The 250,728-nt window shown below is 41.6% G+C and overlaps 13 protein-coding genes across 26 annotated transcripts; 5 read left to right on the top strand and 8 right to left on the bottom strand.

The window, feature by feature from the left end:
* Positions 1–4,838: 4,838 nt before the first annotated feature.
* Positions 4,839–24,641, bottom strand: slc71a1-2 (solute carrier family 71 member 1-2). Its single transcript, XM_071909146.2, has 12 exons — positions 24,457–24,641; positions 21,440–21,535; positions 18,152–18,214; positions 15,130–15,257; positions 14,808–14,922; positions 14,066–14,284; positions 13,263–13,376; positions 11,905–11,976; positions 10,453–10,565; positions 8,725–8,822; positions 7,879–8,036; positions 4,839–7,719 (listed from the first exon to the last, which is right to left on the bottom strand). Exons 1-12 carry the CDS (start codon positions 24,538–24,540, stop codon positions 7,507–7,509), a joined length of 1,473 nt encoding a protein of 490 aa, XP_071765247.1. The 5' UTR covers positions 24,541–24,641; the 3' UTR covers positions 4,839–7,506.
* A 549-nt stretch (positions 24,642–25,190) lies between these two features.
* Positions 25,191–56,543, bottom strand: LOC139919413 (myosin IXb). Of its 10 annotated transcripts, none has more exons than XM_078287500.1 (42): positions 56,020–56,543; positions 54,805–55,570; positions 48,642–48,736; positions 48,231–48,293; positions 47,784–47,883; positions 46,637–46,734; positions 44,575–44,698; positions 44,293–44,382; positions 44,075–44,191; positions 43,517–43,651; positions 43,176–43,297; positions 42,465–42,606; positions 41,854–42,043; positions 41,380–41,455; positions 40,642–40,734; positions 40,458–40,497; positions 39,785–39,907; positions 39,297–39,398; positions 39,062–39,172; positions 38,625–38,747; positions 38,287–38,436; positions 37,684–37,832; positions 36,570–36,938; positions 36,248–36,329; positions 35,774–35,971; positions 34,675–34,787; positions 34,509–34,588; positions 33,796–33,980; positions 33,159–33,266; positions 32,657–32,827; positions 32,353–32,394; positions 32,144–32,255; positions 31,956–32,029; positions 31,594–31,786; positions 30,264–30,392; positions 29,566–29,671; positions 29,185–29,316; positions 28,882–29,005; positions 27,981–28,084; positions 27,748–27,875; positions 25,598–26,460; positions 25,191–25,528 (listed from the first exon to the last, which is right to left on the bottom strand). In XM_078287500.1, the coding sequence occupies exons 2-41, from the start codon at positions 55,567–55,569 to the stop codon at positions 26,171–26,173; spliced, it is 5,748 nt and encodes a 1,915-aa protein (XP_078143626.1). In that variant the 5' UTR covers position 55,570; positions 56,020–56,543; the 3' UTR covers positions 25,191–25,528; positions 25,598–26,170. The 10 variants fall into 10 exon arrangements, with proteins under 10 accessions (XP_078143626.1, XP_078143628.1, XP_078143624.1 ...); XM_078287502.1 differs by having other exon boundaries at positions 39,297–39,377; positions 54,805–55,629; XM_078287498.1 differs by having other exon boundaries at positions 54,805–55,629.
* An 18,389-nt stretch (positions 56,544–74,932) lies between these two features.
* On the top strand, positions 74,933–80,343 carry LOC139919431 (uncharacterized). Of its 2 annotated transcripts, none has more exons than XM_071909169.2 (3): positions 74,933–76,296; positions 77,032–77,675; positions 79,656–80,343. In XM_071909169.2, the coding sequence occupies exons 1-2, from the start codon at positions 75,283–75,285 to the stop codon at positions 77,572–77,574; spliced, it is 1,557 nt and encodes a 518-aa protein (XP_071765270.2). In that variant the 5' UTR covers positions 74,933–75,282; the 3' UTR covers positions 77,575–77,675; positions 79,656–80,343. The 2 variants fall into 2 exon arrangements, with proteins under 2 accessions (XP_071765270.2, XP_071765271.2); XM_071909170.2 differs by having other exon boundaries at positions 79,659–80,343.
* A 4,852-nt stretch (positions 80,344–85,195) lies between these two features.
* On the bottom strand, positions 85,196–89,570 carry loxl5b (lysyl oxidase-like 5b). The gene is made up of 7 exons (XM_071909165.2): positions 88,694–89,570; positions 88,079–88,187; positions 87,527–87,664; positions 87,094–87,250; positions 86,131–86,226; positions 85,919–86,034; positions 85,196–85,620 (listed from the first exon to the last, which is right to left on the bottom strand). The coding sequence occupies exons 1-7, from the start codon at positions 89,568–89,570 to the stop codon at positions 85,614–85,616; spliced, it is 1,500 nt and encodes a 499-aa protein (XP_071765266.2). The 3' UTR covers positions 85,196–85,613.
* A 6,101-nt stretch (positions 89,571–95,671) lies between these two features.
* Positions 95,672–98,718, bottom strand: nmrk2 (nicotinamide riboside kinase 2). Of its 2 annotated transcripts, XM_071909156.2 has the most exons (8): positions 98,575–98,718; positions 98,363–98,453; positions 97,237–97,285; positions 96,822–96,999; positions 96,591–96,662; positions 96,389–96,495; positions 96,060–96,145; positions 95,672–95,972 (listed from the first exon to the last, which is right to left on the bottom strand). In XM_071909156.2, exons 1-7 carry the CDS (start codon positions 98,598–98,600, stop codon positions 96,060–96,062), a joined length of 609 nt encoding a protein of 202 aa, XP_071765257.1. In that variant the 5' UTR covers positions 98,601–98,718; the 3' UTR covers positions 95,672–95,972. The 2 variants fall into 2 exon arrangements, with proteins under 2 accessions (XP_071765257.1, XP_071765258.1); XM_071909157.2 differs by lacking the exon at positions 97,237–97,285 and having other exon boundaries at positions 98,575–98,619.
* A 2,585-nt stretch (positions 98,719–101,303) lies between these two features.
* On the bottom strand, positions 101,304–114,249 carry atcayb (ATCAY kinesin light chain interacting caytaxin b). 2 transcript variants are annotated; one of them, XM_071909153.2, is made up of 15 exons: positions 113,945–114,249; positions 113,430–113,636; positions 110,399–110,504; positions 108,812–108,870; positions 108,022–108,249; positions 107,358–107,516; positions 106,571–106,673; positions 106,055–106,186; positions 105,855–105,941; positions 105,134–105,232; positions 104,212–104,247; positions 104,052–104,099; positions 103,629–103,675; positions 101,708–102,382; positions 101,304–101,405 (listed from the first exon to the last, which is right to left on the bottom strand). In XM_071909153.2, exons 3-13 carry the CDS (start codon positions 110,473–110,475, stop codon positions 103,636–103,638), a joined length of 1,068 nt encoding a protein of 355 aa, XP_071765254.1. In that variant the 5' UTR covers positions 110,476–110,504; positions 113,430–113,636; positions 113,945–114,249; the 3' UTR covers positions 101,304–101,405; positions 101,708–102,382; positions 103,629–103,635. The 2 variants fall into 2 exon arrangements, with proteins under 2 accessions (XP_071765254.1, XP_071765255.1); XM_071909154.2 differs by lacking the exon at positions 113,430–113,636.
* Positions 114,250–122,219: 7,970 nt separating this feature from the next.
* On the top strand, positions 122,220–129,874 carry cplx4c (complexin 4c). Its single transcript, XM_071909174.1, has 3 exons — positions 122,220–122,531; positions 128,715–128,802; positions 129,632–129,874. The coding sequence occupies exons 1-3, from the start codon at positions 122,365–122,367 to the stop codon at positions 129,848–129,850; spliced, it is 474 nt and encodes a 157-aa protein (XP_071765275.1). The 5' UTR covers positions 122,220–122,364; the 3' UTR covers positions 129,851–129,874.
* Positions 129,875–136,533: 6,659 nt separating this feature from the next.
* LOC139920659 (retinal homeobox protein Rx2-like) lies at positions 136,534–142,244 on the top strand. Its single transcript, XM_078287862.1, has 3 exons — positions 136,534–136,813; positions 140,961–141,217; positions 141,807–142,244. Exons 1-3 carry the CDS (start codon positions 136,534–136,536, stop codon positions 142,242–142,244), a joined length of 975 nt encoding a protein of 324 aa, XP_078143988.1.
* A 4,626-nt stretch (positions 142,245–146,870) lies between these two features.
* Positions 146,871–150,997, top strand: calr3b (calreticulin 3b). The gene is made up of 9 exons (XM_071910694.2): positions 146,871–147,051; positions 147,530–147,631; positions 147,991–148,194; positions 148,385–148,479; positions 148,593–148,802; positions 149,229–149,342; positions 149,480–149,623; positions 149,700–149,792; positions 149,925–150,997. The coding sequence occupies exons 1-9, from the start codon at positions 146,964–146,966 to the stop codon at positions 150,132–150,134; spliced, it is 1,260 nt and encodes a 419-aa protein (XP_071766795.2). The 5' UTR covers positions 146,871–146,963; the 3' UTR covers positions 150,135–150,997.
* Positions 150,998–152,034: 1,037 nt separating this feature from the next.
* Positions 152,035–170,726, top strand: eps15l1b (epidermal growth factor receptor pathway substrate 15-like 1b). 2 transcript variants are annotated; one of them, XM_078287679.1, is made up of 23 exons: positions 152,035–152,066; positions 152,542–152,583; positions 152,729–152,818; positions 152,928–152,975; positions 153,067–153,162; positions 153,449–153,514; positions 153,613–153,738; positions 153,880–153,939; positions 154,115–154,381; positions 155,680–155,837; positions 156,748–156,913; positions 158,979–159,064; positions 159,800–159,872; positions 160,547–160,708; positions 161,525–161,722; positions 162,258–162,422; positions 162,989–163,094; positions 163,512–163,651; positions 164,035–164,095; positions 165,485–165,567; positions 165,830–165,893; positions 167,377–167,513; positions 168,870–170,726. In XM_078287679.1, exons 1-23 carry the CDS (start codon positions 152,040–152,042, stop codon positions 169,008–169,010), a joined length of 2,562 nt encoding a protein of 853 aa, XP_078143805.1. In that variant the 5' UTR covers positions 152,035–152,039; the 3' UTR covers positions 169,011–170,726. The 2 variants fall into 2 exon arrangements, with proteins under 2 accessions (XP_078143805.1, XP_078143806.1); XM_078287680.1 differs by lacking the exon at positions 167,377–167,513 and having other exon boundaries at positions 168,870–169,011.
* Positions 170,727–172,141: 1,415 nt separating this feature from the next.
* On the bottom strand, positions 172,142–174,706 carry klf2b (Kruppel like factor 2b). The gene is made up of 3 exons (XM_071910700.2): positions 174,389–174,706; positions 173,114–174,020; positions 172,142–172,976 (listed from the first exon to the last, which is right to left on the bottom strand). The coding sequence occupies exons 1-3, from the start codon at positions 174,458–174,460 to the stop codon at positions 172,801–172,803; spliced, it is 1,155 nt and encodes a 384-aa protein (XP_071766801.1). The 5' UTR covers positions 174,461–174,706; the 3' UTR covers positions 172,142–172,800.
* Positions 174,707–221,950: 47,244 nt separating this feature from the next.
* On the bottom strand, positions 221,951–235,565 carry ap1m1 (adaptor related protein complex 1 subunit mu 1). Its single transcript, XM_071910698.2, has 12 exons — positions 235,392–235,565; positions 234,087–234,243; positions 233,907–233,974; positions 233,650–233,780; positions 233,009–233,156; positions 232,640–232,766; positions 231,742–231,884; positions 229,517–229,588; positions 228,947–229,105; positions 228,499–228,624; positions 223,218–223,293; positions 221,951–222,824 (listed from the first exon to the last, which is right to left on the bottom strand). The coding sequence occupies exons 1-12, from the start codon at positions 235,431–235,433 to the stop codon at positions 222,802–222,804; spliced, it is 1,272 nt and encodes a 423-aa protein (XP_071766799.1). The 5' UTR covers positions 235,434–235,565; the 3' UTR covers positions 221,951–222,801.
* Positions 235,566–242,087: 6,522 nt separating this feature from the next.
* On the bottom strand, positions 242,088–248,247 carry LOC139920660 (lipoprotein lipase). Its single transcript, XM_071910693.2, has 10 exons — positions 248,050–248,247; positions 247,502–247,677; positions 246,771–246,950; positions 246,305–246,416; positions 245,909–246,142; positions 244,890–245,132; positions 244,539–244,659; positions 244,143–244,316; positions 243,933–244,040; positions 242,088–243,822 (listed from the first exon to the last, which is right to left on the bottom strand). The coding sequence occupies exons 1-10, from the start codon at positions 248,141–248,143 to the stop codon at positions 243,708–243,710; spliced, it is 1,557 nt and encodes a 518-aa protein (XP_071766794.2). The 5' UTR covers positions 248,144–248,247; the 3' UTR covers positions 242,088–243,707.
* Positions 248,248–250,728: the final 2,481 nt, after the last annotated feature.

Raw genomic sequence — 250,728 nt, forward strand, 5'->3', positions numbered from 1 at the left:
CAAGGGTCAACGCTCGCTGCGGTTTGTAATAACACTTTTCAACAAGTGTCACTCACAGGGAACCGAGAGGGAGAGAGGTTACCCGGCGGGGCGATGGTAATAAGCTACTGAGCCGATTTGACCACCACTCAAGGAACATCTGGCATTATGGAGGCAGCAGAGCTGAAATGCACTGCAGTGAATTCTGTGTCCTAACTATAATCCCATATTGAGTCTGCAGTCTGTAGGTGTGAGGTGTCATAATAAGATTAAAGCCTGTTGAGTGTCTGGATGGATGAAGCCATGTCACACTTCCCATTCGTAATCTACCAGCCACAACAAATAAACATTTGTTTTGTCTGTCAGAATGAAAATCATCAATGAGCAGGTTAGGTTTTGTCTGATTTTACCATTCTCTACAGTACTACTCAGAATGAAATAAGAATGATGCTGATGTCAGGGATGCTTCATTGCTTCATTACTTCACAACATGCCAACTATCTATTGAGGAAGTACCTTGCTATAATTTCCCCATCTTAAAGGGAATTGCACTGAATTGACTGTCGGTTTGAAAAAGAAACTAATAACTAATTTCCTCTAAGGGATACTTGTGGAAACTTGTGTATTCTGTTTTTTTTTTTCATGTAAACGTCCTTAAATCTTTGAATAAAAATGGTCTGGGAAAATGCAATCGTATGACATCATCCTATTGTTTGGACAGTCATGTTCCCAAACCTCAATAAAACGTCTACTGTTTTCATACTTCTAGATGTTGAATATGGGTCTGGGAAAGTGAGTATCCCTAAAAAAAATTCTGTCAATGCAGTTTGAAGATGTTATGGATCTTCCTTTATCTCGAGTGCTTAGAATGCAAAATTCAAAACGACTGAAATGAATAATTTTCAGTGGAATTCCCCTTTAAAAGTCTTCCTTCCTTTTTCTATTCGGTGCAAACCGGCGTACGGTGGCCAGAGCGGAGTTTTCTCTGAGCTCACTGAACTCTTTTCGACCAGATTAGAGTCATTATGGCTCAGCAGCGCTATTGATGTGTTATTGATGCAAACATGAACAAAAAAACAAATGACTCATAAACACATGATCTCGGTGCTGACAGTGTGGCCTGTTGCCGTGGAGTCAAGGGGTCTGTTTGTTGAGCTCTGACTCGTAATCCTGACGGCTCTGATCTGGTTCAAGGGGCCTTCGTTGGGGTCAGGTCAGGGTGGGGGAGGGAGGGGGGAGGCACTGCAATCCCATTATACTATACACGACATCACCACAGTGCCTAGTCTGGTTCAGCTGTGTGTGTGTGTGGGTCAACCAGTGAGAGTATCCAGGCAGCGTCATTGATGTTGTATGATGTTATATCTGCTTGTCCATTTCAAATAGACCAATAAAGACCCACTGCAGGCCGATTGGAGAGAATAGATTCTTGTTAACTGTCACTCACAGTACGTTATCTTATATGAGTTATACCCCTGTCTCTCAATAATGGCATAAATCAACTTGAAAGGATCAACTCACAGCAGGGAGGGATTAAACTGTTCTCACATGAAAGCCCCAAGCTACACTTTCTGGCACACTTTGTGAGTCTGCTGCATGCGGCATTAATAGTAATCACACACACTGCTGTGTAACCTCTACCTTATTCCTACATATGGGTACTGTATGTAGGTAGCACCCTGTTTGAGCATGACTGAAACAACAGGGTCATGGTTCACAGTGATAAGGCTGCAGCAGAGGCCTCATTCACTCTGTTGTTATGAATATGATATGCTGTGGTTATTTTTCTCATTCCATAGTAGCATATAGTACAAAACTCTGAGATATCTGGGAGGTAGAAAGAAGAGGGGTTGAAATGTTGATGTTGATCTGAATGATGTGTCCAAGCTGTACTGTTGGAACAAAAAGTCAAAGCCTTGTGTCCAAGCGGTCTGGGGCCCCGTGTCAAACAGCTAGTGGCCAGAGGCCCACACCCATCCTCAGGTTAATGGTCAACCACATGTGCCTGGAAGTCATATGAAGAAACATGGGTGGTCTGCATATAGAACATGGGAAAGCAGGCGTTGTGGCAGAGGTTAGTGACAATCCCCTGTTCACACAGACCTGTCTGACTGGAAGAACAATGAGGTTCACACATGATTCATGCCCGGGCTCTTCCTAGACGCCAGTACGCTCCGCTCCACCGTAGCAGGAAAAGAAGATGCCATGTGTCAGGGCCGAGTGTGACATCCGCCACTCGGCTGACTTCCCCTTCTCAGAACGCCTGTCGGGCTGGAGGTGTATCGCTCTGAAGAAAGATTCCTTCCTGCTGCCATTTCCACTGTATGCAAAGACAATACTTTAGGTTTGGAGGCAGGGCTGATGGATGCAGCGGTTCTCTGAGGTTAATGGACACTCACATTTATACTAATGGTGCCGTGGAGTGTGTGTGGCCTTTGGCCAACTCCAGGAGGCCAGTTTTCAAGCATGTAAGCATTCTTCCAGTCTCGTGCACCTAATTGGAGCCTGAAAGGTAAATGTGCTATGACAGCGACTCTGCATCACAATACATTCCAGTTGGTCCCCAGAGAGTCACGTGGCCCTTTTCATCCCTGACACGGGCACAGACAAATAAACGATGGGGAAACGCTCGCTGCTCCTGCCCTCACCTCACACTTACACCTTGGAAGTGATCCGAGCAGCCGCCTTCTCTGCAGCGCTCAGTCAAGTTGCTCTTGTTAAAACACGTCCAATTCCTTCCCTGCCAGAGAACGGTTAGCCTAATCCCAACAGGCCTGTGTGCCCCTAATTCCCTGAAGGCTGGAAACTGCTGTTTGCTGATGTGTTGAGAGCACTGAAGGCTATAAGGTGAAGTATTCCCTTCTTTCTAGTGCCATGAGTATTTTAAAAGGAAAAAAGGTTATACACACACTACCAGTCAAAAGTTTGGACACGCGTTTTTCTTTATTTTTACTATTTTTAACATTTTAGAATAATAGTAAAGACATCAAAACTATGAAATAACACAAATGGAATTATGCAGTGACCAAAAAAGTGTTAAACAAATCAAAACTATCTTATATTTTAGATAGTAGCCGCCCTTTGCCTTGATGGAAAGGCAAAGGCTTTGGAAAGAAATTCATACATAGGCATCAACTTCACTATTTATATTTGTCTAAAAAACTAATTTCAAGCATTTCAAGCATAAGCCTTTAGATGAAAATGGCTTTAAGATCATGAAAAACATAGTACATTCAATCAGGTGTGTCCAAACCTTTGACTGGTAGTTTATATTTATGTCAACCACGCGTTTGTCTTACTGTATAGAGGAGAATAAAATCATACTCTAATATCTAATAGTGCTTCATCCCCTCTGCCCAGGTGGCCATCTTTTTTCAATCTATCCAGTGTTTATGCAGAGGGATAACCGAAGCCCAGATACCTTGGCATGCTGTGAGGGATTATCTGGTGCTTAATAAGAGACCCCATTGTGCTGATGAGTCGATCATAACCAAACCCATATGGCAGAGCGCAGCGCCATTAGAGGGCTCATTAGGAAACAATGGGCATGGATTGAGGCTAAGAGTCTTATCGCTATCTCTTCCATCCCCGGTTAAGACCACGTAACACCTGCTGCTCCACTTGGGAGACTTTCGCCTACATCATCATATTCCAGCAGACAGACCCTTCCTCTGCTTTAGGAAGGCAGAGACCTCGGGCAGGAGAAGATTATCCTCTCAATTTAGGGGGGGAAAAGTCTCATAAAAGAGAAACTGACTGATGAGTCCTTATCGTCAGTCCAGGAACACTAATCACTGAAGCGCAAGAGCCACAACGGTGTGAAAACACTCTCATCTCACATAGGAATGTGTTAGCAAATGTGCAAAGTGTGATCACTGCAAAGTTATGTGCTTGGATTTATGAAAACAGTATTTTGCAAAGTTCTGCCTCCTGTCAATGATATAAAAATATGAGTCACAAAGTCAACATCAAGTTTAAAATGTATTCCACAACCTATTCTCATCTGCATTATGCTGTTGATTTCATTAAGAAACTGGAAACTTGGCAGAAATGATTTACCATTCAGATGGTGAACATCAATCAATCAGAGGATGAACTCCTAATCAATGAAATACATCTTTGTTTAGTTATTACAGTTAAAAAGATTTTCATTATTTTGTATTGTGACAACTGACCATAGATTCAATAGTGGCTCCTGTTCTGCCTACAGGTATGTGAAGAATGCAGTTTCTAAATAAAGTAACCTTTCAAAAGGAAATTGCACAAATAGTAAAAATAAAAGTTTGAATCTGATTCAAAATTAATCTGGATATTAAAGTAAAGGTTTATAGACGCATATTTGTGGTAAGCACTTGTTCAGGGCCGGAGAAGCCGAGGCGCTGGCCTTGTTAAGAATTTCTGCCAGGCTTTACTACTGCCTCCATGTGGCTTTAATAAAGAAAAGCACAGACCATAGGAAGGAAACGAGCTTAGGGCCGTGCACGGAAGAATAGTTGAGGATATGGGTTAAGGAAAGCATTAGTGCTGCCATGAAACTCCAGAGGACAAGATTACTAAACCAACCAGCTGACTATGTTACAGAATTAGCTAGAAGTCTGGTATTATGAATTAGCAATATTATTATTATAATTATACTATTTGTTCAGAAGGTGACCCAGTAGGATTTAGTATCCATTAAATCAAGAATCACCATTTATAAACACTAAACTCCAACATTACCAGATCCCATTTATAGTTGTATACTTGTTGAGACACGCCATGATTACTCAATCAGTCTTGGCACAAACATGAAACAGAAAAATTAATGTTAGAGACATATGGTTCCCTCCCCCGAACCCACAGAAGCAAAGTCAAACATCTCATTGTACAATAAACCTTTAATAAATAGTTTGTCATTAGTTTCCCATATTTACATAATATCCACCATTTACTCATGTTGCCATATTCATTTCTTGGCTAATTTTAGGCACACAGAGAGGGGCTCAGGCCACAAACCACATTGTACTAAAAACAGGAGTGGCTAGCAGGTAAGTCTTGAGAAATATATAATTGCACCATACAACCAAATAGACCAATAAGTGGCCGTCTCCTTGAGCAATACATATATACATTTGCTGTACGTACAGGTGATTTTGTACATTTACAGTCATCTGCTTGGGAGCTGTATGAGTGCACATGGGGCTGGTGCAGAATCTTACCAATTTATGTAGGATCTGAATTCATGGGTTTACTTATGTGTTGGTCCAATATATGCTAAATAAAATAAAGACAATGAGAGAAGAAATCAGTATCGATGGCCTCTTGTCTACTAACACCCCCTGATGATAAAACGCCATGGCAGGCATAGTCAAAGATTTTAGGGTATAGTATAGTGGGTTTGGTTGGTATGTATATCAACATGTACAGCTTAGCTTGGAACATTCAATGATTTTTGTCATGTCCTCTGTTGATACAACTGAAAAAAAAGCTTATTAACTGTAATTAACCAAGGTGAAATGTTTGTTAAATAAAGACGGAGACTGAAAACAGACGAGAATGGACATTCGATAATTCACCATCTAGCCACAATGTTGAAAAGATTCCTAAAAAATAACGACTGGATCAAGTTGTAAAAAGCTATAAAAAAAGAAATAGCATTTGAACTTAAATCTTCAGCCAAAGAAATTAAGACAAGAGAAAACGAAAAAAAAAAAAAAAAAAAATCCAAATCACTCAAGCACACGCACACAAAAGTACGAAAAAGCACACCAAAAAAATTTGGCACAGAAAATATGAATGAAAAGTACATTTCAGTTCAGATCGATGTTAAACTTGAGAACCCACTGTTAGCTAATCCATATCAGGTTGTGATTTGGTTATTTCAATGCACTTGAGGCATTAAAAAAAAAAAAAAGTTCAAAATTACGACAGCAAAAATGTACCAGTTGCTAACTCAGTATCTGAAAAATTCTATGCCATCTTTGTTAGACATTGTTTCAGAAATGCCCAGTGCCCATTAATAACCGGTTGTATGGGAGCCTGAATGTCAAGGGATTCTTTTAAACCGTTTTATAGTCCAAATACCACTGTTGAGGTCCTTCTCCATTACACCACATCACATTTAAACCTTTTAAATTTTCTATTGCAGCAGCACAAGTGATATTCTATTTAACCTAATGATATTATTCCAAAGACATCTTATTAACACCGTCAGCGCCAACACTGACACGTTGATAGCAAAAGTATAGCTCCAAGTGTTTGAGAGGCTTTAAAAAGGAAACTATGGTTCGGACAGCTTTTGTTTCAACCCTGGTGGTGATAAATTTCAGAAAAAAAAACAAAAACAGGAAGGGCATGAGGGGGGGGGGGAGGGGAAGGGGGGATAAAATGTATATCACGGCTCCGATGGGAGCGATAGCAGAAGATTACAGAGCCTTCTCAGACCTCGGTCTTCATACAGGTTACGTAATTTTAATATATATATTTATATATATCTTAAGTCACTTCAAGGCAACATTTGTTTTCTGAATAAAAACTTGAAGCACAACTAGCCTTCAGTCTGAACAGAGGAAAATATACAACCCAAACTGTACTGCTAATCTAGAGAATGGCAAGTAAACATTGAAAACGGTCGCGGCTAATAAAGTGGTCTCTCTCGCACACTTCTCTGCCCGGGAAGTGTGATATTCAACAAAAGTGTGGTCTTTAGAATCTTTCAAGTAGACCAAAGTCCCTCTGTAAAAAAAAAAAAAAAAAGTTTTGTTTTTATATCTGCACTGGCTGACCCATCCCAATCTAGATTAGGCAGCGCCTCTCCAAGTCTGATTTGCAGAGGCTCTTTTGGGTTTACAGTCGCCGTTCTCCCCTGTCGTACGTACAGAGGAAGACCTGTGTTCCCTTCTTGGATGGTTAAACGGAGCCTCGGTCACAACGAAAAGCATCAGAACAGAAGTTAGCTCGTGAATGACCATTAGACAAGTGCTCAACTAACTGTTTGTTACACTCTCGTTGGACAAAAGGACAAAAGTTGCCACTGAACGGGCTACAGAGGAATAAGAAGAACCACACAGGGATTTAGTAACAATTAAGATATACCCACTCACACTCTCAACCAAATCACTTTGTGTGTGTGCTTGCAGGGTTTTGTTTTTTTTTGCACAGGGGGGCAAGCTGCTATACGCTCCACCCTGCTGCTGCTTTACAGAAACCAAGGGTTAGAGTCCAGCTCAGCCAAGTCACTCCCCAAAACACACACATACCTCTCCACAGCAGCCCCCAAAAATACTCAACACACTCTCTCCCTACAGAGTCCTTAGAAAGTCCTCGCGCTACCCTGCTTAAAAAAAAAAAAGGGCTGCTAAGGAGGGACTGCCCACTTTTGTGCTGTGGACACACACACATACACACACAAACACCTCTTCCTGGCACTCGGGCCTCATGTGTGCCTGAGGTGTGAGTGTGTACATGTGGTAAAATGTGTGTATCTGTCCATGCGTGCGGGGGGTGGTGGTGGGGTGGAGCGAGTGTGTCCTCCCCCCTTAGCTGGGGTTATACACTGCTGTCCTCCAGTAGCGGCTCCTTGCCCTCGGCCCCGCTGCCCTGCGGGCTGTGGGAGTGACTCTGTGCCCCGTTGCTGTGCTTCTTGTAGGCGCCGGGCCTCATGCCTGGCCCCGTGTGCTCCGGGATGAACAGGGCCACCAGCAGGGACAGCAGCACTGAGCATGCTCCGAACAGGAAAGGGGGTCCTGGGATGATGGCACTCTGGGGAGGGCGGAGGAGAGAGGACAGCGGGATTATAGAAAGCTGTCAGGGTGGAGGAGTGCGTGTAGTAACATTTGCCAAATTCAAAACAGACACTATTATTTTATCCAAGTAGATTACATGCATTTACCACATCTTTGTAGTGTGCAAACAACTCACCTCATCAGTGGGGTTGGCCATGTTGAGTTTGGCACCTTTCTCAGAGCCTTCCGTGTCGGTCAGCTCCACATGGAACAAGTAGAAGACGAAGCCGTACAGCGCCGGGCCCAAACCGTTACACAGGCCCCGAATCCCTGTGATCATCCCCTGGACCACACCTAGGGGGGAGACGCAAATAAACACAACACAGTCAGGGAGATGTCCAATAGATGCCACTTTTCAGCGGCCAATTGACATATTTCAGAGTGCAAAGTCAACTGGATCTCTGCTTGATGAATTCAGACAGGCGGATCCAACTAACGGCATTGCTGCATAAGCAATGTGCAGATACGGTTACTTCTGTTTTCCCAGCTCCTAAGCCTTGTATCAGTAGGCAATGCTCTAGCCCAGATGCCCATTATGTCAACAAGTAGTTGTGGGAGAAAGCGGAAGCGATGCCAAAAGGCCAAAACAATAACTGGCATTATGCATTAAGAGTGACTGGGCTTGGCTGCGTGTCCGATAATGGACCGAGAGGTTTGACTCAGAGGTTTATGCACTGCATCAGTCATTGATTACATAAACAAATGATAGATACACCGTTTTAAAACTACTTTGATATTATTACGTTATACTGAGAAAATTGATGGTTTTAATGGAAATGATAAAATCTTGCCAGAACTAAACAAAATTGTGACCAATAATGCACCTGGTCAGGTTACATACACACACAATCCAAAAGTACACATTCAGCATTCAAGAAGGGTATAAAGTGATGTCAAGAACTTGTATCTTTGTAACAAGGAAGGAATACACCATGCATTGTTGTTGCAGACTGGTAGGATACTGATTGGTTGAGAAACTCACCCTGTTGGTCAGGGTCTGCGTTGCGGGACACGATGGCGCTGATGGCTGGGAAGGTGATGCTGGACATGGCTGCTACAGCTCCAGCCGCCCACATCATCCTGCAGAGAACACACACACACTTGTTAAGGATACAATAAACAACTTATTTGACCATTCAGATCTTGGATTTATTCACATAGGTTTTTGAAGAGGCTGACTTGCAGGTATGCATGGTAAATAAGCCTTTTTTGGCACTTTTTTCGATCATCAAAACGCAAAACAGGTGTGTTTTTTTCCTCAAGTGTTTATAGACACTAGCAATGTAAATATAAAACTGATGTTTTTCTCAGGACCTCAGGAATAAAACAATTTCTTAACAACGAAATTGAAATCAGATTGACTATTAGCTTCTACAGGAACACAGTCGTTTAACTATCTGATAGCTCACGGTAAGCCTACCACCATTAAAACGTTATGGCTAATAATCAAATCCTCTAAGTGAAAAATGAATGGGAAATGTACTTCCATAACCCAATGTTTTAGCTCTATACTACAATCACTGATTGGGCTTTTAAACCCCCAGTCTGTAGGATCCACACACAGATGTCAAACTGAGTGTTAGGCTGTGACCAATACTACCAAGAATAAACGCTATTGAGCGTGCCTGCTGCTGCTCAGTTCAAGTGCAATGCAAAAAGTGCAATTGAAAAATGTGAAGTGAGTGAGTAGTGTGAAGAGGAGTGGGAGTGTGTGTGATACAGGCATGTGTCCCATTATACAACCCTAGGTAAAAACAGACTGACACGGTCTCATGGTACTTTTGATACAGACGGGTCAACCCCTCTCCAGCCTAAATTTATAGTGGGATATTGGGGGAAGGCAACATTTTAGAGCTTGTGACATGTAGTGGGATAGAAACTGTTTTTTCCTGAACATGGAAATGATTTCAACCTTAATATCAGAACTACAGAGAGCTAATTTGGCCTTTATTCAACCCCATTTCCAGGATATTGATCAAAGCAGCGAGGAACACCAACAAGACAATGTACTCATTCAGAATCAATAGACATTACGTTAGTCCAGCTTTCCCCCCCAGGCCACAACAACAACAACAACAGAGACTGATGAAGCCGTCATCAGCTCACTTCACGAGAAATTGAACTCATACTGTGACTAAGCTATGTGGGTGGTTTATATTTACCAGCAATACTTTTGTATTTCCAGGTTCAAAGTCTGAAAGGTCTTGAATCTCATCTTGTAATCTAATAGCTATTCATTACAGCCTAACTTACATTTTAATTCACTGTGGGATATTATTTCAGCTTTTTACTCCAGTCAAATAAAATAGATTTCAGTTTACAACACCAAATCGATCCCTTTGAAGAGTCTCGATTATCAAGATTACAGTGTTAGAACCTGGCTGTTGACAGTGATTTTTTTGGGTCTTTGCCTCCCCCTGGTGGGTTTGTCAGCGCACTACAATAACAGCAGGCAACTGCATGGAATTTCAATGTGAAACTGCACTGAGGTATCATTTAAACTCAAGCCATAGCAGTGAAAAATAGCTATCATATATTTATCATTTTCAGTACCTGTTATATTGTAATTGCCCTGTGGTTGTTCATTTCCGATGTTCAATAAATAATTTTTCCATTATTTTCTAGCAGAGGGGGGCAATTTTCCAGCAGCTGAGTGAATGAAGGGTAAAAGCGCTAAGTGTGTGCATTAGAAACAGTAGGAGTTACTGACCAGGGCTGGGAGCCGAAGCCGTACCAGGCCAGCTGGAGGATCTGGAAGCCGAGACCCAGCAGGATCGTGTTCTTATTCCCTATGGAGCGCATCAGGATCCCCAGCACCACCGTCTGTGAAACAGAGCACACAAGTCATACAAGGCCAAAAGACACATGATGAAACAGGCAGTTCATCTGCTCCTAGCTTCTAGCGACGTTCTCAGCCGTTATCAAATACCTGTTTAACACACACTGTGACTGCAACAGCTGATTCAAATATTAATACGCTATCAGTCTCAACTTGCACCAGTATTGCTTGACAAAAGTCACGAGGAAATGAAAATTACTTATTCACCTTGTTAGCCAATTCTGGATATCAATGTTTATCTATTGAACAATATAAAAAAACGAAATACTTATTTTCTCAGATTTTTATATGGAAATCTCATTACTTTTACTTTCTATTAAACATCTAATCAATAATACCATCAGATTTTTTAGCCTAACTCTTAACCCTAACTACATTTTTAATCCCAACTCTAGGATGACTTTATTTCTAACCCCAAACCTGAGGTTAACCCTAACCCAGACACTAAATATCGACATACTGCTTTTCACACTATTGTGTCACCTGAACCTCTGTGGACTTTTTAGTGACGCATTATAGTAACTTGATAGTAAGTTGAATATCAGTGTTGGACTATCCAAATAAAGTGGGACCCTGTTTCCTTTTCCTAAAACACTATGGTTGCGTCCTGGTGGCTGGAATTTATTCATTTTGGGGAATCCAGAATTTCTGACAGCTCAAGATTATGTGCAAAGCAAACCCGCCCATTTTTTAACAGTTACTCCATTCCTTACGCCCCACCCAAAAATCCTGTTCCAACTGGAAATACGTTGAATTACAGATAACAGACAACATCAAAATGCCGGTTCCTTGTGATTTAAATTATCACAGATTAAAAATTAAAAGATTTATTGACCATTTTTTATTACCCATTTTTTATTACATACAATACAGTATTGTCAATTGGTGTGTTACCGCCTTTTTATATGAGCAATAAGCCACTCAAGGCCATGCTTTATAGTGATTTTACAACAGGTAAGAGGGTTTGCTTTGCTTCGTGCCTAACAATGCCTCTAGCTGTTCCAAAATCACTGTACAGTGTAGCCTAAAGCGCGGGAACAAGTACGTTATTGCTTAATTTGTGCTACCTTGTTGAACAATTTTCCTCATTTTGTAGATTTTATGAAGAGATCTGACAGAGGCAAAACATATTTCAGATAAGACCCTCTATGTCACATCATACCTCACTTTTAACTTTTGAATGCGACATTAATTTCTGATATGCAGGGAACCACCCAATATTCATAAAATGATTGGCTGAATAGTCACAATCCATAAACAGTTAAATCCAGGGGTGTGTGTATGCATGTCTGCTGCAAGAGAAGTAATTTTTTTTTCTAATACCTGAGCTAGTATTGAGAGGATCCCCACAACGGCGATGAAGGCAGCCACCGTCTCTGATGAGAAGCGTATGACCTGAGGGCGACAAAGCATTCATACAACACAAGTTAGGACATGGCAACTCACCTACAGACAAGCACAGCCAGAGATGAGCGCATATCTCGGCACCAAGCACCCACCCATTTCTCACACGCCTGAAAACTTGTGGGAGTAACACAGCAGAGGGAAGGTTTGTTTGTGGCCTTTTGTGAACGTGTGCTGTTTACTACTGCATCCTTGGAATAACAAAAGGTGCTTTTTCTTTTTCCTCCCCTTGTTTTCTCTGGCGTATCCAGGTCAAATGCGATCCCCTTTATCTCCGTCTATACAGGCAACAACAGGAGTGGGGCAGCTGGTGCGAGGGGTGTATAATTTATGACAATGAATGAGGACAGATATACGATAAAGCAATTCTGCCACGGGGGTGTGTGTGTGTGTGTGGGGGGGGTGGGGGGGTGGGGGGGTGGACTGGGACAAAGGGGGCAGGTAGAAGTGGTGAGAAATGCTATCCCCAACGCTACAGAACTCCCTTTTTTTTTTAAAGATGGCAGCAGAGACGCACACGGCTTTGTCAGACCTGCCTGACTAGTTCTTCTGACAGTGTTTACACAAACCTAACAATCCTCAATCCTAGCAGTTTGGAAAAGGAGGAGATCACGTCTGTCAGTTCATCTTGAAGCTGCCAGCTCCTTCCAGATGCTGCAGTTCCATAATAGCCATCTGAAGCTGTCCGTTTCTGGCTTACTTCTGTTTTAAATGCATTGGCTTTTTTCTGCACTATAATTTTGCTGAGACACCTAATGAATTTGTTCTACTTATTCACAGGCTGAAACGGGCTGCTCAGCAAACCTGCTGATCCAATCTTGTAGCAGCGTAGGTGAAAGTGTCTGGTCGGCAACTTTCCCCCCCCATTTGTACTCAAGTACATCCCTGAGCTTCCCAGTAGCAATTTCTGCCTTTCATTAGCAACACAGATGGCGGAGTATGGAGCTGTCACATCCAGCATGCACATATTAATCCCAAATTGTATTGTCCCTCTCACAATCCACAACATCACGATGTCCTAGATGCTGCATATCTCTGCAGAAATTCTTCATCCATTTCACACTCAACTAAAGGACTGTTGGTGTCATTTGTGAATACACCTGCATCCTTGAACAACGAGTAACCCTGCATTAGGTTGGGTAGGTACTATTACATGTGGTGGCACGTGTACATGTATGCAAAACAGTGTTTGAATAAACAATCTGTGCACTTTACTGTAAACAGTGGAGTGGCCTTTCTGACAGGGTGTGAGAAACGGGAGGGGAGGGCAGCCTTACCTGTCTGAGATAGAGGAAGAAGCTGGAGTACTGGCCGGCCTCGGGGAGGTAGGAGAGGAACACTGTGATGCAGATGAGCAGCACTGTGGAGTCCTGGCCCACCTTACGCAGAGACTGGTCCAAAGAATAACAAGAAAAATATCAGTTGTGGGACAGCCAAGGGAGGGAGATGAGCTCTGTCAATAATGCTGACTAAGAAAATCTCTGAGGCATCTCATTAAATGCTACCGATGTCGCTTCATCTTCATCTAGTAATCATCTTAAAATGTAAAACCTAATAAACAAGAAGCACTTGAGCAGCCTAATGTCACGCCATAATCATCATGATCTATTAAACATAACCAGTTATGCCAATGAAGCCATTAATTAAACAAATTAATGCATAAATTAGCAAATATTTCTATGTCAGCACACTTCACATAACACATGGGTGATACTCTGCATTAAGGAGTTATGATAGCTCAATACATTTGAGTGTTGGGACCTTTGCACACAACTCTGCACATAGTTTAGTGTTGGGTGCTTCTGTCCCACTAACAGTTAGATGTAAAGTATATAGACCCGTTTTACTGTGAAGCTATTTGGATAAAGCTTCCACCCAGGGGCTTAACCTTAATTTATTATGTTTTTCAATCATGTGCCATTGTGAACCAAGAGTTAGCTCTATCAGCCAATTCCACTGATTAACACACCTGCTACCAGAGAGGAGGAACCAATCAGTGCAATCAGCTGCTGTTTGGTTGGAATTAAAACATGGATAACCTTGTGTCACCACTGATCAAGCCTACTGTGTTGTTACTCACAGCGAAGGGGTCGGCCTGTTCCCAGGAGATGGGCGCTCCCCACGACGCTGGCCTCATCTTCTCGGGCAGCGACTCCGGTACGGCCACCAGGATGAAGCAGATGTCCAGCAGGGCGATGGCTGTGGCCAGGATCACCACCAAGGTGTCGCCGTACGTCACCGACAGGTAGGCCCCGATGGCCGGGCTCGTCACCAGGCTGGCCGCAAAGGTAGCCGACACCTGGAGGGAAGGCGAATGAGAGCTGGGGTTCGTAAACTTTAATTTGACAGCAAACTGTTGTACCTATACTGGTTAATGCTTGATTTTAAGATTTTACTGTTCACTTTTAAGGCATGGATGGATCTGGCATCTAGACATATAGACCTATTAACCCCATATGAGCCAAATCACAGCCTGAGGTCTTCCAAAGTCTTGACTGAAAACAAGAAGTGATCGGGCCTTAGTGCTTAGTGTTTAAACTGGCTAAATCAGGCTTGCTTTTATGTAAGGGCCTTTTATTAATTGTTCTTGGCCTCCTTTTTATGTGTTGCTTTTATCTTCTTGCTCTGCCTTTGTGTTCCTTGCTTTGCTTACATTGCTTACTTTGGCACTGTGTTTTGAAAAGTACTATACAAATAAAGATTATAGGAAATTTCACTGACTACTGCTTCCCTTGGTTACATAATGATTCAAGATGTGTTTTAGGACTACATACATATTTAACAGAATTCTGTAAATCAGTTTAAAACAAGCATCTCCTTACCAAACCGTACGCCGTGCTCCTCTCATGCTCCTGTGTAATGTCCGCCACGTAGGCAAAGATCACAGAGAAGGTGACGGCAAAGACGCCGGACATGGAGATGACTGCAAAATACCACCTGAAAGAAGAGAAGAGACTGGCTTGTCAGCACAGGCACTGCAAGTCGAGGTATCAAAGGTGGAGAGTTGAGGTGACAGGAGAAGCCCTGAGGTTCTCTAGAGGCCAGCCAGCACAGGACAAGCCGTCCCCTGCTGCACAGAAACAACACTAATCCCACACTAGGAAAACTTTAGTAGTTGAGTAGAATTGTCAGTGTTGCACTCACCATGGGCTGATCTTCATCAGTGGGATGGGCGCGCACGTGAAGAAGACCGTTAGCAGCAGAAAAGACTTGCGTCCCCATACGTCTGACAGCGCTCCAATCAGTGGAGCACTCAGAAATGATAATAGGCCCTGGGGGGGGGGGAAGGAGAGAGAGATGGAGGTGGGAGAGATGGGGTGGTAGACATAGGAGAGAAGCAGAGAGAGAAGGACAGTGAGAGGCAGAAAGGGGAGAAGTGAAAAAGAAACAAAAGTGTGTTCATTGAACTGAGAGCTGTAAATGGATAACTTGAGTTAAGTAACCGCTTATAGATTCACAGGGACTGCGCTTCGAGTAAACGCTCTCACTCTATGAACAAAGACCCAGTTCTGAGTCTCATGCGAAAACTGTAGGGGGTTACATGCAAACCTTTTCTATAGTCTATTTATTATTCTAGCATTTCAGCTGACATTTATGGTAGGAAATTAACACCAGCCAACAGTCAAATGCACACCAATTTTAGCTGTGACTGCAGAGTTTGTCTCAATTCAATTCAATTTATTGTCATTATACCAGTCCAGTATAACACAAAGTCTTGTTCGCCAGTCTCTCTGGTGCAACATAAAAACATCAAAACATAGTGCAGACACTGACACAGTAAGAGACACACTTTCAAGACAGTTTTTAGACATAAAATACAAAAACAAAATAAGTAAATAAGAATACAAAAGAATTAAAATTAAAGTCATGTATAAAGAGTGCAAGTCGCCATTGGTAACATTAAGTCATGGGTAATATTACATAATCATCATGAAAAATATTGCACAGTGCCATTAAAAATTCCCATTATTGCACAATCCGTGTCGATAGTCAGGCTTAGTAATCAGTGTGTGGGGTGGGTGGGGGTCACTAGCTTTACAGCTCTTGGGAAAAAGCTGTTCTTCAGTCTGCTGGTCCGTGACTGTAAGGTCCGGTATCTCCTACCAGATGGCAGGGGGTCAAACAGGTGATGACTGGGGTGTGATTGGTCCCTGGTGATGCAACGGGCTCTCCTCAGACATCTCTTGTCAAAGATGTCCTGTATGGGTGGCAATGCGGTCCCAGTGATACGCTGGGCTGCTTTCACCACCCGCTGGAGAGCCTTGCGGTCAGCCACAGTGGAGCTGCCATGCCAGACTGTAACGCAGCTGGTCAGTATGCTCTCCACTGTGCATCTATAAAAGTTAGTCAGGATCTGCGGTTGCAGCTTGATCTTCCTCAGCCTCCTCAGGAAGTGGAGGCGTTGGTGAGCCTTTTTGATGAGAGAGGAGATGTGGAGGGACCATGATAAGTCTTGGGTTATGTGGACCCCTAAGAATTTAAAACTCTGGACTCTCTCAACAGCAGATCCATCAATGTAGATAGGTGTGTGGTTTGTGTTGTGTCTCCTAAAATCCACAATCAACTCCTTTGTTTTTTTGATGTTGAGGCAGAGGTTGTTCTTGGTACACCAGCCTGCTAGGAGCTCCACCTCCTCCCTGTATGCTGCCTCATTGTTGTTATGTATCAAACCCACCACTGTAGTGTCGTCTGCAAATTTAATGATGGAGTTTGTGTTATGCCTGGCGACACAGTCGTGGGTAAACAGGGAGTATAACAGCGGGCTGAGGACACAGCCCTGCGGAGCTCCTGTGTTCAGGATGAGTGTAGTGGAGGTATGGTCTCCCATCCTGACAGACTGAGGTCTGCCAGTGAGGAAATCCAGGATCCAGTTGCATGTGGAGTTGAGAAGGCCAAGGGCTTGTAGTTTGCCGACCAGCTTTGTAGGAATGATAGTATTAAACGCCGAGCTGAAGTCAATGAATAGCATCCTCACATACGCATCTCTGTTGTCAAGGTGGGTGAGTACAAGGTGGATAGCTGTGGAGATTGCATCTTCAGTGGAGCGGTTAGTCCGATAGGCAAACTGGAGCGGGTCTATGGTGTCTGGAATGCTGGCTTTGATATGTGCCATGACCAGCCTCTCGAAGCACTTCATAATGATGGAGGTCAGTGCGACGGGGCGGTAGTTGTTCAGACATGTGATGACAGGTGACTTTGGGACAGGAATGATTGTGGTGGTCTTGAAGCAGGTGGGTACTCTAGCTTGTGCCAGGGACACATTGAAAATGTCAGCAAGGACCCCGGCTACCTGATGTGCACACACTCTGAGAGCTCGGCCAGGAATGCCTATTCTCCCAGCCACGTTGGCAGGCAGGCAATCATCATTTTTATGATTTCTATCATTTTGGCTGGTGAGATAATGTCATTGTTTTGTGAATTCTTGGATTCACCAGCCCACTGCAGTTGGCAGATTGGAAAAAAAGATCATCCTACTCAATACTAATACAAAAAACCCAAGAGAAAACTAGAAAAGGGAACACTGGTAGCCTATTACAAGTTACAGAAGCTTTCAGTGGCCAACAGTAGACAACAGTTATAGTTACGGTTATACTGGGCAGCCTGCAGGTGTGAATGTGTAACTGAATTAGTGTGAAGCAGGGCATCGCTGAACAAAAGTATACACGCTCAGCAAATCTTCCATCGGCAAATAAAAGCAAGACAAACTTCGAGTGATGAAGAAGGATGTCAGTTGACAACAGCTTCTGTGTCCCAACCATTAAACACAAACAGCTGCATTAATTGAACACTGCGGCAGGTGCGCCTCTTCATATGACCAAAAACAAAACGTGGGGATGTCAGCACTTTAAAAAAGAAGAATTGACCTTTGTTATTGCTTATGAATAATTACAGATAGCCTGCACACGAGTGTTGGCACTACTGTGCAATTGAAACGATTACATTTGACCAACACGTCAGTAATAACATCAGTACAAATATAGGTTGCAACAAGTAAGTAAACATGATACTGGGTTATCTACACAAATAAAAAGACTGCGCATAGACACCAAACATGCAAGTGAGCCCATGTTCAATTCAATTTCCATTTGGTAGCTTTAAGTGTCCCATCATGAGAGATGACATATCTAACCTCCTGATTCTGTTTGTGTGAAGTACTGTCTCTTACCTTGACACCATGAATAAGCCCATTCATCAGGAATGTGTGTTGGGGGAATGTCTGGTGCAATACCTGGAGAACAAACACAGATAACACCATATGAAACCACTTTGTCCATATAAGGTGCACCACATTTCAAACAGTGACCTACAGTGGCTGGTTTTCTTCTCAATGTTAATTTAACTAGGCAAAGCAGGCAAGTCTGACCGCAGAGTACAAATATCTAATGTAGCAAATAATGCCCTTGGAGGGTTGAGATAAAGAGAATACACCATGGACTGAATCACGGAGGCTTATGGGAGAAGACTAGACGCTGCAAATATTCATTGTAACACAAGAAAAAAAGTGTTCATGTACCAATTATAAACATAATGTAGGCTAGCTGTATATTCTGTATATTACAAATATATATATTTGACCTGTTATAAATCATCTCCGACCTGCCACAGGGTCCTGACGCCCAGGTTGAGAACCACAAAATTGAGTTACAGAGAGAATAGAATGATTGACAGCCTCATTCAACCCTGATATAAAGGGCCTGGCAATAAGAGCTGGGTAATATTGAGGGGAAAAATATCACAATATCTGAGAGTATTTGGTTTACCCAGTGGCCATTGCAGTATAATGTGACATCCTTTAGATGATGCCGTTTTAGTGAAAGTGCTGACCGCAGCATTGTTCTTAGCAATGTTGATAGATGAGTTGTATTGGTCATTTTAAAGATGCACTGACTCTGGGAGAAAGATGCTGTGGTGTCAGAGGTCTGGGGAATTTATCCTACCAGTGTTGACACATGGCAGCAGGGTTTGGCTCAAGATCATAAAAGATTGTTTGAGGGTGAGTGAGTAATGGTTTAGTCTTAACTCAACATCACTGTACTATATCTAACGGCTGTCAGCACAGTTTTTCCTCCGTCGACACACACATACAGTCAGTAGCTCAGACACAACCAATACCACTAATTACAATAAGAAAATGTCAAATTGTTTTAAAGACAGTGCAACAACAATAACTGCCCTCTCCCAGTAGTCTGCTCCTCACCCACTGTGGAGGGCAACAATGAAGACGTTATTCTGCATCTGCTGGGATTCTTCTTCCGACAATTAGCCCACTTTAACATGGGCGTGTAATGGAGAGCATTGACTCAGCAAATGAATGACAAACAATATGCATTAAAACCCCATTATATTCTGTAACTGAAAAGAAATCAGGCAGCTGGTGATATCTTCAACTGAGCCCTTGCCTTGCTCTCAACTCTGTTCATACTGAGTTGTTTTTTTCTTTACATTTCTGTCATAACAATAAAAAATATCTATCAGGGACGAGGCAGCTGATACTACTGACTGACCGACAGGGTTGGTGGCATTTAGGGGGTTGGGTACTGACGACTTGTTATTGACGTTTCATTTAGCGATCCCAGTAACTCATATTTTTTCAGGCACTGAAGTCTTTCAAATGGTTGTATAAGATAATGGCATTGCAACATTAGCTGACTATTATATTTCCATCCGATTATCAAGACTACGTTTCAAACTGTCTTTCCATTCAACTTGTCGGCACAGACACAGCGACGCCAAGGAGGACAGTTGTGCTGTGTCATAGGTGCAATGAATTGTGGTCATTGTAGTTCATCAACATGTTTTCGGCACTTGGCAGCATTAAATCTTGACTGTATGAAAACTACATCGGCGAGAACCACCAGCTCCATGCATCACGGCACCCGAAATGAGTCCAAAACAAAGATGTATTTGGTGGGCTGTTAATTTGCCTGGGCGGGCCACCCAAATATTATCTTAACACTGTATAGGAAACACAGCTGTCCCATAAATTAAAGTTAACAGGTTCAATCCCAGCAACAGCCCTTTGAAGCGTCCCTGAGTCACGACACTGTACCTCTACCTTAAATGTCTAAAACAGGCCATGTGGATAAAAATCAATGTGATGTTCAGTTCAAAGTCCATGGCATCAGTGAGCAGCAAGTACAGAGCAGAGGTGTCATTGACACCGGTGCAGGAACATGAAGCCCTTGCTTAATTTAGGACACTCCGCGCTTGACTGGGACTGAACAACAACAATCTGATTATTGGCCAGGCGTACAGGGGGAGAGCGAACGGCATGGCTAAGAATCCCCTCTCTTCCTCTGGGAGTCAGTTACCCAACACACAGAATCTGAATGCAGCAGTAGGAACAGTATTGGCAAGGGCTGTTGCTGCTGGATACTAATGAAGCAATGTGCTCATTGGGAGCAGCGAGGCAGTCCCTCCCGTCTTCCGGCGCCCTCTGATTAGCCTAAAATGCAAATCCTGCCACCGCCCAGGGATCTTAGGGGCAACAAACCCACAGTAATTAATGCTAAACCATCGCACATACAACCGCCACTTCAAACAACAGGCTACTGGAAAGCGTGCATTGCATAAGCCTGTCTGGTAGACATCATGTGGCCCACAGATGTTTGTTCATCATTTGTTTGAGATAAGAGTTTCTACCCAAAAAAAATATGGAGGTGGAAAAAAACAAACCCTGGACAAGAACACAATAAATGACGAGTTATGTTCCAAAGTGAGATAGCTACAGTCAGAAAAAAAATTGACAACTCATACAAAATGATTGCCGGCGTGAAAATAAAACACATTATAGTTATGAGTCATCTTCGCACTTTGCTTACAAAACAGTTCTGTTTGTGAGGATACAATCATCTGTGTTTTTGAAATATTGACTGATGATTTACTGGTGGCAACATTTTTTTAAAAACAGAATTTTTGGAATGTAACCCCTCAAAATGATGGCTATCTGTTGGCCTGTAGCAAACACTTGTACCAAACAATAACTGCTGCGCATCGAGGTGAGTGTGTGGCGTGGTTTGCCTGGCCTACATCTGTGCCGTGGCCTGACAACACAAACCACTGACCCCCTGATAAGCCTTTCAACAAAGAGCTGGTGCTCAGACAATACGCCATTTGATGCCCTTTTCATATTTCTCAGTCCATTAGTGCCAGGCAAAGCATCTGCCAACACACACACACACACACACACACACACACACACACTCACACACACACTCACAAAAACAAAACAAAAGTGCGTCACCCAGGCTCTTGCTCATTTGATTAGGGATTCAATTATTCATAGAGGGTGGTGGGCCTTGTGTGATTCCAGTCAATGGGAAATGTCACTCTCTGTCTGGGCTTACAGGGAGGAGAGATGTAGGTGTATGAATATATTACAAGGAGTTATGTCAGTTTACTTCACAATGTGTGTGTGTGTGTGTGTCTGAGGGGCGGGTGCTAAAAGACTTACCGCGAGCATCGGGGTGGTGAGGAGACCCCATGCAAAAAACTCCAGGAAGATGACCACCACAGCATGGTAAACACTGGGCTCACCGATTCCCTGAGGCTGGATGGAGAGAGCAGAAAATAAGAGGGAGCGAGAGAGAAGGGGAGAGACAGACAGACAGAGAGAGAGAGAGAGAGGTTAGCTGAGAGGCTATAAAGATCTCTTGCCACATACAGTTAAGTGCCTGCTAACGGTAACACATAAACAACAGCTTGAGCCTTGCAGACAATCTGATGGAGACAGAAAACTGGAATCAATTTCAAGACAACATTCACCATGAATATGCATCACCTGACCACCTGGGAAAGCCATCTGTAAGCCAGACAATGTACGAAGATAACAAAGATTGAATCTAAGCGGCGAGTGGTATATAAGAAGACTGTGAGATAGGATGAGGTGGGATTTATTTTTTACTCTGGACTTTTGAATGTAGTAAGTATCAATGACATTCAAACTCTGCACATAGTGCTGTTTCAGTGTTTTTATCTTGAGCTGTACTGAGGCAAATTCCAACCAACACTGTTGACTTGGCACTAAAGTATTGAATCTTGAATTTAAACACAACACCAATCCAATTACTGTGACCCATTTTTACTGAAATTCAAATTCAGATTTACTTCATATAACTACCACAGCCCAATGAGAGAAAATAACCACTGAGAGTTCAAAACAATGTCAGGCAAGAGAAGAGGGCTCAGTCAGTTCACTAAGAGATGTAAACTCAGTACTATGTTACCAATTGTTAAATATAGGCCAATTACAGCACAACATTTTCAAACAGAAATTAACATTTACACAGAAACGGCTTAGAAGTGTTCCAGGAAACTGAAACTGTTCTCCTTTTGAATTTTACAGCCTGGAACCAAATGGCTCAACCTAATATGGGAGCTAATTTAACAATTCTATGCTATAGCAAAGTTCACTAGGTCAGTCGAAATGCAGGTCTAATCTGTGTATGAGTAAAACACAAATAGACTTCCTTTTAATCTGTCTTGAAACCCACTCCCAAAAGAGGAAGTCACTTCACTGCGGCACAATAAAATCCATACAAGTCTATAAGATGAAGAGAGAGTGTGATGGAGTGAGCGGGGATGCTGAGCAGGATCCTTGGCAGGAAACATGGCGAGGTGTGAAAATTGTGGGGACTGTAAAGTAGGCCAGGGCCATCTCAACGAAGACACTAGCAGCTAGTTAGTAGCTCATGTGGTCTGTTATTTCCCCGCGTAGCATGGATTCGAGCGTCACAGGAAAACCACAGGCCTGGGTGCAACAGCAGAGGAGGACACGTTACCACTGGGGGTGCGAGCGCCAAATCTGATAAAACACCCATCCTTTTTGTTCCATTATGAATGTATGATCACGCCACCTGCTGCACTGACAAAATGAGGAACCTGAAACGGTTTAACTCGGTTTATGGGTGTTGCAACTTCCTCACTATTGAAATGATTCCCACAAATGGATTTAAACTGTATTTAGCCATTTTCAGAATGAGCATCTGAAACCCTCAGACTTAGTGGTTGGATTGAGAACTAGGTGTTGAAAGTCAAAACATAATGGTTGAGTGGTCAGACCTGGCCACAGCAACACGGTGGAGCAACAACACTGATGTGAAATGAAGGCCTTGTCAGGACAGGCCACATCATGACAGGTGTTTAAGTCATTTACAGGCACCAAGACTGTCATCAGTGGATGGCCTTGCTGTGTCCAAATAACACCTTTTGGATCTTTTCAGCCCATTTGCCAGATTACAACTCTGTGTCTCTTCATACATTTCACTTGATGAAATTCCAGCATATCAATTCAACTATGGCATAGCAGCCTATGCCATAGCCATTACATAACTAGCACTAACGCCTCATTACAGTCATAACAAACACATTTCATCAGATCCAACTCTTAGAGAGCAGTTTAACACTCCGTCTAGATTAGGGACAATCATGACTTACTCATCTATAGTGACAGTAGTTGTCACTATAGATGAGTAAGTCATGATTGTGGTTACCAAGCAGTGGTTTCCAAAGTCAAGGAAACTCGTCTCTGGCCGCTACCTATCCATTTCATTCATTTGGTTAAGATATGTTAATGCGTTCCAAGGTGGTTTTATGGTACCATCTCACACCAAAGAAGATATTCAAAGGTTTCAACATAGCTGACAAAAATGGACTAGAGGTGTCAATGAATCAGAGAAAAAAGTACAAATATTTCAGCAACCACAGGCCCTAACTACTACGTTACTAAACATCAACACCATATTCTAGACAGCAAGCATTCGCTGACTAGCTTGCCAGTTAGTTATTAGCTAATGTTAGGCTGTTATTTGGATTGTTGACTTCAACGTTCGGCTATGGCTAACTTTTCAACTACCTAACCTAGATGTCACGCTTTGCAAGTTCATGTACCACGATATAGCTAGTTAAGTGATAATTTACTAAGTTAACTTAGTTAGCCCTCCACTTAGCAATTAGGCGTATACGAAAGGTAACGCTAAAGGTTCCATCCATTTGTTGGTGTAAATATTCTCAAATAAACACATATGCTAGTGAGCTAATGTTACTTCAGAAACTGATGCACTGTCAACACCATTTTAGTTAGAAATTTAAGTAAGTCCTGTTTTGCCAAATGCAAACGTTAACTATGGTAAGTTAGCTAACGTTAACGTCAGAGGTAATTGGCTTACTATAGAAAACAGTCAAAATTTTAAAAACATAGCTAACATTAGCTAGCTAGCGTTACCTGAGCTGAGCTGACGTGTAAACGCTTAGGCCGCTAACGTTAGCTAAAGCTAGTTTTAGCTAGTTGTGTTAGCCAGCTACCTAGATGTGCGATCTGCTGTGGCAAATCACCAAAGGCAGAAAACCATAACCACATGTCGCGGCAACGGCTACAATTTCGGAAAAAAGCATGACTAACTAACTTTAATAACCAAGAGCCAATTTTAGCTCACAGGCAAGCTAACGAAGATAAATAAATATTTAACTCACACTGCCTCCATCTTTTATTATAATTTTCTTTGCAAGAAGAATGCTGCGGTTCAGCCGCTTTTTCTTCTTTTTCTCCCCCGTCATTGTTAACTTATGTCCATTCTTGGTGTTAGAGGGTCATCGTTGTATCTATCAAAATAATCTATTGACTTCGGCTAGTAATCTCGTCACCTCGCTATTCAGCTCCAGCTAGTAGCGAGCTAACTAGCTAAATGATGATTTCCCATCCCCACCTCACTTCGACCCGTCTTCCTGAACTAAATAGTGACCCGCCCCCCCATCCAATATCGCTCACCGATTGGTTGACACATGTAAGAGGAAGTCAAAACTGTGCGTTTGATTGGCTTAGCAAAACGTTTGTACCATTGATCCCAAAATGTCATTTGCGAGCATCGTCGCGGGTTTGGTGTAACAAAGAGGAAACCCTTATATGGTGAGTAGCAGTGTTTATATAGAAAACGTACACGATGTTCAGCCACCTCCCTAAAAACCCCACAGCATCTTTGAACATCAAGGTCCATAGAGCTGGCAGAATTTGAAAAGCGAGAAAAACTTTTAGTAGGCCTGTGGCAAAAATACTTAACTGTTTTATGAAGAGAATAAAACTTGTTGCTGTCAAAGTTGTATTAGCCTATTATTTGTTGTCTTTCTACCAGTATACTCATTATATGTGAGGTGATGCAAAATCTATTGTTACATATTACCGCAAGAAAAAAATAAATAAAAATTGTCAGTTTATTTCAGTTTGAGACACAGGTCAAACTCTGAGGACATCAAACACAATATACATAAGTCCTACCCCTTATAAAATGTACAGACATGCATAGCCAAAAAACCTACATGCATAGGCAAAAAGTTAATTTGGTGAAACTACACAGCCAAATACACAAAGCAAAATATTTTCAGTCAGTCAGTAAGGCAGCAAGAAGACCACTTCCTTTGCAGGCACACTGAATCAATCATCCATTATTGCAGTTTTATATTCCACAGGACAATGAAGGGAAAAAATACAAATGAAAGATTTGAGATGCACCCTTTAAGAGAAAATACACCCAATGATAATAATAATAAACTTTATTAAATTGTATTAAACTTGTGTTATTTTTAATTGTGTTAAACTTTCAATGATAACCCGAAATACAACTTTACAAGACATTACTCGTTATCAAATGGAGAAACATTCTCTGTGCAAAGCTCAAACTTTTTAGTATTAGTTACAAAACACATTACTTTGTTTCCCTACAAAGAACATGAACTCCTACGCACTAGTACCATTAGCGGTTTTGAACATTGAAGCATTGTCCATTAGTAATGAACTGAAAACCAGGCACTTGTAACGTCATACAACAGATAAATGACTTGTTCCCTGTCATATTGTCCTGTATTGTCTGCATATGAGACACAACTTGTCACAATACTTCATAAAACTAAACTTTATAAGATATGTACATTTCTGGGATATGTTTAAAATCACATACACTGTATTGCTATAAAGAGACTGAGTGTTCCTAGTGTTGGTTTTTCTCCAGATATGTTAAAAATACTGAAGAAACAGTCTGTATGATCTCCCATTAAATACAATAAATTCTTGAGGCGCTCCATTTCCACAGCAGCTCTGACAAAAGGGGGCGTTGTAAAAACAAAAAAACGAAAGTGCACAGTTCTTGTTTCCATATTACAGCTCTAATGACTCATACTTGAGACTACACTCGTGTTAGATGTCCTCATCTATGAAAGGGATGTCCAGGTCATCAAAGCTCCCATTTAAGCTCTTGCTGGTGAACTGGGGCTCGCTGGCTGGGGAGGAGCTTAAAGGGCCGTCTTGGCCAGGGATGGAGCACAGGGACTGGGTAACATCTGTCCGACGCCCTGGCTGGCTCTCGGCTAGTTTCCGCTCCCTCTGCCCATCTGTCTGACCCATCAAACTTCGGACTCTCTGTGCCAAGTCGGGGGGTTTAGGCGGGCACTCGGGCTTCTGGGCTTTCAACCACATCGTCACCTTTCCTGGTATCAGAAACCTCAGATTACTGAACGGATTTGGCCGGCGCTCATAACACACACATTGTCTCACACACATTGTTCCTGTGTCAGCTTGACATCATAACCTATTCATGGAAATTACAAACAAGAGGCAAACAAGAGCTGCCTCATGTACCGCCATAATCACCGTGGTATATTACTCATAACCAGTAATGCTAAGGAGGTCATTAACTAAACAAATCAATGCATCAATTACCAAATACTTCTATGTCAACATACTTGCTTTCACATCACACATGAGCGGTTATAATATGAACTGAATTCATGAATGAACTCATCAATTCCAATTCAACTGAGGAATTGGAATTTGACAAAACCTACAGGAAACAGAATTGGAATTGAATTGGAATTTCAGGAAGTTAAATTTAATTCAATGAAATTCTGTGAAATTCCATGTTTTTGTTTTGTTGTTTCTTACCACATATCTGAGATTATTTGTAATGTTATATATTATCAATACCGAATATCATCAATTGTTAAAGACACCTTTCTGGTGGTATTTGATGCATAACATGTAATCGTAATACATACATTATGATTGAATGTATTCATAGAATTCCCACAATGTCACATGCATTTCCTACCAATATGGTGCTTTACAATACACACAGCTCATTGGCTGTGTTTGTCATTTGATTGGAATCACCTGTTAATTTATTACAATCACCTGTTATTTTCCTACCAAGATGGCTGTGTGGTGATGAAAAAGAATATTATGAATTGGAGTTGTTGAACTGTCTTTTATTTGATTCATAATGTTTGATTTATAATGTTGAGCAAGTCAAGACAACCGCTCTTAGAAGTGGAACTTCATTGAATTTAATGGAATTCAATTCTGTAGCGTCATTCCAATTCAATTCCAATTCTGCTTTCTTAGAGCTGGGTGCAATTCACACTCCGATTCCAACTCCAGGAATTAAATTGGAATTTACCATGCATTCTCAATTCAATTCATGAATGATCCCAACCCTGCTCCATATTCTAAAACATTAAGGAGTTATATCACTTTTTCCTCATTAATATGCAAATTTATGCAGCAAGGTGCTCCAAAATCTACTCAGATCATCCACTCTATAGGAGATAACTGTAGTATAAGTATGAAGTTTCTATCATGTGTTCACAAGAATGTGTCTACACACACACAGACACAGTTCCACCACCAAGGCAAAAAACAAAATTCACATCTAGCTGATCAATGAGTTACCTTATTAAACCCAGAGGAAGGTGAAAGTACCGTACCTCTCTACTGACCTTCCGAGTCCAGGCTTCCCAGTTGGTCTTCTAGCAGGCTGTCTGAGCTCATGGACGACTCGGAGTCCAGGTTGTCGTTGTCAGAGTTCTCCTGCTCCAACTCAGGCAACCTGCAGGCCAAGTCCTCCCTGGAAGAAACAACCCAAGATGTTATTATTCTAACCCATGTAACACTGAGAGAACGCATACAATTCCAGACCGGTCCAGAAATAAACAAAACGGTTTCGGCTCACTTCTCCTGCTTGATGGACTTGATCCTCTCGATGAGGGTCTTCTCCGTTTCGTTGTCAGAGTCTATTTGCTCAGGAACATCCAGCTCTGAGGGTTTCTCAATCACCTGCACAGAGAACAGAGCAGCGGGCTAAATTAACGCACTGGCTCTCTACACTAGAGGAGTTTCATTCCAAAATGAGCCATCGACCTTTAGAAAAGTCAGAATAATTGCTGGCACCATCAATATTATTCAACTTATTAGCCATCTTGAGTCAACTGCAAAACTAACATTTTACAGGATGTAATCTTGGTTCAGTTCAGTTCAGTTCAGTTCAGTTCAACTTCATTATGATCCCAGAGGGCAATTGTTTTGCAGGCCAAAAGCAACACAGCAATAGACAACACAAAGAACAATACAAAAGTTAAAAAAGACATAATCAAACACACATCGCAATGGGTTGTAGTCTAGGTAAAGTAAAGTGCATTACAGTAAAGCATTACTACAGCAAAGTGCGAGTGCCTATCTATTTAACAAGCTAATAGCTGTTGGAACAAATGAGTGCTTGGTGACAGTAGAAGACTGTGTACTTGTACCGGGCAGCTCCCAGGTGTGAATGTGTGGAATTGCATGAATTGTATGAATGTTACTGGAAAATAGCAAGCATAATCAGTTGACTTTCCCCAGATTAATGTAAGGTTAAACAACAGTTGAGTGACAGAATGAGTTTAGGTTATCTGGAAACACTTTGTAAGTCAATTTAATAAACTTTTCTGTCAGTTTGGTATACTTTTAACCTTCTAAATGATGCATCAGGTATCCATCTAGTATTCAAAGCAGGTTAGAACAAACTTGCAAATACTATTTGACTCAGGTCTGCTTTCATGTTGTCTCTTCCCTCAACCTTGCATGTGTCTTCTCACCGTGTTTTGTCTCTTCAGTTTGAGCTGATTGACAGCCAGGGCCTCTGCATACTCCAGCTCCTGGATATTCTGCATCTTCTCTGTGTAGCGTCTGAACTGCTCAGTGATCAGGATTTCCACACACCTGCAGACAACAGGGTCAATGTTGGTCTCCAAGTACTCCATAAAACTGTGTCCATACCCATACATAGAAATAGCTGCATCTAACAAACTGTTCTGAAGCTGTGCCTCTTATATTTTGGCCAAAGTCAGAATAAATTGCGGTGCTGGAGAGATAGAGGTGTGTGCAGTGCGGTGACTCACAGTGTAGTCTTGGACACGTCCTTCATACCAAGGAAGGGGTCGTTAGCATCAGGAGAGCGCAGGATGCAGGGGGCAAACACGATAGCCAAGGAGTTCGGAGTCATCCTATTGTGATCTTCCTCCTTTGCAACTCTAGAAAGGAACACTTCGATCAGGATCTCACATGACTTTTATTACTCTAATAAATAACATGATGAACTAATCACATTCGCAGTTGGATAAATCACAGTGCTATGGAAAATCCTTGGTAATTGTCATTGTGGAAAATGGTGTAAAACACAGAAGACACAAAGGACAATGGTGGAAAACAGAAGACATGAGCAACACTGAGTGACTGGGGGCAGATGGAAGAGTGGAAAGACATAATAACAATCTTCCTACTTGACAAGGTGAAAGATGAGCCGTTCCAGTGTGTTGTAGTTGGCAGAAGGAAGTTCATCGACCTTTTGGTATATGGCCCTTATTCGCTCCGATTTCTCTGGCAACTCTGTGCGTGAACCAACATGAAGATCAATACATTTTTAACAAGTTGTCAGAGTCAACAATCTAAACGTGCATGTCAAGCATTCTTATTATGTTACATTCAAGGTTAAAGAAGCAGGTTTGTAGCCAGGAGATCACTGGCTCGGATCACCAGACCAACTCCAGTGAAGCTGCTTAGTGGCCAGCAGTAGAAGACTGTGGTTTACTAGGCAGCACCCAGGTGTGAATAGGTTTAACTGTATGAGTGTGAAACAGTGGATTGCTGAAAAAGAGCGTACATGCTCAGCATATCTTCCTTCGGCAAAAAAAAAGCAGCTCCAACTTGCAGTCCTGAAGAAGAATGTGACACAACAACAGCCACTGTGTCCCAACCACTAAACAAACACACAGCTCAGTTAAGTTTGCCATCATGAGAGATCACTTATCTAACCCCCTGATTCTGTTTGCGTGTATTGACACCATGAATAAGCCCATTCATGGGGAAGGCACCTGTATGAATGCAAAAGCAGGGGTTTGGCTGAAAAAGCGCATGCATACTCGCCAAACCTTCCCCCGGTTTACATGATTAAATAAAAATACTGTCAATGTTTACTCACCCACAGCGTGCAGGAAGTCATTGTAGAGGGTGGAAGTCATGAGGGGGTCGGGCAGCTCTCTGAGCCAACGTTTAACCAGACCGGTGATGGTGTGGATGGGGTAGTTGTCTAAACACGGTGCTTCAGGATCTGAGGCCACAAAACAGAACAAAACAAAACACACAGGTGAGACGAACCAAATTTTCCCAACTATTCAGATTGACTTACACTGCCTGTCAAAAGTTTGGGGACACCTAGCCTTTGAAAATGTTTAATAAATAAGCATGTTTTCTTTGTCGGTTTGCAATAACGTAACCCCATTAAAGACTAACTAGGTTTAGTTTGAGAAAAAAAAATCATACAAAATCATACATCATACAAAATCATATTTTTAATGATAACACTAAAACAATTAAACTATTATGTTCATAAAAAAAAACAAAAAACTCCTTAGCAGCTGTAACTGCTGCGTACATTTTCTTCATGTGAACAGTCAGTCTTTTCCAGCCGTTCCTCTGCCTGCCTCTTGCAGGACTTCCCAGAGGTTTGTGGTGCTGGTTGGTAGGAAAAACCTTCTCTTCATACCAAAGACACTTTGATGAAGATGAAGCTGAGTGTTGAACAAATACTAGTATTAGTAAATAGATGTTTTATGTTAACAAAAGCTTTCCCTTACTTCTTCATTGAAAAATAACAGAGAAAATGAAATAGTACTTTTAGAAAATATAGAAAAGGTAAGGTGTCCCCAAACTTTTGAAGGCAGTGCAGCTCCACCCTGATCGTGCCCATTCACAAATACAAGACACATCATGTTCTTCACAAATACCCCTTTTCCACCAACATGGAACGGGTTCCGTTCCAGTTCGCGCACCTAATTTTGAACCGTTCGGAGCATTTTGACCAAAAATAAATTGTTTCGGAACTCGAAAAGTTGGTTACCAGCTGGAACCAAAAAATAGCAGGTTTTCAAGTGCGAACCGTGACGACATCAGTGGGCGTGTCATATTCTACAGGTTGGAAAGTAATTGCACATAATAGTCGTCTACGTCTTCTTATCATTAATAGTTGGTCCATGCTTCTTTTTTGGATAAAAACAAATATCTGTAATAACAGAACAAAAGCTCGCAGGTAATCAATGCGATCCGCCATCTTGCTACTACTGTTTACTTCCGGTGTGCGTTGTGCAACGCCCTCCGTTGATGACGCATCCTTGATTACAATGGTTCTGCTCAAAACTGGTGTAAACGCGGGCTGGTTCGCTAGATAGCACCAAGGTTCCAAGAATCCTGAATGGAACCGGTTCAAGAACCAGAGCTAATTTGGTGGAAAAGGAGCAAAAAGTGTTTCTCACTTGTCTCCAGGATCTGGTACAGCTCCCTCGCTCGGCAGGTGGAGCCAGACTTGCGATAGATGCCCTCTGTGTAGAGGCCGTTTAGCTCCACATGCATCAGCAGTATCTCCACCACCTTGGGCACCGGGTTGGCTTTATTGGTGAGGACACACACCTGCACCCCAAAGTGAAGGGAGCCTGGCAAGCTGTCATCCTGTCACAAACAAACACACACATGCAGACAGACAGATGAACAGAGAGACAAGGGGAGCATACATGAGAGAGAGAAAGAGAGAAAGAGGCTCTATTAATTGTCTATATTATTATTAAATTAAAGTAGGTTATTCAATCATGCGACAGTATTCGAAAACGTCAATTCCTACCTTCCTGGCACACCGTGTCGAGCAATCTGTGATGACTTTGGTAAGGCACTTCTTGTGACATATTAACTTGCAAGCTGAAAAGAACCGAAGTAAAGAGAACCAAATATCACTGTGACATAAAATCTGGGTCGGTCGCAGTTTCTGATGTAGTCACATTTTGTTGTTGTCCTGTAAGTCGGTGAACTCACCGCTGCACATGTAGGCTTTCTCCATTCCCCAGATGTAGGAGCCACACAAGTCACATGACTGCATGATGTTCACCTGGTATGTGCTGAACAGGTGATCCAGAGGGCTGTTTGGCTGCAGAGATAAGATTTATCAGACAGTACACTAGGATGATTTACCTAGATTTACAGTAAGGAAACTTCACCATGCTGTTAGAGATAATTCAGCTTACACATTTGTCCTTTTTCCTCCTCTTCTTTGTTTTCTTCGTAGCCTGGAAGAAGTTAGAAATGAGAAATTTAGGAGTAAACGACTTTCCACAAAAATGTCAATTAATGCTTTAAAGTGCACTATGGATTCCAGGATGAAATATGTAGAATAACCTTTTGAAAATGCTTACTCGTTATTTTAAATCTCATGACATATTCAAGAAATAACCTCTAAAAGCAAGGTGAACTAATAGTGAGCCCACAAAAATACTTCTCGATGGTTCAAAGATTCAAAATTCACTGATGGACTTAAATTCTCAAATCTACCTTGACTGGTTCAGCCTCCACGCGTTTGATCTCGCCCCTGATGAAGCCATCCAGCACAGACTGGAACAGGTTGACCACCAGCTTGACTTCTGTTTTCTGCTTGGGCCCTGCCAGGCTGCTGACTTTGTTATGGTAGCCCTTCATCAGGTCTTTGTAGCCGATTTGGGGCTTCTGTCGGTCACAATGCATGTGGGAAAGCGGAGTTAGTGATAGCTTTTATCTTCAGTTGTCTTAGTTTGGCTCCTTTTTGAGGCATTTAGCTACAGTCTTATCAAGAGTGACTTAGAATGTGCACAACAGTAGAAGCAATGGATAGTTAGGAATGAAAGGTCAGTAATAAAGTTACTATGACCCCAAAAGACTTTTCTCCCTTCCAGATGAAGTTCCTTAAAATGAACTTAAAACTTCAGCCTCTGAGTATAATACTGTTTTACCCCCCTCATATAAGAACATTAAGAAACTTTACACTATGTGTTTGTACAGAGAATGAAGTTGAACTGACCGGGAAAGAGTACATGCTTTTGATTGTCTCTCTGAACTGCATGGTGGCTGTAAGGAAGATGTTCTCTGTTGCCGACAGCTCTTTTATCCTGGTGCGCAGCTCATTCACCTGAGGACAAAGATGAGGAAATGATGATGAATACGTGATAAAAAAAGAAAAAAACTGTCCTTGTACAGTTCACTTGAAGAGTTCCTTTCCAAAAAACTAGAAATTAATTATTACCTTATTACCTGGGGTTTGTCATTTAATCTTTCTAAAAATAAGAGGATCCAGTCTGTAAAAGTGTCAGTCATGTTGTCAATCAAAGATCCAAGTTATTTACTATGCTTTAAAACGCACCACAATTTGTTTCTCATTCTTTTTGAAAGAGTAGATGCCAGTTTTTTTCAAATGGTGGATATCTAATTTTGGAACAAACACTTAAAAACAGCCAAATGGAATTTAACCTCTGTACCTAAACTGATTGGTTGTTTATGATCATTTGTATGAACATTCCAAACAAAACAAAACTAAACATCTTCACATACACAGTGCAAACGAGTGAAAAATTAGGAGCCAAGTAGTGTATATAAAAGGTAACTAAGTGAGTTAGCCATCTGCTGTACTTCTTGCTCCACTCCTGAAGCAAACATCTCACCTGATTGCCCAGGAACTCGTCCAGGTTTCGCAGCTCCTTGGTGTCGGTGATCTCGCGGTCCAGAGAGGCGTTCCACTGTTCGGCCCGTGTGGCCCGGCTGATTCGGATGGTGGGGTTGCGACGCGTCCTCCCGCTGTTCTGGTCTGGCATGCGGTAGGGATGAGGGGAGTAGCTGGACAAGGGGACTGTAGGCACCCGAGGGAGATTGCATTAGTCTGACATGTGGATCAAAAGGTGGAACACTACATCTAGCACTGCTTCTACTGGTGATGTTTTGGAGTGTTTCATAAAAAATGAATCTGAGGAATAGTGGAGTCTCCTTAAAGAACTCTAAAACATTATATGGACATTATATAGACATTATTATAGTGTTAGGAAGGCCTTCTGAGTGCTAGACCGGCTGGAAATGTTTGTTATGAGCCACTAGATGGCAGTAAAGAAGATACTTGTGTCAAACAGTGATGTAGTGGTAAATAAAAAGGTGGGTAAACTGTGACATCCAGTTGGTGATCATCATAAGGTAAACAACAACAAATATAAACAAAAATAAATTAGACTTTCAGAAAACTGTGACTTTGTGATTGTTTTTCCTTAAAAGACACTATCCTCCTCACAGCCAACATCCAGTTAATACTACTTATTGAGACACCAAGCACTGCACAGATACATGAGTTACAGTTTTGGGGAATAAGCCTGTAAGATGTGTTCGCTACCTTCTTTGTCTGATGGAGAATCCATGATCTGTGAATCTCTAGGCGACCGCTTCTTCAGAATTCGACTGAGAAACCAAAGCCTGTAGAAAACACAATCCTCATAAAATTCCACACAGAAGCAGATCAAATATATGATGCAGTGTTGATAAAGCATGGGAGGTTTTACCTCTCAGGGGTTGTGGGTTGTGATTGGTTAGATCCCCGGTGTCCTGAGCCCTCATTGGTCCTCTTGGCGGGAAGGCTGAACCTCGACCCATCCGGTTCTGCCTGTATCTGGAACTATGTGAACCACAGAAACACGCTGTGACTCAACGTATTAAAACCTGATTAAACAACCAACGTGTGACAAACCTTTCACAGACAAACCAAACATGCCCTTTTAATAAAATAGTGTAATATTTCTTTCCATATCCCAAGTAACAGAGTTAGCCCTCTTTCCCCACCATGTTCCCCTGCAGTGGCCACACCCATGCCTCTTCCAAAAGGAAAGCTCTCCCGCCACCAAACAAGACTGCATGTTACAAGCATAACAGTTCAGTAAATGGTAGTGGAGTTTTGCATTGGAATCACAAGAGTGGACTGCCTCACCATTTTTATTCCATCATGCAAAGTTATAATGTCACTTGCCACCACCTGAACTTTGACCTTTTTTGCTTTAATTAACACAACCTCCTCTTTGGACCGCCTATAACCCCTGTGTCACTCTGTTTATGAACCTGTATTATTCAAAATAAGGACACACCCTTGTTAGTAAGTATTAATTCTGAAAATAATCCATTTTCATTCATATGTCCCATGTTTATATGTTTAACATGAGATGTGATTAGCTCCCACAATGCGAGTGATTATCAAGTAATTAGCTAAAATTATTACAACCACAACGAACAAACTACTGACTTAGTTTTGAGGTGACCAAAAGACACCGACATAAGAGCAATACATCATGTTCTGTAGTATAATCATCATTTACATTTAGGCTCTGAACTGTACCTACGGGCCTATGACTAATTTGGGTGAAGTGACAAAAAAGGTCAGAAATGAGCTGTGGAAAAGAGCTTTGACACTTTTTTCTGGAGAGCGAATGGTTTACTGGAAGCAGCAGCTCATTTTCTCAGAGTCCTGGGCTGCAGAGTAGAAGCTGGAAGGCCCAGCACATTGCAACCTTAAATCCGTTTGGGACATAAGGCGAGGATACACATGCAAGGCCTGCATGCAGAGGACGGCAGGACAGCTTCGTTCGGTCAAAGTTTCCCTCCGGTCAGTACCTTGACCTGGGATTTGAGGGCCCGGATGTCCACACTACTGGCCGAGCTCTTCAGGCTGGGCAGTTTGGGGCTGATGGGAGGCAAGGGGAAGCTCCAGAACTCGCTCTCCTTGGAGCCCCCAAAGTTAAACATCAAACCGCTGCGCGCGTAGGCTAAGCGCCGCTTGCGTTTGGGCCGCTCGCGGAGACGCACACAGTCCTAATTGGGCCAGGACAGGTCATGAGGCACAGACTTCCTCACTTGAGGTCTAAGGAGCCTCCATTCATGAGTTTGTCAACAAAATGTAAACTCATAGTACAAACAATTACAAAATGCAATTCAAACATTTCTGTTGTATGGCGAGCACAACAAAATGTAAGAAGCAACAGCTGGTAGATGATGGTGCAAAAATACAAATGGATTGGAACTGTCTAGGTGTACATACAGACGCAATGTTTTGGATTATGTAATAACATAAAGATAATCATATGGTACCTCATTCGTAGAAGGGGAGCTATCAGAGCCTGAGGAGCTGAGCCTGGACAATTCATCAGCAGACATGGACTTCCCTTTGCACCTGTGTTGCAGAATGAAATAAGAGCAGAGCTTTGGACCATGGTGGAAATAAAATAAAACAATTGTGCTTGCAATTATTGGTGATCAAGATAGAGGTTTAAAAAAAATATTGCCATGATAGATAGATGATAGATATTTTATTGTCCTCCAAGATGAAATTTGCTTTCACAGTCTGCACATGGAAACACTAAAGAACAGTCATACAGGAGTATGGGAAACAATATAGGACAGTAACACTTACTGGAACCCTTCCTTCCGCTTCTCCCTTGGGTGCCGGGTGTCTGGACTGGAGTCGTCTGTCCGCTCTCCCTCGCTCCGTCTCTCCTTCCACCTCTCAGCCTTCTCCCTGATGCCCTCCATCTTGATGTAGCGCTGGAGGGAGCTTGAGGGGCTGGTGGAGCCCTCACTTCTGCCAGCTTTAGGGTCCAGAGGGACGGACAGGGGTCTGTTGAGAAGAGGTGGGGATCCCCTGCCCCCCCGTTTCTCCCCGCCTCTGGTCCTCTGTGCAGGCTGGCTCTCTCCGTCCCGGCTGTTGACCGAGTCGGACTCCTGGCTCCTGTTGGGACTGCCCTCCACTCCCTGCTGCCTCTTCAGCTCTTTTCTCCCCAGGCTTTGATGGACAAATCACTAATTCAGACCGACATAACAGCAACTGTCTGCATATATCCTAATGGTTTTAAGGGGACTTTTTGCTCTTATTCCATATTTATCTACTATAAACATAGAAAATGGACAAGAGTAGCCTAATTGTGCCCAGTTGAAACTACTGGGGTTCTCTGTGCGATATGTTGTGATAATATTTGACTCTGTTGCATATCCACTGCTACACAACACTCACTGCCAAATAGACAAAACATATTGCAAAAATAGTTGATTCCGCTAGGTGAGAGTGTTTTCAAAAGATTTTAATGACCGGCCTTCCATGCAAACTGGACATTAAGTCTGCAACATCTCACATATTTTTGATTTTCTCACGAATTGCATCTGTGGTTTTAATGAAAATGTTTCAAACACTGGAATTTCTCAATGTCATAACATGATGATGAGAATGTGATACGCTACGCTGCATTTTAACATAATCTATCTTGATACAATGTCAGGTGTCCTGAGTTGAGAAAATAGACCTGATATTTTCAGATGTAAGTACAAACACACTTTTACATTTTGACCAGCTGGTGTCTCCAATAGCCTGCCATAATACACGGCGGGTGTTGGGAAAGCTTCCATTTTAGAATCAAACAGTTGCTTTTTTTTTTTAACCCTTACAGCATTTGAAACCTTTTTTAAGTTGACTGAGTACATGTTTATTTACAGGACCAGTTGTTGGTACAATGCAAGCAGCACAGGCAGTTTACCTCTCTCGTCCAGAGCGGTTTTTGGACGTCTTCTTGTCGTCCTCCTGCTGACTGAGGTACTCCGCCCTCTTCAGTGAAGTCCGCCACGCAGTCTGGATCACTGTGGCGGCTCGGGTTCGGTTCTCATCGTAAAACCCACGCCAGCATTTCTGAAACACAAGAGATTCTCCATCAACTCGAGCCTGATATAGTGTTCTTTGATTGTTCCTACACTATGATAATATTTGGCTCCTGTTGTATGGATGGAGCTATATAATAACCAGCTGGTGTTTTTCTCTTATGTTTGTTGTTGCTGTAATAATTACATTTTCCTCTGGGATAAATAAAGTACCTTTTATCTAGCCATCCATCTTATATTCTGTATTATTTAAGATAAAATTAATCCCCATGGAGAAATCGGGTCATTGCATAATCACATACTAATACAGAAAAGAAAAATTTAATATAGCAAATGAGGGATATAATAATAATTCAAACACTAAAACATGTTAAATGGAATGTACGGATGACCAGTACGAGATATGTATTACAGCATTGTAAGGGTGTTCAAAATAACAGCAATAAAACTTAGTATATGTAAGCTATGAATATCAATAATATTACCTGTATGATCATGGCAGCATCTTTCTTTTGCAGGAAGTGCATCCTGATCAGACAGACACGGAACCAGCGCTGCAGGATGACGATGTGATGCATCACCTCCTTGTTGAGGGTGTCTTGGAGCATTTGTCTCTCCCTTTCCTTGAGGAACACCTGGGTGGATGAACAGCAGAGAGCTTTTACCTTTCACAGAGTTCAGGTGGACAGTCATCATCCAAAACACCTTACAGAACCATGGGTGACCCCGGTGTGAAGTGAACCCCAACCGTGTCCAATGAGACACATATGACCACGGTGAGTCATGATCACAATGAATAATTCATACGATGAACGATCACTACCTTGGTTTTCCCTATTTGGTAGGTGGTCTGATCCAGGTCCATCCTCTCAAACAGTTTCGTTATGTCCTCTGGAGTCGCAGTTGCTCCTTTCGGAAGCAATATCCTGAACTTCTCACCAAATTCCTTTGTTATCAAAAGAAAAACATTATCAGAAGGCACCAATTAACTTTCTGCACATCCTCATGAACGGGCATAGAGGCGAGTCATCTGTTTCTTTTTACTGTAAATTCCTTGAATTGCTTCTTTGAGGTGAGATATTTTTATGAGCCCCTCAGGGTGTTTTATCTCCACTCAGCACAGTCTGTTGTTTTTCTTTCCCCTCACCCTTTTTCTGTTTATTTGCACATATAAAACACATATGATAAAACGCTTCAAAACTTAGTACAACAGTAATGTGACATGTATTATTATAACACTCTTCTCCAGTCAGTGCCCACCTTAAATGTGTATTTGGCACTGTAGCCGGCCTTCTGGATGCGAACCATCTCCAGCATGCCTGTGTACTTGATTTGCTGCAGAACCAGTTCATCATCAAAGTGCAGCTCCTTCTGCAATAGAACATTTGTACCAGCATCGAATTACATGTTTATGTCATCAAGTCCAACATAGCTACACCTTTGACGAAATTTACCAGGATAACATTACAGATTCACTGAGTAAACACAACATTACCTTTTCAGCGTTGGAGCAAATACAGCGAATGAAGAAAGGCTCTGCTTTTTCAATAGTTTCCAACAGCTTATTGAGTGATGCCTGTAAGATACATACATGTAGCTAATAATGGTTTAGTCATTCAATTCAATCAATTCAGAAAATAGAATGAAAAACCTGCAAACCTTTATCATTAAAAGGCTATCATGAGAATATAGCCTTTATCATGGTTATGTGAGATACATCTTCATTCCAAAATGCTATATCCTCTTTTGAAAATGTTTTCTACATGAAATTCAAAAACACAAATTATTCTACGCTCACAAGCACACCTATTTTGCATGCCAATATCTTTCTTTAATGGTAACCAATAATTTCATGCTTTACTTTCATGCCTTTAAGGGGCGGGCACTTGAGTGAACTGAATGTGAATCGAACCCAACCCTCAAGTTGTACATCATGAGATCAGATCTTTTAAAGTGAACACAGGCAGAGCAGAGGAGACAAACCTGAAATTGAGCGCTAACACTCGGCAGCTTCTTCCTCTGGTGAGGATGGAGGAGGGATCTGGAGGTTCGGCCATGCAAGGTGAGATCCACGATGTGTTTGACGGAGCGCAAATCCATGAGATTCTGTCAGACACAACATAACAGGACAATGAGATTTAGAGATTTAGAGATTTAGAGATTTAGAGAGAGAGAGAGAGAGAGAGAGAGAGAGAGAGAGAGAGAGAGAGAGAGAGAGAGAGAGAGAGAGAGAGAAAGAGAGAGAGAGAGAGAGACTACCAGGGATGTGATCAGAAACACGAAAAAGGCAGGAAAAGAGCAATATCCCATTAGAAATGAATGGGAACTGGGTGTCTAAAACACTCAGTGGTCCTGGGTGAATCTGACCCAGGACCTTTGTCACATGTCATCCCCCTCTCTCTCCCCTATCTCTACTCTACTGTTGAATAAAGGTGAAAATGAAAAAAAAAAACAACAACAACAAACAGCATAAATAAATTGAATGGAAAAAACAAACAAATACATAAAAGAAATAAAAGACCACCCACTTCCCTCAAAAAAAAACAACAAAAAAAAACATTTAATCTAAGACGTACAAAACATCCAAGAAGAAGTGCTGCTTTTGAATGAGAATGACAGGAAACATTGATCCCCAAGGCCATTACTAAGAGTTTACCTTCGGAATGAGCTGCTTCTGCCGGTTGCCTCTATTCTTCCTGTAGAAAACAGAAACATAATGAGGGTCACAGTTCTCCATATAATAGACTTGGCAGGGGAATGGGAAAAGTGAAGCACAATGTACAAAATGAATGCATTCAGGCTAAATTACAGGAAATAGTAAAAGTAATGTAGGCACTTACTTTCTCTTCTCGTAGTTGGCAAAGATGTCTTCAAACACATCAAGAGGATGCTCGTCGGAGCGATCGAAGGAGAAATCCAGTGTCAGGCTGTTGCTGTGAATGTCAGAGAGTATTTGGATTACTTCATGCATGGACAGAAAATAATATGTTTTTTTAAAAAGGGATGCTTCCCTTTGGGTTTTAATTTTTTCAAGCATATGCCAGGAGTTCATTAATAGTCAACCACAAATATTGGTCAAAATGAAGCCTAAAAATGTATTTATACATTATACAATATCTACACAAGGCTAAGTAGACCAAGGTAATATTTTCTTCCACCCAATGTATGCTGGGATAGGACCCTAAATAGGAATATATGGGTAAAGACAATGAATGAATGAATGAATGAATGAATGAATGAATGAATGAATGGTACTTTTTAATAAATAGTTTTGTCTGTTTTCAAATATCTATATGACAGCTGGGAATCAAACCTGAATACTGACTATTTCCAGCTGTTACCTGAGGAAACTAATGTTGGAGGCTGACCCCTCCTGAACACCATGAAGGTTTGCATGCAAAAACTGAAAATGCCATCCCTGTTTTATATTCTATTCTGAATTGAGAGACGGGGCAGATTCTCCCTTTGGTTCAACATATGAAAAATCACTTTCAACAAAAGAGAGAAACAGGAGGAGCGCTATATTCCATTATAAATGCAGAGACAGTGAAGACTGGACTGAATCCCTCTGGTTTTACCTGGACAACCTGCTCAGCGCTGTGCTGGGCCTCTTCATCTCTCTGAGGGACTTGCGGGAGGTTTGTCTGGCAGACACTGCGGTGACAACACACAACCAGTCTGGCTTCGTTAATGGTCAAAACACGGCTCAGAAAACAAGGAAGCAAACGTGTTTATGGGACAGAAAGAAAGAGGAAAAGAAAGACCGAATGAGTCAGTGACTACGTTTACATGGACAGCAATAACCTGATATTAACCCGATTAAAACAGTAGTCTGAATAAGAAACTGCCACGTAAACAGCATTTTCTGATTACCTTAACTCGAATAAAGTCACAGTAAGCATAATCGCATTAAGACATGAAGAGTATTCCCATCATAAGTTTGCCTTATTTAGAATAAGGCCAATAGTCTGATTATTGCTGTCCATGTAAACATAGTCAGTGAGAAGAGTCAGTTAAAAAAGGAGGCAGGATTAGCAGCTACGGTTGCCTACGTGACTCCGCCCGCCGGCGTCCCATCTCCTTGAAGACTGCGAGGATGCGGATGGTGGCTCGGAGGACGCCCCATCTGAACACCGCCACCGGACTGGACCCAACCAGCTGGTGCAGGAAGGCCCGCTCGCTGCTCCGTAGCAGCGATAAGATTTCAGGACGCATGTGGTCTTCGTTCTTCTCTCGAAAATCCTGAGCGACAAGGAGAGTTATCCTAAATACGCTGTATCTTTTTATTCATAGTGTTCATCTGCTGTGCAACGTCATACATTCATGCCTAAGAACTTCACAGTGCAACCACAGTCTTCTACTGGCTGCTGAGTGTACTGGTAGAAAACTGCCTTGCTCAAAGGAACATTGATGGCAGTTGTTGAGGGACGGAACGCATTAATCATTCACTTACTCCACCCAGATTTTCGAACTTTTCAAACTAACAATCTTTCTATCACAAGCTTGCTTATCTAACTAGGCCACCGCTGATCCCCACTATGTTGCAGTGTCCAAATGTTAAAGCTGAATGCTGAACTGTACGTATAGTGGATTACTTTAGGCAGACAAATTATAATTTCCTTGTTAGCAGAGGAATGTTTGCAGTGTTAGAGGAATATTCCACCTTGATCTGATATTTGACCCTCCCAGCAAAGTGCTGGATGACAAAGACCGGCTCCATGACTGTGGTAGCTATAAAGAACGGGTTGTCCTGATGCTGCCGCTTCAACTCGTCCAACAGGGTTTCATCTGTGGCCTGAGGGAGGCTGAGGACGTTCAGAGAGAGAGAGAGACACAATATCAATTTCAACATATCTGGTTAAATGTATGCAGCTTGGATCAATACGCAACAAAAGTGCATGTTGTGATGGACCGTAACCAAGGCTACTTCTGTTTCTGCATTATCCTGCCCCCTGGGGTGTGTGTGTGTGTGTGTGTGTGTGTGTGTGTGTGTGTGTGTGTGTGTGTGTGTGTCTTATTGAGTTAGTATTTTGTGTTATCGGGTGTTATGGAAACTGAGGCAAGACTTGGCTACATTTGAGTATTATGTTGCTCAAGTCAAATTCATTCCTTATTGTCTGCTGAATTGGAACAAATGGCAATAATTTTTGTGGCATTTCTTTTCATTTATTGTTAAAGAAAGGAATCATTCTTTAATTTCTTTGAGTCCTATGTATGTATGTTATGAACAAGACTGACTGTGACTGACCAGGGTGTCGCCAAAATACGCAAGGCGATGTCTTGACCTTCTTTGTGTGTCAGAATAAGCACAATAATAAGGGTTTGGTGTGAGAAATCACAGCAGGCGATGGTGGCACAACCAAACTGCACCTACTTGCTCTCCTCGTCCAGCAGGTGAAAGAGTCCAGTTTGTGGCTCGCTGATCAGCTGAATGCAGCCCGCGTTGTCAGTGGAGTCGATGTGATGCCAGGTGATTCCCTCTGCCACATACTCTTCCTGGTTTATAGAATATAAACAAGGACTTCATCAGAAACACTTTGCATGTGCAATAAATGTAAAGCAATTTGTCTGTGTGGCATTGATGCAGACATACATTAACAATAATTACACAGTACAAAGATAACAGGACATCAGATAAAGGATCATGTGAGGTCCAAATACAGAATCAGTATGCTGAGGGAAAGTTTAGCTGAGAATGCCCACAGATACACCCACCTGCTCACGCTTGAAGATGTGCTGGTTAATGTAATACTGTAGTTTCTCGTTGGCGTAGTTAATGCAAAACTGCTCAAAACTGTTTGTCTGGAGGTTCTCGAATCCAAACATATCCAGGATGCCGATGGACAAACACTAAAAACAAAACCGCAAACATGACACTTAATCACCACCATACAGAAATATGTGATGACAGTAGGGTTGCACAATATTGCCTGAAGTCATATATATATTTTTTTGTTTTTCTTTCTTCTTGGCAGAATAACGCAATTGTAAAATGAACTGGGATACATGTGGGCACAGCTGTTTCATATAATTCCTTCTTCAGTGCTTGAAAAATGTGGCCCAAAACATTTGGAGTGGAAACATGAGATGCTAAGGATTAGGATTCGATCCATTTTAATATAATTAAGAATTTCCTCAAATGTCCAACTTGCCATCTCAAAAACACTTGACCACACTACCCTGTGATTTAATTGAAAAATGAGCCTCTTTCGGTCAATATTGCATTTTCTTTTTTTTTTTAATGAATAGTGCAGCCCTAAACAGCAGACTTACAGAGACGGACTCCTCCATGTCTCGTCTGTTGAGCAGAGCGTGGTTGATGTGCAGGATGATCCAGTCAAACAGAGCGCTGTACAAAGACTTGGCCATGGAGTCTCGCACTGTGGAGGCCTGTACACACAGCAACATCAACAGCAAGTCAAAACTCAAAAGTGCAACAACCTTAAATTTCATCTGCAATACCAAAGTTAAATCTGACTGAGAACTTCTACCTCTTTCAGTGTGTACTGTAAAACTACTGCGTTGTCAGCAGTAACTTTTCTCCTCTTGGTCAAAGCTTCCACCAGTCGTTCCTTTTTGACCTAGAAAAGGAGAGAAACAGTCAAAACAATTCTACAGTACTGGAACACATTATTTACCAAATGGTGATATAACCACACAATGTACATAAGTGACAGATAAATCTATATTTTTGACGGATCCAGGTGGTATTAGATCCTGCACTGTATAATTAGGATACTTCATAATCAGCCATAATGTGTTATGCTTTATACCTTCAGCAGGTCAGAGAGTATGGACAAGACTTCAGCAGGTCCGACCTCCAGGACCTGACCGTCCTCTGACAGCGTGTACGTCACGTTACCCAGGTACAGGATGGCAGAGAGGAGAGAGAATATCCTGCAATACACACATACACATACACACACACACACACACACACACACACACGTACGTTTGCATTTGTAAATGTACACCTTAGAAGTCTCACCAGAATTTAATAGACATGGCTAATTTCAGTGCTGTTTTTGACTCACTGATACATCTAAATGATTTTGTGTTTAGGTAATTTCAGCTTTTTAGATAGCCATAGGTGTAGATTTAGGGAGAGACAGAGGGACACGCCCCCCTCAATATTAGAAGGATGAACTGTCACCCTCGATTACTTCTGCCTCAATTACGGAATTTTTACTCGCTCTGCGTTTTCAGAAGCATAGTGTTTACCGAAGCGTATTTTGTGATTGGTTCTGGTCACTCCTTGCCTTTAAAGGCATTTCGAAAACAAAGTACTGTTTGCCCTTTCAGATCTGCGGTAGTTTAGCAATGTCTTCCTGTATTTCACACCGACTAGTAATTCCCCTCACTCTCTCTCATACCTGCATACTTTTCTCATTTCTACCTTTTTGTATCTCATTTGTATGTTTTTCTCATTTGATTCTTTTCTTGCTGATGAAGTGAGGGAAAACAGAGTTGCATTTAGACTACTACTATGCTCATAGCATGTCAGTGTGAGTTGCTGCCTGGGGTTTGACCCAGAGCGTGCCCCAGAAAAGATGAAGTGAAACTTGGGCCCTTGTAGCTAGCCAACCATAGTATCTAGTCAGTTAACAATCCCTGTCTTGTTCCAAACACATCTGAATTGTCCACTAGTACACACATCTAGTAGCTGTATGTTCAGGTCAACTGAGCTGACTCTTCTCAAGCTACAACTTGTGCTTTTGAGTTCAGACTAGGACCAAAGGGTCTAGGGCTAAAGACAATATAGTTTACCTAAATTTGGAAACAAATCTTCCTTAGCAGACTATTCTGTTTACTTAGAACATTACTTAATTGGATCTACACCCACACCACAACAGTCGTTTTCATGTATCTCTCTTTTTCTTGCCTAGTTGTTACACATTTAGCCATTATTTGTGTGTAGCCAATTCTCCTCTGGACCTCCATGATGGTACCAGATGTGTTTGCTAGGAGATTTATGATGCAACTGCAAAGCCGCTATTAGAGAAATAATAAACCTGCATGCTTCTAACTGCCTGGAGTCTCTGATTATATTCCTGTTCTCCTTACAATACAATACATTACACTGTAGATTAAGTCACATAACAGGTAAATGGTTTCAGTGTGGCTATTCACCAAAGGAAACTGAACAGGTGAGAAACTATGCTGCCAGCCGTTAAAGCGCATGCTCGGCCCTCAGGCGTCAGGCGCTTGCTGACATGCTTGCTGCATTTTTCTCCTGCTTGACTTGACAAGCTCTGACCTGCTACTGTCACCACTGGAGAGAGGAGAAACTTTTGGATGCCGTTCAGTTTGATTTCACATTGCTTTGCTAATTTCAAAAGTGAGATTATACACACTTTTTTTAGGAAGGGGTAAATGACACAGCTAATGTAGCACTGTGCAATGTGTCTGTAAACACTGTCTAATTGAGAAACGGTGTGAAATGTTACTGGGTGATGCAGAGAATATCAGGCATGGGTCAAATAGTTCTGCAATTCTTCTTTGCCTTTTTTTGGGTGGAGTTTACCACATCCACATACTTTCCTATGATTGCCTTAACTTTCTGGCACTTATTGCATTGTCCTATAAGGCAAACCCCACCCATTAAGTACTCCAACTAGGTTAAAATAATCTCTAATTATTATTTACAAATGCTATTTGACCCAAGTCTGACATACTGTACATGGCCAAGTAACATTTCACACCGTTTCTTAGACAGACAGTGTTTACATGCATGTTGCTGCTGACTTTTCTTAAAAAGTATGAACAGGCACACAAGTATTTGACTCAGGCCTGCAGCATTTCAGCTTTGTTTTATATAATTAAAGCCATACGTACTGTTTCTTGGTGGGGGCCAGGAAGCCAACCATCTCCATAGCTTGATGGAGCCTCTTGTACTCATGCCTAAGTTTCTCCTCGTCTAAATGGAAGTCTTCCTGTAGAATGGGCAAAAGGAGATGAGAGATGGAGAGAGAGGGGGAAATATATCTAGCATGGCTGCAGAGTCATTCACCTGAACTATCCACAAAACATGGAAATGGATTTATTGAAACTATATTAGATTTCTTAAATTCTCAAAACAATTCTGCCTATGTGTAGGTGCAATGTCAGTGTAGTTCAAGTGTAGTTTATGTGAGTGTTGGTCTTATCAATGCATAGTCTCGCAAGGCCAGACCCAAATCAGCCATTTACCCCAAATTCAAGACTTAAAACTTTCCCAGTGGGGAGAAGAAAATTCCAGTTGAGTTTGTTATTAAAATATAGATGTCAGTTTTAGACTCTCATGCCTCAAGTTTGTGCTGCCATCATATTACAGAGATGAAACCTTATAGAAGCTGTTTACAGAAGTTAGTTCAAGGGAGAGATGTGTTAGCATGTCTGCATGTAAAAAACAAAAAACCTTCTTTGCTCAATTCTGATTGCTCATCTGTTTCCTTTGCTTTCTCGGCCCCTTTTGTGTGAAGTACAGAACTGTGCAAAAGTCTTAGGCACCCTAGATTTTTTTGTCTTAGATGTTTATTTATTTGTTTTCTGCATTAATGTGTCAGTAGACTGCTCTTTTATATGTAGAAACTTTTCATTTCATTATTTTTGAAAGCATCTTCGCTTTACAGATTTTTTTTTTACATGTGCCTAAGACTTTTGCACAGTACTGTAGATCGGGATATTTAACAGGATTTCTCACTTGCGTGTGAAACCCTAGAGGTGGATTAATGCATGGAGCAGGTATAGAGGGGCTCAGTTCTTACATGCCACAATTTACTGTGGGCCAATTTCAATCAAACATCTGCCACGGGAGTTTCCCAATTGATAAAACCACATGACACATCTGGTCTTACCCCCTCCCCTTCCTCTATTATTCAAGCAAGTTTAAAATCACAAGAGATATTTACGTCATATCCTGTGTATAGGTGAAACGACTTTGCATCAGAATTGACAAAAGAAATCTGCCTGAGCTTCTGTACAGTGTGAGGATGGAGGGTACCTGCTTGAGGTAGAGGTAATCTTGTGGCTGTAACAACTGAAACTCCTTCTGCTCCTCCTTGGACGCTCCCACCAGCAGATAGTAGAACACGTGGTAGTTCCTGGGGGTCAGAGGTCGCAGAGAGACAATCAGGGCACACGTGAGTTTCATTTTAGCCTTTATGCTTGCTCAACATTTCACTACATAAGGTTGATCACATCGACCCTCCACCCACATGTTTTTGAGTGCGGTTTCCTTTTACCTGGTTATAATGGAGGTCAGAGTACAAATGAGTGATATAAATGTGAAAAACATAACATGAGGATCAATATGAAAATATATAATCCCAGCTTTTGAATTAAAATGGAAATTACTAATGCTTCTATGAGGATTTGAGACACCAAATGACTGTAATGCCTCTATATCTTAAAGTGTCAAAGGTTAGCAGTTCCTTCTTCTCCTTCATACCTCTCACTCTTATCTCTGAACACCAGGCGACACTTTTCTAGCAGGTACTTCTCAATAACAGCCCTGCAAGAGAAGAGAAAAACAAGAAGAGAATGTCAGTAAATTTGATACAGTCAAACCACAAAAGAAATTTGTCAAATTGTCAAAAAGTTACAGAAATAACTATGGGTAAAAGAGTTGAGCAGTCAGCTGTCATATGTACAAAGTCAGCCAATGTTAATTTAATTGAGTTCACTTTGGGCTGTGGACTCAATAATGTAAACATGGTTACAAGTCAATCAATCAATCAAAATAAACCAAGGATCCCTTGCTGGAGAACTCTTGATTCTGTTTGCTGTGCTGCCAGCAGCTCTAAACTCGGCCGTCTCTACATGAGTAGGTTAGTGAGAGAAATAAAACACGGTGCCTCACCCTCTCATGACACCGCTCTCCAGATAGTTGAGCTGGATGAACTTCCCAAAGCGGCTGGAGTTGTTGTTCTCTGCAGTCTTAGCGTTGCCAAAGGCCTGTTTAAAACATAGGAACATTAGTTTACAATAGAATAAACAAATGTGTAGGCGAGTTCCTCACATAGTTGGCGCACAGAATTAAAAACTGTAAATATTTAGCTGGGGACTATCAAATAAATTACTTCAAGTGGTGCAGGCCTATGGGTTTTGTCTGCCAGAGAATCCAGCAAGGGCAACGTTTGCCTAAGCAACCTTATGTAATGGCAAGAATTAAATCAACCTGCAGTCTGACTCACTAAACTAATTATTTAATACATGCACAGGAACTCTCATGTGTTTAGAGTTAGCCACAAAATCTTCACTTCATCATTCTCGTTATGAATCAGTTACAAGATAAACACAACGGACCCGGCAGAGATGTAGCGCAGGGTAAAACACCTAATCTCAGTTTAAACACGTTTTGATTTGCATAATAGAGTTCACCCACCTTCTTAGTCTAAGATAAATCTTTATGATGTAAATTCATTATATACGTCTTAGTATGATGTTTATGATGTTTTTACATGCTTATCTTTTATGTTATATTATGTGCTGTCATGTATGGTTGTTGATGTTTTTGATATTCTTTTATGCTCTTTGTGCAAAGCAAATTCCCCGAGGGGCAATAAAGGTTTCATTCATTCATTCATTCATTCATTCATTCAGTCAGTAGGTAGTATCAAACTGATGTGAAGATACAGTCGTTTAAGGAAAAACAGCATAAAATCAATGCTTTTCTGAAAATATAATTGATTTTTGTATAAATTGGTGGTTGTTTGCCTTGCCTCACCAACTGGAGGTCATAATTTACCTACCTATCATCATCATCATCATCATCATGTTAACCTCCTGCATCACTGACATCTTTCAGTCCTCCTTGCCTATCCCACAATGCAATGCATTCTCAGTGTTTCCAAATAGGCAAGAACTAAGCTGATGTTTTATGGCTTTGCCCTGTGAGATGGGGAATGTAATCAAACAAGGAGACTTTTATGCACATAGCTGACTGGTTACAAGCATGCAAAGTGGAGGATCAATCAAGCAGCCATTTGTTCCTTTCGCTATGAGGCTCCTGAATGAACACAGTGGAGTTGGACCTGACTCTTCCTTTTACTGTCGCTTCCCAGTATTATTTAGTGTTTATGAATGGTTTTCTGTTCTGTTTATGCGAGTGTTAACCTGATTGTTCTTTGTTCTGTGTATTGTATTACTTGTGGTGTTTCATTGATAAATACATTTCCCACTGCAGGATCAATAAAGAACTACCACTACTACTACAACTACTACCCACTGAGCACTAGACGTCATTTCAACGTTGCGTCTATGCTTTAGCTGTCATATCGCCCAGGATCTTTTTGGCAATGTATAGCCCAGTTTTAGACTAAGCAGTAAAAACACATATTTAAGCCATGCATAAATAGCTGTAAAACTCCAAAATATGCACCAGTGAAGTCCATATGTACAAGATATCACTTGATTTTGTCATATATCCCAGAAGACGTAGCCTATGATGATGTAGATGTCTACTAAAATTTCACTTTTAAACCCTATGCAGCCTCATTTTAGCCTAGATATCTAGAACCATTTTGATGTCTTTTAAATGGATAATAATAAAATTGCTCAGTGCTATTACTACTACTACAGTCATTGGGCTTATGGGAATATACCAGCTGCTGGGAAGGAAAAGTGAAACCTTATGATCGGTCCCCCAGCAGTGTTTGTTGTTATTGTGAAACATACTGGATACAGTTACTAAGATTCACCAATGACAACAACAGACTCCACCCAGGCAATTTGATTGGGTAAGGTGAAGCCTACTGGAGGATTATGGGTGCTCAAGAGTTGCTCCTGAGGACTGACTTTGGATCAGCTTCTACTTCCCAAAGCCTAACCTTTCCCAAAGGTAAAAAAAAAAGAAGTCCAAACTGAGCTCGTGTCAGCATGTGGAGGCTTCGTTCCACTGTACTGAGGGTCGTGTCCCAACAGGCCGAGGCGATGCCTACACAGCCAGGCAGCCAGACCTGCATGCTGCACTCGTCCCATCGCTGCCAGGTACAGCGTCGAGTCGCTGGAATGTTCCTCCCCAGCCCACCTTTGTGAACACAGTGAGGGATTTCTCAAACATGGCTTCCATTTTCTACCACATGAATAAAATTTATGTGACGGAGTTGAACGGGGAAGAGCGAGGAGATGAAAGAACCGTGGAGAGAAAAATTGGAGCGAGACTGTTTGCACGTGGCAGGAAGAGGGAGGGAAATGAAGAGAGGGGGAAGTATGAAGAGAAGTATTTTTTAAGGGAGGGCAGAGATAGAGAGATAGAGATAGAGAGAGAGAGAGAGAGAAAGAGAGATTTCATAGTGCCACTCAATACGTCTTTATGTGCCACAACCTGAGAGACAATGAGCAAAGGAAATAACAAAACAAAAAAACTGTTTACATATTATAGATCAGCATACTCCATTACAATTTATTTTATTTGATATATTTTACTGTATTTCCTATTATACTATACTTTCTATGATATACTCTTATTCACATATATTGTTATTTTTACATTACAACTATTATTATTACCATTATTATTCATTATACAGTTTATTGGACTTTTTTTAAAATCATCATTATTATTAATTTTATAATTACTGATTACTACCAAAGCTTTGGCAATATATACTGAACTGGAGAGAGAGAGAGAGAGAGAGAGAGAGAGAGAGAGAGAGAGAGAGAGAGAGAGAGAGAGAGAGAGAGAGAGAGAGAGAGAGACACTATGTTGAAGTAGGAAGGAGGTGATTTATACATTGTTCTGTAGGTTTGCCAGCTGACCTGGCTGAGCCTGTTCTGACACGTTCCTGTTTCTCTCCTCTGTCTCTGGTGTTCCCTTCAAGCCAACGCCCTTCACATTCCCCTAGTGGAGCTCAAGGCTCAGCTTCCTCATCCCCAACACCCACCCAACACCCAACACCCTCACAACAACCACCCAGTCAGAGTAAACAGCCCTTCGTATCTAAAGCAAGGCGCCATCACCTACCTATTGTACTCTCTTTACCCGGTTTTCCAGACTTTGATATCTCCGCCACAAACACCCGTCTTAAATCTGAGCATGGGTCAGTGAGAGGTTTTTGCATTTTCCACTAATTTGGTTAAAGAGATCAAAAGTGTGCGTCGTTCCCACACATATACTGATGTGTAGTGAGATATCATTCAAACAAAGATGCCAGGCAAGAAACAAAAGTCACGCCACTCTCATTTCAGATTAAAAAAAAAAAAGGAACAAACATCTTCGGGTATGACTCATGTTGAACGCAGAGGAATTCCCATGACAGCAAAAGTAACATTGCAATGAGGCCAAATTGCAGAACCATAAAAACCTCAAACAAGAGATTAACACATCAATTGATCCGCATTACTACTGCAGGAATCTGGTCACTGCTTCTTGGCCTTCCCCCCCCCCATTGACATTCAGTTGCTGTGTAAACAAGCTGTAAAGCAAGCTCATTTCTTTTTCATCCAGTTAAAAAAATAAAATCAAACTAAGACAATAAAGCCACTCCCACCCTCCTCCAGCTATGCAAATCTCAGCCCCCTTTGATCACCAATGGGGGAAGAGCAAGAGAAAGGGCTGGTAAAAATCAGTCGATGGGTAAAATAGCTGTTGGTTATTTCAAGGAAAAACTTGTCAGACTTGTTCAGAGAGACAGAAAGAATTCATACTTAGCAACAGTCTGAGGAACGGCTGGTCCTTCGGGAAGGGGTGTGTGATCGAGTGGGCCACAGGCTTTCGTGTAAAAGTTTAGCTGCACTGCTGATAGATAGATCGAGCATTTGTGTTTCATTTTGAGTAAAAACTGAAAACGTACAGACCTATCTACAGTATTTCCATGTATGATAACATTAGCGGCTGGAACAGTTTTACACGGTACAGAGATGAGGTAAAGTGAAGAGCCCCAAGCAATACTGTCAACAACAACAACAAGTCACGCTGTTTCATCATAATACTAAATGCATTATGTATGAAGCGACTCCAACTAATAGAATACCTTGCGTCCCACTTACTGGTCCGCTCCCAGACCTTGAGCACAGAAAACAGACATGTAGAACAAGGCTGAGTGGGTGTTTTTCAGAAAACACTGTAATTTTCCCAAGAACTGAGAAGACAGGTATTTCCCTCAGAATGTGCTGGCCTATTTAATGGCCAGGTAGCATTCAAACAGACTTTTTTTTCAGCCTTCTGTAAAAAGTAAATGTGTCGTCCCTGTTACTCATTGACACATCATGACATTGATGTGAAAGCCAAACAAACAACAAAGGCCCTCTTACTTCATGAGTGAAAGTGAAACTGAAGTTATTGTGACAAGAAAAAAGAAAAAGTGTGTAACCCCAGCTAATATACATTTCCCCTTGGTCCTTTTTGATTTAAGAAATTATCTGATCATATATATAGATCTTTAAATAATATATACGTCAGTAAGTCTTCAAAACTGTTGCCCACTGCTGAAAAAGTAACTGAACTCTTATGCGGAAAATTCTCGGTGTCCTTGCCATGGCGCTTCATTCTGATAACGAATCATTCCTCACTGTTCATTGACTAGGACGACCTTCCCATTGAGTTCAGTGAGAAAATTAGCCAAGCAAATAAGTAGCGTATCTACTGTACAATAGAAGCAAACAGCAATTTTATCCTCTGTTCTGGAGCTTCTCGTATTTTTCAGCCTGGACACTACAGGGTGGAGCATTTTCTTGTTATTTCAATAGGGAAATGTTATGCTGTATCATGTTTGGGCATTTATTTGTGGTTATTGTCGACAAATTTGCTGATTTTATCGCAGGAGGTGCAAACAGTAATGCTTTATATGCATTTCCTGTACATGGGGGTGTTTTGTGTTGTTGCCACTTCATCTGTCATGTGGTTTTCTTTTTCTGAATAACCGTAACAAAAAAAGTCTAAAAAAAGAACATGAGACACGGGTGGGTACTTTGTATGGAAATGTAGTTCATATTACCATGATTCTGTGAATTCAGGATGACAGATTCTTGGTTTGTGTCACTCTTGCAGCAACAGTAGCTGATGAGTAGGTAAGATAATAAGCCAGCAAGCTAACAATTCTCTAGCTCAAACCTGAGAGAGGACTGGTTTTGTTAACTAGCCTGGGAACACAAAACACTCGAACCACTTGCTCTTTCATTAAAACAGATCAGACCAGGTGAATCCAAGTGGAGGCCATGTCCTCTTATTGATCTCACCTGTTAGACCTAATTCAGCCATGAAGGAGGACATGTATGTGGAGAGGATTTAAGATTTGAGACAACTGAGACATTGATTATGCAACTCACTGTCAGGAAGGCAATTTTGATATTGTGTACAATCAGTATCTGACACTCATGACTAGCGACCAGAAAAGTAATCTATGTTTTTCACACAAACAGAGATACGATACAACCTTCAAGTTCTCATTATGTCTACGCTGCTGCCGGTATGCGACTGTTATGACAGACGTGGGTGTCAGTGTGGTTCTCAACCCTGGTCTTCAAGTGCTGCTGGTTTTCTATCCTACCAGCTACTTTTTTAGATGATTTTCTTGGCATTTTGGCCTTTTTATAGACAGTTTTAAAGTCGATAGAGATAGGAAAAGACTGGGAGAGAGAGGGGGATGACATGCGACAGAGGTCCTGGGCTGGATTCAAACCCAGGACGATGCGTTTACATGGTACGTGCCTTAGACCACTGAGTCACCAGGACGCCCTCCTACCAGCTAGTTAACTGAAGTTCACTACATTCACCTGGCATCCCAGGTGTAAATCGGGCCCTGATTAGATGGTTTGAATGAAAACCAGCAGGGTTTCTGTGTCCCAAGGACTGGGATTGAGAAGCCATGGAGGGCCAAGAGTCTGGTTTTCATTCCAACCAAAGTCTACACCAGGTGATTTCACTGACTAACCAGAGAGGAGGAACTAAGCAGGGAAATCACCTGCTGTATTCTTTGGTTAGAATGAAAACCTGCATACTCTCAGCCCTCCATGGCACATGGGGTTGAGTACTCCTGGTTTAGGGGTTTTAGCAGGTGACCCGCTCTGTATCGGTGACCTACCTCCAGCACCGGGCCGGCCCCCAGAATGGTCCGCTCCACCCCCATGGTGGTGTATCTCTTCTGGCTGAGGGCGGTCAGGCAGTGGATGAGATAGCTGGTGCTCTCAGTCTTCCCTGAGCCGCTCTCCCCGGATATCACAACACACTGGTTCACCTGCTTGCTCAGCATGCCGCGGTACGCCACGTCCGCCATCGCAAATATATGAGGACTCAGCTTGCCCAGTGGCTGGTTCTCGTACATCTTGACGTACTTGGGGTTGTAGTAAACGGGCAGGAACTTATAGGGGTTGACGGCGATGAGAATGCCGCTGGCGTAGGTGTAGATTTTGTGTTTGTAGAAGCGCCGGCGTAAAGCCTCCAGAATACTCTCCTCAGTCAAAGTGGGGAGGCTGCACAGGTTGTCGTAGTCCTCTCCACCTGCTTGCACCTGGGCGCCTCCGTCTTGGGCCTGCTGCTGTAGGATGAAGTGATACCCCTGGCTCTGAGGGTGCCGCTCCCGGGCCTCCAGGGGCCACAGCAGGGCCCGCTCCACGGGACGGTCCCCGGCCTCCAGCAGCCGCTCCTCCCCTCCGCTCTCCCTCAGCTCCAGCAGACCGTACGCCCGGCTCACATCCAGGCCCAGAGCGGCCACGGCCCTCTGGATGACCGCCGCCGCCGTGTCCCCGGCACCGACCCGCAGGGTGCAGTGAGGGGCCGCGTCCCGGGGCGGCCTGGGGTAGATGTGTAGAACGTGGGCCTCTCCATCCTGACCATCCGTAGTGCTCATCCTGACACACAGAGGCAGGCTTCAGCATACCTCACTGCCCCAACTCTCTACCAGCATCCACTGCAGAGAAAGACAGGGAGGGGGAGAAAAGTGGAAGTGAAATAAAAAGTACGAACTGTTCCAAGTCATGCTTTTGTACATTTCAAACATACTTTCCACATCACTTTTTTTTTTTTTTTTTTTTTTACATTATCTATTCACACATGCCAAACTTTCGTGTACGTACTTGTCCAACAAGCAAGGAAGCTACTGAAGACAGCAATGTAAAGACAAAAGCATAAGAACATACGTTTGCTTCATTACCGCTCATTTACATGCAGACATATATCACCGATAATCCATATTTCCCTTTATTCCCATCAAAACTCCCCACCCTAAATACGCCCAGGTGAAAAATGTGAAACGGTAGCAAGTGTCAAACACGACCAGACGGTCAAAAATAAGCCTCACCTTTCCAGGAAGAGCACTCACTTCATTTCAGAAAATAAAAACATTGCTGACAGCAACGAGGAAGATCTCCGCACCCCGGTTTCTCCAATTATACAACTTGAGGGAAAAAAAATAAAAAAGTTCCTCCACCTGCGCTTCCAAAACGGTGAGCAAAAGAAAACTGCTTATTCCCAGTTTTAAATTATGCAAAAGTAATTTCCCAACGGTTCGGCAACGTTATTGCTTTTTATAAATCACAGTTATTTAAAAGAAAAGGCCTTATTAAGATCTCCTCGTCGTCCTGGTCGGATAGTTACTTCCTAGATTTCTCCACACGCGCATTCGTCGACGAGGTGGAAATAAGTGGATGGTTTCCCTTCACTGACCTGAAAGATTTCACCCGTTTGCCAGAGGAGATAAAACTGCAAAGCCAACGCCGACAAACTTTATAATAACGGGGAAGAGAGAAGGTTAGACTTCCACATTACCGAAAGGGATAGCTGATAGAGTGCGAGAGGCTTGCCAGCAAAACGTAGGCGACATTATAATTTTGTCTCTCTGAGTGAGCAAGTTAATTGACCTCATTTGTTATGACGGGAGAGTTGTGAGGATTGAGCGGCGCCTAGTGGATTTTCAAGGTATTACAACACGATCACTGTACACGCCTAAACTTCTCATGATGAAAAATCACTATAATATTCCTATATACTACTGCAACAGGGACTTAAATTGTGTCTGTTGTAGTCAATAGTGAGATTATAATCACTGTATCCCATGGTATGGCATTATATTCCCATAATAATCTTGTAGGATATTCAGTTTGTAGTTTTACTGTGATATTTGTATGCGTCTAAGATTTTAGAGATTTTACAACATGATTACTAGAATTTTATTTATCTAACCTAAATTTAAACCAGGAAGTCCACTTGAGATTCAGAATCTCTTTTATGAGGGAGACCTGAATTCCTGTTCAATCAATCAATTACTAGGAAATTCATTTAAAATTAATGTTGTTATATGAGAAAATGTGTGGCTAACACATCAGGGGTTAAATGTTCAGTCTCTGAAATTTACCTGTGAGGGGCAGCAGTATAGCAGCATTATGCAAATGAGTACCTTTATAGAGCTTATACAGGCCATGTAACCTGTCTCTGCACAGTTTTATCATTAGTTTACCTATTATATGGTTTAGATCCATAAATAAGTTCATTTTGAATCACTTGAACACCACTGTTTTATTCCTTTTTGTTTTAATCTCATCTGCACATATTTGCATCTCACCCGGTCCAATTAGTTTTTATCACTTAACTTCTGCCATTTTGTAACCATGCAAATAAATAAAGCAAACCAGCTGAACTCAACTATCCATATGGAATTGCCGCTGGATGCCACAACAGAGCAGTTTGAGAGTAATGGCAAATTGAGAGCAAGTAGGCCTATTTTAATCCTCACAAAGGCTAAGTGCTTCAGTCCTTGATACATTCAGACCTTAAGTAGCATGAAAGGGCAGAGTCTGTGCACTTTGTAGATGCTCTCCAAACCTCCAGAAGGAAGTACACTGTTTTAAGTCTAAAACAGCAATAATCAACACACACACAATCATTGAATAAAAAATCCAGTCTGCATTTCATGGTATCTCAACATGAATTTAGTCAGGCACCACATACAGTATGTGTAATTACAGTGTAGGGGGGAAAAAAATCAATTACTTTAATAAAATTTCATAGCAATGCAACAAGTTTTTTTGGTTTTGTTTTCCAAGCAGCCTATATGGATTTCTGCACACATCTGCAGAAATTTTAATACAACAGTCCACGGGAACACGGCTCAAGGTGAAAACTAATTGTGTACATGGCACCCTGACAGCTGAGGCCGTCCAAAATCAATAACATGTCTTATGATTATCAGTTTTGCCTATGCTAAAGCAGCAGCTGTTGGTATGGGTGTATAATGACTGCACACGTGAGAGGCGGTCTGTCCTAATTTAGCGAAGAGGCTTGCAGACGCGGTGACAGCTTATTATACTGTGAAGAATGAAGAGAGGCGCCGTAAACTGTTACTCAGCACAAATCAGCTGCTGTTGACAACAAGCATCCACAGAGGCAGTCAGATCCACACACACAGGAAGACAAACTGGGACACACACACACACACACCACACCTACACAGACAGATGCACACATACATGCACACACTGTTCCTTTCTAACTTCACTAAACCTGACAAAATATCCACTGCTGATTGCTGTAATAGAGATATTCATGGTAATTTCTGCTAAGGTAGTCATGATCATTTTAATGGTAACAATGATGATGAGGTTCATGATGATGCTGTTAACGCTGATAGCATCGCATTAGGTGTCACTCTTGTTCCTGCTGGACTGAGCCAGTTCTTTAAAGACACACTGAATCCAGTTCAGTAGGCACAGGAGTACACAACCCCAAATTCCACATTACCACAATCCCAAAATGACTGATAACACAAAATTAAAACAATTTATGGTACAATATAAAACAGTACAAATCAATGTAAGTCCATATTTGACACACTCATATTGCTTTTGTAGGCTTGATCCTCTTTATCTTAGATATTTTGCCCGTTGAACTTCAGGTAAAGATGTTTTTCCAGAATAGATATACAATGTGTTGATAATCCTCATATATTTAAAGTAAAAGTAGGATGATACTGTGTGAATGGCTGCTGTGGTTTACAAATCGCAGTAACTATTGTCGTCTTTTATTGGTCTTTTTCTCCCCCAGCCATGAAAGTCACACAGACCAGAGGAAGCTGAATACTGTGCAGTGTGTCTGGACATGCAAAGGCTTTTACAGCATTCCTGTTTGTTTTGCAGATGGCCTGGCTTCTCCGTCCTTCGTGTCGTCTTCCCTCACCTCGGCGCAGGAACCCATTCTTTCATGTCAGACACTGAACTTAGCCACTGTGAACAATTCCCGTTTGGTTCAATGCTCACTAATGAGCTAAGTTCTGCATCTTCAGAAAAGTCACTCCGGGACGGCGTTTGCAGGAAGAGGAGAGCGACGAGCGTCCGGCTGTTTGAGCCGAAATGTGAGATTTGTATATCATTCTGTATATAGAGAAGAATTCATTGAAACGTTTCTTTATACAATGCACAGAGAGAAACTTGTTTTTACACTTGTCAAGTATACAGATAATTCCTGGAGATCATGAAATTGACTGGAATCATACACAATCATGTCATACACTGTAATGAGGCATAAACCACTGGCTGCTGTTCAGTGATTTCAGTGATTTATCCAAATGAGAAAACCAGGTCCAGGCTCAGTAGTCATGGCATACATTGAGGCTGACTCTGTAGAAGAAAATGAGATAATTAGAAATAGCAGATAGATATGGACGATACGCTTATAAAATCATATCAGTTTACCACATTACACTGTGAATGTACAAGAGCAGAGGTGCCCCAACTTTTTGACATTAGGGCAAATGTAAGATAAGTTGTGGGCCAAAAATTGCCACTGGACAACAGTTTATTACTTTGAAATGCAAAAAGTTTAATAGCCTCTCGGGATCTTTTAGCACCAACTTGCATCGTAATAAGCCTCATAAAAGGTGAATTGTCTCACCTCCCTCCTCAGATGTAATTAAATTGCACTAAAATAGACAAGATACAGAGCATTTGCATTCTCTGGAGTGATCAAATGGGCCAAACAAAAATTGTGTAGGGCCACAGCTGGCCCTCGGGCCCGGCGTTGGGCAGCCCAGCTCTAGAGGGTTTTCTAAACTGGACATAAACTGCGTGACTACTAGATGTTTTATAAACTTTCAAAACAGCTATCAGCTTTCTCTTTTTTGCGCTTGGTGGGTATATTCCACCCCCTCCCCGGCTGTGAAGAGTCTCTCCCTCTTGGTTTGTGCTCAGATAGTTTGTCTGAGCCTCAGGACACGGGCTCAGTTTTCAGAATAAACTGTTAGTCCACCCAACAGCGGTGTCATGACATCACTGCTCAGTGGAAAACAACTCACTCTCACGTTCATACTGCTTTGAGCTGGAGCCTTACCAGCAAAACTTGTCACACACACGTACTACATACTGTATACGTGCGCACACACACACCAACCTGATATTCGTGCGGTTTCTTTTACTTACAGTGAAATGTCACGTAATCATATTTTTCTCCATTATCTCTTTTCTCGTCAAAGTTGCGCTGGTTTAAATCACAGTAAATCAACAAGGATACGGAGATAATGAGGCTTAATAACAGTATTAATGAGGCTATTCTGTCATTTTCCTCATCAATTCTCTATTGTTGCCTCCCAAATAAAACATCATCATAGGCTCTGTATTCAAAATGAATTTCACACTCCTACGGCGGCATAAACTTGGTAAACACAACCCAGGTTGGATTAGTTTCAAGAGTATCGGTGTCCGAGTGAAGTTACCTGAGCTCCACTGTCATTATGTCATTTTTCACCCCGCTCCAGGAGAAGAAAAGGCAGCCGCAGCCTTTGTCATCCTGCCGCCTCCTCTCCGCTGCTGGAGAAGAAGCGTGATGATCCATCCTGGGATTAAATAAACAACAGGACAAAGCCTTCCAACTTCACGGTACTGCTTTCACCATCACATACATTACTTTGTTTAACCTTCATTTCTCCAGTGCGGCTGGGGTCAAAGATCTCTTCTACATGGGATGCCCAAGGGAGGCGACGGACAGAAAAACAATAAAGCATTTCAGAAGTAGTAAAGTTGATCTCGGAAAAAAGTAGGGAGGGAGAGAAGGAGAACAAAAGAGGAAGAGGGAGACAGAAAGAAATAAGCAATAATGGGGCTCCATATTCAGCAGTAGTATCCTCTTACTATGAAAAGATGCACTTAGGAATCAAAGTTGTAACTGATAGTGCAGTGTATCATTCCAAAACATTTTAAATTTCATGTTTTGCATACAGTTTGCTACATCCCATCTTACATTCCTCCTCTATTGACCTGAGAGTTTAGATACCAAGCTCATGCCAGTTCTTGCATCTAATAATAAAAGCGCCTATAGAAGATGTGAATCACAACTCACCAGTTTGTTGGACGATGACGTGAAAGGTGGAAGAGAGAGAGAGAGAGAGAGAGAGAGAGAGAGACAGACAGAGGCCCTCAACGTTGTCAAACCCTGATATCTTGTCTCTATCTTATGCTCTTGTCTTGCTGTTGTATGTTCTTAGCAAGACAGCGGCCGCTTTCTGCTCCTCAAGCTGTTCAGTGTGAGGTGTGGGCAAAAAGAGGGGGAGTACGTGTGGAAGAGAGGAAAGCACAAAAGAGGGAGGGGAGAGCGGAGGGGAGAGTGGAGGGACGAGGGGAGGGAGAGAGGATGATGGGACAGGTGTGGAATTTACACACCCTGCCGGCGGTGCACACTATTGGCATATTTGCTTCAACGTGATGAGTCACCCTCCCACCGCCGCATGTGGAAGTGAGAGAAAATGTGGGTGTCTGTGTGTGTGTGTGTGTGTGTGTGTGAGAGAGAGAGAAAGAGAGAGAGAAACAAACTAAAGGAAAAGGTGTGAGATGGAGGATGCATCATTGTCTGGGTCAAAAAGTGTTTTGCGAATAATAATAATTTTGTGTGTTTTGATGCGGTCTGCTTCTTGTGGTACCAGATGAGTGGAGGAGGGCTGGGGGCCATTCATGAACTGAATTGAGAATGCATGGTAAAGTCCAATTCAGTTCCTGGAGTCGGAATTGGAATTGGAATTGGAATTGCACCCAGCTTTAAGGAAACAGAATTGGAATCGAATTAGAATGAATGAAGGAAACTGAATTGAATTCCATTAAATTCCATTAAATTCCACTTCTAAGAGAGGTTGTCTTGACTCGCTAAACATTATAAATCAAACATTATGAATCAAATAAAAGACAGTTAAACAAATCAAATACATTCAATCATAATGTATGTGTTACGATTAGATTACATTACATTATGTTGTGCATAAAATACCACCTGAAAGGAACCTTTAACATTTTATGATATTCAGTATTGATAATATGTAACATTATGTGTAACTTCAGATATGTGGTAAGAAAAAACAAAAAAACATGGAATTTCACAGAATTTTGTTGAATTTAATTAAACTTCGTGAAATTCCAATTCAATTCCAAATCTGTTTCCTGTAGGGTTTTTTTCAAATTCCAATTCCTCAGTTGATTTGGAATTGATGAGTTCATCATTAATTGACCCCAACTCTGGAGTGGAGGTTACCACATTAGGAGAATTCAGGTAGTGTAAGTTAAGTTACCAATCACAGAAAATTGCACTAAACTGATCTTCACTCGCTTGTAGTGTCCTCTGTGGCAAACACGACCCATCTGGTACTTCAAAGCACGTTAAAACAAACGCTAAGAAGTATTTTCAAACTCTATTGGACCCAGAAGAGGAGGATCAGGAGGAGATGGAAAACTTTCACCCTCTGTCGGCTGCGGGCCTTCAAGTCAGTGTCTATACCCTCCACATACATCCTGCCCTCCCTCAGCCTGGATGATTGTTTTGATTTGAGGGCTGCAACCCGATACCCAGCGCTTCCATACATGGCTGGTACGTGTCACTGTCCCTCTATAGCGGGGCGGCGGGCTGACAAAAGGGAGGCTGTCTCCACTGTTTTTTCTTCTCGCCTTTTAAGAGCACTCTGCAGCGCGCTGCTCTCCGGCCCCTAATGCACCCGGTCCATTTAGCAAGGCAGAGCTGTGAAACCCAAGATCACAGGCATGGTCAAAAACACTTTCACCCTCTGATTGAGCCAATATCCACTTTACATTTTGAGGAGAAACAGGAAACTGATATGTATTACTGTACATGTATAATACACAACCTCTGCACAAAGTTTTTCTTATTTGTTGTCATCAAAACATGCAATTGGAATTGGACATGCAACCTGTGTCTTTAACAATATACATGCCGACAAGCCCCAGATATGCTTGTTTTATTGCCAATTACCTTATATTCTGTCCCAGGCCTTAATATTTCCCTTGTAACCCCAGCAATTACATCCAATGCAGTGATGAAAACACAGAATTCACTGCACAAACTTATTTACTATGAGAGAGGAAAAGCACATACAGCATTACAGCTACTTTATATTCTGTCCCAGGCCTTAATCTTTACTTGTAACCATTACATCCAATGCAGTGATAAAGACACAGAATTCACTACACAAACTTATTTACTACGAGAGAGGAAAAGCACATACAGTATTACAAATAGCAGCAGCTATTCCATGATTTGTTCTGTCCGGTTTCTCTGGGTTTCTCTGGGTTTCTCTGGGTCATTGTTTTGGAGCGTGAGTTGCAGAGAAGAAGAGGAGAGATGGGGCGGCTTCAGTGTGAAACCAGATCCAGTCTGGAGTGATGGGCAGCGCATGGTGGAGTGTCCTGGATGCATTAGCCCAGGCTAATGGGCTAGCTGGCTCCAACAGAGCTGCCTGTCCATTATGTGTGGCTACGGCTGGAACAGTCTGAAGGTAAACTGCTGTTGACTGCTCTGATGTCTGGCAAGGCCTCAGACCCTCATGTCATCACTGTATGTGCTGCTGATGTCCAAGTTTAATGACGATTGTGTTAATAATGACAGAATTTCTACTGGACACAGAGTTTGTGTTGTATATTCTTATTGTCTATTGCAGTCCAGTGTCTATTGTGATAACTCAGGTTAGTCAAATCATCTTTTAAATGTCTTCTTGGGGCTAGATGGGTTTTTATGCAAATGTTTTCAGTTTAGTTTGTCTTGTGTTCTTTTTATTCTTTGTGCCTTTTTTCTTCTGTTTTCTGTTAATTTCTTTTGAACCCTTGTGCTATTTATAGTTAATAAGTGATATATAAATGAGTGATATATAAATTAAGTTTTTATTTCTATTCTATTAGGTTGCCACTGCACTAGCGGGTGGTCAGAATGACTTTAAATTTGGCAAATGCATTAATTGGGAATACCTTTACTTAGTTTGTGAAAAGCTATGGGAGCAAAGATGGCCAAGTTATTAACCTAAAAAGAAGAGAATGCCCACACACTGCTTTAGTGGTCCCAAGCATGATTTCTTTTTTTATTCTTTTTTTTATTCTTATGCTGTGAGCACAAGTTATTACCCTATCGATTTTTAAAGATTTGCACAAAAAGTTTAACTGACTTTAAAATCATCATAGTAATCACTCCACTTGAAAATCTATCTATCTATCTATCTATCTATCTATCTATCTATCTATCTATCTATCTATCTATCTATCTATCTATCCATCTATCTATCTATCTATCTATCTATCTATCCTAATAATAACAATAATAAATTGTATTTGCATAGTAGCCTACTTTTTAGAACAGTACAACAATGCAGCTACAGCATAATAAGATCATGAAAGTAAATGGCAAAAAGAAAAAAGATTAATCCTCCTAATAAAATAATATCAACAGAAATCATATCAACAAAGAAAAATCAGCTGCATCGAATATGTCACACATTAGCATGGCTTGAGAAATCAGTCAAGATATGGGAGAGAGACATGATCCATGCATGCAGAAAACTTCACTTCAGTCAAAACTATGATTTTGACTGAAGTTTTCTGTCCTTGAGGTTCAGGAGTTTGGCAGCAGCTGATTGGAGCCTCCATGTGTGTGACGGTTAAAGAGGTCGGCGAGATAGAAGGATCCAGGTGATGGATAGCTTTGTATGAAGAGAGAAGTGGCTTGATCTGCATTCTTTGCTGGATGCAAAGCCAATGGGCGTTCTGAAGGCTGTGAGTAATGTGATCCCTGGAGCCGGACTGAGGCAGCACACAGGAGGAGGGTTTTGGACGTACTGCAGTTTGCTCAGGACTTTGGAGGATGTGCCGTAGAGGGTGCTGTTGCATTAATCAAATCTTGAAGTGATAAATGCCTGAATAAGAGTTTCAGCGGCCAAGAATGGGAATGAGGGACAGAGACTGGCAATGTTTTTGTGGCGGAAAAAGGTCGTTTCACTCAGTAGGTCTGCACACTGCAGTGAAAAACTGAAATCATGTTAAGCAGTGAAGTTATTAGATATCTTTAGTCCTTTGCTTACTCAATAGTGACATTTAAGAAAAGCAATTGTGTATTTTTGAACAAAGCTAAATTGATTAATATAGGAGATATTTGATATCAGGTAACATGTTTTTTAAAGCACATATGAAGATTTTTTTAAACAAAACAGATATGGCCAAGGATATGAAAGCTGGTGAATACAAAATTTTGTTAATCCCCATTTGACTCATTGTTTGCAAAAGTGATTTATTTGATGGGATCTTGCAAAAGCTGTCAAGAGATTCAACATAGCACAGCTGCCTGATTTTAGGTTCATGAGCACCACCTATTGCTCATAGTCAGAATATTCATCTATTTCAGAAAGGTGAAAGATGTTCAGATCTTTTCAATCAAGTCTCTAGTCTGATAAAAAAAAGAGAAGAAGAAGAATTTGCCACTGTTCTATATGCAGGTTCATTTACTTTTGAAGTGAACAGCTGCAAACTGTGCAGAACTCACTCCACACGCCTCTCAGTGGGATCAGTAGATATCCAGTTGCCAACGGAACAGGAAAACAACATCTGTGGAAATGACTGGGGTGACCCTTGACCCTCCCAGTGGTTTGTGGGAGTCGGTGACACTTTGCGCATTCCAGGCTGTCAGGTCCGCTGCACCTCCCCTCCCTGTGCGTCTGTGGTACAAGTGGTAAGACGGCGACGATTACATGGTGCTCGTATCCCACAGGAAATGCAGCTCAGCTAATTATATTCGGCAAATTTGAAGTGCTTCGTTCCAAAACACCGCATAAAATAAAATTAATCATCCGTGAATGAAAGGAGTGACACTTGTTTTCCCAATTGGTTGATATCTCATTTTTGGAACGAAGCTCTTCAGTTCAGTAATTGTCAAACTAATGCACAAATTAGTTTCCCACGAATGTCATTTCTTGAGTTTTCTCAATAAATAGAGATCTCCTCAGGAATATTTTGAGGGCCGCTGTGCACTCTGTGACATTATTGCTTTTGAAAGAGAAGTGAAAGGGGTATTCACAATCCAAGGCCCGAGAGTATGATGAGGTTTCTTGCAAAATTAGGTGTCCGCTTGCAAAATATGACACCTGCTTTTACAAAATGATCGAAAGGCACAAAGTAAAGCTTATCATGGAATGGCAGTGAAGTATTAGATATCTTTAGACACTTAATTCTAGCATTTAAGAGAAAGCAATCATGTTTTTTTTAAATAAAGGTGACATGTTTGGTTCAAGGCTGTGACAAACTGAGTATCCATGCTCACTACACACAAGAGCAACAGACAATATTTCATCATAAATACTAATGGCAGACTATTAGAGGCAGAACTGCAGTGATTAACATTATAGTGCTGTGCTCATTTGTAAAAATTTAGCATGACAAAAATATATTATTTCAACTACTCAGAGTTCTGCCTTTCAACAAGATGCATCACCAAGGAAGTAATGGAGATGTATGTATTGTGCTTACAATAAATTAGAGTTAGAATAAAGCTTTATTATCCCAGAGGGACAATTTGTTTTGCAGCTAGCAGAGTTCAACATAGGGCAACATTGAGACAGGATGACGGTACAAAAAAACACATCTAAAATACATCAGCACCAAGATTTAACAGTTAATAACTCAAGTCAAAATAAAGAAGAAAAAAATGCTTCAACAATCAACAGACTGGTATACAGCAATAACTGAAACCAGCATCATTAACGTCACTTAACACTGGAGTCAAAGGCTGTATTTGTTAATCGACAAAGGCCGTATTTGTTAAATTACAGTCTCAACAGCTCATAATCTACTCAAAATAATCAGTGCTGATGTTCACAAACATGCTAGTTTCTGTATGATTTCAGAACACGGCGACTCTGACCAAAAGCTGCTTTTATCTAAAACGCTCTCCAGCCCTCAGAGGAAGTAAACATGACGTTCATCATCCAAAGGATCTTTTCGGGGAAGCGCTGCGGTGACTGACGCCAGCTGTTGGTAGACGATGGCAGAGAAGGAGAGGGAATCATACGCACAGACAATGCTAAACAAGAGCGGCAGCACTAAATAAGATACTGCCACTTAGGAAAATAAGAGAGGTCGCATGGCTGGAGCCAAGACTGGATGTTGTGTCAGCACAGTGTGTTGAACCACACTCCCAGGCTTGGCTGTTCCTGGAGTCGGTTCAACCAAGGTCACGCAGAACTGCCCATCTCTCTTTAATGGCTGTTTACTCAGCATAAAACCCGCTCTCAACACCTCCAATGACCATCAGTAGCTTTTGCTAAGGCCAGGCGAGGATATCTTTGCAAACTTTCAAACTTTCTCCACTCTAACGAGGTCACCGAGGCCCTTTTTATAACGTTCGATCCTAGTTGGCATCTCCTCTCTCCTCAGATTAGTTGTGAACCAAGTGATGGGGCTCACTAGCGAGGAGCTATTGCACACAAGCCGCTCCACAGTAGAGAATGAGATGATGAGATTTTTTTCACCATCGGCTGTAAATGTACATTACTTACATATTACAAGAAATCGAGAGCTAAATGAAAAAAAAATCCACATAGAACTAGACACTCTTTCAGGGTAAGATACTATTTGAAGCTGATATGAGACAATGAGCTGATAGGAGACATTGAATATGGCTTACAGTAGATTTCTCCCCCGGCGCGCAGCTTTAAATGCAACGCTATTCATCTCTTACAGGAGAAATTGAAGGCTGGAGGCGATATGTGTTAAAAGGCAGTGTTTTCCACACTCCCTCTTTCACCGTCAACTTTGACACCGCCACATCTCTGTAAAGTTTTGAGATGCAGTGTTGCTTTGAATGGCGGTAAATGAATGACTCAGCCATTGTTGGAGGGTAAACGTCAGAGATTACTCTGCACAAAGGGACGGCCGTGAACTTGAAGCTCAGGGGAACAGTAAAATTGAGTGCTTCTAGACTGGCTCGCTCTGTCCCAAACGCCTGTTGAAACCAAATGGGAAAACTGCAGTAGATACAGTATGCTGCAAGGGGAAAAAACAGGCATCAAGCTGGTTGTTGAATGTTTTCTGCTTAGTATGTATTACAGCGAAGATGTCTGCAATATTTATATCTTGACTGCATCTGAAAATGAGTTGATCAAATCTAAGGAAGACAGGTCTAGTGAGTTTAATGAGTGAAGCCTCATATTCCCTGCCTGTTACGTGATCAGTGTGAAATATCTGGCTGTGGATGCCTTACGCTATATATAACAACTCTAAAATGTAACACCAGGTAGCAGAAATGTTACTTGAATTTCATCATTCAGTGGTCCAAAGATGTAGATCCTCAAGAAATGTTAGAATTTTTGTAGGCAATGGTCTTAAAAAGCTTTTAAAAACATATCTGAAATCATATCTGTGATACCTTACATAATCTTTTAACACACCAAATTAAACAGCCAAAGGCCTTGGACTTGTGCTGGTTAACGGACAATGTGATGCAAGCTTATCTGGGTCAGTGTGTGTTTCCGCTGCAGGTCAGCTCCGACTGAAAAGAAGTGTGACTGTCTGTTCCTGTTATAGACGCGGCGTCCCGGGCCGGGAGAGGAGGGCAGGCCTGGGCTTTCATGTCCCGGGCCGATGTGCTCATTGTGCCTCGCTGTTTAATTTAGAGGTAAGAGCAAAACCTTTCAGTGGGATTTTCATGTCACTTCGTACCCTCTAGCCTGGCTGTAGAACTCGAGTCGGATCTCCAGACAACTTTTCTGACATCTTGGACTTGTCTCGGTATCATGTCTATTTTCACTCAGACTTGTCTTGACCTCGGATGTTGACTTTACTTTCTTCTCTACTCTCTACTTCTCTACTTTCTCTCTGCTTTTCAAAGATATATTTCTCTACAGCTGGTCCACCTTTATTTATCTTCTCCCCCACTATTTAAGGGATTATACCTGTGTATAGTATGTAATGGTCCTCAAACTTCTATGCATTGATTAGTCAAAATCTTATACATTAATCATTTGGATCCTATCTATCCTGCAGATAGATCTACATCTCTGCTGATCCAAAAGAAACTTGGGAAGACATGTACAGTGTTTATTTCATTTTTCGGTCTTGGTGTTGAATAGGATTCGATTTGCTCTGGTCTCGGTCTTGACTTGGCCTCAATTTGGACTTGGTCTTGAGTCAAACCCACCTGTATCTGGTCTTCAAATTGACTTGGACCCGACTAAAGGTGTTCTTGACTGCAGTCCTGCCCTCTAGACACCCTTGCATTCACTGTCACATGTCCCTTTGTTCTGCCAGTGCAGGATTGATAAAATCCCCCTCCCATGCCTGCCATCTATCTCTCCTTCCCCTTGTCACCACTCAAAAGCCAAACCAGGTAAACACCACAACTATTTTTCTCTCCACTCTTTGTCCCCATCCTCCCCAGCGAGGGCAATCTCAAGCCAACAGGGCAAAATGAATCATTTCGTTCCTGTTTTCTTACTGTCATCCATGGCAACAGCTTTCTGCAATCCCTCCCAGCTTCTCAAGTCAGCGCCTACTCTCCCCCTGTCATTATTCTGTCTATTAGTGCTTTTTGCCACTGCCATTTGGATTTCAGGCCGATTTTAACGGCTGACTACCATGGTGTCCTTGATGCCTCTTACATAAAGACAAATTGGAGAGTAACTTTTACATGTACAGATGTGTGCAGATTCACTGTCTGTACAATGTGCTATGAGATATGTCACATGTGATAACGACTGATTGTTTGAAATGGTCTCAGTAATTTAAAATCCTAGTTTAATTTCAAGTAGCAAAATCAAAATTTACTGCCAGAACTCTTGTAACAATAACAGTTTTCTCTTTTGACAAGGCATTTCCAACCTTGCACTAACAAAGGGATACAAGCAAGCCTAGTGATTTGCTTGACAGAGCGTGCTTGTGCCTTTTGCAGCAAAAACACATTGTGTCTTCAACTCCTGGGCATTTCCAACCTCACACTAAAACCATTTAGTTCTCCCACAACACTCAAAGAATACCTTATCTTGTGAGTTGCTTGATACAGCATGTTTATGTGTTGTGGCACCATTTAGCCATGATGCAACGGTCTTTCCTGGCTTGGAAGTGGGAATTGTTTTGTAATCCTCTTTGGAACAACACAAGCATTGTGTTCCTAAAAGCAGGACATGTACCAACGCACCGATCACTGATTTAAACCATGACCTCACTGGGTGTTTGATCTAAAGTGGTCTTCAGTGAAATTGGCTCGACACTGTCGCCAGTCGCTATCCAAGCGTGGAGAAATCACTCCTGACTGGAGGATCAGAGTTTTTCTGTTTCTTTTGTCTCAGCGAGTCCCATCCTGCTTCAAAGCTTTTTTGGAAAATTGAATACCTGCAAGATGCCCCAAAAGGAAATCAGTATGAATCAGTATGAATCTGACCGCTTATCAATTTCTTCACCTTCTTTGTCTTTTTTAGATATTTTAAACACACACGTTATTCTATTTTTTTACCTTAAAAAAATAGTCTAAATTCAAGGCTAGATGAAACTTTTACTAGCTATTTCATGATAGCGGTGGCACCTCAGTAAATGCATGAATTTACTCACAATAGAGGGTTAGAGTGACCTCATCTGAATTCTCCAGAGACCCTGGAACAGTTCATCCTTCTTAATGCACTCAATCTACACTGCATGTACAAAATATCAGGGACGCTTACTCTTTTCATGAAGTGCACTGATGAGGCAAATCCAGGTAAAAGCCATTATCCCTTATCAATTTTCCTCATCAAAACTACACCAATAACAAAGGAGGACATATACATAGATATAGAGAAGCAGACGAGTTGGAGAAGGATTTTTAAGCTTTGAGATAATTGAGATGTGGGTTGTGCAAAGAGCGGCTGCAACTCTAATATTTTGTACATAAAGCATTAATGTGTGTGAGTGGGAGACTGACTCAAGTCTGAGATTTTGTTAAGGCTCTGAAACTGTGGGATATTTCACATTTTTGCCAAAAGGAAATGTATTGTACTCCAGAGGGGAAATTGTTTTAGGGGGGGGGGGGGGACAACTTTTTCTGCTGCTCTTTTTAGCTTTGATTATGCACAGTTATAATTATAGCATACGTGTCGGGGAGTTTAAAATACTCATGGGAACATCATGTTGCACACCAAGGCAAATAACAAAAAGCATGTGACCACAGCATTCTTAGAATATTTTTGCTGGCTCCACGGCAACCTAACACAATGTTCACAGCAACATGCCCTGATATCTATATCACAGAGAACCCATTAAACGCACCATATCTTGTTCTCTAGTGCAGCAGTAACAGTCTGCCTATCAGCCTGATACGAGACACACAACTCTACATCGTTAAATAACACACACATATCGCTGTAAGGTGAAAACCTTGCGACTGCAGTTGTGGTGATTTTTTCATATTTTAACTCCAATCGGAGTAAATAAAAAATGCACAGTGTTCAATCTAAAAAGAGGGTTTTCAACGTGGGGTCCGGGGACCACCAGGGGTCCTTGAGGGGGTTCCAGGGGGTCCACAGCAAACTGATGAATTGTTAAACTTCACCATTATTTCATTTACAATAAGTTAACACAATTAGAGAACGTAGAAGAATTATTATTTTGATAATAGTTTCACTGTTATCTCTCTACGTAGAATACAGATAGCCATGGAATTCTGGACAAAATTGTATCTAACAATAAAAATATTTTCAGATTTGGGTTCAAGAGACAAAATCTCATGAAATAGGGGGTCTGTGGCTCTAATGTGTGCTAAATTAAGGGTCCTTGATATGAAAAAGGTTGAGAATCACTGATACAAGGATGCAAGGTTTCCACCTGACAGCGTGATATGCCATTTGGTGAACCCTTTCACCCAAAGTGTCTTACAATACTATGAGGGTATACATTTTCAGCATGGGTGGCCACAATGGGGTCTTAACCTGCCACCAACCATTCACTAACTGGTCTGATAAATGTCTTGGCTATGCTTATACCCCAGGAGGTAAAAATGCTGTAAATGGGCCTGCACTCTGATTTCTACTGTAAATCACGGAGAAAACGTTAAATATATCACATATCTCTTGCACAGTAGCATATTAGCAACAATCTGCATATCGGCGTGATGTGGGACACTCAATTCTGCATCAATAAGTATCTGGGCCCGCGCTTCGGCAGGAGGGTAAATAGGCCAAACGGCATCTGACACCATCCCCAACGCCATATTGAGCTCTTGTACTAAACTCATTTAGAAGTATCCATATGCGCTAATTAGGTCGTCTTGACCCTGATAAGGACATGGACTGCAGAGTGGCAGAGTGGTTAAGTGTGGCTCCCATTCTCTGCCTGGCCGCTGCCCTCCAGCCGCGCAGCTGAGCGGGAGGCGGGCAGGCCGTCACAAAGAAGTGTGATGTAAGAGCAGCACAACCAGGCCTTTGAAGAGGGGGGGCCTTCCTTTCTGAGGCAAGCAGGCAGACCATTACACACACACGCACGCACGCTACATCCATTTATATATGAGGACAGACAGTGCGGACACATACACCTACGTCCTTTGAGATTGCTTTGCAGCTCAAGGATCTGCCTCTGGAGCACAGGCTGAGAAATACTGTGATTAAGATGAAATGTTGAGATGTAACTGTGCCTTTTCCTATCTGACTGCTCTGTCTGTCTGACTTTCTATGTGAACTGTATGGGGTGGGAAAGGTACCAAGATATCCTACTCATTAAGAAGTACTATTACTTTGCTGAAATTTTGCTTTAGTAGGGGTAAAATTACTGGTGTAAAAATCTGCTTAAGTAAAAGTAAATTTTTTGACTACATTTAAAATGTGCTCTGAGTAAAAGGTTACCGAGTTACTTTTCCATCCAATTCTAAAAGGCTGAGAGGACAGAGTTCAAACTAATTGAGAAAAAAAATGTTTCAAACTAAAGTAAAGACAGATTACTCGTCTCTTCTTGGCTGACTGACCGCTCACTGCGAATGGCTCCATTTGGCCAATTTACAACTTTTTACAACAGATGTTCTGATGCTTCTGGAGAGCCTACAACATTTGTACTCTCTAATGAATGTGATTTAAAATGTAGCAAAGTGCAATACTTTAGTTAAAACATATTTAAGTAAAAGTATGATTACTAATCTAAAAAGTACTATTACACAAAAAAGTTACGGAATTACTGTAACAACTCTAATTAGTAATTAATTCCAGCTTTGCTTATATTTACTGTCCTACATGAGTGTGTGTCGATGTAGATGTGTGTGTTCCTGTATGAAACTGTGTTCAGGGTAAAATCAGTCTCAAGACCCATTCACATCTAGAGCGCTAACTATAAAGATAACTATAAACTATAACGATACCTTGTTGCTCAAGTATTCACACTGCAACGATATCTGTGATATGTTCCTCAGCAGATAAAGCATCGCTATACCAGCTACCAAATTCTCTCACCCCATTGTTCCTTAGACCTTTAATTTGATTGAATGTGTTATCATTGCTGAGATCGAACCAAAAATATAGGCTACTAAAGTTTATACTACTATAGTTGTGGTTTTGGATGTTTTTATAGCTATCGTTGTAGTGGGAACGCAGGCATTCTGTTTACTTAGATCGATTTAAATCTTTTTATAATTATAGTTATATTTGTAATTATCTCTCAGGATGTGAATGGGCCTTAACTGCGTGCTTCATCTCCGTAATGAGGCGCCTACTCCCAGGTTTTGCCCTCCTTCTCAACAGCTGGGACTGGATGGTCCAGGCTCACGCTGGGGTAGATGAATCCCCCTCATCCTCTTCTGCTGTTATTCTCAGTAGTTCTTTTTTACAACCCATTGTTTTCAAAGCTCCAGTTATTTTCTTTGAAAATAAACGCCTGTCCTCAGCCGTTGTGGAGAAAGAGCCGCAGCGCAGGCATGTTATGCTATTTTTGAAAGCACCAGAGATCTTCTTGATTTCTCGTCCTGCTTTCCGTGTGAAGATACACCAACCCGATTGTGTTTGGAAGGAGTTTTTGTTCCATTCTGCCGGAGATTATGGTCATCTACACCGAACAGAGGTTTATAATGATCATGTGCTGCTCCGTTAAGAATGAATGAATTCTACAGAGCTGGAGCAAATGTTTGGACTTGTCAGACAGTGTCCTTTATAAATTGGATATAAAAGCCACTGTAAGGGGGTATGGGGTTGAGAGGGAAAAATGCATACTTTCCTATGCAGAGTTACTGTCTGTGCGTGTCTCAACAGAGTGAAGTTTAGCTGAACTGCTGAACTGAATTCACTTCAATTGAGAGAATGATAGAGTGGGAATGACAGAAGTAGCAAAGGACAAAGAGAGAGAGAGAGGGAAAATGAGATAGAGAGAGAGAGAGAGAGAGAGAGAGAGAGAGAGAACTACAAAGCATCTATGGTGAAAAATGTTCCCCTGTGCAAAGGCAGTGACTCTGTCTCCTCTACTCAGTGTGCTGTCTGCTCCCTCGTCTGTGTATGTTAGAAACCCCACCTCCCCCAGTGCTTCTCTCCTCCCCTCCCCTCCCCTCTCAGTCTGTGGCTGAGGAATCCCAGGCAGCGTTTAATTGCAGAGTGCAAAGGCTTTAGTTGGGCTAATGAGCTCAGCACCGGAGCTGAGACTCACTCATACACTCTCTCACACACAAACCTGTATGGAGCCGCCGTCTTTTGCCGGAGGAGCCGCACAAGGCAGCTGGATTTCAGGTGGAGAGGAAAGAAGGATTTCAGAATTTCAGGTACAGCCGACTGTGTGAGAGAATATACCAGAGGCAAGAGACGGAGTAAGAGGTGGAGAAACAGAGGAGAGCGGGTGGGGAGGGGAGGAAACGGGAAATACACAGCCAAGTGCGGGAGAGAGAGAGAGAGAGAGAGAGAGAGAGAGAGACGGGAAGCCTGCAGCAGCAAATGAGACAGAACAACGAGGCGGGAGAGGTAGAGAGAGAGAGAGAGGGAGAAGGAGGGAGGTGGAGAGGGGCCCCGTGCAGGAGAGAGGGCTACAGGGTGAGGAGGAAGAAGGAGTAAGAAAAAGTTAGAAGAAGTAGGAGAAGGAGGTCCAGGGAAAGAAAGGAAGGGTGCTGAAATTAACAACTCCAGGAGAGAAAAAAGGGAAACAACGGCCAGGAAGGAAGGGGAGGGAGGGAGAAGTCTTGGGCACAAAAAAAAAGAGAGCTGAAGAAAAGTTTTCTTGTGGGAAAGACGCAGATGAGGAAAACAGAGTGAGTGAATGACTGGGCTGGAGAGAGCTGGGAGGGGAGGAAACCAGTTGTTTTCTAAGGCGTTTTCCACACAAGCCTCTGGACTCCTTTGGACATGTACACAGACGGCACACGGGCAGCGGGACACCACCGGTTTCTTCAGCACAACACCCCCTGCCAGTGCCACCACTGCGTCCACTATGAGCCGCCGTTCCCCCCCCACCACGGCGGGCCAGGATACCGGCCCACACCGACGCAAGCGGACCACCCATCGCTGGACCGCAGGAGAGACATCCAGGCTCCTCGGCTTAAAGACGTAGGAGGGAGAGCTTTCGCAGTGGACAGGGCTGAGAGGAGCGGTCATCGCAGCCCACAGAGGAGGCCTGTGTTCGCAGGGCCGGGCCCCTACAGCCAGCCAGACGACCTGAGCCAAAACTACCCCTGGGACCTGAACCCTGCCCAGTGGAACTGCCCGCCGGAGCCCGGGGCGAGACACTACCCGCCTGTCAGAGAACAGTGTGGCTGTGTGGCGTGGGGTGACGCGAGGGTACGCCCCTTTAACACCGGGCAGCCGCCGCAGCCACTCCCACCCACCCAGGTCAGAGGTCAGGCCCACAGACACAGACGGACGGTCAAGTATGTCTCCGAGGAGGAGGAGAAGGAGGAGGGGGGCTGGGGATGCGCAGCCGAACACTATCATTTGGAGCCGCACACACACGGTCCCCAAGCAGGTCATTTGCACATGCCCAATGGCCACTGTGGGCCGAGGCCTGTGTGCTATGAGGGAGTGGAGGAAAGAGATGGCCATCAGGACCGGAGCAGATTGAAGGGTGGATCAGAGGAGGGCTGTAATGGACGCGACGCCTCTCACAAGGGTTTCTTCTCCACCGAAGTCCCGCAGAAACACTTGAACCAGAGCAGACGGAAGGGGCCCTGCGTCCCTCCGCCTGGCACCTCCAGCCACGAACCCTTGAAACCCGCAGCTAACAGCCACCACCAGCGCCAGGGTTCGGACGTAGCGAAGCAGAAGGGGAGACAGGATTCGGTCCGGGATCAGATCCGACAAGTGGTCACAGACCTGGAAGACGTGCTGGGGGGTCTGAAGCAGGTTCACGTGGAGATGAAAGAGGTAGGAGGGGCCTATTAAAAGTTGTGTAAATACCTTGGGTTTGTGTTTACATGGGGTCTGTTGACATGAAGGTCTGAGTCGGGCTCAGATGTCTCAAGTCTTTTGTAGATGATCAAATGTAAATGTGACATTTAAAACCATTCACATAAAGCTCAGAAGCTCACAAAAACAGTTACAGGTCAGTTTGACATGACTTGTGTGTGTCTGTGTGTGCTTCTGTGTGTGTGTGTGTGTGTGTGTCCACGTGCGTTCATGAGAGTGCCTCCATGTGCGTGTACATGCTGACTGTATTGTTTGTGACTCACTCATCATCTCTTGCCGAAGCATTGATTGAGAGCGATTTGCACTGACCTTTTGCAGAAAGCTGCTGAAATTGGCAGCATTCCGGGCAGCACATTAAAAAGCCTGGCTTGAGACTGTTACTAAATTATGCCTTGCTTTTACAGTATCCATTTTGCACGCAGCTGTAAAATAGCATGGACTCACAGTTGAATGCCTCTGTGCAAGGCCTAGCATTGTATTGCAGCACCATCAAAAAACAGAAAGAAAATCTACATCATGGATGCAAATTGAGACAGAATTGGAAACAAAAGACATCTAGATAAATCTGCCTTGATTTGAATGATCGATTGGATAGTTGATTACTTCTTCAGCATAGTTGCATGGTCAGGAGAAACTTTGTCTTTGGTACAGTGTGTGTATGGATACGTATTGACCCTCTCTATTGTCATTCAGGTGGTTCAGCAGATTGATCGTCTGACAGCGAACATTGACCTTGGTGAGGGGGGGCCCAGTATCACCCAGGGGGGACCCAGTAACTTTCACGGCCCCTCCCACCCTGGAGACCTCAGCATGGCCCTGGTGCCCAATCACAAGCCTGGTCCGCTCCAGGTGTCGCAGCACATCGACGAGGACTGCATCATCCTAAGAACTAGCTCTCCCTCCCCTGTCCACACGGCGTCTGTCGTCAAAACCAGCCGCGTCGCCCCGGCTAGCCACAGTAAAGACATCAACCATGGCGTAAACGGCCACCCGCCCCACCTGTACCCCCCCAGAGACTCCAACCACGTCGGCCACACCCACCCAGAGCCCCCTCCCCCGCGGACCCTGGACCCTAAGGTCATCATAGGGAACAGTACCTCCAGTTCCAGAACTCAGAAGCCTCCGCCGTACCCCCAAAACGGGAGGTGCGGGAAGGGGCCGTACCCGCCTCCCAACCCCGTGAGGACCCCTGCCTACCCCGGGAGAGGAGGCCGGCAGAGCACCAGCATGGTGTGAAGGAGGGGGTGGTCTGCCCCAGTGCCATGGGGGCCTGAAACATGAGACCCTGCTGCAGAGAGTGGAGGTCAGAGTGGGACCAGGCAGGGGAACAACTCATGGTAAGTTCACATACAAGCGGACTTTGATGGGTTTTTTTCTTTTACAATGTTGATGTTTCCGTCAGTGCTCGTAGCCGATGACGTTTGCCATGTTTACTGGCAGCGTAGGCTTCTAAGTCAGTAAATGAATTGCAGTGATTCCCCCCCCGTTACACAAAGAGTAAGTGTGTGTGTGTGTGTGTGTGTGGTGTGTGTGTGGTGTGTGTGTGGGCGGGAGGGAGTAATGTGTCTGCTTTTGTTGATGTCACATGATTTCCCGGTCTTCACTACACTGCAAAACGTGTCCGTCTTCACAAGAGATTAAATTTAGTATTCAGTCCTGAAACTTCAGTTGTAGTTTAAATTACACAAGTAGACAAAATCAGCCAACAGACTGAGATCATTTCACTTGCTAAAGGAATATTCAACTAGTTTTGAAGAATTTTCTTGAAAAAGTTTTTTTTTTTTTATGCAAACCAAGTAGAGCGATCAGCCTTATTTCCAAATATTTTCAAAGACAATTTTCAAAATAAGTTATGGCGTGTTGAAAAAAGTACAACTAAACCCCCTTGTCAGTTTTTCTCATCTGTTTCAATGAAAACGATCAATAATTCAACGATCTAAAGACAGAATGGAAGATAAAATCTTGTTCAGATGGACATTTTTTGCAGTGTAACTTAGTCATGACTTGTAGGGAACTGAGAGTTGGCTGGAGCTCAGTAGTTTTTGGCACAGGAAGACCCCACAGCCGCTCGATTTGAATCATTTGACACAAAAGAGGCGTCATTATATTTATAGGATGATAATAGCTATGACTCAGAATTGGCATAATTTTGTGTACAGGCTTGACTCAAGGAACTCAACCTTCCCTCTTGTGCAATTGAGATGTATCATTACTAACGTGAACTAAAAGTGCGCTCACTGTTATAACAAGATAACAAGGTTCAAACAGTCCCTCCGAGCTCTAAATCAAACAGCAGATATACAAGTATCCCCAAAAAGTCCACCTTTTTAAAGACATGTGCATGTTTCTGTGTGGACGCTTCCCTCTTGTGCGGAGTATGCGTAACTGCAATCTATTTTTCTGGCCTCTCTGAGTTGGGCAAGCACAATCTGGTTTTAATCATAAAACCCCTGGCCAAGTGCCAGACTGGAATGAGGCAAACTCTCGTTATATTTGTGATGTCCGTACAAACACGAGCACTACCGCACAGCGTTCACCGTGCCGAGCAGCTCTCCACACTGCTGCTGCAGAGAGAGAGAGAGAGAGAAAGACAGAGAGAGACAGAGAGAGAGAGAGGCAGAGACAGAGAGAGAGAGAGAGAGACAGAGAGAGAGAGTCGGTTATAAGAGACGAGCGCAGGCTGCAACTTCAGGTCAAGGCTTTCAAACAGGAGATTTCTGAGAAACAGATCTACTGTGCATGTGTTGCTTGTGTTTAAGAATGGGTTGGCATCCCTTGGTTTTAATGGGTTTAATTAGCTGGAAGTATAACGCATCTTTTCTGTTCATCACTCTCCTTCCTTTTCACTGTTAAAGTCTTTATAAAAGCATCAGTGCTGTTGAGATTTTAACGGCTTGAATCATCTGAATTAGTCACTCAGTTGAGGTTCAATGGTAAACTGGCTAGCACAACAGATTCTGTACTAAGCAATCCAACCACACACACACACACACACACACACACACACACACACACACACACACACCTTCCCACAGCACAATTATGATAAAGCATGTTTATAGTGCTCCTCAGCCAGCAAGGCCATATGACTCACAAACACACAAACACACACACACACACACACACACACCTCACTTACAGTAGGGATGAACCCTCCCAGATTAGCATCCTCCTTTCTCTGCAGCTCCATCAATGAACGACGTTAAAGGAACAGCCTTGAAAAGAAGAATGAATGACACGTATTTCATCGGGGAGCTACAGGGGCTCACTGCAGGGTTCTGAATTTAAATGATGTTTTTTTTTTATGATGTTTCCAGCAGGAGCTGATGCCACTGAGACAAGCTGTCAACCGGTGGAAAACAGAGCTCGGCCTGAAGGTGGGGATATTTCCAAGGGAAAACTCCCCCAAGAGTCAAGCTGCTGTGTTATGCAAGCATGTGATGCACAGAAGCGTGGAGGGAGTAAGAGCGGCAGTAAAACCTTTCCCGGTCCAACCCCTCTGACAGTTTATACTTGTGTTGTTACTAGTGATGTAGTGGCACATAATAAGAGAAGTAAACCATAAACTCCCACCCAACAACCACCAATATAAACAAAAAGGTACTTTTTCATGACAGTATTAATTTATTTTGTGTTTTATTGAAAACAAATCCTATTTTCATGCAGGTTACACCAGTCTGATACTACCTAACATAATGTATGCTATGACTTTATATTATTAAGGTATATATTATCTTAAAAAGGTGGAAAACTCTGTTTCACAAATAAAAAGTTTAGGTTGGTTTACTCTCCACTACATCCATGGTTGTTACATGACCAAAGAAAAACCAGAGAAGGGGACGGGGAAGTTGTGAATGAAGACCTAAGAATTACATTGCCATGCAATGGATTGTTCTGTACTTTTCTCATACAAATCATTCTGACATTGTCTCAATTATCTAATTCTAGAGATGTTGCATTGACCGCTGAATGTCCCACATTTGTACATGAAATAAAGGAAATGATGCCAGCATTTCATTACATCTGCATCTGGGAAATAATTTATGCATTATCTCTTGCAGCTGCAGTGAGCCTAATGAACTAAGTGTGTGTCCCAAATGGTTGTAGAAGTTGTGAGAATATTTCTCGGGCTGATCTGAAGATGGCAGTGTGTGATCTCTCGTGGCCTTATTCTGTCAGGACGCTGCTGTGTCCTGGACCGGTCCGGCCAGCGTCTGCGTCTCTGTTTGTTTAAATCTTGTCTGAGACTTTCACCACTCCACTCTCACAAACTCCTGCTGTTATCGGAGCACATCGCCCTCTCGCCTCTCTCTCTCCCATTGCGCCCGCCTCGAATTATAATCCATCGACCTCACAAAACATTTCTCCCTCTCTTTCTCTCTGTCTCTCTTTCTCTCTGTATCACTGATGCCAAGCCATGTTGACGGATGACAGATGAGGTCCGACTCCAAACTGTTAACTCACCTGGCCACTTCGTCACTAACTGTCTGTGTCCTGTAGGTTAGAGTGATTGTGTTGTGATGGTGAGTGAGAAGCGAGGTTGTGAGAAGTCGATAAGCCAGTGAAGGTTAGAGATGGGCAAGGTCAGCCATTATTACTTGTCAACGCCACCAATCAAGTTTTGTGTCCCCCACACGTCCTAGTTCATCATGAGTTGATAAGAGGACAGGCTAATTAATCAGAAATGCTGGAATAAATGTGTGCCACTTCATTGTGTGCTCTGCTGAATTCAGCATTCTCTTGCATAAGCAAAACCTAAATATTTGTCATGGCTTGGTCATGAACTGTGTAGGAATATCTCACACATTCCAGATACAACATCACTTCACTTGCTATTCATAGGAGAGGCCTGTTTTGTCAGTGAGATAAAAGCTGTGACTCCGTAAAAGAGCTTCCTTTCAGCCATTCTCCTCACGTAAAAACTATCTCTTAAAACAAACATCTGTTATGAAAAGTCTTGTGCAGAACGCTGTACGAATACCAAGTACAGATCATGAAACACCCATCAATCCTCCAAGCAGTCACTCTCGAGTCTGGAGGCCTGGATCTCAGATAATGTCTGAGGCACTTAAAGCCCAGTGGGCTCTGAGCAAGGCCATGCCCTGCTGTCCAAGTGTGTGCCTTTCCGCATACACTCTCTATTAATCTTGTCAGACAGAAGGCACACCGGCTGAGCTGCTGGCCGTGCCTCCTTTGTAAATAGTGGAATGACTCTGGTATGTCAGACAGAGTCTCGGACCAAGAACAACACCGACTCTCAGTGCCGCCACCTCCCGTTTGTCTCCTCCAACCAAAAATAATACATGAGTCGGATGCCCTCGTGCTATTAATACCACAGGTGTGCGCCGCTTGTGCAAAAGTGTATTCTTCTCCGGTGTGTTTAGGTTCTGGACGGAAAACTACATACTGAACAACCGCGGTCTTTGTCTCAGAGGACATGCTCCAGTCCTGAACAACAGCTGGGTGCTAATAAGCCATGTAAAACGCAGGGTCAGTCATGGAAAGGTACCACCAGCGTTTGGGTAATGCCATGCAATTGAATCACAGCAGCTTGATTCACAATCTGTTAATCAGACTGGAAAAACACAGTGATCAGATTACAGTTACATATGAAAATACAGGTGATTACTTGTTGGATTAGTTGGAGACGTCCTTAAAGGGACAAAGGACATTTTGGTTGTGAAAGTTGTGTGATGCTGGATCCAAATTAAAATGATGGTTAATCATTGTTGTACATGGTGATGATAATGTCTGTAAATTTAGACGAATTGTCTGTTTTTCTTCATATTCTATTGATTTTGCAGGTAAATTAACCCAAAAGTAACTGAAAGTAATCAGATTGCATTACTGACCTTGAGATTATGAATTATAATGTGAAGCAGGTAATTAGTAATCTCTGACAAATTACATTTTGAAAGGAACCAACCTAATAATAACCTGGATATCACACACAAGAACATGTTGTCATCGATGCTCACTTTCCTTTACGACCAGCAAACACATTTGAGACAAAGCAACAAAATTAGGTGAATGGGTTTAACTCAAAACTACAATTCATTGTTTGTGATCAATTATTAATTCTCAATTTCTCATTCAAGGCAACAAACCACACATTATTTCAAAGACGGTCAAACAAGAAATTCATATTGTAAAAATCCTTGTGTGTGCTAGCTTTTGATGCCAAGAAATGAGACTCTCACAATCAAAGCACAGTTTTGTCATCTCCAGTTTGACTGGGGCTTGTTTCTGGGGGATGAAAGTGCACAAAAAAGGCCGTCTCTAAGAAAAAATTAATACAAGTGTTTGAAGTGAAAGATGAAGAGCTTAAGACAGACAGAACAGTGGATCAACAATCAAAGAACAGCAAATCCTTTGAGCCTTCCCTCCAAATACCACCCAAGTCACAGTACCACCCAGCTGGAAACAGAAACAGAATTCATCATCAGTCCCACTCACAGATGACTGTTCTGTGTTGTGTCTTGACATATGATGGGAGTCTTCAGCCTCCACATTTGCGAGCAGGTTTGCACTGTATGTTGAATGCGGCGTCTGCCGGTTATGTAAGTGACCCCGGCGAGGAAGCGGCCAGGTGCGTCTGTCTGTCTGGTGGTCTGGGCCCTCCACACTCTCACTGCGCTACAGCTGAACTCAGCACTCTTCTTAATCTCAATGAGATGACAGAACTGCTGAGGAATTTCTCTGCTCCGTGCCTAAACCGGCCTCTGTCAAGAAAGACGCTCCTTTCGGCCGAGCACGTTCCACCGCTGCGTCCTCCCGCCTCACGTGGCCCCGCTTTGTTGAAATATGACCTGCAAATACCAAACCCCGGCCTCCATAACCTTTCCAAACAGCCCACCTACGTGCAGATGCATCCGGAAAATGTCTCCGTTTTCCGCAGCACTTTTCAGTGTAGCGGGATGAGGTAGGCCGCAGGCAGCTGGCAGGACAACAGTCTACCTCCGTCCTCACCTTACCTACCTGTACGCTGGACTGTATTTGTTGGGGTAACGAGGTTTCGATGAGGCGTGGCCAGGTGAAGGGTGCCAGCCTGCCTCTGCCAGCAGCACGGTGTGCTTGTGTAAGGCTAACGAGAGAGAGAGAGAGAGAGAGAGAGCGGTCCAGATGTCTGCAAGCCCCACAGCTGAGCAAACAGCCGCTGTCTTCTCTACAGCATGACATGTTTGAAATGACATGCCGGTCCAAAAAGGAACAGCCCAGCTTGAAGCACCAGCTGAGTCGCGAGGCACAAAGTCACCCAAACACTGAGCATCTAATTGGCTCGTTAGATCAGGGTATACAATGTGTGATGCCCCTATGGCTTGAATCAATCGACTTCTGTTGGAGCGACTCTCAAACTTCACCCCTGCAGCACTGTGATCCTTTGCTGAGATTGTCACTGTACTGTAAATATTGTCCTGGAATTCCTAGACAGGCTGGAATGGAGTGGACTAAAGAGGAGTTGGGGGGGATTTTCCAGACACTTTCAATAACATAGACAATCTATTCTGGCATGGACGCACCTTGGCGGAGTCCAGTGTAAACCATTTCAATTGCCCTTAATCTTCCCAGTTCGCTTTCTTACTCAGGCCGAGACTCTGCTCTCTGCTCGTTGTAAATATCCTCCATCTGTATGTCCCAACAGTGCATACATTGTCTGCATCTTGGGTGTTTTTCAATTCATTCTTCATGGATGCCATGTAATGCTGCTGTTTCAAAGAGCGATTTGTCCTAGGTAAAAACATCTTTGAATGAGTGGAAGCGCTACCCACTCCATACAGTGAATACATTGTACGTAGGTTGGGTGTTCCTCATTTGATTCTTGTGCTGCAAAATGTATTTGAAACAGTCTAGTGGTTGTTGCAAAAACAGATTTGTCCTCGGTAAAAACATCTTTGAATGACTCGTTGAAGATATTCTCTGGTGGCTTGTATCAACCCTCCCACTCAAACAAAATCCTCCCGGCGCCATTAAAACTTGTGTCGTCCCAGACAATTCCCTATGGACATGAATGAACCTATGATGCAATGTAATGTAGGCCAGGAAGGAGCCTTTTACTAGCAGCTGGGCTACACTCCCATTTACAAGCACAGAGAAAGAGAGAGAGAGAGAGAGGTGGAGAGGGAGAGAAAAGGCCCCCATTCATTCTGCTCTGGCTGTGCTTTAGTAGATATGACATGGCAGTATAAGATCCTCGGGGTTGTGTCTTCACAGCGGTCTGTCAGCAAACATGCCGCCAGCTTCTGCCTGCAGGCCTGTTTGTCTCTGAGGCCGGGCGCTGTCGGCACAATCTGCACGCACCACTCGCAGCAATGCCCTCCACTCAACAGGACGAGGAAGGAATACTCACTCAACCCTGTAGAGCGGTGAAATATATGAACAGCTCTTTTTTTTTTATGCTGAAGTAGAGGGCTTGAAACTGTGAAAAGAACCCTCTCTTCACCGGTCCTTGGCATTTTCATAATAAAACTAAGACACGCATCTACAATCCCAGTGACAATCTTCAGAGATCAGCTGCTAAACTCGGGGAAAATGTGATATTCTGGCATTTTCCGAAATTTGAGCCGATGCCTTTGGCTATCATTCAAAAGAAGGGGGAAAAATGTCTCATGATAATAAACGTACTCCTCGCCATGTTTATTGTATTAAATCCAGCACACCATCAGAATAACCCAGAAAAATATAATCAACAATGTTTTAGCAATATAAACAGTTTTACAGAACAGTTTCCCATATTTTGCATTCACCCAGTCATACACACACATAAAGATATTCCAACATACTACTCTTAATACTTAACATAAAAATAGTTATTTGCAATTTACTAATATGACCACCAAGTGGTTAAATAAAACTGGAACAAACTAAATGATGTGCACACAACAACACAAAGCAGAAAAACACAACATTCAAGCAATAAAAATATAATGTAAGCACAGTACTTCTATTCCATTTTCAAGGCCAAAGGAGATACAGAAAATGTCCCTCAGTAATGGATTATGGCACATCAGTAAAAATACATTACCATGGAAATCTGATGGTCTTACTAAAAACATATAGTTTAAAAAAATCAATGTAAACAGATTTTGCATGTATTACCGATAAATGCAACACAAGAAACAATGGGAGGAATGTAGCTCAGAATTATAAAACAATTATAACGCCTGTATTAGGCGCTTTACTAATTACATTATTAGTCAGAGTGTTGTCGTTGCTATACAGTACATGGAGGGATGCTTGCCACAAAGCAGCTCAGAATAGTCCAGGAACTGAAGGTTTCAACCCCTAAAAACAGAAAGATAGACAGATATGAACATGTAAATGTCCTGATCTACACATGCACACAAACATCTGCCTGATACTGTATCTTAAAACTGACATTTGACTGTTTTTCCCTTGTCTCAGCTGAACTGATTGTATCCTTTTCTTTGTAGAGGCTGCTCCATAAATAAATTAGATTTGATTTGATATGATTCTTTATATTCATTTTAAGTTGAGCTAGATAAAGGGTATGAATTGTTTTGCTACATCAGTTTGACTCTACAGCGTATTCATGTTCAACACAGAAACAGTCTTGCAGTACCTTGCTACTCGACAGTTGCGTGTCTGGACGTAGGTTCCTGTGTATGTGATATCACATCTCACTATGTTGTTGGTGAAGTCTGACTCTTGGACGTGGAAATTGGGGTTGACAGTAACCTGAAAATATAATAAAAATGTTTGACAGCCATGTTGTGAGAAAAATCCATAAACGGCTGAAGGCCAATAGATACAAATTCTAATGTGACACGTTACCTTTAGGATATAGTTTCCTGGAGGTACGTCAGTGATGTCAATCCACTGACAGTCAATGTTGGCAGCATAGATGTCATGGCATCCTGGGCTCAATCCCTGCAATCCAAACAAAACCCCACAGTATGTTTTAGCATGGAATCAGAAAGACTCATCAGACTACTTTGACCAGTCTTACAGCAAGTAATGCAAATGAAGCAGATTGGAGTTTTAGTTACACAAAAATGTATTGGAGGCAGAACAGTTACAGTAACCAATAGGAAGGAGTGCAAGGGTCAAACTCACAGTGCCCAGACAATAGATATAACAAATATTCTTGCATCCTTAGGATGTTCAATCAGAGGTGCAGAAAAAATCTCATTGGTTGAGTTAAACCTTAATGGGCGGAGCCTAGCAACAGTTTTGCTGGCTAAGTAACATTAGACTGAAGCCCAGTGAAAAAGGCAAGAGGTAAGAGAGGTGGTATAGCGTTCTTATTACTAAAATGGCAATGTAGCCAGACAGAGTTATCTAGGTTAACTAGTTAGCCTAGCTGAACTTCCAAGTTCAAACTAGCCATACTAGCCCAAAGCTATTTAGGTAAGCTAGTTAGCTAGCTGCTGACCTTCCAACATCATGGACACCATGGACATGACTGAAAAAAGAAGTCATTACCATTTATATTTTTTAGTCATGTTTTGACCAGAGTTCCTACTTTCCCATAAAGTTTGCCCATCAGCTAGCATGGGCTCTGAAAAACTGTGGTTCTTTGGCTCTGCCCATTGAGGTTTACCTCAACCAGTGAGATTAACTAAAACTTCAATCTGCACCCATGAAAAAAAAAGTAACCTTTTCACTCTGTCTTATTTCTTTATCTAACACTTTTCTAGCATACATGAACTTCCTGAGGACAAAAAATGTTTTTGTTATATATCATTTTAAGCATAAGAGTATAATCTAAATGCCTAAAATGTAGATGTTCTTCACCTGTGTATGAGCTGTGCAGGCGTAGCGTCTCCTGAAGCCGGCCTCGCAGCCCGTGTCCTCCAGGCAGAAACTGGCCTTGTGTCCCTCGGCCACCTTTCGCCCAGTAATGACATCCAGCAGGTCGTAGTTACTGAAGGCGTCCATGCTGTGGAAGTGCCTGAGGGTGGGGACGGGGCGAGGGGATGGGGATTATTGGTATCATGATTTGTTGTAGGAAGAAGGTAAAGAATAAAATAGAATGGAATAGAATAGAATAGAATAGAATAAGAACTTCTTTCTTGTGGCATGGCTTGTACAGAATGTAAGAATGTCCTTAAGGTCGCAGGATTATGGTTTTAGCGAGGAATTTCGAGTTATCAGAGCTGAATGTTAATCACAAGTTTTTAACTGGTGTGTGGTCGTTTCAGTTCTCTTCCAGGCTTAACAAACTCACTGGTGACAGCTGTGCCAGTCCCACTGGTATCTCGGCTTCACAGGAAGGAAGTCGCTCGTTCCTTGGTTCTTCACTTTCTGTGGGAACCGCAGCAGGACTCTGTAGTCGATGTCTCGCACTGTGGGTCCATATGCCGACCTTGGAGGGATCACAAGGAAACGGGCATAAGCTGTGTTGGAAAGTGCGACTGGCTGAACTCCTGGTTTTCTCAAAAGCAACCGAGCGCAAAGGTTTTGTTCCATTGTGCTAAATGCTTTTGGGAAAACCAATCCAGAACATTTATGTCTTGGCAGGACATCATGTTGGAGGATCATTGCTCCATAATGTGATCAAACAGTAATCCTAACTCTATCACCAGAAGTTATTTGAACACAGTTATCCTAACACAATCAAAAGTTGTGCTAACACAATTGAAAGTTCTCCTACCACAGTAAAAAAAGGAAATAACTGTGTGTGTGTGTGTGCCTGTCTGTGTCTGTGTGTCTGCATCTGTGTCTACGTGTCTCTGTGTGTGTACTGAAGAAGTGAATTGGGTTTGGCACCTTAGATTACCTGGCTAGACAGTTCTCCTCTGCTGCACAGCGTAGAGCATACATCTGCATACGCTGGATGTAAGCACCTGCCTGGATGGCATAGGGGTCCGGGACCAGGTCTGGCAATCCTGTGGAAGGAGATTAAAGGGACAATCTTTTTTGTTTGTTATCTCTGCGAACTTAATGCTGTCGATTTCAGACAATCCACTAAGACAGAACAAATATGGTTTCCTGTTTGAAAATAAAGGACCAGCTGTAGTATGTTTGTGTTCGTTGGCGTAATTCAAGATGTTTTACATTCTTGAACCATCATTCCGGGATCCACAGCCCAGAATAAGATTTTTTCCCTCCTTGTCATTCAACTTTTTCCTCTCAGTATACCCAAAGAAGTTTGGGGCTGTGCAAACTGGGTTTAAAATGTTCATAAAGCCATATTTAAAATGCTGGTTTCACAGAAATTGGTTAAATCTAATCCTATATTGCCTGTTTTATGTAATAATGGTTGTTTTGATTGAATAGCGTTTTTTCCCAATTGAGACACCCACTGGACCATCATGTTAGTCTAAGACCATCCTAAATCCATGTCAAGTAAACTGGCCCAGCTCATTCCAAGTGGATTAAGGCAGATTCTTACCATTTTGGAAATATCTTGTTCCATGTCCTGTGCCAGGCGGACGACGCGTGCGAGCCACTGACCTTCCTCTGGAGGGATACATGTTGTAGAAAACAGAATTCCTGTGGTTTTTGAACGGGTTTCGAGGGTCGTCGTTAACCATGTCCTCCGCGTTAGTGGTTGGCTCGTTTGAAGCATCCTCACTAGGCGCAGGGAAAGGAGCGGGTGCTGCAGATTCCCTTTCAGAAGTTGTGGGATATTCTGAAATGGAGAGGTCCGGCTGCGCGGGTTGCCTGGAGACAGACGTTGCCTCTGGCACCGCGCGTAACTGCTGGTACTCCGCGCCAGGCCCTGGCTCGCTGCCTCTGCGTTGTCCAGTAGCATCCTGAGAGACAACACCTCCTCTTCTGGGCACCCCGCTGCCCAAGAAGTCAGTAAAACTCGCCGGTGCTGAGGCATTGATTCTGTTGGTGTATTCTGGATTATAGCGCCGTGCGCCCGGATAACCTGCAACCCTTTGTCGGTGAGGGAGCTCAGGCTGCTGTCTGGCCCCTGACGCACGACCGTTAACGGGTGCATGTTGTCTGCCGTCGTGTCCAAGTGCAATTGATCCTGGCTCAGACTGTCCGGTTCTCCTGTGCGCTGTTCCTTCGTGCGCTCCGGGCACGGGGTTCCAGCCGGTGCCATCTCTCCTGCTGCTCACGTAGACCCTCGACTGGCTTCTGGACCGTACCGGAGCGTGGTACTCTGACCCAGTGCTCATTAAACTGTATACCTGCCCGTTGTTTTCCCACTGAATCCGGTGCCGCCAAGGGCCAGTGCGCTGAGGTTGCTGCCCGGTGATGAGCGGGACCAGTCCTTGGAGAAAGTATAAAGATAAAATTGACCATTTTGCCATGGCAGTAAAACTTGTTAAAATCCTCTGAAGTCACAGATAAGTCAGCTTATGACATGTATTGCACACACTGTTTTGTGGAAAGTGGATGAAAAGCAAGCGCGCGCTATCCGTTCCAGTTCTTAAGCGGCACAACATATCAGTTGACTGACAATTGAACAGGAGAGGAGGGCTGGATTTTTTTCTGGTCCTTTATCAAATTCAGCCCGGTTACTTACGCATGCACAGAAAGTCCAACTTTCTAACGAGAAAGTTTAACCCATTCCTCCCCGTGTTAAGTTCTGTTACACAAGCCTTACACAAGGACGTTTACTGAGCAAACTTTACGCACGGGTGTCAACTGAGGTCATCTGAATTTTACCGCTCATCCTGGTATTTTCTGTGACCAATTCGCCCTGAATTTTAATATTGTAAAACGAAAACAAGGTTATCGTTTGTAAAAAGCCATTTTCTATTCGTTTTCACATCAGACTGATGGACACATTCCACTTAACATATAAACTACAGAAGACATATTTGTAAGTTTTCGTCCGACATGGCCAATCTAGTGAGAAATTTTGCTAAAATAAATAACCTTAAAAACCTAAATATCCTCGTCTTAGAATAAACTGATTGACATTATTTGCTATTTGCCAGGAAGGATGGAAAATCCGTTTGTTTCCCCTTCATTTCAGTCTCATGAAGGGGATTTTATCAAGATTCCATATTAATAACAATTAACAACAATTAACAATTATATTGTAAAACCAAATCCCATCACTTCAAATGATCTGTGCACAGCGCATGGAAAACTCAATGACTTTTAAATGCCTCATGGAGGCCTTGTGCAGTGTAAAGTTTCACCACTAGGCGGCAGACTTTCTCCATAGACGCTACTGCTCTTGAAGCGTCTGTGGATGTTTCCAAGAGTGTATAGGACCTAGATCAAACTTTTCCAATGGATGGACTTTTATTTATTTATTTATTTATTTATTTTTTAGCTTTTATTCATTCACTGCAGGTCTTTTGCACCTCCCTGCTTGACATTCATACAGTTACATATATTCACTTCTGGGAGCTGCCCAGTACAGCCAAGCATCACTCATTCACTGCACGGCCAGATTTTCCCCACCAGTCCAGGGATGCGAGCAGGTGACCTTCCGATCACAAGCCCACCTAGATTGTTCATTCAATTTTGCATACTGGTAATAAAATATCCCTCTTCTTAAAAATCAAATCTTTGACAAAAAATTGGATGGATGATATTATGGGTGACATATTCGAGTGTAAAACAGCTGGGAAAGACAACGATCAGCTGTGCGTAAAAGGCATTTGGCAACGTGCGTCATGGGCATATTTTTGGCACACATAGGGCCTATGAGCAACAAAAAAGAACTATATACTATAGTAAACGTTATAACGATACCAGTCCTACAAATATAGCCTACAATATAACAGCAAAACTATAAGTCCTTATACATTACTATTAATATAGGAATGTTATAGTGACAGCACAGGAGATAAAAAAAATACCCGTCTAACCCATCAAGTCCAATACATTAGCTATGAACTCACTATAGAGTACGAAAGACAGTATAAGCCCCAATAGGAATATTATAGTGATACAATATGAGATAAAAACACCATAAAGTACAATGAGGTCAGTATAAACTCTCTAATGAGCACCACAGACACCATATGAGTCTCAACAGGACTAGTAGGAATATTACTGCGATTTGGGACTCGTTAGGCTCCTCAATGTGGGTCACAAATGCATAGGATACCCAAGCAGATGAACAGCAGAGTCATGCAGTGCTCTTCCATTTGTCACCCCTCGGAAGAATTGCCAGGGTGTGCGTTTCCTCAGCCAAATAGGGCAAAAGCACATGGCGTGTCTGGTTTCTATACTTAGCAAAAGAAACTCTAGACTGTTCCAAAGTCGAGTCCAGGAACGCCCCGCGCGGCCGCCCAGACTTATAAGAGCGACAAATCCTCGGCACTGGTTTGGCACAAGACTTCCCGAGCAGGACATTTACAAAAATTTAGCCAGTAAGTATTAATGTTAAATTGAGTCTTTACTTGTGTGTCTGACCTGAAAAAATAAGTAAACAAATCACATCAACTGTTGCCACAAAAACGTGAACTAATCTTATTGTAAATTAAGAGTGCTTGAAAATAAAATGATCACATATATCTTGGTGCATCTGGTTGTTTTCATGGAACACCTGCAGCTTCCCTGTGTGATACGGCCGACCAGTGAGACTAATTCTTTTACGCTTTGAATATATCTTATCCCATGAATCTAGGTATCCAGGGCTGCTCAGATCTTTGCTTCTTGTGAGATTTAACGAAGATGATGGTCTAAAAATGGTTTCTCCACAAGAAACCTCCCCCCAAGGAATATACCTGTTGTCTTCCCCTGAGGCCTCACACTTCCATTCTGAGGAGTATACAACTAAATGATAGATCCAGAGGGTATACTACCGATCATGGGGAGACAATACAGGTGAGCTGCTGTACTGAAAGAGTGCTTGGAAAAGGATTTAATCAAGTTCTCCACTGTGTTGTGGGTAAACCTCCCATCAGGTGGGCATATCCCGTCTGGCGCTTCTTGAAAGAGCAAATTAGTGCGAAATCACACTGTGCTTTCCATCTGGCTTTGAGTGCACCACTTAGTTATTTATACAAAATACTGTCTAAATGTATTTTTTTTTTTGTTTTTAGCCCAAACTGAGTTTAATTACATGGAAATTCCTCATGAAATATGATATATTTTTGGCAAATGCGGGACTGTAGATCATCTGATTTGATATTCATACATTAACCTTTTCCAAAATCAGCGTGAACTTTGAGCTACATGCTGGTATTTGTTCACTTCTCGGTGGACTCACATGGTCCTGCCGTTGCACTTCGCCTACACGTGACAAATTAGTCTCCCGTCCTCAGTGTTGCGAGCTAAACCACTTAATGATTTGAAACCGCTCTCAGAGCTCATTTTACACGCAGACTTACCATTGGCCCCTTTCCAATGAATCTTTTTTTTTTTCTTTTTTCCAAATATTTTTTTCACTAATTAAAGTAGAGAGCTGGAGGTGTAAATTATACGCACAATACAAGTAAGATTTCTAAAAAAAAAAAAAAATTGGCTGCCATTCTGTTGCCAAGCCTGTGAATGTATGATATGGTTCAGGATTATCTTGGCCTTTAGCAAGCTTTATGATATGATTCCCTTTATTTTAATTACTGTTGCCCACCACTGACACTTTTTAGAATAAATTGTTTACACCATTAACTTTATTTTATAGAACAAAGATCCACACAATAATTGAATAAAATCTTTTAAATTGCTCTAAAAAGTAAACTCCATAGAACTGGATAAACTTGTAATTGGCACTGGTCTACACTATCTGGCACAATCAAACACTTAAGTATTTTTGAGTATTATAATAACAGGCTCATGAATTACACTGAACAATGGAGACAATAGAATAAAACAGCAATAATAAAAATAATAATAAAACAAAATATTCTGGACTATATAGGGTAATTTCAAAATTGGTTATAAATAAGCCAATGATGCTTTTTGCGAGTCTCATGTTTCATATGCCAAACTGTTGCTTAAACAGTATATTTCCTCTTTGGCTGGGGTGTGAACCCCTGGTGACATGATGAATTAGTGCTGTGAAGTTGATCCTGGATGCCATTCATTTCACTGTCAGGAGCCTCATCAGGTTTCTGTCTAAGTCCTTGCATAAAGACTGATCAGGTTCAAGTGCCACTCAGCCTATCACAGACCTATTGGCCTTTTTTTAAGCTGAAATCTCAGCGAGAAACACAAGGCCAACCTGTTCATTTATTATAAAGATGAATGTACAAATTCATATATGCCACAGTGGGTTTGCCATAAATATTCCTGTCATACGGTGTCATAACCACAACTGTTCACATGCGTCAAGCTAACTCAAACAGGGGGGTAGAAAGCATGTGACAGCTGCTCATCTCGCGTGTCCCTGCCTCTCAGCCTAAATATGGACGCCCCGGCTGTCCGGCTGTCCGGCTGGGGTTGCTATGGCAGCGGGTGACGTTGGAGCACATGCCACCCCAAAGGTTCTCACCTTTCCCCTCCTGTTTTACCCACCCAGTTGAGCGGGGATTGGCCAGCGAGTCAGGCCGGGCCGTGGGCTGTTGAGTGGATGTGTGGCGATCAGTAAGTGGATGTCTATACAGTAGCTAAATTTACTCCCCTGACACTCCAAGCACTTGGCCTATATATAAACTGACAGGCCAGCTACCCTCCGCACCAGGCCAACTGGCGGCATGTAAAAACTCCCAGAAACGCATCACAAGACACTGACTCGCCCCCCCTCCTCCCCCTCACCACACACACCCACTATCCCTCTGCCAGTGCTGGCCAGGCTTTTCTCAGAATAATGTATAGAGACATCTGAAGTTAGAAAGCGCTTTCGGTTAATGGCTATCCAATTCTAAAGTGATCAGATGAAGAAATAGAGATTCAACAAGACACTGAAGAATTTTACATGTAATTGTTAACAGGCTCTGTATCCTTGATCATACGTTCAGAGGATAAATCCTTAGATAGCTTAGTCATCATTGCCTACCAGACACAAGTTATTTGTTTTATGGTTTGCAAAGTCATGCTGTATAGTCAGATACAGACAAGAAATACAGCCTTCAAGGTTACTATTCAGTTCACTGGGTTTCTGATATTGAACTATCAATAAAACTTGACTTTGCAGCTGTATGTTTCCCCTCATTTCTCTGCACATAGTTCTTGGCTGGGTGGCTGAGCGCTGTGGGTGACTTTCAAAAGGCCACCTGATCTGTTGGAGAGCCATTATCAGGACCGAGCGCCAGGCACTCTCCTTCCATTTCTTGATGGAAGTTGATGCCAGTAATAGAATGAATAAAATCTAGGAAATGGGGGTCAGACAGTGATTTTGCTCAGTCATTTCACATGGGTACCTGCAAAAATATAGACAGAGGTATGTTTCATGTTACTTGTTGTATCATAAATGCAGCAGGGTGGCATAATAAGAAGGGAAACTGCTCTTTAACCAGTGGACCAGGGTTCAAGCTCTCTGTGTCAGCAAGGATCTGACCTACTGAAGTGTCTTGTGCAAGACACTGAATCCCTAACCAGCTCTGTGGGGGTTGAGCCTGACCTTTGACCTCTCTGTGGAGAGGGGGGCAAATGAAAAGAGAATTTCCTTATAGGGATTAATGACATATCACATTTTTATTATCATTAAGTGCTGACCTGGGAGGCAGGTCTCCAACCTGTTTCATGTACTGTCCTGAAAACTTTGTTCCTGAACAGTTGATACTGCCTTTCTTTTTGATGTTATATTTTATTGCAGTATGCTGGGATGCCTGCATTCAGCATTTCTCTTCATAAGCATTAATCATAGACAATGGGCCTTATAAAGGCTTCTCAGGTAAAAATTTTGCGCTTACATTCATATCCAAAGCAAAGTCAGCTTTTATGAAAAGTTGTCTCTTTATGTCTTTATTCTTTATGTAATCTTTATGTCAAAGCCATTGTGACATTCATATTCTCCAATTTTATATATCAAAAGCTAAAGCTACTATCATTGTCCAAGGTATGGATGCTATAGATGCCATTTTCATTTGTTTGTTTATCCTAATCTTTTAAATGAAAGTACGACAGAAGTTAAGTCAAACAGCATTTTCATAAACTGGCCCCATCATCTTTATATATCCTATATGCTCTGTGTCTTTCTCCTTATCACCACAACATGACACAGACTGCGGTAATGCCTCAATAGTCTTTTAGCGGAAGCAATCCACTGTGATCACTATTTATCAGCCTCTTTTATTATGGCGCTAAGATGACTTAATCTGGGTGATAAAGAAGCCCATTCAAGAGCCTCAGGAATAAGTAACCAATAATCCTACATACATACATAAAAGTTTGTGCTGTTAAAGGCATGTTGAGGTTTGTGATTTTTAACAGCTACAGACTTAACACCACCTTTATGTGAACTACATGGGTGGGGTATGTGGGTTTCATGGTGTTCATACAGAGATAAACAGTGTTAGCAAGAACAACAGGACACATGAAGTGGATTCAGTCGTGTCTTTAAGTTGGGACTCAGATCTTTCCTCCCAGTGTGGGGCGTTTTAATTTGAAACACAAGGTCAGTGTTGAGACCCGTTCTGCATGTTAAACACTGGGCGGTCCAGAGGTGGTTCATCTTTTAGAAAAAAGTTACATAGGATTATACAAAATACAATGCTTCTGCCGTCAGTTCTTAATAAGTTACATGATTATTTACTATTTACAAATCAAAAATCATATAGGCAAGAAGTATGTTACCGGTGTTACACATTACTCAAAATGATATTTACAAGTCTATACACAAGTCCTCCGTCACCCCCGTCTTGCTGTGGAGAAAGAAAAGACAGCAATTATTAACATGGAGTACAACATTTATAACATTATTTATATACAACAGCAGGATTTTCATTTACCTATAAGTTGTTCAGCAGAGAATTCTGAATGCTTTCGTACACTTGGTTGTAGATCTCTTCCTTTGATTTCATGCCATCAAGGTACTCTGTGGGGCAATCAAGAAAAGGACAACTCAGTTGAATGATAGTGGATAATTTATGTATAGTCAATAGTTGGCGATTAAATACGTTTCTTTTTAAAAGGAGAGTGGGCAGTCCGCTCACCTTGAGTATTTATTTTTTTTAATTTAGAAAATAGGAATGTAGATAGATTAAGGGAGACACGGGAGAAGCTCTGGTGGGATTCAATTAACATTTACTTCCCCAGGTGAGGAATTGGTTTGACCTACCTATGCAGTTGCAGTTGTTATCCATCTCTTTCCTGTGTTTCAAGTACATGGGCCAGACGTGGCCGTCGAACAGGCCAGGGGGGTCAGGGACTGTGTATGTCCTTGTACTGCAGGGACAGAATAATTAACATATTATACACCCTTAATACAGCTTTTTAACACTTAAGTGAAACTAGTCGAAGTCACTCAAAGAGCTTGTTACCTCCTTCTGTTTTTGCACTCCTCGTATGGAATGGAAATGTAGTAACACTTGTCGTAGACATCAACAAGAGGCCTGCAGGAAGGAACCGAGGCTCAGTTTAGTGAACAGCTTTAGGGATCAATGCAGCTGAGTAGAAAAGGGCCGAAGGCTACATTTTACAGCGCTCGCTTAGGTAAAACAAAAGAGAGTAGAGTGTCACAGGGTGAAATTCGGTGTTGGCAAGCGACCCACTTGTAGTTGTAAAGGAGGAACCCCTCCAAGATGAGAATATGGAGCCCCGTCTTCTCTGGGTCGGATTCCTCGGCTTCAGGTGACAGGCTCACGCCGTGGGAACGGGCAAACTTGACTGGGTTCTCCTGCCAGCCTTTCACAGTGTTCACCATAGCCTCCATGTCCAGGGCAGTGATCACTGTTAGAACAAGGAGAGAGAGAGAACGGCACACTTCACCACATGGAACAAACCCTGCTCACCAATGTGCTTCAACACACATTAGTCACGGTTAGTGAATGTCTGTAGCATTCACAGAATAGATGGTAGAATTACAAGTTTAGGATTGATTGGTTACCAAAGTGTAGAACTTTTGAAATGTGCAGGAAAGAAAAAGTACATTACTGCATGGTTTTCCTACGTGAAATCCACTCTTACCATCCCACTGTCTAAAGCCGTCCTCCCCGACTTCTATTTGATCGGGTTTCTGAAATAACAGTCACCAATAAAACATTGCTGCAACCTAGTAAGCAGTTGGAGCTGATCACACCTGGACAGGACAAGTCAAGGACCCGTCTCCACCAAAAGTGGCCTGCTAAGGCTGCACAATGTTGACAAAAAAATCATCATCAATATTGCGATTGCGATATCGATTGCAATACATTTGGAAACACTTCTGTCTACATAATTTCTTTTTCAGTGCTTGAAAAAAGGGAAGGGGGATGATGATGCTTACGTATTTTGCTCACGTTGAGCAAAATTAAGGCTTTTCTCTGACATGCGACCGCTACCTTGTTTAGGAAACTGAAACACATTTCCCTCTAAGAAGCCTAAGCAGCCTCTCGTGATTTGGAAATTGCGGTTGTCAGTATTGCGATTTCGATTTGTTTTTTTTTTCGTTTTATTGTGCAGCCCTAGTCTGCATCCTCATACCCCTGCGCCACTATAGCAGTAAGGCATATGGTCATCTGAGAAGGTTTAAGTACCATAACTGCTCTGTTACAGTAATTGAAGGGGTACTGAGTGTGCAGTTGGCAAGATGAAAAAAGTCACTGATGTTTCAAAACTTAATGTTGATCAGTGGTCAATCAACAGTTGCTGTGTATTGACACTGAATGCAGCATAAAAAGATGGATGTAATAGAAATAAAATCTGTGGCTTCTTTAAAACAAACATTAGGCCAAATGAGGTTAATGATGATGCCAAAAGATGGTTGCAGAACTTGCAACATGAATGCACAAAGTTTGACTTTAAGTGGGGACGCTCAGCCTTTTCATTGGTTGTCCAGGAGACAATCAGCCAGATGTATTACTAGGCTACTGAGATGACAGTCAGTACATCTGCAGGTCTGGCGGGTTACTTCTGAGCACAAAATGTCAAATGCAAGTAACCAATGCTCTAAAGTGCTCAGGGGCAACTTTAAAATAGCAAATTAGGTACATCAAAATAAACACTTGTAATAACTCAACATGAATACATCAAAACAGATAGCTTTAAACTAAACATATAGTGGCTTACATTTAGTTTTAAAGCTCACAACAATAGTGACATTTGCTTGTCTTACCTTGAAAAAGTCATCCTGATGCACCACGCAACAGTTTGGTAATGTCTTTATTAGTCTATTCGTCAAAGTGGTCTTCCCACCGTTGGTCACTCTGAAATGGAGATGAATGTCATGCCATACAAATATTAACTTACTCTTGAAGTTTTTGCAGCTTCTCAGTCAAAAAGAGGTAATTTCCTAAGTGCTAGACAAATGAATTAACTGACACTTACCCGCCGATGCCAATGATGAACTTCATTTTCACTTCTGGACGTTGGTCTCCTTTAGAATTCAGTAAATAAAAGAAGGGAACCCAACCACAGCAAACTTTCTATCAAAGGATTTGAAAACCTTTCTTTCTTTCCTGCCAAAATGTTCCCCCCTTTTACTACTTCATTGATAGACAATCTCTCTGCTGGGTATATAAAGGATTCAGCTGCAGCGTCACGTTGCACGTCACGACCTCTCGCCCACCTCAAACCAATCGTTCTCTTTGTCCTGCAGCCAATAAGCCGCTACTGTACAGCCCATGTGACCAGAGAGAGGAGGTCTTAGAAGTTCTGGATTTGCATGAAAGTAGATCTCCAATTTTCCACCTGCTGTCAGAGGTCAGTGAAACTGACCAACCAAATGCAGGACAAATCTAACACCCAACACCCGAGTGACAGAAAGCTGCAGTGTTCCTAGAAGATAATACAGAAATGATGGTGGGACTAAGCTGTGGATCGCAACTTTAATTTTCTCTTTGGATGTTTAAAGAGCCACAGACAGACATAGAGTGCTGCAGAAATTGTTGTAGCCTGGTGATGCTGATAACTTGTGGCTTGTGAAATCATTATTTTTCTCTGAACAGAGGATCAGTGTGGTTTCAAAAGCTTTAAAAAACGTTAGATGGCTGGTTCTGTAGGTGAAGATCCACTTTATCCTGTTTAGTCTTTGTAAAACGTGTCCCAGAAAGGGCATGGAGGGTGGGGGGGTGGGGGGGGGGGGGGGTGGGGGAGGGCTATGTTAACTGTATAATCATTAACATTTACAGTAATAGTGCTCAATACAAGCCAGAATATATGAATCACTCCATATTTCCTTAACATCTGTATCACAATGCCGAGCAAAACCTCATTATTTGGTTTTTGAGAGGGGGAAATTTTCCATGCTTAGACAGGTCTGGGTGGGTGAAAACCAGAAGCACTATATTTAGTTGGCCGGTGTGTGGCTGCCTGCTGCGTCACACATATTTCTGATGCAACCGGTTGGAATACATGGCCCCCTGCCATGTGACCACTCCACAGCGCCTCCAGCCGTGCCAAAGGCTCGGTCTGATAGCGCAGGTCTCACAGGATCCTTCTTGTCTCTTTGATCTTCAGCGTTCACTGCTTATCAATCCGCCCCAAACACAAAGATATACACTGCACACCTCCGGATGTAGCCAGTCTAACCTCACGTTTATTTTCTTTGTACAGTATTTGAGCAAGTTCTTTTACAACCTGTCTTATCTCTGTGTTATTATTGTAAGCGTGAAGGAGCTGAACTTTGAGTCCCGGCTATCGGAGCACATGCTCTCATGTTAAGAGCTTCATGTTACATGACATGACAGTCTCAATGGAGAAGTGAAGGTTGTTGACACCATGTGATGATAATATTTTTCACCTCCCCTATCAAACTGATCAGCACTGTCTTGATGTACTGCAGTAGTCTGAAATTAGGGAGGAAAATTTGGAATTACAAAACTGACCCATATGGCACAGACACAGGGCATCTAGCCATGTGGTCCACAATGTGAACCATGTGGCGCGCATATTTTTTCCTTGTCTGGACTTAGAGGACAGACAATCAGCACCGAGCCTTTTGGTTGAACAGTATGAACAAGTTGGATTTCTACTCTAATATGCCCGACCCCAACTAAACTATTAAAACCTTTAAAACATTCCCAGGGACAAACCAATCTCAAGCCCTTTGTCAAATGAACAAAATTTCCAGGCTTTCTTAAAATAAAAAACATAATTTTCCATCCATATTTGTCCCTTTTAATCAGCCAGAATCTTATGTTCAGCAAACAGACCCTTTCTTGTGTTGGCTGCCTATCTTTCTTTTCCATTTTAATGGTATTGCTGAAATAACCTGGTTATATGGTTATATATATAAGAGACTCATGATGCAACGTCATCTAATGAAATTGAAGTAAGTGCTCTTTTTCATGACTAAACAAATGAATCATTGCTTGATTGATTGATTGACTGATTGATTTTGCATAATGAACAGATACCTGACGAAGGTCACTTGACTGAAACGTGTCTTGAAATAAAACCCTTGTGAGATAGTGTGCAGGAGTCTATAGATTTTGATTTTTATCTTTTCCCCTCCAATGCACCTGGCACATACATACAGTTGTGCAAAGATTATCTTTTTAGCATAATGGACAATAAAAGTGAATGATAACATTTGCAGGGAACATGGGAAAGTCAAAAAACTCTGTGGCAACCCCAGTGACAATACAATTCATCATGAGTTATATATTGTGCTAATACCTTGTGATCACAGCAACTTTACATGTAAAAATAATGAAGGGTCACTTCAAGAGTATCATGTCCAAATAACCCCTATGAACAGCAGCATGTGATCATCATGTGACCGCTGACCACTTTCATTAGCTGGCACTCACAGGACTGTTTATTATAGACACAATGAACATCGACTAACTCGGTCAACATGTAGAATGAGATGCACGGCCCTCTCATAAATCATAATAACGACTCTAATAAATCATCGGGAAACGTCAAAAACATTTTGGGGCAAGGCTCGTTAGAGGGAATGACAAAGACCAGCATGTAAGCAAATATGAATCAAGTCATCTGGTCTTGATTCATGTGAAATATCAAAGTTGGATACAGGGGAGAATGGATTAATAACCACGGGACAACCGCTTGTTTTGGTTTACTCAATTTATTTTTCTTACAAACAATAGATGGCACATATTCATAAATAACACTTTTATCAATTCGTTTGAATGTCTAAATATATTTCATCTCATTTGTAACAATGTACGCTTTCAGTTTTGTAAACGTACCTGGTAACACATTACAATAAGGGTACACTAAGTTAAGGGTTAGTTAGCTTATTAAGCATTAACTAACCCTTAATTAACAGTTAACTAATGTGTAATTTACTAATGGTGTTCATGTTAACTAAGGTATTAATTTATACATTATTTACTAGTTTATAAAGATGACTATTAAATAATGTATAAATTAATACCTTAGTTAACATGAACACCATTAGTAAATGATTACCAGACACATTAGTTAACTGTTAATTAAGGTTAACTAACCCTTAATTAATGTACCCTTATTGTAAAGTGTTACCAAGTACCTTGTAAAACATGATGGCAAATGACCGTAAAACCGACAAAATGAAACGTAACAGAGATTGGGGAATATAAACAAGCATGCCACCCGCATATCAAACTTTGGAAAACATGTAAATTGTAATACTAGACACTTTTGCAGCTGTAACAACTCATTTAGGTCTAACAAGAACATCATTGTTAAATAATGATTGCACATAATTTTTTCAGTAAACAATCATGAAACCAAATAACACCCATGCCATTCATATCAAAGCCAAATGTGCAAACACTTTTCTCAAAAATATGTTACAAGTATATGTACACTTTGAAAAGTTCCCAGCTGTGTTGGAAGCTGCTTTCGAGTTCATCCAGGTCCTTCAGTTGCAGTTCATGTTGTCTCCAAATCATGCTGTAGAGAATTTAGCTGATCACAGATAAAGCTGAACTTGTCATGCAAGGAAGGATTACTGTTTTTGCTTCTGTTCAGGATTCTACTACAACCTATTATGCTTTGGTCTACATGGAGTTTTAACTGTAGAAAGTAAATATGAAGTTGATGAAACAAATGATCTTTTTGAGAAATGATTGTCTTCCAGCCGACGGATCCAGTCAGTAGATTGAATTCTGTATATGGGTGTGTGATGATGGTCTAGGCAGGCTCCCATTTAAATGAATGGACCATATGTTCCTCAGAAAGTCTGTAATGTAAAAATAGAAAGTTTAGCCCTTTCTCTTTCTCTGTTACCCAATTATACATCATCATTTTCCAACAGTATCACCACTATCCCCACAAATATAGCCACGACTATCACCGTGATCCCTGACATAATCACCAAAATCAGCAGCGCCATAGTCAGAATAGCATCAGTGTGTCAGTAGACGCACGCTATTCTTCTAAATCCAACACGACACATATCAGGTTTGCCTATTTATTTTGCTCCTGCTTCCTTCCCTGGCATTTTGATAGGAGATAGTGCTTGCGACCATTCCAGGGACGCCAGCCAAGCGAGTGGCTGATAGCTGCTGTGATATATGGAGGCCGATAGGAACGGTCAGCAGCACAGCACAGGACGGGGGGGGGGCTTTCTAAAATAACCCCCCCACGCGCCGCCTGCCTCGCTGCGGCGGGTATTTCCCTGGTTTCAGTACAGGCTGTGCGCTGTGGGAGCGGATCAATTTGCCAGTCCTCGGTTGACTGCTGCTTGGTAGTACAGCCCATTAAAAATAGAATCGATCAGATGTGTACAGACGGGGTTAAAGAGACCAGCAGATGTGCTTTATGTAACATGGGGTGCAGCTCTTGACTAAGCCGGTATGGAGGCAATGTGAGGTTTGAGGACTCAAGTAACATCACTTGGACTCAAGTCTCACTCAGTCACAGTTTTAATGACCTGAAATATGACTTAGCAAAGAGAGAAATGACTTTGACTTGCATTCTAAAACTACAGACTTAATTTGATTTGTGTTGGGACAATAAAAAAAAACCCCACTTTGCTAAGTAGTTTTGGCGATGGATATGATTCTTTCTCAATGTTTCGTTGCTGCATTGCAATATTCAGTTATAATTAGGAGAAGATGTACAGCACATTTTTGTAAATTAATACTTTAGTGCATGCAATTTAGCATTTGGATTTGAATCATCTTGGCTTGCTTTCTAGTTGTGGTTCGACTTGTCTTGACCTGATATGACGAATTGGAACTTGGGCCTTGACTTGAGAGCTGACCCATGCCTTGACCTCAAACTCGCAACTGGCCACTTGGTCCAACTGTTGGCTGATTTACTGTATATCATGTCCCTTCTGCACACACACACACACACACACACACATATGTGTGCAGAAGGGAACATTTCCCCATATGTCAGAGTTTAGTTACAGTGGGCTGACATTACAAACCAGTCTGGGAAGTTGATGGAGTGGTGGTGGAGTCAATGAGAGCCTTTACCTTAATGTCAGATGTCACGGCCCACCTCCGCCATCATCGACTTTGGCCTGGAAGTGAGAGAATAGAGCTGAGACATGAGTAAATATAAACTTTTTGCTAGTTTACCTATAGAAGGCTTGGCTTTCTGTTGCCAAAATACATTCACATGGCTGCAGAAATTGCTTGCACTGAAATCAAAGAGAAGCGATGCAAAGATTGATTTGTTATGTAACTTCTTGCATAACATCTGAACATGTAATTTAATAGCATCTAGAGTTTTTTCTCCAAACAACTGAAAAAACTGCTGATGGAATGCAATAATTTCATTTACTTTACGATAGTTTACTTTACTTGTTAAGCTGGACATTTTGCATTGTAGCTGAGGCACAATAACACTTTATTTATGCAGACACTGCACTGTATGTACTGAGGAAATTAGGTCACCTTTCTTTAGGCAGTGTTGGGTTCGTCTGCTGCTGCTCTTGCTCAAGTCTGCGAGTCAGAGAGAGGAATATCAGGGCTTCATTTCAGGGAGGCGTTCAGAGAAACGAGGACACATTCATTCTCCTTTCGATTTCAAATCACATCAAAATCTATTGCTCACCTTTCTGTTTGCACTCTTATCTTCTCGTCATCATACCTTGGATAAAGGAGAATAAAAGTTGTGACTAATGTTTACAGCATTGCTAAAACATACTTTTCATCAGAGGTGGAAAGTTTTAGTCTACAATATTATACACTACTGCAATTCACATAGATGAACCAAAGATTATTTCTACTGTTATAATGTGACCATTTATGCTCTGTCTCTGCACATTGTTTACTGCAGTCGTTCTCAAGCTTTCTGGTTGCGAGACACACTTTGGTGAAACTACAAAAGAGCAAGTAACAGATTGCTAAAAAATGTCCAGAAGTCTTTTATGATTCTACCAGAGGGCCACAAACAGAAAGAGCTGCAACATCTAGCCATGATTACATGAACCTGGATGAAAAATCTTTATTATAATTTCCACAATTTGAAAAGTAAATGTGATAATTTTGTTAGACAATGATTAAAATTTAAGATAAGCTAGAACTCACTCCATGACACGCCAATATGGCTTTTCACACTGTTGTAGAAGCCGTCTGTACAGACTAGGGTTCAAATAGTCTTTGCATATATTATGTTATGGTTTGTTTTGGCATACCTAAGTTTCAGACATCTGGTGTTTGCCACAAAAGACACAAAGTTTAGAGAGTCATAGGAAAGTATTTGAAAGTTGATTTAGTACACTTAGTGACTGAAAACATACTGCACACTATCTAGTTTGTCCTAGTTTGTCCTGGTGAACCCCACTCCTCTGTCTGCCCAATCACATCAAAATAAATGCTAACAATTATCCGCAAATACTGTTTGACCCAGGTTTGGTTTGATGCTGTGAGTGTTTTCTCTTAAGTTTGCATTAAGCATCCATCACACACCACAGCCTGTATGATAGACATTTATAGTGTCTCCATGGTGACCCCTGGAGGCAAAGAGGACTTACTGCAGCACACACTCAGGGATCTGCACATGCTCCATGGGGATGATCCGGCCGAGTTCCTCCAGGGTGTGAACGTAACGGATCTTATCCATGAACTTCACACTGCAGAGCGGCAACATTACAGAATTACTGTCACAAATCATCGCCACAAAGTTGTCTTTAAGTTGAGGATATGTGTTGGCAACGATGTCATCAAGACTTTTTCCTGTGCATTCACTGCGCTACATTGATTATGATAAAGCTTGCAGAGATTGTGATGACTTTTGAGCTCTGTGATGGCCTGAAACTGCACACCATCACAGCACCATGGCATGGTAGATATAGGATCAGATATTATGAATTGTAAGTTTGCAACTCTGCATATATATTCATTTGAACCGCCCCCATACACCTGTGGGAAATCACTATTGAAGTATAAAAATAGAGGCTGGTACCATTATTGTAATGGTGCTCTGATGAAGGCTTTATGCTGAGACGCATTAGACTGATGAAGCCAAAATAAAAAAAAATTAGACCTTGCTGGTCTTGCTATTTTTTGGATTTTTGGAGTGTCCCTATCCCATGTTCCTCATGGCTTTCCAGCATCATGGCATGGCTTTGTAATTTATCTCCTATCTTCTCTTGTTGCTTAGTTCTTTGAAGCGATTTCTCAGCCACCACATCACTCAAAGAGCAGACTGATGGATCGTAAACTACACCAAACACATCCAGAAGAGGTCCTCACCTGATGAACGGTCTTGAGATGGCCAGGACGGTGCGGATGAACCATGATGGGTGAGCAATGATCAGACACTTTAGATTCTTCCTCAGCCTGCAGGAGACGTTCAGGTAAAAGTGATTGTGAGACCTTCCTCCTCCTCCTCCTCATTACTATCATCATTATCTTCAGCTTCAGCATCAACACAGATTTATTATGTGTCTTACCTCCTGTCAATCATCTGGTAGCATCTCTTCAGCCAGCTGATACCAGGCATCTTCCTGCGAGGAGTCGCTCCGTTCAGGTAAATGATCATGTAGTCTTCTGCCACCAGCAGCTCCAGGCTGCTGATAACGTACCTGACGACAACACAGACAAGTCAGCTCCCATTGATTGGTTGGTTTAGATAAAGACACTGGACCTCATTTACAAACAATTTTTATCTTGTGGTCACAAGCAAATACAAGCCAGAGTTGTGCTTTACAGAAAATTGATCTTTATGCCAAAATCAAGGGGTTACACTGATTTATCTTTCATTTTCGGTGTCAAATGCTACAACAAATTCATAATTCATACTTCAAGATTTAAAATATGAATTCCATAGATTAAATGCATTTATTTTCTATCATATCCTTTGAATGATTATACGATGAAACCAAGGATAAAGGCAAAGAATAGGGAAAGAGGCCCATTGTACAACATATTGTAGTTCAGTGTAAGGGTTCTTTGAAAGTGGATCTTACAGGAAGAGGTTCTCCATGATGTAAGTGTAATCCTCACAGCTGCTGTCAGGAAGGTAGCAGGCTGCAAACACTATGATGGCATTCAGACCCTCGCCGTAATAACCTGAGAGACAGAGAAAGACACACATTCAGCAGGTTTCTGCAAGAGCTCAGCGCAAATTACATTCAGTTGATAGTGGGAGAGTTGGCACATAAACACACACACACATAAGCGAGCACATGCAAACATATAGGCACACACACACTAGGTTTGTTGATATATTGGGCTGATATTGGCCTTTTATCAAATATCAAATATCGGCCAGTCATGTCATCCACCTCCGATATGATGCAGGTTTCTCTCTGACCTCAGCAACAGAAAAACAGTCTATTATTATGAGATTATATTAGTGAGATTGTGTTTTATTTGCATTTTTTGTATTCATTTAATTCTTCAATTATGTTTTGTTTTTATTAATTCATCATTTAAAGGCCTAATGTATCCCAGAGTTTCCCCTACCATTCAGTAGGTGCATTGGGTCATCCTGCTTTAAAGAGCTGCTAACCCTGAAAGAATTTCATTAGTCTGGAGAGTTTGAGTGTTACATGATGGTCTAAAAGCTGTTTCAGATTCAAATATACTGAATATTGGCATGAAATATCGGCTACCTCTGACTTTAGTCTAAAAATATCGGTACCGGCCTTCAACAACCCATATCGTTCGAACCCTAATACTCACACACATGCATGAAAACACACAGACACATAAAAGCACACACACACACACACGTTCGAGACCCTTGCTAACCTCCGTGTGTGACCACCCTCAGGTACGGTCTGATGACCTGCATGTCGATCCTTTGCTCCTGGTCACCGATGATCACCGTTCTCCACAGACGACCAGACGAATCTCTCTCCTCCTCGCTTTCCCCAGGAAGACGCTTAGCTGTGGCCACAGGGGTGTCATCTGGAGAACAAAGTAACACCACAACAGTTTTTTAACCATTTCCCCCCCCTTGCCTTAACATATTTCTGAATGAATGTTGACAATTAGCTGAATAATTTTCACACAACAAATTTTCACACTATATTTTTCTCATATTCAGAAAAAAAGCTTTACGTCATCACCATGTCACCGTCAATGTGCCATGAGACTGTTCAACGTTTCTCATGTTTACAAAATTATTACTGGTGATTAGACGTGCAACAAGATTGTTCAAATATGATTTTATTGATATATATATTTTTTGTCATTTTTGATTTATTTGACAGGTGACAGCAGTGAGTGACAGGAAAGTGAAAGGGGGATGACATAGGAAAAAGGTCTAAGGCAGGACTTGATCTCAGGATATAAGTATGACATATTCCTAAAAGGAATTACAAATTGTTGCTCAAAAATATTCAGCGCCTCCCAAATACTGAACATCTAAATGTTTACTCAGATTTCCAGCATCATTTGACTCCTGACTGACCTTCCCACTCCAGCTCGTTGCCGTTGGTGATGAACTCCAGCGAGTCGGTCTCGTCGGGCGTCTCGATGTCGTCCACGTTGATGTCCAGGTCGTCGGGCGTTTCCAGGAAGTCGTCGGACAGCACCGAGCCCTCGCTCTGGTCCAGGGACAGGTTCATCTCCGGGGCGATCAGGGTGCGCCGCTTATGCTGCGCCATGGACTCTCCCACGTTCAGAGTGGTGGGGGGATCTGGGAGGAGGTTAGATGTACCTCACTTGAAATGAAAACTACATGCTTCATAAGTAGTAATTACCCAGAGGAAAGCAATATCCTATAAGATCTCCTCATCCTCTCATTTACTTCTCTTAGACATAGCCGAGTTTCATTTAAAATCAATGTGAGATTTTGATCATTTTCACATACTTATGAGATTCTGCTCCTGTCTCACTCTGGTACATCATGCTTCTCACTTTGCTCTTTGCTATTTTGTTTCTCACATGTCTCAATATGCACTCATTCTCTTCTAAGTCTCTAATGGGACAGTAAGGAGAAACATCTCAGAGGTCTATCAGCAATCTACAAATGAGATATCATGTTTTTCTTCTTTGTTTTTGGCTCTTCTTACAATGAATGCAGATGTATATTCTCATGTTTATCTCTTTATTGCTCCTAAGGGGGGATTTAGGAGAAATAATTCTGATATCATTGATCATAAATTAATACAATATTGAGATATTTCTCCAGAGACAAAGAAAAGGTGATGTTAAGCAACAGATCTTTCTATCTATTGTGTTTTAACAGCTTTACTTACTAGTTCTGTTGTCAGTGAGGCTACATGAAGACTCAACGTCTCCATCCTCTGGTAAAGGCCTGGAGAGAGACACATTTATATAAAAGTATAAACACAATAGTAATGTAAATAGGAAGTCACTACACAGTATACACGCACAAGATATGGAATGTCATTACGTGAAAATTATATGAATTATAGTTTCTCTTTGGCATTTAGTTAGAGTTAATGACTGTTTTGCTCTCTTTATAATTGCCGGTTATAAGCATTAACATTCAATATAAATAACTGCGATTAAATAAACTTTAAACTGAAAACTATGCATCGTCTTTCTCAACGTTTTCTTTCCCAGTCTCTTGTTTTGCAGAGGCTCTTTTGTGATTTAACTACAGTGTGGCACTGGAGACAATAGATGTCGCTGGAGAAAGCAACACCAGTAATTACCAACTCCCCTCTGACATTATAATAAGGCAGCTGAACCCTCGGTGCTATGCGACAAGAGGGCTAGGTTACGGTAGATAGCAGTCACACACAAACACACACACACACACACACACACACACACACACACACACACAGACTCAGTTACACCCACAGAGAGAGAAAGACACAGACACTAACAGACACAGACACACATACAAACACTGACATGCATGCATACACAATAACGCCAACACACCCAATAACACCACATGTCTGGGCCAGTTGATTGGGCTATTGGGATAATTGCTGTAATTATGCTGCCAGTAGCCTTGTAGAGGTAAGTAGAAGGCAGAAGGGAGAGATATAGAGGAGTATATTAAGCAGTGGTGAAGAGAAAAACAATGTGCAGCATAAAACCAAACTTGAAGGAGCCATGGTTATACTTTCTCCAGCTGTATTCATCATTATATATAGAGAAACAGTCATAAGAAACCCTGATTATCACTGAACAAGACAGTTGTCGAGATTACTGTGTAATGAAAGTGAAAGTTTGAATTTGACAAATGAAAAATATAGTTTTTGTCTTTTTTCTCTGCTGAATCCTATTACTTTTGCTCCTGTAATGACCTATTTTCACCACAGGGATCAATAAAGTTTAATTTTATTGTTATTTGCTTGGGGTATTTTTTGACTTCATTAAGTAGAGGGAGAAGGTTGAGAGAGATGGCATGCACCAGATTTGAACCCAGGACATTGCAGTTACATGAACCGTTGTACTGTATATGAATAGCAGGATGACTAACAGCAGACATCAAATATGGGACAGCTAAGCATGCAGTACCATGTGACATGTTGTGGATATACTTCACTGGACGTCCTGAAATAATTCAGCTCCATGTGCTCATTCTCATCCCTATTTAAATACATTTCCTCTGCTATATGACTTACTTTTCCCAATATAGGAGAGTTCATGGTTCACTATTTTTCCATCTCTTTTCCTCCGCCCTAGCTGCCTGCTGTTTTGTCCAATGACATGATGCAACCTCATGATGTAATACATAATGCTATAAATAAGAAAAGAACACACCTGCTGCCTTTTGATTTCACCATTCAAGACACGTGACTGACTACTAGCCATCATTGTCCAGTCTATTTGACAAAACACACACACACACACACACACACCTGGGGAAGTCCTCATCCTGCCACTCGTCTTTAACCTCCATGCTGTCCATGCGTAGAGTGGCTTCTGCTGTACCCATCCTCTGCAGGGAGGACGGGCCTCAGCTCACTGTGGATGACAAACACACAAACAACATCATCCCTCTGATACAGGAGGAAACCATCCCCCTAAACACTGAAAACACATACTTTCATCTGTCTTTATAGGTCAAGTAAAGTCAGACTTATCTATATAGTGCTTTTAACAAAACAGTTTCTTCATTAAGTTCTTTGCTGAGGTGCATTGCAAATAAATGCAAATGCACAAAGAAGTGGCACAAAGAAGTTCTTTATTGTCATATGCCCTATAAGTTTCCCTGAACAATGAAATTCTTTGTTTGCTGTCCTCTCTGATGCCAAAAAACTAAAGAAAGAAAGAGAATAAAATATTATACATGTGCACTGGTATAACTAGCATGAATATATCACTGAAATAAATAAAATATATATATATGACTATAAATACTAAAATGTAGTGCTAAAAACATATACAATGAGTGCCTAACAATAGATAATTGAATAGCAGCAGTCAATAGAAAAATATATAGCAGCAGACACTCCTGGTCTTTATATTGATGATAGTCTGTTCAATAAAGTTTCAACTACTATCCTTTTCTGGCACATTTCATGGATGGCAAATGTGAGATCCTAAGGTTGGTGTAGAATAGACAAAAAAGTCCTTGTAAAGCCCAGTGTGATTTTCCCTTGGCCAATACTGAACAATGATGTCACAGTAAAAAAAAAAAAGTTGGGAAAACTAAGTTTCAGTGGCTTTACCTTCCCCTACTTCCCTGAGGAAGGAGACAAAAATAAGCCACCACGTTGCTCATGCAGCCCCTCGGGGCGGCACAAACAAAACTTCTGCACAGCCACAGCACATATAATCATCTGAACTTCCATACGTTATGTAACCAAATAATGAATCAGAAATGACAGACTAGTCCATTCAATACTGCGTGTCCTCGCCGTGTGACGTAAAGCGTTGTGTTATACGTCGTGCCTCGTGTTTGGGCTGTGGGCCGTCATACGAGCAGCGGTCACGCAGAGAGACTGAACATCATGTGCGAGTCTTGTGTCAGAAATAGGTTTTGTTGGACGAGTTTCCTCCCCACATCACATCACATCACTGCCCAGGCCAGAGGTCACGCAGCAGACATTTCCACAGTCCATTTGTCCACTGGCATGGCACTGATGCACTATAGCGCAGACACATTAGAGCCCCTATGGAAAAAATCGGCAAATGGAGACTAAAATGCCTCTGTCCTTAGGCTACATGCTGCTGGTACTGCTGGGCTGTGATTAGATTTTAAACGAAGGTGGATAGTGGCAAAGTGTTTACAATAATATGATCCTATGAGATGGTTCCAATGTTTGATGTGGACTCGATGAGGAAAAAGATGAAGTGTCACTATGATGAATAAAGAATGATCCCTCTACCTAAATTGATGGTATTTCATGCAAATTTCAACTTGAGATTCCTTCCTTGGTTCACACACTCACAGATAAATTTGATAAAAACACATTTTCTCTGCTAAATGTGGAGTAAGAGAGTGATGTGAGTCCCTTGTGATGTTATAAAAATGCTGTAATACAGACCGATAAATGTCTGTATCAAAAGAGGCGCTGTCTTCATACTAATGACCTTGGGATTATAATGTCCCATCTGACATGTTGGTACAAAGGTTTTTCATTTAGTAAAGCGTAACTACACAAACAGGTCTGTACTTGTGGCTGAAATTAGATTCTGGAGAAAAACTCCCCCATTAGTTTTACTGTGGGGCATTTTTAAAACTCTAACATGAATAAAACTCCTTTGAATGTAGGTGGTATGTTACAATTCCAAGCTCACAAATTTGTAAACTTCATGACTGCTCTAATCCTGTGACTGGCTGAGAATAAACTGGAAATATTCACACAGAAACGGCAGATTAGTGCGTGTGGCTTGTTGTCTGTGCAGATGTCTCCTGCCAAGGCTCCAGCTGCTCATACAGTGAATTGCCGATTGACGGACAGAAAGCAGCGTTACAGCGGCACGTGTTTGCTTGGGATTTGCGTCCAGATGGTGGAACAGCCCGCCTTTCCCACCGACTATCTTGCATGCTATTCACCATATCCTGCTGACCAAACACAGCACCTCATATTCTGTCCCAGAGGTGGAAAGTAACTACCTACAAATACTCTAATTACTGTGCTTGAGTAGATTATTAGAGTGACACTCCTCTTCTGAGTATTTTAAAAAGTCTGTACTCTTTACTTCTACTTGAATAAACTGAGTATTTACCCCTGCTTTTTCTTGGGTAAGTTTTATCTTTAGACCTAAAATCTAATATATCTAATAAGATATAGTAACCTGCTGTATATAGTAAGAGTTTTCATCTTAACTTCCCACAACTGATACTATAGTTTTGTTGTTATGAGCCAAAAAGGAACCCAAAACTATCAATAACCCATCAAATTATTTTCAAGTATAATTCCGTAATAGGTAATCCTACTCTTCCTCTGACATAATTAAAATCCAAGTGAAGTAGCAGTAGTTCTGCTTGAGTAAAACAGCACAGTATTCCCTCCTCCTCTGCTCTGTGAAATCATTTACATGCCTCACAGCTATGGAGAATTCTATTTAAGCATTAATAGAGCCATCAGTGATAAGAGGCAGCAGAGATAGCATGACATTAGGCTACATAGAAAGAGTTCAGCCTTCCTCATCGGCAGTCTAACTCGTCTAATAGGCAAGGAGACGGTAGTGATGAGAAAGAGGAGAGGAGCTTTCATATCAGGACAGCCATCCTTCCCTTATCTGACGGATGGAGACTGACATTGTCTCAGTAATTTGAACCACATTAGCAGAATGAAGCGAAGCATTAAATGTCATCTCGTCCATTGAGAATGTTCTCTCGGTGCGTCGCCCATGCAGCCTGCCCCCGGAGAAAATCACATTATCCTCTCCCAAAAAAAAAACTAGAAACCGTGGCTCAGGTGAGGTCAGGATACTCACATAGAACAGGAGTCTTCTCCTTCGCCGTTTTGGAAAAGATTCCCTGTTTGGCTTTTATGTTGTTCTTCTTTCTTTTTTATCTCCTTCCTCCTTTCCTTAGAGGCGTCTGAGGAGAGAGCGGGTCATCTTTGTTTACGTCTGCAGGTGGGACAGGCGCGTGCTGCAGGACTTAGGCAGCTGATGCTGATGCTGGTGCTGATGCTGCTGCTGATGGAGAGAGCGGATGGGAGAGCCTGGGTCGTCACACAACACACACCATCCGCCAACCGCTCTCACCAGCAAGTTCCCCCGCTATCAGTTAGATCCCATGCTGTTTTTGGACAAAAGATAATCCTCGCCCCGCGCTTTTAGCTCGTCTGATGATGATGATGATCACTCTTTTTCCTCCCCCCCCCCCTGCTTGGGTCTTGTCTGTGTCGACCCCCTCCCCTCCTCCCCTCTCCCCAGGCTCTAATCCTGCTGTGATGATGTCATCCTTAGGGGAGCCGTGTTATTATGTAATCACACCTGCCTACCTTCTCCTTGGATCTGCTGGGTGTTGGGACACGGTGTGGGGAAATCGCATGGGACGCCCTGAGTCCGGATCGGCTGTTTTCTCTTCCCTTCTTCTTTTGCGCTTTCAGTCCATTTCGCGTCCGAGATTTAACATGTGTTTATCCCCCCTGCAAGCTGTTAAAGATGGACGTTTCTACTTCACCACTGTTCCCTGGCAACAGCATCTCTCTCTCTCTCTCTCCCCCTCACTCTCTCTCTCTCTCTCTCTCACTCACTTTTTCTCACCATCTCTTTTAAGCGCTCTCACTCTGGATAAAACCCCTCCTCCACACAAATTCCCCTCCTTTCTCCTGTTTTCTGCCTGTGATGCTCGCAACCCACGATCCCCTTCCCCCCCTCCACTCTCTCTCTCTCTCTCTCTCTCTCTCTCGCTCTCTCTCTCTCCACAGCTGCACTAAGCTCTGGGCTATGTCAGTAAACACAGAGTGGCATCTCTCTGGCTCTGCGTTCGCCCAGTGGAGCTGCCATAGTTCTCCATTCTTCTTCCTCCTATTGGCTGCTGCAGTGCATTTTGGGGTGTGTTTACAACGTTCTATTAATAACGCTACTTTGCTCAGAAATACCTCAGTATATGCCCAGACTTGTGGTGAAAGCATTTATTTTTTTTCTGCAGATCTTGAACTCTGCTCCCACTGGCGGTTATTTCAGGATGAACGCTGAATATGGAGTAGATACCTTTAGGTGCTTGAAAACAGCTTGAAAAGTAATTGTGTTCAAAATAATAATTGTCCAATATACATGTCCAAATGTTGTCTAGAGTTGTTTATTAAAGAGCTTATTCCCAAGAAAAAACATGTACAGCTTGATAAGTGCACTGTCTGCTTTGTTGTGGCTTATCAGGTTTGTTATGTGACCTCGGCTTTCTTAAGTGCTTTGAGTTTTTTTCAACAGTCAGTCACGTGGAATGACCCTTTAATGTATCCTGTAGCTTTTTGCTGAGGAAACACAATAACCTTATGTTTCAGCCCCAGTCACATATTTGTTTCATACTAAACAGTACCACAGAGTACTATTCAGTTCTATGCATGTTTATGTGTAATTGGGTCACTCTGCAATATTTATTTTTTGCATGTTCTCTTGCCTCCCACTAGATGGGGCCAGAGAGCTCATTATGAGACAAGCTGTTCGGCTGGGGGGGTGGGGGGGTGGGGGGTGTTTGGATTAACCTTTAGTTCACCCCATTTACAGTAAAGCCTGTATTACATGTCATTTGTGACAATCCACCATGCAGTGTTTCCACTGTGTCATGAGTGAAGGGTTTAGGGTGAGTGAAGGGTGTCATACATTACAAATTCAGTTTACAGTAAGAGTATAGGATAGTTCTCAATGATTAGAATCAATTAGCAGAAACCACTTCATTTTTCTAAGAAATAAAGAGAGATTGATTCGCTGCAAGGATTGCTGCTTCAACACTGCATCACCTTTTACGGATACAATACATACGGCTTGGATTAACCTCAAATATAACCTGTGCTAAATCACTTTTGTAGCACAGTACCATGTACTCTGCTGTGCCTCCAGAAAGTATGGCAAGTAACCATAACCTATTATATTGGAGATCTTTAAGTAGGGGAAAGTGGCAGTGTTTGAACTGTTCAGTGGATAGATTTGAAAGGTTTTATTATACAGTGGCATCAGTGGCGGACTCAGGCTGTTTGAAGGGCAGGGGCGAAAAAATAAAAAGGGCACCTACTGCACGACATGGGGCCCCACCAGCGTGCAAAAAGCTATGATGCATCATGTATGATGAAATCAAGTAATCCTTGATTAAGATTAACATTATGTTATTAGGCGATCCAGATTAAAATTATAACCACACCTCTATGATAAAAACACACAGGGAACTATAAACCATTAAAATGTTTATTTCACAAACACCTCCGAAGTAAAACACAGTAACTACATCTTAGAAGGTTATTTTACAACTTGAATATAGTCTATTATCATGCCACAGAAAAGCATTAAGCAATAGCCCACTGAGATTATAGGCTATGCCACAAGGTCACTATAAAGTCACCGCTGAGTAGGCTATCACAAACACACTGTAAGTGCCAAAAATAATATAGTGATTTTTCGTTAGGGATGCAAAATGAAACGGTGAATAAAAAGAATATATGAAAATTGCACTCACATAGGCTATAGTCTATCACCACTAACCATTATCACCTTCAAAATAACAAAAAAGCTATCAACTCCATAATCCCAAAATGTAAACAGTTAGACTTAGTTAGACAGTTATACTGTAGTTTAGGGGCTTTATTTGCTTTGTTTGTAACAGGTTAGGGAAGGATTTTTACACTTCTGCTTGATTTCCAAATTGAGTCCACAGTTTAGCATAGAATCAGCTAAGCAAGGTACCTGTTTAGTTAGCTAGCTCCTTAGGCATCTAGGCTAAAAAATGTGATACAGCTATTTATAAAAGCACTTGCAGTGTACATACATTAGTATTTAGTGATGCATCATTGGTAAAACTCAATCTTTACAACTTCAAAGAAAGCTTGCTGTATTACCTACCTCACACACTGTAGTAGGATGTCAGGGTTACAGCCCAGACTGTATAGAGAGCCTAAGTCCCTCCCCTTCCGCTGTCCCCCATGGGACCTTATTTCGGAAAAAATATGTACGGTAGTCAACGGCGAGAGACAAATAATTGTTTGATCCCGTTTGAATTGTGCCATGACTTACACATATGATGTTTTGTCAATTTAAAAGATAATTTTGCAAGTCAAGAAAGTCGCAGTTTGTTGTAAAACAGTACAGTAACGTTTAGTTTTGTGTGAAACCGCTCAGTGAACTACATCTCTCGTCTCGCACAAGATACGTCACCAACACCAACATGGAACGAAACATAGGAAACACACAGGCATCGCGTTAACGTTAGCCCCCACTGTACTAAAACTATCCTAAACCAGTTTAAATCCATTCTTACTGTCTACCTTCCAGGTTGTGTATAATACTCCTGCTATCTGAGAGGGACTTAGCTTCAGCGGCTCTGGGTAGCTTGTGGAGAGAGGAAGTTACGTCACTTGCGCGACTTTTGGGTGTGTAGTCTTTCTAATTACGTATTTTTACAGTCTTATAATTCAACAGTTTTACCACAAACTGCGACTTTCTTGACTTGCAAAATTATCATTTAAATTGACAAAACATCATATGTGTAATTCATGGCACAATTCAAACGGGATCAAACAAATATTTGTCTCTCGCCGTTGACTACCGTACATATTTTTTCCGAAATAAGGTCCCATGGTGGTCCACCGGAAGGGGAGGGACTTAGGCTCTCTATTAAGCCCCCTCTGACATCTGAACATTCTAGAGGGGGTGTGGCTAAAACTGAAAAATTAAATGGATGGAATAGATGTAAGTTTTTAACAATGGGAATGAGTATTTTAAACTTTATTGTGTCACCGTTGGCAACAATTTACTTTGTCTTTTACTATCAAATACAGTTAACCTAACATAATCTAACCTAACCTAAAGGGTACATTGAAAAATAAAAAACAGGGACAGTGCAGAAGAGATTACATCAAAATGCTAGCTAGATATTAGCCTGACTTATCGGCCCCTTGCAAAAACGCAGAAAAGATTTGTTAGCGGCCATACAATGTGTTTTGAATGTAAGCAGGGTTTGAGAGGTAAATTCAAAATCTTATCAAAATATTTGGCGGCACCCCTAGACTGTCGTCACGGCACCCACTTTGGGAAAGCCTGCCCTAGAGAGGGCACGTTGTAGGGGAGACTGTAGGGCACTGCATCTCATTTTCTTCACTGGGATTTTTTTCTCTCCATTGCAAGGGCACTTCATCGTGTTTTCTCACTTGGAAGGGCATCTAAGAGGGCACTTCATGAGTTTTTCATCAGAAAGGCACCTGTAGGGAACCTCAAGTTTATCCCATTGTTGGGGCACCTATATGGCACCACATCACATTTTCTCCACTGGAGGGGCATCCATTAGGAAACTTCCCCACATTCTCACGCATGTAGGGACACCCTTTACAGCACTGCATCACATTTTATCCACTGGAGGGGCACTTTTTGGGACACTGTCATGTAGGGGCGGCATAGAGGGCACTTCATAACGGCACCCTTTTCCATTGGAAGGGCACCCATAGGGAACATCAAGTTTAGACCATTGTAAAGGCACCTTATAGGGCACTGCATCACGTATTCTCCACTAGAAGGGCACTCATTAAGACACGTTATCGAATTTTCTTGCTCTAGAGGGCACATCATCATAATTTATTGCATGAAGGGGCACCCTAGAGGGAACTCAATCATTTTTTTCCCATGTGAAGGGCAGCCAATAGGGCCCTTCCTCTCGTTTTCGCCACTCTAGAGGGCACTTTAGCGACGCTTTTTCAACCATGGGGGCACCAGGGGGGACGGTCGCCCAAATCAAAAGAAACACTAGGTATACAGGCACATATTGCATATTCTTCTTAAGGATATGTGTAGAATTAATTTCTAAAATATTATATACCAATTTGGGGAGAAAAAACTATTACCTGCAATTCAACATTTAACATATCGTATAGTAGATCTGGTGTGTAAAAGTGTTATCATTTTGTCATTTAAGGACTTGAATCCTTAAAAAAAATGGGACAATTTGTTTTCATTTTGTGCTATCAATCATTTTATTAAAGCTCCAATATGTAACTTTTCGCCTTGAGTCAGGAAGTGTATTGTTAGTCCCGCCCTCCTCTCCCGCAGTTGGTCAAGATTCCGCCCCAACACTTGTCACTCATCTTGCTGAGCTGTCTGCTCCTACTAGGAGCAGCGGCCAAATCTCTAGAGCTGTTGGCATAACAAGGCATAGAAAACTCCTGATGAGACACTTCAAATCAGTTTCTCTGACCAAAAGAGAGCAGCTCTTTCAGCTTTTATCAGTTTGCAATGAGTTAATATATGTACAGGGAGAAGAATACATGAAACCTCTTTTGTCCAATCCAGTTCAGACCTTAGGGACAGAGAGCAAAAACAATCCCTGTGGTTGCAGATGTAGAATTCATTGTGGTTTACGGCACTTGAGAAAATAATACAAATCTACAAATCATGTCTGTTTTTTATAGAGCAGTGTTTACTTAATCAAAGTAACTAAAATATCTGCTATTATGAAGATTTAACTTTATGTATGAATCGTCACACTTAGCTTTGCTTAACACCTTTAGCTGTGAATTTTCACACAACTTCTATAATTCTCTTCTCATATTCATATTCTATTAAATACCTATCGCTAAATCTTTTTTTTAAGCGACAACACACACATTTTCTAATTGAGCACATTGTTGTATAAGCAGTGCTTCCATGTATGGATATAAAATGCTATAAGCTAAGTTTGCTAGTACAGATTCTGTATAGTAGGCCTACCTCAGTACATTTGTGGCAATGAGCACGCAGCAAGGTGTAAAGATTCATAGCTTAAGTTAAATTTTCAAAATAATACAACTTGTACTGCCTTTATTAATTACATACTGCTCAATTAAGAACAAAAAATGTGCTTCTCAACCACGAGGAACCATGAAGTTTGATAGTACATAAGTATAGAGGGGTGCAGTGTTTCTCCCCTGACTGTGTGACCTGGGTTGGGTGACGACAGCACTGAGGTAAGGCTGGCGAGGGGCATGGAAGTGACACTGGGCTTAGCTTGGCTAATTTAAGAAGTAAGCCATGACAGGCTGTGATCTACAGTGATTTTATAAGAGCCAAATCGCATTTTAAGCATGGTGTGATGTCAGGTATAGCCTCTCTAAAATCACTGTAAGTAGGGAATTGGGTGGCTTATTCTTTTATAAAACACACCAATGTATTAAAAAAGACAGAAATGTTAAAATATTTTGAATAATAATAATACTAACTATTGTTCCTCAGCCAAGTAATATATCTCTTTAATAGCAGCCAAATTAGGTGACACATTAGCCTAATTACAGGGATGAGCGGTGAGTCTTGGTCATCGCATTAATATTTAAATAAACTGTCATGCAGTTACAGGTGTATGTGTATTTTTTACAATGGCTTGTATGGTGTGACAGCAAATCAAATCTAAGGGCTGGAACTATCCATTTTACAATACCCCCAAGCCAAGTCAGGCACTTGGGCTTCAATCCACAGAGAAGGTGTATAATTTAAACAGATTCAGTGTAATTAGATGATCTTGAGTCCTTCAAGCTTATCGTCCAGATCCATATTAGTTCTCTGGTAGGTCGAGAGGTCTTCTGAGGTTGAGGAAGTGGCAAATCAAGAGCAGCCTGACAACACTGAGACTTGGACGGAGACAAAGGGGAGTACAGCATTAGAAGTGGACAGTTGATCAGAGACGTTAAAAGTATCTTACAGCGTCTTAAGTTCCCTTAAATCACCGGTCCATTAGCTACAGAGGTCCTGTCAGATCATGTTACGGGTAAAAGGAAAAAGGTATATTCTACACACTGCCAAAAAACAAAATGGCTGGGACAAAAAATCTAGTAAAAAATAATCACATTTATTACAAAAAATACATGGTGAGAAACTTAAAGGTGGAAGTGAAAAAAAGAAGACCAGAGAGCAGACATGTGTGGAATATACCTTGTTCCTTTTACCTCAGTTGAAGCTTTATTCCATGCACCTGCACTAATACTGGATCATCACAGCACAACCAGCATCCCTCTCATTTTTTAAGATCATGTCACGGAAAATATCTCTCAGCCAGTATGAGAAACCTTGTGTCCATGTGTACATGTGTGCTTTTTGCATGTTTTGTGACTGTTTTCATAGACATTATCATATGTCATAACATTCCAAAATGCTCAGTCTAGCCCAATATACAGTGCAAGAATAAAATGCAGTTTGGTAAATTTGGTCCCATACTATGAGTGAAATTATTGTATGAGCGTGGATATTTTATGAGTGGTCTCAATAACGATCAGACCCCTAAGTGTCATGCCCTATCCATTGAGCTACACCTGACTATCATATGTTGTTCAATGAATATTATGCTAGCAGTTAACCACAATATGCACTTGAAATACATTTGATTACATCACCTACATAATATCAGCATTATATCAGCAATTTAAACTTAAACGTGGATATACTGCTCTGAATTGGATTAATACTTAGAATACTTAAAATTCAAAACATGAGACATGAGACATATGAAAATGGATGAACGAATAGGATGAAGATCCCGGACCAAATGTCATATTTGCATGTTAATACCCCTTCTTATATCTGTGATGTGCTCTCTCTTGTATTTGTCTGTTTTCTCTCCTTTGTTTCTCTGTTAAGCACTTTGTGGTAAACTTGTTTTGCTGAAAATGCTTTATAAAGAAATTTTACTTACCATGAAATAGTGCAGATAGGTCATGTAAGTCTTCAGTCTCTGTCATTCTAACACCCATCCTTCACCTTTGAGTAATAGAGTTTATAGGGTTGGGACTTAAAGGTGAAGGTTTATAAGGTTCCACAACCCTATCCACCCTTAAAACTTAAAACTATGCAGGTTGGGGTTCTGGTCAGAGACAGGGAGATCTGCTGTCACTATTGCAGCCTAGTTAGGGCTTGACTGACCAGTGGCCCTATAAGGATCAATGGGCACAGTGTGGCACTAGCACTAGCTGCCAGGTGTTAGTGGTTCAGTTCCTACTTGGGCCATCCATTCTGAAAAAAGGTATGCACTAATTATTTGTGTGTGTGTGTGTGTGTGTGTGTGTGTGTGTGTGTGTGTGTGTGTGTGTGTGTGTGTGTGTGTCACATCTAAGCATGACTTCCAGAACCCAGAAATATTGATATTTGAAGTACTTACTTAGTACTTAATACTTACTACACACTTTCTTATACATATTCCATGCAGTCTTGGAACCTTACTTGTAACCTTGAACCCTACACTGAGTCTAGTAACTAGTATTAGCAACTACTGGTATGTGTTTAAATTTACAGGCTATTACTACCTTACAATTTGTTCTCTCCTGTTTTTATCTGTATTTATGACCTTTTAACCCTAGATGTAGTCTAGTAGCTAGTGTTGAGTGGTCAGTGGGCTGGACAGTCAGTGACCTACATCTGTCCTGCTGGACCTTGTGTCAAGGTGAAGGCTCCTCCATTGTCAGTAGACTGCCAATTATGAGCTAAGCTCTTGAGCGGTTTTACTCCAGACACAACTCATTGATACTCATTGATATCTAATCTTCTAGACAGAGAATAGCCATGGTTTCAATTTGGAAAGTTACTACAGCAGGCAGCTCTTATTAATATATCCATATTTCTGTTGCTTTAATCGTGTTCTGTTGCTTCCATTAAGGTTGGATTTTAACATTACCAAAGTAGTTGGGTTCCTTTCCAGTGGCCTTCTGCTCCCCTAACCCCCCTTCCTGTAGGACTAAATCACATCTATTTGAACTGAGCTATGGCCTTCTTCATGACGCAAATGTTGGGCGATAAGTTGAAGAATATGACCGGTGGAGGCGGTGAAGACGACGGGAAGGCCGCAGCAGATGGAAAGGAAACACCGGAGTCCAAAGGCATGTCCAGGGAGGAGTTTGAGGAGTACCAGAGGCAGATGGTGGAGGAGAAGTGAGTAAGCAGAGACATGCTCATATTACATCCACATAGCAAGACTGAAGACTGATTACACTCCTAACAAAGACTAAATATGTGCTTAGTGTGAATGGCAAAATCAGTGTGTGCTTAGTGTAAATGGCATATACTAGACACCTATGTTCTAAAACACTGTATGAAATACCAAAATATTTTAGTGCATGTTACAGGAAGTAATTTACATTGTACCATTTTAAAATGGCAGATAGATAACATGATAGCATTGTGTAAAGATGTTTTGTAGACGTAAGTGAACAAAATGAGAGAGAGAATGTTCATTGCTGAATGCTTGGACAGAGTGACAAGCTATGAGAAGGTGATATGACCTACATGCAAATGTAGGGGACCTACAACAAATGGGGATTAGGGAGTGTGATTAGCATAACTGAAAGTAGGCTTCCACTTCATGTTTGTCTCTGAAACACGTCTCACACAGCCATAAACCAAGCAAAACCTAGTAGTGAATAAGAATAGAATAACTGCACTATAAAAATGTTAATCCAAACAACTCAAATCATTCAGTTCAGTCCACTATTTTACATTCTTTATATTCTAAAATTTTTTTTGAATTTTGAGTCATGGCAGGCTGAAAATAATGACATGTCATGGCACACTGTACACACCACAGGGAATATTAGTTTTTCTGAAAGTCTAAAGCCTATTGACTTGACTTACAGTATCCAGTGCAACAGTATAACTTTTGGCAGCAAGCTGACACTCCTAACACTGTTTTTTTTTTTTAATAGTGTTTGTCAGGCAGCTGTGCCACACACATACTGTATATATACAGTATATGTATGTATTAGCTAGAACGATAGCCCCCCTAATTGAGACCACGTACATTTGCTCTATTTGCCCAAATTAAATTCTGGTGTCGGGTATGGACACTGGGAAGAAATCTTCTCCGCCCAAGTTGCCTAGTGCAACTTTAAAACAGTTTCCAGTGCTTTAACAATCAAATAAGCGCAAACTTCAAAATCATAACATTGGAACAAGTAAAACAAGATCACTCATTCACAAGAATAGAGGATAGAAAACAATGGATAACCCCTTTATATCAAACCCCTCCAGATGGCTGAAATTGCTGCAGAGGACAATATGATGAGTAGCAGAAAGTTTAGACACTCAGCAAATGTGTCTGATCGTCAATTTAATGTATTTTTCTGTGATTGATAACTTACCTAACATTATCTGATTTTTCCTTATGCACCCATTATGTACAAATACTATTGAACCCGGGTCTGACGTATGCATTTCTGTAATCACATTGATTTATTGATATCAATCTATGTAAAAGCTAGTGTTTCTGTGACTGTCTTTCTGTGCCACTCACACTCTAACCGCTGATACTAACTGACACCATTGATAGCAGCAGTTGATTTCAGTTTCACAAGTGCGTGTGTGTGTGTGTGTGTGTGTGTGTGTGTGTGTGTGTGTGAACGGCAACACTGGACTGAGTTGAAACTTCAAGGGAAGCCAGCATGTCTCCCTGTTGCAGATCACTCTGTCTCCCACACAGTGTTGTTGCATTGTCATCTTCACTATAAAAGCAAGATTACAGGTTTTACCAACTAAGCTTAATCTTTCCACAGTCATGCTCCTCACTGTAAACACCATGGTCACGAACAGATAGTTGAAACCATGTCCCACATCCTAAATGGTTGCCATGTATACAGGGGGCTTTACATATGTAGGCATGACAGAATAGTGGATCTGATATCAAAAGATATCACATCTATTTTCAGGTCTTCTATAATGCTTTATAAGCATTCTACTGTGAAGCCGAGCATGTTCAGTCTGTATAGTGAGCATTCAGAAGTGTTCTCTAATATTACAGCCAACACCCCCGATGTTGTTGTTGTCCATGAAGATCTTAGAGAGGTGTTCATTTTAGAGGTTGGATGTACTTTTGACTACACCATAGAGGAAGCCTTTCTAGCCAAGATGCTGAAATATAAACAGCTGGAGCAGACCATTTCACAGCTACGCTACAAGTGTAAACTTTTAGTTTTCATATTTGGCAGCCTGGGTCATATGCACAAGCTAGTTGTGAGGGGCCTTCAGATGGCTGGTCTCCCTAAGAGAAGGGCCAAGCAGTTAGCGAGGTATTGTTCAGTATCTGCTATCATTGGTAGCCGCTCAATATGGAGGAGGCGCTGCTTTTTATAACCATGAAGTGGATACTGTCTGTTATCCTTCGACCTGCCACTGTTTTCATCCTGTGTGTATGCAACAATGTGGTTGCCAATTAGGCACTTATGTAACTGACTGACTCAATATCTGACTGCATTAATAGTGTTTATGTCCTTTGTATGCTTGTATTTATGTGGACATAAATAAATATTTTATCTGTGTGTGTGTGAAAGTGTGTTGAGCCATAGGAGCTTTCCTGCTTGTGTGGCTGCGTGTGACGTGTGTGTGGTGTGTGTGACATCAGCGGAAGGAAGCATGGCTTAGAAGGTATTCAGGTGGGGGTTTATTTTCCCCGGGGCTCAAATTAGCCCGAGAAGGAGATTAGGCGCTGTGTATAATAACTCTGTTTCAGGAAGCCACTGTTAAACACGTCTCTTATAGCCAGCACGCTTTAAAAGAATAATTATTTAATCACCTTATAATCTCAAGTAACTCTGATGCGTTGGGTATTTTCATTTAAGTAAATAATCAAATTTGAGTTAAGATCTCACTGTCCATGTGGAAGTGTGCTAGGTCAACATTTTTATCTTGTTCAGTGAATGAATGAAACCCTGAAAACACAACTACAGTATCTCAGTCAAATAAAATCTATAGCTACAATTAAAAGATGAATAACTGAGGAGGTACTAATTATTTCTAGTTGATCTGATACATTAATGTGGTTTCAGTGAACACAAAACAACATAAAACAGCCATAATTATTAATATTAACATTTTCAGAGTCTAATTAGATAATTTTAAGTTAGATGATTTTTGTTGTGAGTTTTCAATCAACTGAATGGTCAGTAAGCTTCAGGAATCTAAATCTAACATTCAAGGGAACTTTTACTGACTGATATGATATTCTTGACATACAGCAGCATGTACAGTATGTACAGTAGTAGTAGTACAGTAAGTCAAGTGTAAAGTATGGTGGAAAATATGCAAATGTGTGTCAAGTCAATAAGCATCTGTACACATAAATATTCATTAAACTTGCTTTGTGATTCGAGGAGGTGAGTAGACTGTTGAAATAGCAGTGCAAAATCATTGTAGAAAAAGTATTTCTTGACATTTAATTTGAAGTTGATTCAAGTTATATTCTTAGTTGTTGCACCAATTGTTTTCAAATCTAGCAAGATTTCATCAGGTTGTTGTTTTATATACTGGACTAGAAAATTAAGTATTAAAGTAATCAGAACCAGTTAAGTCACTTCATACCATCTAAAGTGGTTACAAAATACTCTGTGACTTGTATTTTATCCATACGTTTTGAGTTGTTCTCAACTAATGAAGCAGCTGTGTTAAAACTAGGGATTGCACATTAAAACAAATAAATTAGTTGACTGAAATACTTAAGATAAGAACAAGAATTTCTCTATCTACATAAGAGACAGTATCTAGGTCTGCAGCTGAGTCACAGTTCTAGTAAATCAGCACACAGTGCAGACAGTGCTAAAATGGATTGGACTACTTAGTTTTAGATGCATTTCAGAGGCTTTACCTTCTGTTGAACTGCCATATCAGTGATGCCAGTGGAGGGAATGAATACTGGCACTGGTTTGTGGCTGTGCTGCACTGCTGTGCTGCACTGCAGTGGGGGAAATAAGGAGTGTTGCCCTGGCCAAGACATCAAGTAACCAAGGCTGTGGGCCAAGCTGTAGCTAATCTTATTAAAAGGGGGTCAGACAGAGCCTGAACAGACCACCCTTAAATAGACATGGGTCAGCTCAGTGCCAATATGGAGATTCCCCTATAGTATTGAGTATTGGTGGTGGCAGTTACTTTACAGATAGAGGAGTAGGATTATGATATGAATGATGCTAGTTCGACTCACAAAACCGGATGGGTAAATGGGAATGAAGTGAAAAAGTGCAGCTGCTTAGTGGCCAACAGTACAGATCTATGGTAATAATGGGCAACGAAGGTGTGTGTGTGTGTGTGTGTGTGTGTGTGTGTGTGTTCCTGTACTTCTATCTTTGTGAGAACCAGTTTGAGTTTAATACCTTCAGAGTGAGGATATTTTTGCTTAGTGAGGTTGTTTTGGCCAGTCCTCACTTCTTCAAGGGGCTATTTTAGGGCTTGGTTTTAGGGTTAGGGTTAGAATTAGGAATAGGTTAAAATTAGGGCAAGGGTTTAGGTATGTGGTGAGGGTTAAGGGTTAGGGTTAGGGTTAGGTTTAGGGTGTGTGTGTGTGTGTGTGTGTGTGTGTGTGTGTGTGTGTGAATGTGTGTAACTGTCTTTGCCCCTGCATTAACTCCCCAAGCTTGTATGGTAAATAAGAATATGTAATTTAATCTACTTGGCCTTAAGGATAAACAAGTGAAAACAAGTGAAACATGCGAGGTGCCTGCATCACCCATGTTACATGTTATATTGTTATTGTTAGTTTTGAATTGTTTGAATTGTTGAATTGTTTGAATTGTTGAAGTTGAAGCCAGTACAATACAATCAGTGAAGGGTAGCAGGTATTACTGAAGTTTAGGCATGAGAGTTGAAATTAGCTAAGAAGTTAAAGCAATTTCAGTAAAACTAGTTAGTTATTTGTACAGTCTGCTTCCATTATTGAGTCTTTTTATGATGTTTGTTACATGATGTTTGTCTCATGATGGATCTTGCATGAGGTCCATCAGCTGGCCTATAAAAGTTACTACCACAGGAATTTCAGACATGTACAGTCCAACAAGGACTTCATAAAAATCCTACCATCACTTAGTAACTTCAGCAGATCTAGAAGGAGTTAGATGTAGATGCTTGCTCTGTTGGCAAGCATAAAAAAGTTGTAGTTTTGTTTGATAACCAATCCTGAAATGTTACAAATCCTATTGGCAGACACTGTTGGGATAATCATGATTTACGAATGAATTAGAATATAGAACTGCTGTATTCCTGCTATATTCCAGCTCATATTCCTTGCATTATCAAATTTTCACTGTAAACGACCAAAAGCCACACGCTTCAGGCAAACATTTGAACTCCATACTCAGATCAGGCTTTAAGTATGAATCCACCTTCAACAGAATTCAAGTTATTCTCAAATTCTTGGACAGATCAATACATAATTACAAGCATGAAAAACTGTATCACAAAAGTAGAGACGAACTAACCATGGCTCTAACCTGGGATGTCATCAAGTAAAAACTTTTTGAATCTCTGGTTTCTATTGTAAAATGGGAGAGACTTGATCATTGCTCACAAATCCAGACTGAGTTGTCCAAGTTGTTAAAATAAGCAATTATCAGACTTGCTTAAACAAATCCAGATAGTCCAGTTCGGCTTGCTGATTAGTTTAACAAGATAATGTTTGATTGAATGGGTAGATATGATCTTATTGACTCAGATCAGCCCTCGTGGTGTGAAATGTTTTCCCTAGCTAACAACATTACTGTAATGTGATAATACTGCTGATGATAAGACACTGGCCTTCCTGGAAAGCTTTACTCAAAGCCACCTGCTATCTTGTCTACCCTTTAACCTCTTAATGCATTGTCCTTCTGTTGGGGTCCAGTTGTTTGGGCTTACTGGGAAGACGCAGAGTGAGCGCAGGTTAAGTAGAGATACGGGGACAAATGCAAACCTGCCACTCCATTCATACAGTAAATGGATACATATTGATACATATTCACCTTTAGTATATCCTATTTCAGTTGCCATATGAGTGATGTTTTGAAATTTCACTTTCTAAAGATTGAATTGATTGTTGGTTGTTACGGACTGTTCAAAAAATACAGAAAATACAAAACAAGACGATATATGGCCTCTGACAGCAAAAAACATCAACTATACAGTTTCTGCTATTCATAGTATTCCCATGATGTCACATGCATTTCCTACCAATATGGCACTTTACAATACACACAGCTCATTGGCTGTGTTTGTCATTTCATTGTAATCACCTGTTAATTTATTACAATCACCTGTTATTTTCCTACCAAGATGGCCATGTGGCGATGTAACAGAATACTATGAATTGACTGTCTTCTGCAGGATTGAACGTGATAAGGAGTTTGCCGTGAAGAAGGCAGAGAGGGCCAATCTGAGGTGTGCGCTGAGGGATAAATACCGACTTCCAGAGGTAAGGAGCCAAGTGAATGTCCAGTCACTTCATGATCCCTAATTTCACCTACAGTGATTTGCTTGTTAAAATGAAGAGACTTGAAGAGATTGAATGATGACTAAAGCTTTTCTGGTGGTCTCAAAGTAAAAACAGCCTCTCCATAGGTCTACAAACAGACCAGCTCTGCATTGGTAATCAGCCTTACTACAGTTGCTAATTAAAGTTGTCTACAACTTTAAGTCCAATTAGGCTGAATGAAGCCAGCACTTAGCAGCCTAGTGTGATGCCGATTTTTCTATCAAAATAATCACAAAATACAGATTAAAGGATTGTGTAATATCATTTAGGTATCTGAATGCTCTTGTTGTGAACTCTTCTCTGTCTCATGAGCATTTAGAATTTACCCATGTCTCACCTAGAGCTGCAAACTGTATCATTTAAGAAATTTTGTTTTTTTATTCACTTGGATAAGAATGACAATGAAATATTAATTGTCTATAATTACATAATATGGATTTTTATACAGCTCATGCTGTGCAGTCCCATTTCTTTCTCCTCAAAATCCTGTTTATTTTCATTGTCTTTAAGTAGATAAGTCTTGAAGGCTGGGTGCATACTCCCCCTGACCTAACCACCTTGACCTAATATTTCAGCATGTTTCAAAGTACAAAACATTTCTAGTCGTAACCCTTTTCAAATCTAACCCTAACCCTATCTAATGTAAATTGCCTTCATCTCCAGTACAGTACAGCCACTTCTTAAAAACTTAGCATTGTTGGATTCTCTAGAAACTGAGGTCTGACCATAATTCTAAATTTAATACAATTCCATTATTTTTTTGTCACAGAGTGCTCAAGACGATGCAACAGTTCAGATGGCTGGAGACGACATTGACCTGCCGGAGGACCTCGCCAAGATGGTGGAGGAAGACGCGGAAGAGGAGGAGACCAACGATTCATTTCTCGGCAAACTTCAGAACATGGATGTGGACACGCTGAAAACCAAAGCCCAGACCACAATGACAGAGGTGAAGCAGGCCGCTGAGGAGAAGTGCACCGTCATGTGAACACGCTCAACTGTCCGACTTTGGCAATTTGACCATATGAACTGAGATCTCAGGCCGTTTGAATTCAGTCTGCTGAAGTGATTATTCATTAACTGCTAATGATTTGAATCCAGCAAGATCTACCTTTCTCCTTATTCAGGTATTACAATTGCCTATGGAGGGCTTCCCTACCTCACAGCTCTTGACAGTTACTTCCCAAAAATCCTTTGCCATTTTTATGTAGGAAATCATTAGCTGCATTTTACAGTAAGAAAACCCTGGTTTGAAAAGTGAATAATTACTTGTGTGAATTTGTATCTGCATCTGTTAAAAATATTAAATAAACTGTCTTTGAATAAGAACTGCTCCTTTTTGCGGTGATTCCCTCAACAGCTTTGTTTTAAAGACAAAAGCTTATCAATTCACTGATCCTCGCTCTGTGGACTGTGACTGGAGATTGAATTAGACATTAAGTGAAGGAAGCATGAACCGCGGGTCAAGCGAGGCCCGGCCGTACAAGGAAGGTCCTAATCTGGGCTGAGTGGAGACAGGGTTAACTCCTTTGAGTATAGTGACAAACCAAAAGATTAAAAGATAAAGTACCTGAATGTTTCAAAGGGTTTTGTCTCTCCTAATGAGGCCAAACGCATGGGATTAAATGATAATCAAACAAATTTAGGAACCTGTCCTGAGCAGGGTCAGCGAGGAAGCGGACCGACTGTGTTCGACTAACCTGGACGACTTTATCAGTTAAAGCCGGGGTGTGGTTCACTTTGATTTTCATCGGTTCTGATAAGAACAGGTTTTTGGGTTGTCAGTAACAATTCTTGGCAATTCAAATGGAATATAATGGTATATTACGAATTCAAACTTCATTATTTTAAGATTGGGATGGGAACACATAATCCAGGATTAAACTGTTTGCCCAGTTACTTATTTGCCTGCTTGTTTAACAGTCACATATTTTTGTTTAACACAATAAAAAAAACAAAAAAACAAACAAAACAAAAACCACAATCATCACAAAGGGAAATCATTATTATAATCATTATTTTATTTCATTTCATTTATTACTTATTTATTTTATTTACTTTTAGGATTGTATTTTCCCTACTTCTCTACCTGTGTGACACATTGTGAATTGACGTTTTGAGGTTCTGGAAAATGGTTTCAAACTATAAACCTATAAAACATTTCAACTATAAAGTATTTCACAATGGTGGTACATCAAGCTGCAGTATAGATGTATGTAAAAGTGAGACATACATTCGTGGACATACATTCATGTATGTCCCGGAAACACAACCAGGAGACGTGACGAAGGTGACAGAGTATTTCAGGAACTGGGTCACATGAAATTATCAAAAACAGAAAGAGGATTTAAGCAGATATCGGTGAGCACACCAAGTACTTTACAGGAGGAAACAGAGTCAGCTATTCTCTAAAACTTTAGCTGCAGTTGATCACATGACAAGTCTCTCAGCCTTTTACCCTCCCTTTCCATCATCTCTCTGTCATCCCCCTGCTGCTCCCCATCCCCCTTTCCCCCTGTAAGCTGACACAGCGCCTTTAAACGTTAGCTGCTTTCTTCCTAATAGGATCTTGGGGGCTTAAATTGTCATCTGATAAAACTAAGCAGCTTGATAGCTACGCTGCGCCCTCTTAACCAATTTGTACTCAATTAGGATAATGGGGAAACAAGCAAAGAGGGACAGCCTTAATATATTAATGTGATAAAATGATTATCAATTTCCCTCACCTATGTTGTCAAATTACTTCACTTAAGACTTTGGCATTATCAGGAGCATCAAGTGGGTCTCAAAGGCATTTTAGCCATTAATCAACCAGTAAAGACTGTCACTGGTATTTGAATTAGACCTGAATGTGTGCTCATGTGAAACATAATGTAGGCTATCTACCGTGACATGGCATTTCCAAACACAGAACTTCTTAAACTGTAAAAGTGTAAGTTTGTTAAAGAGCACTAACAACACTAATTTGTCCGAGATAGGGATTAGAGACTGTGTATAACCTGTTTAAGGACTTCCTCAAATAGCCACCGCATACCTTGCATTACAGTGGATGTTGAAGTTGGTCTGCACATTGTGAAGATTGAAGAACCATCTTTGGCCTTTTTTGCTGCCTAAAATTGGAATCAACTGCAGTGACAATGCTGTCTTTTGTCTCTCAGCCTGGAACTGGACACAACTTCAAATATATAGTTTTAGAACAAGCTTTTCCAAAACAAAACAAAGAAATATACTCTTTCTAGAGTCAGTATTAAACCTGACATGTTTTTTTTTTTTTAATACACTTTATATCAGGTCTTAAAATGCCTTGACCCACAATAATCACAATGCTACCAATAGATAGATTTCCAATAGATTTCTATTGGAATCTGGTAGTACCAAGTTCTTACATACAGGTATGTTCCCTGCAATTTTTAAGGTTTGAATAGTTTATTGCATGTGTACTAAAGTAGGAAAAAATCCCACAATGTAGTAAGGCTAATGAGTTTTCCTCATAAGATGAATTTGCTCATTAGGTTTTTCTGACAGGCAACAGACTGTGCGTACTGTAGACAGTATATTACATGAAAATCATAGCTGTCTCCGAGTTTCCTGACTACAACTGGATCATGTAATTAGCTCATCAAGTTTCTTACCTGCATTGCTAATTAGTGAGGATATCCACCTCCAAGTCCACTAACTGCCTGAAGGTATCAGCTTACTAAGGCAATTAATGCTGTGTTAGCAACATTAATGCATTTTGCAATGCTAGATGAATATTCTGAAATAGTGGCACAGTAAGAGTTTAACATCACAGAAAACAATAGAAACCCAATCGTAACAATGATTTTTTAAAGGAAAAAGAAAATAAAAACTGCATGAAACTAGATAATGTGTTCAGTAGAGCGCAGACCTCCATGTCTGACAACACCTGCAAGGCTTCACCCACAGACAGTACAAAAACCGTAAGAAGGCCCCGCCCAGTGGTTCTTCCCTGCACAGCCTTTTGTCAAAGTTGTAATATTATGGGAATCTGTTCTGAAATGCACAAAAATGCACCTTTTTGTGGAAGACCACGCCCAGCACCACGCCTCCTTTTGGCCAATCGACATGAAAAGTTAATCACTTCTTCCTTGGCCCATAACCAACCTTCATACCAAGTTTTGTGCAAATCCGTGCCCAACTTTTTGAGATATCCTGCTAACAGACGGACGGACGGACAAACACACAGACGCGGGTGAAAACATTACCTCCTTCGCAGAGGTAATGAGAGCAGTCCATTATTAATTGATGAATAAATGAATTAACAGAGAAAGCAGAGTGTTGATAAACAGAGAAAGATGGCTGTGCGAAGCTCCCTGCATGCTTGACTTTCATTACAGGCACCATATGGCAGCTACCTACTTTGTGGCAAAGCCCTGCTACAGGTGAACCTTTTAAGTAATTTATTTTATTCTACTGGCAACACAGCTCAGCACCCACAGGCAAAAGTAATGGGCTTTGCAGTCAATGCTTTCTTGGAAAACAGCTCAAAGTCAGCCAAAGCCACTTAATCCACAGCCATCCAGCTCGTTGGGAGCATTGGTAATGGAGCCTGGTGTTGGTAGATGACTTTAAACTTGTTAGCGTTTACCAGGAAAGTTGTTGCTGCAGGCATATGCAACTTGTGCAGAGAGATCTTAAGTTTCTCGGCACCTGCCTGAACTTCTGAACTTCAGCGGATGGAAGGGGGCTTTTTTTCACAGTCATTTTCATAATAAATGTTGATCAGCGCCTGTTGGTTATTCTGTGGTTATTTGCTCATATACTCTCTGGAACAGTCTCCCCCCAAACATTAAATCTGACGCATCTGTCTTGGGGTTTAAAAAGTCCCACCCTTTCAGCAAGTATTTTAATGTGTTGCATTGTTTCTGTTTTGTGTCATGTATTTTGTTTTGATTCATTTTATCATTGTGCAGGACCTTTTTAGCTAGTATTTTAATGTGTAGCATTGTTTCTGTCTGTTTTGTGTCATGAAACTTCAAACGTTTTTATATATCTTACTACTGTACAGCGCTATTGCATTTTATCATCGCCTTGTAACTTCTGTTTTGAAGGGCACTTTATAAATAATGGTATTAATATTATTATTATGATTTGGCTTGGCTGACACATGAGAAGTCTCTCAACGGGACACATCATATCCAAAACAATTATTATTATTCAAAACTTATTTAATTGCTTTCTTGTATGAAATGTACATATTGAAGACATAGGAAGAGACATTTAAAGATATTCAAACTGACATTTGTACACCACTTTTCTATGTTGGATTTTCTGTTTGGTATGCAAAGAACTTCTAAATTTATCTACAGATAGGAGAGGTGAGGTCAGAGGAAATCTCTAGTGAAGTCTTTAGGCTCATTAAGGATAAGGTTGATCTCTGCGACACCGACTGTAGCTGCCACAGCTTTGGATGTGCCAGCTGGCAGAGGAGAAACCTACAGGCTGCAGGATGAAATGCTCCCAATGCACCCGACTCCACTGTCCAGTCCCACCGGCCGAGCAGCTACAGCAACATTATTCATCTAATAGGTCACGTTTTTCAAGGTGTATTTTTTCTTGAACGTTGAAGCAGATGTAAGCAGTGTGATTGCGTCACAGTCTCATTTGGAACATTTTAAACATTCACTCTTGTCAATTGTTTGACTTAATTAGATTGAACAGAGGGGTATTACTCATTAATTTTCTCCACTAGACCTGTACTTTAACTCTAACGCTATTTTGACTCCCTGTTGGTCCCTCAGTATTAACATAAAGCATGCAGGGTGAGACATGTGACTATTATTATTATTATTATTATTATTATTATTATTGCATAAAGAATCAGCACTAATCAGAGTTACGATCAAGTTACTAATCACAGTAAATCTCAAAGTAGCCATATCTCTGAAATAATGTATATGTAAATCATTAAAACCATTGCTTATTCTTTCCCCTGCAATAAATAAAAATATCACTGAACTATAAGTGGTTCACTGTTTTTTTCTATTGAAGCTTCCCACTCCAAACACGAAGGTGCTTATAGAGAAGGACCTGTTTGAATAAAGCTATTTTATGAATACAAGTCTTTACTGTTTGTAGCCATTCTAGTTAAAGACCATCTCTGTGTCTTTTCTCCCTTACATTGTCTATAATGAAGGGATTAGCGAAAACTCTCAGTACGAGCCATTATCTTTCAGACAATAGATTTTTTGAAAGCAAGTTTTGTCAAGGCTTCATTAGCAATGGCCTCCCTCTGTGGTCTGAATGCAGGGCACATTTGGAGCAATTACTTGACCAGAAAACAACTGTCAGTCATTCTTAAAGGGGAAGGATTCCAATTAATAAACCTCTTAAACCCTTTGGTTTTACTACCATTCCCCTGCAAGCTTTGGTGTCCTGTGTGGTTAAGGAGAGTTTTGTCAGCAGAGAAAGACATTCCATGTGCTTGTTACACAGGATTCCAGTAGTGGCTCCTTTGCTCACTTGTGTGCAGGGGATTTCAAGGACTTAACAGGGAGTAACAAGTGCCTACAGTAGATATCGGAAGTGTCATTTGTCTACTTATGGACTAGAGAGCCAACATGTGCGCAGCCTAGCCTGTGATAGCAACCTGAAGGAGGGTAAGACAACTTTATTTACTTTACCGACTGAACATTTTGTCAATTATAACAGATATTGCTATTTGGGTTTCTATGTTAATTATATGTATTCCGGTTGGTGAGGAAACTAATGTTCAAATGCAGATTGCTTTTTTGTGTCGCGAAACAAGTTCTCACATTACTTTTGTTGGATTTTAAATTAAAAGTAACATTGATTTGTACTTAAATAAACTGGAGTTGTAGAATGGTGATGAAAAAAACCGATGTATAAATTGGAAAGACGTGATCCAAAAATTGTTAGAAATCAGATTTTTTTTTCAGACTTCACCACACTTTGTCACACAGTTGTCCTGTACAGTGATACAAGAAGTGTCAGTATGCAATGCAAAGATTCTTTAATCATTCACTCTTGAATTCTTCTACTGTTTTTTTTTCTTTGAAAAAACTTTCAAAAAGTCTGTCTCAATGCGTTGGCAGAATAATGGCCTGCTTGTAGTCAACGACACATGACAGTTTGTAATGGGCTCATCCGTCGGACAAAGTAATTGGAAAAATATTAAAATAGCATTACTTAATGGATTTCCTTGAGAGAAAATAACATGAATGGGCTTGGAAAGGCATTCACAATCTCTATTTGAACTACTTTAATTTATCTGAATATTCAAACCAAGGGAACTTGCATGCCAATACATATCTCATCTTGACAATCTCTTTCATCACCATGTAACACTGCAGATCAGAATAAAAACAAACTCATAAGAACCGCCCGGAAAGATAAAGTGTAAGCAAACTGTTGAATGATTTTCAGATCTATGTGCACAGCTTTACACTATAAGAGTTTTCTCACTTTTTCTCTTTTTCCTCACTCTCTCTTTTACAGACAATAATAGAAGAGTTTTATCTTCTATTGTCTCTACTTTCTGTTGTTGTGGAAACATTACAGAAGAATACGACCCTTTCGCTAGGCCTCGCGTAAAGCTTGTGAAGAGGGACCACGGCTCTACCTTGTCTCACTTGGCGGCATTTTTATTATTTCTGACAAGGAAGAGAGAGAGTGTCTCCAAGGGCTCGGATGCATTTGTCAATGGATACCTTGGGAATAGTGGACGATGGTTGCCTGGACAACTATGACATGGCGAAAGGTGCCGGGTCGAGCGGTGGAGGCAGGGTCCACAGCATCGATGTCATACTGGGATTCAGTAAAGACCAGGACCTGTTACTCCAGCCGGTGGGAGACGACGAGAGCCACAAGGCCAATGGAGAAAACCCGGAGGACCCAGAAAAGCAGGTCCCCACAGACCCCTATGGGCACCTTCCAGGCCTGGGTGACACCTCACAACACTCCTACCATGGTGAGTGTTTTAAGGAAAGACCACACTGTCTGACGCATTTCATCATAGTTCGGTTTGGTTGATTTTGGCTCACATTGTACAACAAGTGAAACTGGAGCGATCCCAAGTCTGTTAAAGTCTTGTAGTGTGTCTCCGGCTTACAACACAATACTCCCACACAATGTTCCCACTGTGTTGGAACAATGCTCTGACCCCCGTGTTTCCCTAAGGCTTCTGTAGAATACACAAAACAACAAAAAAGTTCAATGTCCCCCTTTTGAAGACCCACTGACCGAACAGTTATTGGCTTGTCTGAAATGACAGTGACGTGAAATATGTTTTACGTATAACTGACCAGAACACAACGGAAGAATTTGGTTTAACACTTAAGCAAGTCAAAGTTAATACTCTATTACACTCACCATTTAACTTTTCCTTCCTCGGAGTTTGTGCTTAAGTTCCTTATTTTTAAAATAAATTTTAACTGCAACACTTTTGGAAGGTGTGCTGAAGATTAGAAAATGTAGGTCTTGGTCTTGGTCTGGTAAAGCACACGTTCATGTAACTGCACTCTTGTTCTCGTGCCAAAGATAATGTTAGCTTTGCTAGTGAGCATTCTGGCTTGTGGTTAACTAGCAAGTTAACTTAGTCTGTAGCTAGCTATTGAGCTAAAGAGCAATCAACTTAACTGAACTAAACTTCAGCAGTAACTAGGGAGGTTACATTTGACAGTGTTGTTTGATACGTACTTCAATCTTCCAACACGTTTGGTTTACTGCTATATCCTAACCAGCCAATTGAAACCTTGCTGTGATGTAAATGACGCTTCGAATGTCATACTCACTCCCTCTATGCTAAAGTTAGGTGATGTAATATTATTGTATTCTTTCAAATTTTTATTCTAATTTAAACTCTCATTATGTAGTTATTTTGCTACTTTGAAAATGAACAAAATGACCACTTGACAGGCAGATACTTACTATACTTGCTATCTTCTAGCTGAATTCTTGTCTGCTGTAGCCAACTTCATATTTTTTTTACTCGCATTTCTAGCTTGCTTGGTAATGTGTTGAACTGACAGTGTAGCTATATGACATCTGTGATTTTGTTAATTTCCCATACACTTTTTTACAAACAACCTAAAAACAGACAATGTGCATTATCGATCTTTGCATGGGTTGTGATTCCTGTTAAAAGCTGAAAACAGTACAAAGCTGCAACATCCTGCATGCCAGCCAAGCCGCAAGGCCTTGTAACTCATAAGGCCTGTCCTACTGTTTTTGGGTCAACATATTTACATTTTTGTCCTATGACCCCCTGAGCATTACGTATTTTGTTTCATGGCTCTATTTGAATGGTTGCAAGTGCATGCTTGTTTCTGTTTAGTAGCAGAAAATGAAGGCCAGTGTTGACACATACAGTATATTGCCACAGCTACTTGACAGCTTATATGTGAAAAAGGCTCAACAGTGGCTAATCAAATTAAATTAACAGCTCAAAGGAAATATCAATCTGAGGGATTACATTTTTTTAATACCACACTTTTGGATTTACGGCAATTTGCTCACTGGAGATGACCGATATGGAGGGCTGACTTTATGATTTTGATGCAGTCGAGGCTGATATCTGTAGGCTGAATATAAAGTCCTATAAAGCCCTGGGCACCGACAAAGGTGCTAAATGCAGACCAACCTACAGACTTACATCTTAATGAAAATGTGTCGCTTGATGTCAAACTTAAACTGCAGTTCACCACAAGACATCCATGGTTAACAAGGTTAAAATGGGTTAATGCTGATGTTGAAAAACACTGTTATCTTAATACTGGGTTTATTTCATTAAGCCATTAAAAGTATGGCTATTGGCTGCAGTTGTTGGTATACAAACTTATTGTGCAATTCATTTTCCAATCAGGGCATAAAAGGGGCCTTTAAAACAATTAATTCTTTAAATATTACAATAACTACCTTCAGGACACTGCTTTTGCTGCTTGGAATCATTATTCCAAGCCAATGATCTCATGACAATCTTGCCTAAAACGATTTGTTATGATTAATGAGCTTTGGTTCGCCACACACATGGCTCGCTTGCACTCTATCCATCCATTTCTTGGAATAGACAATCTGGACTTTGACTGTTTACTTGGACTACGCAGAAGCCAAGTGAGGTCTCTTGTTAGATTAGAGGAGGCGGGGACTCATAGGTTTAACCGGTAGCATCTGTCCTTGTGGGATTACTGCAAGGGAAGAATTCAGTGAAAGACGTGATGTCATTTGGCCAGGCCGACCCCCTGCAGTTCATACCTAACTTCACTTCTGCAGCCCTCTAGGTGTTTTAACAGTATAAAGGGCATCAATGGAGAAGTTGTTTTTATTGTGAAAAGAGAAGATGAAAATTTGCCTTTTGATCAGGCTAGTTTAGCTCATCAGACATATTTTGAATCTTTCTAGACATTTTGAAATGTGTTAAAAACCTAGATGCATCTTAAACAATAACACAAAAATAAAAATGCTTTCGATGTGGTACTTTGTCTTAAAACTAGACAAAAGAACAGAGACAATTCAAAGTACACTGAGAAAATGTATTCATGATATATGCTATTTCTTCTTTTCTGTAAAGATCTGTTTGGTGTCAAGAAAGAAGTTGTTCCACTGCTTTGCTCCAGAGTTGCCTATAGTATTAGAGTCAGAGTAGTCAGAGTTTTAAATCTATCAGTATGCAGATTAACAAGGCTTGATCTTTTAGGTTTTATAGTTGTGACTGTCCCCAGTTTGAGGGAAATAATTGATAAAGAGGAGGGAGGATCTAATGTTGGAAATGCTGTGGACAATCAATAATGTTAAGCCTGGTTTGGGCTACACTGACTCTGATTTCGTGCCAGATATCATCCCACTAACATTAACTTTCTGGTACTTCGGCAACCAAGCTCTTTATAAGGAAATTTCATTTAATTTCATTTTCATTTTTATTCTATTCGACGATGTCTTGCTTTCATAATTTGACATATTTCAGATTGAAACAGGATGCTGGGGTGGGATATAATGCAGCGGGTTAGGGGTGAACGCCCAAAAATGCACCATCATACCATGCTGCCACTTATGTCACTTTGAAAGTTGTGAAGTTGCAGGTTTTATAAAAATCTGTGATGTGTTATTTGTGGTCATTTTTATGTACGCTTTAATGGTACGCTTTGAAGTAACAAATAAAAATATGGCTCCTTGCAGGAAGTAAAAATAATGGGATTTTGATGTAAATTTTGGGACATTGTGTGCTATGATATGGAGAATTAGCTGACAAGATGAAGAAGTTATTTATCATTTAATTGTGAGTTTAAAGCGGCTCCTACTGTTTCTCCTGGGGCCAACACCTATGACACTAAGCAGGTCTGTGGCACCTAAAGCTTCTTCTTCACTGCCATGGACAGACTTTGCACCAAGCTTGACTGGCATATTTAAAAATGCACTGCACAAAGCTGAATGCCAATAACCTGAGACAGCCCTTGGCTCGGAGATTTGCCTTTGTGGTTATAAATGTAATGCTGCAGTTTTACCTCACCTTACCTCGGTCTCTCTACTCTTACCCACCCCAAATTGCCAACTAGCTCTTGTTCCGCTCCACCTTGCTCTGCCTTTAGTCCTTTGGCTTTACTCAACCTTGATGATCCAAATAAGATTTGCCAAGATTCAAGAATAGCCTATTGTCTTTAAACCAATTACTAACCTTAGCTTGCTCAGCATTTTTCCGTGACAATTATTTGAAGATGACAGGTCTTGACTGGAGCGTTGCTTGTTCACTCACAGAGCTGATATGCCTTTTGGGCGGCTGTTCAAAACTATCTAAAAGTGTTGAATTAACTCTGATGGGTGTGGACTCATATAAACACTGGTATAGGCAGAATTATCTGCATACAAGAACAAATGGCAATCTCTAGCTGTCATATTATTACTAGTTTAGTTTCTGACATTCTACTACTAACATCCACAATGAAAATGGGAGCTAAACTAAATATTATTCATCCTTACAAAGTGCAAGAATTACAGAAGCATGGTGATACTCTAATGAATTTCGTAAAAGAGATCTGAACAAATATTTAGCAGTGATTACAAGTACAATATCTTGAATCTTTCTAATATTTATGTGTATCCTCTCTGTCGTTTCTTCATTTCAGAATCGGACCTCTTCTCCAGTGACAAGTGTGACGGGGAGTTAAGCAACCTGCAGAAGGAGGTGGATGATGCTGAGGGGTCTCCAGAGCCCGCTAAAGAGGACGACCACCCCAAGAAGAAGCACAGGAGGAACCGCACCACCTTCACCACATATCAGCTCCATGAGCTGGAGCGGGCCTTCGAGAAGTCCCACTATCCAGACGTCTACAGCCGTGAGGAGCTGGCCATGAAGGTCAACCTGCCTGAAGTCCGTGTTCAGGTATGGACTCTCTCATTGCCTAATGGTGGCCTAGTGGTTAGAAACACTGTCCTGTAATCAGAGCCTAACCCTAACCCTAACCCTAACCATATCCCTAAAATGTTGAATAATTTGTATTTTTAATCTAGACTAATCTAAGCTCTGCATGCTACACCACCAGTAGCATCCAGAGTTTAGTCATCAGATATTTTTTTCCCATCCTTTCTTTTCTATGTTTTTGTGTCCATTTCTATTCCAATATATATAACATTTTCCTAACCATTACCAACAACTGACAACAGAATGACAACAGAACCACGGTCACATCTATCATTTATCTCAGGGATTTAGGCATCAAATTTATTTGAATGAAAATTATTGTAAATGTCTATAGCATATTGTAATAGCTACTTGACAGCTTAGGTGAAAAAGGACATTAGATTACATTAAACTTTAATGATCTCTGTGGGAAACTTGGCCTATTTATCTATTTGAGTCTCTCCAGGATTTTGTGATTTTATGACTGCTGATGATTTTTGCCATTGTGTCTCAATGCCCCTCTGTCACTGCATCCGTATCATTGTTTCTCACTGTGTCACTCTCTGTCCAGGTTTGGTTCCAGAACCGCAGGGCCAAGTGGAGGCGTCAAGAGAAGATGGACACCAGCACCATGAAGCTCCACGACTCCCCCATGCTGTCCTTCAACCGCCCCCCGATGCCCACCAGCGTCGGCCCGATGACCAACCCGATGCCCCTGGACCCCTGGCTCACCTCGCCCATCTCCAGTGCCACGCCCATGCACACCATCCCGGGGTTCATGGGCTCACCACAGGGCCTGCAGCCCGCCTATCCCAGCCACAGCTTCCTCAACACCCCACCTGGCATGGTGCAAGGCATGCAGTCCATGGCTCCGCCCCCCTACCAGTGCCCGCCCAGCTTCACCGACAAATACCCGATGGAGGACGAGAGGAGCTCCAGCATCGCAGCACTCAGGATGAAGGCCAAAGAGCACATTCAGTCAATGGATAAAACCTGGCAACACATGTGATCTGATGGAGACAACTCTGGACTGATTTTAAGCTGCTCCAGTGAATGTTTACAAACTGTTTTTGTTTTTTTCACCGCTGGTTTCATGTTGCAGTGGAGAGGACACATGGCACCAAAGGAGTTTGAAAGTCGGATGTTTTTGGAGTGACAACAAACGAGCAACTATCAAAATGAACTTTCTGTGAAGAGTAATTTTTTTTTTAATTCACTTTAAAAATGGAGTGAATTTTGAATGAACAGTTTGTCAGCCCTGAGGGGAAATGATTGAAACTCTTTTAAAAGACTTTTTAAAGTCTAAAAGTGTTTTAGACTTTAAATGGGAAAGATTTTTCCTGTCTCATATTTGACCTTCTTCCTTACCACACATTTATTCTGGTTTAGTCCAAGTTCTGACACTGTTAGAAAAGAGATAATGCTCTATGTGGATATTTTGATTGCCACTGGAAATTTGTGTGGCGAGTTTAATGTTGAATATGTTTGTTTGATGCATTCAGACTACAGTATTGACAGTATTATTAGTTGAAAACAAACTTCTCCAACAAATACATACATGTACATTTGTTGTCTTAACTGGGAAGGTGTTCTAGGCATTTGTATTTTTTTTTTCTGTTTGTTTTGTTTGGTGGAAGTTTTTTTTTAACCCTAACCCTACACCTAACCCTAACCCTAGCTCCCAATATCTTGGCTTCCCTATCAGATTTTGCCGCTCTCCTGAACTGGCTATATTGGCTATATGGCTATTATGAGGGATGATGAACACTGTGGTTGTCAGGGAAATTTATTTAGGTCTCCTGACAGGCGGTTTGACAGGGTTTTGCTGGCAAATGCTTTTCCTCCTCAGAACTAGACAGTTTTGGTTTCATTTTGTTTGTTCTGAGAGTTTTTTCTGTCATGCTACCCGTATGTATGTTGGATCAGGTTTTCTCTTGATCCATCTTTTTGCACAGTATTAATGAGCTCCCATGATGGGTGGTTTTTTATAAAACGCTTTTAGTTGCTTCGAAACTCTCAACGGGCGTGCTCGTGTGCATTTTAGAACCATCTCTCCCACTTCAGTTTGATTTGGATTCAAAGGGAATATAAATGTTTTATATTTCTAGAATTGCATAATAAACATGGCCCTTTGGAGAGCATTGATTGTGATGGGGGAGGTTTCAGGAAGTCACAGAGCGTAATCTGGCCCAGAGGCTAATTCGAGCAGACAAGCATACCTCTTAACACCTAATTACTGCTTTTAAAGCGATTAACCCTAGGTTCTCAACAATAGACAGAATGCCCTCAGATGCCCCCAAAACCCTATTCAAAACCTGACAAACTGCACCCCTCTGTTCAAACTTGCCCATTCATATTATTTCTGATTTATAGATACTGCACAACACATGAATGTTGTTGCTTATTATGCACTGTACTAATCCTCATATCCTTATTAGTAAAGGATGCTCCTCATTGCAATGTTGACAAAATGTTGACTGTAGTCAGGTGGATTTAGAGTGGGAAAGTTAATGGGTGCTAGCAGCCTCTCTTACCTCTGGAAGTAGCAAGTGGTTGCTGTAGATACTGGATCACAACTATTTAGAAGGGCATTACGTTGCACCAACGTTGCTCAGAGACGTAAGGTCATGGTCAGATTGTGTGTGTGTGTTTATACAGTATGTGCGTCTGATGTGTGTGCATGGAGTCGACGCAAAGGGGCGCAACCTGATGTGTCACTCTGCTGGGCCAATGAAGCAATGTTTGTTTTGTCTGTGGCTCTCGTTAGAAAACAAACTCTTGTAGAACATAACCAATGCAGATCCCTCATATAAAGTGCATTTTTGAATTTTATGAAGAGAGCGAGGACAACTAGTACAAGATGAAATGAAGACTTCATCAAATGTTAACACCCATATTAAGGAATTAAGGGAACAGGAACTCGTAAAACATTTTACCCATGCTTTCCATTGTTTGTCAAGAATACTATGTAGCTTAGGGTTAACTAACACATATCTAAAGGTGATGATGGAGTGCATCCGCAATGCTTTGAGGCAGTAGAGAAGGACAAATGTCCCTGGCCACAGAATGATATCTGGTATATGGAATAAATCCATTGCGGATTTAGTGATGAACTGTCATCATCAGCAATGTTATCTGTATATTATGGCCTTTAGAAATGGCAGCACCCACACTGTGTTGTTTTTATAGATTTTGTTGTTTGTTTTGTTATCACAATCCCTGTTGGTAACAGTGGACCAAAAAGCCAAAGAAACCAAAAAGGAACATTTCTTTTTGACTAGAATACACATTTATAAATGTGACAATGTTTAAGTTGTTTATTATGTTTAATTATCTGTTCTGCAGTTTTCCATATCACCACACATCCATTTCTACTCATTCTACTCATTTCAAGTCTCTAGAATTTGACTTTGGTGTTCCATGTGCAAAATACGGAATAAAGATACAGTAGCAGTACTGTAGAAACACTGTGACTGTGGATCCTGTTTTTCTTTCCGCACATGCATTAGCGAGCCACCAACATGACTTAGTGCCGTTAATGAGTGCTGGTGTACAATAGGCCAATGTAAGCTGCGGCAGAGGGAGCCGGCCTGAGGGAGACCTGTTGTGTCGGTCCAGGCCGGTGGAGCCTTGCCAGGCCGTTAGGCAGATGAGGCTCCACTCCATCAGGCCTCACCAGGGGTGTCAGGAGGCCCCGGCTGCTAGGCTGCAGGGGCCACTAGGGCTCATGCTCTAATTGCCCTCTGGTAGCCTGTGTGGCCTGGCTGCTCCAATTTAGTTTTGCATGTGAAGGTGTGTATAGATGTCCATTTTGCATGTGAGTGATTTACAGGGATGTAGTAGTGGGTAAACACACCTAAACTCAATTAACCCTCCATTTTTTGTGAAATTGTTGACTCGAGTTTTTAAGTTGATATCAGTTTGAAGTTGATATAGCTTACATTATATCAAGTAGTATCAGACTGATGTAAATTATGAGGAAAATAGGGTATTTTCAAGAAAATAAAATATAAATATTGTATTTTTTTTAAAATGTTTGCATATTGGTGGGCTTTTTAGCCTTAGTGATCACAGACTAGAATTCATAGTTTTCCCCATCTTTTTATTCACCACTACATGGTCATGTGTGCATGTAAAATGTGTTTGTATAATCAGTGCACATGGAGCACTGGTAGGTAGACTGCTTTTAAACCATAGTGTCAGTTGCGTCTATCGATCATATTGAACTAGGTCTGAACTTGGGCCTGCCACCTGTTAAAATGCACTATTTCAAACTCTGACAGCTTTTTGTCAGAAACAAAGATGCCCTCATTTTTAACATGCTTGCTAGACTGCTACTACATTGTTGCTCCACCCCTAGAAGGAATTGTTTAAAAAATGTTCTAGTATGAATGCAGGGTAGATAGATAGGGAGACGTGTTCAGTGGCCACCACTCTACATATATCCACTTATTCAGGCTGGACATCGGGTCAGAAAGGCATCAGCATGTAAGCTGTTGGAGTCTTGGACATCCTGGCCTTGTTTTCTTCTTTAGAAACCATCCAAGCTACACTCTTAAAATGCTGCATCCTCTCAGCATAATGGTGCAGCTTGGTTATGCATATGTGTAACTGTTTGAATGTGAAACAAATCCTCTGTGGATCTTTTGTTTTTGTCAAAACCATTTAAATTTCCACAGAAACTATCTCTTACTATTACAAAGCGTGTTTTAGCACAAAGCACCAACAGGATCAAGCAGTGGCTCTTGGTGAGAGAGAAAACAGGGAGTGAAAAGGGTCAATAAAGGGTGGAACATGTTATTCATATCTTTAATATGCCTGAGCTCTTTGGCATTACTGACCTTCAGTGGAAAAGATGTAGATGAAATGTGTTAGGCTATATGCTGATATTTAGTGAAAGCCCAAAGTAACTTTCCTCTCACCACACCTGTGTCAGAAGGACTTAAGCAGTTGTAGCAACACCCAGATTTTGGAAGAGAAACACTCAGAGCTAGTAATTAATTACACACATTATTATGTTATTTTGCTTGGCGAAGCGTGACCTTAGCTGGGGCCCAGGCTCCAGTTAACAGGCTGACTAGCGGGACGTGGTCCACGGTGGAAATAATAAGGGAAAGGAGCGGAATTAATTGGGTTTGATTAAGAACACTTTTCAAAGGGACACCATTTTCCCCTCTTGACATAATTGGGGATCACTCAGAGGGTGGGGGTGATTTGATGGCTGGCGCCAGTTGCTTGTCTTCTTCCCCAATGTTCACTTTGAGAAAAAGGACATGTCAGTCAGACAGATCCCCCCCTGAGCCTGACCCTGCACTGACTCACGCAGATGGCCCTTTCAACCACGCACACATGCATGCATGCACACAACGCTCACACACACATAGCTGACACGATGCAGTTCATATGAAACTTGACTTGTCTGCCTTCCTCTTGTCACCATTTCCTACAAAAGAAAATATTTGACTTTTGGCGCCCTCTGCCGGACTGTTAATATAATGCTAAAGTGAAGATGATTAACATTAACCACTGATTCTGGATCAGCGGCTGGAGGCGACATATGTTTCGTGGTCTACTGTTATTGGTTCAGACACACCATCCTCTCGTCCAATGACAGTTAGACATCTGTTCGCTGGAGCGACTCTAAAATCTCCCTTCTCTTCCTTTTCCACAAGATATTCAATTAGCAAGGACATTGTCAGCAGAAGAAAATAAGGCTTAGGTGGGAAAAATGCGAGTCCTGGGTATATTTACGGTAATTTTAACACTGTACTGCGTCCATGCAACGGTGTACTTTCAGGAACAGTTTCTTGATGGAGGTAAGTTTGGTAGAGAGGTTCATTATTCTCACTTGTTTAGCTTGATTCATTGCACGCTAGCTTGACTTACCCATCTTATTTGTCAAAATCCGTTAGATGGTTGCAAATTGCACCTGAAGGCATCATTTAAACGAAAGTGTTTGATTTCATATGAATAAACGGTTAAGCGAATAACACTTGATTGTCAGCTTGCTAGCTCACCTGTGTAACCTTAACTGTTAGCTAGCTAGCTAACTTTAGCAAGGCCTCAGAAGCTAACGTTAAACCACTGACAACTATTAGTGGCCTAAAGTTAACAGTGCAATACCCTTAAGCAATATGAAACAAGTAAATCAATTTACTAGTTTGACGGCCACATCTCTTAAATAGTAGTGAATGGACAGTTGCCTAGTGTCATTGACATTCAGGAAGTAGCCTGTATTTGGAAGGGGTGCAGCAAGTGTTGCCACTAAGACTTAACTCATTGTTTTCTGTCCAGATGAATGGAAAAGTCGCTGGTCGGACTCCAAACACAAGTCTGACTACGGACAGTGGAAACTGACGGCTGGCGACTTCTATGGAGATGTTGAGAAAGACAAAGGTAAACTTTATCACTCCTTCATACAGTTATTCTTTGAGAAAGAATAACAGACAGCCTAATTCTTTCTGATCATAGCAATAGGTTGTATTCATTATGTTCAAAAAGGAAGATACCAAGGCACTGCAGTTAAAATATGTTTACTGAGGAAAACTACATACATATTGCAGTCCAGGAGACTCGACGTGGTAGTTCGTTTGCACTAAGTGGCTCTTCTTATCTGCAATTCAAGTGCCTTGGTGTCTGTCTATTGAAATACAATTCCCATCCTGATAGCCAAAGAGCACCCGTTTTATGACCCAGAAAAGCACTCCTTGAATATTACGTCTATCTACACATTTCTTACGCGTTTCCTTTTTCAGGTCTGCAGACAAGCCAGGATGCTCGTTTCTATGCCACCTCTGCCCGTTTTGAGCCCTTCAGCAATGAGGGCAAGAGTCTGGTTGTACAGTTTACAGTTAAGCATGAGCAGAAGATTGACTGTGGTGGTGGCTACGTGAAGGTCTTCCCCGCTGACCTGGATCAGGCTGGCATGCATGGAGACTCCCAGTACTACATCATGTTTGGTAAGTGACAAACATGATGACGAAGAATCGTAGTTGAATGATTAATGTAATAGGAACTGAGATTTTCTCTTGTATCTTGACTGTGTTTCCATCTAAGTGGCTCCTGATTGGTCAAAGTAAACTCTCTTGGCCACTTTGCATTGTAGTGACTGTAACTATAACACTCATAATGTTGATTTATTTTGCGCAGGCCCTGATATCTGCGGCTACAGCACCAAGAAAGTCCATGTCATCTTCAATTACAAGGGCAAGAATCACCTCATCAAAAAGGAGATTAAGTGCAAGGTAATTCTGATATTTTGGATTGTACACGTGCGATTATTTTATTTTCCTGATACAAATACACACACCACAGCCCTGCACAAATGGCTTAATCTAAATATTTCTGTTTCCGTCAGGACGATGAGCTGACCCACCTGTACACGCTGATCCTGAACCCTGATCAGACCTATGAGGTGAGGATTGACAGTGAGAAGGTGGAATCAGGCAGTCTGGAGGACGACTGGGACTTCCTACCCCTTAAGAAAATTAAGGACCCTGAAGCCAAGAAACCAGAAGACTGGGATGACCGTGCCAAGATCGATGATGTTGATGACACCAAGCCTGAGGTGGGTTAGCCTACTAACCCGAATCTACTGCCATTAGCTGTGTAGTTAATTTAATAAATTTGACCTCTTTTCAGCTTTGCATGAGACGGTGGTGCTGTCTGTTTAGTTTGAGGCAGTGCACTTTATGAATAAAAATTAGTTGGTTTAATATATACAGTCCCCTCATTCACACTCTGTAGCTGCCCAGTACAACCGTCTGGCCTAGTCCAAGCCTAGTCTTCTACTGTTGGTCACTGAGCAGCTCCACTCGTGAAATTGAGGGTTACATGCCTTGATCAAGGCCATATCCATGGTAGTCATTGAGGGAGGGAAGACTGTTTGTTCCCCACACACAGACACAAAGACACACAGAATTTCTGCAGCAAGTCCTGGGCTAACAGTCACGAGATTGCTTCTTCAACCTCATCTTGAATTGTTCTTCTGTAGGATTGGGAAAAAGCCGAGAACATTCCAGACCCTGACGCTAAGAAGCCTGACGACTGGGATGAGGATATGGATGGAGAGTGGGAGCCACCCATGATCCCCAACCCCGAGTACAAGGTAGGCTGTAAAATGGGCCGTCAGGGTGGAGCTTATGCTTATGCTGTGAGTGATGTGCTCAGCCCAAGAAACATTCACTATTCACTCTGTTCTATGACGATGCTGTTAAAGTTGAATTAATATCTTCTCTGTTGCAGGGAGAATGGAAACCCAAGCAGATTGACAACCCCAACTACAAAGGAGCCTGGGTGCACCCCGAGATTGACAATCCTGAATACAGCCCCGACGCGACCATTTACAAGTTTGACAATATTGGTGTTTTAGGCCTGGATCTTTGGCAGGTGAGAGGGAATTCCTTTGAACTAATGACATTTCTGTAGCGAGGTTGAAATTGACGCTCATTACTGTTCATCCCAGGTGAAATCTGGCACCATCTTTGACAACTTCCTGATCACAGACGATGTGAAGGAGGCAGAGGACTTTGCAAAGGAGACATGGGGTGTCACAAAGGTATGCTGGTGATGTTGGGATTTCTCTAAAAAAGTATATATTTTATAGACTTTTACAATGCATGAGAGCATTGTCTCTGTGATATACAGATAATAAGATATGGCTCATGTTTTTATGGACTTTTCCCCACAGGAACCAGAGAAGAAAATGAAACAGGAGCAAGATGACCAGAAACGAAAAGAGGAGGAAGAGAAAAACAAAGAACAAGACCCTGAAGCTGGTGAGGACGGAGACGACGACGATGATGATGATGATGATGATGATCAGGAGAAAGACGAGCCTGAGGAGGAGGACCTTTCAGAAACGGAGGAGGAGGAAGGGAAGCTCAAAGACGAGCTTTAAGGAAGCTTGGACAGAAAATTTGTCTGTCCCTGCTAGAGACACTCTGTCCAATATTTTCCAGGGGTATTGTGGCTGCTATGCATCCATTCCCTGAGAGCCGGACATGATCCAACTTGAGTGACAAACTTAGTGAAGTGGGGCAAGTGGGACTTACAGTTTTTCTTTCAGTTTGGACATGATGTTGCCCCATTGCCTCTGAATTGTTGGATAGATTCTAATGTTTTACACATACACCCAATACTTTTCTCTTATTCTCTGTCAATATGTTCTGATATGATGATGAATATGGACCCATTGGCATCTGCTGTTTTCTTAGTTCAAAGCCACATATCTAGATACCTTGCAACCTTCCCCTCACACAGTTACTCTCCTGTTAGAGCTTACCATGACTGTACTTGATTTTGACAGTTAACCACTGAATGTAGAAAGCTGAGCGTAGAAACATGACAAATAGAGATTTGCAGAGGACAGGGATTAGCTATTCAGACTGTAGTAGTATACATCTCTGGCACTGATTTTATTTTTCCTTCCCCCACCCTCTATAGTTCTACTCGCTGGTTATTCCCTGCCTTAAATGTTCAATGATAATTCTTTGGGACATTGCAATGTGTTTTGGCATTAACAAATCCCCCCTCGAAGTGCGTAATGAAATTGTTTTTCTACTTTGAAGTGTCTTATGTGGGACTCAAACCTGTTCTTTCTTCATGGTAATGTGGAGGGTTGTGCTTGACCTGCATTACATCCTTAAAGTCTGGATAAACACACGATAAGCCCCTTGTGTGACACGTCACTTAGGTTCACGCTTATTTTTATTGGACAGAATGTTATTGATACCAAAGTTTTTATTAAAAGTTTATAAACTATTTTGTCTGGTCATTGTTTTTTTTACTACTGGATATGCTACTGGATATTTAGGAAGTATTATTATGGAGTTGGAATGCAAATTACTTGAATGAATGAATGTGTTGTTTAAGAACTGTTCCAAAGCCAGAAAACAAAAACTTGAACCATGTTAAGATACAAATTTTGAGCTGTTCCACTGAGAATTAACTTTAAGAAAATGGCAATGGTGTCTGAGCACACCCAATCAGTCTCTGGGGGAAATGATTTGTTTTCTGATTCAGGGCTGATACAACTAAAGGCAAAAGCTAATTTACGTATAAAAACTCAACCGGGTCTCCCATCCATTCTCTGTGAGCAGCTCCAGTTGTTGAGTTGTAGTCCACAGAAAACATGAATTGCTGTGGTGAATCTGATATGCCCACATGATGGCGACAAAATGTTTTTGCATCAAAGTAGAGCGGAATAGCCCACTAACTTGCCGTGCCTGTAAACTGGGTACTGAGTGCAATGTATTGGGAAGTACCATATTGTTCTTGTCAATGTTAAATGCTTAAGCAACAAGCCACTGGAGACTGCTTTGCAGTGATTTTAGGCCTGTTAAGAGCATGGTTAAGAGGCGTTGCTAGGCACCACAGCACAGCTTCGAGTGGTAACACTGTTGTAATAAAAATAAGGCAAATGTTCAATAACGTATTTATTTTAATTGTAATAATAATAACAATTATTTGTATTATTATAATTCTAATTTAATATAATCTTCCGCCAAGCAATATAGTTCTTGAAAAGTAGTTAACGCAGTTGCTAAGTGACACATACTGTAGTGCCGCTGTAATTTTCGGTAACTGGTGTTTCATCACGGCTTCGAATCAAAGGTGACTCAGACAATTAGACCTGAGGACGGGAACAACTGAAATTCTTCACTGTACATCTCATCAGTCACTACTTAGTTGACAAAGTTTTCCAGCATGGTCTGGTCCTGATCAAAGCTCCTGACAGCCCTGCCAATGCTATCGCCGCGCGTGTCCGCCGAAGGGTGTGCGCACTCCCGAGACAGCAGGAAATATGGCGGCGCTCATGACTCTCAGTCAGGTAACAACTTCCAACACCTCTGCAAATGTGTTATATCTTCATACTTTTATATCCAAAGAACGGCAGTGACAGTTTATATACGCCCTCACCACACCACTCATTTTTAAGCTCTGTTGAACGGTGTAGGTGTGGTTACAGAAACCTGTCGGTGGCAACTAACTTGGTTAGCTAAGTAACAATAGCTAAGTTACGTTTTAATGCAGGAAGCTGCTAGTTATAGTTAATGAAGTGGTAGCAGCGGGGACGTTACTGATGAATGTAGCTAGATAACCCGTCTAAAAAACTAACCCGTTTAAAAACGAACACACTAACATACATCTAGCCGGCTAGCGATGAATGCTGCGTTCATCTTAAAACGCTGCCAGTGGCTGACTAGCTATCTAGCTAAAGTTGTCATATATAACTAACCAAATACTCACTTGACAGACTCCCACTTCTACTTAGCGTTACATTTATCTTATCTCCCTTTCTGCAGTTATCGAGTGGAAACCCAGCCTATGACGGCTACTACAGACAGGTAACCTAATGTGTACTAGTGTGTTTTCCATTCCAGCTCTGCTAAATTGTTTATGCAGAGTATCCTCTGTCACATAAAACCAATGGATGTACCACATTCAGCTTGTACCATTCGTTTTTTTGTGTTTAACATTCATTCTTTGTAGGTGGATCCAGGAAACACAGGCAAAATAGCAGCTGGGGATGCAGCTCAGTTCCTTAAAAAGTCAGGGCTCTCAGACAGCACATTGGGGAAGGTGGGACACAGACACACACACACACACACACACACACACATATCCAGACAGACATTTTCATTCAACAGCACCTTAACTCGTTTTTTTATTTTTTATTTTTCATTTCTAGATTTGGGATTTGGCTGATTCAGAACGAAAGGGCTACTTGGATAAGCGGGTAACATGACATGTCTCTGTAAATTTGCTGTTATTTGTAATGCTGATGTAAACAAAAAAGTAATTTGTTTTGCTCCCTTCCTCTTTCTCAGGGTTTCTTCATAGCTTTGAGACTGGTGGCCTCAGCACAGGGTGGAAATGATATCAGCCTTAACAACCTCAACCAGACTTTAGCTCCACCCAAGTTTGTGAGTGTTGAAATGACTCTGCTGGCTTGTGCAATATTCTATGATGTGATTGGGAACACACAGCGAAAAGGAAAACTGTAATCTACCGTTAGAAATGAATAGGTGTTGTGTGTCTCAAAAAAAAAAAAACTGAGGAAAAAGTTTGAAAAATCAGATCCCTAAATATTTCTCTTTTCAACATTACAACATTACAGTTCTTACTATCAAAGTTTTCCTGTGTTTGCCTTCTCCACTGATATCCAATTAGTCCACCTCATTAGCATTATATGCACAATTTATTTTGCAGAAAGACACAAGCAGCCCATCTTTAAGTTTATCATCAACGTCAACAGACTCTCAGTGGGCTATAAGGGTGAGTATTGATACCATTTGTAGCAAGAAAATGCCTGAGCATATGAGAGCATAATTTCCATCTCTTGAAACTTAACTTGTTTTGTATTTCTTTTCCAGCCTGATGAAAAAGGGAAATTTGATGGCATTTTTGAGAGTCTGTGCCCTGCCAATGGTCTCCTCTCTGGTGACAAAGTCAAGCCTGTGCTGATAAACTCCAAGCTACCTCTGGATGTGTTAGGAAAGGTGATATTACACATTATACTCTAGTACAGTATAATATTACAAGTTGTACTGTAGGCCAGTTTTCCCTGGTGTAGCAACATTAGCTATGCAATGCGGTCTAATCTTGTTTATTTGTACCTTTTTTTTGGTTGGTTTGTGTAGATTTGGGACCTAAGTGATGTCGACAAAGATGGACACTTGGACAAAGACGAATTCTCAGTGGTAAGCTGGTGTCTTTCATTTACTGTAAAACGGTTTTGCTGTCAGTCCAGAGTGATTTTACGTAGTTAACCCTTCATTTTGCCATTTAAGTCTATAATGGATTGCTTTCTCCACGGGGGAAAAAGTTTGTTTTTGCCAAGTAAATTGCCAAGTGATCTGTTTTCCCGTTTTCTAGGCCATGCATCTCGTGTACCGGGCCATGGAGACGGAGCCTGTCCCCACTACCTTGCCTGCTTCCCTCATCCCTCCTTCCAAGAGGAAGAAGTCTGCAGTCACGTTGCCAGGTGCTGTGGCTGTCCTGCCTGCTCTGTCTGGGCTCACAGCGAGCTCTGCCCCTCTCAAAGAGACCCTGCGCTCCACTCCCTCTCTGGTTGGCGGTCCTTCCCTCAGCACGGGCTCCGACAGCCTCTCCCCAAAACATTCCTTCAAATCCAGCTCACAGGTACTGCGCCTCATCTGTGTGACTCTTGAATGGTGGACATGAGGATAGCGACTTATCACAGAATTGGCCATGCCTGGTATCTTAGGTAGTTGTTTATAACGGCTGCCATATTGAGTCTAATTAGTTAATAACAAAAGGATGTAATCAGTGGCATGTAACCCGGGGGAAACTCAGGATGTATTAGGATGCCACCTAGCTGCTTCTCTGCCTTAGAAATAAAGGGCTGGAGGTGCTGAACTAAAAAAAAAAACACAAAGAAAAACTGAAAAAAAAATGTAAAACACTCCCAACTTGGAAAAATAATATCCAGCCCCCTTGAAATATGAATATGCCGTTTTCCTTGCTCCTCCCAAAGAAAGTGTCACGAGGGCATGTCCCGCTGTTTTAAAGACCAGCATTTCCCGTATTTTATCCTTTTGTGTTGATAATGGCTGGACTTGTTTTGCCACATTGTTCTGAGCATTGTGCACGGACCAGTGTGTTTCTCTGTACTTTGTTATTGCTGCAGGGATCCATGTGTTCAGAGGAACAGGTTCCCTTGAAAGGGAAGGGAAGCACGACTCTCCATTCACAAGTCATCCATGATGAACTGACTCGGCTGTCATGACACTTGTTGTGACGCCCTCTTTTCTTCTACTCCTCTTCCCATTTCTGTTCTTCTCATTTTCTTTTATTGCCATTCTCATTTCCCTAGTTTTCCATCACTCCCTCTTTCTTTATTCACTTTTCTTCCAAAACAGGAAGCCACAGTAAATAAAATTTTCTGAGCTGTGCCCCACACTGTTTTTAAAAATGTTTTTCATTTTGTTTTTACTACACTACCACATTATCTTAAGAGTAATATTGACAGAAATAACGTATTAATGCTCAACAATTGTCTCACTTGCATTAGCTCATTTTGTTACATAAGTTAATTTTTAAAAAAAAATTAAATTATATGTAAAAATATAAACTGTGATTTTACATGATGACTTTCCTAATGTTCTTGTGTATGCATGTGATAAGTCGTGATAAAATCACGTGTTGCACTTGGTAAACAATTGGTGAAGAAACGCTAATTGTAAAACCAATACATTTTGGGCAACATAACCTTCATCTGGGTCAGCCTTCTTAGCTATGTAAGGGAAGATGTGTTGGTTTCTTATAGTAAAAGTTTCTTCATCAATGTCACCAAGTGCTGTTTACTTTTTCCATTTTGACCAGTTCACTATTTAATTCAAGCACTGTAGAAGAACTGTGAGGTTGTGGCAGATTTTGTCTCCCTCTCAAGTCACTATGTTGTCCTGTGTTCATCCCAGCCTGCGGTGAACTGGGTCGTCCCGGTGGCAGACAGGGGGCGATATGATGACATCTTCCTGAAAACCGACACTGACATGGATGGCCTCGTCACCGGCACTGAGGTCATCGAGATCTTTATGCAGTCCACTCTGCCCCAGACTACACTGGCACAAATATGGTGAGAACACAACTCAAATCAAATGTATTTAAAGAGATTTCGCTCATTAGTGTCACAGCGCTTTAAAACAATAAAGACAGCAAGGAATGAAGTTAAAGTAATTACAGTCACTAAACCACAATAGAGCACATACTAAGAACAAGTACAAGCTCTCGAGCTGACATCAGAACAAGAAAATAGGCAACAACAACAACCAGACACAATGATCGCGTGTGTGTGTGTGTGTTGAATATAGGACAACTTTGTATTGTAATCATAATTGTTATTTTTTGGACATGCTGAACAATAAGGCCAGATGATGAATGTTCATTGTATTTACATTTTATAGCTCCAGGGGGGGCACTGCAGCTAACTGAAAGCAAAGGAAACACTGTTTTGAAGTTATTTTTAAGGCAGAGAAGTGCGCTTCAACAATGGAATTATTGTATGTGGAGTGTTGAGCCTAAAAAACAGTAAATCCATTACGCCTACTCCAGAAAGAGTTAGATAGTACATCCGAAATTGGGGAAAAAATGACTGGATACAGTACCCACATTTTGCTTATTTATTTGGGCGCACACCAGGAAACACAAACACATTTCGGCAAGAAAAGCCTTCATCAGAGCGCAAAAAATACATAAGTGGAAAGGTCAGCTTATATAATGAAATGTGAGTATTGTATCCAGTCATTTTTTCCCCAATTTTGGATGTGCCACCTCACTCTTTTTTTGAGTAGTTGTATTGGAACTGTTTTGAAGTTATTGGCAACCATATACCCGATGCTTACAAAATGGTAACTTTTCAGAGGAGGTTGTCATCTGTGGTTATGAATTATTTACCAACGAACATCAGGTATTAATTTATTTTCTCTAAATGGATCTATAGTGTTTTGGAATGAAGCCCCTCAGTTGGCCCCTCCTCTTCTCCACAGGGGGCTGGCTGACACCAAACATACAGGCAAGCTGACCCGGGAGCAGTTCTCCCTGGCCATGTATCTGATCCAGCAGAAGGTCACCAAAGGCCTGGACCCTCCGGCGAGTCTCACCCCAGACATGATCCCCCCCTCAGAGAGGACTGCAGTATCTGCAGCGGGTGCTGTGAGTCCAGACTGTAGCCCTCTGTAACCACTGCTCCATGTCCCAAGGACCCCTGTTTATAAAAGAGTTCTTATGCACTGATGTTGAGCCTATGAACGAATGCAAGCCAAAGTCAAGATCTATGAAAAATTTGTCTTGACCCAAATTGGTGGTTCACATTGATTTCCTCTGATTTTTTACGCTACATCTTTTCTTTGTTATCTAATCTATAAATGCAATAGGCAACATATTATTTTGCTTTCATCATATTGTGTTAAATGATTGAATCTGGCCTGTAGTCTAAAACATTTAGAAATGAGGCATCAGCTCACCTAAGGTACAGTAGATGACTAAATGGATATGTGTTTAAGGTGCATGTCCACATTATATGAATCTGCATTTTGCTGCAGTTGGTGATGTTCGTAGCACATAAGGGTTTGTTGCTGCATGAAGGCTGACGGACATGACCAACCTCAAACAAAGTTTTAACTTAGTTGCTTATCGTAGTTGCTTATCAATTGCTTCTTTATCTCTTGAAAACTGAGTCTTTGCTGTTCTACTGCTTTATGCATTTCACATGGGGAGTTCTACTGCTTTCTGGCTTTTCAGTCTCCCCATACAAAGCTGTTATTTTATTCCTTTGCTTTTCTTGAACTCTTCTCTGTCCTGTTTCCCAGAGCTATGCGGGGCTTATGTCTGCTGTGCGACCTGAACTTGCTGCACTAGCTAATATGCGCAGAGTGAGTAGTTGAGCTTTGTGCCACCATGTGGCGCTGTTGTTCTGTCATATTGTCTTTCTCAGTTTGCAGCACTAGGTATAAACAGGACCATGCTCCTTGTATTATGGCAGTTTGTTGGTTTATTTTCACAAAAAAAGGGAATGCAGAATGTTGTTGTTTAAAAATTGCAACAAACTTCTAAAGTCTTGTATTTTCTCCAAAAGAAAATTCTCTTCTCTAAGTCTCACTTGTTTTAAGAGCAAACACTGCCACCTGCTGGTTTTCCATAATGAAAGCACCTCTCTGGCTGCCTGTGACAGCTATTCATGCCGTTCCAGCTGCAATTGAAGAGTCCATTTCCAAAATGCTCTATTTCCATTTGGGGAAAAAAATCATTGCCTGGAGTTTGCCATTCAGTATATTTAAAATTTAGAGCATGTTGTCTGTAAAGGTGTTATTGGTTGGTCAACCAAGGACTTAAGTTGCCTTTAAATTCTATGCCAATGATGACTGTAAAAGTAGGTGTCACTTTTTTCAAATGTTGGCTATCTCATTTTGGAATTAAATGCTTCAACACCATCAGACCACCAGAACAGACATCAAGCTGCAACTTTCTCATTCTATGGTTTTATCTAAGTTGACATTGCATCTGAAAGACCACAATGATGTATAATGTATTCCCATATTCACCAATTATTGGTTTGGATGCAGCAGGCTTAGTACAACTCCAGGAGATGGAGGTGAAGTGTAGTGAAGGTCTGATCGCTGCTGAGAACGCATATAGAAGAGAGATTCTAGAGAGAGAGAGAGAGAGATTTCTTTAGAGAGGATTCTCTAAAAATACAAGCCAAGTTTCTACACATGCGCTCACCCTTGTTTAGTAGTACATTGTATAGTTACATGCGATGCTGCACATGGTAAATTCCTTTGTCTTGTCTGTCTGTGTCCATTTCTGTGCATTCATGCATTGTCTGTCTCTTTTGCGCCCTCCCTAGCTGTGCAAGGTGTTTGTGTTTCCTTCCTGTGTCATTTGTTTTGTTAAGATGTAACAGTGGGGAGCTCCTCTCTCCCCCTGCGTACGACTGATGTCCCCTCTGCTCTTTTTCTCCTTCCTTTCTCACCCTCTCTCCCCATTTCTCCCTCCTCCCCCCCTCCCTCCACCTTCTTTCCAACTTATCCATTTTCCTCCTGTCCTCTTTGCATCACTTTTCTCTCTTTTCCCACCTCTGTCACCCCTGTTTTCTCTATTCTCGCCTCCTGTCACCCTAACTTCCCCCATCTATTCCTTCTCTCTTGCCTCTCTTTCTCCCCTTTTCAACCCCCCTACCTCTCCCTCTCCCCCTCCCTCTCGCGGTCTCTCGCTTCAGGACAGCACCAGTTCCTCGGGGTCAGGAGAGCTGACAGGCTTCAAAGAGCTGGATGACCTCAGCCAGGAAATAGCTCAGCTGCAGAGGTGAGCCCCTGCACCCTGACTAGCAGGACGATAGCTTTGTTTGCTCTTCCTCTGAGAAAGGAGGGGCTGCAATGAAGGAGGGATGGTGAACTGGAAGCGATGTTCAGGCACAGGATCAAAGCTGTTTTACAAGTTCAGTGATATTTTTTTATTTATTAATTTAACCTTTATTTAACCAGGTGCTCCCTTTAACTTTCCCAGTGCTTTGCCAAGAAAGCACTGTCACCCTAGAGCCTTGCTCTGGGGCAAGTGAAGTATCATCCTCATGATGCAACTAATCCCCTCTCTGTTGATTTTCTCTTTGATGTTTATTCTATGCAGTTCTCTCTGTTTCCCACAATTCATGTTGCACCAATTCATGTTGCACCATCAGTAGTATTTGCAGATAACTTTTAGGCATTTTCTCATGCTTGGAATACTAGATGAGTGGCATTTACCACATCAGGACAATTTAGATGGTCAAGTAAGCTGACAATCACAGAAAAGTGTACTATTGCTTTCCTGTGATTTTCTAAACTTTCTGGCACTCATTGCGCTGTCCTATGTGGCTAACCCCATCCATCTCATTCTCTAAGCAGGTGAAAACAAACACTATCACTTATTTCCAAATATTATTTGACACGGTCTGTCTGAGCCTTTTAAAGCATTGTGTTTTGTCGACATTGGCTTGGTTAGGAAGGAAAAACATAATTTGTTATATTCTCCCCTTGGTCTTCTCCCATTTCTCACCTACAGGGAGAAATACACGCTGGAGCAAGAGATCAGGGAAAAGGAGGAAGCCATCAGACAACAAAATAGTGAAGTTCAGGTAAGACCGAACAGAAATAATTTACAAATCTTCCATTTATTATAAATATCATGAGAGTAGTATCTCATGAGTGAGGCTGCCAGTCTGTATTAATGCCTGTAACCAATACAAAGTTAGTAATTCTAACAGATTTACAGTCTGTGTAGTGGAGACATGACAGCAACAAGAATACAAAAAGTTCTTTGTATATGACTCACGGACAACCTAAAAATACATAGTGTATAGGGGAAACTATGAGCAACGGACAAACTTGTGAACCCATCTGGACAATTTTTTCCTCTTTATTTATTTATTCTTTATTTTGTCCCACCTAGCCGTGCCTATGACACACATTCCCACCACTCCCAAATACTGGTGTTGGGGAAAAAAAATGCTTTTCAAAGGTGATAATGTTGGCTGTATCTTGAGATCCCCCTCAAGAAGGTTGTCCACTTTAGCATCGTGATTTTTATGTGTTTAGATACACATGGAGGGGCAGCACTAAGCAGGAAAAATACTTGATTTGTCTCCCGTTGGTAGATTCCCATCCAAATTATTTTGAGATTAACTGTTTTAAGAGTTTATAACCAAGTAAAGCTGATGGTCATTAAGAAAGACCGGTAGCATTGCTAGTTAGTTGAACCCTGCAACAATCTGTGTTTGTGTATGTGTGTGTGTGTTTGTCGGCCCCTCAGGACATGCAGAACGACTTGGACAGGGAGAGCAGCAGCCTGCAGGACCTGGAGTCCCAGAAGCAGGATGCTCAGGAGCGGCTGGAGGAGATGGACCAGCAGCGCTCCAAGCTGGAGGGAATGCTCAATGATGTCAAGCAGAAGTGCCAGGACGAATCCCAGATGGTTAGAAACTTGACCCATTATAATACTATACACATAATACTAACAATAATAATATTAGCTATGTTTGTGTTGTGTTTTGTTGTGTTTCTGTTAATGTGGTGTGAATGTGTGAATTCCTGCGCTTCCTATAAATCACTTGTCAATCAAACGGTGTGTCCAGTACCGTGACATTTTTTCCTTCGATTTTCTGTTGATGAAGTTTGAGTTTCTGTAGACGCCGCTCTTTTCTTTGTCAGTTTAGCCATGGTGGCTATCACTGCTCATCCTAACTACCCAGTCGTTCTTCTGTTTATTCCAAACAAACTGCTGTTGCTGCTTCCAGAAACATAAAACCATCTCTTAACTATGTGCCAGAGAATTTTTCCCGGGAAAGACCTACCCAGCAATGGGTGTTTAAAAACAGCAGAAGCTTTCATGAACTGGGTATTGAATGAATCACTACTGTGTTATTATCAATTGATGAAAAAGTAGCAAAATTGACATTTACTTACATGAAAATGTCATAGATTATTACTTTCACAAAGTTATCAAGTGTTGTAGAATACAATTAGCAGAACATATCGAGTATAAAGTAAGTTTAATAAAAAAATTAATAAAATAAAATAGTAAAAATAAGCATAATGGGACCCCTATCCTATTATAATACCAACACCTTTGTATTGCCATGCATCCTGTGGATTGACTTTTAACTGTTACTGCTTTTTGTGAAACTTGATTTGTCATAACAAGCATCCAAATTCTATAAAGTTATGATCATTAGGTATGAGGAATCGACAGTTACAAAATCTGTCTCTCTTTCTAACCCCCTCCTCCCAGATCTCGTCCCTGCAGAGCCAGATCCACTCTCAGGAGTCGGACCTCCAGAGCCAGGAGGACGAGCTGAGCCGCACCAAGGCGGACCTGAGCCGGCTGCAGGATGAGGAGGCCCAGCTGGAGCAGAGCCTGCTGTCTGGTCGCGTCCAGCTGGACAGCATCGTTAAGTCGCTCAAAGCCACCCAGGATGAGATCAACCAGGTCAGTGCAGATGGATGGACAACAGGTTACATAAGGATGTGCTCCGTCCCAGTACATGAACACACCTACTTTTGGCAAATAAGCTCTTTGATCAATTTGCGGTTGTGTAAGAAGAACATTGGTAGTGAAGGCTTTTGACTTGATACAAAGCTAGCTTTCACTGTTCACTCAGCACACTGTGCTAAAGTATTAGTATGCACTGAAGCACACAAAACAAATTTGAAACGCATAGAAGTGAAACTGTTAACCTTCTTATGACACAGTGGTAAGTTGATCAAAGAGCCGATATGCTAAAAAGTGGATGTATTCCTTAAACTATTGATTGAAAAGCAAAAGAAACGGTTTGCTGAAGAAATTGAAGGACATTTTTGAAGAGATATTGTTTGAAATTATATTTTCTTTTAGCTGCTTCTACATGCTGGGAAATTCTCCAGAAGGACAGTTGTAAATCCTATTGAAAGAGACAGTGGGGGGAATCATGCAGTCTATTGTATGAAAGCAGACATGGACTCAACCGTCTTTTGTGTGTTTGTAGGCTCGCAGTAAGCTGTCCCAGATCCAGGACACCCAGCAGGAGGTGACCAAGACCATTGAGCAATACAACAGCGCTCTCAACGGCACCAATGGAGGCAGCATGACCAACCTGGCTGACATGGGTGAAGGGTTTGCTGAGAAGGAGAACGGAGGCTTCAGAAGCACGGTGAGGAGATTGGGGAGAATATACCATACCATACCAAACCATACTGTGGTATCCATGGCGTCCATTCCCTTTCATTTCAGTCAATTCAACAAGTGGATTGTCTTCAAAATTTAAAAAACTGGAAGTATTTTGTCACAAAGGTTCTTATATCAAATCTATGGAGACATTATGAACATTCTATTTTAATATGCGAGTTGCAGCTTCAACTTCCATTTTTAACTGAGAAACTGAAAGTAGTCCTGTGTTTCAGTGGGTAAAGCACGGCACTATCGCTTCCAGTGTGAAGGGTTCGATTCGCACAGGGGCCGACTAATGCTAAAGATATGTGCTGTCATGGAACTGTAAGGTGCTTCGGATACAAGCATCCACCATATGGCATATGTAAAGAAAGTGAATTGTCCCCACCCTCGCAACATACTGTCCTGTATCAATGTCTCACTTTGTTTTGCTAAAATATAGTCGCTGAAAACTAGAAATTTGTCAGTTTTCACTCATTCATACCTTAGTGCAAGAATTGGCTAATGTTGGATACATTGTAATTAATTTGTTTTTCATTTATTCTTCAGGATGACTCTTTCAAATCTAAAATAGCCATGTTCAACAACAATACCCAGGACCCCCCAGCAGACCCCTTCCAGACAGAGGACCCCTTCAAGTCAGACCCCTTCAGAGGTCAGAGTGCCTTCTTGAATCTTTCTCTCTTTGCTCTTTATCTTTGTATTTCTTATACTTGTACTTCTCTATGGATTATGGCTGATCTCTGCTCTCTTCACCTTTTGCTTGTTGGCAATCTAGGAATCAAAGCGTATTCTGCTGTTGCACTAATTTTGAGTCACTTTGATTAAGAGTTTTAGCTAAATGCCTAAAATGTAAATGTACCTACAGTATAGATGACAAATTGTTGCTGTTTTAATGAAATCAAAATGTTTGGCTTACGCTCCAGTGTGCTGGAATCCATCTTGTTGATGGATCACAGCAGACCTCTGATTATTTCCTGTAAGACGTTGTAGATGTGTCACATTCAGACCCAGCCAAGCCAGTTGCTTGGACAATATTCATTCTTCCTTTTAATCATTTTCCTTTTTCTAGATCCATTTGGAGCAGATCCTTTCAAAGAAAGTGATCCCTTCAAAGGCACCTCATCTGAAGACTTTTTCAAGAAGACAGACAAGTCGAACCTGTTTGGATCCTCAGATCCCTTCAGTAAAAAACCCACACCGCCAGCCAAGGTAAGAGAGGTGTTTGGCACTGTGTCCACCTCTTCTTTCTAGCTAGTAGCACTAAACTGATGCTTGTTGGAAGTGCTGGTCATGGCTCATGTAGTTGCTATGTGACTGTTTAGAACCTGTTGGAACTGTAATGCTCTTTTGCTAAAAGTTGAAATGTTTAATTGAAATGCTCTTTGCTGTGTTTAAAGACATGCTAAAGCTGACAGTGCTGATGGAAACATGCAACAGTGTGTCTTTGTCCATTGTAGGCAATTGGAAAAGCAAACCAGCCCTCTAAAGAGAGGTTCCTGGTGGACATGCAACCTTGTGCTTTGTGTGCGTATGTAAACCAGGATCTTCTGAACTGGTTACTTAGTTGTGCTTTGCCTCCTTGGTTTTTTCAGCCGAGCCCCTTCGGCAGCGGTGACCCCTTCACATCAAACAGCCCAAAACCAAAGGATTCAGGTACTTTGTTGGTCCCAAGCACAGTGGGACCACTTTTGTTTGTCTGTGCCAAAATATTTTCTAGTTTCTTGAATTAATGTCTCTGTGTTGGTTCATGAATAGTCAGTCACCAATACTGGCTTTTTCATTTTACCAATAGTGATGCTGATAGTTTTCATTCTTCTTCCGATTGTCTGAAAAACATACATCATATAAAACTAAAACAGGTTGACAAAGATGCAGTATTTTGTTTCCTAAGCTCTTTGCTGTCAATTTGAAGATGTAAGCTAATTTCTAACTCGTCGCAACTATTGATGGTTATGAAAAGATGTGAATGCCAGTGCTGGTGAACATGCGTTGAATATTTCTTTTTTGTTCTTGCCAAGTCACTTTGTCAAGTGAAAGATGCAAGGTCATGCTTGGACTTAACAATACGTGAAGATTTCCCAGTGTGTGACATTCACACTATAAAGTGATGTCTGAACGTCAGCGGCAGTTCAAGTTGTGCAACACTACTCAAAGAAGCAGTCATTCTTTGCCATGTTGGGTGACGTGTTAGATTTAGATTTTATTTATGGGGGCATTAGGGGCAAACAATTTTTACTCACTGTGGCTTCATATTTTCCTGTGGTTTAGGACTATTTTTAGTTGAGTACCTACGCATTTAACTACTGGCCAACTAAAAATACTCCCCCTACCCTGGAAAAACAGGAGGCTTGCAGGAGCCAAGCATAACAGAAACTCTGTGACTGCTGGTTCTGCTCTACTAGAATACACTGCCACTCCTTCTTTAACCAGTTCACTCCTGCCTCTGTCCTGTCTTTATACCCACTGCTATTGAACTGCTGTGCCTTATTCGGTGAGGAAGTTGTTTTAAGTTAGCGGCTACCGCTGGCGTACGCACTGCCATGCTACACACCTTCAGAGGAACACAGAAGCAACTGTAGACCCGAGCAGAGTCATTTCATGTAAAAGAAAACACTGCGTAATGCACATGAATGGAGTCTTTTGTGGCCGCACATTCACAACAAACAGATTCCATTACAATGGTTTGTTTTTTTTCTGTAACCATCTGCAGTTTTTTCATTAAGAGGCATACCAGAGTGTTTCAAAACAACTCGGACACAGTTCTGGTTAACAGTAAGCCAACTGACGCCTTTAATTAGCTAATCAGATGCATACGTCAGGTTAAACAAAACCTCTGCTTTCCAGGTTTCGCAAAATGTCATGGAAAATTAAACGGTCATGCCACATACTCTTGCTCTGAAAATAGCATGCAGGCCCTTTCAGAATAAGCAAGATGCAGAGATTATTTGAATGTGCGGTTGGGGCTGAACTTCATTATAGTTTCTTGGTCTTTCCACAAACGTATTCAATGTTCCAACTGTATTTCAATGTACCCTGTCATAGATGTCTTTGGGACAATGGACCCCTTTGGTAGCAACTCTTTTGGAAGCAAGGCTGGATTTGCCGACTTTAGTCAGATGTCAAAGGTAAGCTTGAGGGACTCATTGAGTTATGAATCAGTTGCACCATAAAGCATATTTTTCCACTCAAGTTGTAGAGAGCTATGTTGTTAATTTTGCTCTCATCATGAGTGATTTCTTAGTTTTCCGCCAATCTATCACATTTATGAAAACAGTTCATGTGGTATGAGTCCAGAGGCTCTATATTTTGGCTGACATCTCTGTTGGAATCATCATCTTGAATGATCGTTGGGGGATTGTTTTTGTCTCTGTCTTGGTGTATGAACAGAAGCCGGACAACCCAGTGCTCCCACCAAAGAAAAATGTGCCCAACCGGCCTGCACCTCCCTATGGTAAGGCTTGATTTTATGTGTGTGTGCGTGTGTGCTTGAACATGACTGTGCTTGCCACTTAACTCTACATTCATGGTTCAGTGATGTTCACAATTGGCATGCAGCGTTGGATTTAAACCAGTTGAAATACATACCGTTTATCATGCCAAGATCTGTCATTTTGAAAAGTCATTGTAACTATATTGTGCAGTGTTTATTGGAGTTCTTTGCCACTTTTAATGGCTGCAACCGTCACAGAAATGTCATGGCGACAGTCAGTTGTGTCAGCATTTTTTTGGGTGCTCATTTGTGGTTGAATCTTGTCCTATAAAACAAGCACTTGGTGTGCCCTGCTGGTGTGCAAAAAAAGCACTTCCCTATTCTGGTGAGGGTGCAGAGAATTGAATTTCTTCTTTTGAAGTTGTAAACAGGAAAGCTGTTGGTACAGATAAGGCAGCATTTTGGGTTTACAGTGTGACGACGATGTTGGCATTATTAAGACATTCACTTAGTGTTGTTGCCAACAACTCAATTAGCCGGTTAGTTCTTAAAGTTAATTCTGTCAACTGTGTGAGGAGAATGAGAACCACCATCCTCTAACATTCAAATGTATTTTGCCTCTTGTTTGGTGTGTGTTGTCGGTATCTGACGGCACACTACTACCCACAGGCCATGAACTGCATATGCCCTTCCGCCGAGATATTGTAGCTGTTCACCCTTGGTGTACCACTACCACACAGTGGAGAAGAGCATCCACACACACCATATAACCAGCTAGCTACAGCTCCACTGATGCTCTTCAGACACTGAGGAGTGAGAAGCCCACTGCAATGGGCTGTTCTCAATGTCTGTATCACAAAGAAAACTAAGTTCTGTTCAGTTAAACAGCTGAATTCAGCTAATTGCCTACAATTGTGTTGCAGAATCTGTTGACAGGGTAACAAGCATAATAATTAGTTAGTGTATTTTAATATAGAATATTTAGACAAAAGCTGATTTTGCTACTGTTACATTGTCCCTAAGTAGACAATAAAGCTCTTTGTTTGCTAGAAGCCCTCCAATTTCCAGATGTGGCCTATGTGTCATTTGTACACAAAATTCATTAAATTGGAGAAACAAATAATTAGGGTTAGATTATTATGCTCTCAATATGGAAAATGTGTTAAAGTTTACTGGAGACATGGGTGGGGCCATCAAGTAATTATGTGTTGCAAAAAAAGTGACACTGTGCTTGTTAAGTTCCAGTGCTTCAGTACGTTTGACTAAGTGTGGTTAACACCTTTTTTAGAAGCAATATTACTTTCCCACGGGTAGCTATATATGCCATGAGCTTAAAGCTGTTGTGTTCCTATGCAAATATAGTAACACAGTGTTACTCTTCTCTTTTTGATGCCATCTTTAAACTGTGAGCCTGTTTTTTGTTGTTGGTATCTGAAGTCAAGACACTAAAGTCTATTTTGTTTCATGGATTTGGATTTTCATTTGAAATGTCCTCCTTCTCCAGTAGGTATGCTTGGTTTGAGTCCGTCAGAGCCATTCCAGGGCATTCGCTCCACAGCAGACAGTAAAGACCCTTTTGTTACGGCAAACTCAAGTAAAGCATCTAAAGACTCTTCTGTGGGTTTTGCTGATTTTGGCTCTGTAAGTGTAGTTCACTTATAGTTTTCTGTTCGGTCGAGTATCCCTGTCTGCATGAGCAACCGATCTCATGATCTCACTCTTCAGATTGTGGAGCTGAATGCCATGGCCAGGCTCAGTGGTGTCAGCTTTTTGTTGCTTTCCATCACGCAGTAGCCTCGACTTTAGGAAGCAATCACAGGATTGCCGTGTTTACTGGCTGTTGACTAACAACTGACAGAACATCTGAGAGCTTTTTAAGGGCTTGGTGTGGAGGGATAATAGGTGTTTGCATGACTGACTTGGATAGTCCCAACACTTGCCCCCTCACTACGTCTGGGTGTTTTTTTTGCCTCCGTCAGCCTGGCAGAGGGGCTTGCTTGCTTGCTATCGTCTCCGGCTTCAGCCTTTTATAGGAAGGAAGGATTTATAAACTTCCAAGTTCAGCCAGTTTGTTAGTGAACTTGTCTGGTCAGGTAACACTTGAGGAGCATTTTTCTATTCCTGAAGTACAAGCTAAAGGCTTATTCGCTGTCAAAGCATGATATGCCTTAAAGCAGAGTTACAGTAGGGTAAATGAGGCTAATTGTCCTTGGCTAACTCTCCGGCTTCCTTGCCGTCCTGTGTAGCCTAATGGCTGAGTCTGCCCTCAGGTAGAGAGATGTTGCATGGCAGCTTTTTGTGTCTTGTTTTATATCATTTGACATGTAATGACTTTATTTTATCCCTCATGCCAGCATGATGGTTGTGAAAGGGATTTGTGCTTTTTATATCTAGCTTTGTATTGTAATTTCTTTTCTCCCAGGATCTGAAAGTGCCGAGGTAAGACAACACGAGGGTGTGGTGGTCAACTTAAATCCTTTGCATGTGAAAAACCTGTCCACACTCTGAATGAGCTCAGTACACTGATTTGTGCGCACTTTTCTTTTCAACTGAGATCCTCAAGTCACATTCATCTACACATTGAATACAGAGGGGGAATATCAGACCAATATATCACTGTGTATTGTGCAAGTATCAGTTTTTACACCGACATATGACTATGTTATGGTGAACTCGTATTGTTGCTTTCTTGGCTTTCTTGTGACCTATAAGTGAAATATAAATGGCTCTATTTCATGCATTCATATTTCTCAACTTACTGCTATATGAAATCATTTCAAGTTGAAATTGTAACTGATTTGTATATCAGAGAAACATTTAATTCAAAATTTGCATCCATCATCATTATCTCTGCATCATATTGGTAATAAAACCATATTTTTTGTCATCTTGCTGGGTTCCAGTGATTTGTCTTGTTTGTGTGTAGCTCTGTGCACGTTCCAGCCTGCATCTTTACCCTGCTGCCCATGTCTAATGTTTGTCCGCTCCCCTCACTAGTTTGGAAATGAGAGCCAGCAGCTGGAGTGGGCCAAGCGGGAGAGTGAACGTGAGGAGCAGGAGAGGCTGAGGAGGCTGCGGCTCCAGGAGCAGGAGGACTTGGAGCTGGCCATCGCGCTCAGCAAGGCCGACATGCCCTGACCAGACGACACCCTCAGTCTTTAAGTCTCCTTTCTTCTGACTTACAACGCTCCACGCACTGACGACAACAGCACCGACACTGGCCCAACATGACCAGCAGCCCCTACTACCACTTTCTGTACAAGACCAGACTGGCCTCGTGTCAAATGACTCCACATTTAGCAACCAGTTAAGGTTCAGTGCTCCCCAACTACATGGCAACTATAATCAAGGACAATACAGAGCCACTTGATTTCAGCCTGGCTGCGTCTTGTAGAACATAGCGATTTAATGCAACCCGAACCAGTTGGCTACTTGACTACAACCTATATCTAGCTCTCTATCTTGCTATGGCTAACCACCCCGTCTTATACTTAAGCCTTTTTGTTGCAAGGAAATCAGCCTTTTTAAGCATATTTTATTTTGTTTTATTATTTATACACAAGAGCAATGGATCTGTGGTTTATGAAGTACCTGTAAATGCACTGTATAAACTGTATTATAACCTTTAATTACTTAGAAACATTGATATTGGAAGTCAAACCATACAGGCTAACTACTCTTTTAGCCTGTGATGAGTTTGTCTGATTTCAAGTGCATATGTTGTTTTTGCCTTGAGAAACCTCTTCATGTAAATAATATAATTTGATCATGGTTTTACAATGTTTTGCCTTGCGTATCAGCCTTGGAACAGCAAAGTCCATCTGTAGAACCCACCTGTCTTAAAGGCTATACTAATGGAGCTTAATGATTTGATCATTAATGGCATGGGTTAGATTTTTATTTCAAATGTTATAGTAATTATTTTAAAGTGTTTTTTTCCATTTTTGACTACATGTCTATTATTTTTGGCCCTGTAGTACATTTATTGAAGAAATGCAACAATTCTATAATCAAAATCCTTAACATAATTATTTATCCGAAAGCAGAAAATGGTGATGTCCTAACATTGCTAGCATGCCAGTACTTTCCCTATTCTAGCAGATGACAGCAAAAGAACTAGTAATCTCTTGATATACTTGATCTTGGGTTAAATGTGGTTTAACCCCATAACATTGGTTGGCTATTGTGTGTACTATATGAGGATACTGTTAATAATCATTGAGGTCTTCCTTCCTAATGGATGAGGTCCAGTCCACCAGGAGCGCTGTTACACCACCACTCTGATGGCATGTACAAGCAGGTTGTATTCATCAGATGGTTTAACATCGGTTGCCTTGTTGTAATCCCCAGAAGACTTGCACTCCAATACAATTTACAGCCTCTTTGAAATGGATACTATGTAAACCTTAATTGTTTTTACTGGTGCTGTTACACTTAGTTTTGTCCTTTTTACTCATAGATGCATCACAATACCAGTGATATGCAGAGTGACATCTGGTTGCAACTTGAAGATTTTTGCTTGTCTGTCGACATCCAGATCAACCATTGTGTCATTTGTTTTTCTGTTCAGTCATGTGATGTAACCTGGTTAGAGGATATGGGTTTAAATGCCTTATGATATTGCATCCTTGTAATCTTTCCATTGTAACACTTATCAGGTTTATTTGGCACATAATGTATGTATATTCCAGGCCTTCTTGGAGATGTACAGCGCCTTATTTATCCAGCATCAACATATCAGCATTCATATGTAATATTACATAGTATGTCTGTGATTATAAAAGAAATCCTCTGAGTTTTGACTTTCTCAAAACTGTAATAACTTTTAATATAATAAAAGCAATTTTAACATTCCTCGATCAAGCTAAGTGTTGTGCTTTACATAAACTATTGCTAAAGTAAACGTCCACAGAAAGTAGTTTATCAGTTATTCTTCACAGTAAATCATGAATATCTTGAGTGCAAAATAAATGCTGCATTAATCATAAATATAGAATTTACATAGTAGGCCAAGAGAAACAGTGACCTTGCATTGTTTCCCAATTCACACAAATACTTACTCGATTGTAATTATTGCAGAATAATGAATTAAGACTAAGAAGGGAGGACTTTGGCCAACTCCATTTTCTCATTCTTAAGACTTAATCTGCTATTATTTTAAAATGGCTCTTATGTGGAAAGAGTATGTAGTGATGTTAAATTGAATATATAAATATATATATTTTATCTTGGAGTTGTAAGTTGATATTGGAACAGAAAAGTGAAATGAGAGTGATATATTTGCATTTCACCATTGAAGTTATTTTTAACCAAGTCTGTACTTCCTCTTTTTTTTTTTTTTTTTTTTTTTTTTTAAATTTGGTGAATTCTGGCAAGATGTTGGGCACATGTTTGACACAGATCTTAGTTTTTCCACAAGTGGCCCTTGGTTGGCCCTAAATCTGCACTCTTTACATTTATGTTTTATTGTTATGAGTTAAGTTTAGATACAGCACTGGGGAACTGAGTGGCACCACGTTTGATGGAAGGTGTGGTTTTATTGAGGCATATTTAAAGTTTTAAAATTGTCAACATAACTGGAAGAAAACCATTTTGTCAGCTATGTAACCAACCACATACTTCATGAAAAATGCTGAATATTATTAATTTATCTATACTTTTTTGGCATATGCCATCTGGTTCTGATATATCTAGTCAATGCAACCTTTGATGCAGATGAAATGAATGCGCACTGACACCATATAGACATAATATGCAGGACTCAGATACTTTGAAACTGCAGTGCAGAGCGACTCTGTGTAATTGTAGTATTAAGGTCCTTTGATGTCCTACTATAATTTCTACCCATCAGAAAGGGAGTCTATGGGCTGCCTGATGAGGGTTTGCTGTGCCCCTCTGTCCAGACGGCTCCTAGCTCACTCTGTAATTATGGAAATGGAGTGTTTGTATTTATAGGCTAAGCCCACAAGCTGCTGCCCTTCTCTGTATTGCAGCTGCAAAACATCACAGTGTAAATGAAGTGCCCATGTTTTAAAACGAGAACGGGTATACAATGGCAACATGTATAACTCATTTAGTGTAATTGATTTGATCATCTGCAGGTCTGCTGCACCTATTTATGTTGGTCCTAAGTGAAGCAGGGAAACTCTTGTTCAGTGGGTGGATGTGGTTCATTACACTGCAAAGTGTGAACAAGTTTCATTAGAACATCTTAGATGACTAAGCATTGATGTGTGTTTTGCTGATGTAAGGAGTTCCCCAGACAAACGTTCAATTTCATTGTTTTAATATTTACAATAAATACACAATTTACAGTATAAAATCCATGTACATATCTATATAAATTTAAGTAAAAAATAACAATGCACAGGACATCAAGCCCTGATAGTGTACAGAGGGGCTGGACCCAGCAGTTTGGAGTTTCACACAAGAAGATACAATATCACCCAAGTGTAGAATGCAATAAAATAAAAAGTTCAGGCCATTCAAACATTGAGGCAGTTTAAATAATAAAACATTGTCTTTGCACATATTTGGCAATTGTATGTGCATTTTATTCCTGTCCACAAGAACTTGTCTTGTACTATTTGGTGGCCATGTAGTTCTGTCATGAAGAGTTTTACAGTAGCACAGTCATAGAAAGGCACTTTGTGTCAAACACAGCATTCCAGTTTTATCAAGGAAGAGTATATACAGGGCCAGCCCCTTATTGGTCTGCTTGCTCTAAAGCAAACCAATAAAGCTTTTCTAAAGCTTTTATATAACCAAAGTAGTACCAGCTACGTTATTAGAAAATAATAACACTAAAACTTTTTCAATATATAAAAAGACTTTGGTCATGTGGAGAACAATTTAAATAAAAAGAAATCAGTTGAATTACAACGCACATAACAGACCCCATGATCCCCAAGTCCTTATGTGGGCTCCTTCACATGTGTCTCTTCATGTGAAGGGCCAGGTGGTCAGACCTGGAGAAGGCGCGCTCACACAGGTGACACTGGAAGGGCCGGTGGCCGGTGTGTTTGCGGAAATGACGGGTCAGCTCGTCGGAGCGAGCGAATTTCCATCCACAACCTTCCCAGCTGCAGTGGTATGGCTTCTCACCTGCGTGGACAAAGAATGAGGAAACTGTTATACACTGTGCTGAAGGGAGAAACTCTAGCAAGACAACCGCCCTGTGCGTAATTGCGCGCATAATGCATATGGTTATATTTATCATGAGGAATCAAGTTCAAACTTACCGGTGTGAGTTCGGTGATGTGCCTTCAGATGGGAGCTCTTCGTGTAGGTTTTGCCGCAGCCAGCGAACGTGCAGGTGTGCGTCGCTGTCCGCTTCCTCGGCCAGGTGCGCCGTCCTCTCTTGGGCTTGGACTCCAGCAGCTCAAGGGGAGATGAAGGCGGTGTGAGCATCACCCTCTGCGCGCCTGGCTGCATGCCGAGACCCTCCTCGTACATGCCATACGGGTGCGGACCGTGGTACGGCATCTGCATCTGGGGTGCGGGAGGGTGGTGCGGGTAAGCCGCCGGCGTGTGATACTTCTGTGGGAAGTTCATGGACTGGCACATGGGTGCCTGGCAGTCCGAGGCCCCCTGGTCATCGGGGCTGAGCGGCGGGGTCATGTTGCTCGCTGCCCGGGGGGAGATGGCGACCCGGGGCTGCTCGAAGGACATCATGCACGAAACGTTCCCTTCTTGCTTGATTTTGCTGCAGCTTTGTGGCACCATGCCCAAAACGGGACCGTAACTGTCCATGGGTGGCTCCACTTTGATGCTGCCAACAATGTCCGGACGGGGAAACTGCGCCGTGTTGACATAAAATCTTCCCTGGACGCTGGCGTTGCGCGTAATGCCATAGCTGCTGTCTCCCTCGGAGCGGAGCAGCTCAGTCATGAGGCTGGTGCTGTACGGCGGCGGCGGGGAGCGGTGGTCGTCTGCTGGGTAGGATGAGCTTCCCGTCGTGTACAGGTCAGCTGAGCCCACATATTCCGTCGCGCTAACCGAGCCGGTTGTGTTGGCGAGAATAAAATCCAGATCCAAATAGTTACTCAGATCCTCGTCGTCCTTTCTGCTGTGGCTGTCCAGGTTCTGTACCATCTCAAGCATGGAGCAGCTGGAGGAGACTAGCTTGTCCATCTCTCCTTTCCACCTCTGCAAAGAATGAAAGGATAGAGTTAGACATATCAATAATATTGTTACTGTAAGATAAAATGTGTGACAATGTTACACTGCAAAAACAAGTAATTTAGTCTCGGATCGAGTCTTAAATTCCTGTTTTTCTGGAAACAAGTGAAACAATCTGCCAACGGGGGTCATAATTTCCCTTGATTCCAATGCAAATCAACCTGTTTCAAGACTGTTCTCTAATCAGTTGGCTTGACAGTATAGTGATACTATCCTCATGCCACTTCTCGAAACAGGTGAAACTGCTTTGGAAACAAGTGAAACTATCTCATCCAGCTGGCAGATTTTTCCACAAAAAGATTTTAAGACTAAATAACTTTTTTTTTTTAACTTACATGTTCCCAAGTTTTTTCTCTTTGGTTTGAGAATGTCGAAAATGATGGCAGCATCACTCCGGATAAGGCCATCGTTTTGGTGAAATAATATCTATCTCTTGTCAAAGTCGCGTAGAGTTGAGCTTCAGCCGCACCAGAGTTGTGCGCCTATTTCACTGTCGCCTCTCCACAGCTGCGCTTCAAAGACATGAACAAGTCTGGATGGTAGGAGGTCCTCCAAACCTTATAAGCCGACCAATTGTACGAGGTCAGGAAACACGTTCAGGATGTTGGTAAATTTAGCTCTATATAAAGCCAGTCCTGTATAGTGAGCTTGGCTTAGTGCTCTCTGTGAGACTCAAGGCAGCTAAGGAGCCTATAAAGTGGAGAACCTCCCCCTTATGGTGACGCAAACACTTGGACCAACCCACTTTTACTGGAGTTGGAAAAAAGTTGCAAGCAAATTACCCTAACACACTCACAATATACCATAGATACTTACGTAATGTGCCGAAAAGAACAGGCTGGAGAATGTATAATGACAGAAACTGCCGGAGGTCATCAAACAGCTGAAGTGCCTATCAATACTTACATGAATCTGAATTAAACACCAAAAGATGAAGATACTGCTGATTTTTGATCAACAGTAGTCGAAATATATTTATATTCAGTGTACCTAAAGCTCTGGAAGAAAAGAATCAGAGAATGGACATAAAAGATTGACCTTAACCAGTTTACGTTATCATATGGCAGTCAGATTCCCTGCATCTATTATCATTTGTCACCAAAACCTCCAAACGTATATCCAGTAAATTTCTAGGGAGTGGAGCAATAACTGATCACTGACAACGCTTTATTATTTGATCAGTATGATTGATTTGCTGCCTTGATGTGATTTTCTTTGGTTTTGGCTTCCATATATATTTCTGTCGATTTTTGCTTTTCCCCCTCTAACTTGTAATGATAAAAACTACAAGATCAAATCTGCATTTAGTGCAAAGGATACGGCTGAGGTATTTTGAGTGGCATAACTTGCCATACCCAAATGACGCACATGCAATTAAGCAAAGGCTTTATAACGACAGTGATTCAGTATATAAAAGTATTGTCTATCTATTAAATACGGCGTGGGCCGGCTGATAAAAGTCATCCCCATTAAAATAATAAACTAAGTGAGAGATATTCCTCGAGCTGCCTACACCTGTTTGGCGCGTCCTGCTCTCGGCTCATTATCATTAATGGAAGATGGTTTTGTTCCTCCGCAGCAGGCTTGTCCAAACAGGCGCCAGGCTCGTCTGAAACGGTTTTCACGGCTTTCAACGCCCTCAGCACTCGTGATGTAAACATGATTTAAGGTAACATCCCATTCAGATGTAAATGACGGGGATTGAGTGTCGATGGGGTCACATTTACATCACAACTCTGTCTGTTGCTGTTTCTCTCGAGAGATCTCATCTCTGACATGAAGAAATCCAGATTGTTATCTCAGCAGGACGCCACCGCTACAAGAGTTAACCAGGCCAACTGTAGCAAATCTGAGTCATTTCTAAAATCTGAAATAAATGTGACACATTTATTGTTTCTCAATGCAAAAGCAACCACCTGAATTGACATTAACTTTGATCTATGGATGTTAAGATTAGTACTCTTTTCTGGCATCATATTGAAACAATCGTTAACCTATGATACTACATAGCTTTATAATATTCATATAAGAAATTACAACTTGGGCCACCCAAATAATTTAGAAAGGACAAAAAAGCAGTGTGGACCATAATCTGTTTTAAAGATAGGCTACTGTATGTTTTCTGACAAGCCATACCTCTGCATATTTTTTTGTTCTTTTGATTGATCTCAGTTTTATCATATCTCACAATCAACACACTGACTATTTAGTTAGAACACATAGCCCACAATAATTTAATCCAGAAACCCAGCAGGGCAAAGGCAGGTACAGTTAACATTTTTTTTAAAAAGAATAAAAAAGTAAAGGCAGCCAGTGTGATGACCTGAGCAAACACACAGAACATCTGAGCTCAGCGCCTCATGACAGACTGATCGCCTCTCATCAAGCTGTCAAATCCACCATCACCGCCGACTCAGTCAGCACTGGCTGTGAGCTTTCCACATCCTGATCCCCGATCTGTGCTGCTGTGTGTGTGCGTGTGTGTGTGTGTGTTCAGTGGAAAGTGCGTCACATGGCAGGGATCCAGTAAGGCCGGAGGAAGTGTGTTTGACCGGCTGCAGGACGGCTGGCCTGATGTCTGAACCTCTGACTGTTGACCCTGACCCAACACTCCTCCTCTGCTACCAGTGAGAGTCTTTTCACTCGCTTTCCACCACTTCCCCTCTGTCAAGTTTAACGCTTAGTAACGCTGAAAAGCTGTGTGATGCAGAACTTAATCCATTACTTAAATTAAACTCTCATTGTGTGATTATACACATCTTAAAATTGTATTGTAGGCCTATAATATGCGTTTCGTCCTGCTATGTGATATACTTCTTTCTGTAATTTCAAAAGCCTGTTAAACCTCTTGCTGAAGTGAATAGAGGGCTCTCAGGTCCCGTAACGTAACAAACCCTCTGGTGGCCATATTGGAGGTTCTCTGCTGTTGGACAACAGTGGCTGTGAACATCTGATCGCGTTTCTAAACGTACAACTTGACCATCTCAACAGTATCGAGTATCGAGTAGACATGCTTAATTTCTGTTTTGGTCTCTGAGCTGATCATTTCCCCACTGATATATCTGATTGATTTTGTGTTCAGATAATGTCAGTTTGTTAGCCAGCGAGCCAATTGGTTAACTAAACTGACTCTTCCCAAGCTACAACTCAGAGTGTTTTGGAGAAGATCGTAGATACAAATCTACCTTATCAGACCATTATTTAGCTTTACTTATAACACTGAATTGAACATTGAATGCTGAATTGACCTAAACTCACGCCACAACAATCTTTTTCAGGTATCTCTCTTTTTCTTGCCCGGTTGTTATATATTTAGTCATCATTTGCACATTGCCAGTTCTCCAATGGATCTACATGATGGCATCAAACGGGGTGGAGAGGAGATTTATGACGCAACTGCAAAGCCTCTATTGTGTTTCAAAGCTTCATTAGTCAACTTTGCACATTGGCGGGTCCAAATGGCAGGGAGAGGTTTGGCTGGTCTGTGATCACTTTATACCAAAGTATAGCAAAGGGATGAGAAAGGCAAAAGATCTAACGTTTGGTGAGTCCAGCTTTCCCTGGAGGGAGCACTCACTTAATGTTTAACAGACAGTTTAGTATTTCACTCTTTAAGTTTTGATTTGTCACTTTACACAAAAATCTTGCCTAGAGGTTTCAGTCAAAGAGATTGGTAAGAAGTTCATAATGATGTGATACTTAATTGAAATTCTCTTTTCACCTGCCCCCTCCACAGTGAGGTCAGAGGCCAGGGTCAAATATAGATCAACACCATTGGAGCTGGTCAGTGTCTTGCTCAAGGACACTTCAGCCTCATGTGGGCCTCAAATTGGACTTTCTCTGCAGAAGAGGAACCGTTCACATGCTTGTGTGAAGGAACTGGGCTGCATGTGGATGAACAACATTTCCACAGAAGCTTTTGAAAATCTCTTTCCCTGAATTCAGCTTTACACAATAGTTTTATCATTGGGCAAGTCGACATGTCATTTCACAATTGTAAAGCTTGCACTATCGGTGCCGCTGACTATCTGTCTGAGCTATCTGAATGCATATAGTGATAGAGTGATGAATGTACAGTATGTAGAGTGATAATGTGGAGTGTGCACTATCCTTTTACACTTAATGTGAGGTCCTACTGTCTATATACTGTACTTAGAGGCACACATGATACACCTATATACCTTTATACTTGGTCCCTGCACCAATATCACCAAGACAAATTCCTGTAGAATCGTTGTACTTGGCGAATAAAGATATTCTGTTTCTTAGTGCACTTGCTCTCACCAAAACTTTCCCACGAATAACCTTAACAATAGTGCTGAGACTCTTAAGCTTTCTCTTCTGTATTTTTATTCAAGATAATGTTGAGATTGCAGTCTTTTATGATGACATGTAATCTTACGTTCTGTGGACAATAATCCTTTTTACAAAGTGTGGGTTAAATGGCTCATGGTATAGATGTACTGTATGTCTCATTTTCTCCATCTGGAACTGATGAAATCGTGCGCCGTCTCTAATAGGCTGCCGGGCCGTTCAAGTCACTATGAATGATAATACACGCATGCATCATGTCTGTAGGTTTTCCGTCACTGCGGTGAGGATTTGGACACATCAGCTATGCCTCATGTGGCATACTGTTCTAACTTCCATGGAAAAACAGTGTGTGAGTGTGAGAGCGGCAGCCTTGGGTCTGCGCGGGACGTCCTGCCCGAGCGAGAGTCAGTGAGAGTTTGAGAGTGAGTGGGATTCTGCTCTGGGCTTATATAGCCCGGTTATTTTTAACCGCCCACCCCTTGCTTATTACAGCGTTTCCCCCCCGGACCACTCAGGAAGCACGTTTGGCTCTTTTTCCTGCTCACACGCGGCCAGATTCAAACAGAATCAAAGAATGATAGCATTGAGGCTCTCCATCCCCTGTTGGAAAAGAAGGGGGAGGGAGAAAAAAAAAGAGGGGGAGAGAAATGTTTAGCAGAAAAGGTTGGCACGCGCCAATGGCGTGACATTCAAAGAGTTGGCTCCAGTCCTGCTCCAATTTCAGAGACCCTCAAATATTTGTAAAAAAAAAAAAAAAAAAAAACGACAGGCAGACCTGAGACAGACGTGAGCACACACTGCTGCATTTGTACCTGGGGAGCATTCACCACGGTCTCTTCTGGCAATTAGCATAACCAAAGAGCAGTGGAGTTTCACTGTTGAAGACAACTGTCAACAAACACACAGTAACCGAGCTGCCAGTAGCCTATATAGTCAATGGCAGTGGACTCATTTGAATAGTGTGTTGCATAACACTGCCTGATTGTTTACATTGTTAAGCTGCAGAAAAAGTAAACCAGTTGATACTGGAGAACACAGCAATCCCACAGCAACTAGTTCCAATATGTATCTTTATCTAATCAATGAGAATAACATTGAGACAATCCATGAATTCTCTAGTTTGCCGTTTCCTGTGTTATAAAGACTTTAATTCAACAGTTTAATTTCAAAAATGTTTTATAGCCACTTGTTAAAATATCTAATAACTTGATAAATGTTACTTTAGAATGAATTTCGCTTTTATGTCAGCATCATGTTGTGCCAAGAGGTGTCACAAAACGCTTCAGCTGTATCTGTGGGAAAAAAGCTTTTAAGACGTAAAAAGTCAATCACTCTAAATTGTGTTCGAGACGCTGTTCGATGAATATAGCTGTTTATCGTACACACATTATTGAGGTGAGAGTTTTGAAAACAAAGGGTGCATACTGGCCCGTGTTGCATTCCACAACACCTCTGCATTAAAACACCCAGCGTCTGGCTTCAACCAAACCCAAACATGTGTCTCGACAACCAACATAGCTTTCACCAAGTGTTATGGAAACCCACCTTTTAAAAATATGCAGCTCACTCCGGCTAACATGGCAGAATAATGACTACATGTGGATATAATTGAGCCAGTGGAGCACCGGGGGGATGGGCCCCAATTTATTAGCTGTTAACACCGGGAATCATACTGCTCTCCCTCGTCACACCACACACACATGGCTGCCCTGGCTGTGAAAATGTTTTTTTTTCTTCTCCAAAGCGCTAAGAAAGGTGCTTTTTATTTGATAAATGAGAATGGACAGGCTCTCAGTGGCTCGGAGTGGGCCGCTCTGCCAGCGCTGGAGTGTTTTCAGACCCGTGACAATTCAAAGTGCTGGCCTGCTCTCACCGTACATTATGAAATAGAGGTTATTTTAACATTACCAGTGCTGCTCGTGCTTCCTCTTTACCTCGAAGCTCCTTCATTTACATGTCTTACAAGGTCATGCATGAAAAGAGCCTTGTGGATAATTAGGTCTTTTTCTTGAAAAGAGCAATCCACTTTGCTCTGTTCTCTACGCATTGATTTTTGCCCCGTCTAATGTGAGCAGCACAACACGACTGATGGATCAACACTTGGAGTATGATGTTACTGTATAAAGTGGAGTCTATCCCGCTGAAAGCCAGGGGAGGCCTGTGTTTTTTCTCTCTGTGGGACGACAACCACAGACCTGTGCACATTTGAACATGCCGAACTAAACTGTGCCAGCTGTTCAAATAGCATAACCCCGGCCTCGACACAGGTTCCCCATTGAAGCCCCGCTCCACTTGATTGAGTGATCCAGCCTGCAGTGCACTTTATAGTGTACACACCTCAAAATGGCGACATTTGTAAAACGCTAATAAAAACATTCCTGCAGCAAGGAATGCTCCAGGTATTTCCTCCCCTACACCTGGTTACGATTCCTTGAGTGCACTCGTCTGTTTTCACAGAACCGCACTCTTTTAGAGAGTGGATATTGATCCTGTACATGTGAATGGTGTTGTGTTTGCTAAATGGATGACATTCAAAACTTTCAGTCCCTTTATGTCTTCTCAGCCCAAACTGTCAGGAGCTTTTTGGTGAGTTGGTTGGGAAACGTTTCTGCGAGTTACAATGTGATGATGAAATGAATCGAGCTACTTAGTGAGTGGGAGACATATCACATGAAATCAAGTGGGAGGCAGCGACAGGTCATCAGCTGAAGCGTCATGAACAAGGGTCACAAAGTCAGCCTGGGTTTTTGACAACATAAAATTGAGAAAGCCAAGGTTGTACGTGCAAAAAAAGTCCACCTTAACAAGTCATAGAGTCTCATAGTTTTCTTAAACCAAGAGAAAAATTCTGCCAGTGAGGTGAGATAACGCCACTTGCTTCCAATGCAGTTTCACTTCACACTTGATTCTACAAAATCTTTGAAACAAGTTTATTTGTACCGGAAACAAGTGAAATTATCTAACGCCATTGGCAGATTCGTTCACTTTCGAAAATTGCGATTTTAGGACTCAATAACAGACTAATTGACTTGTTAAGATGAAGATTTTTTTGAAGTGTGTGAAGGCTGAGGGATTAAACATCTACATATATATATACTGTATATATCTCCATGATAACAGATTCAAGGTTTTTGTATCAGCCACGGCAAGACTCTGTGACTAAAAGTGATAATACTAAAAGTAATACGTATGTATAGTCTACTGTTCATAGCATGTTTGCACTGTCCCCTTGTACTCTATTTCAGGTCCTGATCTAAACTGTAAAGACCTATTACCAAATATCTATGTGTGTTGAGCCTGGGTAAGGGATAATTAGTCACTCAAATCCAAGTCTTATTGATCCCCAGATTAAATCTATTATCTATTTCCCAAGGCCAGGAGGAAACCTGGCATCAGGCTTCTCTGCCAGCTCTCCTGTGCTCAGTCAGCCCCTAACTCGTCGCCCTGTGGCACCCAAGGGGTCAGACAGGTTCCTCTGCACATTGAAGATGCTATCTCAAAGGAGCGCAGGGACGTTAACCCTGAGTCAAACTGCCATAAAACAAAACTCCCCTGTTTCTGAAGCGGGTGAGGGGTGGGGATGATGCTGATGGATGGTAGTAGTATCACTTAATGTCGGCTTATAGAGTGTAGTATGGAAACTGTATGAAACTAAGTCTGGAGCTGCAATGCGAGCCTCGGGTTGTTTTTCATCAGTTTCAGTTGAAGGAACTGAGAAGAAAAAAGGTGATGAGGTGATTTGTGTAATTCTTTGACTGGGTACAAAATGTGCTGAATCAATTTTTTCTTCGTTGGACAGTTACGGCAGTTAAAGGGAGTGTTCAGGTGCTGAGGGTGTATCTACAACTGAGTAATTCTGATTTTTGGGTTGGGTTGCAGAAAGGCAGTGCAGATAACAACCTGTGGTTGATAAACAAACGAGATCCGGTGTGTGAAGACCATTTGGCACGCGCAGTTTTCAGAATTTGATGTGTCCTTCTTTCAGTCTTGCCTGTTTACAGGATTTGGGGTTTGCACTGTGGTTTGTTACCCGACCAGGTGGGCCAAGATGCAAAGAACATATCCGCGCCGAGTGTGCAAGATGTGTGAAGTGTGCTACCTCAACGGAGAGAGTGGTTTGCTGAGTCACATGTGGGTTTCCTTTCAAACTTTCTTTTGTGGCTATATAACCTGATTTAAAATCTGAATGAAGCCATTTACATTCAGGATTGTCATACAATTTAAATAGGCCTATAGTAGCTTTTTACTGCTGTAGCAGACCTTGAAATACCCCCATAGTGCGCAGCATAATGTCAGAAAATAGCTTTGAAAACTCTCCCAAGGAGTGAAGTCAGTCATATTACCTCTGAAGCCACATACCTAATGGATTTATTTACCACACCTGGCTCCAATAAATGGCACCAAAGCGCTGGTTACTGGTCTATTTAACACTTCAACTAAGGTATAATTAGCCCACTCTAATGGCTTTGGGGCCTCACCTGACTGGTTAACTTCAAACTCCCTAACTCCCCCCTCCTCTATTCCCGCTGCTCTTTAATAACCTGTATCTTGTGTATTATCTGTGTCTCATCACTCACTTCCTGAATGGGGCCCCACATTGATTAGGCTGTAATTTATGGGCTTTTTTGTGAAGGGATTGGGGGGGGTAGAATAGACGGGGCACTGGCACTTATCATAGTTGAGATGCTAAGGAGTTAAGACTAAACTTCTTGTGTAGTCATAATGTAAGAAGTAAATTCACATCATTAGTAATATCTCAGAATGATGGTGATAATGAATGGGAACACTTATCTGTTACATGCAATAAATAATCCATGAGGAGGTTCAATGCATATTTGTCTGATATGTTAAGACAGGGTCAGGTTTACACTGGCTTACTGCCCTGCAGCTGGCAGTGGACAGTCTCTCTCTCTCCGCCTCTCTCTCTCTCTCTCTGCCTCTCTCTCTCTCTCTCTCTCTCTGCCTCTCTCTCTCTCTCTCTCTCTCTCTGCCTCTCTCTCTCCTCTCTCTCTCTCTGCCTCTCTCTCTCTCTCTGCCCCTCTCCCACTCTCTCTCTCTCTGCCTCTCTCTGTCTCTCTGCCCCTCTCTCTCTCTCTCTACCTCTCTCTGTCTCTCTGCCCCTCTCCCACTCTCTCTCTCTGCCTCTCTCTGTCTCTCTGCCCCTCTCTCTCTCTCTCTGCCTCTCTCTCTCTCTCTGCCCCTCTCCCACTCTCTCTCTCTCTGCCTCTCTCTGTCTCTCTGCCCCTCTCTCTCTCTCTACCTCTCTCTGTCTCTCTGCCCCTCTCCCACTCTCTCTCTCTGCCTCTCTCTGTCTCTCTGCCCCTCTCTCTCTCTCTCTGCCTCTCTCTCTCTCTCTCTCTCTCTGCCTCTCTCTCTCTCTGCCTCTCCTGCCCCCCCCTCTCTCTCTCTCTCTCTCTGCCTCTCTCTCTCTCTCTGCCCCTCTCCCACTCTCTCTCTCTCTGCCTCTCTCTGTCTCTCTGCCCCCCTCTCTCTCTCTCTGCCTCTCTCTGTCTCTCTGCCCCTCTCTCTCTCTCTGCCTCTCTCTCTCTCTCTCTCTCTGCCTCTCTCTCTCTCTGCCTCTCTGCCCCTCTCTCTCTCTCTCTCTCTCTCTCTCTCTCTCTCTGCCTCTCTCTCTCTCTCTCTGCCCCTCTCCCACTCTCTCTCTCTGCCTCTCTCTGTCTCTCTGCCCCTCTCTCTCTCTCTCTCTGCCTCTCTCTCTCTCTGCCTCTCTGCCCCTCTCTCTCTCTCTCTCTCTCTCTCTCTCTCTCTGCCTCTCTCTCTCTCTCTGCCCCTCTCCCACTCTCTCTCTCTGCCTCTCTCTGTCTCTCTGCCCCTCTCTCTCTCTCTCTACCTCTCTCTGTCTCTCTGCCCCTCTCCCACTCTCTCTCTCTCTGCCTCTCTCTGTCTCTCTGCCCCTCTCTCTCTCTCTCTCTCTCTACCTCTCTCTGTCTCTCTGCCTCTCTCTCTCTCTCTCTGCCCCTCTCTCTCTCTCTCTACCTCTCTCTGTCTCTCTGCCCCTCTCCCACTCTCTCTCTCTCTGCCTCTCTCTGTCTCTCTGCCCCTCTCTCTCTCTCTCTCTACCTCTCTCTGTCTCTCTGCCTCTCTCTCTCTCTCTCTCTCTCTCTCTCTGCCTCTCTCTATTTGTACGTGGGTCAGGTTACTACTCTAAGGACTGTTGACGTAACCCGTCCATGGTGTGTTTTATGACTGACTCTCTTATTCATCAGCCAACTGTTCCCAACATGTGTGATCATCGTGTGCTGTCACTGTGAATGGTGAGCGTAGGATACGCACACACACACACACACACACACACACACACACACGCCCAGCACTTAGCAACGGCACGTATGCGCAGGGAGGCCGACGCACAGCGCTGCTCATTCCTCAACATCTCAGCCTGTGACCATGTGGGCTAGTTTAAGGGGCAAAGGTCATCTGTGAGGCGTCCTGGAGTCCGTGACCTCTGGCGAGCTTGAGCTCCCCTCCTCCTCAAACTTGACTGACCACTTAAAACTCACCTGCGCGCTCCCTAATCGCCCATCAGGCCCGTCTTGTTTGTGGCTCAGCTCAACTGTCAGAACCTGTTTTCACACTGGCTAGTCACAGGACCTGTTGGCCGCGTTGTGCTCCGAGCCACCAGCGCTAACCACTCAGATAATGACTCTCAGCTCTATTAATTCTCTTTTTGTTGTTGCTCCTGTCTAAGCCCTCACGGTCGGCGGCGTGTCTGGGCACTTCTCTGCAGCAGGACAGGTCATGTACTTCAACCTGCGGCAGGCCAGGGGATAAACACACTTGATCCATAAATGTGCACTCAGTGTGAAGGAGAGCCCCGCAGCTCCGGGTGACATTCTCAAGCGCAGCTGCTCTGTTTAACCCCGGGCACTGCAGCAGTCAGCAGCCAAGACACGGTGCGGGAGTGTAAAGCCTTCCTAATCTACCTGCATGGCATATTATGCAATTCAGACATTCTTCTGTTAAAGCGATAGAGATGCTCTTTGATGATAAGCCACACGCAATGAGAGGTTTTGTGAACGCAACTTTATTAAGGAACCGCATTCTGGCACAAAGTAGAATCATTGTTACACAAATGATACTGTGTTTGTTTGAATGTGTATCTGTCCCAGCAAATAAACCAAATGCAAATACAATTTAAAGAGGCGGCGGAACAGTTTTCCAAGTTTTGCTTCGGGGTTTAAAGTAGTCAAATATGGTAGGTTGTATTTTGAGTGTTAGTAATAGAGAGGTGTACTCTGGTTTAATGCAGCTGGTAACCACTTCCTGTTTTTTTCGAACAGTGAATCTTCTCACAGTTTGGCCATAATTTCCTGAAGTGTGTGTACTCGTGTGTGTGCCTGTGTGTGTGTGTGTGTGTGTGCCTGTGTGTGTGTGTGTGTGTGTGCATGCGCGTGTGTTTTTAAAAAAACTGATGCGGCTTGCATGTTTGCAATGAGCAATCACAGTTCCTCTCTACTACATTTTGGGCTGATATATAAATCTAAATTTTAAGGGAATAGTGCACCATTAGATGTGTGTGTTTGTGTTAATACAATTGTGTATGTGTGTGTGTGTGTGTGTGTGTGTGTGTGTGTGGTGGATCTGTTTGTGGAGCGATGCTGTAATGGAATAAAGCGAGCGTCCATTTTGTCTGAGTGGTATGTGTTGATGCTTCTTTGTCTTTAACACTGTCAGGAAATTATTTACCATAGAACATTCTGGTATCATACTGTAATTTTCCCGCTCAGCCTAAACAGTACCATGTGAGATCTGCATCCACACTGTCCTCTTGATCTCCCTGCATCTCTCCGTCGGGCTTCGTCGCCGAAAGTGTCGACGGCTTGGACCTCACACACGCTCGAGACGGAGATACCGCATTCTTGCCTTCGTCGAGGCCCATGTCGAATGTTGTTTTTCAAATCACGGATTAACGGGACCACATGTACACCAGTTGTGTATATACAGTGTGTCTGAGAGAGCCAGGGGGACTGCCAGGCGTAATTTGTTTTCGCAGGCTCGGAGGTCGACCGTGCTAAGATTTATACTCATCTGGCGTTTTGCGCTCTCGCCCCATTGCGTTGCACAAGCCTGACTGATATGGTGTTGGCCTAGAAATAGAGCGAAAGGATACACAGCTTGTCCCGTCCTCTGCCTTGAATATTCTGATGAGGGCCTTTGATTCCCGAAATATCATGTTTTGAATCTCCTGGAAATACTGCAGCTGTCTCCAACAAGGTCTTGTGTCTATCTTTTAAATTGGTAATTAGTTATTGCTATTCTCACCAAACAAACTCAGTTCAAAAAGAGAGAGAGAGAGAGAGAGAGAGAGAGAGAGAGGGAGAACGGATAATCTAGCTTGCACATCACATACAGTAGGTAACCCACATACGCCACAAGTTAGAGAAGTGGGCCTGCCTTGTGGGGGAAGAGGTTCTCCCACAAGGTTTTGAACACAGAGATAAACAGCACTTTTTGCTGAAAATAGAACTCCTTCATCTGTACTTGACCTAGAATTTGTGCGACCACACTGAGGGTTTTTCTACCCAACCCTGTTGTTACCTGGTACTGAACAATTGAGGAGAATTTCAAGTGGTTTAAGAACGTAAGAGTAGCTGCAAGAGGCTCATCCAGCAAGGCCTTAATCTGAAGCAAAAAAAACAACAAAACCAATGGAGGGTCTTTCACCAAAAACACCAGTGGATAAGCTGTCCTCCTCGGTCCTGAAATATCCTCATCACAGGACAAAATGGGGTTATAATGGAAATGTATGGCAGGGTGTGGTGTGTTATGAGGATCCCACAAATTATGGGGTGGTGGGGGATTGTTCTAATCCAGCAAACCAGCACTGCGGAAACAGAGCTGCCATTTTGGAGAAGGGGAAGGAGCCAGTTATTTCCTGAGTCCAGGCTGAGATCTATTGGACTGGGGGGGGGGGGGGGGGGGATGACTGTGTGGGCCTGGTGTCATGGTTTTGAGGGTTTTGGGGGTTTTGTGACTACACATTTATGAAAATACCTGTCAGTAAGATTGTAGGAAAGCTTTTAACAGTGTAGAGGTTATAATTAGGGACAGTTCTTATCCAGATTTATGTCTTCTTTGGATTTCCCACCTCTCAGCAGGAAAATGTGAAGGACAGGGATCAAAGATAGTCTGCTGTATGCGTTTTTCTTATCAGAAATTTAAGATTTCAACAGTTAGCTCCATCCATGGCGTCATTCTTCACCAATAACTCATTGCACTTGAACAGCTAAAGCTTTCATCAGATGTTCAGAGGGAGCAATGTCCTGGATCATGTTGTGTTTCTGTGGCGCGCTGCTTTTCTTGGAATGTGCGCAAGCTCTTTGATTGTTCTGTTTCCTGAGATTTCAGAGGCCCTTTGTCTCCGCCCGGTCACTCGCTAATCAGGGAACTCCGTCACAGCTCCCCTAATGTCACCCTCTGTATTATGATATTTTTGGCTCTGCTCTCATGCCTCTCAGCCCATTGAAACAAAAATGGCAAAAGCTGGCAGGAACAATCACCTTTTGGAATGTGCGCGGTGAAAAAGAGCCGGTGGCATCACAGTATGTGTAACCGCTCCGTCACGAGGCAGAGGTCCAAATGTAAATACCTTGTCGAAATGCCAACGCAAAAATAATATTACACCCCTTTCAATAGGATTTTCACCTACACACTCCTGAATACTTTAGTATGATTTATGGATTGGTACAGTGTAGCCTACTGAACACACTGATCATTTTTCTCTGTTCATGAATTGTGCGAGACGGTATTGGCTTATGCAAAGACTGGAGAATCATAATGAGGTCAGTGTTTTTACACTCTGGGTTTCCCCCCATCTTCTTTTGCTTAGACTGTGGTTTCATGATGTGTTATGGGATCCATGAAACAACAATGAAACCAGATGTGCTTAGTAATGCGTCTATGTACAGTCTTAACAACTTGTCAGGAGTTGAACCGAGCACACCATGTAGTCAGTGTGAAAACTTTGTGCCGTCTAAGCTTTCTGGAAGGGCCTCTGTTCCCTTTTATACCTCCTCTTAAAATAAGCCCCCTCCCATTGGCTGAGCGCAGCCTGGCCATTGAATCACATTGGGCCAATTAGAGAGTAACACTTCCTTTACCGTGAAAGATGTTTCCTGTTGATAGTAAACGTGGGGCCTGCTGAGCAGCAGAGGAGGGGGGAGCCTGTTGAAACACTGCCAGTGTTTCCCTGACCTTCGTGGCCTTCGCGGCGGAAAAACTGATGCTGTTGGTGGAGTGAGGTGTGTGTTTTGTCTGAGTGTGAGTGTGTATGTGTGTGTGTATGTGCATGTGTATGTGTTAGCGACACAGAGGCCTGAGGAGAGGCGCTGTTCGAGCACAGACACACAACATGGATGTGCGACGACTCTGACTCATACTTGCCATGTCATGGCTTCCCTGTCACTGAGCTGGCTGACGGCAGACGCTGCTGTCTCACATGCCAGTGCCAAACTGACGATGTGAAGTGGTTCACTCCCTCTGGGAAACACAGATCAGCTCAGGCAGATCACATTCCAAGGCTGTATACAGATCTCATGTTTAACTCTTTGCGGCACAGATGTCATCTTCTCACAACCATCTAAACAGTGTGAAACCACATGGGATCTGCTTTTCTCCCTTTTTAGACGCCCGTGAGAAGATCAGATGCGCGCTAAGTTAAAAATCCCATTTTTGGCTCGTATGTGAATGGAGTCCGAATCCAAAAGTTATATCTCAAAAGTTTTGCTAAAGATTTTCTGTCAATCGATATAACCAATGGGGTTTCAACACCCAGGATCCCCCCCACGCCCACCTGTTTCTGTGGCCTGCAGGGACTCAGGCTTGTTTACCTCTAATGGGACTGTGCAGCAGAGTGAGGCCGGGGGCCCGACGGTTGTGGCCGCAGGTTGGAGGAATGTCTACCGTCTGGACGGGAAAATGTAATCAGCTGAGATCAGCGAATTAGAGGCCGGTTTCTCTTTCTCCCTTTCTCGCACTCTCACTTTCCCTCTGTGTGCTTCTCACGCATGCAGGCGCTCTCACTTTTTCTCCCTCTCTCTCTCCCTCACTCTCTTTCTCTGTCGTACACACACACACACACACACACACACACACACACACACTCTTTCAGATGAAGAAAAATGACACCTTTTCTTTCAGCTATTTCCTCTGTTTTTACATACTTGGGCCTGGGGTACAAGAGGCAACCTTGTGTTTTCATGTGACAAAACACACAGAGGTCTGTGTGGATTCGGGAGAGGTGAATAGCCTAATTCATCATTCGGGGTTAGGCCTGTCTAAGCCTCATCTGGGAATATCTCTATCTGCACTTAAAAGCTGGGACTGTTGGCGCTGTCTCTTGAGCTTAAGGAAACTACAACTCAGTCAGGTTCTCTCTTTGACTGATGACTTCGCCTGGGAATCGAAATTCCACAGTTAAAATGTGGTTTCACCCAGGAGCTGCAGCCGGCATTTCTCCTCAAAAATCTGCCAGTTTTGACCACCGAGGCCCATCTACAGAGGAAACAGCATTTTTGCCTAATCCTTTAGTTTTTTTTTTAGCTACATTCACAAAAGAAACCCAAAATGCACAATTGTCATCAATATATGTATCACACTGTATATGTTGAACCTCACCAGTGGCATTACTCATGGTAAGTAAGCCTACGCAGTGGACATTAGGGTAGCAGGTCAGCCACAGGCATGCTCACCCAGTTCCCTAACTCCTCTGCTGCCCGTCACGTACACTCACTCTCACACATTCTCACTCACTCTCACACACATGTTGATAACCGCACTTGTAATGTGAACCTTACTGCCGAGGAGAGCAGGCCTATAATTACAGAGCGATGGTGGGAAAGCCATAATCACAAAGACTCAAATAGAAATCTGAATCAACAGATGATTCCAGATTGTTGCGTTCCCCTCTGTTTACACAAGGTCGCTTTGTCTCAGGATCGAAGCTGGAAAGCCATTGTCCCCGCTGGAAAAAAAAGTTGAAATTTGCGTGTTCGAGCGGCCCCTTTAAGACGCCCGTAACCGGTGATGTGTAATTGTCGTGCTTTTATGTTTTGTGCTTTCACTCAGGAGCCACATCAAAGACGGTTTTTCTGTCCCAGTGCAAGCAGACAGACAAAGCTTTTTGTGATCCTGATCGGGAAATCTGAATGAAAAAATTCAGAATTAATTTCAATCAGGGGCAAATAGTGAATCGTTCTCCTGTGTAGAGCAGCTTACAACAGATGCCTCAGTGTGTTTCTGCCTTACACACACAAACACTGCATTTCCACTATTTCAGCCTGGCTGGCGGAAACCGTTAAATGAGCAGAAACTATGACACCTCCGTGGTATGAAAATTAGACGTAATGCACATTTTCTTTCCATATAAGTGTATGTTGTTTTAACTGGAGGTTTGGTCACCTGTTTATAGACTTGTTGATCATGCCTGAGTTGCGCTGACCTGTACAATGAATTGCTGGCAGAGTATTCTCTTCACGCAGACCGTTTTGTTAGCTTTTTAACAACGCTCGCATTCTGAAATAAAACTTTTTAATTTCCTTTTCGCAATAGCAGCTGGTTTGGCTTGATTTAAATGCGGTGTAAGATCTACATTTGGCCATTTCTTTGAATCCGAAAGCATTGAACTCATTTAGCAAACACACAGAGTTTGTGTGCAGTTCATGTGACAAGTTTGTTACGTGATTCGTCTGCATATTTCTTTCCGTTGACCTGTCAGTCGTTCAAAGCTCAGAGTCGTCACTCATCTGCTGATATCACTTTTAATGCAATACCCTAAACATGTGTCAGAGATGACTGTTGACATAAATACTTCAACTGATGATCATCAATGGATTTACTTGGAAGTTGAGAAAGTTTGAGTTCATAGAACTTGAACTCAAATAGCAGCACGTCTGATTTGTTTGATGCCTTGTTGAGCAGCTTAAACATGTCTAGTGCTTCATGTTTGTGTTGATTGATTGATTGATTAGTTGAATGATTGATTGATCAATCAATCTATTGACCAAGCCATCCATCCATCCATCTATCCATGCATCCATCCAACCAAGCATTCATTCATTCATTCATTTAATCGTTCATTCTTTCATTGATCCATTCATCCTGGTTCTGCCCAAAGAACAGCTCTGCCTCTGTTTTTCAACAGCTGAACTCTCGCTTGTTACTGTAGCTTTAAAAAAACTACCGTTTAAAACACTGTCGTTGCTCAATGGCAATTGCCTAAGACACCCCATTCCTTGGAAATGAATGCGTGCCCTTGTTCCAAATATAGTTTTTGCCCGCCACCATGGGCTGCCATTTGGTCTGCCATTTCTCAGGGTTGTGGGCTTCTTTAATGAGCACTTTGATCCCACTCAGGTCTGGCGCTGGTGTTTACGCGACCCTGGAGAAAAAAAAAACCTGCTCCCATTCTCTACGAGAGACCACTGGGCTGTGGTGTCCAGTGTAGCGGTCACATCGCGGCCCCGGGGACCTCATCCTCATCCTCAGACCCCAGATGACCGCAGAGAGGTCCGGCCTCACTGTCAAGTCACGGCAGGGCGGATTGACTCCAGTGAAGGAGAACAGGAGATGACAAACATACACTAGACAGGGGTTATGGGGGCCAAACAAATTAAAGTGATCCGGAAACACGTTCAGGCTACCTGTCCACTTTCTTTGGATTAGTTTACCATGCAAATGTCAAGGGGCAGATGGTTTCTCTGGGTTAATTTATAGGATAACAGGTGGTCTTTATAAGGAATTCCCTTTATCAGTCCCATAAATTTCATAACTATGCTACAACAGCTTTTTGGCACTACACTATACATTTTATTTCCAGCATGGCTTTGACATGGAGCAGCTGTGTTGTGAGTGCGGAGGGTTTGAATTACTTTTTAAGTCACTGCGTCTGCGTGCTCTCACTGTAACGTGCATAAGCTCCGTAACTCTACAAGTGCTTTTCCTCCTTTCAGTTCCTTGGGACTTTACACTGCAAAAAAATCATCATCTTATCAAATCATTTTATACCGAGTCTGCAAATGTGAGTTTTCGCAAAGTGAAAAATCAGCAATGGGGGAGATAAATTCACTTTTTACAATGCAGTTATGCTTGTTTCAAGAATGTTTCAACAACTTTGTAAAATAAGACAGATTACGGCCCTTGTTCAAGGTTAATGTCATTTGATTCAGGAAGATTTTTTAAACAAATTTATTTGCATTGGAAACAAATGAAATCACCTCAGCTCAAAGCTATCTTAAGCTATCTTAATCTTTTAAAATGGACAGGTTTTTTTTTTTTTTTGCAGTGTAATAAAACCATTGATTTCCCCAAGGCATCAGCAGGACTTGCCACATACCACCAATGGATTACCAGCTCTATTGACTCATATAATGCAATGACGAGCTTTAATTATCAGAGCAAGAGCACTGGATGTTCTCGAGGTAATCACCGTTTGGCACAAAGTTCTGCCTAATGTCAGGTTAAAGACATCTTGGTCTATTTCCTCGTTAACCAACCCACCCTTAACCTAACAAATGCCTCAACTGGAAGGAGCCGCATGGCGCAACTGTATATGCATAGTCTTGGGAAACACAATGAATAAAAATGTCAGATTGCATCAGCGGTTATGCGTTCGCATCCGTATCCGAGAAACTGCACGGTTCATTCACTTTGAAAGATTAATCTCTAAATCCTGTTCGAATGGGAGGACAGGATATGCAAAGCCTGTATAACCGCCGGGGTTACAGGTGTGCATATGGTGTGTGTGTGTGGTGTGTGTTTGCTTTGGCCGGATTTGACTCGAAAAAAATGTGAAAACAAAACAATATAGATACACACGTTATAGATATATATATATATATATATGTATATTTTTGCATGGGTAAAATTAACACCATGACTTGGGCGGTGCAACTGTCTCAGGCTTGGACAATGTGATGGGAAATGTTTAGAGCCAAAGCAGAGAAGACAACTGGAGTGTTGACTGAGTGACTCACAGCTGGGTTTGTTGCTGTTTGCACTTGGCTCTTAATCACAGGAGAATACGGCCATGTGACCGGGTGGAGGAGCAGGATCCTGCAGCAGGTAGAGTGAGATGGACAGATCCATCATACCACACGCACGCACACGCACACACACACACACACACACACTTGCTTATGTAAGAAAACAAAAACGTGTGCAAGAAACCAAAATTGAAAGTTAAGTTGGTGCATACACACGCACACACACACACAGTTGGGTGTACACTACAGTTATGTGAGAGACAGATCAGTGTAAATGTCTGTCAGGCTGTATGAAGTCCTTTGCCTGGACTTGCCTGTTGTGTGCCCATCCACGTGTTCTGGATACCCATGTGCCAGTGGGAATGAGTCACGCCAGACAACGTTGTTTGCCCAAGCCGCCGTGACTCACTGCGTGCAGGATGGATGGGACCAGGAATGTCGATCTTTTCTCATGCTCAACATGCAGTATCTGTTTGACTTGAGCTTTTGTGCGGAGTTCCTATCTGCATTTTTAGCGTGCTACCTTGGTCACATCCACCTCGAAGACAACAGCAGATCTCTCTCTGCTCTCTCTGATTCTGTATCTTGCATGCCACTCAAGTCTTCTTATTGTGCGTTCATGTGCTATCGGATATATCGGAAAAACACATTTCCCACTTGGAAATTTCTCGGAAACGCCCTCCAAAGTCGGATGATTAAGTTGGAAACTCTGAGAAAATTTTGCCACCCGAGTTTCCGAGTTATGACGCAGTGGTGACCTTTAACCTTCTCAACAAAGCGAAAAAATCAAGTTTTGTGTTAGTCAATAGTAAGAAAACACATACACATTGCCTTTATAGCAAGTTTGTTATTAGCCAGACTAAGCTAACATTTGTTTGAATGAAGTTTGTCAAATTAGCTTGTTAAACTGCAGGACTTTTTGTGTCTTCTGGATTTGATTTTTTGACATAATAACACATGAATCCAATGCTGTTTAGCAGTCCTGGATGTCAGACCTTCCCACCAGCACATGAACACACCAGTAATGAGGGAATCTGCTGTGTTTTCTAGGCAGAGCGCGCACATACACTCTTGTATTGATGCTCTTCTTTGCAGCAACTTTCAATGAATACTTTCAACGAATGCAAGAGTAGAATATGCACACACACTTACACACGCACACAGTTACACACACACAGTTCTTGGCTTGGAGAACATGCGTGGGCGACTGACATAGCCATGTTTCGGAGCCTGACCAAGGGTTACAACCCATGGAGACAGCCCCGGCGCTGATACGGAGACAATATAGGTGTCTTATCTCCGCCCCGGGCTCCTTAAGTCAGCTTTACACCACTTCAGCTAGGGGTTTTATAGCAACAGAAAAAGATGGCCATAAACATAAAGTGACTGACTGATAGCTGCACTCTGCAGAAGGATGCCCTCTAATTAGTGTGTTTTACGAGCCCAGGATCCACAGTGAAAGCATGTTCGTGCTGCGCCGGAGAGCAAACACTGCTTGGGAGGTCACAGCAGCCGCATGGAGCGCCGGAGTGTCCTAAGACCAAGCTCAGGCCGTTCCATACAAAAGACAAAAACTTTTGATGTCATATTATATGATATCACATTTACTTATTGCACGGTCAAGTACAGTACGCGTATTGGGACGATTCAAATTGCAACGGTGAGGAAATGATAAGATGGTGCATTCCACCTTTATCGTTACTGTTTAGTATTAGCAGCTGATATAGACTGCTGTAGATACTGACTCTAAAAATGGATGCATTTAGATTAGTGTAAAGATATGGCCTTGGAGTTCATTGGTGCAGAAGGGGAATGTTCTGTATGTTTTACAGCATCACATTGTTTAGCTTTGAGATATCCACCATTTGAAAAAGTGACACCTGCTCCTACAAAATAACTGACAACATATAATGAAAACAAGTTCTGGTAATTCCTACAAGACACTAGGAAACTTAAATCCTTGGCTGACAAAATTACATTCTACAGACAGGATCCTCTATATTTGAGCAATTTTAAAGGATGAGCTTAAGGAAATGATTTTTTCCAAAACATAACTATTTGGAAATGAGACATTCAACCTGCTGGCGTCTCAGGAATGAAAGAACTGGAGCATTCCTCTGGTATCGGCACTCAGACCCCCGACATCTCCTGTTTTACCTGCTCTTCAGACTGCATGAGCGAGCCGAGCTCCGGCCAATGAGCACTCGTCCCTGACAATACGAGGCAACCTCCGAGCAAAGAAAAGCTCTTTAAATGATTGAAATATTTCAAATGCTCCTCTAGACAAAAGAAGTAAAAACAAGGGGGCTGAGTGAGAGGCAGGAGCGTTCCCCTGACCCCCCGGTCAACCAGAAAGTGTGTGGGGGGGTTAATCCTGGTTTACACTGCCCTCACTCAACAGCTCCTCAGCAGTGAAGTGATAGACATGAGTACCTGGAGGATTCTCCTCTCACCTGGCGACAACACAGCGCCCCGGGCTTGACCCCACAGCTGACGACAGACTTGACATGACAATGGTGGGAGAGAGAGAGACAGAGAGAGAACGACAGGGAGAGGGAGACGGAGACAAAGAGACAGAATAAGGGAGAAAGAGGCAGGAGAAACGATAAAGAGAGACGGAGAGAGAGAGGAGACAGCGGCTACGCTCACACCGCAGGCCTTCATGCTAAATCTTTAATTGCTGCTTATTTTAGATTTTTTTGGATGACTTCATATCTATTCTAAGATGTAACACATATCTATTACCAATATGAACTGACAGCAATATCAAAAAGACACGCACAGAGTGACAATAACAAAAGGCATTATCCGTTTTTGTACCAACACGTCTCCTGCTAACATCGAAGGGACTCAATATTCACTATCCATTTCACTCGAAATTGTTTTGAACTTATTTCAGTTACAGTCAAGTGCCTTCGAGTTTTGACTGCATTGAGGCGTCTCCCCAAATACGAGTCAAGTCGGTTATTTTGCTTCCTTTCCATTGTTGTGTCTCGTTGTGCTCCATGCTAACGCTGGCTCAGCCAAACTGCTGTGGGCAACAAAATTATGACAATTGTCTTAGATGAATGACGGAAGATTTGCTTGTTGTCATGGCACGCTGACAAATTCCAATTTGTTCAAATGCAAGTCTGATGTTGTGCCACATATTGTGGTCCAGATTGGAATTGAAAAAATGTCATTCCGTGCAACTTTTTGCTTTTCACACTGATTAGAAAACATGAGATCTGTGTCACATGTGAGGGGAAAACAAATCAGAATTGGGACACTTTCAGCTGCTGTGTGAAGATAGAGAGTCAGAGATTGAAGGAGAAAGAGACAGGGAAATCGATAAAGAGAGAAAGAGAGAGATAGAGAGTGAAAGAAAAAGGGAGAGATGGAGGCAGAGAGAGAGAGAGAGGGAGAGAAAGACAAAAGAGAAGAAAGAAAGAGAACGAGAGACAGTAAGAGATGGAGAGAAAAAGAGCGAGATATTCAACCCAGTGTGTATCAGTTCCTGCTGTTTTCCTCGTGTGCATTTCAGAGAAATGAGCAAGCTTTTCTTAGCTCTTGAAACTGATAATATCCTTGCTATCGCTCAAAGCAAATGCAGAGTTCAAAGGATGTCAAAAACTGTTTGCAAAGCATTGGGCGTTGACATTAGCTTTGCAGCAATTTGTTTTTCATTTCAGACTTATCTTTATTTCTATTGATAAGGTGAAGCTGATTCATCAGTGTCAAGGTTTTTCTTCCAGCAACTAGTTTACTGCTATTAGTTTTAATTTCTCACTGTGACTAATGTTAAAATTATATGTTATGTATATATTTGTTGGGGCGATAGCGAGGTTTCCATCACAAAAACGTCTTTGGGTCATACCTATAAATCAACTCTGGACATGTTTTTGTAGTCTGGTGCACCGCAGTGTGTAGGTGTGTTTTGTGTTGAATAGGCTTATAAAACTATTACTACATTCCATGTGTCTGTTTACCTGTCCGTTCAGGTCTCATCGTCGACCACACCCTAAACGTGTTTTTATAGTAACAGCTATAGATTGATGGGGCTGAATTGCTCTACAGCAGCACAGACAGACATCGGCTTTTGGGAAATTATTCTCATATTTGCACATCTCTTGCTCTGATTGGCAAAAGGCATTCGATATGTGCTGTAAAATTAAAATGTCCTCTTATCATCTAACCCTATAATGACTGAAAAAAATAAAGATAAAAATATGTATGCTGCAGTGAAAACAAAGCAGACTTGTTCCATCTAAATGTACATTTGATGAGAAACAGTTTTAATCATTTCATCATCACATTTAATAATGTATTTTACACTTTTGAATTATGAATTCTGTCTGCACCAATCAACAGGTTACATTGCTGGTACATCTGCAAATCTGCCTCTGAATCCACGAAAGCAATATTTGATATGTGTTTGAAAGACAAACAAGGTCTCATATCATGACTTTTGACAAACTGAATATTTAATGTTAAATCCAATAGGAGAATAGCTTCTTCACAGCCAATAGTAAAGTGTTGGAGATTTGTACAATAGGGGGGAAAATGTCAGATAGACAAAGCGAGAAAATGCCTGCAAACTATTTGCAAGATAAGACAGTTTGAGAGAGTGTTTTTGTTTACTTGCTAGATCAATGAACTGCCTTGTATTTACAGATATCCAACCTGAGCATGACCTGCCAATAAAACACTGAGACTCTCCAAGTATTTTAATAAGTACATCATAAACTATATAAAAAAAGATAAGAACACTGGCTGCGCATTGTCTGTCAAAAGAGCTTTCTGTTAATTTTATACGAAGGAGAAGGATGAGCTGCTGGCTCTCAGCGGGGTTCGGGCCAGCCTGCATACGTCTATTACTTTGTAATTATTTACCATTTACGAGTCACATCAAGTCATGCAGGTATTGCCAGTTATGGGCCGATGTTCTCTCCCGGCAGTTATGACAAACCGCATAAGATTCCTGACAGCGCACTACACTTCCGAGTACATGTGATTTTTATGTTCAGTTTTATGTGACTCCTGACTCAACCTGCTTGCTAAATAAACTAACGCATTGGGACCCTTCAATTGTTATTTAGCTTGTTAGTTTTGCACACACACACACACACACACACACACACACAGCCTCTTCAACAAATCTCCTACTAGGCCTTTATATCCCAGTTTTTTTTTCCTCATAGATTTAAAGGACTTTTGGGGTGAAGTCACATGTTTTCATGCTGTCTCTAATCTGATGATACACCTGGTAACGTCACTGCTATTGGACTAAGAAAAAAAAAGGTTTTGCTAAGAAAGTATGTTGTGTGTGTGTGTGTGTGTGTGACTGAGTGAGTGAGTGCGTGTGTGTGTGTGTGTGTGTGTCTAGCGGTTGTGGGGTCTTTGTATGCATGTGTCATTTTGCCATTTTGCAGGAAGAGTGTGAGCTTTGACGGTTTCTTCAGGTCAAATGCGAAGGGATAGCTGTGCCAAACACACATACACACACACACACGCACACACGTACACCATGCACCTGTGCAAAATTGCATTGAAAAGAGCTGATAGCAGAGTGAAAGAACTTGACATTTGTTTTCCTAATCACCTTCGACACCTCCTTTTTGTTTGTGCAGAGCGAGAAGTATCACAGAGCTCAACAAAGGCCCTATTTACCCAGGCCATATTTGTCCAAGCGTGTTTCCCTCCAGCTCCCTGTAACCACAAGCTCATTATTTCATCCTCCGTAATGTTAGCTTTTAAATCCACATCAGCACACTCATTTGGTTAGAGATGGTAAATATTTATGTGGCGTGTCACAAAAACACACATACGCACGCATGCAAACACACACACAGACGTGCACGCACACACACACACACACACACACACACACACAGAGCCAAGCACACTTTTCCCCCCTCCATTCGTTCAGCTGTCCTTTCTATATTATCAGCTCTTTCAGGTGATTAAGTGCTCTCCCTTTGGGTGGATTCAAGAGATGTCACTTCATATCTTTCAAGGCCAGTAAAGCAAGGTGTTGTTACAACTGATTGCTTCTTTTTGTCCTTGTTTCATTCTTTATTTTCACATCCAAAGTTATTCTCAAGAGATTTGTGAAGCTTTTTATGGATAAAATGCTCAAGCAGCGCGTTGAGTTGGTGCTCTTTGGTTTGGAATTTAATTTCAAAGTAAAACTCAAACATACTCTACTCTTGTTTTCCAACTTATTCAAACTTAGTGTATTGAGAGTAGAAGTAGACTGAATAAATGTTTTTAGGTCTTAAAGAAAATAACTCAGATACTCAATCTGTGATGTTCAATGGAATCCAGGAGGGGTTTTTTTGTGTGCTGTAATAAAGTGTCGTAATTTTTTGATGTGCCCACTTTCCCTCAACGTGCCTTGTCTACTTCTACTTCAGTTAGAGATGTCCTACATTTCCCAGAATGCCTTTCAACAACCCCAAGAGAACAGGCCTGCACTTGTTGCATTCAGCTGTGGGTTAAACATGTTGATTGAGAGAGCGATACAGGTAGCGTAGTAAGAGCAACAGAGAAACACATGTCTTGGCTGCATTGCATTCTGGTCTATTGAGGCTACTGTCAGTGGAGAAATTGGTCTCTCTGCCTCTTCTACGATGGATTTCTCCCTGTATGATTGTTGAACATTGGTGTAAAATGGTGAGTCTAGAAAGAAGCCCTCGCTCTTTGATTCTGAGGGACTGACACCAAAACCTGATGTTTACCTAAAATATTTTCTGCTATTAAACTCCATTGTAGCTGTGCTGGAAATGTCTCAACGTTTGGCCAGTTATCTGTGGGAAAAATACACCACCAAACAACAAAATGGGCCCAGAAATGTAAGCTACATCGCCAATAGCTGTATTTTTTCTTAACAGTGTTGAAGTGTTTTCGAGTGGACCTTTCCTTAAAAGTTTTAGCTACAACTCATTCAGCCCTCAAAGTATCTCCACCCCTCCCCCTCCTGCCTCCCTGCATCTCAGGTTGCCTGTAGTCAGGTATGATGGCCTGAGGCCTCCAGCCAAATCCCCAGCCCAGACGTCTGCGCTGCTCTGGCCTGCCTCATCGGGAGTCCTGCTTTTCATTGTCGCTTTAGTCCCCGCATTGTTAGTGGAGCCTTGCATTGTGAGGGGCCTCCTGTATTGTCTTGCTGAGTGCTGGGGAATTGGCTGCATGGGCACCGGGCTGCCAGCAGCTCCTGTGAGGTCCTGTTGACCTGCTGAATGGAGCCCACCTGAGAGACGGGACCAGGGGCAGCAGAAACCCCAACAGGACAGAAGAATAGCTGGAGAGAATGGAGCTGAATGTAGGCTAACTACTGGGTCTTTGGATTAACAGCAGTCCCACAGTTCCCCCACTGCCCCGGGAAGAAAAGATGACAACATCAGTGGAACTGCAACAATATTCACATACAACCAAAAAAACATAATAAAACAATATATCAACATCATGGATTTCTTTTGGTGTAACTGCTGTGAACATCTGTGGTGCCAATATGTTTCTATGTCTGTGTGCTGTGAATTGTGAATGTATTACTCTTCTTTAGTGTTTCCATATAAAGGCTGTGAAAGCAAATCTATCTATCTATCTATCTATCTATCTATACAAAGTTAGCATACAATACAATGAAATTCAAGTAAAATACATTTATTTGTTTCAAATGAAATCTAAAATGTACATAATTGGCTAGCTAGCTGGCTAACATGCCATGCTTAAAAAAAAAAGTTCCCTATTTTTTTCTTTTTTTCTTTTCTTTTTCCCCCCCCAGCTTCCTTAATCATTTGCTGACAGGCAAAGTAATTGTACTTTGACGAATTGCTGACTTGACAGAAATGGTGAAAATGTCATACACACACACACACACACACACACACACACACACGCTAGTACGCACACATACACTTACACATATACACATGTAAACATACTTACACACAGACACATGCACAGACACACACACACACACATAGTATATCCGCATTCAAATGCACACGGCTGCACATAATGGCATGTAATTGTGTTTGGACTCCACATTGTCCATGCAGGATGCAGCAATTAAACCTTCAAATCAATATCTGCCCTTCTATTCTTTCTCTCGCTCTCTGTTTTATTTTCTGTCTCACCCTCACTGCAGAGCCATTGTTTCGCTCAACTAATCACAGACTGGGCAGTTATCAGATCAGAGAACGTTTCAATGTCTGTCAGCAGCTCCTGTTAACAGCATGTAAGATAATATTGGTAGCACAACTCTTCCAGCCAGAGCAGAAGAATCTGAGATGCTCATTTTGGGATTTTGTCTGTTTCCTTTTCTGGCGGCTACAGTCCAAAATTGATATTTACAGTTTGGATCTTCCCTTCCACTGAAGCTGAATGGTAAATGAAACTGTAAGCTACTATCCGAGGCTATCAAAGCTACAGATCTTTAGAGCGCTGCGTTCTTGCTGTAAGAAAATCACTCAATGTCACTTCGATAATCACTGAGGAACCAGCGCTTACTCAATAAAATCAACATTTTCTACTTCTTGGGCCAGTTGAGAAGCAAAAATGGCTCCAAAATTAGAAACCCACCCTTTGAAAAAGTGAGACCTTACAGTAAAATTTCAAAACATTATGAAATGAAGTTACTGACTAGCTTGAGAAATCTGCTTCAAGCTTTCAAGAACGCAATCATCGGTTGTTTTTCGAATATTGACTGATGTTTTTCAGGCAGTATTTTATTTTCCCCGATGGAAAAAACATATAGCATTTTGAAATGAAACCCTTCATATGCAACCTTACACTGACGGTCCTGCAGATAAACCCCATGATATCCCCTTCAGTAGAGGCACTGGAGGGACATGCGATGGGCTCAGTGGCGCTCATGTAACTGAAACTCGCAGTGAATCTTGCAGGATAACGATAGTGAATGAGCCCGGGTCTATTGTCCGCCTGCATTGTGTTACATGGGAATGAGGACAGCAGGAAACCTATCCTTTGTTGAACTCCATATTTTGTATTATCACACCAACGCTGGTACATACACATGCACAACACCGCAGCGCACACATACACGCCGTTTACATCGCACACAAGAGAGCACTTCAAAGGCCGATGTCTCCGCGGAGCAAATGGCAGGAGGAGGAAAATTAGAAGGGGGATGCAGGTACTTCTTCTAAGGGAGAGGAAGCACATAGGAAAAACCTTTAATCTCGCCCAACCGTGCCAAATTAACCAGAGAACACCCAGAGGAAATGACATCACACGGCTTGCTGTTGTATGTTTTTTGGCTCAGCGATATCGCATTGCAACATCCAAGATTCGTAACTGTCCCTGTTGTACAGCAGGCATTGTTGTCCCCCATCATGACGGAGGTTATGTTTCTTGATATCATAACAGTGTCTCACTGAGCAGCTTATTTTGGGGGGGGATTACATTCCTAATCCAAATTGACTGTAGTAGAAAAAAATAGAAAACATATTGTCCAATAAATTTGAAACGAGATTGCATGGCTTTTTGCTCGTGGATCCGTTAGTTATTGATGGGCAGTTTCATTCTGACATTTATCAGCGGGGATACCTGGGGTTAAATAAGAAGAATCTGAAAATGAGTTTACATAAATACAGTTGATGAGTCACTTCTGTCCCTCATGACGATTCTCCTGACGACCAGTAAGTGTCTGGGTCATCTGCAAACATGACTTGTTTTCAGTTGCTGCTAAAGGCACCAACATTTATTTGGTTAATTCAAATGAAGATTTAAGTGAAAATACCCCAAGACTGCAAAGGCGACCAAGGGGAAATGAACTAAATGAGTAATATTGACTCTTATTGGTTCGCATTCAAGCTCATTTTTTAGTTTACAACATTAGAAGCTGGAGGGTTCATTCCTGTAGTACTATTCTTACTCAACCTTACAAATTCTTACAAACCTTGTAGAGAAAAATAAGACTTGATATATGAGTTACGGATTGAACGGAAACCGGAGCTAGAACATGCTTGATGCAAATTGTATCCTTAAAATATGCCCGTCTGGTTGACCCCCTGTTCCGTTCCAGCACCCAGCTTAACTCATCATCTCTTTCTTCGTGACAACCTATAATTGCAGACTTTTTAAACAGCCCTGAAGATGTGTTGCAGATAAGCTGTCCAGCTTAACACAACAGTCGAGGCTCCTCAGTGGTTTCCTTAGGCACGGAGTTCCCGTAGGGTGCAGCTTTCTGCGGTGGTGTCCCGTTTCAAAGTCGTGATTCTATTCAAAACACATTAGAGCAAAATGAGTGACTCATTTGGTAATTAGTAGATGAGGAATTTTCTCTCACGAAAGTTTCATATTCAAGTGGAAATTCTTATATTCTATTCCAAATTAATGCGACACACAAAATATGATTCTGCTTTTGTATTTAGCCTGGGCAATTTCACTGAACTCGTTGCCACACCAACTCAGTCAACACTTCACTCATTTGCATTCATTAAAAACAGGATTAATAAGACATTCTGCTGGCACAAAATCCACCAATCTATACCTGACTGAATTACAAACTCTGACCGCGTCAGAGTTGCTATAAACGTCTATTTTTCCCTCTACTATCTGAGCCAAAGGAGACGAGGATCTATGTGATCATGAAGGGCCGCTGGAAGATAACAGTTGTTGAAGTGATTAGTGGTCAAACTCTTTAATTACAGAAACACCAATGGAGGTAAATACTCCGTCATCTGATAGCATCTCGGGTAAAGTAATGTCCCCCTGCCACCCCCCCCTCACACACACACACACACACACACACACACACACACACACACACACTAAGTAAGAAGCTGTAGCCCCGAGGTCCTTCAGTCTCCCAACTAATCAAGAATGACAATAGAATTAAACCTTATGTGTAAAATCATTACGGTAGCAAAACATTAGGCCAATACGGAGCAAAAATTTGGGCTTTTTCATGTAGGATTTTTGATACAACCAATACCAACACTCAGAAGCATTAAATTTCCATCAGATTTTAGACAGATGAAATCAGATGAAATATTGTGACCGCTGACTGAACCCGTCTTGTGCAGGAATGCCTCTACTGGAACTCCGTATGTGTTACTCATTAAAGTAACTTTCTTCATCAGTGATTTCCAAGGAAGACGAGGCAGTGATTCCCCTGTCTGAGGTTTTCGATCAACATCCTGTTTGGCCTGAAATAAGGAAGAGCTCGCTGTAGCTCGGCTTGTCCTAAGACTTCTAGTACCTCCCTTCCTCTTTTTGACTCCCAGCTGCTTAAGTATTCAATAAATTCTTCAAAATCAATTCTAAATCAGGCAAGCAACCACTGAAGAGACTCTGAAATGGGGAACATATGGTCCCATCTCTTAGTTTTGATTTAAAGCCTTGCTGCAGAGTGTGGAACTGGAGCTGTCCCTCTTTTTTGGTTAAGGCAGGCTAACAGTGCATTGCAATAATCAAGATGAGATTAAATTAAAGCATGTATAATCCTCATTGTATCGCTGAAATATACTGCATGCATGTGAGAAGACGTGAGTGTTGAAATACATGACTGTTGTAGTGCAGGCAGCTTGATTTTTCAGCATGAGTCACCTTAACCGCAACCACGGGCGTGCCGTCTATTGTCCCCCGCCAAGCTCTATTCACCACAGATAAGGGAATTTGGCCAAGTTGTGATTTTGGTTCATGTGAAAAGGAATCTGTCCAGGAAGTCAAGCTTGTTTGTTTCTTTTTTTTTTGTCTTGTATGTTTATAAGACTGATGAAATGAGGAAATTTGTTCCAAAATGAGACATCCACCATTGGAAAAAAATGACACCTACTCTTTGAGTGATGAGTGATATAGTTGGTCCTGGTTCCTGGTTGAGCAAGTAACAATACTTTTTAAACTTCTACTCATATCTTGACTGTCATTTAGAAATATTACATAACTAGAAAATGTGTTCAGTAGAGCGCAGACCTCTGACAACACTCTGCAAGGCTTCGCCCATGCAGAGGCATTACAAAAACCGTAAGAAGGCCCAGTGGTTCTTCCCTGCACAACCTTTTGTCAAAGTTGTAATATTATGGGAATCTGTTCTGAAATGCACAAAAATGCACCTTTTTGTGGAAGACCACGCCCACCACCACGCCCTCTTTTGGCCAGTCGACATGAAAAGTTACTCAGTTCTTCCTTGGCCCATAACCAACCTTCATACCAAGTTTTGTGCAAATCCGTGCCCAACTTTTTGAGATATCCTGCTAACAGACGGACGGACGGACAAACACACAGACGTTTGTGAAAACATTACTTCCTTGGGTAACAAACGTCAGGAAATGTTTCTTTTCCCTCCAAAATGAATATAAATCATTTTAGAACAGAAATCTTCAAACATTTGCAGGCAATAAAACATCTACAACACGCTTGGTATTATTTTTATTCGCTGGGATATCCTGTAAACAGCACAGTCTGAAATTTCTGCCGTTGAAGGCGCAGCCTGGATGAAATACAACTTGACTCTGTTCCAAAGCATTTCTCTGACAATCGGATGCCCTATAGACAGTGAGAGATAAGATACAGTACATGAGGAGGCTTACAGAACACATCCCCGCTGTGTCGTAAAACTCCTTGGCACGGAGTCAATCTTCCCCGGCTGTAGATTAGATTAAGCATTGGCATATCACCAGCTTCAATAACGTGTACAGCAAATGTTTTATTTATTCTAGCCGGAGATAAGGCGCAGCTCCTTCAGCGCTACCCAGTTCGCCTTGGGTGATCCTGGAAAATAAAAGACACAAGCTGTGTGAGGAGCAAACAGAGGCATAGATTTGACTTGAGCCCAGTCACATGAACTTCACAGATGGGACATGTGCGAATTACTTAACCCTCCTGTTGTGTTCCTTTCATGTTAATTAATTCTGTGTTCCTGGTCCAAAATGACCGCCCCATTATAGCTGATTATAAATCCATAATAATACATATATTATCACCTAATGTTGTGTTAGATCTTTTTATCAACTTAAGTTCTTGTGAACATTACAAGTTTTGAACTTCTGTTTGCTATTTATGGCCTGTAGGCCTCATTGACCTGAACTCATACAACTCGTTTCTGAGTAAAAAAAAAAAAGCATAATGTATGGATTATTTTGACTATAACAAATACTCAGATGAAACATATTGTGCTATTTATCACAGACTACTTTGTGTCAAAGTTTAACAAGGACATTTGTTTTGAAACCATTTCAAATTTTTAAATAGTGACACAAAATAACATCTGTTGTGTTCCCAGTCAACCGTTATGATTTTATTAGTAAAGAAAGGACATAGGCCCAAAACTACACATGAAAACACAACTGTGTGTGTGTGTGTGTGTGTGTATGTGTGTGTGTGTGTGTGTGTGTGTGTGTGTGTGTGTGCTCAAACACACATGCATGTGGGGTTCTGGGAGAGGAAGTGTGTCCACCTGATGAATGGGCATGTGCCTGAACTCAATTTTATACACTAATTGTAGTCTCACCCATTCATTTTTAATGACCGGTCATTTTTGACCGGGAACACCACAGGTGTACAAAAGTTAAATAAAACACCCCAAATTTAATGAAAATTATCAAAATGTAGTTTGTGTGTTCAGATGCCCTGTGTGGACAAAGTCATGGAACCTTATGACAATCAGATTAAATGAACTACATTTTTCAGAGAGAAAACTTGTAAATCGGTCCAATTCGACCGGACCACAACAGGAGGGTTACAGTGCCACCGGTCACCGTGCCTGATCCCACACCTGGACCAGCGAGTGTGCAGTGGAACGCACGATGGACAGCAAGTCGTCAGATCAGATAGACAAGTCACAGCATAGTCCTCTGCAGCACCAATTATCCCTTCTCGTTCTTTGTCCCGTTTCACATTAACATACCTGTTTGATGAACTTATGATGAGTAATGAATAATGGGCTGAACCATGTACAGTCTTGTTCTTGATACTATCAGCGATATAGCTGAGCAGTATGGCAAGCAGGACTCTCTCTCTCTCTCTCATTATGCACATTATAGGTGCAGTATAGAAAATTATTCAACAAGCCTGTACTGCAGAATTGCAGCATAAAAAAAATACCTGATGAATTCTTCATTGTCCCACCCCACTGTCAGGACAGTCCTGGGCATCAAGCAGAGGTGGAAAGAGTGAAATATAAGTAGAAGTGCCACTACTTCAATTAAACTTTACTCACTAAAAATATGTAAATACTAAATTTTGACTAAGAATCATTACAAATTAGTGCATGTTCTAAAATCTCTACACTCAAAATTAATAATTACCTATTTTGGTGTTGCCCTCGCAAATATTTTGATGATTCATTACCAGCCCATAGAAGGGAAACTTCCTTTCTACTGTAGCTCATATTAACAAAGGCAGAGTATCAGTTATGGGAGGTGAAGTCAAAAAGGATCAAAAAGGAAAAGTAAATGCCTGTACGTTAAGAAATGACTCATATAGAGGTTAAAGGTGCGGTGAGTACGATTTTTACTATTCCGAAGCACAAAATGACCAACATGTACAGTGTCTGTGAGGGTTTAATAGAGTCGTTGATCAATACCAGTGACTCATATCTTGGCCAGCTGCTGATATTTCTGGCTTTCAAAACTCACTTTCTGGCCCGTACTCTGTTTTGGAATGAGAACTCCACACCCGTCGGCATTTCAAGACACTGCAATCGAAATAATGGGAGTGCTGTCCTGGACCTTTGTTATCAGTTCAACAGCTCCCCCCCCCCACCCCACCCCCTGCCACACACCCTACCACACACCCTACCACACACACACATACACACACACACACACACACACACTTGCATTTTCAACTGCTGGAACGATGGAAGACTGTGTGCCAAGCGAGCGACCGACATTGCAACACATTCCGTTCTCAAGCCAAAAAACAAAACAAAAACAAAAACAAATGACAAACCAGTTGTACTTCGCATCGTGATATATCACCTCTTCACTTGGCGTTTCTCTTGGATCTCAGATCTATTTTAGCTACTTCAACTGTGAAATTTTTATTTTTCTGTCCATTACAGGCCACCGTAACCTGTAAGAGAAAGTCAATGTTCTTCCTTGGTGAGGTCAATAAAATACTCCTTTAATGTCCCTTTTAAGCTTCTTTAAAGTACAGACTTTCAAAAACAGTCTACTCAAGTACAGTAACTGCAGTTGTAGTTCCACCTGTGATACTGAGAACGCTCTGTGCTCCAAACAGCGTTTCTGTCTCAGATGATGCTGGAGCTGGAATTGCTTTCAACTGGAGTAAACGCCTACAAGATAATAAAATCTCCAAACCGGACAATGAAGCTTGAGTTGTTAAAATGTTTTATAGTGAAATACCCCTGCCTGTTCTCTCAACTTCATACACACAGGCAGAAGTCAAACATTTACTGACCCTAAAAATAAATGTTTTCTGCAGATTGTATAATTACATGGCGCGGGGAGCGAGGATGTTAGTGTGTAATGTGATGCCTTTTTTGTGTGTTTGTGAAGGGAAGGGGTTGCGGAAAGGGGAGGGAGATGGGGCGGGGGAGCGCTGGTACAATATAATTAAAATAGGATGGCCTTCACAAGGCTCGACTTGTTATTGTATATTCGACCTCAAAACGATGGTATGTAAAAATAGAGATGTAGCAGAGGGTTTCGGGAGAACGCATTAGCTCACGCAAACATTTGTCAGTTGCAGCTCCTCCGCACACGATACGATGATTTGATGAATGAACTCCACATTCACGTGGTGACACAGGTATCAATATCTCGCTCAGGCAAAATGACAGCATCAGCAGTGCCTCAAACATGTTTTTGTACCTGTACATACCAGTTGCATGTATGTCCCCCATAAAGCTGTCAACACAATAAATCCCTCTCTTAAAATAGTCCTTAAAGAGCTTCAGGTAGACCTTCAACCGTTGGCTTTCCCTGAGTTTCACCCCGACGCGGGCAGCGCTCGCTTTTGACTTATGCAATTCCATCCGAGAGGTATTTTATTGAAGTGGCTGCCTATTTGCCCTCACATTAAACGCCTGAGGAATGTGTCCCTGGGTTTGCTGAGGTTGTTTTGAAGTGTGTTCAAAAAGCCCGTGTGTGCAGAAGGAGCTCATTCACAGCTCGCGGAGACTCAATGGCTTCATTTGTCCTTGAAGGTAAACACTCACCGAGGAGGCCCTCAAATATGGCCTTTTCAAATGCCAAGGCCCCCCTGGCTCTCCATCTTGTGTGACAATGAACAAATTCCTATTCAAAAGCACTTACTGTGCGATAGCGTAGTATTGTGGCGCATTCAACACACCTGAGTAAATGAATGAACCGCAGCACTGTTGAACAAAGCCGTCCTTGAACTGTAAACGTGACAACCATGTATGATGCACTTAAAGCTGGACTAATGCCACGTTCCATTTCTTCAAAATCTATTTGAAATCAGCCCAAAATAAATGCATTTCATTGTGGATTGAAACTCATGAAGTGTTGTTTGTGTTATTATTGTAGATCTTCGTCTCCTTGGCGACCAGGCTAGGTAAAGTACACCCCCGCATCAGACTCCTGCCAACTCCTGCCAACTCACGCACAGCCGCCTTCGCCTGTCAGCGGTAAAGGAAGAGCATTATGTAGAGTAGTCTGCATCTTAAAGTCTCTTAAAGTCTGCCGCTTAGTAGAATTAGTTAAATCGAGGATTAGAAATGAAAGGCATGACAGATAATCCCTCTAAAAATAAAGCCAGATGTCATCAGCGTTGATGTCTGGATCTGATAGCGTCTAATCAAAATACCAAGACACCAAAACACATTTCACCCTGCAGGTTCCCAGCATGCCCCGGTGAGTCATCGCCACCGCCATGTATCCCAGGGTGCACCGCACATCACAGCGCTGTGTGTTATTTGAGGCATTCCCAGGTGAGGTGTGTGTGTTAGATTGTCTGTCATGTCTTTCATTGCGCCTATCGCACACAGACGGCCCTTGTGAGATAGTTCCACCTGACGCTGTTCACTGTCAACGCCTTGGAAGGAGACACAAGCCGAATAACTTCAGGTCCAACAACAACGAGGAAGGTTTAGACGCTTTAGGTGTAAAGTTTAGTACAGAGGGGCGTCACACTCCCACCACACCTGTAAAATTCCACTCTGGATGGCAGCGTTGATGCGGTCAGGCAACATCCCACACAAGCCAATACGCTCATACTTTAGATAAAAGAGTTGTACTCTTGCATGACCAGAATTTTAGGACCTCCAGACATGTTGCCTCTCTGCAGGGCGTGATAATGTTGTTATGATAACATTATTATGATAACATCATCATTAGAATGTGATAATGAGGGCTAAATGAGTATAGTCAAACAATAGCTGGTGTATGAATAGTCAAAACACCAATACTGGCTGTTCCTGTTACCCATCATGTTGCTGTAACAACAGCAGTACAGACAAGATGTTTTTTTTTAATCTAATTTTTGGCATCTTTTTCATGAAGTAATCTTGCCTGTTTGCAATAATCAATAGAGAATTGGGAGAAATGTTTCACTTTCTTGGAAAACACACACACACACACACACACACACACACACACACACACACACACACACACACACACACACATCTTTTTCATGAGGTAATCTTGCCTGTTTGCAATAATCAATAGAGAATTGGGAGAAATGTTTCACTTCCATGGAAAACGCACACACACACACACACACACACACACACACCAGGAGGACCTGATGACTTGATGACTCTTCATGGACTCATATCAGTGTGTGAATGCAGGAAAGTGAAGATGTTGCAGTAAACTGAAATACCAATGTTACGATGCATAAGCATCTAAAGACGTACCTGATACAGAGTAACATTTGCAAAAAATCTGCAACAAAACTTGTTTTGCAGGTTGCAGTTAGTGTCAAACTCATTACTTTTGTTTTTGCTGCACATCTGGATGGAATAACTTTTGTAGCGCAAATGGTGTGACTTTTGGCAAAACATCTTGTTCCTCATTCAGAAAAATGTTGTGCAAGCCAATTCATATGACATTTGATAAAGACCAAATTCATTTGCTGAATAGTGTAAACAGAGGCCCATAGAGGAAATTTTGCTGTTTTGTGATCCATAATTAGAAACACATAATAGTCCAGCTATCTTATCACTAAATTAATATCAATTCAATGATTATTTCTGATGACTAACACTTTTGTTTAGATGGATTTCTTCTTATTTTCATGCGATGTTGATCAGTCTGTCTCAGACCGTGCGATGCCGTCTGCACAAGGCAAAACAAAGAGAAAGAAGCTTCCTGAATATTCAGCGGCTTTGTACTGTATCAGCATTGTTGAAGTTCACCCCATCAGCGTGCAAATCATGTAAATTGCAGGGAAGGGTGGGTATGTATACTGTAATTTCAATGGAATATGTGTGCTTAAATTAGAGCGCGGCGTGGTTAGGGGGGGCAAATGTACCGAGGCGCTGGAGCCTCTGGCTGGTGATTGGCTGTGTGTTGTGCTAAGAGACAGGGCCTTTCCACTGGTCGTGACGGGCGGTTCTGATGTGGCCGACCACGCGGCCCTGATGACGGGGTTGCATGTGTTCCTTGACCCTGACCATAATGGACAACTTTTACCCGCCGGAAGAAAATTACAGCCCCTCTGGAATGTTGCTGTTATTATTTTTCCTTCTTCCTATAAAATACAGGAGGACATTTCAACGTGTAAGCCATTATAAAACCATTGCAGCTAACCATTCTCCAAAGGAAATGGGCAGTATATTTTTTTTCGTCCATGTAGGAGGGTAATAGATGATTAGCAGGGAGTGGGGATGAGCGCGCTGATGGTTTATGGGGATGTTGTGCCAAATTGGACAGGGACAATCAACACGTTTGACGAATGCCTTCCTCTGCAATCCGCCTACTCCGCTAATTCCCTGCCATGGCTCAAATGTATCTGTCACTCAGTTTCTGTCAGAAGCAGAGGGAGTGGATACCGTGCATTTCTGCTGCATTGTATGGCAGCGTGAGTCAACATGCAGTGCCAACTGTTTCGTACAGAGGGAACAGATGTTTGAACACTTTCCCACACAAGCCGTCTTGCTTCTAACAATATAACTCAACTCAAACACCATAAGATACTCCTGTGGGACTATAGCAAGTTAAACTCCCCTGAGCTTAAGTCATCCTCAAAATATATCTCCTGGACAATTTCTTCAAACCAACCTGTGCATGCTGGTAAACCTAAAAGTGACTCACTAAAATCAACTGCATATAAACTGAAATTGCTTGATATATTTGGCTCCAGTCATTCGGGTAAATTTAATGGGGTCTGTAAGAAGCTAAATAGAATTACCACATGGGTCAACACTAAAAGTGAGGCTGGTTTGGCTACAGCGGGTCTAGCATCTGTTTAAAAGCTATGGGCTTACACAAATGGGGAACTCTGGCTCACCCTCTGCAAAATAGAGCCTCAGTAGAAGTCGGTGGAACAGGTGGCAGAGCTGAGCTGTTTCATCCCCCAGCGTCACAATGGTAGCGAAACTCCTCATTAGGGTTTAGGTTGAGAGATTCTGCTGAACTTTGACACCTGAGAGACAGCGAGAAACAGGTCCCTTTGCTCCTTTCAGACTTTGGGGAGTTTTTTTTTTTTTTTTTTTTTGAAGTGTGGAGATAAAGATCACCGAGATTAGTGCAGCCTGAACTGAGGGAGCTGCCAATGAGGAGAGAGGGGGGGTAAAGTGAGGTACCGTCGATTATCATATCTGACGTGGAGGATCAAAGGAGAGAGGCCTCAGCCCCGAGGGATGCTGTTGCCTCTTGTTGCTCCTTACCCCTCTTCACCTCTCCTGTCAGGTGTGCATGTGGTAGAAAAAAGAGGGAGAGAGGAAAAAAGAGAGAGGAAGAGAGAGGGAGGGAGGAAATTAAAAGAGAGAGGCAAACGGAGGAAAAAAAGACACAAAGAGGGAGAGATGTGCAAGCCACTTGTACACAAATAGAGAGGGGACAGAGGGAGAAAGAGGGAAAAAAGAGACACAAACAGAGAGATGGAGGGATGCAAACAATTAACAATAGTCTTCAAACACTTTAAGATAATGAAAGTGTCCTCCAGGTAGATCCGGATCTATCACCTAAATCATCATAGTGTGGGGTGTTGCTCAACAGCTCATTTAATATCGCCTACTGTTTCCCCCACCACACACTCACACACACACACACACACACACACACACACACACATTAATACGTTCACGCTTTACTCCCCCTTTATTCTCTAAAAGTCAGACTTCATGTAATCTTTTGAAAATGCAGGTAGGATTTCCTGTGCAGTCTTGATAGAAGACATGGGCATCCTGTCTCAAGCCGTGACTCAACAAAGTATCCTCTGAGGTGGATCTATACTGGGCAGCTGATTTGCATTGCTGCTCTTTTACAGTAACTAGAGCTACAGTATAGCAACTGTAGTCCCAGCGGCGCTTAGCTATTCATATCCTGTCTCTTCATTGCCGGTAGCATCCCTGGAGGATAGGCTACGTTTTAGAACAATAGGTAGAGCATGAAGTTAAAAGGAAGCACTTTTCATTGTCACAGTGACACAAAACACAGGAATAGTTGCTTAACTTTCTAGATGACATGTTTGAAGGGAAACTTTTTGTTTTCCGTAAATCTCCTTCCCTGTTAACATACTCGGAGCCACAGTCTTTGATTCAAAGTTGCAATGTATCCCTCTCGTAACTTATGATCTCCTGTGGGCATGGGAGTAAATTGCCCCTCTGTGTAGATGGTGAGATAGTGATCACAGCACTACAACCTCAGCTTTAGTGTGCTGACAGATGGCAGCTGAAGCTTTACAGACACTTGTGAGTGCTGAGAGCCAAGAAGTCAATTAACCTGGGTTGAAAAGGTCATTTAAAGAGGACTTTTTCGTTATCAGCCTTTTAGCTCTCTGCTGTCTTTCTTTCTTTCAAACTACTCATTTATTCAGGTGAAAACTCTGTATTTCAATGTTTGTGCTTGAAATTAAGGATTACATTGTCCTCTGTGTGATGAGAAAACTTAACTTGGGATTTATGAAAACAACTACTGTATCATTTCAAAAGTACATTGCCGTCAATCTAAAAATAAGGTTCATTCCTGTAAAGTCCACATCTTAGACCTTTTTTTTTTTTTTTACCCAACAGAGCTGCAAGCCAACTTTTACATGGTCTATTGTTTCTGTCTCTAGATCTCTTACTAGATTGCTTACACAAAAGTACTTGAGCTGCCAAGTACCTGTAGTTTTTTTCCATTGCGAAACACTCACTATTACACTACTTACTAGGCCATAAATTAATCACAGTAGTCATGGAGACAGTAATCTTTAATTGCGTTGAGGTGGGCAGGAGTTGCGTCTCCCTGTCTGCACACCTCATACCACAATCTATGGAAGACATTGTAATCGTGCGCTTGCTACGCACTTACAGGTTAATCAACGTGGTAAGGAGTGGGCGGGCCACACCTCCTAATATACAGTAGTTACTACATCAGGCGATGAGATGGAGACATATTGTGTTTGCTGACAGACCAAAGACAGAGGAGAGGTTAATCTCTTGATTTATTAGTCATTACTACACTCTTAAGAAAAGGTGTCATTTTTCAACATGTGTGTCTAGCTTGGGACAGCACGCATTGTTTCAGCACAACATATGATAATAGCAGCACATTTTGACACAGTATATAACATAGCATGTAACTTAGCAACAGCAGTGTGTGTTGTCCCAAACTAGACATACATTTGTGCTTGAGAATGGCGTAGCGTTTTAAGACTGTAAGGCATTTTTTTTCCATATAAAACCTGTAGGATGTTTGAATTTTTAAATGTTCTGTGTGTTATGCAGAAGCACACGCAGTAAGCTAACCACGTGCGCAACCCGCCCGACCCCCACCCTTAAATGGGGGTGTTTTAAAGCTCTCTGGAGAGACCCCATCATTGCACCACCAAAATATATACCCATCAAATAAGCTATTTCTGGTGTAAGCCTCTTCATGTGGTCGAACTTCTATTTTTGCCTCACCCTTGAAACTTAACTGAATGATATTGTATACCCTCATGATGCGCCCCTGACCATACTCCCACTGCAAATTATATGAGGGGAATCATGTGCAGATAGCATGAATCACTGTAGGTTATCATAACCAGAAACAAAGTCAACGGGTCACGCTGAATGCCTCCTCAACCCCCCGTCCCAAGGATGTGTCCCAAAGGTTTATTTTTACTCAGCTGTGAATGGTTATGGCAGCAAACCGCCGTACGGCTGTAAGATTGAGTGGTCTTGGTGGAAAATGGGGACGGAAATTATAGAGGGAGAGAGTCGGTGTCACACAGGCCTCTCATTCCCCCTCTGCTCTAGTTGCTGATTGGATAAATAGACATGGTTTCTCCATGATTGGGAAATTGGGACTGGTTGGCTTCATGATGAGAATCTGAGGTACCTGTCACACGAACCACCTGCCCTCAAGATAGGAGAATTTTTTTAACCAGGGTTTTGATGTGTCAGCCTCGTCTTTTTCAGCAGTACCCTCCTTCACATTCAGTTCAACACAGTCTCACAAAATTTCATGAAATAAGCAAGAACCCTGAAATGCAGATTACGTATTGCGGACACGAATAATGTGAAGATTACTGAGAACTGGACAAGCCATATCCACGTATTTGTGATGTGAAAAAGTTAGCAAAACAACTTATGCTAAGGTTAGGGTTAAGGTTATGCAACGAAAACAATTTGGTTAGGGTTACGGTTAGGCTAGGGTTTAGAGTTAGGGTTACATAAGAAAAACTTTTGCTGAAAACTTAACTCAAAGTAGAAAACCTCTTTGCATGTGTTGCGAATTGAACCCGGGTCGACAGAGTTGAAGGCTGTTTCTAGTCGTGTCTCATCCTCGTAATCCTTTCATGGTGGGGAAATGTATTTCTCTCACCTTTCATTAAGACATTATTATATACTGATTATTTGTATTTTAAGACATTGTGCTCATGTCACGACATTTTGTGAGACCAGGCGATACAGATATACACATCACACACAGCCACACCTGGGAACTGCCCATCTTCTACTGTTGGCTTCTTAAGAGTTCAACTGGAGCAACTGGGGGTTAAGTGCCTTGCTCAAAGGCACCTTGACAGTAGTTGTTAAGGCAGGAGAGAGCTGTTTGTTCACTTTCCCTACCCAAACTGTCACTGTTTATCATATATAAGTAATTTCTATAATTTAAGTTGTTAAATCCACTGCTGGGAAATGTACCCTTCTATGTTGAACATGTTGAACACGGCTTGTAAGTCTTGGATAGTTTGGTTGTGGCACGGGACACACTGTACTTTCTGTGTGTGTTTATGTTGCTGCTGTATATCCAGTAGCCCTATTCAAAGAGCTAGCATAAACAGCAGCCCAAACAGATCCAGAATGAAACACAATGCTGGATCCAAAACAAACTCTCAAATGTGAGCCCATTGATTGTACTGTGATTTCTCTCCGAATTCACCCATTTGTCACCCATCAATCTCCCAGAGAAGTGGAGTTTGCAGTGAGGGGACAATGAAGGCCCACTGCGAAACGTCTAGAGAGTGACACTGATGTCAAACACATGTTTCCCCCCGCAGCCCAACAGAAATAGACAAGCCTATTTAGAGGAACGGTTTGCATGCAGGCTCCAAGGACTGATGTTTGCAATCTGGGAGCCACAGCGGGTTTTTACATGATCAGTAATTCAAAAAGTGGTCGGCCAAAGAATTCATCTTGTGCCTCTTTGTTTTGCTGTTGCCATGCACTTGTGCTAAAATATCATTTGGTGCACAGAGACGGCATTAAGACAGCAGAAACTATGTCGGATGCTGTCCAAGGCCTATCAAATGTCCAGAGGAGCGAGAGAAGGGAAAACACAAATATTTTCAGTAGCAGGGAGAAAAACCAAAAGCCGCTCTGGTGGACAATCAAAATGAATTAGGGGGTTTCTGATGAGCCCGTCGATGTGTATTACAGCTGTTTCTATCCAGATAATCTCCAGATGTAAATTTGGTAGATTTATGGATGGTAAAAATAGTAATTGAAATGGCTAATAGAGGTTTCTCCTATCTGGCAGATCTGCGATTGTCATTACCCAGAGTGCAAGGTGTCTCTGTTTTCCCGATGCACTTGTCTTTATTGGAATATGGAGCAAGAGCTGAAGTGTCCTGAAAGCTCTTACATCCACGAGTCTTTGAACTTTTTACATCTAACAGCCAGGTGTCCTGCGCTTTCTCAAAGAAGACAGACGAGGATTTTCCCCTCTATTGTGTTACAAGAAAAGACGTCTCAATTTCCAGGCTGCCTCGAGCAACGTTTATTTTGACAGTTTTGTTCAGTGACAGAAAAGAGTGAAAGGCTTCCTTTTGTTTGTCATAAAACGGATATCGTGCTTAGCCGTATGTGAATGAATAAAGTGCTTCATCTCTTTTTATATATTTGATAAAGGAAGACATGTTTTTTTTACAAGGCTACTTCCTCCTCATACAAGCTGACACAGCTATTTATTTAGGGGGGGTGGGGGCGGGGGGTCTTTGCTTACTTTTCAAGATGAGTGCCATCATAGTGAGCTGTCAAAGGAAAGCATTTTTCAAACTGTACTGTAGATTTTGCCTCAGGTTGTACAGAACAAGCACTATAGATATGTCATTTTCACATAATCCCCACTCAGTGCAGGGCATGTTGTGGCGCTGTAAACCCGCAGCATAGAGGAAAAACAAACACGCAAATATAGAGGGCTAAAGTACCACCGGGGGCATATTTGGAAAGCCATCCCTCTTGTCTTGACTCTCGGCTCGGATAAGAGTATAAGGAGGATGCATTTACTAACTGACAAAACCAACAAAGCTCCACTGTGGGTGAATGGAGAGTGATTTTTTATTTTGGACGCCGTGACAGTATCCAGGGTAGCTTTCCAGGAATGTAGGCACAGTTTTGTTTTCAGAACTGTTTGCACCACTCTGGTTTGTTGGGGTATAAAAAAAACTATAGAGTCAGTCATCCATTTATTGTAAGTGGGGCAGCTCTATAACACATCTTTTACTGATCTCCGTTTACTAAAAGACATAGAACTGGTTATAGACGTGAAAGTTTAATAGAAGTCTACATCTTAGACTATGTTTTCTGGGGTATATGACAAAAATAAAAAGGTATTATCTTGTACATTTGGACTTCTCTGGCGCGTATTTTTGATATTTACAGCTGTTTATGCATTGTTTTAAATATGTAATAATGTATTTACTGCTAGCTCTAAAACAGGTCTATACATGGCCAAAAAAGGCTGGGCTACATGAGAGCTGAAGCAGACGTGACGTTGAAATGATGTCTAGTGCTCAGTGGGTAGCTTTGGAAGACAGCTGTTCATGCTCATAATATTGATTGAACTTGAACATGATTACTGGAGTAATGTGAACTCTGTTTTTTGGTGGATTTTCCCATTAGGTAGCAAGAGCAGCCGGGATGAAATGTGTGTAAGTATGTGACGTGACTCTATGTGATCTATCAGTGGGATTTCTAGTACTTAGTCATAGTAATGTGATCTACAGTGCATTATGAAAGGAATGGTGTTGTACGTGCTCTACTGTACTTGCTGAACTGTCAGACTTTGAACTCTGCTGATGAGTTGGTTTCCAAGGCAAAGGCATAACAAAACATTTGTTGCATGCGACTTCTGAGTGGGAAGTAAATATGGCAACTGTACCAAATGTTTACCCGACTGTGCACTTTGACCCAGTGACACTGCACGTTAATGACCCAATGTGATGGGTCTCATGCACCGGCCGTATGACCTAGCGTCATGTACCGCACTGCGCTGCCTCAGCACACTGTCTAACTCTCAGTGATGTGTGGGCTCTATAGAGAGGAAGATTACAACGGTTTCTCAAGGCCGGTTAAGTTGACCACTCAGCTATATGCTCTTTAAACCAATATTGTTCTAATGTCTACAGTGGAGAATGGAAATTTTCCTGCACTCAAGGAATACCCTGCCGTAAAGCCGGCCCAGGCCACACACCGAGCCTCAGTCTGCCAGTGTTTTTCTACCGGCTTGACAACTCTTTCAGGTTTCCGTGGGAGGATGTATCTCACATTCCGCGGGTTTCACCTATAGTGAAATACCTTTTCTCCAGTTACCGTCCCGAAGTGACTCATCAACTATTTGTCTTTCACGAGCGAAGGTGAAAGAATACTCGGAGCAGATTGCAGGGGCACTTTGCATGCCTGAGAGGGGAACGACCTGGCTTGACGTCACGACGGGAGAAGAGTTCTGCAGCGACACGCGAGGGTTTCCCTCGGTTGCTAGGCGCCGGGGTTCCGTGTGTGGATAAACACGGGGTTCCTCGTGGCACACCTGTGTGAACTCGACACTGCCACGCTGTCAGACTGTATCTGTTGCTTCATCGCACTGTTGAGTAACCATAGTTATTTTCCATTGACAATAAACTGTTGTCAGGTATCTGCCACGAAATCAGTGACAGTGGTCTAACACTGGCATGACAACCAAATACCCCCTAACAGGAACAATAAAGCTTCTATTCTGTTCTACTATGTTCTATTGTATTCTATTGTATTCTATTCAGTTCTATTATGTTCTATTCTATTCCATTTCCTGATATTCTAGCAATACCAAAGCCACAAAGGGCCTCATTTATAAAAGGCCCTTGAGCAAAAGTTGTAAGTTTAGGACCAGATCCAAGCAAAAATGATGTCATAAATAAATCAGTGGGTTACATTTATTTTCTTTAATTTGCCGCAATAATTTAAGAGATAAAAAGTAATTTATACCATCATCCAAGGTAATAATGCCATAGATTTCAAGTGATATAAATTATAATTGCTTTTTCATCATTCTTTGAGATGATTGCACAATGATGAATGATTGAACTACTTTTCTAAATGAGGCCCAGCATCATTGAGAAAGGTGCTAATAAACCTCCACAGTTAAATTTGTGTGAGCGAGTGTATATTTGTGCTAAATATTTGTGAACATAAGAGAGGACACTCAGACCAGGCCTTAGGCTGCAACCAGACCTTCTGTAAGCAATCTCGCAACATGAAATATATGACAAGGCTCTCCTCTGGATCCTCAGAAGTTGAATTTGCTTCATGAATGTGACCTTCTCATCATGTGCCAAACACAAATATATTCACATCCTCTGCCAAGTATCACAGAGGCCGATCCCCAGTGAGGCAGAGCTCAGGTCGACCAGTAAGTGTGTGCTACCAACGGCTGTGCTGTGGGCATTTTATGACTTGGAGTCAGAGGTGTCTAGGATTATGTTTACAGAAGCTGCACTAGCCCCTATATGAAAAGGAGACCAGAGAGAAAATCTGATTGTAGAAGCTAGGCCAAAATCAGTGGCTTCCTAACCCCTGACAGCTGAGGAGATCGATGTAAGACAGATTTAATCTGGTCTGAGTTGGTGCGGTTACCAAAGCCTCATACCTGTCAGTCAGATCATCACTGGATAGGACTCCCCTGCTGACAGACGACTAACACAAGAATTCCCAGGGAAACGCTGCACTCTGACACACTTCTTTGGACGCCCACTCACTCAGAGAAAACAGAAAAAAGTCTGTAATTATAACCCTGCCAACTTGATTATGGCATTTTCTATTGATGCTTTTGCTTATTTGCAAATAGATTTGATCATTAATTATTGTTGCCTTGTTTCAGTTATGTAAGGAAAATGCTGCTTGAACTTGTATGGAGGGGGGGGGTGATAATATTTATTACTTTATCTCAAAAATGTTCTTTTGCTGACAAGAACATCGTGACTAAGGGACAAAAAGAGACTGGCAGCTGCAGATAGCCACATGACCTGAGTAACTTACATGTTTTAGGTTACACTAAACTTAACCACGATAACTATCATGAATTTTTTAAGTCTGAATAGCACAGCATTCCTTTTCTGTATAAGTGAATCATATTGTGTTCCCAGACAATACACACCTGTTGCGTGGGTGTTTCAACAAAACAGGTGTTTGTGGGAAGGACTCTAAAAAAAAAAAAAAAAAAAAATTTATCAACAGATAGAATCAAATGGGGACGTATCAGAACATGCTTGGCATTTCAGGTCATGGTGACATCTAGACTTACAACCTGCAGCACCTGCTTTTAGTGAGTCACGTATCACAATCCCCTTACAAGACAAACTTGAGGAATGACCTAATGCAGGACCACTGCAGTCTGGCTTGACATGAACAATAGCTGGTCTGTGTCGGTCCATCCTACGGTGCCCGCGAGAATGTGTGCGACCGTTGACCACAGTTTGAGTCACATCCTTCCCAGCTCTGCTGCATGTTTACGGAGCGCTGGCGCTCAACAGCCTATGATATCACAGGCCCTGGATATTAAGAGTCGCACTGTTGAAAAGACCTCCAGGATCGGGTGGAAAGAACCATCCAGGGATAGCTAGAACCACAGGCCTGATACAGGAAACCCCCTCCTCCCTCTCTCTCTCCAAAGAGCTTTTCCCCCCATTCAGCACTCCTCGCCGGCCTGTGGGACAGGTGCCTGCAGATGACGCCATGACAGCTCCGTGTGATTTCTCGACGTGACTGACACACTCACATGACATCAGATACGAAATGACGCAAGGAGCCGATGGAACAATTTTCTCTAAATAGATATTTAATGATTTAAAACAGTGTGGTTACAGACGGGGAAAGGGAAACAGGTGCCGGGGTGGAAAGAGGGATTTTCAACTGGCATTCTGTTTACCGCACAAGTTCAACTGAGCGTGCTAAACACTTTTGGCGAGCTGAATGTCAGGCAGTCAGAACGACTGAAATAAAAATCAGAACGGCCAAGCAGGAAGGCATTGCCCTGGCATTCATTAAGGGCTATACATTATGCATGGGCTAATATCAAAGAGGTGAAAATACAAAAGAGAAAACATTGGTTTAATTTACAGTGATCTAATTAACACTGAATTTAAATTCATTAACATATATACCAAATATATACAGATAATCAACAAATAAGAAATACGACAAAACAAAACACTGTTTCATATAAAAAATAAATCATACTTAAAGATTGACCACTGAATGTGTTACTGACCTGCGTGGACGTGATTACAGTAACATGTGAAATGACCATTGTAACATCTGCTTTCGAACAATGTGACCCATTGCGACAGTCGTACAGACAGCACATTCTGTACAACTCTGAACTGTATAGTTTGGATGTAAACATTACTACACTATCCTTGCTTCCATTGGTCTCTCTCATATCAGGAGCTACACAGTAGTACATCGTCATAATCGCTTCAAAACCTTGCTTGCATTGATTAGAAATGAACACTACTTCAACAAATACAAAAAAAAAACAAAACCCAAAGAAAGATACTGACGGTCCTCTCTGGTCACGTGACTGACACCTGCCATTGACAGCACATTAGTGAGTCGACTCCGCCCCCTCTGGTTTCCACCTGCCTCCTGCCGGCTGAGGCCCCGCCTACTGGGTCCGGAGCTGGTAATCTGAGGAGGAAATGGACAAGACTTAATCAAATGGACAAAGAAAAGAGGGAATCAGAGAGAAATCAACTGGAAGCAGCTGATGCTTTCCACCCAGAATGAATGGAATACAAAGGAAATGAGATGAGGATGTTTAGCAATTAGTGGCAACATTAGCAAAAGACCAACATGTGCAACCTTGGTAATCTCAGTATGAAGATCAGGGAAGCTTGAAAAAGAGTTTACTTTCTCACATTTCACAGGACGTTGCCACATTGCCTCTTCTTCTACAGTGTATCCCCTTTTCATAGAACTGCATCAGTTCTAGTTTTGTTCCCACCACATTGCACTGCATTGCCCAACTGTTGCCCAATACCTGCACATATGGGCACAAGTATCAGTGAACTCTTAACCTACCGCCATTCTGGGTGATGTAGCGCACCCATGGCAAGGCCTGGTAGCCACTCTTCTCAATGATCTTCAGGTAGCGCACCTGTCGAGGGAAAGCAAAGCCAAATGATTGGCATGAAAACACCAAAGAAAAACAAAAAGAAACTTTACTTTTTCATAAATACCATCTTCAAGTCATTTGTGAATAACTGGTAACCAATAATTTCTAACTTTACTACTGAATTCTTTGCTATGAGGAAGTTATTTTCAAATTTACACCAATGCAGAGAATGAGGGAAGCGACTATCAACTTTCGAGGTTCTGCCAACACAGTCATCATTTATCAACATCAACATTTAGTGAACCATTTTGCACATCTATATTACAGAAGTAATACAGAATATATACAACTTAAAAAGCACAGTCGGGCTCAATTTGTTTGGCACATCAAGAACTCGTACTATGTGAATGCATAAACCCGACCAGCTATTCTATACAGGTGAACTCAGCAGTAAGCGTGTAGTGAGTTGTGTGTAAGTTGTAGTGAGAGTAGTGGTGTTGATGAGGAAGTAGTATGAGTCACATCGAGAAGAGGGAAGCAACTCCCACAGAACACCAAGTCTCTGCCTTCAAGGGACACACAGTGTTAATTTAAATAACTGTACTCTTTTAGGGCAAGAGAGAAAAAAAAAAATTGTACATGTCAGCATAATCGAGATACAACTTTCACAAGCCATTAACTGCTATTTCACCAGACTAGTGTTGCCACACAGAAGAAATTCAAGAAAACACTCCAAAAATACACTGCCATCCTGACACTTCTGGACAGGATTACACATCCAGTTTCCCATTTAAGTGTGAGAGTTTAGTATCTTAGATTTAATGCGCCATTACAAACTTTTTGGTATTGCAACAATCTGTTCATGAGTGTCAGATTCACAATCATTTGTTTATAAATACTAATTACCGTTTTGTGAATAATCATTTCTATCACAGCGTCATTCAGCCAGACTGAAATCAAGAATTTACTTCGGTGTGGTGTATGTCGTTTCATCTTGTGGTAGCAATAAGTATCTGGAATCAGTCATTGTGCTACTGTGCACTTCAGAAATAACAGACATATCTTTCATGCTTCTGTGCGCTCCAACAGTAATAACAGACAGTTCTTTCATGCGAGCAAAGTTGAAAGAGCTTGAGAGAAACGGCGAGGCAACTCAAAGCACATTTAAAACCAAAGTAGTCGTAATGCAAACACGTATCCACGCAATCCTTTTCATTTCATAAAAAAAACGCAGAACCGTGTTCACAGTGAGCGGGGACGGGAGCGCGGCCATTTTAAGGTCAACACTGACCATCTCCGCTCTCCGGGAGATGACGGCCCGCTATGTCTCCATAATTCCTGTTCCCAGCCGGAGCGGGACAGACAGGGCAGGAATTTGTGGGTCGAGTGGCGGCGGGCTTCTGGTGAGGCCTCGCTACCGGCCGCCTTGTTATTACCTTCCACTACACAGTGAGGTCACAGCGAGAGAGCGCCGTGGCCACCAGACACATGACGACAAACACATAGACGCGGGATCACCGAGTCTGCCGGCACAGCACTTCTCCTTGAACCCCGGCGGCCAAACATGCAGTCGGCCTGACCGTGGGTCCGTAGTCAGCAAAACGGCATCAAAAGCCATCCTCCGCAAAATATCATTATGGCTTGTAAGTTGAGAAGGGAAAATGAGGATGATAGTTGTATCTAGCCTACTAAGTACAGACTACATGTGTGGTCTGGGTTTATCAGGCTTCTGGTAGCAGCTATAGCCGAAAAAGCATTTGCAGACTTGTTTGGATTCCCCCTACATCACCTAAGGAACGAGAATTGAACATTAAACTTATGAACTAAAAGTTCTCTTCTTATCGCCACACGGGCAAAGATTCACGTTTACTGGCTAACATCCACTTCTAGTTAACTTTCTAAGGGGTAGTTACTTGCATCACGCATGCTTCATATGTGTGCACCCCTACACTTAGTGGTGGAGTTAAGAGGAACTTTCTCATGCTTTGATATTTGCATGTGTCTAATTAAACTACACAGCCTCTTCTCACACGTAGAGAGTGGTGTTACTGGCTGCATTAGCGGCTGAGACCCTGTCTGCTGTCGCCCTGTAATAAGGGAAAGGCCACTGGCGCTCCAACAGGAGTTCGATGGGAATATGCCTCTCTGCGGGTCGCCTATGAGACCGCAAGTGCACTCAAGGGCTATTGCGAACATCGAGAGAAGTGTTTTGGAGCTTTTGGGCGCCAAATAGTTGACACTCACTAAAGGAGGACACTTTTTTTTTTTTTAAATTGACAGACATTTGGGCTACAAATGTGCACAAACAGCATGGATCTAACATCTAACATTATTTTGGGTAAATAGTTATAGATTCTTAAATGTACTGCAAGAGGAAAACAACACTTCCATTATCTTTCTTACATCCCATCTCAAAATAACCTCTACAATAACCTTTACAATGAAAGAAGTTAACCTCTAAAATCCAGTTCAGAGCTTCAAAACACATTTGACATTCAATTTTGCAATGAGATAATGTCAAGCCCATTTGGATAAAGGATTGTAGCCTTTAGGACATTTGCTGGCAGGCTGTATCTCATGGATATGCAACGCAACTCCACACCTGCCTGTGTCAATAGACTATGACGTATTGCACTTGCTCTTATATGAGCATCTGTTCATTTAAGGATTGGCAAACATTTGAAGGAAGGAAGGAAAAGCAGATCATTTCTTTCAGCTGGCCAATTACCTTGGAAAATGACAAGCATTCTTATACGGCCAAAACCACCCCAATTAGAAGTATCATATATTTCAATTTGTGCTTCTTGTTTCCGAGTGGGCTGCATAATGTCCATACAACTTAATAATGTTTTATTGACTATTATAGGAAATGTAGAGTTGCTGGAAAATATGACCTCCTAGATCTTCTAATGGAAGTCATACAAAAACCGGCATTAAAAGTTATGAAGTTAATGGCGGTGTGTTAGCAGCAGAGAGTTAAGCACTTCCCAGCTGTGAGAAGTGAGTCAACTATAAAGTTGATCAAAGAGCTTAGAAGTTGCTGGATGTCTTTAAAGTGATGTTTCAATTTGGAGGATTATTTATAATTTTAGTGCTTTTACCTTTAAAGGTATTCGTGAATGGTCAAACACCAAATTTGGCTGCTCTAGGGACCCAAAAATCACTCGTCTAACTCATTTACAAACAAGGAAAACTGTAGACCTGGGTAATATTTAATTCTGCATCCGTTTTCAGATAGTAATTTTGCCTGCTTGCAATTATTGATAGTGAAAGTTGAAGGGAAAAAACCCTGAATAGGTCGACTGCTTCTATGGAGGTGAGCATGCTGAGATGTGAAAATGTTCTACCAAAGTGAAATATTGCTTTAGGGTTAGGGCTAAACACATGGTCTCTAGTGAGGCTACGTTTAGGGTAAAAGACCTGTGTTGAGTTTTTTTCCTGATTGTTATTATACTGCTCCGCTGAGTGCATAAAGCTATTCGACCCATAATTTCAAAGTCAGGAAAGTCCTTTTCATTTAAAGAAACAACCTCCTTGTTCTTTTCAGGCAAAACTGTGATAACTGGAGAAGTAGCATTTCCCAGAGAAGTTGCATTTAGTAGCATGGTGCCATCGGTGGGACTATCATTAAAATGCATACTGCGCAGCCAAGCTTTCTTCAAACCCACAGAACTTTACTTTAAACTCTTGTCAAGATCCCAGGGTTTCCAATAATAAACAGGGAAATGTGTATAAAATGATGCACAAGACATCTAGATTTTTTTCAGTTGATGTAATGGCGCAGCCATAAAAACATGGCATCTTGGGTTTGAATATTTCACTCAATATAAGCAGCTATAGCTTCAATGAAGCGTTGGAACGATCAGATACAGAATATATATGTGACACTGATGCACAGTATGGTTAAAAACAATTGTTCTAACTTTTAAACTACTTAAGGGGAAATGTATGGGGAAATCAGGGTGCAAGGGACTGAACCAATGCGCTCAGCAGGAACATTGTGTTGGAATTGATCATCTTTAATCTCACCTATGTTGTGTATCAACCTACTACCAGTCAGTTAACCAGTACTTCCTGCAACTTTACAACTTCTGGCATAAGCATCACCTTACCTAACCTATGTGAATGTAAAAGACCTTGCTTTAGATCATAATAACAGAGTCATGCAATGGCAAATGGGCTATGGATAGTGTAAAACAGATGTGTAATTATGGAAATGTACCTGTGGAAAACACCAGTATTTTCCTTTAGGGTAATAATTAGATTTTTTAAACAAAGTTTTTTTGTTTCCTTACATCAAAAAAGACATGGGAAAACTTCATTTTTGTGTTACTGTGGCGCTCATGGTGCTGCACATATAATCACAGGACAAGTGTGAGGGAATGCAACTTATGCCATCTGTGTAAATGTGTGGTCAGCAACCATTTTCATTCAAACATGAAGAAAAACATTAGGAGTCTACATTTTCTCTTTCAGTTTCCTGGGAATCAGAATCAAAACCCAAGGAATCTACCAACAGTGTAGGATACTAATGTGTAATTTAGCAGACATTTTCTATTACTGTGATAAAAGTGGGGACAGGGAGCAAAGTCCAAGATGTTGACCAGTTTCTTCAACAGTAGAAATTCTCTTTACTCTAAAATGAGTCTCAAAGGTCCTGTTTTCTTTTTGTTTTTTTTTTGCAAAGAAGGGTCTCCAGACTTGCACTGTTAACACTGCTGCCCTACTGCCCCCTGTGGCCAACAGCAGGACAAATCTGAAGCATTGAAATTCCAGTTTCTGCTGTGCTTAAGTGGAGACAGGTGATCAACAGATGATCAACAGTGCTACCATGAGTTCTAAATCCAGGATGACAGGCAAACAACTGGGAACCACACATTATTTGGACTATATAATTTTGCAAACATCTTTGAAGATTTGCATGCATGTGCGTCCGACTTAAGTCGAATAGTATGCGCAAATAAATTGCAGCATTTGTTTGAACCTGCTCAGACTGCTACCAGATGGGGAAGGGTTTTCTATATAGGACAGACAATTTTGACTACTGAAAGTCAGTGTGGTAAACTTTTCAACTGATCAACAAGATTTATCCTGACAGTATATATAATTTCCCCATGGGGAACATTAAAGTTTCTTCTTATTTTATCCCCAGCCATGTGGTGCTGCAAGTAGGTTAGAGCAACTTATTTGCAAATACTGTTTGACACAGGTCTGTTGTGTGTGTGTGGGGGTGTGTGTGGGACAGACCTGGATGCCTGAGGTGGTGAAGTACGGGATCTCAAACTTGACACTGATTGGCGGCTTCCCCTCCTTGTCCTCAGCCTCTACACTGGGCAGGCCGAAGTGGGCTCGCATCAAATACTCCTTTCCACCCTGTTAAGAGTCACAGCACAAATACATATTATACAAAGCCAAAAATCTACAAAAACGTGTGTGTTACGCCCTTAAAGGGACACCCTAACATTCTGAGTTTTAGGTGCCCCTAGGTAGTTTTCAGTAGTAGGTTTAAGAGAGAAACACTAACGATGCTGAAAAGTCATTTTAGGGAAACTGAAGTACAAATGCAGACTGTGACAAGTGACTGGTGAAGAAAATTAACAAACTACATCTCAAACTCTTAAGGTATTACTTTCAAAGCCAAACGTATTGTTTGTAACCATCTGTATGATAATCATGAATCATCACTTCTGCTCACAGGGAAGGACTTGATTGACCAGACGATCTCGCTGTTCTCAGGCACCCACTTCACACTGCCCACTGTGGTCTTGAATTTGGGTGAGTCAGCGTCCGTTGGCACAGGAATGTGGATCTCTACATTGTTGGCTGTGGAACGCCTTTTGAACTGACTCTTCGCCTGAGACGAGAAAACAAGCAGGTGAAGTTTAACATGAGCTCCCGCCGAAACAGTAGACTAAACCAGACCGGTGTCAAAATAGGATTTCCAAGTAATTCTTAGCGTCGGTTTCAATCTCTGTGGAGTATCAGATTGTTGGGGTTTGCCAGATTGGACAATAAGATTCACACCATAAAGTTTACACAATCACAGGAAAGTCTTTGAAAATCTATTCAGTATACTTTGTTTTTTCTGTGATTGACAACTTGCCTTCATCCTGTCTGAATTGTTGTAAACCCCAACCATTTGGTACTCTAAGCAGGTTAAAATAAACTCTTAGAATTATTTACAATTACTATGTGACCCAGGTATAACAATGATGCTGCTGTAAATGACATGGCAACCGATCTACAAGCTGAAGATGTGACCAACCTTGATCATGTACTCGATTCGACTGTGGGAGTGCTTCTCAATAACAGACTCGATCCAGATCAAGGGCTTCACCTGAGACATAAGAAACAGACGGATTTTACCCACAAGCAAATCAGTGTTCACCCAGCATTTATTACATTTAACAGACGTCAATTTACAGTAACATATGACACAGTCACCCCCTAGTGGATAACAGATATTATTACAATTAACAAAAGACTAGGAGAGATTCATTCGTGTAGGCAGCTGTGTTTCTGCTACAGTTGAACAGGAGGGTTGAGACAGTGGAGAGCGCTACAGGTGCCACCACCCTGCCTGAAACAGTTTTTATTTACATTGCGGTTAATAGACAGTTTCGGTGTTGAGAGGCCAAAAAGTTTCAGAAGACATCTAGGAGAAACTTTTGCATAAAGGATTGCTCAAACTGTTTCGAGTCATTTTATTGTAATTAGGGGTTGGTTTCATTAAATATCCATCTGAGACAAACATATATGTATTTTACCAGAGGGGTAAGCGGTCAGGGATAGCAAGGAGCAACATCTCTCGGAGCAGGTAAGAGGTTCAACAACACTGAACAGTGGATATCAAGAACGGCTGTTATGGAGATCAACCCTGTGACCTTCTGCCACCGTCCCAAATTAACTTTCTGACTCACCTGCCAAGGGCTGGTACAGTAAAAAAAAAAAAAAATACCTACCAAGAATAATTTTTTACTGGCCAAAATAATGAATGTACATTTTTCATAGAAATATACCACTCTACCTGTTTTCAATTCCATTTCATGTATAGAATAAGGTACTATGTGTTAATTTAAAACAAGTTACAAGAGAGCATTTTGAAGCAGACCTCCAACACACACTCTATTTAAGTTAGAATGTTTCACATATTGATATTAATCCTCAACTAACATTAGGCTAGTTATCCACATAACTAGGCTAGTTTACTTCAGCTGAAACTCGTTCTTAATGCAGATAAGACCAAACTTATGTTGTTTACCAACTCTAGGAATAGGCCACAAAATATCCCTTCGGTGGTCACTCTTGAGGGAAGTGAAATAGAGGTTGTTAACTCTTATAAATACGTGGGTATTTTGATTGATGACTCCCTCACTTTTAAGCCACATGTGCAGTACCTGGTGAAAAAGCTGAGGCTAAAACTGGGTTTTTATTTTCGAAATAAGTTGTGTTTTTCTTTTAATATAAAAAAGCGACTTGTTGCCGCCACTTTTTTATCTGTGTTGGACTATGGTGATCTTTTATATATGCATACCTCTGCTCAGTCTCTTCATATGGTTGACACAGCTTACCTTGAGGTTCATTACCAATTGTAAAGCTCTGACTCACCACTGTGAGTTATACTCTCGGATAGGATGGCCTGCTCTGGCCACCCGTAGGCTCTGTCATTGGTACACTTTTATATACAAAGCAATTCTTGGTCTGCTCCCATACTACCTATGTGTCTTTATCACGCAGAAAAGTGCCGGACAATACTCTTTGCATTCTCAGGACTTCTTTCTGCTTTCTGTCCCAAATGCCCGTACGGAAATTGGAAAAAGGGCATTTGTGTATTCTGCACCCTCGGCATGGAATACGTTGCAGAATGACTTGAAACTCAATGAATTAATCTCATTACATGCTTTTAAATCCAAAATGAAAGAATTAGAGGCAGTTTCCTTAAGATGTCAATGTTTTTAATTTACCTGGTTAGTTCTTTTTAATTTTGTCTCCTTTTGTGTTTTCTGTCTGTAATTATGTGTTTTTATTTATGCTGCTGCCTGTCTTGGCCAGGTCTCCCTTGAAAAAGAGATTTTTAATCTCAATGGGACTTTCCTGGTTAAATAAAGGTTAAATAAACAAAATAAAATAAATCCATCCAGGCAAAAGTGAAACGCTACCGCTTTGTGCAGAGCCAGCGTAACAGCCAATCAGGAGCCTAATTGATACAGAGCCAGCATTTTGCTTTGACTCAACTGGCTCACATGTGTATGTGAAAGTGTATGGTGGCCAGCAGGGACAAAGTTTGAGAACAGACAAAAACCAAACACTGTATATAACTGAGGCATTCACCTGTTACTGTCTCAGAAAGTTACCGGCCAGTGTGGCAGGTGACCCTTATTGAGGTGTTAATTTCAAACCCCACCCCCTGGTTAGGGGACGGTCTCTCTAACCACCAGGCCAACCTGCTGCAACCCACAGAGGGGGCCTCTGCTGATCCACAGTACTCACGTGAGTGTTGAGGCGGTAAGACATGAGCTCAAACTCTCCATCAGGAGGGATGAAGGAGATGGTGCGGTCGTTCTCAAAGCGAGACAGACGGACGCACTGGTGGAACTTGACATCCTCCAGCTCTACTGATTTACTCTTCCCTCCTGCAGAAAGCAACAGGACAGACAATTCAGAATGACAGAAAACCAAGAGGTGTGTACCTGCATTGTGTTGGCTGGTACAGATCAATCCTAGGTCACATAGTACTTGCAAATAATTCTTAGGGTTTTTTCAGTCTGTATGGGGCACCAGATGGATGCGATTTGTGACAAAAAAGATACAATGAGTGAAAGGAAAGACTATTTGAGAGTCACTTTTGTAAACTTTTTTGTGAATGGCAACTTATTACTATGTCACTGTTGCAAAGTATTGATTCTGGCTGTACACCTAAGTGTCTCTAGAAGAAGTTCCTATATTTTACATGAAAATCCTTAATCCTTAATTCTATTTATTACATACTCATGTTATAGCCTTTCACTGGACACCTATATGTACCTTGTTTAGACATGCAATGCAGATTATCAGTCATGTGATTATGTTAACCTTATTTATAGCACCTATGAGATGTTACCTGTTGGAAGAGTGAACCTGAAGAAGCAGGATATGAAATGTGAAGTTTCATGTAAAATAAAGGAACGTTTTCTAGAGACTTGGTGTGCGGCAAGAATCAATACTCTGCAACAGTGGTTCTTCCTGCACTTGCCAGCACCCTAAAAAACATTTTTCAGTAGTGTAGGGGTTTATCAATTTATTACTATCTCAATTGTCCTAATGTCCTCTATTTATGTTAAATATTCACTGAGAAATCATTTGTAAATACAGTTTGACCCAGGTCTGTTATCAATGAAAGAGAACTCACGTCCAGTGTTTTCAAACAGAACCTTGTCATTTAGACCGAGTCGTAACTCAGGCATTCCAGACAGGAAGACACGCATCTTAATGGAGCCGACGATCTCACTGCGTAGAACATTACCATTGGCACTAACCTGAAACAGAGAGACAGAGAGTAAAAAGCGTCAGTGATTCAGAGACAGAGAGACAGGAACAGACACGTGAACAGAATGTGAAAGTAAGTGTCAACTAGCTACTCAATAAAAGCATTTGCCCATCCAGCACACACAGCAAGACCACTGAGCTTGTGGTGTGACGCACACAGGGAGGAAGTTTACAAAAACACAGTCTGGCATCTCTCGAGCAACAGAGGACTTCTAAAAGGAGCAGTTCCTACCAGGAGGTTGACTGACTCGATGACGTCCAGGAAGACCTCGTTCTTCCTGTACTTGATGCCCTCCGACCTCCAGGAGACGGCGTTGGTGACTGTGGCAGGGGGGCGTGGGGCTCCTGTGTCCAGCTTGTGTCCCTCCTGGGTGATGTATCTGGAAACGTAAACAAATGTGAGGGGCAGAATCAGGCAAAAAGGGAAAGGAACTGTCTGGAACGGCGCGTTTCCAAGAAGCATCAAAGAAGGGACGGAGACTCTCACGATTACTACTGTCTGACTTATAGCTATACTTAGTGAATATTGGGGGAAATCCAAAGCTAGCTTGCTACATGTCTGCTTTGAACTACAGTCCTTTTAGATCCAAAAGGTTATTTATATTAGATGATGAGGAAAGTGAGCTCCCTTTGACTTTCTGACATACAGGAATGACAGGACAAAATAATACCACAACACTGAAAGATTGTAGAATCTGATTTAGCTGCTACACAACCATCTTGGCAGGCAAACAGTGTTGGTCAAATAACGCATATTAAAAGTTTGAGGTCAGCCAAAGAGCTACTTTAATGCAGTGTGCTATAGAAACTAGATTAAATGTTGTCATGATTATAGATCAATCTAATCAGGACCGTGGTTAAGAGGATACCCACTCCTGCAGAATCTTGCTGTCGGTGGTTTGAGGGTAGCCAAAGTCCATCAGCTCATCCATCAGCTCGTATATGATGACAAAGTTATCTCTAATGCTCTCTTCCTCCAATTCTTTGAAATACTCTGAAAAAACCTGAGGAGAGCAAAAATAGTTTTAGAAACCTGTCCGTCCATCTTTGTCTAAATATATAGCATATATAGTATTTATAGAGTAGTATTTATAGCTATGGACAAAAGCTGGAAAAGCATGTAGTCATACCTGGACAATTTTGTACAAGAAGGAGAAAACCAGGGAGACGCTAGCATTTTTCTTGGATGTTGCAACCACTGAGGTGATGTGTGTTAAGAAGCTTAGTTACAAGAGTCGAGGGCCTAAGTAGCACAGAAGAAAATCATAACAGCAAGTTATCACGGCATATGCAGAGATCATTAAGGATACAGTAGAGGTTATTGTGTTTGATCCACATGAAGCGGACTCCTCCGTGGGACAGGATTGGAGACAGCGTCCCCTCCTCCTCTTTGTCCATCAGAAGGGTCATGAAGTGCTCGATCTCTGACATGTCCACATCTCCTCGGTAGTTGCGGCACACCAGGACCTGAGAGGAACATCAGGCATTGGCAAATAATTAACAATACCTATGCTACTGGATGTTAGCAACAGCTGTTGTGTTGGAAATTAAGGATTATATATATAACCAAAAGTCAAACATATTTTTTGAAAAGCATTCATTTATGTTTTTTTCCCCTTTAAAAGTCCCAACTTCATATAACTTATATCAGTTTAATCCTGTTTACTTAGCCCATTGGGGCTAAGTAATGGAATTCCATTCTCGTGCACGAAACATATTGATGTTTCGTGCACGAGAATGGAATTCCATTGAAAAAATCTATCATTTAAATGCTGCCTTGCTTATCAGCAACTTGACACACCTTGTAGCACATGACTTAATACGTTTTCTGAGTTATATGAATCCACTCTTCAATTCGGCATACAGCCAATACACCAAGAAGCACCTGTTTCAATGAAATGTCACTTTTTATAACCGATTCACCCATTACTTCTACAATTTTCGTCCACCAAAACAAACGGTAGTGGGCGGTAGCGAGCAGTGTGAACCAATTCTAAAAGTTTAAAATGTCTTGAAACACCTGCAGCTTGATGGATTCTTCTTATGCCGAATTTACCACAGGACCGCAGTGATAGAGAAACAGTTGCAGTTTATGTTTTACAAGGTATGTAATGTTTGCTGTAAGCAAGGCAACATTAAACTGCAGGATTTTTGAGTGGAGTTCAAGTCACTTTCTCTCCATATACATCGGGGCTACTACTAAGATGTGCACTATAAATTCACGTCAGTAAGATTTAATCCATCTTAAACAAAGTGGGTAAACTCTATTCTGGAAATAAAAGCGCAGAGTGCAGGTGGGTTTACCCTCCTGTACATCCCTGGGACTATGAGAGAAAGCGGTTGGCCACCTGTTAGTGAACGTGTCTCTCGTAGAATTTGTTTCCTTACGTGGGCTAGTTTACCCGGTTTACATGACATGACATGACATGACATGAAACTGACTACCTTGTTTAGTTGTAGTGGCTGAAATTACAAGCCAAAAACCCAATATTACAGACCAATCCATTAGCCAGCCTGCTGCAGGCCGAGCCACATCATAAGCTGTCAAAGAATGTGATAGCCAGACTGCTAGCTAACGTTAGCTTAGCAACCTAGCGCTAGTCCCGTTATCTTACCTTTCCTTTTAAATCCAAGACATACACCGCACTCGCAGACATCTTGACCTATCTATGCGAGCTTAGTTAAAGCTCGTTTTTCAGACTTAATTGATGGTGTTTGACTACAGTTCTTGGCTAAAATCAAGCAACACACTTTCAATCATAATACCGAAATGAGAAGAGACCCTTCCCTTTTTTGTCACACCACGTAGCCATCTAACTAGCGCCCCCTAGTGCATGGGAGGAACTACAAATCCAGAGAGAGCAGTATGACAGTCAGGTGATTATCCCATGCTTGTGTGTGTGTGTGTGTGTGTGTGTGTGTGTGTGTGTGTGTGTGTGTGTGTGTGTGTGTGTGTGTGTGTGTGTGTTAGTAGGAGAATTAATCTGTGAAACATGTAGGTCTAGTGTTGACACTAGAGGGAGTAAGTGAATAGGGGAAGAGCTTGGGAGTTGATTTCTACTATACTTAAGACTTCTCAGCCATATTAGTGCTGGTCCTCTGCATGCAGCCACACGAAAGCTTATGTGGGAAACAAAATCAAAATAAATTACCCTTGAACTTTGTAGAAATATCAGTAAAACATCTTTTGAATTAATGTACTTATCAGATAAAAGAAAGAAAGACACATTATATCCAACAATAAGGTGGAAAAAGTTTGTTTGACATGCATAGACAAAGCATCAGACACATAGATACTTGTTTTTTGTCTGAACCTGGAGTATCACCTTTAATTGAGAGTCAGGTTAATATCAGTGTTGAAAAGATAAACATCTGCTCTGTATTGTAACCCAAATCTTCTTCTCGTACAGCCAACATGTGCTCAGAAGCGTCATACACACTTCTTTAGGAATTTCAGATGCCATTCTTGATCTGAAATAACAAATGGCATTGACGTCAATTGTTTATTTGTGGATGGTCAAAGCATCATTCCAACTATTGGCTCACACTCACACTTCCTCACCCTCATGCCTCCGGCAAAAGGGAGGGAGCTGTGGATAAAACTAGACCTGGGTCACATGGTATATACTCTCCTGCACAAATAAAATACACATGCATATTAATAATGAAATACATCTTTTGCCATAATATGCAGATGTGCAACAAAACACTGAATCTTACACAGACCTGGTTCAAAGAGCAGTTGGAAATAATTCTTAGTATGTAAAAACTATTTGCAAATACTGGCAAGTCTGGATAAAAGACAGGGAGGAGATAGTGAGTGAAATGTGGGTCACTCTGGCCACAGTATGTAGCAGATTATACTGTATGCATGACACAGATGACACATCCCTAAAGGAATGAGGCAGAGGATTCATGAGGGTGAGAGTGTGTGACTACTTTTCAGAAGAGATGGTATATTATTCACTTCAATGTCTGTCCTGTAATACCGGCTTGGCAATGAGCAGGTGCTGACAGTTGCTGGGTAAAATATGAAAAAGCGTTACTGATGAGGTAATGTCGATACTGTATGGTGCAGAACTGAGAAGACTTGAACGCGCGTGTGTGTTTGTGGTCATGTTTGTGTGTGTCTGTGCATGTGTACAATATATGTGTCTGCGTATCAGCGTGCGTGTGTATGTCTGCGTGCGCATGAGTTTGTGTGTGTATGTATCTGTGTTTGTGTGTCTGTGTGTGTATTGTGACAGTATTTGCTAACTGGACATCCAGTTCCAAGGGTTGGTTCTCACCACACAGGTTCACACAGCTGTGGGCTTTGGACTGAATCCAGCGGAAAACTGACTGTCTGACACAGATTTTACACTTCAAGAACTCCTGCTGCTGTCATTAAGAGATAAATCAATATATATTAAATTGGTGTTTTGCACATCTTTTGCTCTGTAGCTGACCCTGACCTCTGACCTCCAAGTCGAGGGGGGGCAAGAGACTTTCCCTAGAATAAAGTATTAGTATTAGTATTAGTATTAGTATTAGCAGTAGTAGTAGTAGTGGTGGTGGTGGTGGTAGTAGCAGTAATAGTGGTAGAAATGGTAGTAGTACTAGTAGTGATGGTACTAGTAGTAGTATCATTATTGTTATTGTTTACCATTATTATTATTAGTAGTAGTAGTAGCAGTATTATAAAATGGCACAATAGATTCCACCGTAACTATATGATGGTCAGTTTATTATCATTATATGACAAATGTACCACAAAGACAGAAAAAAATAGATATTAGTATGCACTGAGAAGTAAAATACTTAGTTGCCAATAACTCTAATGAAGTAGAATCTAATCAGCGATGACCAGTAAGGTTTTGAATTGCATCCACACACCTAATTTAACCTTATAACGCCTGATACAGAGCTGAAGGGGCTTCACTGCACTATTTCTGTTGCCTCATATACTGACAATGGATATGTTGACACACTTTCTTTAACAGCGTTCCTCTCCCACCAAAGCTCTGAATATGCCGACTCAGTATTGATGTGTTGCCAACCTTCCTATTTAGCTGAAAAGAGCCTCTTCAAATTTCATGGTAAGGTTATAGAGAAAAAAGAGGTGGGTGGGTTGTTTGCAACGATTAACCTACCTAGATAAGAAATACTGCTAAACATCAACATATCAAAAAAATATCTGTCTTTGAATACAGCTTGTTTCTGATCCATGCAAATCTATTGAAACCACCCAATAACATGTTGGATTTCAAAACAGTGGTCACCCCATCGGTTTGTCAATATTTTTTTGGGCAATTTGCCTTTATTGAACAGTACACAGTAGAGAGAGACAGGGGGAGACAGGGGGAGAGAGGGGGATGACGTCTGTGAAAGCTCCTGGACCAGATTCAAACCCTGGACATCACAGTTACATGGTGTACAGCTTAGAACACTGAGCCACCAGGACGTCCCGTTTGTCAATATATTTATGGTGGTGGTGAACATGATGATGACGATTCCACAGTCTAAGTCCCTGTCTGCTCATCTGGTTGATGGCTGAATCTGTTTCGTACAAAGAGTGCAATCACACCACTGTGGCAACACGTGAACATTTCTCCACAATCTGTACAAGACACACCAGAGAATGTCTCTTGTCCCGGTCATTTTCCGGACACCCACTCCGCTTAGCCAGTGATGGCGTGACTGGCGTCAGACTTTCGTTCCCCAATGGGACGATCTGCCGTCAACTCGGGTCACTCCTAGCCAACACTGTTTCTTAGTTCAGTGATTCTCAACCCTTTTCATATCAAGGTGCCCTAATTTAGTACACACAGACCCCCATTTGATGCGATTTTGCCTCTCGGACCCACATCTGAGAATATTTTTATTGTTCGATATGATTTTGTCCAGAATTCCATGACTATCTGTATTGTAGGTAGAGAGATAACAGTGAAACTATGATCAAAATAATCATTCTTTTACGTGCTCTAATAGTGTTAACTTATTGTAAATAAAATAATGCTGAAGTTTAACAATTCATCAGTTTGTTGAGAACCACTGTCTTAGTTGATAGCCAAGTCGATCATTGGGTCAACCATGTGATAATGTTCTGTACTGTATCAAAGGGGAACATTAGCCAAGTGTGTCCACCACAAGAACTAGAGTCATTTATGATAGAGATCCATGTGCAAGGACTTAACATGGGCAGGCCAGTGAACAAAATATAGCTTCCTAGGTTTTATATAATTAAGATGGTCATTAATATATGTTGTAATGGCCCATTCTTCCTCAAAATGACTTATTTTTAGATAGACTAAACGTTAATAAACTGGATCAAAATAGATCATGTACTATATTTTATAGGCTAAGAACACTTTGGAGGGACAAAATCATTTTAGCTCTATTTGGGGTCTTACATAAATCAGATATCCGCTGGCAAAAGTGAAAAGTGAGGCGGAGGGAAGTACCTGTGCTAGATGAAATCTCATAAGATGTTCACTTTGTTGCTCACTGTGCTGTGACCACCTTGCAAGATTTCATCAGGCCTGTGAGGCGAGCTGCAAACTGCTGGACAAGGAGATTAATAGATACAACATGTCACCTCTTGTCGATCCATCAGATTCACACAGAAGACAAAAACCTCATTGTAATGCAGTGGCTGAAGCCAACATCACACCAGCGGGAAACTACACACTCTCTCCCAACTACATTGTCCTCTGCTATTAGAACTTCACCAGTGTCCATGTTGCCTCATAATTTCTCAGACAAATAATCTGCCTGTTAGATAATTAAAATTACGGGCTTAATATTAGTTTATCTTTGTATCTCTTAATATTAATAATTCTACCATAATAAGATCAAGAATAATCAGATCAAACATTAGCGCTGCACATTTGCTCTATTGCTTTCAAGCTTCATGTCACATTCTGAGAAAAAAGGACAACATTTTATCTTTCACCGTGTTACTGAGGGTGCCCACTGCACAGTCTTGCACCTTTAGTTGTGAGGGTGCAGTTACTGGGACAAAGTGATTGGCCGATTAGAGGGGAGTAGGTCATGTTCTCATTTTAGATGCCCGCTCATTCTTTGGCCATGTGCACCCACTGATCCCACCTCTGTGACTATTTCAGATAAGGACAACAGAGTTGCATAATCACTATTTGTGTCGTGCATGGTAGAGCTTCCAAACCATCTGATTTGGTGGCTCTCGCTCACTCTCAAGAGTAAAATTATCTACTGTAAAATATACTAATGCCTTATTCTGAACATGCTTGAATTTATTTATTGTTGTCAGACAAAATGGAATAAACCTAACCAGGATTACAGGATAATACCACAGTCTCATGTTGATTTGACCCTCTGCTGCCATTGTTTACAAGTGAGATCTCAAGACTTGACATGTCTTTGAGGTCAGGCTTCAAGTGTACAGTACGTCCGCCACTTTAACAGCAGCCGAACCACCAAGTGTCACACTCCCAGCTGGTGACGGCCTGTGACTGAGGTGAAACTGAACCTGATCCCCAATAAAGCCCTGGAAGGCCAGACACTCAAAACAAACATTCGTCTTAGCAAAGTCATTACAAATTGTTAGTTTTCAGTCTTGAACTTTTCTTTTCTCAACTGACAATTGAACAAAGTCTGTCAAAGTAGTGAGATAATTAGATTTTTCTCTGATACAGTTGAAGTTTCTTGAAATAAGTGACAATAATGTGAAAAATGAAATTGCCATCCACCTCCATTAGTAGATTATTTTTCAGTTGATTTAAGAAAAATAAGGTTTTAAGAAACAATTCAAGATCAGATTATGCCTAGTTATTGAGGTGGACATTTTTTTAGACTGTTTCACAGAGCAGCAACAACTGGCCTTGACATTTACAAGCTTTCACACGTTGCTCACGTTTTGGCAGCTTGATACTAGTTTCAGTTTTGAGCAAGACCTGGGGTGGAGGGAGGGGGGCAATACTTTTGAATTTAACTGAATTTAACTAAGCATCACTCAGACTTAACAGGATATGAAATGGTTTCTGCCAACTTTCCTCCCAAAAAATCCCGGCATTAACTTACATGCCATGTCATGTGAAGGATTCCTTTATCCAAAGTGCTGTAAGTATGGCTCCAGGAGGAATTGAACCCCCAACCCCTGTCATTTTCAGTGCCACGCTCTTGCCATTGAGCTGCTCTGGCCTTGGTGTGTATTCAGTGTATTATGCAAGTACACACACACACACATCTCTCCTCAGTTATCATGCAGAACTAATAGTTCCAGGGTGTCTCATGAACTTTCACCCACTGCCCCAACAGACTAACCACTGTCTTTGTGGGAGAATTCACATACAGAAGCATGTTTGGAGAAATTAGCTTTGATATCAATACCCAATAAATTGTTTACTGGTTGAATAACTTTATTTGTACCCTATTTCACTTTCAGTGAGAGTAGGTTTTAATGTTTATATATCCAAGGAAGGTTTTCTCACCATGCATCCTCATGCTTCCCACTAGGAAGCTGCCCAGTACAACCACAGTCTTACAACCCACAGAACTTTATGTTCTGTTCTAGTCAAGGTCCCAATGTTTACAGAAATACCAAATATGTCATGCTGAATTACATGGAAATGTATAGAAAATGATGCACAAGACATCTAGATTCTTTCCATTTGATGTTAATGTGCAGCCATAAGTCAATGACGTCTTGGGTTTGAATATTTCACTCAATATAAGCGTGCTATGGCTTCAGTGAAGTGTTGGAAAGAGCAGATACAGAATATGTATGTGACATTGTTGTACAGTATGGAAAAAATGTTTCTAACTTTGAAGCTACTTTAGAGGAAATTTAAGGGGAAAATCGGAGTTCAAGGGGTTAAGCCCTTAGATGGTATTAAGGACAACAGCAGTGCTCCTAAACAGGCAGGTAGGCAACAGTGTATGTATAAATATTATGGGTGCCATTGGTAGACATATGGGACCCGTATGATACGCAGACTAATCTAATTCACATTTAATAGAAAATTCAGCTGTAGGTGTGGCCTTTACATGAATGTTTTCTATATTCTGTATGTTCTGATTCAAAAGAAATGACCATGACAGTTAAGAAACTTACCGTCTAATTTGTTTGTGCGTCACAAAAATAGATTTAATTCTAAAATGAGTAAATAGAAAACACCTATGCCTATACAGTGACTGCTGGCATGAAAGTAAAACAGTATGGAATATGATTTAAATTAGCTACCTGCAATATAATAAAGCAGCTTTTGGCAAATAGTAGCAAACATCTATTCCTGTAAAACATTTTTTCCAGGCAGATTACTGACACGAAAAGAAAATCCAGTTGACTCAAATTAAAAATATAAGGTATTTATTTGGAGCAAACCCTGACAAAAAGAAAAGAAATACGTAATATAAAAGTTAAACACCACAGGAAACCAAAACATTACAGTACATAGTTGTAATTACAGGTGTAACATTTTTGTTGCATCCTGAATTGCATAATGGGAACAAATCAAGTGTAAAAGCAGTTACAATGAATAAATATAATGCAAAGTACATAATTTTCTTAAGCTGCCCGTGCATGTGAAGCCGATTAGTTCAAGCAACATTATGTCAACTTTACAATGAAGTGAATTACTTTTTTTTTTTTTTTTAAATGATGCCATGTAATAAATAATAAAATAATAAAAGGCTATCAATATATACATAACCTACTCTAGTGAGATGAAAACCGCTACTCCAAAATGACAAAAACAATATATTGTACCATAAAAATTATATTTTGTTACTGAAACATGCTTTAGGCTCGCTAGTTGAAATACTGCGGTGGTTGATATGTTTTCTTTATTAACATATATATATGGTAAAGCATTATCATTATTGAAAGAGCACTGTAAATACAGTTAATTTTTCTACAATCAAAGAAGAAGAATCATGAAACAAAATCAAGAAACGTAATCAGAAAATATTCATCACAGCCTGAGATAGAGACAAAAATATGCACTAATGAAGTTGGTTCCTTGATGGGAATGTTGAATTATATACTGCACTAATGACAACAAAGGAGAACATAGTCCTTGCTCTTTGGCTGAATACCTGACCTGAGATTTACAAACACAGCTCAAACTTTCAAGCAGGTCATGCACAGATATGAAAAAAGTTACACAGTCAGTGTCTGAGCTCAGTAACAAGAGACAAGTCAAAGGCCATGATGATATTTAAAGACAAATCCACCCTTACAGTAGATACTCGTACACTGTTATATATCATCAATCTGTGATGTTCAGTGCATTCCAGATCTGCCTCCTCTACCTCTACTTCAGTTATTCGTTATTAGTTAGTAATTTCCCAGAATGCCTTTCAACAACCCCTAGAGAAGGGAGTATGAAGTTGTTGCTGTTAGCTATGGGGTTATGGGTTATACATGTTGGTGCAAAGTGAATTTGCACCAACATGTGAATAGCAAAGTGAATAGCAAAGTGGATTTTTCCAGTTGAGAAAAAGTGAGGCTGCATTGCATTCTGGTCTGTTGAGGCTACTGTCGGTGGAGAAATTGGTCTCTCTGCCTCTTCTATGATGGATTTCTCCCTGTATGATTGTTGAATGTTGTGCAAAATTGTGAGTCTAGAAAGACGCTCTTGCTCTTTGACCGTGAGGGACTGACACCAAAACCTGATGTTTACTGCTGATGTTTTAGATCGCTGGACATTTTTCTGCTATTAAACTCCATTGTAGCTGCGCTGGAAATATCACAGTGTGACATCACATTATCTACGTTTGGCCAGTTATCCAAGGGAATAAGAAAAATACACCACTGAACAACAAAATGGCACATCGCAATTAGGCTGTTTTTTTTAACAGTGTTGAAGTTTTTTAAAGTGGATTTTTCCTTTAAGTGCTTGTAGAGGAGAAAACAGTCGTGCAAGTGATGCCGTATTACACACATTTTTCAAGAGGAGAGTTACAGGCTCTCAGTGTTTCTCAGCTGACGATGGTGAAGGTAGTGGTGATGACGAAGACTCAGCAATAGCAGCCTCATTCACGCCTTGTTTGAAGAAGCTTCCATGAACCTTGAGCCTGTGCAACCTGTAGAGGAAACAACAAATGCTTAGTAGAGGCAGAATGCTGACTGGTCTAAATCCTACACTCATTCAGTTCCACTTGATTCACTGTAAAAGGCCCAAACCCTCTCTCACCTCCCAAGCCGCCGACTGTTTTGATCCTCTTTGGACTTCACAAATGTCACAGCATCACCTCCCTGAACCAGGTGGGCAAATTCTGAACCTTTAGCTCTGAAAGTGACCCTAGAGAAAAAAAAAACATGTTAAAAAAGATCACTAACTGACTTGCACACAGGTTAATTACGTTTTCAAACCATGTATTGGATCCTCCAAAGTGAAACTCACTTGGATTGTGTCTCCCCGGCTTTGATACGCAACCTGCGTATCGTGAAATCGTTCTCATTGAAAAAAGAGAAGAAGGAGTCGCTTTCCCACAGCATTTTCACCATCAGCAACTCCCCAATGTCTACATCAGTGGTGAGCAGGAAGGACACTGTGGTGTTGGTGTTTAGGTTGGACCTGAGGGTGCAGATGCAATGGGACACAAGATCATGTCAATTGTCATGGAGGTTAGTAGATAAACTATTCCAACAGTATAAGTATATTCAATAAATCCATATCCTATCCATCTTATTCCAGCTTTCTAGAATTATAAGTAAAATAAAGTGTTAACAGAATATACAGTGACACAAATTGATAAATAATAGTATGTTTTCATGAAGAGTTTGTGGAGCTTCTTACAGAGTTAGAGGGATTTCTTCTTTCTCCCCATGAGTTCCATAGAGGGACACAAGGATAGGCTGGTGAGTGAGGATGAGGGTCTTCTGGCTGAAGAAATGGGCCTTAATCTGGTAGTGAAAAACTGAAGAAACACAGTAATCTCTTAATAAGACACATCTCTCAAATCATGGTCCAATGTGCTGCTGGACACTCGCTTTACCTCCTCGAATACTAACAAATAGTCTAACTGTCTATTGTCCAAATGCCCTGTATGTTCTGTTGTCACTGTCTCTCTTCTCTCTGTATCTACTTTTATTGTACTTAGTGGATAAAATGATCTTTGTTATAAAATGAACAAAGTCAAAAACACACCTTTGAAAGGCATCTTCTCTCCAGTCTTGAGATACATCTTGGCATTTCTTGCGGTGCGGACCTTGTTAACGCTGTAGCCCATGTTGTTGCAGCGGTTCTTGCGGCAGTTCAGACACTGGCCTCTGTTGAAGGCGTCTTTAGAGCTGCAGCGGTACGCCGTGCTTTGCTGCTCACGGTTCACCAGCGAATCGATGAACAGATGCACGGAGCGCTCGTGGGCGCACTTAACAATCTGATCCACATCTGTAAAGGAGGACACACACTCAACTGGGGGCTGAACAGTGGCTGGTCAGTCCTAGATGTTTAGTTTGTAAAAGATTAAATAAAGCAAACGGGCAGAGAAACATAATCAATGTTTGAGACAGACTGATGATTGGAAGCAAACTGTAGAAAGAGATACTGCTTTGTTACAGGCACTTATTTTGTTGTACTGGGAACTGAGAGCCAATATGTTTCATTTGTCACTATGCACATTTTGGTCATGATGTCTTATTCCAGAGTCTCCGAAGTAAAATATGAAATGGTTGTACACTGTTACACTGTGTAAGATTTTGCTGCCAACTATTAGAGCTTGTATTAAAATGATTCCTCATTTTAAAAGGTGCTACATGTAGTATTTTAACGTCAACAAATCAGCCAAAGAGAAAACCTGTGACCAAAGACTTTGTTACAGAAAGCAACAGGGTTTTGGGGAATGTGATCTTAATTTTGAGAAACAGTAGCACTAACAATACCACTGGTGTGAGATAGAGGCTACCAATCATCTCCACCATAGTCTCATTTGTTTACAGTAATTATACCAATGGATCACAATTAATTTGACAATGAAATATTGATGTTTAAAAAGGCAACATGTAGCACCTTTAAGTGATGTATTTATGTGATTGATAATTTGTTAGAATTATCAAAAAGGCCAACACTTAAGAGCGTGTATCCTTTTGGAACACAATAAATCATTACTAGAGTTTATCTCTGCATTGTGTGTAGTTACTTATGTTAAGCGAACACAAATGACATACTGTTGATGCCGAACGCAGCAATCATCTTCATGGCATACTGAAAAGTACAGCCGGGCTGTTCGTTGCCTCCGTTGGGGTAGATATCCACATGGCCCACAGGTCTTTGAATGCCGATGCTGAAGTCTGGGCTTCCTTTGGTGTTAGTGTGAAGAACATCCACAAAGTTTGCGTCATCAGGCGACAGGCGGCGAAGCTCGTTGGCGTACTCAAAGTGAGGACCAGCTGGATCCAAGCCTGGAGACGTAAGAGAGGGATAAGACCCACAGGGCTTTAAGAGATTTTACGACTATGATTAAGACTAGTGCTGTGAAAAATGCAATAACAACCCGTGGTGCTGCTAATCTCTTTGTCATGCTACGTTCCCATGTTTCGTTATGTAATAGAGAGAGGTCACACCTGTTATCCTGTTGACTTTGTTGTCGGTGAGTTTGCCTGCAACCCCTGCCACATGGGCGCCCAGACTGTACCCCAGCAGGTGAAGCTTGGACAGATCATATTTCACTTCGACCTACAGGCAACAATCACAGTCAGAATCACTTTCAATAAAATACATGTACTGATTTTGTCTTGGTGACCCTTGGGAAAACACATTTTGTGCATTGACATACAGTATAGGGCAAGAGGATCTCACATACAGCAACAGGACAGTACAAGACGTACGATAGACACTAAACTTTGTAAATTACTCAACAAATATACGTTCAATATCTTTCACATTCCATATTACTGCATGCTGTATGGTTGCTGCAGTCGAGGGAAGTGTAAAGCGTGTCCAGGTGTGTATTGGTCCATGCATTGTGTATGCATATCCAATCTGTAGCACTGTCTTTATGTCATTACATCTTCATTCACAGACTCTCACCTCCAACCAGTTTATGAGCTTTGCCAAATCTTGGCCGGCCAGTTTGGTGTTCTCAGCTGAGTTGGGATAGTGATGTTGGGCCCGGTCCAGCCAGTCCACCACTATAACGTTGGCGTTGGGCTCTCTCTCAAACAGAGCAGCAACAAGCTTATGAACCCAGCTCTCAAAAAACCCTGCCACCTGGAACCAGACAGGATCATATGATGGGGTGTGATAGGAACTATAGTGACTGTAACTATGGAAAGGACTCCACCTTGGTAATAATAATAATAATAATTATTATTATTATTACTATTATCATTATTATTATTAGGCTATTATTATTATTATTATTTTCACAATTCAATTACAAAACACTTTAAAAAGGATACAAAAACACATAGAATCAACAGCAAAAAACATATTAAAACTAAAAATAATATTACATAAAACATAACATACATAACATAAAAGCAATACATAAAGTTAGTTTTAAGAAATGATTTAAAAGATGATACAGTCTTTCCAAAGTCTAGGAGCCCTGATAGCAAACATCCAACTGGTACACATGTATTTAATCTATCAAATATAATCATCAGCATCATTATCATCATCATCATCATCATCATAATCATCATTATAATAACTGCTCACTGAAGGTTTTTCTATTAATTTTTTCAACGAAGATGGAATGTAGATAGATTTTCAAAGTGTAATTCCTGAGACTGAATGGAAGCAGCTTGCAGGCTTACCGCCCAGCCATGGATGACAGCAAAAGTCTTCTGTGTGGTGTTGAATCCGCACTGAGAGACCGTCTCGTGCCTCCCAGGCACCAGGAGACACAGATCCTCCTCCGGCTCCTCCGCACTGCGCACCGAGAACTTTGTTTCAATGTCACTGTAGTCCGCAATCCAGTCTGTAGCGTTGCCTATAGGTGAGGAGAAACCAGTGAGGTGTTGTAGTGGCGTGACTGCTCAATACAGCCCTAAAGAATATGATATGGAAAACATGTCTTGCATCTGAAATGGCGAAAACAACGCAGGATTTGTGTGGAAAAATAGCCTTTATCAAACTTTGTACAATTTTACACATGAGGCTTATTGCCGATTTGAAAGCATATTAACACAGTTCAGTGCAATTTATGCAAAGTGAGTTAACTTTATCTCTAAAACCAGCTTGTTGGCACAGTGCAATTTCACCGCCTTCAGTTAAAAATGATCATCATATGGATAAAGATACATTTTGAACAGGATGCTGTGCAATTTATTTTAATGAATCAATATGAGAACATGAGACTTACTGAAAAAAGAGGCTTCGGTGGTGTTAGAGAGAGGCTCACATGATTTTATAATTGCAATCCCAATTAATAAGCAGGTAATCGCCTTTCCCGGCATAGCCTAGTAAAATAGCTTGAAGTGATTTAGAGAATTTTCCAGGTGAGGAAGAGAAGTGTTGCTCGCGCTAATCCAACGGAAATAAATTACCACCAGAATGAGATACAGTAGGCTATATTTTCTGAAATATTATCCAGACGCTGATGATGAATGAATGACTTGAATGTCTCTAATCTGTCAGTTCTTACCCTTATAGTAATCGTGACACCGCGTGCGACTGTAAACCTTTTGCCATTGGTCTAAAATTTTGAACGGGGCGTGGCCAACCTTCCCACACCGGGACAATGTCAACATATCACATGGTTTTAAACTGTAGTCTACTCCAGTCCTGCACCTGTTGACCTGACTTGTGTTATTGAAAATGTAAAATGTGTAGGCCTATTGTTTGATGTTAAACAATATCACCAATACAAGTAACTAACAAGTAACTTTTTATATTTGCAGATGCAGATAATTTGATGTCCTGCCAATGCGTGTTCCTGTCATAGAACTTGATGTGTACATATTGGCAAGCAACTTCAGTTTGTTCCAAGTGAGGTTTGCTGTCATAAGGCTCCAGACTGCTCAATCAGTCATGCAGCTTTCCAACTTTGCTGCAATCACTGTAAAGAAGAAGGACATTTTGAATGCAAGATAGCTTGTTGAACAATCTCAGCACGTTTCCTCACACTTATTGCACTCTGTCTAGGAATGCCAGTCAGAAATTGAGCATGCAGTGGTTGTGTTGATGCAATGAGGAATGTCCCCAGAATGGTTAGGCATATTCAGTTTCTTGGAACTTACATCATCGCACCAAATTTCCATTTAAGGGTTGACCTTGATGCCATTTTCTATGCTTTAAATGAACCAATGAAGCAATAGATCCTGCAGCCTCCCACAGTACATCAGTGACGCAAGGCCCATAAATCACAAGTGGCCTCTGTGCCGTCATGTTTCTGATCTTTGATGGAGCTCACTGCTAACAGTGCGATGCATAAACAGGCAGGCGCAGAGGAGCGGGTACGAAAACATAAATCATGTCTCTTCAACCCTTAGCAACAGGTTTATCTTGTTTTCACTACATTAGGACTAAATACATTTACAAAGGACACTGCCTCCATTGAGTCACATAAATTACACTCTTAAAAAGGAAAGGATGTGTTGTTTTGCACTGAGGGTCTAAGGCTGGTGGTGTCGGGTAGGTTAGGTTAGGCTACGGAGAATAGGTAGGCTGTTGTCTTGCTATAATCTGTTTTTGTGTGTCTTGCTCTTCCTGAAGTTTGTCCTGTATCATTCTGTTCTACGGTTGATTGTTAGCTAAATCTAACTGTTAGATCAGTTAGATTTAGCTAGGCTCATTCTCTGTACAGTCCTTTGAGACATGCTTGTGATAAAGGCCTATATAAACAAACTTGAACTTGAACTTGAACTTTTGAACACATCTGTGCGTCTTTATTTTCAAGACAACGTATGAATAACAACACATGTTGACATAACATAATGTAACACAAACATGCGATACATCAAAACAATTTTTTTTCACAGTGACAAAAACATGGAGGCAAAACACGAGTCTGATGCTGAGGAGAGTCCTGGCATAGCTGACTGACACAAAGTGACCATCATTCAGGTTATTAGCAGAAGACACTGCAACATGTCTCTTTACTCTCTATACTAGGATTTCTAAGAAACAGTGTGCGTGTGCGTGTGCGTGTGCGTGTGCGTGTGCGTGTGCGTGTGCGTGGTAAATTGGTGGGGGTTTGTTCCTTGTTCCATCCTCAAATAATGTGAAGCAGCCAGTGTAGGTCCCTCCATAGCTAATGAATTTCAATGCTGGCTTTGCATTTCATGGTCATGCACACTCATGCACTTCCAAAATACAAACAGAACCACAAATGCCTCCAAGGTTTCTAAATCCTGTTTACTGGCTTCCTTCTGTTCCCTCTTTGGCGTGACAGCAGACATCAGCACTGTCTTTTATCCTGCAGCTCCCCCTGCTGCTTTGAGGAGGGATGGTTGATCTGTAATACAAGTTTTACACCAATATCTCATTTTATGTCATAGTATTTTTCCTTTTAGGGATCTGAATAAGAAATGTTTCATCACTTCAGTCGACATCCTACAAGTAACCATTCTTTTCCATTAAGGTCCTCCTGTAGAGTTCATATTGGGTCGTCAAATGTGCTATGCATTTTGCTTTATTGGTAAGAGAGACATATGATTGAATTACAATAATATTATAGTTATCATAGTCTATACTAGATATTTTATTTGCATGAAAGAAAAAAGCTGCTGTGCCACTAAGATTGTTACCACAAGAGAGCAGCATTTCCCTCTATTTAGACGTCAGATAGATCATCCAAAGAGTGAAGCAGTCTCCTGACTCTAATCTTTAACTTAACCAACCCACTGACTAAAACCGCTGAGATGTGTCAAACAGGTTCATAGGTAAACAAGGAACACTGACAGAGGTGGAAATTATGATTTCATCAGAGGTAGAAGGAGTACTGAAATGTTAGTAGAAGAACTGCTGCTTCTTATATCTAAAAATATACCACTTATGACAAAGTTAGAGTATTATAGCCTACATACAGAATTACTGGTGG

The sequence above is a fragment of the Centroberyx gerrardi genome, chromosome 13 (genome assembly GCF_048128805.1).
Source record: "Centroberyx gerrardi isolate f3 chromosome 13, fCenGer3.hap1.cur.20231027, whole genome shotgun sequence".
Lineage (NCBI taxonomy): Eukaryota > Metazoa > Chordata > Actinopteri > Beryciformes > Berycidae > Centroberyx > Centroberyx gerrardi.

Coding starts and splice junctions, on each gene's coding strand:
- nmrk2 (XM_071909156.2), bottom strand. CDS start 98,600: ATGAAGTTCATCATTGGCATCGGCGG. Junction 98,454..98,574: donor TTCATCATTGGCATCGGCGG/GTAAGTGTCAGT, acceptor TCTCCATTTCAG/AGTGACCAACGGTGGGAAGA. Junction 97,286..98,362: donor ATCAGGATGACTTTTTCAAG/GTAAGACAAGCA, acceptor CTGTTATTTCAG/AAACCCGATCAAATAGAAGT.
- cplx4c (XM_071909174.1), top strand. CDS start 122,365: ATGGCCTTCTTCATGACGCAAATGTTGGGCGATAAGTTGAAGAATATG. Junction 122,532..128,714: donor AGGCAGATGGTGGAGGAGAA/GTGAGTAAGCAG, acceptor TGTCTTCTGCAG/GATTGAACGTGATAAGGAGT. Junction 128,803..129,631: donor ATAAATACCGACTTCCAGAG/GTAAGGAGCCAA, acceptor TTTTTGTCACAG/AGTGCTCAAGACGATGCAAC.
- LOC139920659 (XM_078287862.1), top strand. CDS start 136,534: ATGCATTTGTCAATGGATACCTTGGGAATAGTGGACGATGGTTGCCTG. Junction 136,814..140,960: donor CTCACAACACTCCTACCATG/GTGAGTGTTTTA, acceptor TCTTCATTTCAG/AATCGGACCTCTTCTCCAGT. Junction 141,218..141,806: donor TGCCTGAAGTCCGTGTTCAG/GTATGGACTCTC, acceptor CTCTCTGTCCAG/GTTTGGTTCCAGAACCGCAG.
- eps15l1b (XM_078287679.1), top strand. CDS start 152,040: ATGGCGGCGCTCATGACTCTCAGTCAG. Junction 152,067..152,541: donor CGCTCATGACTCTCAGTCAG/GTAACAACTTCC, acceptor CCCTTTCTGCAG/TTATCGAGTGGAAACCCAGC. Junction 152,976..153,066: donor AGGGCTACTTGGATAAGCGG/GTAACATGACAT, acceptor CCTCTTTCTCAG/GGTTTCTTCATAGCTTTGAG.
- LOC139919413 (XM_078287500.1), bottom strand. CDS start 55,569: ATGAGCACTACGGATGGTCAGGATGGAGAGGCCCACGTTCTACACATC. Junction 38,437..38,624: donor ACCAAATAGGGAAAACCAAG/GTAGTGATCGTT, acceptor TCATCCACCCAG/GTGTTCCTCAAGGAAAGGGA. Junction 29,006..29,184: donor GACGTGTCCAAGACTACACT/GTGAGTCACCGC, acceptor TGTTGTCTGCAG/GTGTGTGGAAATCCTGATCA.
- slc71a1-2 (XM_071909146.2), bottom strand. CDS start 24,540: ATGACGGGGGAGAAAAAGAAGAAAAAGCGGCTGAACCGCAGCATTCTT. Junction 21,536..24,456: donor TAATAAAAGATGGAGGCAGT/GTGAGTTAAATA, acceptor CTCTCCATCCAG/CCTCAGGGAATCGGTGAGCC. Junction 18,215..21,439: donor TCACCACCCCGATGCTCGCG/GTAAGTCTTTTA, acceptor TTTGTTCTCCAG/GTATTGCACCAGACATTCCC.
- ap1m1 (XM_071910698.2), bottom strand. CDS start 235,433: ATGTCTGCGAGTGCGGTGTATGTCTTGGATTTAAAAGGAAAG. Junction 233,781..233,906: donor TCTTGTACAAAATTGTCCAG/GTATGACTACAT, acceptor TGCTCTCCTCAG/GTTTTTTCAGAGTATTTCAA. Junction 229,589..231,741: donor CTTACCGCCTCAACACTCAC/GTGAGTACTGTG, acceptor CTTATGTCTCAG/GTGAAGCCCTTGATCTGGAT.
- calr3b (XM_071910694.2), top strand. CDS start 146,964: ATGCGAGTCCTGGGTATATTTACGGTAATTTTAACACTGTACTGCGTC. Junction 148,195..148,384: donor CCAGTACTACATCATGTTTG/GTAAGTGACAAA, acceptor TATTTTGCGCAG/GCCCTGATATCTGCGGCTAC. Junction 149,793..149,924: donor AGACATGGGGTGTCACAAAG/GTATGCTGGTGA, acceptor TTTTCCCCACAG/GAACCAGAGAAGAAAATGAA.
- LOC139920660 (XM_071910693.2), bottom strand. CDS start 248,143: ATGCCGGGAAAGGCGATTACCTGCTTATTAATTGGGATTGCAATTATA. Junction 247,678..248,049: donor CACCGAAGCCTCTTTTTTCA/GTAAGTCTCATG, acceptor CCTCACCTATAG/GCAACGCTACAGACTGGATT. Junction 244,041..244,142: donor GCCGGGGAGACACAATCCAA/GTGAGTTTCACT, acceptor TTTTTTCTCTAG/GGTCACTTTCAGAGCTAAAG.
- atcayb (XM_071909154.2), bottom strand. CDS start 110,475: ATGGGTACAGCAGAAGCCACTCTACGCATGGACAGCATGGAGGTTAAA. Junction 108,250..108,811: donor CCTCACTGACAACAGAACTA/GTAAGTAAAGCT, acceptor ACCTCCTCCCAG/ATCCCCCCACCACTCTGAAC. Junction 107,517..108,021: donor CAACGAGCTGGAGTGGGAAG/GTCAGTCAGGAG, acceptor TTTGTTCTCCAG/ATGACACCCCTGTGGCCACA.
- klf2b (XM_071910700.2), bottom strand. CDS start 174,460: ATGGCCTTATCCGGAGTGATGCTGCCATCATTTTCGACATTCTCAAAC. Junction 174,021..174,388: donor GAGAAAAAACTTGGGAACAT/GTAAGTTAAAAA, acceptor CATTCTTTGCAG/AGGTGGAAAGGAGAGATGGA. Junction 172,977..173,113: donor ACATCACCGAACTCACACCG/GTAAGTTTGAAC, acceptor TTGTCCACGCAG/GTGAGAAGCCATACCACTGC.
- LOC139919431 (XM_071909169.2), top strand. CDS start 75,283: ATGTACACAGACGGCACACGGGCAGCGGGACACCACCGGTTTCTTCAG. Junction 76,297..77,031: donor TTCACGTGGAGATGAAAGAG/GTAGGAGGGGCC, acceptor ATTGTCATTCAG/GTGGTTCAGCAGATTGATCG.
- loxl5b (XM_071909165.2), bottom strand. CDS start 89,570: ATGGCAAAATGGTCAATTTTATCTTTATACTTTCTCCAAGGACTGGTC. Junction 88,188..88,693: donor AACAAGATATTTCCAAAATG/GTAAGAATCTGC, acceptor CTCCTTCCACAG/GATTGCCAGACCTGGTCCCG. Junction 86,227..87,093: donor CCTGCACAGCTCATACACAG/GTGAAGAACATC, acceptor TTTGGATTGCAG/GGATTGAGCCCAGGATGCCA.